This window comes from Aegilops tauschii, chromosome 5, assembly GCF_002575655.3.
Source record: "Aegilops tauschii subsp. strangulata cultivar AL8/78 chromosome 5, Aet v6.0, whole genome shotgun sequence".
NCBI lineage: Eukaryota > Viridiplantae > Streptophyta > Magnoliopsida > Poales > Poaceae > Aegilops > Aegilops tauschii.
This window is the reverse complement of record NC_053039.3, coordinates 427,020,895-427,309,252: the sequence shown is the minus strand read 5'-3', so window position 1 is coordinate 427,309,252 and position 288,358 is coordinate 427,020,895. Positions and strand designations below refer to the sequence as shown.

The 288,358-nt window shown below is 46.5% G+C and overlaps 6 protein-coding genes, 2 non-coding genes and 2 pseudogenes across 10 annotated transcripts; 4 read left to right on the top strand and 6 right to left on the bottom strand.

Annotated features, from left to right (window-relative positions):
• Positions 1 to 65,143: 65,143 nt before the first annotated feature.
• On the bottom strand, positions 65,144 to 69,435 carry LOC109753692 (uncharacterized). The gene is made up of 3 exons (XR_005757772.3): positions 69,266 to 69,435; positions 67,833 to 67,975; positions 65,144 to 67,602 (listed from the first exon to the last, which is right to left on the bottom strand). It is a non-coding gene; the product is annotated as an uncharacterized protein (transcript).
• Positions 69,436 to 77,205: 7,770 nt separating this feature from the next.
• LOC120961816 (protein ROOT PRIMORDIUM DEFECTIVE 1) lies at positions 77,206 to 79,183 on the bottom strand. Its single transcript, XM_040390678.3, has one exon. It carries the CDS (start codon positions 79,134 to 79,136, stop codon positions 77,745 to 77,747), a length of 1,392 nt encoding a protein of 463 aa, XP_040246612.1. The 5' UTR covers positions 79,137 to 79,183; the 3' UTR covers positions 77,206 to 77,744.
• An 866-nt stretch (positions 79,184 to 80,049) lies between these two features.
• LOC141022944 (uncharacterized) lies at positions 80,050 to 81,391 on the top strand. Its single transcript, XM_073499233.1, has 3 exons — positions 80,050 to 80,259; positions 80,379 to 80,648; positions 81,038 to 81,391. The coding sequence occupies exons 1-3, from the start codon at positions 80,050 to 80,052 to the stop codon at positions 81,389 to 81,391; spliced, it is 834 nt and encodes a 277-aa protein (XP_073355334.1).
• Positions 81,392 to 85,193: 3,802 nt separating this feature from the next.
• LOC109753685 (RHOMBOID-like protein 2) lies at positions 85,194 to 88,303 on the top strand. Its single transcript, XM_020312602.3, has 5 exons — positions 85,194 to 85,744; positions 86,859 to 87,022; positions 87,345 to 87,511; positions 87,600 to 87,847; positions 87,998 to 88,303. The coding sequence occupies exons 1-5, from the start codon at positions 85,473 to 85,475 to the stop codon at positions 88,107 to 88,109; spliced, it is 963 nt and encodes a 320-aa protein (XP_020168191.1). The 5' UTR covers positions 85,194 to 85,472; the 3' UTR covers positions 88,110 to 88,303.
• Positions 88,304 to 88,426: 123 nt separating this feature from the next.
• Positions 88,427 to 88,498, top strand: TRNAK-UUU (transfer RNA lysine (anticodon UUU)). Its single transcript has one exon. It is a non-coding gene; the product is annotated as a tRNA-Lys (tRNA).
• An 899-nt stretch (positions 88,499 to 89,397) lies between these two features.
• Positions 89,398 to 227,960, bottom strand: LOC109753689 (acyl transferase 1-like; annotated as a pseudogene).
• Positions 227,961 to 230,155: 2,195 nt separating this feature from the next.
• Positions 230,156 to 232,353, bottom strand: LOC109753681 (acyl transferase 1-like). The gene is made up of 3 exons (XM_073498659.1): positions 231,904 to 232,353; positions 231,697 to 231,783; positions 230,156 to 231,239 (listed from the first exon to the last, which is right to left on the bottom strand). The coding sequence occupies exons 1-3, from the start codon at positions 232,339 to 232,341 to the stop codon at positions 230,319 to 230,321; spliced, it is 1,446 nt and encodes a 481-aa protein (XP_073354760.1). The 5' UTR covers positions 232,342 to 232,353; the 3' UTR covers positions 230,156 to 230,318.
• A 3,729-nt stretch (positions 232,354 to 236,082) lies between these two features.
• LOC109753697 (acyl transferase 1-like) lies at positions 236,083 to 238,454 on the bottom strand (annotated as a pseudogene).
• Positions 238,455 to 241,004: 2,550 nt separating this feature from the next.
• Positions 241,005 to 247,299, top strand: LOC109753688 (protein HAPLESS 2). Of its 3 annotated transcripts, XM_020312605.3 has the most exons (18): positions 241,005 to 241,294; positions 241,401 to 241,544; positions 242,256 to 242,344; positions 242,660 to 242,699; positions 243,202 to 243,259; positions 243,345 to 243,405; positions 243,755 to 243,833; positions 244,230 to 244,364; positions 244,440 to 244,637; positions 244,770 to 244,850; positions 244,930 to 245,030; positions 245,093 to 245,210; positions 245,571 to 245,603; positions 245,765 to 245,858; positions 245,952 to 246,040; positions 246,315 to 246,433; positions 246,534 to 246,634; positions 246,724 to 247,299. In XM_020312605.3, exons 1-18 carry the CDS (start codon positions 241,085 to 241,087, stop codon positions 247,137 to 247,139), a joined length of 2,166 nt encoding a protein of 721 aa, XP_020168194.1. In that variant the 5' UTR covers positions 241,005 to 241,084; the 3' UTR covers positions 247,140 to 247,299. The 3 variants fall into 3 exon arrangements, with proteins under 3 accessions (XP_020168194.1, XP_073354108.1, XP_073354107.1); XM_073498007.1 differs by lacking the exons at positions 241,005 to 241,294; positions 241,401 to 241,544; positions 242,256 to 242,344; positions 242,660 to 242,699 and having other exon boundaries at positions 242,761 to 243,259; positions 243,345 to 243,398; positions 244,465 to 244,637; XM_073498006.1 differs by lacking the exons at positions 241,005 to 241,294; positions 241,401 to 241,544; positions 242,256 to 242,344; positions 242,660 to 242,699 and having other exon boundaries at positions 242,762 to 243,259; positions 243,345 to 243,398.
• Positions 247,300 to 247,479: 180 nt separating this feature from the next.
• Positions 247,480 to 248,809, bottom strand: LOC109753693 (germin-like protein 9-3). The gene has a single exon (XM_020312611.3). It carries the CDS (start codon positions 248,204 to 248,206, stop codon positions 247,550 to 247,552), a length of 657 nt encoding a protein of 218 aa, XP_020168200.1. The 5' UTR covers positions 248,207 to 248,809; the 3' UTR covers positions 247,480 to 247,549.
• Between the last annotated feature and the right edge of the window lie 39,549 nt (positions 248,810 to 288,358).

The following is a 288,358-nucleotide window of genomic DNA, read 5'->3' as shown; positions in this document are numbered from 1 at the left end:
ATTAAGCGAACACTGGCTAAGGACGAGGTGACGATGCGCGTGGGAAATGGTTCCAAAGTCGATGTGATCGCCGTCGGCACGCTACCTCTACATCTACCTTCGGGATTAGTATTAGACCTAAATAATTGTTATTTGGTGCCAGCGTTGAGCATGAACATTATATCTGGATCTTGTTTGATGCGAGACGGTTATTCATTTAAATCAGAGAATAATGGTTGTTCTATTTATATGAATAATATCTTTTATGGTCATGCACCCTTGAAGAGTGGTCTATTTTTAATGAATCTCGGTAGTAGTGACACACATATTCATAATGTCGAAGCCAAAAGATGCAGAGTTGATAATGATAGTGCAACTTATTTGTGGCACTGCCGTTTAGGTCATATCGGTGTAAAGGGCATGAAGAAACTCCATACTGATGGACTTTTGGAATCACTTGATTATGAATCACTTGGTACTTGCGAACCATGTCTCATGGGCAAGATGACAAACACCGTTCTCCGGAACTATGGAGAGAGCAACTGATTTGTTGGAAATCATACATACAGATGTATGTGGTCCGATGAATATTGAGGCTCGTGGCGGATATCGTTATTTTCTCACCTTCACAGATGATTTGAGCAGATATGGGTATATCTACTTAATGAAACATAAGTCTGAAACATTTGAAAAGTTCAAAGAATTTCAGAACGAAGTTGAAAATCATCGTAACAAGAAAATAAAGTTTCTATGATCAGATCGTGGAGGAGAATATTTGAGTTACGAGTTTGGCCTACATTTGAAACAATGCGGAATAGTTTCGCAACTCACGCCACTCGGAACACACAGCGTAATGGTTTGTCCGAACGTCGTAATCATACTTTACTAGATATGGTGCGATCTATGATGTCTCTTACTGATTTACCGCTATCGTTTTGGGGTTATGCTTTAGAGACGGCTGCACTCACTCTAAATAGGGCACCATCGAAATCCGTTGAGACGACGCCTTATGAACTATGGTTTGGCAAGAAACCAAAGTTGTCGTTCCTTAAAGTTTGGGGTTGCGATGCTTATGTGAAGAAACTTCAACCTGATAAGCTCGAACCTAAATCGGAGAAATGTGTCTTCATAGGATACCCAAAGGAGACTGTTGGGTACACCTTCTATCACAGATCCGAAGGCAAGACATTCGTTGCTAAGAATGGATCCTTTCTAGAGAAGGAGTTTCTCTCGAAAGAAGTGAGTGGGAGGAAAGTAGAACTTGATGAGGTAACTGTACCTGCTCGCTTATTGGAAAGTAGATCATCACAGAAACCAGTTTCTGTGAAACCTACACCAATTAGTGAGGAAGTTAATGATAATGATCATGAAACTTCAGATCAAGTTATTACTGAACCTCGTAGGTCAACCAGATTAAGATCCACAGCAGAGTGGTACGGTAATCCTGTTCTGGAGGTTATGTTATTAGACCATGACGAACCTACGAACTATGAAGAAGCGATGGTGAGCCCAGATTCCGCAAAATGGCTTGAGGCCATGAAATCCGAGATTGGATCCATGTATGAGAACAAAGTATGGACTTTGGTTGACTTGCCCGATGATCGGCAAGCCATTGAAAATAAATGGATCTTCAAGAAGAAGACTGACGCTGACGGTAATGTTACTGTCTATAAAGCTCGACTTGTTGCGAAAGGTTTTCGACAAGTTCAAGGGATTGACTATGATGAGACCTTCTCACCCGTAGCGATGCTTAAGTCTGTCCGAATCATGTTAGCAATTGCTACATTTTATGATTATGAAATTTGGCAAATGGATGTAAAAACTGCATTCCTGAATGGATTTCTGGAAGAAGAGTTGTATATGATGCAACCGGAAGGTTTTGTCGATCCAAAGGAAGCTAACAAAGTGTGCAAGCTCCAGCGATCCATTTATGGACTGGTGCAAGCCTCTCGGAGTTGGAATAAACGCTTTGATAGTGTGATCAAAGCATTTGGTTTTATACAGACTTTTGGAGAAGCCTGTATTTACAAGAAAGTGAGTGGGAGCTCAGTAGCATTTCTGATATTATATGTGGATGACATATTACTGATTGGAAATGATATAGAATTTCTGGATAGCATAAAGGGATACTTGAATAAGAGTTTTTCAATGAAAGACCTTGGAGAAGCTGCATATATATTAGGCATCAAGATCTATAGAGATAGATCAAGACGCTTAATTGGACTTTCACAAAGCACATACCTTGACAAAGTTTTGAAGAAGTTCAAAATGGATCAAGCAAAGAAAGGGTTCTTGCCTGTACTACAAGGTGTGAGATTGAGTAAGACTCAATGCCCGACCACTGCAGAAGATAGAGAGAAGATGAAATATGTTCCCTATGCTTCAGCCATAGGCTCTATCATGTATGCAATGCTGTGTACCAGACCTGATGTGTGCCTTGCTATAAGTTTAGCAGGGAGGTACCAAAGTAATCCAGGAGTGGATCACTGGACAGCGGTCAAGAACATCCTGAAATACCTGAAAAGTACTAAGGATATGTTTCTCGTTTATGGAGGTGACAAATAGCTCATCGTAAATGGTTACGTTGATGCAAGCTTTGACACTGATCCGGACGATTCTAAATCGCAAACCGGATACGTGTTTACATTGAACGGTGGAGCTGTCAGTTGGTGCAGTTCTAAGCAAAGTGTCGTGGCGGGATCTACGTGTGAAGCGGAGTACATAGCTGCTTCGGAAGCAGCAAATGAAGGAGTCTGGATGAAGGATTTCATATCCGATCTAGGTGTCATACCTAGTGCATCGGGACCAATGAAAATCTTTTGTGACAATACTGGTGCAATTGCCTTAGCAAAGGAATCCAGATTTCACAAGAGAACCAAGCACATCAAAAGACACTTCAATTCCATCCGGGATTTAGTCCAGGTGGGAGACATAGAAATTTGCAAGATACATACGGATCTAAATGTTGCAGACCCGTTGACTAAGCCTCTTCCACGAGCAAAACATGATCAGCACCAAGACTCCATGGGTGTAAGAATCATTACTATGTAATCTAGATTATTGACTCTAGTGCAAGTGGGAGACTGAAGGAAATATGCCCTAGAGGCAATAATAAAGTTATTATTTATTTCCTTATATCATGATAAATGTTTATTATTCATGCTAGAATTGTATTAACCGGAAACATAATACATGTGTGAATACATAGACAAACAGAGTGTCACTAGTATGCCTCTACTTGACTAGCTCGTTGATCAAAGATGGTTATGTTTCCTAGCCATAGACATGAGTTGTCATTTGATTAACGGGATCACATCATTAGGAGAATGATGTGATTGACTTGACCCATTCCGTTAGCTTAGCACTCAATCGTTTAGTATGTTGCTATTGCTTTCTTCATGACTTATACATGTTCCTATGACTATGAGATTATGCAACTCCCGTTTACCGGAGGAACACTTTGTGTGCTACCAAACGTCACAACGTAACTGGGTGATTATAAAGGTGCTCTACAGGTGTCTCCAAAGGTACTTGTTGGGTTGGCGTATTTCGAGATTAGGATTTGTCACTCCGATTGTCGGAGAGGTATCTCTGGGCCCACTCAGTAATACACATCACTATAAGCCTTGCAAGCATTGTGACTAATGAGTTAGTTGCGGGATGATGTATTACGAAACGAGTAAAGAGACTTGCCGGTAACGAGATTGAACTAGGTATAGAGATACCGACGATCGAATCTCAGGCAAGTAACATACCGATGACAAAGGGAACAACGTATGTTGTTGTGCGGTCTGACCGATAAAGATCTTCGTAGAATATGTGGCAACCAATATGAGCATCCAGGTTCCGCTATTGGTTATTGACCGGAGAGGTGTCTCGGTCATGTCTACATAGTTCTCGAACCCGTAGGGTCCGTACGCTTAACGTTACGATGGCAATTATATTATGAGTTTATATGTTTTGATGTACCGAAGGTTGTTCGGAGTCCCGGATGTGATCACAGACATGACGAGGAGTCTCGAAATGGTCGAGACATAAGATTGATATATTGGAAGCCTATGTTTGGACATCGGAAGTGTTCCGGGTGAAATCGGGATTTTTCCGGAGTACCGGGAGGTTACCGGAACCCCCCGGTAACTTAATGGGCCTTATTGGGCCTAGGTGGAAGAGAGGAGAGGAGGCCACGGCAGGGCCGCGCACCCCTTCCCCCCCAGTCCGAATAGGACAAGGAGAGCGGGCGGCGCCCCCCCCCCTTCCTTCCTCCCCTCCACCTCTGCCCCCTCTCTCCTAGTCCAACATGGAAAAGGGGGGAGTCCTACTCCCGGTAGGAGTAGGACTCCTCCTAGGCGCGCCTCTCCTCCTTGGCCGGCGGCCTCCCCCTTGCACCTTTATATACGGGGGCAGGGGGGCACCTCTAGACACACAATTGATCAACGATCTTTTAGCCGTGTGCGGTGCCCCCCTCCACCATATTACACCTCGATAATATCGTAGCGGTGCTTAGGCGAAGCCCTGCGTCGGTAGAACATCATCATCGTCACCATGCCGTCGTGCTGACGAAACTCTCCCTCAACACTCGGCTGGATCGGAGTTCGAGGGACGCCATCGTTCTGAACTCGGAGGTGCCGTGCGTTCGGTACTTGATCGGTCGGATCGTGAAGACGTACGACTACATCAACCGCGTTGTGTTAACGCTTCCGCTTTCGGTCTACGAGGGTACGTAGACAACACTCTCCCCTCTCGTTGCTATGCATCACCATGATCTTGCGTGTGCGTAGAATTTTTTTGAAATTACTACGTTCCCCAACACGACGACCACGAGCGAAGCCACTTCCCACCGACCCTCAGGTATGCTACCTCTTTTCGAACCATACCCTTGTAATATTGCCCCATCTGCCACGAGCGTAGAATTTTGTTTGGGCAAAAACAAATTAATTTGGCAGCACTTAGATCTTGCGCAGGCTCTAAACTTGAGCTGGCTCCGCCACTATCGCTGCATGTGGATCTTTTTCCACTGCGCCATCTTCCCAAGTTCCTGTCCTCTGCTCTGCTGGTCATGCAGACGAAAACCTTAATTTGCACTATTAAAGGAAACCCTACTTCATGCAGACTAATCCATGTCTGGGTTGAATAAGGAATGGAAGGGAGACTGTACTGTCCAAGAGAGTAGGCATTGAAGCCACATCTAGGTTAAAAAGGGGGAAATCAGTAGCTAAGGAATGAGTCTCGTGTCTCTTGGTTGAAGAAGGGTAGAAAGGCATGACAACGCAATAGAGAATGACCAGGTCGATCGGTTTGTTGTCCTCACATAGGAAAAAGGTGGCTAAAGAGAAAAAATGGGACGTAATCCACATATGCTACCTGGATATTTGTTGCTCTGGGCAACCATACCTCCCTCACCACTCTATGCGTCCGTGGAGGTACATCGTACTGGTGCGCCCACTATCCGAATGGGTCTCCCATGCTCTTATTGCCACTTTTTTGCTGTTAGTATAACGCCAGCGGTAAAGTCAACCAATGCTACTGCTAAAGTGATGCCACATTTAACTAATGCCGCATTCAGTCTAATGCCACCGATAAATTTAAGCAATGCCATTTAATGTCTCTGGATTATTTCAGGGTTAGCTGTTGATTGTGGATGTATTAAAGATTTTTCAGCTAAGGCATTCTAATGTTGTTGCACAGCCAGTATACCAACGATGAAACTTGTTACTACCTTCAGATTTTTGCACTATTAATGCTTATAGATTACATACCTCACTTTCATGAGATAAGTCAAATTTTTTGTACAGTGTCACCAAAATGCCAAGGCGCTGATGTCATTTTATTTTGGTTAAACTGCACAAAAAATTATGAAGAAAAGAGGAAAGGTCAAGAGTGGGCACCTCCTCCTTTGGCTATTGTATTGATTTGTTCGATCAAGTTTTTATGTTTGATCGATTATCAAGATTGGGATAGCAATTTTTCATGTCCATTCGAGTTTGAAATGATATTTACCTTGAAGGTACATGGTTTGCATTTTTTAATACTATCATTAGTTAATAATGCTAGTTACCTTCAGACTTTTGTATTTGGTTTAATGCTCTTGCACAGCTAGTATACCAATGCTGAAACTTGTTACCTTTACATTTTGTATTGTTAATTCTTATAGAAATCTTCCTGTGCTAGAGCTTATGGAAATCTGTTCAGTAAAACCATTGTACTGTACCCTGTAATACAATAACTACTCTACTGTTGCACTAGCCACTGGAATAGTGTATATTTGTACTATTCGAATGGTGTTGCATTAGCGTATGGACATATATAAAGTGTGGCAAGCTTTCCAGATATGTGCTCAAGAAAACTACTACCTGTTTTCTAAATACTGAACGTTTGGGTACTTTAAATTGAACTGTGAAAACGTCTTATTAAGGAACAGAGGGTGTAGAGTTCACTCAAATTATCCCGGTAAAGCTAGTCACACCTTTGTTAAAATTAATGTTCATTATGTTATCGGAGGAGGTCTGTATGTTTGTCGCTAATGCCTGTCGACTACATACCTGACATCATGATGTAATGTTAAGTCATTTCCTTTTGTACAGTGTCACTGAATTGTCAAGGCGGTGATGGCATTTTATTTTAGTTGAACTGCACAAAATATGCTTAAAAGAAGAGGAAAGGTCAGGAATCGATCATTCTTTCAGAAAGAACTATATATGCCTTTCTGACATCAGCCGTTGTTGCCTTATTTATTCCTTCAAACAGGTGGTTAGAAACAGTCTTGCTACCTTTTCCCATTAAGAAATTGGAATGCTTATATTTGTGAGTCTATGCTTCAACTCGTGCCACTTTTATAGTAATCACACTTTCAATATCTATGCAAACAGGGATGCTCGATTTTAGTGGAACTGCACAAAAAGTCCAACTGGTTCAACATTAGGAGCATGTTTTCTTCCAAACCTTTATATCCAATTGGTGGCACTATGAGCTGTTCATTACGAAGGTACATGGTTTGCTACTATCTTGCTACTCTTTTTGTACTGTCATTAGATAGTAATACTAGTGGTTTGCATGTGAATTTATTGGCAGGGTGGACCTACATTGGAGGTGCAGGACAGGATTCAATGATTGGATGCTCAATTTCGGTTGTATCGATTGTAGGGGAACGCAGCAGAAAACAAAAAATTTCCGACCTACGCACCAGCCCAGGACCACTATGGAGACTGCATACATGGTTTGATCTTTTTCGTTACCGACTCGTAGCGCAGCGGGAAGTAGAGTCGATGACGATCGGCGGTGCAGATCCCCGCAGCTAGGATTTACAACCTCCCAACCGCGAGGATGTATACCCTCATCTGCTCCTCAGACAGCCCTCCGGGAGGCGGTCGAACAGCCCCCCGGACGGTGTCGCGGACAGCCCTTCGGGAGGACCTTCGAAACTCGAACGGTCACTCGGACAGCCCTTCGGGAGGACCTTCGAAACTCGGACGGTCACACGGACAGCCCTTCGGGAGGAACTCACGAACTAAGACCGAAACTACGATCTCTCTACAGAGTTGCACACATACGGTGTCATCTATCCGGCAGGGCTTCGCCGTCCAGAACTAGTTCCTGCCGGAACCCAGACAGCCTTACGGCTCTACGAAACTCTTTTCGTGGGAGGGAGAGAAGAAGCCAGATAATGCATGGCATGTGTATGAGAGCAAGGGATGAGTGTGGAGGGCTGCCCCTCCACCTCTATTTATAGGAAATCCCAAGGGGGTAGGGTAGTTTCACAAAAAACCCAAAATGCACATGAATGAAGTCCTTCCACAAGGACCTAGGAGTGAAACCAAGGAACTAGAGGGTCCCCAAGGGGGGATACCCCATGTGGCCGGCCACACCCCCATGAGGGGCCCCAAAAATGGCTCCTATCCATCCATGTCATCCCCAAGATCTTTTGGAGCAAAGCCCCAAAAGGTGGCTTTCCATAAAGTAACCATAAAGCTGATTTTCACTATTCACGACGACATTTTTCAGCGTCTGATCGAACTGAAAATATTTATGTGGGCTAAGAACATTTCCAGTACCCACTAAAATGATTTTCAACGCGTTCCGAAACAATTCCGGTTTTAGTGATTTTCATCTACGAAACGCATCTGAAGTGGCTCCGGCAGCTCCGGAACATTTCCGGTTTTTATCTCAGAAAATTCCAAAAAGCTTCCAGAATGATTCTGGCATCCTCCAAGAATTATCAAGCATGTGCCGAAACCAATTTGACTTAATGGTGTATCCCGAAACAACTTTTCGGTATCATCAAAACTTATCCGATGACCTCTCTCTGCGGTACGATTCCGCTGTCCGAAACTTTTCGGTGTCCGAAACTTTTTCGGTGATTTTCTCTCAGACTCCCTGTCTAGTATTCAGCAGATAGATGACCCTTAAGCGTGTGACCCTATAGGTTCGGTGAAGTATAGACATGACCCGGAACCCCTTCCGATCAATGATCAACATCGGAGCCGTGGACACCCATATTGACCCCTATACCCACACGAATAAATATTCGAGTGAACCTCCAGTTGCCGTGTGCTATTCCTGTTGCTTCGCGATATGTTACAAATACCCGAGGTGAGACGTGTTGGCATTCCCGTGGATCAACAACTTGTCCACTATGCTAGTTACCTCGTTACCGGTATTGTTCTCTTTTCTCGTTATCGTGTTCCGGCATCCCCGTGATCAAATCACAAAATGTCTGGCCAGACGATGATGGATACCGTAACACCGAGAGGGCCCAGAGATATCTCTCCATCGTCGGAGGAGCAAATCCCAATCTTGAGCTATCAAGTTACTTGACACACTTTTCCATGAACCCGTAAGCCGCCGTAATAGCCACCCATTTACGGATGACGTTTAACAAACCCCAAAGTTCATGAAGCAAGCATGAAGAAACTCGATACTCTCATGGTCTAAGGAATCATGCAAACGTTAACCATCTCTGTGTTATGTACCAATAAACTTGTGACGAATGAATCTCATAGCTAACATCAATCCGGGTCGATTCAACACAAATGTTCTCTTAACATTGTGCCCTCAAGGTTGCTGACATAGACATGCCCATGATCAGGAAAACATAACCATCATGCAACACTTGAGCTAGTCTTAGAGGCCAGACTAGGAATACATTTTACCGTTTATTATTCCACACGTGCATATGAGTCTTCCTCCGAGCCTCGTGGTTATTGCAGACTCGAGAACCATAGCAGTTATAGCATGGAACATAAACATAATTATGAACTCGGAGATAAATAATATCATTTATTATTGCCTCTAGGGCATATCTCCTACAGACTCCCACTTGCACTAGAGTCAATAATCTAGTTAATGCTAATGCACTTTACACCTGTGGCACACCGGTGTAAATATGCTTTGCTTGTGGTATAGCCTGATGTCCAACGGATCTGACGACTTCAGTTCCGTGTGTATCATTGCATGTCCTCGTGTTTTCACGTTTTCAAAAAAATTCATATTTTGTGTGGACTTGGCTTTGTATGTATGTGAATCACAGGTCAAACCTGGATTCCTCAGACTGAGTTCTGGAGCAACTACCTGCAGTAGTGTCCCATTGTCAAAAGCCATCTTGGTACTATACTAAGTTCATGAATGAACTATATGATTCAACATCTTCTTTGTCGCTTCTAAAGCGTCAACATACTTAGCCCTTGTTATAGAATTTGCCACAGTAACTAGTTTGAACAAATTCCAACTAACTGTGCCACCACAATGTGTGTTACACAAAACCCTTAACTTAAATCGAAAATCGCACGGTGAAAAGATGAAGACTATCGATGTAACATTTTACAACGAACTCTTCATGATCTCCGCTTGCAAGAAAACATATCATCAGTACTTACTCTAGTACTCAATGACATCTTTCACTGTTGTCCCACGATCAGTACTTTGATCACTTTAGTATCCATACTCGCAACACCATGGGAGTATCGAACATATCTGGTTGTTTTACATACCATGGAATACATGATTAATCCAAACACAAAAGTGTGTGGAATCTGCATCATGTATTTTACTCATCAGTGTTTTGGGACACCGAGTCTTGCAAAAACTCTTTCCATGTGACTTTGGCAAGAATCACTCCTTGGCGTTTTAAATGCTAAAAGGTTTTAGCATCTTGTCAATATGTATTCATTGCTTAGCCCCATTAGGTAAATCTATCTCCATAGATCATCATGCCTAATATTGAGGCTATTTAGCCTAAGCACTTCATCGAAAAACTATTTTCAAATGAAGTCCTAATTTGTGTCAAGAAATTTATTTCCAATTACCAATGTGCCAAGCACATAAGGTTTTTAGAAATATTATTACGCTCCCACTTACTTTCTTGAATTACAAGCATCTTCGTTACCCATTGATGAAGTCAAAACCCCTTTGACCATTTCATCAAAACCCGAAGATTCCAACTCCATTTTGCTCTCTTCTGTCCATTGCTGGAACTCTGAAGTTTGCATACCTACTAGCATCCTCTGGATCGACAAATTACTTTGGACTGTATCCTATACAAGTCCTAGCTTTCATTTCCATTAGATGGAAATCCTTTTATCATCCATGTTTCATATCTCATGATTGAAATATGTATTAATTGCTAGTTCAACCCGAACCGACTTTAAGCATCGCTACGATGAAAACAACCTCATCGTAGTCAACTCTTGAACTTGTTATTCCAACAAGTCGAGCTTTATGGATAAAACATTTTATCCGTATCAGTTTTAAGTTCCATAAATATTCTTTAGACTCTAAGTCTTCCGAAAGGTGTATCAAGGTTTTAATCTTGAATCACTTATATGGAAACTAACTCGGGTTGTATTGGCATTTAGCCAATTCCGGAGTCAGGGCCCATCAATGCTTCCTTGTGTATCGTAGGTATAATGTTGTCTAACAACAATATCTCGTTTGCGCACCTGAGAGGTTTGCACGAGCCTTGCCTACGTGGTTCAGCTGCAAGTTCGACCGAAGTTCATACATTTTATTGTAGAGACTTCCGTATCAGTCGCGGTAGGAAACTATGGAATTACTTCCAAGGTCTCTTTCCTTTGATCTGATGACGTAGATACTGTTTATCTCGTCGAGTTGCACTATTCTCCCACTCACCTTTTTGAAAGAACCATTCTCTTTAAAAGCACACCGTTTCGCGGCAAAACTATTTGCCTCGGTATAGTGAGGGAGGAATACCCAACATTTTGGTATAACCTACAAAGTAGCACTTGTCTGATTTGGAATAGGTTTGTAACCTTTTACATAAGCCCCATATTCCAAATGTTAAGAAAAGATATAACATGGTTGGGCGTACCATACCATGGCTTCATTTCAACAGACCCGATGTAGCTCTTTTCAGTGTAAAAACCGCAGTCTCTAAAGCATCACTTTAAAAGGGATAATGGCAAATTTATTTATGTCATCTTTCACCTTACCATGTCATAAATGGTTTGATTACATCTCCACAGACTTTCCACTTGCAGTAGTGTTCCGGGAGGTGCAAGTTATGAAACCCCTTTCACAACTCATCAGACATTCGCTAAACATGTAACTCAAATATTCCTTTGTGCAATCAAATTGCAGAAACATAATTTTCTTGTTACAATAACTTCTACTTCATTTTTGAGAACCTTTCGAATGATTTCAAAAGATCCAGACTTACGTCTCATCAAGTAAATACCCATATATCTACTTGAGTCATTTCTGAAGATAAATAAATCCACCACTAACAACACTTATCGGACTACACACATCAAATGTATGATCACTAATAAGTTTGTTGTTCGTTCCTTATGGCCTGTGAACAGTATTTTAGTCACTTCACTTTTTGGAGGAAAGTTGCAAGTGTCAGATGATTCAAAATCAAGAAGACTTCAAAATCCATCATAGTGGAATTTTCCATGCGGTTTCTCCAATGTGACCAAATGTAGTGCCACACTTGTGTGGTATTCTTTTAGTCTTGCGACATTTAGCGTCAGTGTTATGGATGTATCATATTACCATCAATATTCATAACATACATGCCATCTTGGATGGAAGCATGGCCCTTCATGTTATTCATAATACTTAACAACAATTGTTGTTTTTATGAACAACTCTTTTGCAACAAACATTGTGCAATGGGCTAGAGTGTATGAAACTCTAAAATGAATTATGAAAGTAAACCCAGAGGTATTGTATTATTATCAATATTCATAACATACATCTCATTCATAATGAAAGTATGGCCCTTGTGTTATTCATAACATCGAACATAAAAAGTTCTCTTATGAACAACCTTCTTGCAAGATACTTTATGCAATGGGATAGAGTTTGTAAAACTCTAAATGAATTATGAAAATAAATACAGACGGCAATACACCGATGGAAGGTATAGTAACATTTACTATGTTCCCTGTGTATACCTTAACTTCATTTCTAGCTAGTCTTTCAGGCCATAGTAGTTCTTACATCGAGTTGCAACAGAATGCAATCGAGCGGGCAATTTTGTGATGAACTCACAATACCCAAGAATTAGTGATTAACATGTTTAACCATAATTCGCAAGAACTATATCTTTGACCAGCCTTCTATACATCAAAAACTTGTATGACATTCATACATGAGCTGGATATTCCAGTCTTCTTTCCTTTTGCCTTTATACTTCTAACAGTTTAACTTTTAGTATTTCTCCTACTCTCAGAAGAAGCACCCAACTTAAGAGTGGCATTAGCCCCGGACTTCCTAGGCGTGTAAGTCATACTAACACCCTTTGGACACTTCCTTTCTCTTTAAGTTGTTGTTTTATTCACCTTTCATTATATGACAGGCGTTCTTCTGGATCCCTTTCCCAACAGTCAAATGCATAGTAAACACTTTTACTAATACTTGCAAACAAACATTGCTTTGTTTGTATCTGAAAATAATTTTCAGTTCCATGAATATCATATAACTATCCCAACTTTCGAAGTTTGGGTTTCATGGAAGCAAACATATTCCACTTGACTGTAACAGAATCCTAGCTTTTGGATCGAAGGACGAGAGTCACATGATCCATAGCATTAGCGGGAGGATACGGAAAGCATGCGATAGGACAATGTCCTTCTCGGCACTTTTGAGGACAATCCTCATATTACGTTACCAATCGTAAAGTTTTAACCAGATATTTAACAGCTATTCAATTTTAATAGGGAAGGTGGAAATGCGAGCCATTATTCTACAACTATTATGCAAGAAACACTTAGATAGTGTTCATAATTAATTGCACTTAGAATTAAACATGTTAATTCAACAGTGCGCTCCCACTCAAATCAATATCTCTCACAATTAATTTTGAGTGATACAAGATCCAGACTTCAATTCATCGCCATAGAATCATCATCTCATAACGGGAATTTTAATCGGTAGGCCAACTTGCCGATCACATCTCTATGTGACTCTTGCTCATCTTTCGATGCGTGTGTTCCGAGCTCAGGACGATCCTGCCATGAACGTCAAGACAACCAAGTGATCTTGCTGCGAGGTCTGACCTCACCCGCCTCACACTTCTCTAATCGTTCGTACCCATGCATCCATGGCGCACCCCGAAAAGATAGGTGCCGTGACGGTGCTACACTTGGGAGAACACTAACTACTTGATATTTTAAGTGAGAGATCACCCTAATAAAAGCGACTACCGCGCAATCAAGAAGGGTGCATCATAAGGGATAAACATCTCAGGCAATTCATAATAGCATGATATGGTATAGCCCTTTCTAACGGAGAAGTATTTCATTTCTTCGTCTTTGGCATTCGCGTTGGTGTTCACCTTCGCGAAGATTGCCACCACCTTGTCGATGCACCAGATAATATTGCTATCTCTATAGCTAACAAAATAATGCATTACAACAAGGTTGACACGCAGGTCATTAAAGTGCAATCATATGGCTCCAGCCATCATGCCGAATCATGACACGCAGGTCATGTTAATCAAATTACATCATATAGTCATCTCATACATAATCGAATTAGTATGAGCACTGCTATACCACATCACATGCACATCCTGCAAACCAAGTTAGACGCCTCTAATAGGTTTATGCAAAATTTTATTTTACGTGGCTTCTAAGGTTTTGACTTAAACCGCAGCTACCAACGTTTTATCATCAAGTATGATTATTCAAGTTGCTACATTAACATCTCGGGGTGTATGAAACACGGGATAATTAAATCTCGAGCCCCATACTAAACTTCGTCATACGCATGACCCCCGTGCAGATCATATCTGCAATGCCCTTTCATCTGCGAATTTCATCTTTCTTTTGACTACGGCAGAACCCAAAGAACTGATAGCACTTCCATGATCAATCAGGATCACGGATTGCCAGAACTTTGTCAAATTCCACCATGCTGTCTCGAGATTGAGCAAACGCAAATTCTAGGGAAGCAACAAGAACCTCAGGTAACAGATTTCATCTGTCACCCGCATAAATAATTTTCAGCAATAGATCTCATCTACTACCTAATTATATTATGCAATACCCATACATCTCCATGTATTCTAGATCGAAACCTGCATCTACGCATAGCACGGCTCTTGATGCCACTGTAGGGGAACGCAGCAGAAAACAAAAAATTTCCGACCTACGCACCAGCCCAAGACCACTATGGAGACTGCATACATGGTTTGATCTTTTTCGTTACCGACTCGTAGCGCAGCGGGAAGTAGAGTCGATGACGATCGGCGGTGCAGATCCCCGCAGCTAGGATTTACAACCTCCCAACCGCGAGGATGTATACCCTCATCTGCTCCTCAGACAGCCCTCCGGGAGGCGGTCGAACAGCCCCCGGACGGTGTCGCGGACAGCCCTTCGGGAGGACCTTCGAAACTCGAACGGTCACTCGGACAGCCCTTCGGGAGGACCTTCGAAACTCGGACGGTCACACGGACAGCCCTTCGGGAGGCACTCACGAACTAAGACCGAAACTACGATCTCTCTACAGAGTTGCACACATACGGTGTCATCTATCCGGCAGGGCTTCGCCGTCCAGAACTAGTTCCTGCCGGAACCCAGACAGCCTTACGGCTCTACGAAACTCTTTTCGTGGGAGGGAGAGAAGAAGCCAGATAATGCATGGCATGTGTATGAGAGCAAGGGATGAGTGTGGAGGGCTGCCCCTCCACCTCTATTTATAGGAAATCCCAAGGGGGTAGGGTAGTTTCACAAAAAACCCAAAATGCACATGAATGAAGTCCTTCCACAAGGACCTAGGAGTGAAACCAAGGAACTAGAGGGTCCCCAAGGGGGGATACCCCATGTGGCCGGCCACACCCCCATGAGGGGCCCCAAAAATGGCTCCTATCCATCCATGTCATCCCCAAGATCTTTTGGAGCAAAGCCCCAAAAGGTGGCTTTCCATAAAGTAACCATAAAGCTGATTTTCACTATTCACGACGACATTTTTCAGCGTCTGATCGAACTGAAAATATTTATGTGGGCTAAGAACATTTCCAGTACCCACTAAAATGATTTTCAACGCGTTCCGAAACAATTCCGGTTTTAGTGATTTTCATCTGCGAAACGCATCTGAAGTGGCTCCGGCAGCTCCGGAACATTTCCGGTTTTTATCTCAGAAAATTCCAAAAAGCTTCCAGAATGATTCTGGCATCCTCCAAGAATTATCAGGCATGTGCCGAAACCAATTTGACTTAATGGTGTATCCCGAAACAACTTTTCGGTATCATCGAAACTTATCCGATGACCTCTCTCTGCGGTACGATTCCGCTGTCCGAAACTTTTCGGTGTCCGAAACTTTTTCGGTGATTTTCTCTCAGACTCCCTGTCTAGTATTCAGCAGATAGATGACCCTTAAGCGTGTGACCCTATAGGTTCGGTTAAGTATAGACATGACCCGGAACCCCTTCCGATCAATGATCAACATCGGAGCCGTGGACACCCATATTGACCCCTATACCCACACGAATAAATATTCGAGTGAACCTCCAGTTGCCGTGTGCTATTCCTGTTGCTTCGCGATATGTTACAAATACCCGAGGTGAGACGTGTTGGCATTCCCGTGGATCAACAACTTGTCCACTATGCTAGTTAACTCGTTACCGGTATTGTTCTCTTTTCTCGTTATCGTGTTCCGGCATCCCCGTGATCAAATCACAAAATGTCTGGCCAGACGATGATGGATACCGTAACACCGAGAGGGCCCAGAGATATCTCTCCATCGTCGGAGGAGCAAATCCCAATCTTGAGCTATCAAGTTACTTGACACACTTTTCCATGAACCCGTAAGCCGCCGTAATAGCCACCCATTTACGGATGACGTTTAACAAACCCCAAAGTTCATGAAGCAAGCATGAAGAAACTCGATACTCTCATGGTCTAAGGAATCATGCAAACGTTAACCATCTCTGTGTTATGTACCAATAAACTTGTGACGAATGAATCTCATAGCATAACATCAATCCGGGTCGATTCAACACAAATGTTCTCTTAACATTGTGCCCTCAAGGTTGCTGACATAGACATGCCCATGATCAGGAAAACATAACCATCATGCAACACTTGAGCTAGTCTTAGAGGCCAGACTAGGAATACATTTTACCGTTTATTATTCCACACGTGCATATGAGTCTTCCTCCGAGCCTCGTGGTTATTGCAGACTCGAGAACCATAGCAGTTATAGCATGGAACATAAACATAATTATGAACTCGGAGATAAATAATATCATTTATTATTGCCTCTAGGGCATATCTCCTACATCGATTTCACCTCTTCCATCACTGCGAACATGGATATCCTTGGTCTGATGAAGAATAGGCGCTATATTTCTGCTCTGAACCAGCAAATCAATTCAGTATGAAATTGTCCAGGGCAAAACATGACTGTATCAAATTGTCCAGTGCAAAACATGACAGATGCTAAGCGGAAGAGACATGTTTAAACCAAAAATACAAGGTGGGGTATATGTTTACTAGCTGCTTGATATTTGTGCAGACAAAGAGGTCTGCCCGTTGCTATTTGGCAACCACACAAAGTGACCGCAATTTTGGTTGAACTGCACAAGAGAATAGTATAGTCACTGCATGTGGTGCCATTTGAAAATAGACACAGAAAGATTGGATAGTCACTTCATGGACTGTAGAAAAGTAGTACTGTACTATTTATTGGCCAACGCTAGGTGCTTCATTGCTTTGGTGTTATTATACAATGGGCATCATTTTGCCTAAGTTAAAGTTTGTATTCCGAAAATAGTCTCGCCGTGTGATCGAGAGAAGACCAAATCATATTGCAGCAGATGTTCCTCCATCATGTGTGCTTCATTCTCATGGTTCCAGCTGTTGGTGGAAACACTTACGTTTGCAAGAGGAATTGTAGACTTCACAAACAAATTTGGCTTTCAGTCTGTACTGAACATTGGCCAAGAGAAGCATCCATGTTAGTAGGAAGAACAGATGTTTTTTCTAGATCTTTGCTTTTGGAGTTACATATTTATATATGATATGTGAATCATTGAGATGCAGTAACATGTTGATCTTATGTATGGGAATCGTACTAGTTGGTTTTGAATTTGGGCTACTAATGTGAACATATTACAATGCCAGGCCTGTGAGTCTCGTGTGAACATTTTCAACGGATCGGCTCTTACTGCTGTGCAGAGCATGATCCTTATTTCTGTGTTCTTAGTGTTTACAAGTTACTAACAGTTCCTTATTTCTGTTCGCTCAGTGTTTACAAGTTACTGATCGATCACTAGCTAGCCTACTAATGCGCTCCTGGCAGTTTTAGTTCCGACGCAAGATCCGAAGTGGTAGTTTTTTGAATAAAAATGCCTACCTCTGAAGAAACTGACAAGCTGCTCTGAAGAAAATGCCATGCGAATCTGAAGAAACTACCAGCAAAAACATTCGCAAATGCCTTATCTCCCAGCGAACGTTCATCAGCTAATGCGATCGTACACGTACACCATCCGACCTACTCGATCCTACACGTACACTATCCGACCTACTCAATCCTACACGGATAAATAGCGGATCACGCACGTACTACCTCCTTTCCGGTTTGCAGGGCTCAATTCAAAAAATGACATACTCGATCCTACACGAATAAATAGCGGATCACGCACGTACTACCTCCTTTCCGGTTTGCAGGGCTTAATTCAAAAATCTAACCAACCAAGGTAGATGATGAGTGGTGGAATCATTTTTGACAGGGAGGGAGTACCTCATCTGCACGATTCGAGTGCACTCGTTTGACCGTCATGCCGGCGTGCGACCCAGCACGGACAGGACGCACCACTGAAGGGACGGGACGGCACAGTCATAATTTCAGTTTTTCTAGTTTTCCACGGCAAGCTGGCGCGCTAAGCCATGCCTGCTTATGCATTGAATTCCGATGACCGCGATGACCATCGCGTTTCCCGCGACACGCTAGTTCGCCTACCTTCCACCTATAATTACTGTTTCCCGGGCTTCTCTAGTGGCACCATCACCCAACTGGCCCTATCCTCATAAGCCCCCACCGGCCCGACGTCGCTCGCCACTTATCCTCGCTCTCGCCACGTCCGCCATGCCCCCGCCCGTCCGCGATAGGCGACACCGGAGGCGGTCACCATCGGAACTAGTGTTCGGTTTTTCACCGGAAGGCAGACGGAGGGAGGAGGCATTCTATCGGTCTTTAGATGGCAATGCGGAGATCGAGGAGTTGTTGGAGCGCGACCGCCTGGTGGAGGAGCAGGAGTTGTTGGAGCGCGACCGCTTGGCGGAGGAGTAGCGTATCGCCGATTTGAGCCGCCAGCGGGACATGGAGCAGTAGCGCACCGACGCTCTGAGTCACGAGCAGAGCGCCCGCAACTGGGCCGACTACGTGGAGGCCGGCGCCCGGCAAATAGCCCTGTAGGCTGTCGGGCACGCACGCGTTCGCGACGCCGATTTTTACTACCAGCTCGTCAAGTGGGTTTCCCTCTTAGAAGCCGAAGCTTCGGTGGACCACGCCGGCATGGAAGGGGCCAACGCGCGCGAGCAACGCGCCCTATCGCACCTCTGGCAAGTCCGAGGCGAGGCGGAGGACGCCGGTGCCGGCGTTTAGCGTGTACCGCAGATGGCGGCCGGCATCGTCTAGTTAGTACTTGTACGCTATTAGAGTATTAGTGGGAGTAGATAGTTAACTTGGCTATGATGGTTGTCAACATGGAAGTTCAGTACTCTATATGTGGATCAGACCTGTTACTTTGCTCTGAATGTTGAACTTTCCGTTTGAACGTATGGAATGGGCTGTTATTTTTTTAAATGGGTTGTATTTGTCCTCCACGGGTTTAGAGGCTGACTTGTGGGCCTACCAAGTTGACGCGTACACAATCAGGAGATGATTCTACGTGGAGAGGATGACAACAGGGACCCGCCAAGGTCCTGGCAGTACGCAAGCAAGTGCCTCCTTATTTCAAGCCAATAAAAAATGGCTCCTCCTAATGGATTTCTGACATCTGGGTCCCATGCCATTGTCAACATAGTTAATAAACGAGAGAATTGCACAACGAGCGGCTGACACCAGGGACCCAGCAGCTCGCCCAGTTATTTTTGAGGGGTTAATTTGATAAATGGCACTCCAAATGTGGTGTTTCCGAGAAATGCCACTGCAATTTCCAAACTTTGAAAAATGCCATTTCATGCCATTTCCGGTGGCATTTTTTGAAGTCTGGAGTGGCGTTTTTCAAAGTTTGCAAATTGCAGTGGCGTTTTCCAAAGTTTGCAAAAATTGCAGTGGCATTTTTCAAAGTTTGGAAATTGCAGTGGCATTTTTATGAATCGCCATAATTGGAGTGGCATTTGTCTAATTTGTTTTTGAGACGGAAGCAGGGTGTCAACTGGGCTGTGCGGGGCACTCTGGCCTGTCTAGATAGCCTTCTCTTTTATGTTTACCACAGACCAGCCCAGTAGTTTTTTTTCTTTCTGAAAATGGCTAGCCCAGTTTTTTTGTGATTTGCCAAGTAAGTTGCTTTGTCAGGCCTGTTGGGCTGCAAATCTTTCAAGACGAGGAGAGCTTCATTCGGCTGGACGAGAAAATGGCCTATCAGTAATGAGAAATGGGATGTACATTTTTAAAACACATCAAACCAGCAATTAGTTTCAAAATTCTTTTTTTTCATTTCGAGATTTTAAATTGCATTAATTTTTATGCGTGGACAATTTGTTGGATTTTATATTGATATACATTTATTTTTAAAATCAGTTTGAATGTGACTCAAAATTTCGGGATTAAAAACAGTTCGGACCGCACCGAAATATGCAAAATTTCGTATAATATTTTAACCGTGGCCACAATATGGGCTGTAATGCTAACAAAAAGAATATGGGCTCCAAAAAAAACCTTAAGAATTAGCAAATGGGTTGTAAATTATTAGAAATAATGGCAGATGGGTTGTATGTTGTTTTCCACAGATTTGCGGCTTTCCTAAAAAAGGTTGATGCACAAGCAGTGACTGTTGGATGTCCATCCAACGACCGTCGTGCTTCTTCAATCTCTGCTCTTCCTGCTCCAGCCGCTCAAATAAGCGCCGGCGGGACTGCCTGCTCCCTCCTCCCCGCGGTCGGCTGTGCTGCCGCGCAGGCCTCACCGCCCCACTGTACTCCCATCGCTGGCCTAGCCATCCGTCTACTCACCCACACCTGCTGTTATTCTCCGGCGACGACAGACGAACCAGTAAACCCTCGTACTGTCGTACTCCCCTACGCGTGGGAAACAACTGCCGAGTCTTCCCTGCCTCCGTGTTGTTCCCTTCCTAGGCCTCGCCGTCGTCCACCGCCCTGGTGCTCTCGACGCGGCCTAGTCAACGTGGTCAACGACCGACATGCATCTGAAGTGGACTGTATGTGGAGAGGCTGACAGCTGGGTCCACGGCCGCACGCAAGGAAATGCCTCCTTATTATGCGCAAAATAATGATTCCTCCACCTGACATCTGGGACCCACTGAAAGGGCCTCTGTATTTCGCAAAAAAAACGTTACCGCCGCTGACAGCTCGGACCCACCAGCTATATCTTCGCACGCAAGGAAGTGCGTCCTTATTACGCACAAAAAATGAATACTCCCCCTGCTAGCTGGGACCAGTATAGTGGCAGCCTGACTTGTGGGCCTACTAAGTTGACGGGGATGGAGGGCTTTGTCAACTTAGTCAATATGCACGATTCTAGCTTTAGTGACCGTACGATGTCCATCCAACGGTCGTAGTGCTTCTTCAACCTCTGGTCTTGTTGCTCCAGCTGCCCAAAGCAGCGCTGGTCGTGCCGCATGCTCCTGCCTCCCGTGGCCGGCTGTGCTACCGCGGAGGCCTCACCGCCCCTACTATTCCCACCGCTGGCCAGGCCCTGCGGCGACGGCAGCCTCACACCGCAGCCGAACCAGTGAACCCTCGTACTCCTCTCCGTGCGGGCTTCCACTGCCGCGTCTTCCCCGGCTCCGCGTCGTCCCCTTCCTAGGCCTCGCCGTCGTCCACCGCCCTAGTGCTCTCGGCGCGACATGGTCAACGTGGTCAAGGAACGGCTTCCATCGGACGTGGACTGTACGTGGAGAGGCTGACAGCTGGGTCCACGGCCGCAGCAAGGAAGTGCCTCCTTATTACGCGCAAAATAATTATTCCTCCACCTGACAGCGGGGACCCACTGGACGGGCCACCGTATTTTGCAAAAAAAAACGTTTCCCCCTGACTGCTGGGACCCACCAGCTACATGTTCGCACGCAAGGAAGTGACTGACAGTCGGGACCCACCTGGTCAAAGCGTACGTAGCGTTCTCATTCTGGTCGCGAACGTGTACGTACATACTGGTCGATGTAGAGGCGCGCATGTGTCGTAGTAGAGGTGCGCACGTAGCATGTACATGTACGTACAGCGGCCAGGGTGCAAGAAAGTAAATACGGCCACGTATGTACATACGGGCGGGGTCTCGAACGCCTACTCGCGCGTACGTACGGCCAGGGCTCGTGTACATGACTGGGTCAGAACGGAGAAACAGCGTCGTCGTCGTGTTCATGGGGAGCCAATGGAATGCATCGTGTTCATCGGGAGGAAACGGAACGCGTGGGAGTCTACCGGCTTGGACGGAACATCCGATGGAAATGAGGCCTGGCGTATCGCAGAACGGAGGAAACGGCCTTGTGTTCGACCGGCCACGTTCGAAACGGGATCCTGTTCATCGGGAGGGGTCTGGCGTACCGCAAAACGGAGGAAGCGGACCTCCTACGGTCGAAACGGGGGTCCTGTTGATCGGGAGGGGTATGGCATACCGCAAAACGGAGGAAACGGACTTGTGTTGGAGCGCTACGGTCGAAATGGGGGTCATGTTCATCGGGAGGGGTGTGGCATACCGCAAAACGGGACTCCACGGGATATTGTTCATCTCCACCATCGACCCCCTCCAGCCTCCACAGGCTACTGTTCATCCACCGTCGATCTCCTCCAGCCTCCACCTGCGACTGTTCACCCATGGGCTCCTGTTCATCCAGCCTCCACCGCGCGCTACTCCACCGGCTACTATTCAACCAGCCCTCTCCACGGGCTCCTGTTCAACCACCCCTCCACGGGCTACTGTTCATCCTGCCCTCCACCGTCTACTGTTCATCTGCCCTCCACGGGGTGGTCCTGTTCATCCTGCCCTCCACGGGGTCCTGTTCATCCAGCCCCAACCGGCTCGAACGATCGGGTCATGTTCATCCACCCCCACCGGGAACTGTTCATCTAAACCCTCCAGCAACGCTCACTGTTCATCCAGAGGCAATGCCACGGGGTCCTGTTCATCCACCCCCACCGGGAACTGTTCATCCAACCCCCCCCCCCCCCCGCGCGCAACGCTCACTGTTCATCCAGAGGCAGCATCGATCGGCTTCAGTTAGCAGTAGTAGCGAAGGAATCGCTCGATCGGGTTCAGTTAACAGCCATCGATCGATCGCTCGGGTTCAGTAACGCGTAGCCTGCAGAGCAATCGCTCGGGTTCAGTTAGAGCCCAACGCCTCGCTCGGGTTCAGTTAGAGCCCAACGCCTCGCACACACGCGCGTACGTACGAGAGAAACGCGCATCGCTCGGCCCCCGACCACCCACTGTAACCGGGGACTCCCCGATATTTTCCGCGCCCTCACTTCTACCATGGTTTTTTCCGTCATGGACGGCCCAAAGAATGTCATGCAGCTGCGTCTCCGGCCTGCCCAGGACGAAAAGCCCATTTTCTGTCATCATTTTTTGTCATAGAAGTAGGACCCCACCACATCTATGATGATACCAGGTTTTGTCACAATTATCGTCATAGAAGTGTCATAAGTATGACAGAAAAGATTTTCGTTCGGCCCAAAATGTCACGGATGTGTCTTTTTTTGTAGTGTACACTTGCCCGGCAGGGGTTGCCTCAAGGCAGCAGCGACTACGCGCGTATGGGGATGTGAGTTATCCAACCTTCTAACCCTTTCTACGGTTGCCACGGGTCTCCTTTTATAGATCAAGGGGTCACCACAATGGCAAAGTGGTCATTATGCACTGATAAGATAGCAAACAGTGCTATCATACCTAACTCTGCGGGCTGACAGGACGCATTAAATGCACCGCTCAACGTCACATTGTTGGTTGCCTGGCAAGGCTTGCCAGCTCCACGCCTACTCGCTTGACACGTCGTAGGACGGGTGTCATCTGTGGGTTTTTCCTGTAGGGAGAGGCTGCCATGTGGCGAATGCCACTTAGTCACTATGCGGCTTCACACCGCACTGATTGACGACGGGGGTCGTGGTGCAGTGGTTGGTGAAGCGGCTTTGCCTCCGCGTGTCCGGGGGCGGCCTCGACCTTTGCCGAGCTCGCCTGCCTGGCAAAGGAGGCCCTTCTTCTGACGATATCTTGCTTCTTTGGCTTGATCTTGGTCCTTCTGATCTGCATGTTGGTCCTTCGAATCTCTTAGTCCCTTGTACTCTAACTTGGGCTGGTGCTTCAATCTTGATCCCGTGCCTGTGCACAGTCTGGGCAACAGACCCAGGGTTTGTTGCACCGACAGAAGCCCCCGAGCCTACCCCGAACGCGCTGCCGAGCGTCGTCGGGGTAGGGCCTAATAAGTGCACAGGCGGGGTTGCTGGAGAGGCTGGTCTCTTGAGGTCTTCTTTGCTTCTTCATTAGCCTTGATTCCGGGCCAGTTTTCGACTTCCCCGCGCGTCGTGTAAAGCCAACAGTGGTGGGGCCGCTCCAGTAATGGCCCGTGAATGACTTTAATGCACGGGGTAGAAACTGCCAGTTCACTCTTCCCACCACGCCCTTATCCTTTAGCCACGTATGTTGCATGCGTCGCGTGGGGTAAGTAACGGAGGCGCGTGGCACGGGAGAGCATCAAGACAAGGGTCCGATCGTCTTGATTTGGCGGAGGAGGACGGTGGCCGCCCGTTGAGGGAGCGGCTTCCCTCCCCGGCCTGCCTATAAAAAGGAGGGGCGGAGGAGGGTGGTGTCACTTGTCCTCGCATTCCTCCTCTTCTGTCTTCTACTTCTATCGGCTATGTCGAAGAGAAGAGCCTGGGGCCAGCCCCGGGCTCTTGGTTGGGGCTAATGCTCGGGGAGTGAGCCTAGTCCTTGTTGCGGCGAACCTCTTGGTTCCTTCGAGGCTCGGCCGGGAGGCGGGGCTGGAGATCATTGGTAATCCCAGCATTGCCCCTCCCGGAAGTCTTAGGGCTAATGTCGACGAAAGGCGCGCCTTCCTGCCCGCCAAGGTGGGGAGTGATGCGCCTCAAGCCCCCTGGCCGTCTTGGCTGCTCGCCGTCTCCCCGAGGGAGGCGCCGGACTGGAGTCTAGGCGCTTCTCGGGAGCAGCGGCGGTGAGGGGGAAAAAGGGAAGACGGAGAAGGCGGATGGCAGGGGGTCAGGTCGGAGTACGATGGCGTCGATACCTTCGCCTTCAACCGGTGACCTGTCGCCTCGTCTTCCCGCTCTTCCCCTCCCTCCCCGACATTATCATCACCAGCCTCCTAGGGTGATAGCCGGGGAGGGATGTTCTCTTGGCGCCTTCACCTCCCCTCCACCAGTCTTCCGGCTGAGCTTTGGTGGATGACTCCACCGGCGCTCAAGCTGGGGCTTCTCGCTGGTTCTGGAGGTGGTGACCAGAGGGCGCCGCCCCGTCCTCCGTACTCCTCCTTCGCAGCCTCGCCACTCCCGGTCTTGTCAGGCCGCGCCAAGCGGGTCCTGATGGGACTGGGGTGGGCTCCTTCTTGGGTGCCCCTTTTCTCGTCTTTTCCTCCTTCCGTCGCAGTGCCTGAAGGAGGGAAAGCAAAAGGAGGGGATTACGGGGCACTTATCTTTTTTCAATCTTAAATCTGTAGGCACTTGCCAAATTTTAATTCAAATAATGTAATCTCTCGAGTCCATGTTTGTGTTCTGTAATGCTTGTACTTGTATCAGCATATTTAATGAAAAGGATGAACCTTGCTGGGAACCCGTGCATGTGTATGTCCATGCAGAGGTGAGATGCCTCTTTAATGTAAAATAAACGAGTTTTCCCCGGCAGGCTATCCTGCCGGCACCCTTTTTGTCTGCCGGGAGCTGCGTCTACCGGGCAATAGACAAAGGGACCAGCCCCGCGCCAACTCCTTTTTACCAAAGGCCACTGTGACCATCCTGACCAAAGCAGCGTTCGAGTCAAGAATGGGAGCACCTAAGTCTCAAAAGAGTGGCGAGGTTTTCTTATGCACAAGTTATAGCTTACAGAACACTAATGGACAGGAGATATAACTTATCTGTTTGGCTTGCCGGGGATCGCAATGCCGGGCATCTTCTCAACTCCTTGTTAAAGCCAAGTTCACGGCAGGAACCTGCAGCTTCATGTAGATGAGAATGAATGCAGGATGCGATCCTATCTATATGCATATGCATATGCTCATGAAATGCTTATGCAGTAATCTTGGAATGTTCATGCATGCATGCAATCTTGGTCGGGGGCCCCCCATAGCGCTTCTTTATTTTCTCTTGCACAGGGTCAACGCCCTAGCTTTGTACAAGGGGTTACATGCAGCTGAGGCAAGGCATGTACAAATGGGTGGCTGCCAGGCAGGACTCGACAGCCGTGCCTTATGGGTAGAACTTGCAGAGATGCTCAATATTCCATGAGTTTTGCAACTGGGTGCCATCTCCGATCTCCAGATGGACTACGCCAGGTCTGGAGACTCGTACTACCCGGTGTCGGTGTCAAAACCGGTCGTTCTCGGGTAGGGGGTCCCGAACTGTGTGTCTGAGGATTGAAGGTAACAAGAGACAAAGGGGACACGATGTTTACCCAGGTTCGGGCCCTCTTCGTGGAGGTAAAACCCTACTTCCTGCTTGATTGTCTTTGATGAGTATAGGGGTTACAAGAGTTGATCTACCTCGAGATCGTAATGGCTAAACCCTAGCTGTCTAGCCTATGTTAATTCTGATACCCTCTACGGACTAAACTCCCTGGTTTATATACACACCGGAGGGGCCTAGGGTTGTACAGAGTCGGCTTGCAGAGGAAGGAAATTACATATCCGGACACCAATCTTGCCATCCACGCATAGGAGAGTCTTACCCAGACATGTTCGAAGGGCAAGTGGGAGGCCTCCTCCGTCACGGAGAATGACATCAAGGAGCTCCGGGAGGCGGGATATCTGTCTGCGAAAATCGCACACAGGCTCCCCGCCAAGGAGCAAGTCATCCCCACTCCGGAGCCCGGCGAAAGGGTTGTATTCATCCCCCACTTCTTCCGGGGGCTAGGGTTTCCCCTCCACCCTTATGTCCACGGCCTCATGTTCTACTACGGGCTAGATTTCCATGATCTAGCCCCAAATTCTTTCCTCCACATCTCGTCGTTTATCATCGTGTGTGAGGCGCTACTCTGCATCCCCCCACACTTCGGTCTATGGCTTAAAGTCTTCAATCTGAAGCCGAAGGTGGTCGACGGGCAGCATGCAGACTGCGGTGGCACCATGGTGAGCAAGCTCCCCAGCACCGTTTGGCCTAATGGGGCCTTTGTGGAGGCTGTCAAGGTGTGGCTGCAGGAGTGGTTCTACATCACCGAACCCCGTGATGCCAAGTGGGCGGCCACTCCTGAGTTCAGATCCGGGCCCCCTATGCGGCTTACCTCATGGACCTCTAAGATTCTGGACTGGGGGTCCACAACAGAAGTGTTGATGCTGCAAAAGCGCATCACAAACATGATAAGCAAGAGCACCGGTCTCACTAACGTGATTCAGGTGATGCTCTTCCGCCGGATTCTTCCCTGTCAACTCCGGCCCTCTCACATGTGGGAGTTCAATCCGGAAGATCCTCGGACCTTGAAGCGCTTCTTCGGCACAACGCACGAAGACATCTGGAAGCTGCTATTCAAGGCCCAAAAAGCATGACCGAAGGAGACCGAAGACATTAGTCTCGACAGCGAGAATCCGCCCACACCCGTGAGTATGATTTTCCCGAATATATATTCGACCATAAGTTTCTCAAACATAACGAGTTTCTGTCTCTCGTGCAGGGCTGGATAGCAAAGGCAGAGCGGATCAAGTGTCCGGCCCCGCTGCCCAAAGACCCGCCGGCCAAACCTTGGCTGACGAAGATGCTGGTCCCGGCGCTGGAGAAGAAGGCCAAGAAGAAGAAGGGCAAGGAGGCCAAGGGTGGCCTCCGCCACAAGGGTCCTTCGGACGCATTGTCCGGAGAGACCGAAATCCCCTCCTCCCACGAGGGAGATGAAGACGAAGAGGAGGAGGAGGCGGAAAGCGACTCCCCTCTTAAGGGGAGGAAGAAGAAGAGGGCAGCCTCCACAGACCCGAAGGAGGAGGCGCCCAAGAGGGGGAAGGTAACCATCTCGGATGGTTCGGATTCGAAGGCCGAACCCATCCCCAAGAGGCCTTCCAGGGTGAAGCCCCTTGCCGCATCGTAAGTATAAAAGGATTTATTATATGTCTTCGGTCCACTTATGTTTTTATAATATAACATATTATACTGTGTATCTTTCAGCCCTGCTCGCGACCTCCCCAACCCTTCATTATCTGAGGGGAGTTCCCTACCACCAGAGATGGCAGAGAGAGACGCCTCCGCGAGCCTCTCCGCCCATCATCGCGGATGACACCGAGGTGTTGTCCCGAAGGACCTCTCTAGGCCACAGACGGGTGGGCGAAGCCACCAAGACGGCGCCCAAGGGTAATACCTCGGCTACCGAAGACATGGGGGGTGCGACCCCCATGGCGACCAACGGCTGGGGCCCTAACCAGTCCGGCCCCCAGTTAGACATCATTCCGGAGACCCATACGGCTCCGGAATAGGGTGAGCAGCCCCCTTTGAAGGAGGGGGGCATCAGCTCCGACGGCGGCCTCCACTAATCCAGAGGCGCCAAATGCTCTGGTGGAAGCACTACGACGTGCTTCCATCGTAGAGGAGCACCGCACCCTGATGGGTGTGGTGGTTGAGAAGGTTCAGTCCGTCAAGAGCGGGCTGAATGAGGCCTTCACCAGCCTACTAACAGGCTTCGAGGTATGCGACGTAATGCTCTAGACGCTTTTCATATGAAGGAAATATATCGGTATATAGATAGTAGCCCCTGAAACTCTGTCCGGTTTTTGAAAAAAGCCGTACAGAGGATCACATAGTATGCGAAAGAGGTGACATACTTAACTATTTTATAACAGGCTTCCCTGTTGGCGGCAACCGCCCAGGCCGCTGACGTTTCCGAACTCAATCAGAAACTGAAGCTGGCTGATGATGAGATCGACCGCGTTAACAAACGGTTTGATGAGGCGCAAGGTATGTGTGTACTTTTTTAAAAGAGTTTGATCATACATCTTAAGTGATATGCAAATTCAGAGTGTAACTCATGTATTGCTGTAACTATGAGTGCAGGTGGCGCGGCCGAGGTCGAGACCCTCAAGAGCGCCCTTGCATAGGCCAAGGAGGAGGCGAGGGCAAATAAAGCAGCCGCTGACAAAGCGGCTACAGAACTAAAGACCGAACAGGTCGCCCGCCGCCAACACGAGGAGAGGGTGGCCGAGGTGGAGCACGAGCTGAAGGACGCCATCGGCAAGTGAGAGGCCTTGGAGGAGAAGAGTACGGCCCAAGCGACCGAACTCGCCAAAGCCCTCCAAGAGGCCAAAGAGGCGCGGACCGAGTCCCAGAGTGCTCGGGAGGAGATCCGGCAGGCCGAACAGATAGCGGCTGGTAAGCCCTTTCTCTTGCAGAGTATATTTGGGGGTCAAAGATATGCCTTGCTCACTCGACTATACGGAGTTCTCCAGACGCTTTTGTGGATCTCCCGAAGAGTGCCGCTGACGCCGCGCAGTTCTTCCGAGCCCAGGAGGGGAACTCGACAGAGAAGCTGTTCTGGTCACAGTTCCTGGCGCCGGAGCACCCGACGCTATTGAACAACTAAATGAAGCAACTGGCGGAGCTGCATAGGATGTCCGGCTTAGCCATGAAGGACATCATAGTCCGGCTTTGGCCAGCCGAGCCCATTCTAGCAGCTACTTCAGCTTGGTGAGGCGACTCGCCGATGCGCTGCCCCGAGTTGAAGTTGTGAAGCGGTCGGCGTGCATAGAAGGTGCAGATGGCTTTTGCCCGTGTCAAGATGCACTGGGCGAAAATGAAGGCCGCTGATGTGGCAACCGTAGGCCCACCCGAAGGCAAGGACCATCGCAAGCCAGAGAGGTATTTTGAAAATTTCCTAGCTGGTGCCCGAATAGTAGAGGGCCAATGCTCAAAGGATGTTATGTTTGAGTGAATGTATCAAGGTTGTCTAAATTGTTTTGTGAACCAAGGCTTGTAAAATATTTATGCCTTTATCCAAAATTATATTCCTCCTGTGCGGCCGTGTCAATTCTAAAAGTTGGCCAGTCGTCGGCTTCAGCCCCCACGTAGATGCTACGGGGGTGTTCGGTATAGCGCGCGATAACACTTGACCCAACGTCTTGGTCTGTAAAGGAGGTATCTGCGCGGCGAACCAGGCAATCAGACTATGCGGCTTCATTACTTTCACTTAGCCATAGGAGTTTAACAGTGGGGCTAGGTACTAGCCCCTGGTGCGTATGCGGCCATCCGAACTAGGGTGCCTTAGGCGTATGACTGAGCGGAGGTCAGCCCTTCATATAATATGAAGTAAATCGCAAGAGATTTGTAGCAAGCCCGAATCACCGACCAGCTCTCGCCATATCATGACAGTCAGTTTTTGGCTTTCTCTACTGAGGTGTTTGACCGGACGAACCAGAAACACAATCGCAGTAGTTCTCCCTTTACCATCTTAGCCGAACTAGCGGAACGTAAGGTGGTAATCACAGGAGCCGGGCAACCCAAATATTGACCAAAGACATGATTCGAAGCTGATGCATATAGTGCCATATTCGGGACGCCGAAGTATACCCTAGGAGTGTTCGGAATTTTGGAAATATACATGGCCGAATAGAGCCCCCGGCATTTAGGCCGAGCCAAAGTATATTTGGCAATCTGAAGTAAGGAGGGGATACATATGGTAAAATAAACCGATACCGAACGGGGGTTGGCGATAAACTGTTTCCTTTATACTCTGACTAATATGTCAAGACGTGCTATTACAGATAATGCCATAAACATCAAGGCTATTTTACATGCCGAGAATTTGTACACAAGGGGAAGCCTTATACAGGGCCTAAAAATAAGAAAGGTAGCCTTGAAGATCCCATTGATGCCCTGCCGCACGTCTGCGCCATTTCTCCTTGGTAAAAAATCCTTTAAGAGGAGTAGTCGACGGTCATTTATTCGAAAGGGGCCTGAAAAGAGCCCTTGCACGACCGTAGGGTAGCTAGGTTTTGATGAACCTATAGTATGAGGGAGAAAAAATCAAAGAAGAAAAGTTACGATCCGAATAGGGTCAAGCCGCACTATAGACCTTGTCCCCAGTGTGCCTCCGTCGTTGCCCAAGGTATTTTGAGTGCGTAATTATGCACACGCTATACATACGCCGCGTTTGTGTAGGATGATCAGCAGAGGCGAAACTGCTAGTCCAGCTCTAGATCCTTTGAGCTGTCATTCTGCAGAGTAGGCCGGACTTGCTTAGCGGTGTCTGGGGGCTTGATGGCCGATGATTTATTCGGCTTGATGAGGCCGCTCTGTACCTCGGCTGCAAGGGCCGCGGTGTGCTCCTCAGTACGGAGGGAGCGCTCCATGTTTCCATTGACTATGATAACGCTGCGCGGTCCAGGCATTTTGAGCTTTAAGTAAGCATAATGTGGGATTGTATTGAAACGGGCAAAGGCGGTTCGTCCGAGCAATGCGTGATAACCACTGTGAAAGGGGACAATGTCGAAGATCAAGTCTTCACTTTGAAAGTTATCCGGTGAACCGAATACTACTTCCAATGTTAATGAACCTGTGAAGTGGGCCTCTACGCCGGGTATCACCCCTTTAAAGGTGGTGTTACTAGGCTTTATTCTTGACGGGTCGATACCCATTTTACGGACAGTGTCTTGATAGATCAAATTAAGACTGTTGCCGCCGTCATAAGGACTCAAGTGAGATGGTATCCATCAATGATTGGATCGAGGACCACGGCTGCCGAACCTCCATGACGGATACTGGTCGGGTGGTCCCTGCGAACGAAAGTGATCGGACAAGCCGACCACGGGTTGAATTTTGGGGCGACAGGCTCTACAGCGTAGACGTCCCTTAGTGCGCACTTGCACTCCCTCTTGGGGATATGCGTGACATATATCATATTCACTGTTTTCACCTCAGGGGGGAATTTCTTCTGTCCCCCTGTGTGCGGTGGGCGGGACTCATCATCGTCCTTGCTTGGCGGCCCTTTCCCCTTATGTTCGGTATTTAACTTACCGGCCTATTTAAAGACCCAACAGTTTCTGTTGGAGTGATTGGCAGGCTTGTTGGGGGTGCCATGAATCTGGAAAGGCTGGTCGAGAATTTTGTCCAAATTAGATGGACCGTCCCTATTTCCTTTGAATGTCTTCTTCCACTGACCGGGTTTAGAGCCACTGAATCCGGCATTGCCCGCTGTGTCTTCAGTTTCTTCATTGTCGTTTCGACGTTTGTTTTTGTTGCATCGTGGCTTTCCATTGCCATCCCTGGCTTTAGAGGTGCCGGGGTTGTTGGTACTGTTGCTTCTACGAGCTAACCAGCTATCTCCGCCCGCGCAAAAGCGGGTCATAAGTGCGGTAAGAGCTGCCATACTCTTCGGCTTTTCCTGACCGAGGTGTCGGGCGAGCCATTCATCACGGGCGCTGTGTTTAAAGGCCGCTAAGGCTTCGGCGTCCGGACAGTCGATAATTTGGTTCTTTTTAATTAAGAACCGAGTCCAGAGTTTGCGGGCTGACTCTCCGGGTTGCTGGACTATGTGACTAAGGTCATCGGCGTCCGGTGGCCGGACATAAGTACCTTGGAAGTTCTCGAAAAGCATCTTCCAAGTCTTCCCAGCTGCCAATAGAGTTCTCTGGGAGGCTATTCAGCCAGTGCCGTGCTGGTCCCTTTAGCTTTAGGGGGAGGTATTTAATGGTGTGGAGGTCGTCACCACGAGCCATGTGAATATGGAGAAGAAAATCTTCAATCCATACAACGGGATCTGTCGTTCCATCATATGATTCGATGTTTACGGGTTTAAACCCTTCTGGGAACTGGTGCTGCATTACCTCATCGGTAAAGCATAAGGGGTGTGCGGCGCCTCTGTATCGGGCGGCATCACGACGGAGTTCGGACGACATCCATGTTCGGTTCTCGGTCCGAACTTGGTGATGCTTGTCACGCCAGGCTTTATGGTCGTCGTCTCGTGTTGGAGCACGTCCCCTTGATCCATAGATTGACCTGGTCTGGCCGGCTCTATTGTCCCGGTCCTGACGTAAATCATACGTGTAGCCCTGAGCTGCTGCCTCTTTGCCTCTGCGGCAAGGCGGTGCGGGCTGGTGTTCGGCATAATTAGCCTCTTTATCCCGTCCACGTGGTGGTCGGTCTGGTTCATCGACATGGTTGTATTTGGATGGTATTGGCTCAAGGGCCTCGTCGTCGAATGGTGGATGTAACTTGCGTTTTGGATAGCTCTTTGTTGGGCGCTCAAGACCGTATTCTTCGGCAGCCAGGACCTTGTTCCATCTGTCGTTGAGCGTATCCTGTTCGGCTTGAAGCTGTTGTTGTTTCTTTTTAAGGCTCCTCGCAGTAGCGATTAGCTGTCGCTTGAAGCGCTCTTGCTCGAGGGGTTCCTCTGGCACGATGAACTCTTCGTTGCCGAGGCTAGCATCCTCCTCGGAGACCGGTAGATAGTTACTATCTTCCGAATCCTCATTCTCGACGGGTTCATCGGGGTTAACTTGTCCCTCCGCCCATTCATCCTGCTCGGATGCGGGTTCGACGGGGTCTTCGGCGTCATCCGGAGTGTTGTTATATCCCGTGTTGGTATTGCTTTCCTTTTCGTGACACAATTTTGAGCGGCGCCGCTGACGTCGGCGCTTTGGTGGTGCTTCGACAGGCTTGTCCTCAATCGGGTCCTGCCTGCCGTCGTCATCGTCCTTTTTAGGTGTATCTTCCATATACACGTCCTATGTAGAGGTGGCCGTCCAACGCAGGGTCGGCTCCGGCATCGTCGTCCATACCGTCGATGTCTTCAGAGGCATAGTCTAGCATGTCGGTTAAGTCCTCGACAGTGGCTACCAAGTGGGTGGTGGGTGGGACGCAAAATTCCCCACACTCAGCTCTAGTTCGGGTTGGGCGCAGTTCGGAAGCGACGCTTCGGTGATAGCGAGAGATCGCATTAAGTCCAGAGCTCCACTTAGAAGTGAAAACTGGACGGGTGGCTGAGGATCTGCGGAGCTGGGCCTGATGAATGTTGCTTGGTTATGCCCAATGGACGCGGACCTAGAGAGTTCGGAGTTACCATCGAGAGGTGAGTTCGGCTTCCTGGTGACAGGGAGATCCTCGTTTGAGTTCTGGTTTGCCGATAATATGGTCGCCTCCGGGTCTCCGGCAAGAAGCTCCGTAGTAGGAGAGTGTCCAGCGGGGTTGAAACTCCCATCTTCAGACAAGGTGGTCTGCTCTGGATCAAGGGCCAGGGCAGGGACGATAGTTGATCCTTGGACGGAGCCTGATGGTGGATCTGACGGGTTTCCTTCTTGCAGATGAGGAACGGCGGTCGAAGCTAGAACCCTTCGAAGATCAAGTCTCCTTGGATGTGAGCGACATAGTTCAGGCTTCCGAACCTGATCTGATGACCAGGGGCGTAGCTGTCGATCTGTTCGAGGTGGCTAGTTGAATTGGCCCGCAAAACAAAGCCGCCAAATACAAAAAGTTGACCAAGGATGAAAGTTTCCCCGGAAACAGCATCGTTGTTGATGATCGAACGAGCCATCGAACCTTCTATCAACAACACAGTGGAACTCTCAATGAAAGCACCAATGTCGGTGTCAAAACCGGTCGATCTCGGGTAGGGGGTCCCGAACTGTGTGTCTGAGGATCGAAGGTAACAGGAGACAAAGGGGACACGATGTTTACCCAAGTTCGGGCCCTCTTGATGGAGGTAAAACCCTACTTCCTGCTTGATTGTCTTTGATGAGTATAGGGGTTACAAGAGTTGATCTACCTCGAGATCGTAATGGCTAAACCCTAGCTGTCTAGCCTATGTTAATTCTGATACCCTCTACGGACTAAACTCCCTGGTTTATATACACACCGGAGGGGCCTAGGGTTGTACAGAGTCGGCTTGCAGAGGAAGGAAATTACATATCCGGACACCAATCTTGCCATCCACGCATAGGAGAGTCTTACCCAGACACGGGGGAAGGCCTTCTGCCTTGTATCTTCACGGCCCATCAGTCCGGCCCATATCACACAGCCCGGACATCCGAGGACCCCCTAATCAAGGACTCCCTCACCCGGTAAGGGCCTTCCCACTTCAGTGACAACTTGTTTCTACCCTTGGCGGACTGAACACGCCTAAGGACAAGGTCACCTTCCTCAAAACACCGGGCATGAACCCTGCGGCTATGATAGTGACGCAGGGCCTGTTGTAGCGTGCAGCACGCGTAGCAGCCTGGAGACGGTTCTCCTCGAGTAGCACGGCGTCGTCACACCGGTGCTGATCTTGCGCTACTTCATCGTAGGCAAGGCACTCAAGGCGGCCCGTAAATGAGTTCCGTGGGGATAAATGCTTCTGCCCCGTAGACCAAGGAGAAGGGAGTCTGCCCGGTAGCTCGGTTTGGTGTCGTTCTGAGGGACCCGAGAGCTATCGGCAGCTCCTCGATCCACCGCCTGTCGTGCTTCTGCAGCATATCAAAGGTTCTCATCTTGAGTCCACGCAGCACTTCAGCGTTCGCCCTCTCAGCTTGTCCATTGCACCGGGGGTGTGCCGCAGAGGCAAATGAGACCTTGCATCCGAGGGCATGAAAATATTGCATGAAGGCGCGGCTCGTGAACTGGGTGCCGTTGTCGGTAATGATCCTTGCCGGAACTCCAAAATGACACACCATATCTGTCAAGAACTTGATAGCTGACTTAGCAGTCACCTTTCTCATGGCAGTCACTTCCGGCCACTTTGTAAACTTGTTGATAGCAACGAACAAGAATTCAAAACCCCCGATTGCTCGGGGGAAGGGGCCGAGGATATCGAGCCCCCAGACCGAAATTGGCCATGATAGAGGGATTGTTTGAAGAGCTTGGGCATGCAGGTGTGTTTTCTTGGAATGGAACTGGCAGGCTTCACATTTCGTGACTAGCTCGACCGCATCTGGGAGGGCTGTGGGCCAATAGAATCCTTGCTGGAATGCTTTCCTAACTAATGCCCTTGATCCAATGTGGGAGCCGCACATGCCTTTGTGAATCTCAGCTAGCAGTTCCTTTCCTTCTTCCCGGCAGACACACTTCAGTTTCACACCGTTGGGCCTCCTTCTGTACAGAGTGTCATCGACAAACTGATACATAATGGCCCTCCAGGCTGCTTTTTCAGCTTCATCTTGGTCGCCGGGAAGCTCTCTGGTTTGGAGGAAGTGGACAATGTGCCTTGCCGAAGTTGGAGCCTGGGACTCGGCAACGAGGACTAGCGGCACCTCCTCTGATGCGGGAGCACAAGCCTCGTTCGCGGGGTCCATGGGCCCGGCTGGAGGGTATGGTCCGGCAGGCTGTGAGGAGTTGTTTCTAGTAGGGTCTCTGCCAGGAGCGGACGGCTCTACCGGGAGAGGCTTACCAGAGTCCAATTTCCTCCTTTTCCGGGCCATTGTTGCTGGGGATACGGAGGGTTGAGTGAGATGGAGAACAAAAGTCCCAGGTTCCACAGGAAGCTTCTGCGCAGCACACTTTGACAGATGATCAGCTATGCTGTTTTCCGCATGGGGTACATGCTCTGTTTGCAATCCATCAAAGCGCTCCTCCAGTCTCCCCACTTCCTCGACGTATGCCTCCATCAATGGACTTTGGTAATCCTTGTTGACTTGTCTCACCACAAGTTGTGAATCTCCTCGAATGACCAGCCTCTTAATTCCCAATTCAGCTGCAATCCTAAGCCCGGCAAAGAACCCTTCATACTCAGCTATATTGTTGGTTGCTTCTTCCCGAGCAAAATGCATTTGGACGATGTAGTTCAAGTGCTCCCCGAGGGGGGCGACAAGAAGCACGCCAGCTCCTACACCTTGTAGGGAAAAGGTACCATCAAAATACATAATCCATTCTTGGGGTGATTCCTTGGGATAACTGTCTCTGTCACTTCCTCGTCCGGGGTTGGCGTCCGTTCTACAATAAACTCTGCCAATGCCCTACTCTAAATAGTTGATGTGCTATCAAACTTCAAACCAAAATTGGATAACTCCAAAGCCCACTCACTATTCTGCCAGTAGCCTCAGGGTTTCGGAGTATCCTTTGCAACGGGAAATGAGTGACAACCGTGATCTCATGGGCTTGGAAGTAGTGGCGCAGTTTCCTTGAGGCCATGATGAGACCAAAGATCAACTTTTGCACGCCAGAGTACCTCGATCTGGCCCCCTGTAATAGGGAGAGGACGAAGTACACTGGCGCTGCACCACTTTCTTCCATGCCGCGTCCTTGGGGTTGCTCTCGTTGTCGTGCTCACTACTGTCCTGATCCTTCTCTGACTCTGCCAGTCTCTGCTCACTTTCTGCCTCATCCACTTCTCGTTGCGCTAGCAAGGCTACACTGACCACTTGGTTGGTTGCCGCTAAGTACAGCAGCAACGGCTCCTGGGGTTTGGGAGCAACCAAGGTAGGCACAGAGGACAAGTAGGCCTTCAACTCTTGCAAAGCTGCATCTTGATACGTCTCCAACGTATCTATAATTTTTTATTGTTCCATGTTATTATATTATCTGTTTTGGATGTTTATGGGCTTTATTTTACACTTTTATATTATTTTTGGGACTAACCTATTAACCCAGAGCCCAGTGTCAGTTAATGTTTTTCCCCTTGTTTCAGTGTTTCGAAGAAAAGGAATATCAAACGGAGTCCAAACGGAATGAAACCTTCGGGAGAGTTATTTTTGGAATGGAAGCAATCCAGGAGACTTGGAGTGTACGTTAGGGAAGCAACGAGGTGGCCACGAGGCAGGGAGGCACGCCTGCCCCCCTGGGCGCGCCCCCCACCCTCGTGGGCCCCTCGTGGCTCCCCTAACCAACTTCTTTCGCCTATATATATCCATATACCCTAAAAACATCGGGGAACATAATAGATCGGGAGTTCCGCCGCCGCAAGCCTCTGTAGCCACCAAAAACCAATCGGGACCCTGTTCCGGCACCCTGCCGGAGGGGGGATCCCTCACCGGTGGCCATCTTCATCATCCCGGCGCACTCCATGATGAGGAGGGAGTAGTTCACCCTCTGGGCTTAGGGTATGTACCAGTAGCTATGTGTTTGATCTCTCTCTCTCTCGTGTTCTTGAGGTGGTACGATCTTGATGTATCGCGAGCTTTGCTATTATAGTTGGATCTTATAATGTTTCTCCCCCTCTACCCTCTTGTAATGGATTGAGTTTTCCTTTTGAAGTTATCTTATCGGATTGAGTCTTTAAGGATTTAAGAACACTTGATGTATGTCTTGCATGTGCTTATCTGTGGTGACAATGGGATATCACGTGATCCACTTGATGTATGTTTTGGTGATCAGCTTGCGGGTTCCGCCCATGAACCTATGCATAGGGGTTGGCACACGTTTTCGTCTTGACTCTCTGGTAGAAACTTTGGGGCACTCTTTGAAGTACTTTGTGTTGGATTGAATAGATGAATCTGAGATTGTGTGATGCATATCGTATAATCATACCCACGGATACTTGAGGTGACATTGGAGTATCTAGGTGACATTAGGGTTTTGGTTGATTTGTGTCTTAAGGTGTTATTCTAGTACGAACTCTATGATAGATCGAACGGAAAGAATAGCTTCGTGTTATTTTACTACGGACTCTTGAATAGATCGATCCGAAAGAATAACTTTGAGGTGGTTTCGTACCCTACCATAATTTCTTCGTTTGTTCTCCGCTATTGGTGACTTTGGAGTGACTCTTTGTTGCATGTTGAGGGATAGTTTTATGATCCAATTATGTTATTATTGTTGAGAGAACTTGTACTTGGGAAAGTATGAACCCTAGGCCTTGTTTCCTAGCATTGCAATACCGTTTGTGCTCACTTTTATCATTAGTTACCTTGCTGTTTTTATATTTTTCAGATTACAAAAACCTATATCTACCATCCATATTGCACTTGTATCACCATCTCTTCGCCGAACTAGTGCACCTATACAATTTACCATTGTATTGGGTGTGTTGGGGACACAAGAGACTCTTTGTTATTTGGTTCCAGGTTTGTTTGAGAGAGACCATCTTCAACCTACGCCTCCCATGGATTGATAAACCTTAGGTCATCCACTTGAGGGAAATTTGCTACTGTCCTACAAACCTCTACACTTGGAGGCCCAACAACGTCTACAAGAAGAAGGTTGCGTAGTAGACATCATGCTCTTTTCTGGCGCCGTTGCCGGGGAGGTGAGTGCTTGAAGGTATATCTTTAGATCTTGCAATCGAATCTTTTAGTTTCTTGTTTTATCACTAGTTTAGTCTATAAAAGAAAACTACAAAAAAATGGAATTGAGTTTGTCTCATACGCTTCATCTTTTTAATATCTTTCGTGAGTATGATGGAAAGGAAAATTATGCCAAAGTGTTAGAAGAAGAATGCATTAAAATGTTTGGCACTAAATCTTTGAATGATGAGCATGATTGCAATGTTGTTAGTATGAACTCCTTGAATATCTATGGTACTAATGATGATGGCACTAGTCATGATGAAAATATCTCTTATAAGCATGTCGATTTTTGTGGAGTGCATAGAGTTTGAAAATACATACCAAAAAGGGAAGATAGATTTTGTAAGAGGCACAAGTACTTAGAAACTAAATGGTTGCAAGAGAGGCTAAATGTTAGTGCTAAAAATTTGAAATATCTTAGCCATACTTGTGAACTTTGCAATGAACATGGTCATTTAAATATCAAATGCAAATTGTTTCATGATCGAATCGTGTCCAAAAATTTTGATGACTTGATTTCCCTTGCACATCATAATGAACTTAGTTTGCTTTAGGGTTATGAAGAAATGAAACGTCAAACTAAGCATATTCCAGAATATAACCTTGAGAAATTCCTCGATATTGATCTAGAAGAAAGTTATATGTATTGTGCGGTGAATTGCATTGAAAATCCTTATATTGCCAATTACATAAAGAAAAGAAAACAAATAGAAGATGAAGAGAATACTAACGAAAGGGAAGAGACTTCCCAATATTCTCCTATTATTACTTATGATGAATCAGGTAACGAGGAGGAGCCTTCTATTCAACCAATATCATTAATAAGGAGCTCCAAAAAGAGGATTGAACCCACACATGATGTGAAGAAGAAGAAAAAGAAAATACGGAGAAGCAAAGGTAGAAAGGTATCTCTCCCAAATGATGTTGCTCCTATTACTCACTGTGATGATGATAATTGCTATACTATTGGTGCTATCCATAGTATTAATGATGAGAGTGATTATGCTTATGATATGAAAAGGCCCAAGCTTGGGGATGCTATGTTTGATGAGAATGACATGTTTGAGAATATATTTGCTGCAATTAATGTTTGTCCCAAGCTTGGGGATGCTACGTTTAATGGAGATGATATTTTTAGTTCCCCAAGTTTTGATGAGCAAATTTACTATGATGAAAGCATGCCTCCTATCTATGATGATTATTGTGATGACACGTATGCTATAAAGAATAATGATAACCATGAAACTTGTCATCTTGATCTTAATTTTCAATCACATGATAGTTATTTTGTTGAGGTTGCTCCCACTACTATTCATGAGAAGAATTTTGCTTATGTGGAGAGTAATAAAATTTATATGCTTGTAGATCATGAAAAGAATGCTTTAGGTGCTGGGTATATTGTTGAATTCATTCATGATGCTACAGAAAATTATTATGAGGGAGGCACATATGCTTGTAGGAATTGCAATAATATCAAGTTTCCTCTCTATGTGCTTAAAGTTTTGAAGTTATGCTTGTTTTGCCTTCCTATGCTAGTTGATTATTGTTCCCATAAGTTGTTTTCTAACAAAATCCCTATGCATAGGAAGTGGGTTAGACTTAAATGTTCTAGTCATATTCTTCATGATGCTCTCTTTATGCTTCAATTCTTATCTTTTATGTGAGCATCCTTGAAATCATCATGCCTAGCTAGGGGCGTTAAACGTTAGCACTTGTTGGGAGGCAACCCAATTTTATTCTAGTCTCTTGCTTTTTGGTTCTGTTTAGGAATAAATAATCTATCTAGACTCTGGTTAGATGTGGTTTTATGTTTTAATTAGTGTTTGTGCCAAGTTAAACCTATAGGATCTTCTTGGATGATAGTTATTTGATCTTGCTGAAAATTCCAGAAACTTTCTGTTCACGAAAACAATTGTTAAAAATCACCAGAACGTGATAAAATACTGATTCCAATTGAAGTAGATCAATAAACAGATTATCTAGGTCTTCCTATTTTGGTAGATTTTTCTGAGTTCCAGAAGTTTGCGTTAGTTACAGATTACTACAGACTGTTCTATTTTTGACAGATTCTGTTTTTCGTGTGTTGTTTGCTTATTTTGATGACTCTATGGCTAGTAAAATAGTTTATTGTGACACCCAAGTTTTTATTTGGATTTTTCAAAAAAAAGATTTTTATTTTGACTTGGGGGGGAGTGATTTAAAAAAATTTCTTCAAGAGAACTCTCCCTCTCATATATTTTCTTTATGGCAAAAATTTTATTTGGGTTCACCCAAGATCTGCCTTTGACCTTGGAGGTTCTTGCTTTTCTTTTGGACTCAAGACAAAATAGTTTTCATTTGGGAAAATAACTTTTGTAAAACTTTTTGAAGTTTGCACTATGGCTTTTGGAAAGTCCTTTGCCACTTTCAACTATTCTTTCTTGCCATGGCCCTAGTGCAAATGATCTCCCCTAACTCATCCCCACCTCTGGATCATGATTTACATCAAATCCAGCAAGTTGGACCTCCCCATGTATTTATTTTCCATTCAAATTCTATTCAAATATTTTCTGCCTTCTATTCCACCACTTGGAGATTTACAAAGGAACTCCATTTTCTGTTTGGACTTTTACCACCAAACTTCTTTCCCCTCCTAGTCCTTTGAACCCTCAACCTGGAACCATGAAGATCCACTGGTCTCCAGTTCAAAAATTTCAAACTACATCAGCTGCAAGTTTGGACCAGATTTGCCAAATTTGGTGGAATTCATTCAAAACTTTCTCCAAAAATTCCAAGTAAATTCATGCAGCCCCTGGGTGTTTGGAGTGATCATCTCACCAAGTTACAGCTCCAGAAAAATTTATCTCTTTACCAAAACCTACTGTCGAACACCTGCAGTGCATGGTCACTGTCAAGTTCAGTTAACTTCAGAGTTCAGTCAGTGCTCATTGTCGTTTTCTTCAGAGACGGGCGTCGATCTCGCCAGTACCCTCGCGTCGCCTTGCTCCTCGTCCTCGCCCTCTCGTTCCTGCACCGCACGAGTGCCTGGCATCTTGCGGGCGTCGGCGACGAGCAGCAGAAGGTGCGCCGCCCCGTGACCGACGCCGACGGCGGCTTTGCGAACGCCAGCGGGAGACACGGCGCCGCCGACTCCACCCAACGCCGCCCAAACCACCGGAGCCCGCCGCGTGGCCTTCCACTCCCCCGAACGCGCTGCCGCTCTCGTCGTGAACCGCAGGGCGCGGAGCGCGCTCTCTGCCGCCGTTGAACCCGTGCGGTCACCTCACCGCGGGCAGACGCCATTACGCCAAGACCAGCCCCGTTCAGCTGCAAATCGAGTCCAGTAACATCCACTGATGCTGCTCGACCGCTCAAACCCCCTGCCAACCCACTGCTCCGCCGTAATCGCTCGTCGGAGATTCTCCGTTCACGGCCACCCCGTCGAGCTGCTTATAAATAGGGGCCCCGAGCTTCAACTCGAGCACCCACCAGCCCTACACTTCCCCTAGAGCACGCCCAGACACTGGAAGAGCCCCGAGGAGGTCTCCTTCCTCGACTCCGGCCGCCGCGGTCCGCCACGGGATCCAGCCCGATTCGCCCCCGTGTGTGCTCCTCCGCCTCCATTCTCTTGCCAGTAGCTTCTCCTTGCATCACCCGTTCTGACCCGCGCCTCAATTCATTCTTTGCAGCCCTCCATCGGAGTTCCCCAACCTCACCCGAACCGCCGTCCGCCGGAGATAGTGTCGCCGTCGACGTGGTGCTCCCCGTTGGACGAGTCCACCACCCACCGACGCGGAAGAAGACACTGAAGCTCTTGGTACCCTCTGTTTCTCCTAACTCGCCGTGGTTCGACGCCGGCATCCACCGCCGTCTTCGGGCGCCGGCGAGCTTTCAAACCTGACACGCGGGCCCCGCGTGTCAGCCTCTGTTTTATTTCCCCGAAACGTTTTCTGTTGGCGCCTTCGGGCAAAATACGTCTTCTCTCTTGCGCTTGCGCATTTCCAAACGAACCGTTTTCTGTTTTCTCAGTTAAAACCCTGGAACTTTTCTGTTTCATTACAGAAAGGTCCCTGGACAGAAACCTTTATAACTTTTTAATGAAAAGGTATTTTTGAGTGATTCTTTTTCTGAAAATCTTCAAATTTTATCTAGTTTTTTATGGGATTTATTTGAAAAATATTTGGCAAGGTTTCTGTGCATGTGTTGGTTTTCACGTTAGTACCCCGTTTCGTGATTGCCGTAGGTTCCGGGAGAGGTGACGGAGCCGCGAACTTCGCCGAGCTAGACTCCGACTTCTCCGAACCAGGCAAGCTTGTTTGAACATTTGATATGGCAGATGTTTTGCATGTTCATGTGAAAGTTGTGCGTGGCATGTGAGTGTCGATAAATACCTCGTTGCTTGTAAGGCAACGACCCGGTTGTTCCGAAGTTGCGATGACCTCTGATGAGAGGTGGCCTAATCATGTAGTGACATGAAGGGCAGCAAGGTGGTACTGTTGTAGCATGCCGGCCTTGCGTCATCCGACTTTCTTCGGCGTTAACGTGGTTGGAGCCACGTTATCGATCTTTTCCCCGCATGTTCCAAGGTTGCGATGACCTCTGATGAGAGGTGGCCTAATCATGTGGTGACATGAAGGGCAGCAAGGTGGTACTGTTGTAGCATGCCAGCCTTGTGTCATCCGACTTTTTCGACGTTAACATGGTTGGAGCCGTGTTATCGTCCCTTCCCCTTTCCGTGCTACCACATGTCTCATTGCCAGGATACGGTTTAGTAAGTTGGTAACCTCTTTCCGTGTACACACCAAATAGAGAGGCCGGGATGATGGTACCTTGGCCCAGGATTAAAGCCAGTCATTCGGTCAAGGGGCATGGGTGTTTCCGGTTGGGACCGAGAGGGGGGGCACCCCCTTATAGCGCGCGTATAGAAATTTGATCCCATGCTACGCGAGGTTGTAGCCTCCCCGACTCAGGGTTTTTCCTGAATGTTGCCGAGGGTGATCCCTGGCTTCGGATGGTTAAATTGGGTGTGTACTGGTTAGACGTGTTCCTTCCAGAACACCGTAGATGGAACTAGTCCCCGTGACTACCGAAATCCGTTGGCTGTGGTTAGGTACAAACTCTGCAGAGTCAATTCTTCCCAAATCATCGTATCCATGATCAGTAATGTAGACCTTACGTCCAAATCTATCCGTGTGAAAACTTGCCCCCGGTGAACAAGCTCAAGTGGTAAATTTAATTTCATTGTTATTCCTGTGGATGGACTAACATTATATTTGTCTCGTGCTTGTGATAAGTTATATTCCCGAACTATTGTATTGTTGTGTTACAATTTAAGCCCTTTATGAGACGTCGCGCAGACGTCCGACTGTGGCGTGTACTCGTTTCTCACTTTAAATATAAGCCCTTTATGCGATGTCGCTCAGGCGTCCGACTGTGGCATGTACTGTCTTTATTTTCTGCTATAAAGCCCTTTATGTGGTGTCGCCCCGACGCCCGACTGCGGCATTGTTATTCCGCATTTTCCGCTCGAGGAGTCTTTCAGACACTCGTTTGGCACCAGTATTATTATTCCGCATTTTCCGCTCGAGGAGTCTTTCAGACACTCGTTTGGCACCAGTATTATTATTCCGCATTTTCCGCTCGAGGAGTCTTTCAGACACTCGTTTGGCACCCGCATTACTATTCTGCAGTTTCCGCTCGAGGCGTCATTCAGACCCTCGCTTGGCACACAGTATTTATTATCTCTGTGTCTGATCGTACTAGTTAACTTATTCATGTGCTTCATGTTTGCATTTGTTATACCTTATGTCCGAACTGTCTTGCGAGTACTTTCATAGTACTCACCTGGCTTGTTGATTTGGCCAGATGTTGACGAAGGCGATCTCTTGGATGAAGAGTTTGATAGCGCGTCCGACGCCTAGAGGAGTCCCAGTCAGTCCTGCGCGATCCCGGATATTGGTCACTTGTATCGTTTACGCTTCCGCCACCCGCAATAAGTCTTCTTGAGCCTCACTCCGACGCTCGAAGAGTTGTAGTAGTCTGGAATCATGTCACTCGCTTCGCGATGATATTTCCACCACCGTTTTTTTATCGTGAGTTAGTAGTTTGCCACCCTATCCGCCGTGTTGTTTTATCGGCGTGCATGTAATAAATTGTTGGGCAGTCTCTGCTCAACTTTGCATTATATTTAGTACTCCTGGTATTTTCCTTCTGTGACCAATGTATTGTCTATCAGTGAGAAGGAATTCTTCCTCGCTGGTCCATAACAGGGACTGGTTTTTCAATAATTATTTTATTGGAAAACCGGTCGTGACATTTATAAACCATAGAGAAGTTGGAATACAGTAGGTTTAACACCAATATAAATAAATAATGAGTTCATTACAGTACCTTGAAGTGGTGTTTTGTTTTCTTTCGCTAACGGAGCTCACGAGATTTTCTGTTAAGTTTTGTGTTGTGAAGTTCTCAAGTTTTGGGTAAAGATTCGATGGACTATGGAATAAGGAGTGTCAAGAGCCTAAGCTTGGGGATGCCCAAGGCACCCCAAGGTAATATTCAAGGACAACCAAAAGCCTAAGCTTGGGGATGCCCCGGAAGGCATCCCCTCTTTCGTCTTCATTCATCGGTAACTTTACTTGGAGCTATATTTTTATTCACCACATGATATGTGTTTTGCTTGGAGCGTCGTTTTATTTTATTTAGCTTTGCTTGCTGTTTTAATAAAATACTAAGATCTAAATTCTTAAATGTTAGAGAGTCTTCACATAGTTGCATAATTATTAAACTACTCATTGATCTTCACTTATATCTTTCGGAGTAGTTTGTCGGTTGCTCTAGTGCTTCACTTATATCTTTTAGAGCATGACGGTGGTTTTATTTTGAAAAAATAGATGAACTCTCGTGCTTCACTTATATTATTTTGAGAGTCCTAAACAGCATGGTAATTTGCTTTGGTTATGAAACTAGTCCTAATATGATAGGCATCCAAGATGGGTATAATAAAAACTTTCATATAAAGTGCATTGAATACTATGAGAAGTTTGATTCCTTATGATTGTTTTGAGATATGAAGATGGTGATATTAGAGTCATGCTAGTGGAGTAGTTGTGAATTTGAGAGATACTTGTGTTAAAGTTTGTGATTCCCGTAGCATGCACGTATGGTGAACCGTTATGTGATGAAGTCGGAGCATGATTTATTTATTGATTGTCTTCCTTATGAGTGGCGGTCGGGGACGAGCGATGGTCTTTTCCTACCAATCTATCCCCCTATGAGCATGCGCGTAGTACTTCGTTTCGATAACTAATAGATTTTTGCAATAAGTATGTGAGTTCTTTATGACTAAGGTTGAGTCCATGGATTATACGCACTCTCACCCTTCCACCATTGCTAGCCTCTCTAATACCGCGCACTTTTCGCCGGTATAATACACCCACCATATACCTTCCTCAAAACAGCCACCATACCTACCTATCATGGCATTTCCATAGCCATTCCGAGATATATTGCCATGCAACTTACCACCGTTCCGTTTATTCTGACACGCTCCATCATTGTCATATTGCTTTGCATGATCATGTAGTTGACATTGTATTTGTGGCAAAGCCACCGTTCATAATTATTTCATACATGTCACTCATGAGTCATTGCACATCCCGGTACACCGCCGGAGGCATTCATATAGAGTCATATTTTGTTCTAAGAATCGAGTTGTAACTCTTGAGTTGTAAGTAAATAAAAGTGTGATGATCATCATTATTAGAGCATTGTCCCAGTGAGGAAAGGATGATGGAGACTATGATTCCCCCACAAGTCGGGATGAGACTCCGGACTAAAAAAAGGGGCCATAAAAAAAAGAGAAAAGGCCAAATAAAAAATAAAAAAATGAGAGAAAAAGAGAGAAGGGACAATGCTACTATCCTTTTACCACACTTGTGCTTCAAAGTAGCACCATAATCTACATGATAGAGAGTCTCCTATGTTGTCACTTTCATATACTAGTGGGAATTTTACATTATAGAACTTGGCTTGTATATTCCAATGATGGGCTTCCTCAAATTGCCCTAGGTCTTCGTGAGCAAGCGAGTTGGATGCACACCCACTTAGTTTCTTTTGTTGAGCTTTCATATACTTATAGCTCTAGTGCATCCGTTGCATGGCAATCCCTACTCACTCACATTGATATCTATGATGGGCATCTCCATAGCCCGTTGATACACCTAGTTGATGTGAGACTATCTTCTCCTTTTTGTCTTCTCCACAACCACCATTCTAGTCCACCTATAGTGCTATGTTCATGGCTCACGCTCATGTATTGCGTGAAGATTGAAAAAGTTTGAGAACATCAAAAGTATGAAACAATTGCTTGGCTTGTCATCGGGGTTGTGCATGATTTAAATATTTTGTGTGATGAAGATAGAGCATAGCCAGACTATATAATTTTGTAGGGATAGCTTTCTTTGGCCATGTTATTTTGAGAAGACATGATTACTTTGTTAGTATGCTTGAAGTATTATTATTTTTATGTCAATATTAAACTTTTGTCTTGAATCTTATGGATCTGAATATTCTTGCCACAATAAAGAGAATTACACGGATAAATATGTTAGGTAGCATTCCACATCAAAAATTCTGCTTTTATCATTTACCTACTCGAGGATGAGCAGGAATTAAGCTTGGGGATGCTTGATACGTCTCCAACGTATCTATAATTTTTGATTGTTCCATGCTATTATATTATCTGTTTTGGATGTTTATGGGCTTTATTTTACACTTTTATATTATTTTTGGGACTAACCTATTAACCTAGAGCCCAGTGCCAGTTCCTGTTTTTCCTTTGTTTCAGTGTTTCAAAGAAAAGGAATATCAAACGGAGTCCAAACAGAATGAAACCTTCGGGAGAGTTATTTTTGGAACGGGAGCAATCCAGGAGATTGGAGTGTACGTCACGGAAGCAACGAGGTGGCCACGAGGCAGGGAGGCGCGCCTGCCCCCCCCCCCTGGGCGCACCCCCACCCTCGTGGGCCCCTCGTGGCTCCCCTGACCGACTTCTTTCGCCTATATATATCCATATACCCTCAAACATCGAGGAACAGAATAGATCGGGAGTTCCGCCGCCGCAAGCCTCTCTAGCCACCAAAAACTAAATGGGACCTGTTCCGGCACCCTACCGGAGGGGGGATCCCTCACCGGTGGCCATCTTCATCATCTCGGCGCACTCCATGACGAGGAGGGAGTAGTTCACCCTCGGGGCTGAGGGTATGTACCAGTAGCTATGTGTTTGATCTCTCTCTCTCGTGTTCTTGAGGTGGTACGATCTTGATGTATCGCGAGCTTTGCTATTATAGTTGGATCTTATAATGTTTCTCCCCCTCTACCCTCTTGTAATGGATTGAGTTTTCCCTTTGAAGTTATCTTATCGGATTGAGTCTTTAAGGATTTGAGAACACTTGATGTATGTCTTGCATGTGCTTATCTGTGGTGACAATGGGATATCACGTGATCCACTTGATGTATGTTTTGGTGATCAACTTGCGGGTTCCGCCCATGAACCTATACATAGGGGTTGGCACACGTTTTCGTCTTGACTCTCCGGTAGAAACTTTGGGGCACTCTTTGAAGTACTTTGTGTTGGATTGAATAGATGAATCTGAGATTGTGTGATGCATATCGTATAATCATACCCACGGATACTTGAGGTGACATTGGAGTATCTAGGTGACATTAGGGTTTTGGTTGATTTGTGTCTTAAGGTATTATTCTAGTACGAACTCTATGATAGATCGAACGGAAAGAGTAGCTTCGTGTTATTTTACTACGGACTCTTGAATAGATCGATCCGAAAGAATAACTTTGAGGTGGTTTCGTACCCTACCATAAATGCTTCTGCCCCGTAGACCAGGGAGAAGGGAGTCTGCCCGGTAGCTCGGTTTGGTGTCGTTCTGAGGGACCCGAGAGCTACCGGCAGCTCCTCGATCCACCTCCTGTCGTGCTTCTGCAGCGTATCAAAGGTTCTCATCTTGAGTCCACACAGCACTTCAGCGTTCGCCCTCTCAGCTTGTCCATTGCTCCGGGAGTGTGCCGCAGAGGCAAATGAGACCTTGCATCCGAGGGCATGAACATATTGCATGAAGGCGCGGCTCGTGAACTGGGTGCCGTTGTCGGTAATGATCCTTGCCGGAACTCCAAAATGACACACCAGATCTGTCAAGAACTTGATAGTTGACTGAGCAGTCACCTTTCTCACGGCAGTCACTTCCGGCCACTTTGTAAACTTGTTGATAGCAACGAACAAGAATTCAAAGCCCCCGATTGCTCGGGGGAAGGGGCCGAGGATATCGAGCCCCCAGACCGAAATTGGCCATGATAGAGGGATTGTTTGAAGAGCTTGGGCGGGCAGGTGTGTTTTCTTGGAATGGAACTGGCAGACTTCACATTTCGTGACTAGCTCGACCGCATCTTGGAGGGTTGTGGGCCAATAGAATCCTTGCTGGAATGCTTTCCCAACTAATGCCCTTGATCCAATGTGGGAGCCACACATGCCTTTGTGAATCTCAGCTAGCAGTTCCTTTCCTTCTTCCCGGCAGACACACTTCAGTTTCACATCGTTGGGCCTCCTTCTGTATAGTGTCTTCGACAAACTGATACATACTGGCCCTCCGGGCTGCTTTTTCAGCTTCATCTTGGTCGCCGAGAAGCTCTCTGGTTTGGAGGAAGTGGACAATGTGCCTTGCCCAAGTTGGAGCCTGGGACTCGGCAACGAGGACTAGCGGCACCTCCTGTGCTGCGGGAGCACAAGCCTCGTTCGCGGGGTCCATGGGCCTGACTGGAGGGTGTGGTCCGGCACGCTGTGAGGAGTTGTTTCCGGTAGGGTCTCTGCCAGGAGCGAACGGCTCTACCGGGAGAGGCTTACCGGAGTCCAATTTCCTCCTTTTCTGGGCCATTGTTGCTGGGGATACGGAGGGTTGAGTGAGATGGAGAACAAAAGTCCCTGGTTCCACAGGAAGCTTCTGCGCAGCACACTTTGACATATGATCAGCTATGCTGTTTTCCGCATGGGGTACGTGCTCTGTTTGCAATCCATCAAAGCGCTCCTCCAATCTCCCCACTTCCTCGACGTATGCCTCCATCAATGGACTTTGGTAATCCTTGTTGACTTGTCTCACCACAAGTTGTGAATCTCCTCGAATGACCAGCCTCTTAATTCCCAATTCAGCTGCAATCCTGAGCCCGGCAAAGAACCCTTCATACTCAGCTGTATTGTTGGTTGCTTCTTCCCGAGCAAAATGCATTTGGACGACGTACTTCAAGTGCTCCCCGAAGGGGACGACAAGAAGCACGCCAACTCCTGCACCTTGTAGGGAAAAGGCACCATCAAAATACATAATCCATTCTTGGGGTGATTCCTTGCTGGGAATAACTGTCTCTGTGACTTCCTCATCAGGGGTTGGCGTCCATTCTGCAATAAACTCTGCCAATGCCCTACTCTGAATAGTTGATGTGCTATCAAACTTCAAACCAAAACTGGATAACTCCAAAGCCCACTCACTATTCTGCCAGTAGCCTCAGGGTTTCGGAGTATCCTTTGCAACGGGAAACGAGTGACAACCATGATCTCATGGGCTTGGAAGTAGTGGCGCAGTTTCCTTGAGGCCATGATGAGACCAAAGATCAACTTTTGCACACCAGAGTACCTCGATCTAGCCCCCTGTAACAGGGAGATGACGAAGTACACTGGGCGCTGCACCACTTTCTTCCATGCCACGTCCTTGGGGTTGCTCTCGTTGTCGTGCTCACTGCTGTCCTGATCCTTCTCTGACTCTGCCAGTCTCTGCTCACTTTCTGCCTCATCCACTTCTCGTTGCGCTACCAAGGCTACACTGACCAGTTGGTTGGTTGCCGCTAAGTACAGCAGCAACGGCTCCTGGGGTTTGGGAGCAACCAAGGTAGGCACAGAGGACAAGTAGGCCTTCAACTCTTGCAAAGCTGCATCTTGATACGTCTCCAACATATCTATAATTTTTTATTGTTCCATGTTATTATATTATCTGTTTTGGATGTTTATGGGCTTTATTTTACACTTTTATATTATTTTTGGGACTAACCTATTAACCCAGAGCCCAGTGCCAGTTCCTGTTTTTCCTCGTTGTTTCAGTGTTTCGAAGAAAAGGAATATCAAACGGAGTCCAAACGGAATGAAACCTTCGGGAGAGTTATTTTTGGAACGGAAGCAATCCAGGAGACTTGGAGTGTACGTTAGGGAAGCAACGAGGTGGCCACGAGGCAGGGAGGCGCGCCTGCCCCCTGGGCGCGCCCCCCACCCTCGTGGGCCCCTCGTGGCTCCCCTGACCAACTTCTTTCGCCTATATATATATATCCATATACCCTAAAAACATCGGGGAACAGAATAGATCGGGAGTTCCGCCGCCGCAAGCCTCTGTAGCCACCAAAAACCAATCGGGGCCCTGTTCCGGCACCCTACCGAAGGGGGCATCCCTCATCGGTGGCCATCTTCATCATCCCGGCGCACTCCATGGCGAGGAGGGATTAGTTCACCCTCGGGGCTGAGGGTATGTACCAGTAGCTATGTGTTTGATCTCTCTCTCGTGTTCTTGAGGTGGTACAATCTTGATGTATCGCGAGCTTTGCTATTATACTTGGATCTTATAATGTTTCTCCCCCTCTACCCTCTCGTAATGGATTGAGTTTTCCCTTTGAAGTTGTCTTATCGGATTGAGTCTTTAAGGATTTGAGAACACTTGATGTATGTCTTGCATTTGCTTATCTGTGGTGACAATGGGATATCACGTGATCCACTTGATGTATGTTTTCGTGATCAACTTGCGGGTTCCGCCCATGAACCTATGCATAGGGGTTGGCACACGTTTTCGTCTTGACTCTCCGGTAGAAACTTTGGGGCACTCTTTGAAGTACTTTGTGTTGGATTGAATAGATGAATCTGAGGTTGTGTGATGCATATCGTATAATCATACCCACGGATACTTGAGGTGACATTGGAGTATCTAGGTGACATTAGGGTTTTGGTTGATTTGTGTCTTAAGGTGTTATTCTAGTATGAACTCTATGATAGATCGAACGAAAAGAATAGCTTCGTGTTATTTTACTACGGACTCTTGAATAGATCGATCCGAAAGAATAACTTTGAGGTGGTTTCGTACCCTACCATAAATCTCTTCGTTTGTTCCCCGCTATTGGTGACTTTGGAGTGACTCTTTGTTGCATGTTGAGGGATAGTTTTATGATCCAATTATGTTATTATTGTTGAGAGAACTTGCACTAGTGAAAGTATGAACCCTAGGCCTTGATTCCTAGCATTGCAATACCGTTTGTGCTCACTTTTCTCATTAGTTACCTTGCTGTTTTTATATTTTCAGATTACAAAAACCTATATCTACCATCCATATTGCACTTGTATCACCATCTCTTTGCCGAACTAGTGCACCTATACAATTTACCATTGTATTGGGTGTGTTGGGGACACAAGAGACTCTTTGTTATTTGGTTGCATGGTTGTTTGAGAGAGACCATCTTCAACCTACGCCTCCCACGGATTGATAAACCTTAGGTCATCCACTTGAGGGAAATTTGCTACTGTCCTACAAACCTCTGCACTTGGAGGCCCAACAACGTCTACAAGAAGAAGGTTGCGTAGTAGACATCACATCTGCTTCCGGGGTCCACTTCATAGGCCCTGCCTTCTTCAAAAAATTGAAGAACGACAGGGCGCGCTCGGCAAACTTGGAAATGAATCTTCTTAGCGCGGCAACGCATCCTGTCAGACGCCTCACATCCTTAACTGTTCTTGGCGCTTGGATCTGCTCGATAGCTTTGACCTTGTCGGGGTTGGCTTCGATCCCGCGATGGGATACGAAGAAACCAAGCAACTTGCCTGAGAGAACACCAAATACACACTTCTCCGAGTTGAGCTTCAAATTGATCTTGCGCAGATTAGCAAACGTTTCCTCCAAATCCTGAATAAGGGTGGCTCTATCCTTGGTCTTGACCACAATGTCATCCATATAAGCTTCTATGTTTCTGTGTAGCTGTGGCTCAAAACCAGTCTGGACTTGCCTTGCAAAAGTGGACCCGGCACTCTTTAATCCTAATGGCATGCGGACAAAACAGTACGTACCACATGTAGTGATGAACGACGTCTTCTCTTCATCTTCCTTGGACATGAAGATTTGGTGATACCCAGAGTATGCATCCAGAAAGGAGAGCAAATTACAACCTGAAGTGGAATCCACAATCTGATCAATACGCGGCAAGGGAAACGGGTCCTTCGGGCAAGCCTTGTTGAGATCCGTGAAATCTATGCAAAGCCTCCACTTCCCGTTAGCCTTCCGGACTACCACTGGATTTGCCAACCACGTGGGATGCATCACTCCTCTGACCAAACCAACTGCCTCAAGTTTCTTGATCTCTTCCGCAATGAACTGCTGCCTCTCCAAGGCCTGCTTCCAGACTTTCTGTTTGACAGGTCGGGCATGTGGGCAGACAGCAAGGTGGTGCTCGGTTACCTCCCTAGGAACACCGGGCATATCAGATGGTTGCCAGGCAAACACATCGATATTCGCCCACAGGAAGGCAATGAGCACGCTTCCCTATTTGTCATTGAGGATGGTGCTGATAGTGAAAGTACCATCAACGCCAGCCAGCCCTACCGGGACCTTCTTCACTTGGGGTGTCGTGACCTTGGATCTCTTGCTATTGGAACACTCCGGCACGTCGTCAACGGGTGCCGTGCACTCGGTGGGGGCACGCTTCCTGGACTCTTTGCCGGAGTCCCTACAATCTCTCTTTTTTCCTTTGCTTTCCTTAGCGGGAGTTGTCGCTGCCTCTGCCGCGACCACATCCCGGTACATCTTGTCCACACAAATGATTGCATCCTTCTCATCTGATGGGATGGTGATGACTCCCAGTGGCCCAGGCATCTTCAAGGTGTTGTAGGCATAGTGGGATGCCGCCATAAACTTAGCCAGGGCCGGGCGTCCAAGAATCCCATTGTACGGCAGGGGGAGATCGACCACATCAAACACAATCCTCTCAGTTCGGTAGTTCAGTTCTCCCCCAAACGTTACCGGCAACGTGATCTTTCCCTTAGGATGGCTCCTTCCGTATGGTCAGCAGCCGGAGCTATTGTTGTCGCTTGGGGAGGCCATGGCAGGCCAGCTCGCAGTGAGCCCCTAACTTTGGCGAAACCGAGCAGACTTTGGATGGTGGCATGCCATTCGTCCATCTGCTCGGCCACTGGCGGAAACCTCAGCAGCAGCTAAGCCCGCGCCATGGCCTCCGAGGCTGTACTTGGCATGGGTGATGATGAAGTCGATCGCACCATCTCTCGGCTCCTGACGCTGCCAGCGGCAGCCCCGCTGCTGCGGGGCGACCACCTAGATGTGGTGCGGCGAAGGCGCTCGAAGGCCAGCGGCTCCATCGGGCGCAGCGGCTTGGTCGACCCGTCCCGGGGAAGGCGCGCGCGCTACGGCCGCACCTGTGGTGGGAGCAGACGGAGGGCGGCGATTCGCCCCGGTCCACGCGCCATTGCTGCGGTTGTGCCCGTTGGTGGGAGAGAGGGGGACAGATGGAGTGACCCCTTCACCCATACCTTGGGGAGCATGACCGTCAGGGTGTTGCTGATGCTGCTCTCCTCTGATGCCTCCCGCTCCTGCGTCGGCCGCGGGGGAAGTGGTGATGGTGCCGCCTACTCCGACTACATCCCCAGCAGCGTCCGCGTCCTCGCGTGTCTTCGCACCCCCCGCAGCGTTGGAGACCATGGGCGGTGGAGCCTTCGAGGTGGATGGGTGAGCCGAAGGACCGGGTTTCTTCTTGGGCGCCATGGTCGATGGCGCCGTCAAAGGTGAAGATGGTGATGAAGATGACATGTTGCACACACCTTCAGGTTCACGCAAGCGAGCCCCCTACCTGGCGTGCCAAAGATGTCACGGGAAACCATGGCCACCTATGGGACCAGGAGGCCCCTTGCTGGTTCGGCAAGGGGACGACGCGCTACACAAAGAGCAGACGAGCGTGGGTCAGCACGGCAGAGATCGTGCGGGCAATTTTACCCAGGTTCGGGCCGCCGTGAGGCGTAAAGCCCTACTCCTGCTTTGGTGGATTGATGGTGGAAAGGTGGTGGTGGAGCGTAGTACACTTGCCCCGCAGGGGTTGCCTCAAGGCAGCAGCGACTACGCGCGTATGGGGGTATGAGTTATCCAACCTTCTAACCCTTTCTACGGTTGCCAAGGGCCTCCTTTTATAGATCCAGGAGTCACCACAATGGCAAAGTGGTCATGATGCACTGATAAGATAGCAAACAGTGCTATCATACCTAACTCCGCATGCTGACAGGGCGCATTAAATGCACCGCTCAACGTCACATCGTTGGTTGCTCGGCAAGGCTTGCCGGGCTATGTTTCCAGCTCCACGCCTACTCACTTGACACGTCGCAGGATGGGTGTCATCTGTGGGTTTTTCCTGTAGGGAGAGGCTGCCATGTGGAGAATGGCTGCCACTTAGTCACTCTGCGGCTTGACACCGCACTGATTGACGATGGGGTTCGCGGTGGAGTGGTTGGTGAGGCGGTTTTGCCTCCGCGTGTCCCGGCAGTCCCTCCCGGGACGTCTTGGACATCTTCTTCCGGGGGCAGCCTCGCCCTTTGCCGAGCTCTCCTGCCCGGCAAAGGAGGCCCTTCTTTTGACGATATCTTGCTTCTCTGGCTTGATCTTGGTCCTTCTGATCTGCATGTTGGTCCTTCGAATCTCTTAGTCCCTTGTACTCTGACTTGGGCTAGTGCTTCAATCTTGATCACGTGCCTGTGCACAGTCTGGACAACAAACCTAGGGTTTGTTGCACCGACAGATGGAGATCAAGGTGTCTAGCCGGTGATGATGGAGATCATGACGGTGCTTTGGAGATGGAGATCAAAGGCACAAGATGATGATGGCCATATCATGTCACATATTTTGATTGCTTGTGATGTTTATCTTTTATGCATCTTATTTTGCTTAGTACGGCGGTAGCATTATAAGATGATCCCTTACTAAAATTTCAAGGTATAAGTGTTCTCCCTGAGTATGCACCGTTGCGGCAGTTCGTCGTGCTGAGACACCACGTGATGATCGGGTGTGATAGGATCTACGTTCACATACAACGGGTGCAAGACAGTTTTGCACATGCGGAATACTGGAGACCGAAAGGTCGAACGTGAATCATATAGTAGATATCATCAACATAGAGATGTTCACCATACAAGACTAATCCATCTCACGTGATGATCGGACATGGCTTAGTTGATTTGGATCACGTAATCATTTAGATGACTCGAGGGATGTCTATCTAAGTGGGAGTTCTTAAGTAATATGATTAATTGAACTTAATTTATCATGAACTTAGTCCTGATAGTATTTGCATATCTATGTTGTAGATCAATAGCTCGCGATATAGCTCCTATATATTTTTTGATATGTTCCTAGAGAAAACTAAGTTGAAAGATGATAGTAGCAATGATGCGGACTGGGTCCGTGATCTGAGGATTATCCTCATTGCTGCATAGAAGAATTATGTTCTTGATGCACCGCTAGGTGACAGACCTATTACAGGAGCAGATGCGGACGTTATGAATGTTTGACAAGCTCGGTATGATGACTACTTGATAGTTTAGTGCGCCATGCTTTACGGCTTAGAACCGGGACTTCAAAAAGGTTTTGAACGCCATGGAGCATATGAGATGTTCCAAGAGCTGAAATTGTTATTTCAGATTCATGCCCGTGTCGAGAGGTATGAGACCTCTGACAAGTACTTTTCCTACAAGATGGAGGAGAATAGCTCAGCTAGTGAGCATGTGCTCAGAATGTCTGGGTACTACAATCGCTTGAATCAAGTGGGAGTTAATCTTCCAGATAAGATAGTGATTGACAGAGTTCTCTAGTCACTATCACCAAGTTGCTAGAACTTCGTGATGAACTATAATATGCAACGGATGACGAAAACGATTCCCAAGCTCTTCGCGATGCTGAAATCGGTGAAGGTAGAGATCAAGAAGGAGCATCAAGTGTTGATGGTTAACAAGACCACTAGTTTCAAGAAAAAGGGCAAGGGAAAGAAAGGGAACTTCAAGAAGAATGGCAAGCAAGTTGCCACTCCCGTGAAGAAGCCCAAAGCTAGACCCAAACCTGAAACTGAGTGCTTCTACTACAAAGGAAATAGTCACTGGAAGCGGAACTGCCCCAAAAATTTGGCGGATAAGAAGGATGGCAAAGTGAACAAAGGTATATTTGTTATACATGTTATTGATGTGTACTTTACTAGTGTTCATAGTAGCGGTATTTGATACCGGTTCAGTTGCTAAGATTTGTAACTCGAAACAGGAGTTGCAAAATGAACAAGATACTAGTTAAGGGCGAGGTGACGATGTGTGTTGGAAGTGATTCCAAGGTTGATAAGATCACCATCGCACACTCCCTTTACCTTCGGGATTAGTGTTGAACCTAAAATAATTGGTGTTTGCGTTGAGCATGAATATGATTGGATCATGTTTATTGCAATACGGTTATTCATTTAAGTCAAAGAATAATTGTTGTTCTGTTTACATGAATAAAACCTTCTATGGTCATACACTCAATATAAATGGTTTATTGAATCTCGATCGTAGTGATACACATATTCATAATATTGATGCCAAAAAGATGCAAAGTTGATAGTGATAGTGCAACATACTTGTGGCACTGCCGTTTAGGTCATATTGGTGTAAAGCGCATGAAGAAACCCATGCGGATGGACTTTTGGAATCACTTGATTATGAATCATTTGATACTTGCGAACCGTGCCTCATGGGCAAGATGACTAAAACTCCGTTCTCCAGAACAATGGAGCGAGCCACTGACTTATTGGAAATAATGCATACCGATGTGTGCGGTCCAATGAGTGTTGAGGCTCGCGACGGGTATCGTTATTTTCTGACCTTCACAGATGATTTGAGCAGATATGGGTATATCTACTTGATGAAACACAAGTCTGAAACATTTGAAAAGTTTGAAGAATTTCAGAGTGAAGTGAAGAATCATCGTAACAAGAAAATAAAGTTTCTACGATCTGATCGCGGAGGCAAATATTTGAGTTACGAGTTTGGCCTTCATTTAAAACAATGTGGAATAGTTTCAAAACTCACGCCACCTGGAACACCACAGCGTAATGGTGTGTCTGAACGTCGTAACCGTACTTTATTAGATATGGTGTGATCTATGATGTCTCTTACCTATTTACGACTATTGTTTTGGGGTTATGCATTAGAGACAGCTGCATTCACGTTAAATAGGGCACCATCTAAATCCGTTGAGACAACACCGTACGAACTATGGTTTGGCAAGAAACCTAAGTTGTCGTTTCTTAAAGTTTGGGGTTGCGATGCTTATGTGAAAAAGCTTCAGCCTGATAAGCTCGAACCCAAATCGAAGAAGTGCGTCTTCATAGGATACCCAAAAGAAACTGTTGGGTACATCTTCTATCACAGATACGAAGGCAAGATCTTTGTTGCTAAGAATGGATCCTTTCTAGAGAAGGAGTTTCTCTCGAAAGAAGTGAGTGGGAGGAAAGTAGAACTTGATGAGGTAATTGTACCTTCTCTCGAATTGGAAAGTAGCTCATCACAGAAAACCGTTCCCGTGATGCCTACACCAACTAGAGAGGAAGCTAATGATAATGATCATGAAACTTCAAATCAAGTTACTACCGAACCTCGTAGGTCAACCAGAGCACGTTCCGCACTAGGGTGGTACGATAATCCTGTTCTGGAGGTCATGTTACTAGACCATGACGAACCTACGAACTATGAAGAGGCTATGATGAGCCCATATTCCGATAAATGGCTTGAGGCCATGAAATCTAAGATGGGATCCATGTATGAGAACAAAGTGTGGACTTTGGTTGACTTGCCCGATGATCGGCAAGCCATTGAGAATAAATGGATCTTCAAGAGGAAGACGGACGCTGGTGGTAGTGTTACTATCTACAAAGCTCGAATTATCGCAAAAGGATTTTTGACAAGTTCAAGGTATTGACTACGATGAGATTTTTTCACTCGTATCGATGCTTAAAGTCTGTCTGAATCATGTTAGCAATTGCCGCATTTTATGAAATCGGGCAAATGGATATCAAAACTGAATTCCTTAATGAATTTATTAAAGAAGAGTTGTATATGATGCAACCAGAAGGTTTTTTCAATCCTAAAGGTGCTAACAAAGTGTGCAAGCTCCAGTGATCCATCTATGGACTGGTGCAAGCATCTCGGAGTTGGAATATATGCTTTGATGAGTTGATCAAAGCATATAGTTTTATACAGACTTATGGTGAAGCCTGTATTTACAAGAAAGTGAATGGGAGCACTATAGCATTTCTGATATTATATGTGGATGACATATTATTGATTGGAAATGATATAGAATTTTTGGATAGCATAAAAGGATACTTGAATAAGAATTTTTCAATGAAAAACCTCGGTGAAGCTGCTTATATATTGGGCATCAAGATCTATAGAGATAGATCAAGATGCTTGATTGGACTTTCACAAAAGCACATACCTTGATAAAGTTTTGAAGAAGTTCAAAAATGGATCAGTCAAAGAAAGGGTCCTTGCCTGTGTTGCAAGGTGTGAAGTTGAGTAAGACTCAAAGCCCGACCACGGCAGAAGATAGAGAGAGAATGAAAGTCATTCCCTATGCCTCAGCCATAGGTTCTATAAAGTATGCCATGTTGTGTATCAGACCTATTGTGTACCTTGCCATGAGTTTGGCAAGGGGGTACAATAGTGATCCAGGAGTAGATCACTGGACAGCGGTCAAAATTATCCTTAGAGGACTAAGGAAATATTTCTCGGTTATGGAGGTGATAAAGAGTTCGTTGTAAAGAGTTACGTCGATGCAAGCTTTGACACCGATCTGGATGACTCTGAGTCTCGATCTATATTGAAAGTGGGAGCAATTAGCTAGAGTAGCTCCATGCAGAGCATTGTAGACATAGAAATTTGTAAAATACATACGGATCTGAATGTGACAGACCCATTGACTAAACTTCTCTCACAAGAAAAACATGATCACACCTTAGTACTCTTTGGGTGTTAATCACATGGTGAAGTGAACTAGATTATTGACTCTAGTAAACCCTTTGGGTGTTGGTCACATGGCGATGTGAATTGCGAGTGTTAATCACATAAAGATGTGAACTATTGGTGTTAAATCACATGGCGATGTGAACTAGATTATTGACTCTAGTGCAAGTGGGAGACTGAAGGAAATATGCCCTAGAGGCAATAATAAAGTTGTTATTTTATATTTCCTTATATCATGATAAATGTTTATTATTCATGCTAGAATTGTATTAACCGGAAAGTTCATACATGTGTGGATACATAGACAAAACATTGTGTCCTAGTAAGCCTCTACTAGACTAGCTCGTTAATCAAAGATGGTTAAGTTTCCTAACCATAGACATGCTTGTCATTTGATGAACGGGATCACATCATTAGGAGAATGATGTGATGGACAAGACCCATCCGTTAGCTTAGCATATTGATCGTTCAGTTTTATTGCTATTGCTTTCTTCCTGTTATATACATATTCCTTTGACTATGAGATTGTGCAACTCCCGGATACCAGGGGAATACCTTGTGTTCTATCAAACATCACAACGTAACTGGGTGATTATAAAGATGCTCTACAGGTATCTCCGAAGGTGTTTGTCGGGTTGGCATAGATAGAGATTAGGATTTGTCACTCCGAGTATCGGAGAGGTATCTCTGGGCCCTCTCGGTAATGCACATCATAATAAGCCTTGCAAGCAATGTGACTAATGAGTTAGTTGCCGGATGATGTATTACGGAATGAGTAAACAGACTTGCTGGTAACTAGATTGAACTAGGTATGAAGATAGCGACGACTGAATCTCGGGCAAGTAAAGGGAATAACATATGTTGTCATTACGGTACGACCGATAAAGATCTTCGTAGAATATGTAGGAACCAATATGAGCATCCAGGTTCCGTTGTTGGTTATTGACCAAAGAGGTGTCTCGATCATGTCTACATAGTTCTCGAACCCGTAGGGTCCGCACGCTTAACGTTCGATGACGATTTTGTATTATATGAGTTATGTGATTTGGTGACCGAATGTTGTTAGGAGTCTCGGATGAGATCATGGACATGATGAGGAGTCTCGAAATGGTCGAGAGGTAAAGATTCATATATAGGACGATGATATTAGGATACCGGAAGTGTTCTGGGGGTACCGGGTACATATCGGGTCACCGGAAGGGGTTCCGGGCACCCCCCCCCCCCCCGGGCAACTATATGGGCCTAATGGGCCAAGAAGGGGATAGACCAGCCCCTAAGGGGCTGGTGCGCCCCCATATAGGCCGAAATAGGAGGAGAAGGAAAGAGGGGAAGAGAGAAGGAAGGGGAGGGATTCGGCCTCCCCCTTCCTTCCCTCTCCCTCCTCCTTCCTTCCTCCTCCGGAACTTATGGAAAAGGGGGAGGCCGAATTGGGGAGGCGCCCAAGTAGGATTCCTCCTACTTGGGGCGCCCCCTTGGCTGCCTCTCCTTCCCTCCAACCCATATATATGTGGGGGGGCACCGCTAGAACACATACCAACAATTGTTAGCCGTGTGCGGCGCCCCCTCCATAATTTACGCCTCCGGTCATATTCACGTAGTGCTTAGGCGAAGCCCTGCGTGGATCACTTCACCATCACCGTCACCACGCCGTCGTGCTGACGGAACTATCCCTCGACACTTTGCTGGATCAAGAGTTCGAGGGACGTCATCGAGCTGAACATGTGCAGAACTCGGAGGTGCCGTACATTCGGTGCTTGATCGGTCGGAACGAGAAGAAGTTCGACTACATCAACCGCGTTGTCAAACGCTTCCGCTTCGGTCTACGAGGGTACATGGACACACTCTCCCCCTCTCGTTGCTATGCATCTCCTAGATACATCTTGCGTGAGCGTAGGAATTTTTGAAATTGCATGCTACGTTTCCCAACAACTTGTGCGGTACTTCCGCTGGAGTACCGCGCACACTACCGTGGATTTCTATATTACCCTTCTTGAATTCGTGGTTGTACCACTTGATCCAGCGGCAGTACCACGTGCGCGGTACTTCCGTTAGAGTACCGCGCACACTACCATGGAAGTCTCTCTTACCCACTGGCTAATTCGCGGTAGTGTCGCTTATCTAAGATGGTAGTACCGCTCCGGCAATACTACCGCGCCAGTTCTTGCTGGTCCTTAGTGGGTCTCGGTGACTACCCTGTACTTAGCGGTAGTACCGCTCCCCGAGCGATAGTACCGCTTAAGGCAGTTCTAGAACATAAGGGTTGGATTTCTCTTCCCACTATATAAGGGGGTCTTCTTCCCCAATGCCCCCAACGACTTTGAGCAAGCTTTCTCCTCCATTGTTGACCTCCAAAAGCTTTGCTTTCTCTCTATTCCTCCCATTATATTGCATCTTTTTTTAGGGAAAAGATAGAGGAGATCTAGATATACATTCTCCACCAATCCATCTCTCCTATTAGTGAGGGGAACCTTGTGGATCTAGATCTTGGAGTTTTCTGTGTTCTCCTTGTTCTTCCTCTCATATTCCTCCACAACTTTCGTTGCTTTGGTGGGATTTGAGAGTGTGGGACTTGACCACTTCCTATGTTCTTGCCATTGCATTAATTGCATCAGTTTGAGTTCTCCACGGTGATACATGGAAGTGAAAGTTGAGAAGCTTATTACTCTTGGGTGTTTGGGCACCCTAGAGCTTGTGCCTCTTGGTTGCTTGGGCGCCCTAGACGGTTGGTGGTGTCGCGGAGCTCAATCATTGTGGTGTAAAGCTTCGGGCAAGCTTTGGGGTCTCCTATTAAGTTGTGGAGATTGCCCCGAGCAATTTGTACGGTTCTGTGACCACCCCCAGGGGTCGCCATTTGTACGGGTTCGGTGAACGCCCTTAAGGGTCCCTTAGTGGAATCACGACACCTTGCATTGTGCGAGAGCGTGTGGAGAATACGATGGCCTTAGTGGCATTTTGGAGAGCATTGTGCCCCCGCACCGCTTTTACGAAGATTAGCATCGGCAAGGATGTGAACTTCATGATACATTGTCGTCTCCACGTGCCTCGGTTATCTCTTACCCGAACTCTTTACTTATGCACTTACTTTGTGATAGCCTTCGCGCTTGAAGTTATATATCTTGTTATCACATAGTTGTTTATCTTGTTTAGCATAAGTTGTCGGTGCACATAGTTGAGCCTAGTATATTTAGGTTTTGTGCTTAACAAATTAAATGCTAATTTTATTACGTACTTGTTCAAGCCTAAACCATAATTATTTTTAAACGGCCTATTCAACCCCCCCCCCTCTAGGCGACATCCACGTCCTTTCAACCTTCGTAATCAAACCCTTGGTCGTAGATGCTATCACTACGCTCATCCTCTATGATCATGTTGTGCATGATCACACAAGTAGTCATCGCATTCCACATCTTGCGCTGGCTCCATGTTCTGGCAGGGTATCGAACAATAGCCCCTCGAGATTAGAGCACACCAAAAGTACACTTCACATCCTTCCTAGCACTCTCTTGTGCTTGGGAAAACCTAGCTCGCTTCTCTCCTACCAGCCTGGAGATTGTCTTCACAAGAGTTGACCACTGACGATAGATACAATCAACTAGGTAGTATCCCTTGTTGTGGTGGTGACATTTGACCTCAAAATTGACCTCTGGGCAGTTGCCTTTTGCAAACCATGTGAACACCGGAGACCGCTGAAGCACGTTGATGTCATTGTGAGAACCTGCAATGCCGAAGAAAGAGTGCCAAATCCATAGGTCTTGTGATGCCACAACTTCAAATATGACCGTGCAAGCTTTAACATGCCCCTTATACTTCCCCTGCCAAGCAAATGGACAGTTCTTTCACTTCCAGTGCATACAATCTATGCTACCAAGCATTCCTGAAAAAGCCTCTGGATTCATTGACCGCCAACATCCGGGTTGTATCTGCAATATTTAGTTCTCTCAAGTACTCCGGGCCAAACACTGCAACCACAGCTTTGCAGAACCTATACAAAGAACCTATACAATGATTCAAGGCATGTGGACTCACTCATCTAGGCATACTCATCCACAAGATCACCAGGAATTCCGTAAGCAAGCATCTGGATAGTTGTAGTTCATTTCAGATAAGAGGAGAAGCCAACCCTTTCGAGGGCATCATTCTTGCATCTAAAATAATCATCATAGTCCACCACTCCCTCCCGAATACAGTTGAACATATGTCTAGCCATCCAGAAGCGTCGCTGGAAAAGCTTGGCATTGTAGAGTGGGGACGTGCACTGGAAATAATCGCTACATAGTAGGCAATGGCCACTCTCCCTATTACTATTCAAGGCCAGAGCATTGATCCCCTAAACATTGGCCGCATCCTAGAAATGTGCTCATTGACGACCATAGTAGCAACCACAAAGTCCTCATCGTCAGACGATGAATCATCTAGCGAACATATGACTTTTTTTGCGGGGGATCTGGCGAATATATGACATTGTTGAAAAAAACTCATCATCATTGTCAACCATGGTACCTTGTGGGCAAAAGGCCAAACACCTTGCGGGCGGGAATAGAGTCGATCGTGGTGAAGGCGCGGTCGTTAAGGGCAGCAGGCATGTCGACGTCCATGCCCTCCGGTGGTGATCGTGGAGGCGAGGGCTGTTCCCACGAGCCTTTGTAGGTGTCCCTTCTCGTGCTACGACGACGGCGCTGAGCGGTCATAGACGCCGGCCTTGGTGGATGTGGCGACGGTCGTGCCTCGGTGGATGCGGCGGCCGTGCCTCGGTGGTGTCGTCACAACCGAAACTAGGTGGTGACGACGAGGGCGGCGAGGTGGGAGATCGAGTGTGGAGGGGAAGGGGAAAGAAAGGTCGTTGTGCCACCGGCGGGTGGGCTAGGGGGAGGACAAGGGTGGGCGTCGTGCGCATCTATGCCAACACAAACCGGCCCAAATTTGGGCCGGAAATGGGTCACGGCAGACAGAAAAATAGACAACCGTCTGTTTGCGTCGGCGCGTTGGGCCGCGTTTTTTGTCCGCTTCGACCCAAGCGGACACGGATAGACAAAATGGGTCACCGCATTGGAGTTGGCCTAACGGGTCGCCGCATTGAAGTTGGCCTAATGAGCTGAGCTTTCGACTGTTCATTGAGCTCGCGAGCTACGAGCTTTTGGTAGCCCTAATTGTGTTGTTGCGTTCTTCAAGACCTCCAGTGCTGTTATTGGTGAAAGTTGTGGATACAGCACCTAAACGCAACAACACAACTTCACTGTAATTGGGCCCCTGGACATCGAAAAAACATAGAGCAAGCAAGACTGAATGTTCCAGACTATGAACCAGTGTGATGCACACAAGAATAAAACTGGAGTGTACAACAAAAAGAAACCACCTTGGCTGCTCCTAAACGCAGATCTCATATTCCATAGTTTGAGACAACATATTCCACAAGTTATAATCACTCAAGAAACGTCAACCGCTGATGCAAATTTAGCACCGAAGCATGCAACCCTCAAACATTACTACTACTACATATTACATGTCCCAAGGCCAAAATCAAATTGCAATGCTTGTTCTAGAGAATTTTCAGAGAGAAAATACAGGTACACCAAGCCACCAAGAGCTTATATTTCTAAATTTAACTGAAACAATATCTTCGATCCTGGAGCCACACCAATCAATTCTAAAAAAACACTTATCTTGAAGCTTTAGCATGATCAAAAGAGATAAATTCGGACTCAATGCCTTCAAAACTAGGAACCTAGCGTCATTAACAACATTTGATATCTTAACATCAATGCATTATTGACTTGAGAAAAAATTGGTAGCTCATCACACTTGCACGTGCAACATAACATACCGCCAATAGATCTGTATTGCCAAAACCTTGGGCATTGTAATTCTGACTTTGTGTACGTATTGCCAAACCAGAGCGGTGGCTGGGCAATCCAAATCGGAGCCGGCTGTCGCCACCTTATTATTCCTCATAGTAATGAGCATAGTTTATTAAATTTTCCTTTATATATGTAGCTGAACGTAATGGCCAGGTCCATAAAGAACATGAATTATCTCCAAAAACACAAAACGTATGGAAACTTCAATGACAACCTTCATCTGCCTTTTCCTGGATCTTTTTTCCGTGCTTTTGCCAATTACAGTAAAGCTGTTGCACCCACTGCTTTCGTGAATGCATCAGAAGCCAGGGGGCTACTGGTCAGGCATTATTGATGCAGCACCTAGGCCACAAGGACGAGCCGACTGAGACGAGACAGTTGATCTTTGGAGCAGACAGCATCTAGGCTTCCGAGGAAGACTTTGGAATATACTCTCTGTTTTATTTGAGGGGGTCTATGGAATATACGGTGTCCGGTGAAGCACCTCACGCCTTGATCCTCACGGCTATCGACCAAGAGGTTCAAGACCTGGGACCAGCCGGCGTTACCGTCCGTTTTATCCTGTCTCCATTCTTCTCCGAGAAAAACCGGTGATATAGTCCGGTGTAAGATGCAACAGACCGGACGGTCCGTCGCCGGCAACTTCGGTCTTCTGGAACCAAACACCGATGACATTTGCAGGAGACCTGAATCGAACAAAGATTCCCGAGCACCGCAATGACGCCCTTTTAGCCGTGGCACGGTGCATTCGACGTCAGATTCTTCAAGACCTTGACTGACCGACCTTGGAGCAAGCATTACAGAGTTGGCCTCCCTCACCTTCCCACAGATCAAGGCCTGCCCCTCAGAAGAATTTGCATTCATTTCACAACTGAACAGGCAAAACCCAGCAAAGGTGAGATGAGCTGTAACAGTCAGGGGGTTTAGTGATACGCACCTAATGTCAATTAATAGCCTCCAATGATGGATTTGCCTGAACCAAACACGGCCCTGGATCAACCCAACCCACCTAATTGGAAAGGCTTGATAGCAATGGCAATTAATCTCTTTCGTACCAGACAGACCTGCCTAACGCGACACCCTTAACCGCAAATTAGCACACTTTAGTAATCAGACCTGCCTAACTGTGCTTTTGCAGTGCCACCAACCTGTAGGCCAAGAAAATCAAGCTAATGCAGGCAGCATTCATTGAGATTATGTCCAGATCGATCAAATATGCAGTGTAAAGCATATTATCACACCCCTCCTTGCTGTGGACCATTCAGGAAGCACAGTTAGCTCAACTCCAGACAACAAGGCACGGCATGATGTTTTAGAAGAAACCAATTAGATAACAGGGTATATATACGACTTTGGCACGTACTCCCTCCGTTCCAAAATAGATGACCCAACTTTATACTAACTTTGTACTAAAGTTAGTACAAACTTGAGTCACCTAAAAGTGAAGCTAATTCTAGTGCTTTCCCCCAAAGAAGTAAAGACAGAACGGACTGAAGGGGAAATAGAGGGCAAATGAGTCCAGAACTGAAAGCAAAGTTGGTATAAATGCTTAATTGTCAAGGATCTGGACTGGTCGAGACTGACCTCTGTATGTCAGTTGGATAGCACCCATCTTGTACATTTCAGTCTTCTGCGGCACTTTCACATCATAAATGTGGGTTGAGCTTGATTGATGTACAATGTGGTGCACTTGAACCCCATGCTGCCTGCCATCGGTACATGATAGCGAAACAGATCATTAACTACAAAGCATCTAACAACACTAGCAAACAAACAGATTTTCAGAAAGAAAAAAAAGACAGAAGAGTAGATGGCGAACACAAGCAGAATTAATAAGCTCCATCACACGAGAAGGCCAAGTGAAAGCTGACAAAGCACTCTCTGGTGATACATGCAAGACAATATTATTGTCACTACTAGAGGATCAAACACTTACTATTTGGAGGAAAGGGCTGACACTCTCAAGTGGCAAGCTGACAGCAAGTCGGTTCAGACTTCAGAACTCGGATCAACCTGTATAAAATCGGGACCTGTTCCATGCTCAAACAGTGGTACTGGTGCAAAACTTTGAAAGTAGACCTGGTCAACAATACAAAAAATCCAAAACTGAACAGCCATTATTTAGGAAGTTAAAACATCTGCAGGGCAGCACAGAGTAACCAAAAGACGACGGCATCTTTTGCAGACAATGTCAGACATTGTAACTGTAGATGATACCGAGTACTTCCTCCGTCCCAAAATAAGTGTCTCGACCTTAGTACAACTTTGTACTAGAGTTAGTACAAAGTTGAGACACTTATTTTGGGACGGAGGGAGTACCAACTAGTGGATCTGCAATAATATGTAAATTGCATTTCAGAGCCTTTAACTGATATTCAGAGGAACAGAACCTAGACAGGGTCAGTTAAGTTCAGCACGTTCATCTGCTCAGCATATAGTGCACTTGCACGACAGTGACAGCACAAGATAATCCATCTACCATAGCCGAATAAGGCCGACTACAGCGCTACAAGAACCTTCATCATTCGTTCTAGACTGAAAGAAGAAGTCGGCATGGTATATAATTGTTCCGTATTCTCAACAGTGCCTTTTCTACTGGTTGTTGATTGTTCTTTTAATATGTACAATCTTGCTTCTGCATCGACACGGAAACCGGAGAGCAGTAAGGCCCCATACACATGTGCACATTTGCTATTTTGCACGCTTTCTAAACAGGAAAATGAAACAATCATTTTCGTTAGTCCAAGGACTGTAGATGTCAACTTGAGGCGATGTCCTGAAAGATCAGTTAAGGTGATTAGGCTGGTATGGTTGCTCACCAGTCATAGACTGCAACTCAACAGAAACACTCCTACAGCAGCCAATTTCTGCCTTTTGACAAGCCTGGAGGCTGAGCTACAAACTACAGTTGAATTATCATTGCATATGTAACTAATGGTATAGGGTGGTTGATTATACAGAAAGAAAAAAAACCATCTGACATATGACCAATTAATCACCAAAAAGCAATATTCTTCCTCTCGGTGAATCTCATACTAAGGTTAGATCTGCTCGGGATTATGTAGCCGCAGGTCAGGTAAGATGCTAAACTACTACAATTCCTGGTTGCATGGGTTGCAGGTCCTATTCTTGGGTCAGCTATCCCTTCAGACTTGGAACAAACAACATGACCGGGAGCTAGTTAAACGATATTAGTCAAAAAATCTAACAGAACCCCAGCTTATTAAAGTGCCTAGGCTAACAAGCACATAGCAAATGCAAGCATAGTAAATATCATCGCACGAGAAGGCCAAATGAAAACTGACAAGCACTCTCTGGTGATATATGCAAGACAATATTATTATTACTACTAGAGGATCAAACACTTACTATTTGGAAGGTCTGACAATCTCGAGTGGCAAGCTGACAGGAAGTCAGTTCAGAACTTGGATCAAACTGCATCAAATTGGGACATGTTCCATGCTTAAGAAATAGCAGTACAAGAACTTTGAAAACAGACCCTGTCAACAATACAAAACAAATCCAAAATCGTATGCCATCACTTACTAAATTAAAACATCTGCGGTGCGGCAGTAAATAGTTGACATATAATCTGCAAATAGTGGATGACATCATGCGCCAACTAGTGGCTTTGCAATAATTTGTAAGTTGCACTTCAGAGCCTTCAACAGATATGCAGATGAATAGATCCTCCTACACAGGGTCAGTTTAGCATGTTCACTTGTTCAGGGTGCACAGGCAGGACAGTGACAACAGAAGACATATCAGCCCAGTTGCCATGGGCCGACTACAGCGCTACAAGAACCTTCATCATTATGTTCTAGACTGAAAGAAGAACACATCATGGTATATAGTTGTTTTGTATTTTCAACAGTGCCTTTTGCACTGTCTGTTGTTCGTTTAATATGTACAACCTTGGCTCATTGCATCGACATGGAGAACAGACAGCAGTAATGCCACATACACATATGCACAATTGCTGTTTTGCGCTTTTCTGAACAGGAAAGTAAATCAATCAATTTTGTTAGTCCATGGACTGTAGATATTCAGAACTTGAGAGCAATGTTCTGAAAGATCGGTTAAGCTGATATAGTTGCTCTGCAGTCGCAGAGTGCAATTTAACAGAAACAATCCTACTGTCCTACTACTACAGCAGCCAGTTTCTGCTTTTTGAGAAGCCCGAAGCTACAAACTACAGTCGAATTATCATTACAGACTAGTCAGCTATCCCTCCGGACTTAAAACAAACAGCGTGAGTGCTAGATAGTTAAAGAATGTTAGTCAGATAAACCTTGCAGAACCTCAGTATCTTGGGTAACAATTAAGGCCTAGACTAACAGCCCAATCCCTGACACACAGGCAGTACACACATGAAAGGATCCAAAGAGTCAAGCGTTCCCTTAACAGAATAAATAAGGTTATTGGGACAAACCCTGTACACACTAGACCCTTATTAAATGAATTTTTAAATTTACAAGGATTATTTCTAGCTAATCTTACTTTTCCCTAAGATCAACGTTACCTCAAATCGCTCAGTCAAAAGTCATACATGCAAGGCACCAAATTATTGCAGGGAGTGAATTCCATGTTACAACAAATAGTTCATATAAGCTATTGCTTCTGTTTGTAAATAGATGATGCCCTAGAAACTGTGCAGTCAGACTGCTGGAATCTTGAATATTGCTAACATATATTCAGATTGCTTAGGTGATAATGCTATAACTATAATAGAAATTCTCATGAAAAATACTTTAATAATATGATAAGTTTATAGTTTATCTTAACATTTCTGTAATGAAATTAACAGTCAAAGTTACATATTGCATACTGTGCCCACTGCTCCTGTCCAAAACATCATCTATTAGCGAAGGGAGATAGTATTATTTAAACTGGTGTTCAATTGTGGGAAAACACATTGGCCTTTGTTTGATGCACAAGATAGTGCATTTTCTTCATTTATTTAAATTTCAAAAAAAAAATCTTTGACTGCCTATACTAAAAAGGGATGCAAATGACAGTATTTATTGGGAATGTATATTTCTCATTTCACTGAAAATGAAGTCAGCTTGTCACACCTGGCCACTTGGCTTGTGTGACTTGGCAATCCTGCGGAGGGACCCACCGTCGTGTGCGTGTGTGAGTCGCGTGAGCTTATATGCTGGCCGCCTGTGGCTGTTGTGGGGGTGTGATGTGACCAGTTCAAACCTCTCACCTAATCCTTCCTCTGGAAGTAAAGTTCTTCTTCCTCCCCAAGTCTCTCTCGCGCTGCTCTCACCCCCTCTCGATCCCCTTCTCCTCCCGTTCGTTACAGTTGGTAATCAGAGCCAAATTCGCCCAAAAAAATTTCTCCCCGTCGAGCTGGTTGAAGATCGGTAACATCCACCGCGCCGGTGTGTGCTGCTCCGGCAAGCGCACCCAAAATCAGTCGCGGGGTTCGATCTCTTCCAAGCGAGGCGACGGCGCCCTCCAAAGCTTCGGCGGCGACGCGTCAGGTGCTGGCCGCCATGGACGAGAGTAACAGCAACATCACCAAGATGCTTGAGTCTCTCCTCGCCAAGATGGACGAGCAGAAGGCGGTCCACGACAAGCAGATCGAGATTCAGGCCGCCTTCAACGCGCAGATCTCGTAGGACGTGCGTGGACTCGCCCGGCAGATCGATCTGACCCAGGCCGACGTTGACACAACCCGCAAGACGGTGGAGGGCTCTGCATCGCCATCGGGATCGGTCACCACCGTGCTTCACCAGCCCGCCGCTACGCAACAACCACCACCTCCGCCTCCGCCGCCTCCTCACTCGCCGCGCGTGGCCGCCGAACCAGGCTGCCCTGCGTCCGCGCACGCGCGCCTCGGAGACCATCGCCCTCCGTTGATTCCAGTGGCCCCCTCGGGCGGGTTCACCGCCCCGGCTGCCGTTGCCTCTCCGACAGCGGGCTACTACGGCAACGACTACCACAAGCCACCGAAGCACGATTTCCTCGGTTCGATGGCTCCGCCCCGTACCTGTGGCTGGATCGCTGCCTGGCGTATTTCGAGCTTTACAAGGTCGCACAACACAGCTGGGTGGCCACCGCGGCGCTGTACATCGAAGGCCAAGCTGCGCACTGGCTGCAAGCATTTCGTCAAACACATCGCGGCATCACCTGGGAAGTGTTCACGTCCGCCGTGCTTGAGGAGTTCGGCGCCGACGAGTTTGAGGTGGTCATGCACAAGCTGTTGCAGCTTCCCCAGACTGCCACGGTCACCGAGTATCGCGCGGCGTTCGACGAGCAAATGTACCATCTGCTTGCGCTAGATCCGTCCATCAATACCCAGTTTATCCTGGGCTTGAAGGACGAGCTACGCGCCCCAGTTCGGCTCCAAGCGCCCTCGAGCATCACCAGGGCGTCGGTATTGGCGCGCATTCAAGAGGAGGAACTAGGCACGACGCGCGCACGCCCACGCATCACGCCAGCGGGACGGCCTCCACCGGCGACGCCTCCTCCACAACCACAGGCGGCCGCGCCCAACCGCGCCCCACCGGACGACTACGCACGCGAGCGGCAACTTCGCGACTACCGCCGTGCCAATAACTTGTGCTTCAAGTGTGGCGACCGCTACTCGCGCGAGCACCGGTGCGCCCAGCCCGCCCAGCTGCTCACCATCAGCATCGGTGATCACGGCGAGGTGCTCTCCGACGACACCATCCACGCCCTGCAACTGCTCGACGACCCCGGACCAGCCGCGCAGCCGCCCGCTCCGGCTGGAGACGCCCCCGAATGCTGCCTCCTCTCGTCGCACGCTCTGGATGGCACGGACTCGGCGACCACGATCCGCCTGCGCGCGCTGGTGGGCAACCAGGTCATGTTGCTCCTTCTCGATTCGGGCGGTTCACACAGCTTCATCAACAAGTCCTTCGTCGATCGCCTCGGGCTGGCGACGGAAGAGATGCCGTGGGTGGACGTGCGCGTTGCCAACGGTGACCGTCTCACCTGCAACTGTATCGTGCCCGAACTCAAGTGGTGGATGCAGGGGCACACGTTCGCCACACCGATGCACGAGCTGGACATTGGCGCTTACGACGGCATCCTGGGCATGGACTGGCTTGCCCAGCACAGTCCCATGACGTGTCACTGGCAGGACAAGTGGGTCAAATTCACCCACGACGGCGAAGAGGTCACACTCTGGGGCGTGCCCACGAAAGCGTCCACCACCCTCAAGGCGATCAAACCCGACGAGCTGCGCAAGATGATCGCGGGCAACGACGTCTGGGCAATGGCGATGGTGGACACGTGCGGGCGCTTACGGCCACCACGGCGTAAGTGTGCCAGTCAGACATCGCTCGCTGATCTTTTGGAGGAGTTCGCCGACGTGTTTGCGGCGCCGCAGGGGCTGCCTCCACACCGCCAGTACGACTACGCCATCACCCTGGTCGAGGGTGCGGTTCCCGCGAACACGCACCCATACCGTTACTCGCCGCTCCAGAAGGACGAGATCGAGCGCCAGGTCAAGGAAATGCTGGATGCCGGCGTGATCACGCACAGTGTGAGCCCGTACGCCACGCCGGTCCTGCTGGTCAAGAAGAAGGACGGCACCTGGCGGTTCTGCGTCGACTATCGCCGCCTCAACGACGCCACCATCAAAAACAAGTTCCCCCTGCCCATTATCGATGAGCTGCTCGACGAGTTGGCCGGTGCCGTGGTCTTCTCCAAGCTAGACTTGCGCGCCGGCTACCACCAGATCAGGATGCGCGAAGAAGACGAGTACAAGACGGCGTTCAAGACGCACCACGGCCACTTCCAGTTCCGGGTCATGCCGTTCGGCCTCACGAACGCGCCGGCCACGTTCCAATGCCTGATGAACGCCATTTTTGGTAAGTATGTGCGCAAGTTTGTGATCATCTTTCTGGATGACATTCTTGTCTTCAGTGAGACCATGGAGGAGCACCTAGAGCACCTGCGTGTCGTCTTCGAGCTCCTTCGCGCCCACCAGCTCTACGTCAAGGAGTCCAAGTGCACGTTCGCCGCCGATCACATCGACTACCTCGGCCATGTGATCTCCAAGGAGGGCGTGGCCATGGACAAGGAGAAAACGAGCGCGATGGAACAATGGCCGACGCCGACGAACGCCACCGAGCTGCGCGGGTTTCTGGGCCTCACCGACTACTACAGAAAATTCGTGCCACACTACGGCATCATCGCCAAGCCGCTAACACAGCTGCTCACCAAGAAAGGCTTCGCTTGGACGGAGCAAGCTCAAGCGGCCTTTGATCGGCTCAAGACGGCGATGGTCACCACGCCAGTGCTCGCGCTCCCCGACTTCGACAAGCCGTTCTCGATCGAGACGGACGCGTGCGACACAGGGGTGGGCGCGGTGCTCGTCCAGGCAGGCCACCCGGTCGCCTACTTTAGCAAGGCCCGGGGAGTGCGCAATCAGCAGCTTTCGACGTACGAGAAGGAGTTTCTGGCGGTGATGATGGCGATCGACAAATGGCGCCCGTACCTGCAGCGCGGCCCCTTCGACATCCTCACGGACCACAAGTCCCTCTGCAATCTGGGCGAACAGCACCTGGAGACCGAGCTGCAGCGCAAGGCCATGGCGAAATTGGTGGGACTGCAGTTCAGGTTTCAGTACAAGCGGGGACTGGACAACAGCGCGGCCGATGCCTTGTCGCGCGTTGGCAAGCAACTCGACCTGGCCGCGCTTTCGACGTGCCAGCCGGCCTAGCTGCAGGAAGTGCTCAACTCCTACTCCACAGACCTAGATGCACAAGATCGCCTGCAGAAGCTCGCCCTGGCCAGCCCGGACGACGACAGCTACGAGCTGCATCGCGGTGTCATTCGCCGCCAGGGTCGCCTGTGGATTGGCGCCAACGCCGCGCTCCACAACAGCGCGGTGGGTGGCCACTCCGGCGCCACGACGACGTACCAGCGCGTGCGCAAGCAGTTCGAGTGGCGCGGTCTCAAGCGCGACGTCGAGGAATTTGTGCAGCAGTGCGCGATCTGCCAGCAGGCGAAGCACGAGCACTGCAAGCCGGCAGGACTCCTGGCACCTCTTCCAGTGCCGACCGCGCCGTGGGAGGATCTCACGATGGATTTCGTGGAAGGCTTGCCCGTGTCGGACGGAGCTGACACGATCATGGTGGTGGTGGATCGGTTCACCAAGTTCGCCCATTTTGTTCCCCTGCGCCACCCGTTCCATGCACCGCAAGTGGCGAAGGCGTTCTGGGACAACGTTGTAAAGCTTCACGGCATTCCCGCTTCGATCGTCTCCGACCGCGACAAGGTATTCACCAGCAACCTCTGGAAGCAACTGTTCGCCGGCGCGGGCACCAAATTGCTCTACTCCACCGCGTACCACCCGCAGACGGACGGCCGGAGCGAGCGCGTGAACCAGTGCATGGAGATGTATCTCCGGTGCGCGGTGCACGACGCGCCGCGTCAGTGGCGTCGCTGGCTGCCCATGGTCGAGTTCTGGTACAACTCTACGTTCCATGCCTCGCTCAACTGCACTCCATTCAAGGCGCTCTACGGGAGGGAGGCCAACCTCGGGACAATGCCGGCCTGGCCAGTGGACGAGCACGCCGGCGAGGACATGGACTGGGCGGCGCACACGGAGCACATCTGCGTCCAGCTGGAGCGCGCTCAGCGCCGTTTCAAGAAGCAGGCCGATCACAATCGCACGGAGCGCCAGTTTCAAGTCGGCGAGCAAGTACTGTTGGAGCTGCAGCCCTACGCGCAGCGCTCGGTCGTCAACCGGCCCTGCGCCAAGCTCGCCTTCAAATTCTTCGGCCCGTACACCATCCTCGAGAAGATCGGCCTCATGGCGTACAAGCTTGACCTGCCGCCAGCGAGCCAGGTGCACCCAGTCTTCCACGTCTCACAGCTCAAGCCATTCACACCGGACTACACGCCGGTGTACGCAGAGCTGCCGCGCGTGCCGGACCTCTCCGTGTCGTCGGCGGCACCAACACAGCTGCTGGAACGGCGCATGATGAAGCGCGGGAATGCTGCCATCATGCAGGTCAAGGTGCAGTGGGGCGAGGGCTCGCCGGCCGCCACCACCACATGGGAAGATTACGAGGTGCTCCGGCAGCGTTTCCCGTCAGCAGCCATTTGGGAGGACTCGGGGACAAGTTCATAGGAAGAAGCTCAGTCTTAAGGGGGGGAGAATGTCACACCTGGCCACTTGGCATGAGTGACTTGGCAATCCTGCGGAGGGACCCACCGTTGTGTGCGTGTGTGAGTCGCGTGACCGGAGACAACAGGAGCGCCCCATTGATCCCAGTGCCCCTCCATTAGAACAGTTTGTCAGATAACAGTAATACTGACAAGTTGTTATCTGTTATGGTTTTGAATTGTGATTCAGATCTGGACAACCCTAGATAGCGACAGAACATCGAAAAATGGACACACAAAAAAAAGCAATAGAAACCGAAAATATATATTAAACATAGATACTGAACAAGACTAGAATTCCACCTAAGTTTGGATTTATCTGTCAGCCAGACTGAAGATAGCTTCTAGTGTACTAGTCTAACTAGTACAAAGTACAAACAGCAAAACTTAAGATGATATAGTCTGACTAGAATTATGTATGATTACGCATAGGAGATCTGGATACATTGTTCATTCCTTTTTTTCATCTGGTCTGAACTAGAACTAGATAGGAAATAAGCAGAGCACATCTAGTATGGCTAGAACTAAGAAAAAGGCTAATTCTGACTAAAACAGACTATAACCAATGATAATCTAGATTGATTAGAACTAAGAATGACTAGGCGAAGCAGATCAACAATTTGACGCCTGACCAAAATGAACAAAGCAAGAGGAAAACTAATAGGAAATTAATTGTTTGAGAGAAAATATAATACTGAATTGTTGAACTTACATCATAAGTGGCCTGTCAAAATTGATATTTAAGCCGATATAATTTTCTCCGAACTATATACTAGTGAACATCATCACCACTGAATTACATTAAAAAAACTAACAAGATAACCCACAACGAAGCTGCTTATCGTCTCAACTGAAAATGGAAAAAAAAGTGGCTGAATGCATAGCTCTCAACTCCCCTGCTGCAAAAACATGTGTTCAAGCACTGACCAAAAGACACAAAAACATCACCAAAGCACTGGGATGTTTTCTGACGCCCTCATCATGAGCGGCAACCCTGATGCCCCCTTAGCATGAGCTGCCTGCATGAAAATTCTGCTATGCCACCATGTGCACGAGAAAAACAACACACAAAACATGGAGCAGCAATCCCACATTCCCACGGCTGAAATCCCGAATGCCCCCTCGATTTTTAGTCTGAATGAAGCCAAACAACAGAGGGAAAAAATAGCATTTCTGATTTTATTTGCAGGTCGTCTAACCGATTACAGTATCAATTGTTTGGTTACAATATGTTGCAAAACATAGAACTGAATGACAGGACGTTGCTATGGTGATATTCCATCCGTAACACAAACAGTTTTCCATGGGAGAAATGAATGAAATAGATCCAGAGTACTCACAAGTCAAATGACACTGATCAAATTAGCTTGGGGGCAGAAAGGAGTTCTCTTGCTTGTGTCTTTGTCCCTTCACATAATGCTGAGCAAATGAAGATTCCATCAACCATTCTAGTGCAGATGCATGGCAGCATTGAGGGTGATAACTTCCCCAATTCATAGTGTCCGCAAGTTTAGGATAAGACCTCTCACTCAAATTTTCACCTCAGAATATAACACTCTCTTATCGATCAAGATCACTACACCATGGTGTAGATGCTAGCATGATAAATCAATCTTCCAATATGGTTCCCATGCCAGATTCAGAACTCAGGCTTCACTATATGACATTCAGTGTCGTTGTATGATTCTGTTCCTCAGTCGATGTAGAGTGATTCAACTCCCGAGTCCTCCCCACTATCGGCACCATCGTCCTCATCGTCAGCACCAACTTTCCTCTTTCTGCCACCTGCATCCCCAAGAAACTTCTCCCTCAATTCTGCTCCACCACGACGACCACCACCAAGCTCATCCCATCCACGACCCATGCTGGTGAACATACGATCCAAATTCGCCTTCTCTCGGCTCATCAAGAGCAGCTCCTCCAGCTTCCGCCTTGCGTCATGTATCTCATTGGAATCTAAAAGCTCCCCTTTATAGTAGGCCTCCCGGAGGAACACAGTGTGCAGCTTCCCCTGGTTTCCTCTTGTTGATATGTAAAATATCCCCTGGTACTTAAGCAAGAACTCTTTAATCTTCTTTGGCACGCCAAGGGCGTCGCGGAAGAGCGCGAGACGCTCTAGCGTGGTACGCTTGTCGACAGTGAGAGAGAGCAGCTCATGGACAGCAGCGACAGCACGCTTCTCCATGCGGCGTTGTGCCTCAAGTGAGCGCAGGTCGTGGCCAGAGACGTCCGCATACGGGGAAGCGTAGGGGAGGCGCTGCCACTTCCAAACTGCAATGCGGAAATACTTGCCAATCTTAAAGCCCGGCGGAAAGCGGGTGGGGAACGCGAAGCGCGCGTCCTCCTCGCCGGCGCCGGGAGCGCGGTGCTCGCGGTAGTGGCGCTCCCGGGAGCGCTCGACCGCGGCGACGGTGAGGTCGGGTGGGTCGTCAGGGGAGGGCACAAACTCGACGAACCCGTCAGGCGTGAGGCGGAACAGAGCGGGATTGGACAGGATGATGGAGTCGGCGAAGTCGTCGGGGAGGCCGAAGTCGCGGCGGAGGAGACGGATGTGCTCTAGGCGGAGGCGGTGGTGCGGGGGCGCGAGGAGGAGCAGCTTGCGGAGGCGGAGGACGGCGCCGGGGCGCAGGGAGGCGATGGCGTCGGCCTCGAGGCGCAGCGCGGCGGAGGCGCGCGGGGTGAGGCGCACGTGGAGGATGCGGTGGACGGGGTGGAGGAAGAGGTGGAAGGCGTGCGGGTGGCGCAGCATGAAGTTGCCGGCGTCGAGGGGCGCGAGGCGGAGCTGGCGGCGCGAGAGGGCGCCGAGGCGGGAGAAGGGCACGGAGACCGCGCCGCTGCCCCCGGCGGAGAAGGCGCCCGAGGGCGCGGTGGGGGTGGCGGCGTAGAGGAGCAGCGCGTGGAGCGCGAGGAAGCGGCGGACGCGCTTCTGCACCTCCATGATGCCGTCGAAGGCGTGGTCGCGGACGCGCTGCTGCTTCTGGGGAAGGGAGGTGGACTTGGAGGAGTAGCCGGCGTCGGCCCCGCCGACGAGCGCCGCCGCAACCGCGCGCGGCGGCGGCCGCATTGCGGCGATGCGACTGAGCATCGTGGTTTGTGGATGGTTTTGGGTGGGCTGGGCTGGGCCGCTTGACCAGTGAAAGAGAGAGGAGGAGAGGCCGAGTGCTAGGAAATGCGCGCGCGCGATGCCGTTGTTCCCGAGCGAGCGGCCGAACGCAGGCCGCCAGATGCGCTATCGGCTCAAAATAAAAAAATAGGAAATATTATATTGTTTTATTGTAATATTCAGCATGCTAGATTATATATTTTGTTCGACGCTTTGGTGTCTTCTCGGGCAATATGAATTTGAGATGTGATAACCACATTTTCAGATCGAACGTTTCTTAAATTGATGTTGTAAATGAGTTAGATAAAATGGAAAAATTATTGCCAGGAGATCACAAAGTCAAAGCTGGTCCTTACAAATCATAAAGTTTGATTCAGTAACCAAAACAAACCCTGATAGGCATCAACAATATTAACGCTCTTTAAGAGCATCTACGGTCGGCCATCTTAAACCCGCCTCGTATGCCCGGGTTCAGTCACGATTTTTTGACCCAGACAGTCCTCTCAAATGGCTCTCAAACGCCTGGGCTAACCGGCACCCTTCATATCTAGTACAAATATGGGGTGGATATGGGAGCGCCCAGGCACGCACGCCACGTCGGACCCGATAGCCCGATCATATCCTAAATTGCACCAAATCCACCATGAAGACCAGCCAGACCCATTTGCTATCTTCTCTCTTCTTCCTCCTCCGCGCCATCCGTTCCACGCTCCGCCGCCGCGCCCGCTCCACAACCGTTACCAGGCTCTCCGCCGCCAGCTCTGGAAGAGCCCTCCCGTCGTCGCCGACCCGGACGCCACCGTGGTACGTCCAGCAACTCTCTGGCTCCGCCTTGTGCTTGATGTGTTCGATACATTGTCTGACTGGATTTTTTGTGATTTTGTTACGTAAAACGATGGATTCTGATTATTCGTCGGACGAGGAGTATGGATTGGCGGAGCTTGACCAAATGATTCAAGATGAGTTCCTCGATTCGTCGGATTTGAACGAAGAAGTGGACATGACTATGCTCATGAGCATGCAAGAGGAAATGGACCGACAAGTGGAGCATATTCTCGACTTTAAGGGCTCAATCAAAGGGAGAAGAGTGATCAATCAGGACAGAGTGTCTGGAGCAAAGCTATTGGACAATGACTACTTTGCTCCCAAACATACTTTTCCAGATGATCCATGGTTTCGTCGTCGTTTCGCATGCGGAAAACATTGTTTTTGCGCATTGTGGAGGGAGTGGAGACACACGACCACTACTTCAAGCTCAAAAGGGATTCCTGCGGCCAACTCTCTTTCTCGGGCAAGCAGAAGTGCACGGCTGCTCTGAGGATGCTTGCACTTGGTACTGCTACAGATGTCGTTGGTGAGATGGTCAGGATGGGGGAGAGCACATGCCTGAAGATTACTGTCAAGTGTTCCCGCACCGTGGTGGAGGTGTTTGGACCTGAGTATCTCAGAGAACCAAATGCACATAATACAGAGAAGTTGTTGGCTATTGGAGAGGCAAGGGGGTTTCCAGAAATACTCGGATCAATTGATTGCATGCATTGGCAATGGAAGAACTGCCCCAACGGTCTTTGGGGAATGTATCAAGGTCACACCAGAGAGGTCACCATCATACTAGAAGAGTTGTGGCATCACATGACTTATGGATTTGGCATGTTTTCTTTGCAATGCCGGGTTCTCACAACGACATCAACGTGCTTCAACGATCTCTGGTGTTCAGGAGGCTTTGCAATGGGGAATCACCGTCGTGCAACTACACAGTCAACGACCGAGACTACAACATGGGATACTATCTAGCCGATGGAATCTATCATCAGTGTGCGGTGTTTGTGAAGACCATATCCGAGTCGTGTGGCAATAAATAGAGCCACTTTGCAACATTGCAGGAAGCGGCTAGGAAGGATGTGGAGAGGACATTTGGTGTGCTTCAAGCTCGTTGGGGAATTGCGCGGAGCGCTGCAATGACGTGGGAATCAGAAACTTTGTGGCGGTTGATGACATGTTGTGTTGTTCTGCACAATATGATTGTCGAGGTTGAGAGTGATGATGTAGGCCAAACCCATGATTTTGAAGCACCTGGAGAACAAGTTGAAATCCTGGAAGATCGAGATGCAGCTCAACTGATGAACTTTCTGCATATGCAGCAGAGTCTTCTAGATCAGCAGGTGCACACGCAGCTATTCATTGATCTTGTGGAGCACATGTGGACCCGCAATGGCAACCAAGGAGACAGTGCTTGAGTTTTGCACTTGAAATAAATTTTATGTAAACACTATCTATACTTCATACCAACATTTGCCATTTACGTGTGACATTGGCTTGTATGATCGACGTGCATGTATTTGCATGGATTTGAGAGTCTGGATTTGAGATATGTGAATGCCGGGACAAAAATATGAGGACCCGTCTGGATGCGCCCGTGGGCGTACCGAGGTGCCTCCGCGGACGACGTATAGGGGTTCGGATTTGCCAAGTCCGGTTGTAGATACTCTAAGTACTTGTTATGTTGCAACTGTGGTCATTTTGCATTTACTTATCAATTTGGTCATAGGTCATTTGATTTCCCCCTTTTTACGATGATATTAAAAATCTATAAGCAAATATGCATCAGTTTCTCACAATAGTTTGAACCACGTAATGTATGTTATTGCAGTTCTAAATTTCTCAAATATTTGTATTGTTATTCTTCCTAAGATGAACGGGCGCGCCTCTATGGTCTAGTAAACCCTACAAGAACGGGCCCTTAGTCACCTGTTATCCATCTTTTTTTAAGGGAGATCTGTTATCCATCTTGTTGAGAAAAAGTAGCACCCACACTGATTGCCCACATCATGAAGCCATGGCAAACTGTCATGCTTGTCTGTGTATCGCAAAGCTGAGAAATGCTGTGTAGATGGCTCTTTTCCAAACAGGTGAACCAAAATATAGTTATATGGATTGGGCATAATCCTTTTCTCTCTGTCCATAATTGAGTAGCAATAGATGAACGGGGCCGCCGGACAGCTGCTCTCTCCGGTCATGGAGACATCATCATGTCGCAGCCTTCAAAGCCATCAACCAAACATTCAACCTGTCCGGAGCTGCACCGCTGTGCTGAAGCTGAGAGAGACAATGCTAGAGTTTTCCGCGACAGGTCTGCCCCTTCGACGGTCATCAAAAGAGCATCTCAACCTAAACCCATTTTAAACGCTCAAGCGGACGGTCTCGGTCACGATATTTCGATCCAAACAGACACCTCAAATGAGTCTCAAACATTCGGATTGACTGGCACCCTTCATATCCACACAAAATATGGGACGGATATGGAGGCGTCCGGGCGCGTCTGCCACGTCGGACCCGACTCATGTTGGCCCACCTACTCCCACATATATTCCTCCCCATCTACTCGCCAGACCAAACTCTAGCCACTTCACTCCCCTCCCTCCACTCTCCTCCGCCTCCCAAGCTCCCGTCCGGCGATCTCCAACATGGCGGGCAGCGGATCCGAATCGTTCACCTCCAGATCCGTCGACCCCAAACTCATCCCACACGGCCCCGAGGAGGTGATGGCCGTTCCGCTTGCGCTCCGCCGCTCCCGGGAGGAAGCCCATGCGGGGCAGTGCTAAGACTCCTTTCCATCGGAAATCCATTGCGTCAACCCAAATGACGCATGGATCCTGCGCTAGGTGCGCCGTCGCTGCCTCACCAGAGGCGGTGCAGTGCGTCTAGCGTCCGAACGCGGTGACGGACGAGCAACCCCTCCGTTGGCGCGCCGAGGCCATGGATGCACCATGGACGTCCTCCGACGCAAACATGGCGCGGCGTGCCCGCCGTGCGAGGCGGCGGGCGCGGGAGGCGGCGGCAGCCCTTGCGGCGGTGAACGTCGGCGAGGCGGACTCGCATTCTCCGGCCCCCCGTATGATGCAGCAGCCCGGGCACCGCAACCACATCATGGTGGATGTCGCGGGCTCGTCCCAGGGCGGATCCATCATCGACCTGACGTCCACCGGCACCGTTCAGTTTCCGGGCTCCGACAAGGAAGAGTAGAGGGCATGGGAGACGGCAGTGCCTTGAGTCCTGTGCGCCGGCTCGTGTCCCATGCCCTACACTACCTTGCCGGCAACCGGACCAACACACTGGGGAGCGTAACCAGCCGCCGGACATGGGCATGGCGGAGTCGGATGAGCTCCGCTTAAAGATCGGTTTACTTTGTATTTAATAATATAGATTTGAGATTTCTAATTTGAGGTGTCCGGTTATAGAATCAAATATTTGAGGCGTGACCGGTCATTGTCCACGGACGCGCCTGATCGCGTCCGCGGGCGTTTGTCAAGTACGACTGTAGATGCTCTAATATCGCGGGAGTGGATCTTTATTATCGCCGCTTTGTGGCTTGTTTAAAGCTCCCAGGTTTGCAGTGAAACTAGTTTCGGATGATCCTCATGTGTATGCACAACATGGTATACGACTGCAGGACCATGTTCCCCAGAAGATGATGCCATCTCCTGGAAGCACCATCACGAATATTATCGGTTTTTCAGGGCTTGTTATTTTTTCAGATGCTTCTTGGATTATAGGTTCTGATGGCCGGCCGACACCTGCAGGACTAGGTATATTCATTTGGATGGGGAATGAAGTAAGTTGCTCTCAGCTTTGTATCTCGGCCGTTTCCCCACCAGTGACTTCAACCATTTTGGCTGAAGCTTTCAGTTTGATGCTCGCAACTCAAATTGCAGGACTGCTTCAGCTTCAGCATGCCACCTTTTTGCTACATTGGCAAAGGTTGCGGCAGCTCGAAGCCTGATTCTTGCACCTGGACACTGGACTATCAGGCCACAGCTAGCTTACATAGCAGCTTCTTCAGCTTTTGACTCATCAAGGATCTATCATATTCCCAGGAACTACAATTTTCAAGCAGATCATCAGGCAAAACTTGCACTAAAGCTTCAGGATAGAACATTTAGCTTCAGGTGCTTAGCTGCAGGCAATGATACATACCTCAATGCTCATGTAATGGCGCAATCTCCAGTGCTGCAATGCACATTTGTGCATGTACGTTGTTGCTAGATCAATAAAATAATTTGTGTTAAAAAAAACCGAAAAGACAAATCTTTTGCCTTGTTTCAGAAGAGAAAAAACTGAGAGCCACGCTGACCGGGAGTGAGATGGACACAATAGCCATTTTCAGTGATACCGCGCCATGTGCCAGCGGAGTATTTAGAAGCGCGTGACTTTTGGTTAAAGGAAGCAATAACAACACTACAACACTGTTTGGACGTCAGCAGACGTCTCTTTCTCGCCGGCTGGCGATAATAGCACTGTTTAACTGACAGTGATAGTGCGTCGCACAGTACGTTTTTTTCTGTTAATAATGTCTGAAGACATGGTCAGTCGTACGCTCGCTCGCCTCGTACCGGACGGACGGACGGACGGCGAGGTGGAAGAAAGCGACGAGTCGGTCGGTGCTGGTACAGTTGGATGATGAGTGCTTGGGTCGGGACCGGCCGGGCTGGCACGGCGGACATGGCGACGCTACAGCGAGGCCAGTTGAACCTCCGGCCGGATCGGATCAAGACCGATGGTACGTACACGCGCATGAAATCAATGCATGCAACGTAGGAGTACAAGTAGTGGAGTACTGCAAGAAGGAAGGAGCCTCCAGAAAAGTTTCATTTACGGCGCGGTCGGTCGCGGCGCCGAGCACGGCTGTGGCTTGCGGCAATGTACGAGACCGAGACCGGAACCGGAGCGACCCATGGAGAAGCTGGTGGCACGTACGTACGCACTCCACGTCGGCGCCCGGTGACGTGACCACCGGCGCGTCCCACACGCACGCGCGGCACCTGGCCCAACGGCAACCCGCCACCACGGCACCGCCTGACGTCGCCGCGCCACTCCGCGTCCACGTCCACGCGCTTCGCGCCGCCGCCTGATCCTCTCAGCACGTCTCCCGCGCTCCCTTCTTCCTCACGCGGATCGGTTACAACCACTGCTACTACTTCACCACGCGAACCGAAACACCACTCACACACGGACTCACCCGGGGACGGACGGACGGACAGCAACGCCTTACCGCGCGGTGGTCCCCGTCGCCCACGGGGCCCCGCGCGCCAGCGTGCCACAGGCAGCCCCACCCACCCACCGTCGCTCTCTGTCCGCCTCCCCCGGCCCCGCGCATCATTTCCTTTCCTGTCCCCGTCCCCTCGCTTCCAAGCTACTACCCCGAGCGAGCGAGAGCGCCACTTGACTCCAGCTAGCCTCCTCCTTCCTTCCCCATCCTTCCATCCTCGGCTTGCACATCGCATCACGTCACCGGAGCCAGCTACGGGCGCGTGGGACAGCATGGAGGGGGGCGGCGAGGGGAAGGGCCGGGCGGCGCCGGCGGCGGGGGGAGGGTTCGGCGGGTACGAGTCGGCCGGGGACCGCAAGTGGTGGCCCTGGCTCGTGCCCACCGTCATCGTCGCCTGCGTCGCCGTCTTCGTCGTCGAGATGTGGGTCAACGACTGCCCCAGGCACGGCAGTGCGCTCGGCGGCGGCTGCGTCGCGGGCTTCCTCCGCCGCTTCTCCTTCCAGCCGCTCCGCGAGAACCCGCTCCTCGGGCCCTCCTCCACCACGTACGCCTCGGCTTCCCCCCTCTCCCTTCTCCCTTCTGCGTCGTCGAATTGTGCTCGGGGTTGGGCGGTGCTCTACTTTCTTGGGTGTGCTTGAGGTGAAATTGGGCGCACAGATTTGGGGATTCATCTTCAGATTGGTTGTTTTATCCGCGCTCGTAGTTGATTCGTTGGCAGAACATGGATTTCGTTTTGCTGGTTCTTGCAAGTGAAGTGAAGCTCGCACCATGAAGCTGCCAATTCTGTTGCTCTGAACTCTGTAGCAAGTGTTACTGGACAGAGGATATCTCTGGACTTTCCTCCGTCTGCTGTGAGGAAATCAGAAATGTTCTCTGAACTTCCGCTTCTGAATTCAGATGCCTTTTCCTCTTTTGGAAGTTCGGGAGACAGGGGATTCTTCTGTCATGTGGTGGCGACACTTCAGATCTCTCTCTCTCTCTCTCTCTCTCTCTCTCTCTCTCTCTCTCTCTCTCTCTCTCTCTCTCTCTCTCTCTCTCTCTCTCTCTCCAGTGGCTTGAAATGGTCTGAACGTGCACAATTCAACATGATTCAGTTGTTCAATGCACTCCACTGTTTAGTTCACCCTGCAGTTCGTCCATACAGTAGCTTCCACTTATTCGCAAAATAAAAAATAAAAAAAATACAGTAGCTTCCACCGCTACACAACGCAGACAGCTTAAGCTTTCTCTTCTTTGTTGTTTGTGCCAAAAATAGCTTTCTGAGACAGTCAGCGATGATATTTTCTACTACCTTTTGCTGGATTATAGCCGGTAATTAGGTGTCCACTTTGTGCTGCAGGCGTAGGATTCTGTGTTATTGTAGTCTAGTAGATGGATTTATGGAAACTGTTTTGACTTTTGCAAGTGATGTACTACTAATGCTAGACCATGTAGTTCTCTCATTGACAGTAGTGGCATGCCCGCTTATTTTAATTGCAACTTGCCATGTTGTAGTATCTATCTCATGAGATTGCAGCTCAGTTACCAACCGTTGACAACAAAAGTTACATGTTTGGTTTGATTTGTGGAGTCAGTCTAGATTATATTTATCTCACTGAGATACTGTAGGAAGGGTACATACAAGATGATAAGGTTAACGGCTTTGCTCTGTCTTGCAGTTTGGGGAAAATGGGAGCTCTTGACTGGAACAAAGTTGTCCATCAGCACCAAGGGTGGCGTCTCATTAGCTGCATCTGGCTCCATGCTGGCCTAATCCATTTGGTTGTGAACATGCTAAGTCTGCTGTTTATTGGGATTCGTCTTGAGCAGCAATTTGGGTTCGGTAAGCTTCTAACAATGCTGTGTGAATCAGTGTGACTATCATCATTTGGGGGATATTATGATAGTCTTTCTACACGTCAACAAAACTCGTCTGAATGTCTATCTGCTGCAACTCATAGCATTTTAGTTACCCTGGAACTGGTTTCTATTTTGCAAGTTGAGCTAGTTTAATTGCTGAGGTGTTGACAGTATGCTTAAATCTTACTACTTCAATTATGTTACTAATATTCAATGTAGATCGAATATTTTTTATTATCAGCATGTTCATATATTGCACATGGCTAAATAACGTGTGCACTGACACTAGTTCTTTTACTTGCAAGTTCGCATTGGCGCTATCTATCTACTGTCTGGTTTCGGCGGCAGCGTAATGTCCGCACTTTTCCTACGGAATAACTACATCTCTGTTGGTGCATCTGGAGCTTTATTTGGGCTGCTTGGATCTATGCTTTCTGAGCTGCTTATGAACTGGACAATTTATTCCAACAAGGTGAGAAAGAGAAAGAAACACGCATACATTTTCTTCTATCCAGCTGCCTGAACACTCTTTTGCTTATCGAGTTGATGTGCTATTGCAGGTTGCAGCCATAATAACTCTTCTGTTTATAATTGCGATCAACGTGGCGATCGGGATACTACCGCATGCTGATAACTTTGCTCATATTGGTGGATTCTTGACGGGGTTCCTTTTGGGGTTCGTTCTGCTGGCTAGGCCACAATTCGGTTGGTTGGAACGCAGCGAGCTACCCCATACTAATCAGCCTCCTAAGTACAAACCATACCAATATGTCCTGTGGGTTGTGGCACTCGTCTTGCTGCTTGTCGGGTAAGTCTGACAAATTCACACAGACAGTTGGGTATATTCGATGGATGGTTCTGAACTTACACTGAACATCATCAAGACCGAGTTATATGATTCAAATTTGTGCTAATGGAAGACATGAAATGAATCTGATACCAACAACTTGTGTTACAGGTTCACGCTTTCGTTGGTGATGCTCTTCAAAGGCAAGAACGGGAATGACGGCTGCCACTGGTGCCACTACCTGAACTGCGTGCCGACGTCGAGGTGGAAGTGCGATACCTAGGCGGTCCCTTCTTTCGGTTTTCGACGAAAACGCGTAGTGTTGAGAGGACCATTTTCATGCTTGTATGTTTGTAGATAGGAACTGTGGTGTTAATTAAGTTTGTTCGTTAGCGAATTCTGTAAATTTGTTTGCCAGGTCCTGTAAGTTTGTAATTCGAGCACCTCTCCAGTGATTTCATGCGTGTTTTTGTGTAAGAGGCCGTATCGTTTTGATCCTTGCTTTTGCGTTGGTCCGGCAGCCGATTCGACGATTCGTGTGGCGCTTGACGCGCTATGTAACGTATAATAAGTAACGCTGTTGAAATGGTAACATCCAGAGCCGTCCTAGCTCAGTGGTAGAGCGCGTGGCTTTTAACCACGTGGCCGTGGGTTCGATCCCCACGGACGGCGTTATGCTTTTTTTTGCTTTTTAACCACGTTTTTGTTGAGCAAACCAGGGAGAAGATTCATAGATTAGCACGTCTATATTGATTCTATTATCCGTAATTTTTTGGACTAAACACGAACAAACCTAAGCTCTCATGAAATAGACTGAATCAATCAGCCAACAACGACATAAGACTGTTTTGCTTTCCATCAGGATTTTGAACAATCGGCCTAGACAGAAGATCTGCGTTGTGAGAGAAGATCTCTCTAGGCTAACACGTTTAGCTTTTTTGTTTTCGAGCCAATCAGCCTAGAGAGAAGATTCGCACGTTCTGTATGAGAGCAAATTAGACTGAGTACTCAATTAGACTTGAATCAACCAAGCACGCCACGTGAATGACATCCGCACTTGCAATATTTATACTACTTCAAAGAGGATAATTATTATTTATGTTTCTTTACAAAAACAGAGGATAAACATAGGCCACAATACAGGCAAAGCAACCAAACTATACATAAAGGCCCTGTTTGGTTCGGCTGTGGATTTCTAAAAGTAGCTGTGAAAAATCTGTTGTGGAAAAACAGCTATGGAAAATCTGATGTGAAAAAGACGTAGGTCATTTGTCAAACCAGCTGATATAGCTTTTTCAGATTTTGGCCCGCATCGGAATTAGATTTTCAAAAGCACGTCCTGGGCTGCTTCCGCTTTTGGTTCAGATTTTGGCAACGGATTTCTGGAATCGGATTCTGCTAGGTTTGCCCTTTGGTTCAGATTCTGCTGCGCGGCAGCGGAATCCGTCGATAAAAGCTGAACCAAACAGGGTAGTATAACAACAACCAGTATGCTGCCGATTCTCTAGTGCGATTCGTCGTAGAAGAACTAGCAAACAACGACCCTTGTTTGGGTTTGGGCAGCGCTTCGACTGAAATAGGCGATCAAAGTAAACAACAAATAAATTCCACCATAATTGGCTTATTGCATGTTCTTTCTTTCTTATTTCTTCAACCAAATTGCCATCTCCTTTGTTAACTTCTCCATTGCTGGTTTTGGTAGTAAGATCGATACCACGGTTGAGTCCTCGCCATCTTTATTCTTACACTTCGTATGATAGCTTATCAACTTCGAAGTGAAATCCCCGGCATGCGGTGTGCCTGCAGCTGATACGTCTCCAACGTATCTACTTTTTCTCACGCTTTTCCTCTTGTTTTGGACTCTAATTTGCATGATTTGAATGAAACTAACCCCGGACTGACGCTGTTTTCAGCAGAACTACATGGTGTTGTTTTTGTGCAGAAATAAAAGTTTTCGGAATGGAACGAAACTTTGCGAGGATTTTTTTATAACAATAATGAGAATTTTTGGAGCCAAGACCTGCCGGAGAGGGGCACCTGGGTGGGCACAACCCACCAGGGCGCCCCCCTCTCCTGGCGCGCCCAGGTGGGTTGTACCCACCTGGTGGCCCCGCTGATGACCCCCCTGATACTATAAAATCACATATTTCCAGGAAAAAATCAGGGAGAAAAAATTATCGCGGTCCACGAGACGGAGCCGCCGCCAAGCCCTGTTCTTCCTCGGGAGGGCAGATCTGGAGTCCGTTTGGGGCTCCGGAGAGGGGGATCTTCGTCCTTCGTCATCACCAACCCTTCTCCATCGCAATTCCATGATGCTCCCCACCGGGAGTGAGTAATTCCTTCGCAGACTCGCTGGTCCATCATGTAATCGAGTTAGTTTTGTTAGGGCCTGATCCCTAGTATCCACTATATTCTTAGATTGATGTTGCTATGACTTTGCTATGCTTAATGCTTGTCACTTTGGGCCCGGGTGCCATGAACTCAGACCTGAACCGTTTATGAATTCATCATTATATCCATGTTTTAGATCCGATATTGCAAGTTATAGTCACCTACTACGGTTATGATCCGACAACCCCGGAGTGACAACAGCCGGGCCCACTCTGGGTGATGATCGTAGTTTGAGGATTTCATGTATTCCCTGTGTGTTAATGCTTTGTTCCGGTTCTCTATTAAAAGGAGGCCATAATATCCCTTAGTTTCCAATATGGACCCCTCTGCCACGGGAGGGTAGGACAAAAGATGTCATGCAAGTTCTTTTAATAAAGAACGTATGAATATTTACGGAATACATGCCTACATTACATCGATGAACTGGAGCTAGTGCCGTATCACCCTAGGTTATATCTGTCTCATGATGAATATCATCCAACAAGTCACCGATCCAATGCCTACGAATTTGTCCTATATTGATCTTGCTAAGTTACTACTGCTGCTGCTACTGTCACACTTGCTACAAATTACTGCTATCACTGTTACTGTTACTATTGCTGTTGTCACTACTATCAAAACTATCATATTATTGCGCTACTGATCACTTTGCTGCAGATAATTAATCTCCAGGTGTGGTTGAATTGACAACTCAGCTGCTAGTTGATACGTCTCCATCGTATCTACTTTTCCAAATACTTTTGCCCTTGTTTTGGACTCTAACTTGCATGATTGAATGGAACTAACCCAGACTGACGCTGTTTTCAGCAGAATTACCATGGTGTTATTTTTGTGCAGGAATAAAAGTTCTCGAAATGACCTGAAACTTCACAGAGAATATTTTTGGAATTTATAAAAAATACTCGTAAAAGAATCAAGACCAGGGGGCCCACACCCTGTCCACGAGCGTGGGGGGGGGGGGGCGCCCCCTGTCTCGTGGGCCCCCTGAGGCTCCACCGACCTCAACTCCAACTCTATATATTCACGTTCGGGGAGAAAAAAATCAGAGAGAAGGATTCAGCGCGTTTTACGATACGGAGCCGCCGCCAAGCCCTAATATCTCTCGGGAAGGCTGATTTGGAGTCCGTTCGGGGCTCCGGAGAGGGGAATCCGGCGCCGTCGTCATCATCAACCTTCCTCCATCACCAATTTCATGATGCTCACCGCCGTGCGTGAGTAATTCCATCGTAGGCTTGCTGGACGGTGATGGGTTGGATGAGATTTATCATGTAATCGAGTTAGTTTTGTTAGGGTTTGATCCCTAGTATCCACTATGTTCTGAGATTGATGTTGCTATGACTTTGCTATGCTTCACTAGGGCCCGAGTGCCATGATTTCAGATCTGAACCTATTATGTTTTCATGAATATATGTGAGTTCTTGATCCTATTATGCAAGTCAATAGTCACCTACTATGTGTTATGATCCGGTAACCCTGAAGTGACAATAATCAGGACCACTCCCAGTGATGACCGTAGTTTGAGGAGTTCATGTATCCACTATGTGTTAATGCTTTGGTCCGGTACTCTATTAAAAGGAGGCCTTAATATCCCTTAGTTTCCAATAGGACCCCGCTGCCACGGGAGGGTAGGACAAAAGATGGCATGCAAGTTCTTTTCCAAAAGCACGTATGACTATATTCGGAATACATGCCTACATTACATTGATGAATTGGAGCTAGTTCTGTGTCACCCTATGTTATAAATGTTGCATGAGGAATCACATCCGACATAATTATCCATCACTGATCCAATGCCTATGAGCTTTTCACATATTGATCTTTGCTTAGTTACTTTTCCGTTGCCACTGTTACAATTACTACAAAAACTGCTACTGTTACTTTTGCCATCGTTACCGTTACTTCCATATTACTTTGCTACTAAATACCTTGCTGTAGACATTAAGTTTTCCAGGTGTGGTTGAATTGACAACTCAACTGCTAATATTGAGAATATTCTTTGGCTCCCCTTGTGTCGAATCGATAAATTTGGGTTGAATACTCTACCCTCGAAAACTATTGAGATCCCCTATACTTGTGGGTTATCAAGACTATTTTCTGGCGCCGTTGCCGGGGAGCATAGCTCTATTCTTTGAATCACTTGGGATTTATATCTGCTGATCACTATGAGGAACTTGAAAGACGAAAAAACCAAGATTTATCCCTCAACTACGAGGGGAGGTAAGGAACTGCCATCTAGCTCTGCACTTGATTCACCTTCTGTTATGAGTAAATTTGCGACACCTACACCTGTTATTGATTCTGATAGGTCGCATGTTATTGATGATGCCACTTCTGCTATGCATGATACTTATGATGAAACTACTTCTATGCTTGATACTACTGTGCCATTAGGTGAATTTCTTGATGAACAACTTGCTAGGGCTAGAGAGAATGAAATTATTGAAGCTGATAATATTGATGAAAGTGATGATGAAGATTCTCCCCCTAGATATGAACTGCCTGTTGTGCCTGAGGGTTATGTTATGGATGAAGAAACTGCTAGAGACTTTCTTGCTTGCAATGACAGATATGATCTTAAGAAATTATTAGCTAAGCTGAAAGAAAAATCTTTGAATGCTAGAATGAAATATGACCCTGCTTTTGCTACTTCACCTATCTGTATTTCCGATAAGGATTATGATTTCTCTGTCGATCCTGAGATAATTACTTTGGTTGAATCTGATCCTTTTTATGGCTATGAATCTGAAACTGTTGTGGCACATCTTACTTAATTAAATGATATAGCCACCCTATTCACTCCTGAGGAGAAAATTCGTTACTACTATATCCTTAAGCTATTTCCGTTCTCATTAAAGGGTGATGCTAAAATATGGTTTAATTCTCTTGATCCTGGTTGTGTGCGTAGTCCCCAGGATATGATTTATTACTTCTCTGCTAAATATTTCCCCGCTCATAAGAAACAAGCTTCTTTAAGGGAAATATATAATTATGTGCAAATTGAAGAAGAGAGTCTCCCACAAGCTTGGGGGAGGCTTCTCCAATTACTTAATGCTTTGCCTGATCATCCTCTCAAGAAAAATGAAATACTCGATATCTTTTATAATGGACTAACTGATGCTTCCAGAGACCACCTGGATAGTTGTGCTGGTTGTGTTTTCAGGGAAAGAACTGTTGATCAATCTGAATTGCTATTGAATAATATGTTGAGTAATGAAAATGATTGGACACTTCCTGAACCAACTCCTAAACCAAATCCGAAGAAAAGGGGTATTCTATTTCTCAGTCCTGAAGATATGCAAGAGGCAAAGAAATCTATGAAAGAAAAAGGTATTAAAGCTGGAGAAGTTAAGAATTTACCACCTATTGAAGAAATACATGGTCTTGATAACCCGACACAGGTAGTAAAGGTAAATTCTCTCTATAGATTTGATGAAGGTGATATCCCTCGTTATAAGTCTGCTAGCCAATGCTTAGATGAGTTTGATAATTTTATTGTTAAACAAGAAAACTTCAATGCTTATGTTGGTAGACAATTGAAACATAATGCTTATATGATTGAACACTTGAGTGATTATATGTCTAGAGTTAAAGGTGAACTTAAACTCATTAGTAAACATGCTTCTATGGTTACCAGTCAAGTAGAACAAGTGCTTAAAGCTCAAAATGATTTGCTCAATGAATTAAATAATAAGAAAAATGACAATGCTATTAGAGTTGTGACTAGAGGGGGTAGAATGACTCAGGAACCTTTGTATCCTGAGGGCCACCCTAAGAGAATTGAGCAAGATTCTCAGAGAACTAATGTTGATGCACCTAGTCCTTCTAAGAAGAAGAAAAAGAAAAACGATAGGACTTTGCATGCTTCTAGTGAACCTGTTGTTGACACACCTGATAATCCCAATGATATTTCTATTTCTGATGTTGAAACACAATCTGGTAATGAACATGAACCTAGTGATAATATCAATGATGATGTTCATGATGATGCTCAACCTAGCGATAACAATGATGTAGAGATTGAACCTGCTGTTGATCTTGATAACCCACAATCAAAGAATCAACGTTATGATAAGAGAGATTTCGTTGCTAGGAAGCACGGTAAAGAAAGAGAACCATGGGTTCAGAAACCCATGCCTTTTCCTCCTAAACCATCCAAGAAAAAGGATGATGAGGATTTTGAGCGCTTTGCTGAAATGATTAGACCTATCTTTTTGCGTATGCGCTTGACTGATATGCTTAAAATGAATCCTTATTCTAAGTATAAGAAGGATATTGTTACAAATAAAAGAAAGATACCGAAAGCTGAAATTTCCACCATGCTTGCTAATTATACTTTTAAGGGTGGAATACCAAAGAAACTAGGAGATCCAGGAGTACCAACTATACCATGCTCCATTAAAAGAAACTATGTTAAAACTGCTTTATATGATCTTGGAGCCGGTGTTAGTGTTTTTTTCGCGAATACGCAAAGCTTGCGTATCATTGCATTGATAGAAAGAGTAGAATGATTACAGAGAGGGGTACAACACATGGCACGAACGCACGCAGGCGTGAACATGGTGTCCAGAGCAGAGAGACAAGGGGTGCTCGGCCCGAATAGAGGAAAGATCACAACTAAACCTACCAAGCCCGAACCAAGAGCGGCAATACCGAACCAGCACAAATTCCAACATCGCCTAAGCCAGAACCTGGGGACACCACGAGCAAGCAAGATAGCGCCTTCAAGAAGGAAGTCGTCACCGAGACGTCGTCGCCATCCGATCCGGAAGAACCAGACCTAGGGTTTCCCCTGAGCTCGAAGAGGGGCACAACTGAGGGCCTTGACAGCGCCTCCAAGGAGGGAACGACATCCGTAGACGCCGCCGCTGCCAGCACCGGTATGCCGAGCAAGGATTTCTCCCAGGCCTCAGACTGAGCAAACCCATAGCCGGTGTTAGTGTTATGCCACTCTCTTTATATCGTAGACTTGATTTGAATAAGTTGACACCTACTGAAATATCTCTGCAAATGGCCGATAAATCAACTGCTATACCTGTCGGTATTTGTGAGGATGTGCCTGTTGTGGTTGTAAACGTTACTATTTTAACGGACTTTGTTATTCTTGATATTCCCGAGGATGGTAGTATGTCGATTATCCTTGGTAGAACCTTTTTGAATACTGAGGGGCTGTTATTGATTGCAACAAAGGCAATGCCACTTTTCATGTTAATGGTAATGAGCATACGGTACACTTTCTGAGGAAACAACCTCAAGTCCACAGTATCAATTCTATTGGAAAAGTCCAACAATTACTATTGGAGGTTTTGAATTTCCTCTTCCTACTATCAAAAAGAAATATGATATTCTTATTGTTTGGGACGTGCATATCCCCGTTGAGGTAACCTAGTGCTATTCAAAAATTCTCCGATTTCATGCGATTCGGAATGAGTTTGTTAACAAGACTTGATCAACCTTGTTAGTGGATTCCTTTTGATGAGCACGAGGTGGATGAAGTTAGAAAGCACAACCTTCTGTACCCTCCTTTTACTTTCTGTTATTTAGATTAAATAAAGCAAAAATAGTATTTTCTGTCTGTTTTCTGAATTATCCGTGCAATAAAAAATACTCTGAAAATAAAAGTTCTCCAAATGCCCTGAAATTGAAATAAGATTTTTTTTTAGAATATTTGAGAATATCTGGCACTGAGAACACACCAGAGGGGCAACCACCTGGCCACGAGGGTGCAGGGCGTGCCCTACCCCCTGGGCGCGCCCCTGCCTTGTGGGCCCCACGTGCCCCCTCTCCACTTATTCCTGCACCCACACACTTCGTCTTCCTCCAGAAAAAATCACCACACAGCTCAAACTCGTGTTCTAGCTCATTTTGCTGCGATTTTCGATCTCCTTGCTCAAAGCTCCATTCACAAAACTACTTTGGGGGATTGTTCTTCGGTATGTGACTCCTTCAATGGTCCAATTAGTTTTTTTTTCTAGTGCTTTATTTATTGCAAATTTTTGCTGCTGAGGTGACCCTATTCTTGAGCTTGCATGTTAAATTTTTATGGTCCCAAGTATTTCTAATGCATGATATAGCTTCTAGGCACTTGTGGGAGTAGTTGCTATCAATCTTGTTGAGTTTGGTTCACTTTTATTTTGAGTTACTAAAAAATTCAGAAATTTTCAGAAATTATTGAGAGGCTCTTCGAGCCGAAGCTCGAAGGATAAGCAAAGTGAAGAAGATAAGAAGCCCAAATATAATCTCCCTCGCACCGCGGAGGTTCGGCTGTGTGAATGGCCTTGTGATGAGTTCTTGAGAGAAGCCGGGATTCATGATGATTTTTATTACTTGGCTGAGAATGCGGGCCTCACCGACTTCCTCCACGACCAGCTCAAACAGTATCTCCTACTCACTAATATTTTTGTGCAAAATTTTCATTTCCATGCTAGGAGATCGCCACCTTCGGTGGATTTTTATTTATATGATGAGTTTAAGGAGATGTCACTTTATGATTTTTGTGTGGTCTGCAAGTTACCCTTTGCGGGCAGCATAGAGGAACCACATCGTAATGATGTGGAAGGGTTTATTGATATGATTGCTGTAGGGGAAACGAGGAAAGTTTCCGATGCAAGAATCACTAGCATACATTTTCCTGTTCTGCGTTACTTTGCAATATTTGCTAGTAGATGCTTAAGGTCGTGGGAACAGTGGAAACCTTAGTGCCCCTGATATTGTTATCTTGCGCCATGCCTTGTTTCGTGATGCTACTTTCAGTTTAGGCGCTATTGTTGCTAAACGGTTAAATCTGAACCGTACAAAGGGTCCCATCTTTGGAGGCATCTTTGCTTCGCGCCTTGCTCCATACATTAACATACCTATTAGGCATTATGAGAAATAGGAAAAGTTGCTGCCTCCTATTTTTCTAGACTATAAGAGTATGGTAGCACATGATTGTATTGTTAAAGATAAGAAGAAGATGCTTAAGTATAAATTGATATTTGATAAAAATTATTGTGAGATTATTACCTTGCCTGCGCCCTCTTTGTTTAACATATTTTCAGGCACGTACCTCATTTTGCCGGAGGCCGTTCATGCATACTTGAGCATGACACCTGCTCTAGAGGCTGAGCCGGAGCCACCACTTGACCCTTATCGGCAGTCTGTTTATCAGTGGGATCCGGAGGAGCTCGCTAACCAGTGGCACCCCAAGGATCCTCCTCAGTACACTGGAGAGGACCACTTTGATCCGTGGGCATAGACCAACTTAGGCCAAAAGCCTAAGCTTGGGGGAGTACACATTTCTCACCGACATTACATTCATGTTCACACACTCATGCCAGTTGCCGGTGCTCATATTAAGAAAAACCAAAAAGAATTTAGTTGTAGCTTTTAGATAGTTTACTTTCCATGCCTGTAGTAGTAATAACTAAAAGAAAACCCAAAAAGATTTCTCGTTCTTCTTTTGCTTGTTGGGAGCTTTCCCGTGTAAATAGTTTTTTTTCTTTTTTTTTTCTTTTCTTTGGAGGTCGAGAGGAGAAGACCATAATGAAAATGTTGAAGTGGCTCTTATATGTATTATTGTTGATTTAACCAAGAGCCCATATTGCCTTGTCTTCTCCCTTGTATTAAATGCTTGCAGATTCCAGCTTAGTCCAATGCACGTGCACTATTATTATTATCCACACTGTTCGGTCGTGCAAGTGAAAGGCAATAATGACGATATATGATGGACTAGTTGAGATGAGAGAAGCTGGTATGAACTCGACCTATCTTGTTGTTGTAAATATGACTAGTTCATCATTCCTGATTCAGCTTATTATGAATGAAACATATTTGCAATGACAATTAGAGATTATAGTTGCTCATGCCATGCTTAATTAGCTACGAGTTTATAATGGTTTACGTTGCGTGCCAACATGCTATTAAAATGGTTGTGATGTGGTATGATAGGGTGGTATCCTCCTTTGAATGATTCGAGTGGCTTGACTTGGCACATGTTCACACATGTAGTTGAGACAAAAGCAACATAGCCTCCACGATATTTATGTTCATGGTGAATTATATCCTACTCATGCTTGCATTCAGTGTTGATTAATTTTAATGCATGTTCATGACTGTTGTCGCTCTCTAGTTGGTCGCTTTCCAGTCTCCTTCTAGCCTTCACTTGTACTAAGCGGGAATACTGCTTGTGCATCCACTTCCATAAACCCCAAAGTTATTCCTTATGAATCCACCATACCTTCCTATAAGCGGTATCTACCTGCCGTTCCAAGTAAATTTGTATGTGCCAAACTCTAAACCTTCAAATGAAATTTTGTTTTGTATGCTCGAATAGCTCATGTATCAACTAGGGCTGTCTGTATCTTCCATGCTAGGCGGGTTATTCTCATGAGGAGTGGACTCCGCTCCTCACTCACGAGAAAATGGCCGGTAACCGGGATGCCCAGTCCCATGCTCAAATCAAAATAATTGCAAACAAAACTCCCTCAGGATTGTTGTTAGTTGGAGGCACCCGTTGTTTCAGGTAAGCAATGGATTGATGCTTGTTGGTGGTGGGGGAGTATAAACTTTACCATTCTGTTTGGGAACCGCCTATAATGTGTGTAACATGGAAGATATCGAGATCTCTCGGTTGTTATGTTGACAATGAAAGTATGCCACTCAAAATATTATTTATCTCTATTTCAAAACTCGAGCTCTGGCACCTCTACAAATCCCTGCTTCCCTCTGCGAAGGGCATATCTATTTACTTTTATGTTGAGTCATCATCCTCTTATTAAAAAGCACCAGTTGGAGAGAACCGCTGTCATTTGCATGCATTACTATTAGTTTACATTGAGTATGACTGTGACTGGATCTCTTTTACCATGAATTACAATGTCTACTTAGTCCTTGATCTTCAGAGGTGCTCTGCATTTATGTTTTGCGGTCTCAGAAAGGGCTGATGAGATACCATCTTGTTATATCATATTATGATTGTTTTGAGAAAGTGTTGTCATCTAGGATTTACTATTATTGCTCGCTAGTTGATTATGGCATTAATACGAGTAAACATGAGACCTAGATGTTATTGTGAACTAGATGACACCCCGCGCGTTGCTGCGGAAATTACGTGCTAAAAATAAAAATATCAATACAATAACTGAACATTTCTTCAAATATATGTCCAAATAACAAAACATTCTTTAGGAAACCAATGTTTGGGGGAAACCCGAAGCATAAATATTGATATGCATTAAAATACTGGTTCCTAGTAAAACACTGGTATCAATACAAAAAGTAAACTTCCATAGATAGTTAGATATCACGATCTGTTACACTTTTTATTAAATATATATGGATACAATGTTAGTTCGCCGGAAAACATGTGGTATCAACAAATGGGCATACTACACATAGATCAAAAACATGGCTCCACACAAAATACAAAGTACGATTAATTGAACACATCCTAGTAACACATAGGGTTTGAATGTTAGAGCTATACAGTCGGCAACCTGTATGGGAAAAGCATGATTTATTTTTCATATGAGTACACACACTAAAATGTTGGAAGGAAATGATTCTCGTCGTCCCTCTTGTAACCATGTCTCTTATAAGTTCTTGTAATAGCATGGAGACTGGAAGGAAACTGTAACAAAAGTACACACGCAAACATAGTGTGGTAGCAGAAAGGAGCAAATATATAATATGTACCGAGGAAAAATAGAAAACTATGTATCACATTAGCAAGCAACGTAGGGGTAATCAATGGAGAATTGCCTGTGAATTTGATGGTGACAGATTGAAACAGAGGAAAGCATAGCTAGTGACACACACGCTCGGTCAGTAACACAACATAGATGCAGGACCTTTGAGGCCAAATCAAGATACATCTATGTGCCTTAATAAACATGGTCATAAAACAATTTAGCATTCCTAATCTCTACCTAATTAATGTCAACCGTTGCCGGAGCAAAAAACAATGGCAATCCATCTTACAGTTCTTGGAAAAAGAGCAGCTCACTGATGTTCACCTTCCTCCACTTCTTTTCCCGCTTGCTCCATGAATAAGCGTTTGAGGGATTCTGTAGCGGGTAGTACCAAGAAGGCTTGGGGCTTGCAAAGAAAATAAAAAAATATATAAAGAGAATGAACCAATAGAGCCTGTTCAAAAATTAGCAAACAAAACATTTGAAGGGCAACAGAAAGGCATGAACGACCAGAACCTGATCCAAAAATACACCAACAAATATATTTAAGGACAAAAAATAGAGCTGCCAATAATAGCACTCGGCAACATCTGATTCTCCTCCTAAAATTTACATACTATATAAGAAAAGCATAATAGGTACTAAAATCTGAAAGTAAATCACATCAATGTTCTAAGTAGGGATAATTGGGTGCAGAGGAGATGCAGGAAATAACTGAGGGAAAGCAGACCGGCATAAGAAAGAGGGGCAACTTCAGGTTGCCTGCGGTGGTGCTTCAAATATCAATCTGCACTGGAGTTTGCTGCTACTCGATACCGCAGACTGCTACAACAATCAAATCCACCACAGACGGGTTGATTTGCGCTGACTGTGAATCAGCATACCCTTACCCAATCCCACCCATGGGCCATAGCTCCCTGCTAATGTAACCAAATGAACTCAGCAAGTCAGCATTCCTTAACCACTATCTAATCGAACTACATGAATATGACTCAAATCAAATTAGCTGGTGTGTTAAGAAAAAATTTGGAAAATAGGAAGGTAGAAGATGAGCAGTAGAGGAGTGGGCATCGTTGGTTGAAATACCTGGCCAGGGTCTCCACCCACCAATTTCTCTCGTAGTCTGAAAGGAAGCCAACACAGGACTGCTGTAAATTAGATCAGACTGGATACAACTGGAACCAAACTCCACCAGTTCCCAACAGACGTTGGATTTAGCTTCCCCGGAACAGAGAGAGGAGGACGACCACCAGCATCTCAACGACGCTACAGGGTGCCACATAGATTCAATGCGAACGGAATAGAGAGAGGGAAAGCAGCACCACCGCAGCCATGTCGACGATGCTACAGGGCACCCGAACGGTCTACACCGAGAAAGGAACGACAACCGGCATATGAGGCCGAAGACTAGCGGTCGTGCCAGAGGACCAGACCACACGGAAAGATCGCATCTTTTCTATACAGCCGCCACACTATATCGTTGTCCAGGGAAAGACTTTCTTTATAGATCGATTGGGGTTCTCTGTTCAGGGAAAGACTGTTTCTTTATAGATCAGGGAGAGAGAGATACAGTTGGGCTTTTTAATGAGATGATCGGACTTCTTTGTTGGGCTTCGGTGCATCATTTAACGCTGATTACTTGTGGTGGGTGTTTCTAAAAAAAATTCTTATCGTGGGTGCGTTCGTAGTTGTAACTGAATTGAAGATGAAACGATGGTCTTTTCGGTGAACAGGGAATGACTACATGCAAATTATAATTTAATCACATGATTTGTTGTCAACTTATGGTGGGTCCCTCATGTAATCGCTGACTTGTGATTGGCTGGTATCTGATGACATGGCATGCTGAGTTGGACCATTTGCATGTTAAGAGAATACCTTGTAGTGGGGAGCAACTTCTTAAGAATGTAAGATATGGTTAGTTCATAATCTTTGCTGAAAACTTGAATGCTGGCTTTACATATTAGCAACAACAAGAGAAAATAGAGTTTGTAACAGTTTTTCTTTATCACTTTCAGTTTGTCAACTGAATTGCTTGAGGACAAGCAAGGGTTTAAGTTTGGGGGAGTTGATACGTATCCATCGTATCTACTTTTCCAAACACTTTTGCCCTGGTTTTGGACTCTAACTTGCATGATTTGAATGGAACTAACCCGGACTGACGCTGTTTTCAGCAGAATTACCATGGTGTTATTTTTGTGCAGAAATAAAAGTTCTCGGAATGACCTGAAACTTCACGGAGAATATTTTTGGAATTTATAAAAAATACTGGCGAAAGAATCAAGACCAGGGGGCCCACACCCTGTCCACGAGGGTGGGGGGCGCGCCCCCTGTCTCGTGGGCCCCCTGAGGCTCAACCGACCTCAACTCCAACTCTATATATTCACGTTCGGGGAGAAAAAAATCAGAGAGAAGGATTCATCGCGTTTTACGATACGGAGCCGCCGTCAAGCCCTAATATCTCTCGGGAGGGCTGATCTGGAGTCCGTTCGGGGCTCCGGAGAGGGGAATCCGGCGCCGTCGTCATCATCAACCTTCCTCCATCACCAATTTCATGATGCTCACCGCCGTGCGTGAGTAATTCCATCGTAGGCTTGCTGGACGGTGATGGGTTGGATGAGATTTATCATGTAATCGAGTTAGTTTTGTTAGGGTTTGATCCCTAGTATCCACTATGTTCTGAGATTGATGTTGCTATGACTTTGCTATGCTTAATGCTTGTCACTAGGGCCCGAGTGCCATGATTTCAGATATGAACCTATTATGTTTTCATGAATATATGTGAGTTCTTGATCCTATTATGCAATTCAATAGTCACCTACTATGTGTTATGATCCGGTAACCCCGAAGTGACAATAATCGGGACCACTCCCGGTGATGACCGTAGTTTGAGGAGTTCATGTATTCACTAAGTGTTAATGCTTTGGTCCGGTACTCTATTAAAAGGAGGCCTTAATATCCCTTACTTTCCATTAGGACCCCGTTGCCACGGGAGGGTAGGACAAAAGATGTCATGCAAGTTCTTTTCCATAAGCACGTATGAATGTATTCGGAATACATGCCTACATTACATTGATGAATTGGAGCTAGTTCTGTGTCACCCTATGTTATAACTGTTGCATGAGGAATCGCATCCGACATAATTATCCATCACTGATCCAATGCCTACGAGCTTTTCACATATTGATCTTTGCTTAGTTACTTTTCCGTTGCCACTGTTACAATTACTACAAAAACTGCTACTGTTACTTTTGCCACCGTTACCGTTACTTCCATACTACTTTGCTACTAAATACTTTGCTGCAGACATTAATTTTTCCAGGTGTGGTTGAATCGACAACTCAACTGCTAATACTTGAGAACATTCTTTGGCTCCCCTTGTGTCGAATCAATAAATTTGGGTTGAATAATTTACCCTCGAAAACTGTTGCGATCCCCTATACTTGTGGGTCATCACTAATACCTTCAAATATTCTTTGGCTCCCCTTGTGTCGAATCTATAAATTTGGGTTGAATACTATACCCTCGAAAACTGTTGCTATCCCCTATACTTGTGGGTTATCAGCAGCAACCAGCTCGGCTTTCCCAAACTGCAGTGCATTGCCGCCAACCCACTTTGTGTCACAAAGTCAGTCAAAATAGTAACATTAGCAACAACAACGGGCACATACTCACAGATACCGATAGGTATGGCAGTTGATTTGTCAGCCATTTGCAAAGATATTTCAGTAGGTGTGAGTTTATTCAAGTCAAGTCTTATATATAAAGAGAAAGGCATAACACTAACACCGGCTCCTAAATCACACAAAGCAGTTTTCACATAATTCTTTTTGATAGAGCAAGGTATAGTTGGTATTCCCGGATCTCTAAGTTTTTTGGGTACTCTGTCTTTAAAAGTGTAGTTAGCAAGCATAGTGGAGATTTCAGCTTCCGGTATTTTTCTCTTATTAGTGATGATGTCTTTCATATACTTTGCATAAGGAGACATTTTAAGGATATCAGTCAAGCGAGTACGCAAAAAGACTGGCCTCAGCATTTCAGCAAAGCGTTCAAATTCTTCATCATCTCTTTTTTTAGTTGACTTTGGTGGAAAAGGCATAGGTTTTTGAACCCACGGTTCTCTCTCTTTACTGTGTTTTCTAGCCACAAAGTCACTTTTATCATACCTTTTATTCTTAGGTTGTGGGTTATCAAGATCAATAGGTGGTTCTATCTCAACATGATTATCTGGTTCCTTATCATTATTTGGTTGAGTGTTTTCATGAACCTCATCATTATCTTTTTCATTATCACTAGGTGAGTGTTCATTACCAGATTGAGTTTCAACATCTGAGATAGAAGTTTCATTAACATTATCAGGAGGATTTTCTATTTCAGGTTCACTAGAAGTATGCAGAGTCCTATCATTTTTCCTTTTCTTTTTCTTTCTGGAAGGACTAGGTGAACTAGTATTATTTCTTTGTGAATCTTGTTCAATTCTTTTTGGGTGTCCCTCAGGATAAAGTGGTTCATGAGTCATTTTGCCTCCTCTAGTTGCAACTCTAACAACAAAGTCATGCATATTATGATTCATTTCATCAAGCAATTCTCTTTGTGATTTAGCAACTTGTTCTAACTGAGTTTGAACCATAGAAGCATGTTTTCCGACACCTCTAACATCATTTGAAATTCTAAATAACAAGTCACTCAAGCGAGCAATCATATCAGAATTATATTTCAATTGTTTCATAACATTTGCATTGAAGTGATCTTGTTTTCTAATGTAGTTTTCAAACTCATAAAGGCATTGACTAGGATGCATATTGTGAGGATTATCATTTTCATTGAACTTCATAAGAGAATTTACCTTTACCACCTTAGGCAGTGGTGGTGTATTTAGCCCATGTATTTCTTCAATAGAAGGTAAATTTTTAACATCCTTAGCTTTAATACCTTTTCCATCATAGATTTCTTTGCCTCTTGCATATCTTCAGGACTGAGATATAATATACCCCTCTTCTTCGGAGTGGGTTTAGGCGGTGGTTCAGGAATAGTCCAATCATCATAATTTTTCAAGATACTATTCAATAATTCTTCAGCTTGTGCAACAGTCCGTTCCCTGAAAACACAACCAACACAAATATCTAGGAAGTCCCTAGAAGCATCGGTTAGTCCATTATAGAAGATATCAAGTATTTCATTTTTCTTAAGAGGATGGTCAGGCAAAGCATTAAGTAACTGGCAAAGCCTCCCCCAAGCTTGTGGGAGACTCTCTTCTTTAATTTGCACAAAGTTAAGTATTTTCTGTAAGGCAGCTTGTTTCTTATGAGCAGGAAAATATTTTTCAGAGAAGTAATAAATCATATCCTAGGGACTACGCACACAACCAGGAGCAAGATTACTATACCAAGCTTTAGCATCACCCTTTAATGAGAACGGAAATAATTTGAGAATAAAGTAATAGCGAGTTTTCTCATCATGAGTAAAAAGGGTGGCTATATCATTCAACTTAGTTAGATGTGCCACAACAGTTTCAGTTTCATAACATGGAAAGGATCAGAGTCAACCAAAGTAATTAACTCTGGGTCGACAGAGAATTCATAATCCTTATCATCAATAAAGATAGGTGAAGTAGCAAACTTAGGATCACATTTCATTCTAGCATTCAGAGATTTTTCTTTATACTTGAGTAATAATTTCTCTAGATCATCTCTATCCTTACAAGCAACAATATCTCTAGTTGCTTCTTCACTCATAACATAACCTTCCGGTACCTTAGGCAATTCATATCTAGGAGGGCTAGCTCTAGCATGTGTTTCAGGAGTTTCAGTTTCAAGCTCATCATCAGATTCAACAACATCATATTGTATTACTCTAGCAATTTGTTCATCAAGAAATTCACCAAGTGGCACATCATCATTATCAAGCAAGGTACGTACTAGCATCATCATAAGAATCATTCATAGTAGAAGTAGCATCATCAATAACTTGCGACATATCATAATTAATAACATGTGGTGGTGGTGTTGCAAGTTTACTCATAACAGAAGGTGAATCTAAAGCATAACTGGATGTCAGTTTCTTACCTCCCCTCGTACTTGAGGGAAATATCTTAGTCTTTGGATCCTTGAGATTCTTCATAGTGATAATATGATAATAATTCCAAGTGACTCAACAAATATAGCTATGCTCCCCGGCAATGGCGCCAGAAAAAGGTCTTGATAACCCACAAGTATAGGGGATCGCAACAGTTTTCGAGGGTAGAGTATTCAACCCAAATTTATAGATTCGACACAAGGGGAGCCAAAGAATATTTAAAGGTATTAGCAGCTGAGTTGTCAATTCAACCACACCTGGAGATTAATTATCTGCAGCAAAGTGATCAGTAGCATAGTAATATGATAGTTTTGATAGTAGTGACAGCAGCAATAGTAACAGTAACAGTGATAGCAGTATTTTGTAGCAAGTGTAACAGTAGCAACAGCAGTAGTAACTTAGGAAGATCAATATAGGGCAAATTCATAGGCATTGGATCAGTGACTTGTTGGATGATATTCATCATGAGACAGTTATAACCTAGGGCGATACGGCACTAGCTCCAGTTCATCGATATAATGTAGGCATGTATTCCGTAAATAGTCATACGTGCTTTATTAAAAGAACTTGCATGACATCTTTTGTCCTACCCTCCCGTGGCAGCGGGGTCCATATTGGAAACCAAGGGATATTAAGGCCTTATTTTAATAGAGAACCGGAACAAAGCATTAACACATAGTGAATACATGAAATCCTCAAACTACGATCATCACCGAGAGTGGGCCCGGTTGTTGTCACTCCGGGGTTGTCGGGTCATAACCGTAGTAGGTGACTATAACTTGCAAGATTGGATCTAAAACATGGATATAATGATGAATTCATAAACGGTTCAGATCTGAGTTCATGGCACCCGGGCCCAAAGTGACAAGCATTAAGCATTGCAAAGTCATAGCAACATCAATCTAAGAACATAGTGGATACTAGGGATCAGGCCCTAACAAAACTAACTCGATTACATGATGAATCTCATCCAACTCCTCACCGACCAGCGAGCCTACGAAGGAATTACTCACTCCCGGTGGGGAGCATCATGGAATTGGCGATGGAGAAGGGTTGGTGATGACGAAGAACAAAGACCCCCCTCTCTGGAGCCCCAAATGGACTCCGGATCTGCCCTCTCGAGGAAGAACAGAGCTTGGCGGCGGCTCCGTCTCGTGGATCATGATAATTCTTTTTTTTTCCTGTTTTTTCTGGAAATATGTGATTTTATAGTATCAGGGGGGTCGTGAGCGGGGCCACCTGGTGGGTACAACCCACTTGGGCGCGCCAGGAGAGGGGGCGCCCCTGGTGGGTTGTGCCCACCCAGGTGCCCCTCTCCGGCAGGTCTTGGCTCCAAAAATTCTTATTATTGATATAAAAAATCCTCGCAAAGTTTCGTCCCATTCTGAGAACTTTTATTTCTGCACAAAAACAACACCATGGTAGTTCTGCTGAAAACATCATCAGTCCGGGGTTAGTTTCATTTAAATCATGCAAATTAGAGTCCAAAACAAGAGGAAAAGCGTGAGAAAAAGTAGATACGTTGGAGACATATTAGTTGTGCTGGTTGTGTTTTCATGGAACAAACTGTTGGACAAGCTGAAGAATTATTGAATAATATATTGAAGAATTATGATGATTGGACTCTTCCCAAACCACCACCTAAACCCACTCCGAAGAAGAGGGGTATATTATATCTCAGTCCTGAAGATATGCAAGAGGCAATGAAATCTATGAAGGAAAAAGGTATTAAAGCTGAAGATGTTAAAATTTTACCTCCTATTGAAGAAATACATGGGCTTAATACACCACCAATGCCTAAGGTGGTTGAGGTAAATTCTCTTATGACGTTCAATGAAAATGATAATCCTCACAATATGCATCCTAGTCAATGCCTTTATGAGTTTGAAGACTACATTAGAAAACAAGATCACTTCAATGCAAATGTTATGAAACAATTGAAATATAATTCTGATATTGTAAGTGCATCTAGTGCCACCCCTAGTTGGTTTTGGAGTATTGACGACAAATCTGGTTGAGAGACTAATGTGTTTGTGAGAATTGCAGGATAACACAGGTAGTAGTCCCTCATTGATTCGGTTTACCTACCGAAGATGACCCCTAAAAATGTGTGAAGACATTGAAGACAATGGTGGTATGTGAAGATATTCACAACGAAGATTATGACTCGAGAAGGCATTCACGTGAAGACTATGGAGTGCGAAGACATAGCTGTTTCGTAGTTTCCTTTTCTTCTTTGTTGAGTCACAGGAACCAGCGTACTGTTAAGTGGGGTCCAAGTGAACAAAGTCAGAGTGACTGAAGTGATGCTCAACCAAATCCTATGTCTTCGAGCGAAGACAATGAGAGCAAATCTTATCCAGAGTTGGATAAGTCAGCTTTACTTGTAGCCCAAGTCAAGCTGCCGCGTGTGTTTGAAATCTGACCGTTGGACACGTGTTAGTTCCTTAGTGACCCAGGGTCATTTCGGACAAATCAGGTCGGGTTGCCTAGTGGCTATAAATAGCCCACCCCCTACACCATAAATTGGTGGCTACTCAGAGTTAGTGCACGGCTTTTGTCGTTTGAGAGCAACCCACCTCCGAAGCATTTGAGGGAGAGATCCTTGCGAGGACAAAGCCCAAAACACCCAGAGCCCGAAGAGTGTTTGGCATCACTGAAGTCTTTCTGTCTGCGTGACCTGAAGACTTGTTACACTTGAGGACTGTGAATCCTCTAGCCGGTTAGGTGCCGCGTTCTGAGCATCCAAGAGTCATTGTGGATTGCCGGTGAACGAAGTCTGTGAAGGTTTGGAAGTCTACCTTGAAGACTTACCAGAGTGATTGGGCGAGGACTAAGTGTCCTTAGCTCAAGGGGAATAAGGTGAAGACGCGGTCTTCTGAGTTAAATCTCAGCCTCCCTAACCAGACGTACAGTTGCCACAGCAACTGGAACTGGTCCAACAAATCACTCTCCTCACCAAGCAACTGGTCCTATCTTCTCCCTCTCTTTACTTACAGTTTGTCTTCGTGAAGTCATTGCCTGCTTGAATTATCTGTTTGACTTCACTGTGTGACGACTATTGTTGTTTGGCTTCATACTATCTTCCATCCTGATCCATACTGCCTAGCTGCCATTAGTCTTCGTGATTTCACTTCATTGTATACTTGACTATGGCTTGCCTAGTGTAGTCTACCTTCCGCTGCATGTCAATAGGTTCATTTCTATTGTTTGTCTTCGAAACTCCCATGTTTTGAAGACTTTCATAAAAATCGCCTATTCACCCCCCTCTAGTCGATAACTAGCACTTTCAGATATGATTGCTCGCCTGAGTGACTTATTATTTAGAATATCAAATGATGTTAGAGGTGTTGGAAAACATGCTTCTATAGTTCAAACTCAGTTGGAACAAGTTGCTAAATTACAAAGAGAATTACTTGATGAAATGAATCATAATATGCATGACTTTGCTGTTAGAGTAGCAACTAGAGGAGGTAAAATGACCCAGGAACCTCTTTATCCTGAGGGACACCCAAAAAAATAGAACAAGATTCACGAAGAAATAACACTAGTGCACCTAGTCCTTCTAAAAAGAAAAAGAAGAAAAATGATAGGACTTTGGACACTTCTAGTGAACCTGAAAAAGAGAAACCTCCTTATAATGAAACTTCTATCTCTGATGCTGAAACTCAGTCTGGTAATGAACACTCACCTAGTGACAATGAAAAAGATAATGCTGATGTTCATGAAGACACTCAACCAAATGATAAAGAACTAGACAATGATGTTGAGATAGAACCACCTGTTGATCTTGATAACCCACAACCTAAGAATAAAAGATATGATAAAAATGACTTTGTGGCTAGAAAACACGGCAAGGAAAGAGAACCGTGGGTTCGAAACCCTATGCCTTTTCCACCCAAGTCAACTAAAAAGAAAGATGATGAAGAATTTGAACGCTTTGCTGAAATTTTGAGGCCAGTCTTTTTGCGTACTCGCTTGACTGATATCTTGAAAATGCCTCCTTATGCAAAGTATATGAAAGATATCATCACAAATAAAAGAAAAATACCGGAAGCTGAAATCTCCACTATGCTTGCTAATTATACTTTTAAAGACGGAGTACCCAAAAAACATGGAGATCCGGGAATACCAACTATACCTTGCTCTATCAAAAAGAATTATGTGAAAACTGCTTTGTGTGATTTAGGAGCTGGTGTTAGTGTTATGCCTTTCTCTTTATATAAAAGACTTGACTTGAATAAACTCACACCTAGTGAAATATCTTTGCAAATGGTTGATAAATCAACTGCCATATCTATCGGTATTGAAAGTGCGTTAAGTCGACTAGAGGGGGGGGGTGAATAGGCGATTTTTATGAATTCTTCACTGAGGAATTTCAGGGTGAGGAAATTCCTAAGAGAAGAACTACTTGCAGCGGAATAAGTACTCAGATGCAAACATAACAGAACATAAGCATGGTCATCATGATGAAATGAAAACACGCACAGAGTACAGAAAAAAGCGTAAACATAGGATAAACAGGATGAAGACAAACAGACTGAAGAAATTGAACTGAGGAAATTGAGAAAGTCTTCAGTCAAAGTCTTCGAACAGATACGAACAAGCACACAAAACAGTAATGAGGAAATGAAAGAGTTGAGGAAATAGAACCAGTAGGCTTGGTGAAGACAATGATTTGGTAGACCAGTTCCAACTGCTGTGACAGTTGTATGTCTGGTTGGAGCGGCTAGGTATTTAAACCTGAGGACACACAGTCCTCACCGTATTCTCCTTGAGCCAAGGTCCCACAAACCTTGCCCAATCACTCGTGGTAAGTCTTCAGGTGACTTCCAAACCTTCACAAACTCGGTCACTCGGCGATCCACAATTTCCTCTTGGATGCTCTAGACCATGATGCCTAACCGTCTGAAAGATGCACAGTCTTCAAAGGTAACAAGCGTCGGATCCATGCAGGATCAATCTCTTCAGTGATGCTCAATCATTTCGGGTTTGTAGCTGTTTGGGTTTGGGTTTTCCTCACTTGATGATTTTCGCTCAAAGTCCTCGGAGGATGGGATGCTCTCAAATGGCAAGTGTCAGTTTCTCTCGGAGCAGCCAACCAGCTAGTGGTTGAAGGGGGCGGCTATTTATAGCCTAGGGAGCAGCCCGACATGATAAGACATAAATGCCCTTCAATGATATGACCGTTAGGCGGGTAGATATTTTGGGACAGCTGGCGCGTAGCACAACAACGGTCGGAAATTTGAGGCTCAAATTCCTCAGGGCTATCATGTTCCTCACTTGTAGGCAATCCGCACTGGCGATTTCCTAACTCCTCAGTCAAAACAAATTCCTCAAAGACTAGAAGAACTCCGTCTCTGTCACTGAAGAAATTGACTGAGCTGCATGAGATTTCCAATGGCTTCACTCGAAGGGATTGCTAGATGTAGGATTTTGAGATGAGCATCACTTGGAAAATTTTCCTTAGTTTTTCCTCGACCCCCTTTAACAGTATGGTGTTTCCTATGACTCAAAAAAGAGAAAATGAAACTACGAAAACAAAAGTCTTCACGCTTCATGTTCCTCGCATGAATGTCAAGTCTTCATGGTCACACCAATTTCTTCACTTTCAAAGTCTTCAGAAAGTCTTCAGAAATCCAAAGTCTTTAGTTGAAGAAATTCATTTTTAGGGGTCGACTTTCTATGTAAATATCAAACTCCTCATAGACTTATAGACCTGTGTACACTCACAAACAAATTAGTTCCTTAATATATAATTCTTCAATACACCAAAATCACTAAGGGGCACTAGATGCACTTACAATCTCCCCCTTTTTGGTGATTGATGACAATATAGGTTAAGTTTTCAACGGGGATAAAACATATGAAGTGTAAATACTAATATTGAGGAATTTGATTGCTAGATATAGAAGAACTCCCCCTAAAGATGTGCATAGTGAGGAATCTGCTTTTGAAGCAATGCACACTTGAAGAGTAGAATCATGGAGATCTCCCCCTATATCTTGTAATTCATACATGCATTTAACATATAATATGAAGAATTTGAAATGCATGATGAAATATGGTGACTGATGTAATTCAGCATGTGTGCATTAACATATATGAGGAATAAGCATGCAGAAGAACATAGCAAAAGTATCAGACCACCATCGGGTTTAAGTTTACAACTCGATCCAGCAAAGTCTTCAAAAAAACAAGAGTTGTAACTTAGCAAAAAACGTCCATATATAGACCCGCTTGAAGACTAACTCAAATTCCCCCCCCCCCTTTGTCATCGAATGACCAAAAGGATCGAAAAATGAGGACTAACGCCCCTGAAGAATATCATGTTGATGGAGGAGCGCCAGCGTTGTTGGGGTCAGTTGTAGAAGTAGGGCCTGCCGCAATGTCGTCCAAATATTCATGCTCATCCGTGTCGCGCGATGAAGAATATGAGCTGGCCACCAAGGAGGGAACTTTGACCTTCTTGAATTTCTTCGCTGATAGTTGAGACCAGTCAAAGTCCTGCTTGAGACCCATTTGCTTCAGATCTTCTTCACCATAAAGATGTGACAGAACAGCCAGGTGCGACCGAAGACTTCATGGAGGTAGTAATGGTTTTTCTTCACTGCATTGTGTGTAGCAGTCATGTTGTGAAGAATAGAACCAAACTGACGCTTAACCCATTTGTGGTTACGATCGACCTTCTGGTGAAGACTGAGGAGAAGCTCACGATCAGTCATCACCCTTGGAGCTGTGCCTTGAGGGTTTTGCTTTGAAGCATTCGCGGCAGAGTCATGAGTGGCAGAGTCATCATTGGTGGAGTAAGATGCAGCTTTGCGGAACTGACCATCCAATGGACGAATGCCTTCATCAATAATAGCAGTAGCCTTGCCCTTTTCATCAGCTGAGGAATATGTCCGCTTGAGGACTTCTATTGGGGGCAAGTAGCTGAGGTGATTCTGAAAGTCAGCCTTGTAATTGATTGAAGACCTTGTTCTGAGGAATCTCATAATCCAAGGAGCGTAAGGCTTCAACTCAAATGGAGATAATGCAACATTGTCCAGAGTCCTCATGAAGAAATCATGGTAGTTGATAGGAACGCCCTGAATGATGTTGAAAAGCAGATTCTTCATGATGCCAACGACCTCTTCTTCAGTAGAGTCGTGGCCTTTGATTGCACTGAAAGTCTTCGTCAGAATGCGATAGACAGTCCGTGGCACATACTGCAATTCCTTCACGAGGAATTTGGTCCTTGGGGCTTGGCCGGGCTTCAGTGGCTTCATCAACACTTGCATGTAGTGATCTGTAAGCTTAGGTTCATGGTAAATACAACGAGCACCTTCAAGGGGAGGACTGACAGGCAGGGCATGAAGCAATTCAGAGACCGGTGCTTTGAAATGAGTATTCTCTGTCATCCAATCTAACACCCAAGAGTTCACATCTTCAGCATTTCCTGTGATGTGCAGCGTTGCATAGAACTGAAGAATTAGATCTTCATTCCAATCAACAATATTAGTGTAGAAGTTGAGCAGTCCAGCGTCATGAAGAACACTGAGGACCGGCGTGAAGCAAGGCAGTGATTCCATGTACACGTGAGGAATATGCTCATGGTCGAAGACTTTGTCCTTGTTGAAAAGCAGCGAAGAATAGAAGTTAGCTTGGCTGGCAGTCCAGAAATGCTTCCTTCTAAGACGAGCAGAGTCATATGGGTTGTAATCCGTGAAGAACACATGCTCGTGGAAGAAGTCATCACCCTTGAAGTTTTGCTTCATGGAGAAAGGATCATTTGGCTTGGGCGGAGGAGTGTCAGTCAATTGCATCACAACCTCAGGAATCGCAGTCCCAGGAACCACAGGCTGGCGAATTTCAGTTTCTTCTTCAGTTGCTGCCTGGTTCATCAATTCTTCAGCAGCTTGTTCATCAGCACTAGTGGCTGGAATTTCTTCATGAATGGATGGAGTGGTGCGAGGTTCTTCAGAGCCTGCTTGAACTTCAGTATGTACTAGGGACTGAGGAATTTGTTGCAGAGGAGTGAACAAATGAGAATTGGGGTGCTGACTTTCCCAAAAGTCATCATTCATCACTGGTGTTGTGCTCCCAATGTCCACATCCTCATCTTCTTCACTTAATTCTTCAAATGGGGTTGAAGGGATTGTATCCACTTCAATTTCGTCGTCCAACTGCTCTGAAGAAGTAGCAGAAGGAACATCTTCATCGGATCCGCTTGCGATCGCATAGTCTTCACCAAAGGGAACGAGTTCCTTTGATGGCATGCATGAGACTGGAACAGCATCAATTGGATTCGCAAAAGAGCTTGTCAATTTCTTCATCTTCTTCGGAGCTGAAGATTCTGATGAAGTTGATGCTTTCCTTTTCTTCACTACTGCACGCTCCGCAACCGTGGTCTTCTTAGCTTCTGATGCAGAAGGAAGAATTGGACTTGGTGTAGGCGCAGGAGGAGCAGATGAAATTGGTTCATTTTCTTCAGGCACAACTGATGCAGTTGCCCTGGCATGGTCAGTTTCTTCAGGCACAGCGGTTGAAGCTTCAGCTGGCCTGACTATTTCTTCACGCGCGACACTAGAGGTTGCCCTGGCAATTTCATCAGCGGCTGGAATGCAGTCATCAGCCCTGGTACTAGCAGTTTCATCAGCAGCCTGATTTTCATCAGCGGTGCTGGCATGTTCTTCAGTAGGCTGAGCAGATGCCTCAGCCTGAGGAATTTCTTGTTGCGTTGGGGCTGCAACATTGGTAGTGAATTTCTCAGTTAACTTCACAAATCTGACCTTGGCTCCAAGCCAGTCAGCATAGTAGCGATCAAATTCATCACTTAGATTCTTAATCTCTTATTGCAGAGCTACAAGTTCTTCAGGTCAAAGCTTCAAAACGTTTTGCTTCAGAAAGCGCTCTTTCTTGTACTGTGCTTTCTTCACCTTCCTCCCATGTTCATATTTCCATTTCTCCTCACCAATGAAGGCAGTCAACATATGACTTTGAGCAGGAGTGAGGTTTATCTCAGGCAGAGGTGTGTTGGGGTCCTTGTGCCACAAGTCGATGAAGTGGAGGATCAACTTTGGATCCAGCATCAATGGCACATTACTGCCTTTGGCTCTAGCGGCCCTGTGCCACCCGTCTTTGATGATTTCGGTGATTTCCTCATCATCAGCTTCGTCTTCATCAGACGGCACTTGGAAGGCGACTTGCTTCTTGTGAGGACTTGGTCGAGAACCTCGTCCAGCAGTGGCTTTAGTCTTCAGCAGAGTGGGGCCAGTTGAGGAATGCGGAAGAGCCGAAGAACTTGCAGAGGCTCCACAGGCAATAGAGATGCCTGTTATCCTTTGGCACGAGGCGAGATGCACATGTGCTGAGGATTTGGAAGGAGGAGCTGAGGACTTTGGAGGAGCTGGTGCAGCTTGAGGAATTCGCCGTGAGGGCTTTGCAGAGCATGGCCCTGAGTGCATTGCAGATGAGCTTGGCTGTGAGGACATTGGTGCAGAAGCCTTGGGCTTGTATGCGGGCTTCTTGGGCATGGCCTTCTTAGGCTTGCTAGCAGAGGCCTCAACAGCAGCATCAGCAGAATCTTCATTGAATTTCTTCACTGCTTCTTTTGCCACTTTGGCCAGCTTGGTTTGACGCTTGGCCCATTCCTTTGGAAATTCTTCACCTCTTCTGATGCTAGAGGGATCAGCTTCTTGGCCAGGTGCCAATGGAGGTCTTGGGCATGGAGGGTGTACTGCAAATTTCTTCATGTACTTTGGAGTCACATATCTGTACTCCCTCCATTCCCGTGCCGATCTCCTCTCTATCCTTTGGATGCGCACCTTGCGTTGATTTTTGTTCTCCTTGTCGTACTTGGCCTCATCAGGAGTGCAATATTCATCATAGATGTCATCAGGAATCTCGAAAGCAGTGTTTGCTTCTGGTCTCTTTCCTCCCTTCTGAGGTTTCTTGCCGTCAGCCATTTTCTTCAGCTGAGGAATCTGAACAATAGAATTCTCTGAAGAGGTATGCAACTTTTTTTCGAGGAACGCTGCAACTGAGTTAAGTTGACGAGAACCTAGTGATTCAGCAGCGGACATGTGTACCTGTGAATAGAATATAGTTGCGAAGAATTTGGAGAGGTCATATGCGTTCTCAGAAGTTTTTGCAAAAAGAACAAGTTTGAGGAATTTGACCAGATGAGTCTTGAGGAATTTCACTAAGCGTTCTTTGACTTAGGTTCCAGAGTTGTACAGATTGAAAATCCACACAATTGAGGAATCTTGAAGAAAAATGTTGCTTAGGGAAACAGATCAAGAACAGATATTGTGTGAGGTGTTTAGTGTGTGAAGATTTGAAGAATAAACACCTTTTGAAGATTTTTTAGAAAACATCAGAATCAACAAGGGCAGTAAAAACAACTTTAATTACCCTTGACGAAGAACACGACGAACTGAGAAGTGTAGATTTAGAAGTTCATCAGTTCAGATCTTCCACGCCCTAACTTGGCAGAGGAAGACAGCTACAGCGGCGGCGGAGTGAGGAAATCCGCGGCCGGCGCAAGTACGACGGGGACGAGGTCGAGGCAGTGAAGCTCTTCCTCACCGGCGACGATGGAAGTAGCGGCGGCGCTAGGTTTTGAGAGCTCAATCGAAGGGAGTGAGGTCGAGCGGAGTAAAAACGAAGTGAGGAAGGGAGGGGTATTTATAGCCGAGGTGAAAAACTACTCGCCCGAGGAAATTGGACGAATGTGCCCCTAACCCTTCTCATTCGCGTGACATGTGTCACCCACGTACTGAGAGGTGGCATTCATGCGAGATCGTGGGTAAATAGATAAATCCATCATGGAATGTGGAGAGGTTTGAGCGGCAAACGCCGTAAATTTAGATAAGATAAATTTAATGTTTTGTTCGCAAATTCTTCAGCTGACAAGGACACAGTGAAGATTTTGAACGAGTTTCAAATAGAACACATATGGGGAATTTGTGAATAGACTGGGTTGAGTTTAGCATAGAGGGGGAAGGGTCCGATCACATTCACTTAGCAAAAAAGGCAACATGAGGAATTAGCAATAAGTGAATGCTGTAGAGGACATAAACTCACACACACACACACACACACACACATATATATGTGGCCAATGAAGAAAAATGACGGAAAGAGTGAAGACATCTAAAAGTTGAAGAAATTGAACAACTGAGGAATTTCAAAAATGAAGAAAAACTCGAATTGAAGATTTTCAACTTTTGTTGGTGGCGTGACCCACCGTAAAAGAATGATGATTTCAGACACCGCGTACAATTGTTGTAGGGCTCTGAGAATCAAATTCTTCGGTAGTTTCTTCACACTTAGAGTGTTAGTCTTCATTGATTGAAGAAAAACATTTCTTCGTGTGTTGCACATCTAAGTCATCAATTTTGCATAAGTGTTAGGATGTGTGTCCTTTTCAACGGACATTCGAAGATTCTAGGATATTTAACTCACACCGCAACTTGCTAAATCTCTTCTCATGCAAGGGCTTTGTGAAGATATCGGCTAACTGTTCTTCAGTCTTCACATGCTCAATAGAGATGTCGCCCTTCAACACATGATCATGAAGAAAATGATGACGAATCTGAATGTGCTTTGTCTTCGAGTGCTGAACTGGGTTATGAGCAATCTTGATGGCACTCTCATTGCCACAGTAGAGAGGTACATTCTTCATGTTGACACCGTAGTCCTTGAGGGTTTGCTTCATCCATAGCAATTGTGCACAGCAAGAACCAGCAGCAATGTACTCAGCTTCAGCAGCAGACAGTGATACGTAGTTCTGTTTCTTCGAGGACCAACAGACCAAGGATCGTCCGAGGAAATGGCATGTGCCTGATGTTGACTTGCGGTCCACACGATCACCAGCATAGTCAGAGTCTAAATATCCAATGAGATCAAAAGCCGAGCCCTTGGGATACCATAATCCAAGTGTTGGTGTGTGAGCTAGATATCGAAGAATATGCTTCACAGCCTTATGGTGTGATTCCTTCGGTGTAGCTTGAAATCGGGCACACATGCAAACACTAAGCATAATATCTGGCCTAGATGCACAAAAATACAATAAAGAACCAATCATGGAGCGGTATACCTTTTGATCGAAGTCAATACCAGTTTCATTAGTGCATAGATGGCCATTTGTGGGCATAGGGATTTTGACGCCTTTGCAATCTTGCATGCCGAACTTCCTCAATACATCCTTGAGGTATTTCTCCTGAGATATGAAGATGCCATTGCGCTGTTGACGAATTTGAAGACCTAAGAAGAATTTCAATTCTCCCATCATAGACATTTGATATTCTGCACTCATCATATAGGCAAATTCATCACTATAACGTTGGTCAGTACATCCAAAGATAATATCATCAACATATATTTGGCACATGAATAATTCATCGTCATAGGTTTTGGTGAAAAGAGTTGTGTCAAGTGAACCGGGTTTGAAGCCTTTCTTCATGAGGAATTCCTTCAAAGTATCATACCACGCCCAAGGGGCTTTCTTGAGGCCATAGAGGGCCTTATTGAGTCTGAAGACTTTGTCAAGATGCTTTGAATCTTCAAAACCTGGGGGTTGAGCAACATATACTTCTTCCTCAATCTTACCATTGAGGAATGCACTTTTCACATCCATTTGATATAATATGATATTATGATGGTTAGCATAGCAATTAATATGCGAATAGCCTCAAGTCTAGCAACAGGTGCACAAGTTTCATCGAAATCAATTCCTTCAACCTGTGTGTAGCCTTGAGATACAAGCCGTGCCTTATTCCCACCACAAGGCCATTTTCATCTTGCTTGTTACAGTAGATCCACTTTGGGCCAATGATATTGTGCTTGCGAGGATCTGGACGTTTGACCAGTTCCCAGACGTTGTTGAGCTCGAATTGATGTAATTCCTCTTGCATAGCTTGAATCCACTCAGGCTCCAGAAATGCTTCATCTACCTTAGTGGGCTCTATGATAGAGACAAAAGCAAAGTGCCCACAAAAGTTAGACAAATGTGAAGCTTTCGAGCGTGTGAGAGGACTTGGTGCGTTGATGTTGCTGATGATTTTCACAATCTGCACTTCATTTGCAACGCGAGGATGAGCAGGTTGTCGTCGAGGAATTTGATCAGCATTTTCTTCAGCACCATTTTCCTCAGGTGCATCAGCATGATGTTCTTCACGTTCTGGAATGGCTTCTTCAGCAGATTCTTCGGTAGGAATGACATCCTCAGTAGCCTTGAACTTGATGGTTTCCTCAGGTGACCTTTCATCTAGCACAGGAGGTAGGTGCTCTCTTTGCGAGCCATTAGTTTCATCGAACCGCACATCTACAGTTTGAACAACTTTGTGGTGAACATTGTTGAAGACTCTGTAGGTGTGCGAGTCCTTTCCGTAACCAAGCATAAAACCTTCATGTGCTTTTGGTGCAAATTTAGAATTGTGATGAGGATCTCTAATCCAACATTTAGCACCGAAGACTTTGAAATAACTCACATTGGGTTTCTCAGTGAGGAGTTCATATGCAGTCTTCTTGAAGAATTTGTGAAGATATACCCTGTTGATGATGTGGCATGCAGTATCAATTGCCTCAATCCAGAAATGACGACGCGTCTTGTATTCATCAAGCATAGTGCGAGCCATCTCAACAAGAGCCCTGTTCTTGTGCTCCACGACGCCATTCTGTTGTGGAGTATAAGGAGCAGATAACTCATGAGTAATACCAAGTTCATCAAGATAGTCATCAAGACCAGTATTCTTGAACTCAGTCCCATTGTCACTTCTGATGTGCCTGATCTTCACACCAAAGTTGGTTGAAGCCCTTGAGGAAAATCGTTTGAAGACTTCCTGCACTTCACGTTTGTAAGTGACAATATGCACCCATGTGTAACGAGAGTAATCATCAACAATAACAAAGCCATATAGAGGTGCTTCATTAGTGAATGCAGAATAATGGTTAGGACCAAAGTGATCCATGTGAAGCAATTCAAATGGTCGAGTGGTAGTCATGATAGTCTTTGCGGGATGCTTGGCCTTGGTCATCATTCCAGCTTCACAGGCTCCGCACAAGTGATCCTTGAGGAATTTGACATTCTCAATGCCAATGACATGCTTTTTCTTCGTGAGTGTGTGCAAGTTCCTCATGCCACCATGACCAAGTCGTCGATGCCATAGCCAGCCTTCTGAAGCTTTTGCAAGTAGACATATAGCTGGTTGTGGTCCTGTAGAGAAATCAACAATATACAGATCTCCTCTCCTAAAGCCTTAGAAGACTTTGGAATTGTCAGCTTCCATGATAACAACACAACGATACTTGCCAAAGATAACAATCATATCAAGATCAGAAAGCATTGAGACTGACATGAGGTTGAATCCGAAGGATTCGACAAGCATGACTTTGTCGATGTGTCGATCCTTTGAGATCGCAACCTTACCTAGACCCAATACTTTGCTTTTTCCTTTGTCAGCGTAGGTGTTATGCTTCAGATGTGATGGAGATAAGGGAGCATCCATCAATAGATTCTTGTCACCAGTCATGTGATGTGTACATCCACTATTGAGGACTGCAAGTGCATCTAGTGCCCCTTAGTGATTTTGGTGTATTGAAGACTTATAGGTTAAGGGACTGATGCGTTTGTGAGTGTACATAGGTCTATAAGTCTATGAGGAGTTTGATATTTACAGAGAAAGTCGACCCCTAAAAATGAATGTCTTCAACTGAAGACTTTGGATTTTTGAAGACTTTCTGAAGACTTTGAAAGTGAAGAAATTGGTGTGACCCTGAAGGCTTGGATTTCATGCGAGGAACATGAAACGTGAAGACTTTTGTTTTTGTAGTTTCATTTTCTCTTTCTTGAGTCATAGGAAACACTGTACTGTTAAAGGGGGTCAAGGAAATACTAAGGAAAAATTTCCATGTGATGCTCATCTCAAAATCCTAGACCTTCCAATCCCTTCGAGTGAAGCCATTGGAAATCTCATACAGTTCAGTCAATTTCTTCAGTGACAGAGACGAAGCTCTTCTGGTCACCGAGGAATTTCTTCTTACTGACGAGTTAGGAATTCACCAGTGTGGTACAAGTGAGGAACATGATAGCCCTGAGGAATTTGAGCCTCAAATATCCGACCGTTGCTGTGCTACGCACCAGCTGTCCCAAAATATCTACCCACCTAACGGTCATATCATTAAGGGCATTTATGTCTTATCATGTCAGGCTGCTCCCTAGGCTATAAATAGCCTCCCCCTACAACCACTAGCTGGTTGGTTGCTCCGAGAGAAACTGACACTTGTCATTTGAGAGCATCCCATCCTCCGAGGACTTTGAGCGAAAATCATCAAGTGAGGAAAACCCAAACCCAAACACCTACAAACCCGAAGTGATTGAGCATCACTGAAGAGATTGATCCTGCGTGGATCCGACGCTTGTTACCTTTGAAGACTGTGCATCTTCTAGACGGTTAGGCGTCATGGTCTAGAGCATCCAAGAGGAAATTGTGGATCGCCGAGTGACTGAGTTTGTGAAGGTTTGGAAGTCACCTAAAGACTTACCACGAGTGATTGGGCGAGGTCTGTGTGACCTTAGCTCAAGGAGAATACGGTGAGGACTGTGTGTCCTCAGGTTTAAATACTTAGCCGCTCCAACCAGACGTACAACTGTCACATCAGTTAGAACTGGTCTACCAAATCATTGTCTTCACCAAGCCTACTGGTTCTATTTCCTCAACTCTTTCATTTCCTCATTACTGTGTTGTGTGCTTGTTCATATCTGTTTGAAGACTTTGCCTGAAGACTTTCTCTATTTCCTCAGTTCAATTTCTTCAGTCTGTTTGTCTTCATCCTGTTTTATCCCGTGTTTACGCTTTCTGTACTCTGTGCTTGCTTTCACTTCATCATGATGATCATGTTTATGTTCTGCCATGTTTGCATCTGAGTACTTATCCTGCTGCAAGTAGTTGTTCACTTAGGAATTTCCTCACCCCAAAACTCCTCAGTGAAGAATTCATAAAAATCGCCTATTCACCCCCGCTCTAGTCGATATAACGCACTTTCAATTGGTATCAGAGCAAGGTACTCCCTTGTTCTGTGTGATTTTGGTTTAAGCGCCTGGAGTTTTATTTATGTCAACCGCAGGCATGATCAAGGTCTCTGCTGGGTGTCCTACCTTCGATGGGATGGACTACCCCTACTGGAAGAATAAGATGCGAATGCATCTTGAGGCAATTGATAATGATCTCTGGTATGTTGTGGAAAATGGTGTTCTCTCAGTCACACCTTCTGTGAACGCTGCTGATGTGAAGAGATTCAAGCAACTCGATTCCCAAGCGAAGAACATCATATGTGGCCATCTAAGCAAAGGGCAGTATGGAAGAGTGAGTGTTTTGGAAACGGCTAAGCTTATCTGGGATAGGTTGTCCAAGGTCAACGAAGGAGTCTCAACACAACGTGACTCTCGAGTTGACGTTCTTCGCAATCTCTTCAACTACTTCAAAAGACTCGACAATGAAAATGTTCAGCAAACCTTCGATCGCCTCACTGACATCTCAAATGAGCTTCAAGCACTTGGTGCCACTGACATCACCGACCATGAGGTGGTGAAGAAATTGCTGAGATCGCTTGATTCTTCATTTGATACTCTGGCACTGATGATACAAGAACGTGGAGATTACAAGTCACTCGATCCCGCTGACATCCTCGAGAGGCTAAACACTCATGAGTTCCAGCTTGCTGAGAAGAGAGATCTCTATGGTTCAAGCTATGGCAGATCACGTGCCCTGAAGGCCAAGGCTGTCTCTGAATCTGAAGGTGAAGCTTCTGGTAGCAGCCTTGGTGATCCTGAAGAACTGAGCCAGGAGCTAGCATTGCTCGTGAAGAAATTTCAGAAGTTCTCAAGACGTGGTCGTTTTGGAAAGTCCTCAAGGAGCAATGATACCTCATCCAGTGACTACAAGAAGATGCTATGCCACAAATGCAAGAAACCTGGTCACTACATTCAAGATTGTCCTCAGTGGGAAAAGGAATCAAAGAAGAAGAAATACAAGGATTACAGTTCTGATGATTCAAAGAAGAAGAAGAAATCTTCAAAGTCTTCATCATCAAAATCCTCGAAGTCTTCATCTCAAAAGAAGAGCAACTCCAAGAAGGCTCGGGCATTCATTGGCAAGGAAATGGACTCTGAAGCTGAATCAGAGGATCATGAGGAAGAGGAGGCATCTGAGGAGTCAGAATCTGGTGTGGCGAGTCTAGCTCTCGCTAATGCGTTCGTCAGCAAGTCCATCTTCAACAATGAAGAAAATGGCTGCACCAACAAGGCTGATGAAGGCGATGATGACTACGCTCCCACCTATTGCTTCGGGGCAAAAGGTGCCAAGGTACTCAAATACCCCTCCTCTGAATCAAGTGAGGATGAATCTGATGAAAACCTCGAGCCTAGCTACTCTAAACTTGCTAAGATTGCTGTGAAACAACAAAAGGCTTTTGAAAAGGTTCAAAACATGCTAGACAAAAGTGATGATATGTTGGGTGAAGAAATGGATCGCACTAAAATCTTGTCTGAAAATCTTCAGAGACTTCAGTCTAAGTTTGACAACCTTCAAGGTCATCATAACACTCTCTTATCTGATGATGAGAAGCTTTCTTACGAATTTCTTCAAAGAAAGAAAGATCTTGAAAAGCTAAGGGTGAGTTATGAAGATGTTCAGAAGGAGCGCGATTCATTACCTGCTCAACAAATCAGCGCTGCTCAGGAAGAATTTGTTCCTCCATGCTTGAAGTGCATTGAACGTGAATCTGCTAATTCTTCACCTGAATGTTCAAATGCTTCTAATGTTACAAATTCTTCACCTGCCTCTACTATCACTAATTCCTCATCTGAGGACATTGCTAGTATAATTGATGATGCAGGGCTGAAGGAATTGTACATGACAGGCATGTACAAAAGCCTCAAAGGGCATCAGGCTCTTTGTGATGTGCTTAAAAAGCAGATCCTCAACAGGAACCCTAGGAAAGAGGGTATTGCCTTTGAGAGGAAACTCAACGCTGATGGGACTTACTGGAAGCCTGAGCAGTATCCCAAAACCTCATGGGTTGCTGCAAAGGGACCTCCAGTGGATCCATCTACTTTATCTGGCTTTACATGTGAATCTCCTCATTCTTCTAATGAGTCATTTGACTCCAACTATAAACTGTTCAAGAATCAGAATGGTGAAGTATTTGCTAGATATGTTGGCACTAACTGCAGGAACGGTTCCCCTATAAAGAAAATCTAGGTTCCCAAAAGGTGCCTTGAAAGTCTTCAAGTGAATGTCCTCATGACACCACCTATGACGAATAGGAACCCCAGATCAAATTCTTCATATGGACCAAATTCTTCATATGGATCCAAGTCCTCATACGGACCAAATTCGTCACGTGGATCAAAGTCCTCATATGAACATCATCGTGCTAACTCCTCTATCTCGCAGGGAAGATCTAAGGGCTATGAGTATGCGCATTATTCTTCTAACCATTATGTTCATAAGTCCTCGAAGAATTTCTCTGCTTATTCATATGCTTACCCTAACTCCTCTTATGTGAAACGAAGTGGACTGGCTTCTATGCCACATCTCTCGTATGGAGCTCGCAGAGTGATGTACTCTTTGCCACCCCTTCAGATGTGGGTGGTGAAGAAAAGGAACTAATCTCTTATGCAGGATCAGGTCTCCAGACGTGCTCATACGTCTGAAGAATTTGCTGGAGACCTGAAAGTGCCTGATAGGACGCAGGCTAATCACGAAGAAATGAATCCTCATTTCTCACGTCCTCATACTGTTTTATCTGTTCTATTACTTGATGAATTGGTCTGATGAAATTGATGCCATATTCTTCACCGATGAAGTATATGAGTTCGTAAGTTGCACTAATTCATCTGCAGGATGATCAACCCAAGGCAAATGAGTGGGTCCACGATAGTGGATGTACAAATCACATGACTGGTGACAAGAATCTATTGATGGATATTCCCTTATCTCCATCGCATCTGAAGCATATCCTCTTTGCTGACAAAGGCAAAAGCAAGGTATTGGGTCTAGGTAAGGTTGTGATCACAAAGTATCGACACATGGACAAAGTCATGCTTGTCGAGTCCTTAGGATACAACCTCATGTCAGTCTCAATGCTTTGTGATCTTGATATGGTTGTCATCTTTGGCAAGTATCGTTGTGTTGTGATTATGGAAGTTGACAATTCCAAAGTCTTTGAAGGCTTTAGGAGAGGAGATCTGTATATTGTTGATTTCTCTACAGGACCAACACCAGCTATATGTCTCCTTGCAAAAGCTTCAGAAGGCTGGCTATGGCATCAACGACTTGGTCATGCTAGCATGAGGAATCTGCACACGCTCGCGAAGAAGAAGCATGTCATTGGCATTGAGAATTTCAAATTCCTCAAGGATCACTTGTGCGGAGCCTGTGAAGCTGGAAAGATGACCAACACCAAGCATCCAGCGAAGACTATTATGACTACCACTCGACCGTTTGAATTGCTTCACATGGATCTCTTTGGTCCTAATCATTATTCTGCAGTTACAAATGATGCATCTCTATATGGCTTTGTTATTGTTGATGATTATTCTCGTTACACATGGGTGCATATTGTCACTTACAAACATGAGGTGCAGGAAGTCTTCAAACGATTTTCCTCAAGGGCTTCAACCAACTTTGGTGTGAAGATCAAGCACATCAGAAGTGACAATGGAACTGACTTCAAGAATTCTGGTGTTGATGACTATCTTGATGAACTTGGTATTACTCATGAGTTATCTGCTCCTTATACTCCTCAGCAGAATGGCGTCGTGGAGCGCAAGAATAGGACTCTTGTTGAGATGGCTCGCACTATGCTTGATGAATACAAGATGCCTCATCGTTTCTAGATTGAGGCAATTGATATTGCGTGCCACATCATCAACAGGGTATATCTTCACAAATTCTTCAAGAAAACTGCATACAAACTCCTCACCGACAAGAAACCCAATGTGAGTTATTTCAAAGTCTTTGGTGCTAAATGTTGGATTAGAGATCCTCATCACAATTCTAAATTTGCACCGAAAGCACATGAAGGTTTTATGCTTGGTTACGGAAAGGACTCGCACACCTACAGAGTCTTCAACAACGGTCACCACAAAGTTGTTGAAACTGTAGATGTGCGGTTCGATGAAACTAATGGCTCGCAAAGAGAGCACCTACCTTCTGTGTTAGATGAACAGTCACCTGAGGAAACTATCTAGTTCAAGGCTACTGAGGATGTTATTCCTACCGAAGAATCTGCTGAAGATGTCATTCCAGAACGTGAAGAACGTCATGTTGATTGACCTGAAGAAAATGGTGCTGAAGAAAATGCTGATCCAAATCCTCAAGGACAACCCGCTCATCCTCGTGTTGCAAACGAAGTGCAAATTGAGAAAATCATCAGCGACATCAACATTCGAGGTCCTCTCACACGCTCAAAAGCTTCACATTTGTCTAACTTTTGTGGGCACTTTGCTTTTGTCTCTATCTCAGAGCCCACTAAGGTAGATGAAGCATTTCTGGAGCCTAAGTGGATTCAAGCTATGCAAGAGGAATTACATCAATTCGAGCTCAACAACGTCTCGGAACTGGTAAAACGTCCAGATCCTCGCAAGCACAATATCATTGGCACAAAGTGGATCTACCGCAACAAGCAAGATGAAAATGGCCTTGTGGTGAGGAATAAGGCACGACTTGTAGCTCAAGGCTACACACAGGTTGAAGGAATCACTACAAAAAAATACACTTCCGTGATGATACGTGTTTGTCACAGTAGGTCATATTTTTTTTCATGCATGTACATCCATGACAAATTTATGACAGAATCAAGATAGTCATACCTGTGCTATCATAGAAGTGTTCATGACATTACCAAAATTATCATCACGGAAGTGTCCACTTCCATGACGACAAATCACGCGTCACAGAAGTGCTTTCATCAAGGGTGACCGACACGTGGCATCCACCGTAACGGAACGCCGTTAAGCTATCGGGTTCGGTTTTGGATCCGATAACCCGTTAACAGCCCCAACCAATGGGGATTTTCCACGTGTAAAATCATCATTGGCTGGAGGAAACACGTGTCGGCTCACCGTTGGGACAGATGTCATCCACTCATTGGACCCAAAGCGCCTATGATACGTCGACACGTGGCACGGCCCAACAGAGGCCCATTCCTGTGAAAAGGCCACCCCGTTTGACTTGGTCAAAAGGTGGCGGGCCGTCCCACGGCAAGCCTGTTAACGACCTGTTCGCATATAGCCCATTTACAGCCCGCTAACCCAGGGCCCGTTTACGACCTATTCGAATTAGGCCTAGTAGCGTCATCTGGGCCGTCCAATATAATTCCAGCCCGTTTTAACTTCCGGCCCATGTATGGCCCATGACGTCTTTTGGGCCATCTGAGGCCCTTAGTAACCCTCGGCCCGTTAACGGCCCATGGTAAAACTGGCCCGTAATGAACAGTGTATCACTTTATACCCATTAACGGCCCATTATTCCGTTGGGCCGTTTCCAGCCCATGTTATCTTTCGGCCTTCTCAGGGCCCATTTATTCTTGGGCTCATTTCCAGCATTCGGTTACTTACGGCCCGTTACTGTCATTTTCTGCTTGTGGGCCAAATTCAGCCCGTGCATACAGTCGGCCCGTTTGTGGCCCGTTAATACGTTGGGCCGTTTTCATAGCGTCATCAAATACGGCCGATTAACGACGGCCCATTATGGTCGGCCCATGAACGGACGATTCCAACTCTAGCCCGTTTACGGCCATAAAGCGGTATGTTATTGGCCCATGTTTGGGCAATCGATCATACGGCCTGTAGAAGGCCCATTGATAATACGGCCCGTAGAAGGCCCATTGATGATACGGCCCGTAGAAGGCCCATTGTTTCTACGGCCCGTAGAAGGCCCAGTGTCACTACAGTAAATATGTAGCCCATGGTTATTGTGGCCTAGTTTAAAAAAAAGGTTATTGCGGCCACTAGCAAACCGCGGAAAAAGAACAACACTGACTACAAGCAAACAAATAAACAAGACAACAAGGAAATAAATAAGCAAGCAACTTACGCTAGGCTATCACGGCTATTACACATATTACATCCACTGGGCATCAAAGTTCGCCACCAGTGCAAATATAGGGAACAAAGCAGCATATCATATACACTAGTTGTCAAAGTTGGTGACCAGTGCAAATAAACGCCGCAGCAAAACATGTCCAGAACTGAAACCACTTCAGAAGATCTCAAGAAACAATATCCTGGGTACCCATAATGCTGGCTAGATGCTTAGCAAGCTTATTAACTTTCTCTTGTTTGGCGCTTAAATCCTCCAGCGCTTGCTGTTGCACCAGAAAGTATGCATCTGAATTCTGCAGGGACTTCCTCAGTCCTTCAGCTTCCTGTCGCAACACATCTGATCGATGTCTTTCAACTTGAAGCTGAGACTCAAGAAGACGAACTGATTCAGGCAGCGAGTTCGAAGAGCTTGTGCCAGCGGTAGTGGCCAGTAACTCGAACACTACATCAAGACAGGACTTCTGGGTTCTCTCACTGTCGTCAAGGTAGTTTTTATCAGCTTTCTTGGAGACCAACAGGGATGTCTCACTATCTTGAACCTTATCTGCATTACTTCCTTCACCATTGCATAACGGGGTACTGTTCTCCAATATTTTGTCCGCATTCTAAAAGAGAAACAAGCAGACACATCACAGGTTTACCATGTTGTATATGAAACTCATTTTGGTAAATTAGTTCAGTAGTAAAGTGCATAGGATAATGATAACCCACAAGTATAGGGGATCGCAACAGTTTTTGAGGGTAGAGTATTCAACCCAACTTTATTGATTCGACACAAGGGGAGCCAAAGAATATTCTCAAGTATTAGCAGTTGAGTTGTCAATTCAACCACACCTGGATAACTTAGTATCTGCAGCAAAGTATTTAGTAGCAAAGTAGTATGATAGTAGTGGTAACGGTAGCAAAAGTAATATTTTTGGTGTTTTGTAGTGATTGTAACAGTAGCAACGAAAAAGTAAATAAGCGAAGAACAATATGTGAAAAGCTCGTAGGCATCGGATCGGTGATGGAGAATTATGCCGGATGCGGTTCATCATGTAACAGTCATAACATAGGGTGACACAGAACTAGCTCCAATTCATCAATGTAATGTAGGCATGTATTCCGAATATAGTCATACGTGCTTATGGAAAAGAACTTGCATGACATCTTTTGTCCTACCCTCCCATGGCAGCGGGGTCCTAATGGAAACTAAGGGATATTAAGGCCTCCTTTTAATAGAGTACTGGAACAAAGCATTAACACATAGTGAATACATGAACTCCTCAAACTACGGTCATCACCGGGAGTGGTCCCGATTATTGTCACTTCGGGGTTGCCGGATCATAACACATAGTAGGTGACTATAGACTTGCAAGATAGGATCAAGAACTCACATATATTCATGAAAACATAATAGGTTCAGATCTGAAATCATGGCACTCGGGCCCTAGTGACAAGCATTAAGCATAGCAAAGTCATAGCAACATCAATCTCAGAACATAGTGGATACTAGGGATCAAACCCTAACAAAACTAACTCGATTACATGATAGATCTCATCCAACCCATCACCGTCCAGCAAGCCTACGATGGAATTACTCACGCACGATGGTGAGCATCATGAAATTGGTGATGGAGGATGGTTTATGATGACGACGGCGACGGATTCCCCTCTTCGGAGCCCCGAACGGACTCCAGATCAGCCCTCCCGAGAGGTTTTAGGGCTTGGCGGCGTCTCCGTATCGTAAAACGCGATGAATCCTTCTCTCTGAATTTTTTTCTCCCCGAAAGTGAATATATGGAGTTGGAGTTGAGGTCGGTGGAGCGTCAGGGGCCCCACGAGGTAGGGGGCGCGCCCTCCACCCTCGTGGACAGGGTGTGGGCCCCCTGACGTGGATTTTTCTTCCGGTATTTTTCTTATTTTCCAAATATATGTTCCGTGGAGTTTCAGGTCATTCCGAGAACTTTTGTTTCTGCACATAAATAACACCATGGAAAGTCTGCTAAAAACAGCGTCAGTCCGGGTTAGTTCCATTCAAATCATGCAAATTAGAGTCCAAAACAAGGGCAAAAGTGTTTGGAAAAGTAGATACGACGGAGATGTATCAACTCCCCCAAGCTTAAACCTTTGCTTGTCCTCAAGCAATTCAGTTGATAAACTGAAAGTGATAAAGAAAAACTTTTACAAACTCTGTTTGCTCTTGTTGTTGTAAATATGTTAAGCCAACATTCATGTTTTCAGCAAAGATTATGACTAACCACATTTGCAATAACTCTTAAGTCTCATGTTTACTCATATCAATAGCATAGTCAACTAGCGAACCATAATAATAAATCTCGGATGACAACACTTTCTCAAAACAATCATGATATGATATAATAAGATGGTATCTTGCTAGCCCTTTCTGAGACCGCAAAACATAAATGCAGAGCACCTTTAAAGATCAAGGACTGACTAAACATTGTAATTCATGGTAAAAGAGATCCAGTCATAGTCATACCCAATATAAATTAATAGTAATGGATGCAAATGACAACTCCGCTCTCCAGCTAGTGCTTTTTAATAAGAGGGTGATGGCTCAGCATAAAAGTAAATAGATAGGCCCTTCGCAGAGGGAAGCAGGGATTTGTAGAGGTGGCAGAGCTCGGTTTTGAAATAGAGATAAATAATATTTTGAGCGGCATACTTTCATTGTCAACATAACAACCAAGAGATGGCGATATCTTCCATGCTACACACATTATAGGCGGTTCCCAAAGAGAATGGTAAAGTTTATACTCCCCCTCCACCAACAAGCATCAATCCATGACTTGCTTGAAACAACGAGTGTCTCCAACTAGCAACAGTCCCAGGGGGAGTTTTGTTTGCAATTATTTTGATTTAGTTTGCATAAAGCATGGGACTGGGCATCCCGGAGACCGGCCATTTTCTCGTGAATGAGGAGCGGAGTCCACTCCTCTTGAGAATAACCCGCCTAGCATGGAAGATACGGACATCCCTAGTTGATACATGAGCTATTCGAGCATACAAAACAGAATGTTTATTTGAAGGTTTAGAGTTTGGCACATACAAATTTACTTGGAACGACAGGTAGATACCGCATATAGGAACGTATAGTGGACTCATATGGCATAACTTTGGGGTTTAAGGGATTGGATGCACAAGCAGTATTCCCGCTTAGTACAAGTGAAGGCTAGCAAAGGACTGGGAAGCGACCAACTAGAGAGCGACAACAGTCATGAACATGCATTAAAATTAATAAACATTGAGTACAAGCATGAGTAGGATATAATCCACCATGAACATAAATATCGTGAAGGCTATGTTGATTTGTTTCAACTACATGTGTGAACATGTGCCAAGTCGAGTCACTCAAATCATTCAAAGGAGGATACCACCCCACTATACCACATCACAACCATTTTAATAGCATGTTGGCACACAAGGTAAACCATTATAAATCATAGCTAATCAAGCATGGCATAAGCAACTATGATCTCTAATTGTCATTGCAAACATGTTTATTCATAATAGGCTGAATCAGGAACGATAAACTCATCATATTTACAAAAACAAGAGAGGTCGAGTTCATACCAGCTTCTCTCATCTTAGTCAGTCCATCATATATCGTCATAATTGCCTTTCACTTGCATGACTGAACGAAGTGAAAATAATAAGACTGCACGTGCATTGGATTAAGCTGGAATCTGCGAGCATTTAATACACAGGAGAAGACAAGGCAATATGGGCTCTTGGTTAAATCAACAATAATGCATATAAGAGCCACTTCAACAATTTAATTATGGTCTTCTCCTATCGACCCCCAAAGAAAAGAAAAGAAATAAAACTATTTACACGGGAAAGCTCCCAACAAGCAAAAGAAGAACAGGAAATCTTTTTGGGTTTTCTGTTTAATTATTATTACTACAGCAAGAAAGTAAACTAACTAAAAGCTACACTAAATTTTTTTGGTTTTTCTTAAGGTTTATCAAACACACAAGAAGAAAGCAAGAAAAAGAAAGTAAACTAGCATGGATATTACAATGAAAGAGTATGAGCACCGACATCTAGCAATGAGTGTGTGAACATAAATGTAGTGTCGGTGAGAAATACGTACTCCCCAAGCTTAGGCTTTTGGCCTAAGTTGGTTCATTGCCACGGATGGCCTGGCAGATATCCATAGTTGTAGCCGGGGTCTTACTCCGATGAAGAGGACTCTGATTGCCACTGGCTGGCAGTCATCTTCGGATCCCAAAAGTAATCAGACTGTCGTGGAGGCTCAAATTGTGGTTCCAGCTCCGGGGCTGGTGTAGGGTTCCGGTAAGCGTAAATGGCCACCACGGAACGAGATACGGGCCTGCTGATAAATTAAACAAGGAAGGAGCAGGCAAGATAATAGTCTCAGGGTGATGCTTATCAAAGAACAATTTGTATTTAAACTCCCCTTCCTTGTTCTTAATAATGAAATCATGCGCTACCATACTCTTATAATCTAAATAAGCAGTGGGCATCAATTTTTCTTCTTTTTCATAATGCCTAATAGGTATATTATAATATGCAGCAAGGCGTGAAGCAGAAATACCTCCAAAGATGGGACCCTTTGTACGGTTCAAACTTAATCGTTTAGTAATAATACCACCCATACTAACAGTGTTATCAGAAAATAAACCATGGAACAAAATGATAATATCAGGAACACTAAGGTTTCCATAGTTTCCGCGACCAATCAAGCAACGACTAGCAAATATGGCAAAGTAGCGTAAAACAGGAAAATGTATGCTAGTGATTCTTGCATCGGAAACCTTCCTGGTTTCCCCCACAGTAATAGTGTCAATAAACCCATCCACATCTTTACGATGTGGTTCATCTAAACTACCCTCAAAAGGTATTTTGCAAACCTTGAAAAATTCATCTAGTGGCATCTTCTTAACAATATCATATAAATGAAACTCTACTGAAGGAGGTGTTTCCTTAGGAAAATAGTAGAAGTTTTGCACAAAAGTATTGGTGAGTAAGAGATACTGATGACGTTGGTCGCGGAGGAAGTCGGTGAGGCCTGCATTCTCAGCCAATGAATAGAAATCTTCATAAATCCCGGCTTCTCTCAAGAAATCATCGGAAGGCCATTCTGTCAGGACCCCGATTCCAAATCACACCGATCTAGCCTGTAACACCTCATATCACATTGCGGCCTCACGCACGGTACTCCCACGGGTGTCGCCTTACCATGGCCCGGGACCGTTTGCGCCTTTTGGCTCACGTATATGACAATGTCGCTAGCATCCATATGACAGAGAACCCGGGCCGACATGGCTAGTCGTGAACCCCAAGCGGCACTAACGTATGGGGACAGGCATACATGAATCAACATCGAACGTGTCGGTCAGCAGCGTGTGAATCCGGGCTGTAGCACTGGGCTAACAGGACTCCGGGAACCCAGGCTGTAGCAGGCTAGGCAGGACTCCGGATGTCACCGCGTGACATTTCCCCGAAGGGACAGACACAGGAACGATATGAATCACATGCCGGCTAGTCAGGTGTCCAGAGCAGTAGTGCTGGGCTAGCAGGACTCCGGTGAACCGGGCTGTAGCGGACTACTATGGCTCAAGGAGGCACCAGACTACATTTCCCCATAAGAGAGGCTGCCAAGGATAAACAACTAGATTGTCGGATCCCACACATACCAAGCATTTCAAACATACACACAATATGCTCGATATGTGCAAATACAACATGGCATCACAACAAAACTCTACAACTCAAAGTACTTTATTTAAAGGGCTCCGGAGAGCCTTACATAACTTGTTCATACAGATAGGGGTCACACGACCCGACACTCAAGTCATACAATCATACAAGCACATGCGGAATCAAACTTTCTGGGCACAGACACTAGAAAGAAAGAAGGCTTGACGAAGCCTGTCTATCTACGTAGGCCCTTCACAAGCCTAGATCACCACCTGGGTGGCAAGTCACTCGTCGTCGTCGAGTTCTACGTAGAACCCATGAGAAGGGGCGGTGTTGTCGTCTAAAAACAGTAATTGAAGCAACATGAGTACAAAGGTACTCAGCAAGTCTTACAACAGATCCTACTATACATGTTCATTCTCAAGAAGGTAGTGGGGTTATTGCAGCAAGCCAGCTTTGACTCTTGGCTAAGCTATCCTACGATACACCTCTTGTGAAATAGTTTTCGCACACGAGTCCACTAATCACCATCTCAATACTCCACCGTGGATCCTCCCTCGTCATCCCACGAGAGGGCCATCCGCGGTACTCGCACTTATCTTGAGGCTTTTAGTAGTATCCATTTACTTGTCTATGAACTGCATAAGCGACCAAGTAGTCCTTTACCGCGGACGCGGCTATTCGAATAGTTTTATACCCTGCAGGGGTGTACTTCGTCACACACGCTCTCACCACTTATCGTCGCTACACGACGTGTACTCGGCAACCTTCAAGCGGAAGCCCAACGTGGGTGTCGGCCACAGCCTACCTAAACACTCGAGTCTCTAGTCCAGGTTTATCGCCTATTCAGGTTCCATCCGCAGGGAGTCCGGCCGAGGTTTCCACATACGGCCCCGAACGATGTGTGCAGGGTTCCCGAGACACCAAACGGGCGACTCGGTACACCGGGCCACGAGCCTACCGCATCACAGCCCACCCCTTGGTCAGCGCTGTCCACGGCCTCCAGCTTACTACAAACACCAGAAACTACGTGCAACTCCTGGACAGAGGACAAGGGTGGTTAAGAAGCCGAGGGGGTCCATTGGTTTCGGGCCCAATGCGTGGTAGTAGCTGAATCTTAAATCACGCATACAGATCTCAGTTCTTAGGGACGGTCTCAATGAAACAACCCACCATGTACTCCTACATGGCCTCCCATCGATACCTTTACCAAATCGTATTCAACACTTCACTCTCAATACCGACACACACTTTCACTCTAGTTCATCACCCTGATGAGCCAGACCTGACACAACTCTAAGCGTAGCAAGCATAGCATTGTAGGAACACAACATGGCTCAATCAACTCCTACACATGCTAGTGGGTTTCATCTAGTTATTGTGGCAATGACAGGTCATGCAAAGGAAAGTGGGTTCAACTACCGCAACACACAGCAGTTTGAATCGCGTTGTCTTAATGCAGTAAACAAGAGCAGAAGCGAGAAGATGGGTTTGTATCGAAATGATCAATGGGTTGCTTGCCTGACGGAGTGGTGGTGGGATACTGCCCTTCAGTTGGATACTCGTGAATATCCTCGGAGGCAGAACCTACCACAATGAGCATACCGAAACACAATCAACACCAAGCAAGTGCAACAATATGATGCATGCATGAGACATGGCAAGATGGATGTATTGGGCTAATGCAACTAAGGCCAGATGGGTTTGGACTATTTTGAATCAAAGATTCAAATTCCAAGTTCATAAATGGCCCATGTTAGTGCTTTATCTTGTTCTGCAATAAACAGTAGGTTAACTTGCTTAAACATGCATGAAACCAGTACAGATGGATAGAATGGATTTTTCTGATCATTTTTCATATATAAATCTTTTCATTCTGAGCTATAGATTATTTTCTATGATTTTTTGAAGTTTGTGATAATTTCTGGAATTTCCAATATAAGAATAATTCCAGTAATGCTTTACTGCGTCAGCCTGACGTCAGTGTGACGTCAGCAGGTCAACGGGGTCGTCCAGGTCAAACCTGACGTGTGGGTCCCCTGTGTCAGTGTCACTGTTAGGTAATTAGCTAATTAGGATTAATTTTAATCTCTAACTCAGATTAATTAGCAGGCGGCCCCACTTGTCAGTGACCCTGGGGGGGTCAACCTGTGGTCAAACCACGCTGACTCGCCGACGTTTAGCCGCCGGCGACGTCCAGACGCGGCGGTGGAGTGCGGGATCCCTCCTCCGGCGACCAAATGGACGGCGGAGAGTACCTACATGTAGCTGGGGGCGAACCGCGTCGACTGGTGGTGGTGGTGGAGCTCGGGGTCGCCGGAATCGACACCGGCGATGAGCCGTGCGGCTGCCGGGGTACGGGCGTGGTTGGATCCGTTGCTAGAGAGCACGGCGAGGGTCATGCGATGGTGCTACGGGTTCCTGGCGTTGCGGTGGAGCTAATGGCCACGGTGGCGCGGCCGTTGGATGGCCGGAGCCTCGTCGGCGACGAGCTCGTGCGGCGGCGCGTACGGGTGAGCTACGTGCAGTGGCTGCGGAGCTCGAGAGGGAGAAGGGAGAGGATGGGAAGGTGGCCATGCTCACGGCGGTTGCGACGGAGCGGACGGCGAGGTCGGAGGCGAGCTGTTGCAGTGGCGACGGCGGAGGGGATCTCCGACGGTGAGCGGCGAAGGCGAGGTCGGAGGCGAGGCTTCGGGGCAAACGAGCGCTCGGGGCTCGACCTGCTCGAAGGAGTGGGCGACGGCGGAGCTGTTGGACACGGTGGAACGGCGCGAGGTCGACGGTGGGCGCGGCTACTCCGGCGAGGTGGCTGCGGCGGCGTCGGCCATGGTGGGGGAAAGACGAGGGAGAGGCGACGGGGGAGAATGGCGGTGTCCAGAGGCTCGGGGGCGCGTCGAGGGGTTCGTCCAGCGCATCCACGGGCGAGGCGGCAAGCAGGTGGCGCCGTGGCGAGCTCGCGCTCGCCGGCGTCACCTCTCTGCCTGCTCTGGCGAGAGCAGGCAGCTGACTGGCGCGGGCCAGCACAGTGCTGGGCCGCCAGGTGGGCTGCCAGGTGAGTCCTTCTGCTTTCTGTTTTCTCTCTTTTTATTTATTTCTGTTCTGTGTTTTGAAATAGTAAAAATACTATTTCATTTGGAAAAATCCTGAAAAATTCTGAGGCACCTTTGAAATTATTCTCAACAGCCTAAAAATACCTTCAAGATTATTTGGGCATTTGAAAATATTTATAGGATTTAAAATGCCCAAATGCAAATACTTATGGCTTGTGCAAAAATCCAAGATGGCCTCCAAAAATATGAAACCATTTTTGGCAGAGGTTTTAGCCAGGACCAAAGATGGTGAACATTTATGGAGGGCATTTCAGGTTCATTGAAAAGGATTTTAGTAAACCCTAGTTGTTTCGGGGGGGGGGGGGTGCTGGGGGTTTCTGGCATCCCCATTTCAGGTTTCTGTGAAAGATAGACATGGTGCAACACTCTAATGCATGAACTAGCTAGGATGTGACAACTCACCCCCACTCAAAAGAATCTCGTCCCGAGATTTAGGATCCGTTGGGAAGAAGGTGGGGTACGCAAGTCGAAGACGATCCTCCCTTTCCCAAGTAGCTTCTTTCTCGGAATGGTGTGACCATTGAACCTTGAGAAACTTGATGTTTTGGCGTCGAGTGGTACGCTCGGCTTGATCAAGGATTCGAACGGGATATTCCCGATATGTGAGATTATCTTGGAGATCAAGCGTTTCGTGGTCCACTCCACGGATGGGATCCGAGAAGCAACGCCTGAGTTGGGAAACGTGGAAGACGTCATGAACCTTGGAAAGATGCGGAGGTAGTTCCAATTGGTAGGCAACTTCTCCTCGCTTGGCAAGAATGCGAAAGGGTCCAATGTAACGAGGAGCCAATTTGCCTTTGATACCGAATCGATGGGTTCCCTTTAAAGGAGTCACCCGAAGGTAAGCCTCCTCGTCAACCTCAAAAGTCATAGCCTTATGTTTGCGGTCATAATGGCTCTTTTGGTGAGATTGGGCTGTTTTCAATTTTTCATGAATAATGCGAACCTGCTCTTCTACTTCCTGAATCATATCCGGGCCAAAGAGTTGTCTTTCCCCGGTTTCTGACCAGTTAAGAGGCGTTCGACATTTCCATCCATAGAGAACCTCGAAAGGGGCTTTGCCCAAGCTAGCTTGGTAACTATTGTTATAAGCGAACTCGGCGAATGGAAGGCATTTCTCCCAATCCATGCCAAACGAGATGACAGAAGCTCGGAGCATATCCTCCAGAATTTGATTAACTCGTTCTACCTGAACACTTGATTGAGGGTGAAAGGCGGTGCTAAAAGAGAGACGAGTTCCCATAGCATTTTGGAAATTTCCCAAAATCGAGAGGTGAAGAGACTTCCACGGTCTGAGTTAATTTCCAATGGAACACCATGAAGAGACACTATTCGGGAGATGTACAAATCTGCTAGCTGGCTAGCGGTTATACTCTCACGAACAGGTAGGAAGTGGGCTACTTTGGAAAGACGATCGACAACAACGAGGATAGCATTATTCCCTCTCTTGGTCCTGGGAAACCCGGTAATGAAATCCATACCGATTTTATCCCATTTCCATTCAGGAATAGCCAGAGGCTGAAGGGTGCCAGCAGGCCGTTGATGCTCTGCTTTAACACGACGGCAGACGTCGCAATTAGCAATGTATTGAGCAATTTCTCTCTTCATCCTAGTCCACCAAAACCTCTGGCGTAGGTCTTGATACATTTTAGTACTACCGGGATGAATGGTGAGAGGAGATTCATGAGCTTCCTTAAGGATCAATCGCCTCAGGTTGCGTACCTTGGGAACCACTAGGCGGTCTCCAAAGAACACAACACCTTGGTCATCAACGGAGAAACAATCCGCAACTCCTTTCTTGATGTTTCTCTTAATACGAGAGATTCCCGGATCTACCTTCTGAGCTTTGATGATCTGATCCGTAAGGGTAGGTTTCGCCACCAGGGTGGATAGAAAACCTCGAGGAACAATGTGAAGGTTAAGCTTACAGAATTCCTCGTGGAGAAGTGGTTGACTTTGTTGTAACATCAAGTTGTTACAATAGGATTTACGGCTTAGCACATCAGCCATGACGTTGGCTTTGCCCGGGGTGTAAGTTATTCCTAAGTCGTAGTCTGTGATCAACTCGACCCAACGTCTTTGCCTGAGATTCAGATCCGGTTGGGTGAAAATGTATTTCAGACTCTGGTGGTCGGTGAAAATCTCGCACCGATTACCGAGAAGGTAATGTCGCCATGTTTTGAGTGCATGGACTACGGCTGCAAGCTCTAGATCATGTGTGGGATAATTATCCTCATGTGGACGCAACTGTCGGGAAGCGTAGGCAATCACATGACGATCTTGCATGAGTATGCAACCTAGTCCTTGTCGCGAGGCGTCGCAATAGATAACAAAGTCCTTAGAAAAATCTGGTGGTACGAGTACAGGGGCAGATGTCAGGCGTCTTTTCAGTTCCTGAAAGCTGAACTCGCACTGTGGGGTCCACTCGAACTTTTTATCTTTCTTGAGGAGTTCGGTTAGAGGTTTAGCAACCCTGGAGAAATTCTCGACGAAGCGGCGACAGTAGCTCGCTAAGCCAAGGAAACTCCGAACTTGCTTGACCGATTCAGGGGGAGTCCAGTCAAGGATGGCTTGAACTCGCTCGGGATTGACAGCAATACCTTTACCAGAGATTACATGGCCTAGATAGGTCACTTCTGGCAACCAGAATTCACACTTAGAGAATTTAGCATAAAGGCGATGCTCTCGAAGTTTCGTCAGTACTAGCCTTAAATGCTCGGCATGTTCTGCCTCGTTCTTGGAGTAGATGAGTATATCATCGAGGTATACTACGACGAATTTATCCAAATACTCCATGAAGATTGAGTTCATTAACCGAGAAAAGGTGGCTGGAGCATTGGTTAACCCGAAGGACATGACTGTATACTCGTATTGGCCATAACGAGTAACAAAGGCCATTTTAGGAATGTCCCCGTTCTTGATTTTGATTTGATGGTAGCCCAACCTCAAATCCATTTTAGAGAAGACTGAGGATCCGGCGAGCTGATCATACAGGTCGTTGATCCTGGGAAGCGGATACTTGTTCTTGATAGTGACTAGGTTGACAGGTCGGTAATCTACAACCATTCGATCCGTACCATCCTTCTTCTTGACGAAGAGGACGGGGCAAGCCCACGGAGAGGAACTAGGACGGATGAAACCCTTTTTCAAGGACTCATCGAGTTGTTTCTTAAGCTCGGCTAGCTCTAGGGGTGCCATCTTATAGGGTCTTCTAGAGATTGGGACGGTTCCTGGAACAAGGTCTATCACGAACTCAACATCCCTGTCAGGTGGAATACCTGGCAGTTCTTCAGGGAAGACATCCGGGAAGTCACGGACTACCGGCACATCTTCGAGGTCTGGAAGGGGGTTGGCATTTAATGAGTAAAGCTGACGCTTAGACACTCGGGTCAAAACATTGACTGTCTTGCCTGACGGATGGGTGAGTTGAACAGTTCTAGTAGAGCAATCAATCTTAGCATAATGAGCTGACATCCAGTCCATACCCAAGATGATGTTTATGTCCGAGGACTTGAGAGCTATTAGTGACGCAAGGAAGACCAATCTGTCGACAAGAATTTCATTTCCATGGCTTATCCTAGAGGTTTGCCATCTAGAACCAGGAGTTTGAATGTCCATGGAAGTAGGCATGTCACTAAATGTGGTGTTGTGCAATCGAGCATAGCTCTCAGAGATAAATGAATGAGATGCCCCAGTATCGAAAAGAACAGTTGCCGGATGGCAATTAACAAGGAGCGTACCAAGGACGACGTTGGGATCCTCATGAGTTTCTTCAGCTGAAACATAGTTGACATGGCCACGTGCAGTGGTGGCTGGCTTGGCGTAGTAAGTCTTTCCTGCTGGCTTACCACGGCCAACGGACGGTCCAGGTTGATTGAGGTTGTTTCGGGGGCACTCGCGCAAATAGTGACCCATTTCTCCACACTTGAAGCATGTCACAATATTGGGGCGTGGAGCAGCATTAGCAGCGGGGCCACCATAGACCTTGGGCGGTGCATGCTGCTGGTTGGGGCGAGGCGCCTCGAAGGATGGCCTCGGAGTGAACCTGGGTGGCAGAGCAGTGTTTGGAATCCAGACCTGGCGCTTCTGGGATCCGGAGCCAGATGAGGAACCAAAATCGCGGGAGTGCTTGCGTGTAGCGTCGTAGTCAGTCAGTCCTGTCTCGGCACTGATGTCCTTATTGACCAACTTCTGGAAGGAGGTGCACTCATGCAGACGAAGATCACGGCGAAGCTCGGGGCTAAGTCCCTCGCGGAACCTTGCCTGCTTCTTGGCGTCGGTGGATACCTCTTCAGGAGCATAGCGTGCTAGATTTCCAAACTCACGGCTGTAAGCATCCACGGTCAGTCTGCCTTGGGTGAAGTTGCAGAATTCTTCCCGCTTACGATCTATGAGACCCTCCGGAATGTGATGCTCACGGAAAGCCTCACTGAATTCAGCCCAAGTAGTGATTTGGCCAGCTGGGCGCATAGCCTCAAAGTTTTCCCACCAAAGGCTAGCAGGGCCTTCGAGGTGATAGGCAGCGTAGGTAACCTTATCAGCTTCGGCTACGTTGGCAGAACGTAGCTTATGGGTGATACTGCGAAGCCAATCATCCGCATCAAGGGGCTCGACGGAATGGTTGAACTTCGGTGGGTACAACTTGATAAAGTCATTGATGGACACCAGGTCGTTCCTCTGGTGACGTGCAGTATTCTGCTCAATTCGCTCTAGCAAGCGGTTAGTCTCACGCTTGTTTCTTCTGCCTCCAGCATAACTTCAGCCAGTGAAGGCGGTTGGGGCAGATTCTCCCCCCTGGCTGCATTGGCTTCACCCTGCGCCTGGACAGCAGGGTTGTTGCGGGTGTTAACCATCCTAGGAGAAACAAAGCAACGGTTTAGACGAGGATGGCTAAATCTTGATAGGGAAATGCGGAATGTAATGGATAACACGGAATGCGGAGATGATCATCAGTATGACATGGTAACATAGCAACATACATATACCAACGGTCATACACGCCATACATAGTTTAGTACAAGCCCAGGCTAAGGTACAACTACGATGAAGGACGGTACATCTCATCAGAGGCATTCCAAGCTCCTATACATTATTTTTCTACTCCTCCGGAACGTGATACACACCAAGTCGTATCCCACAAGACACGCAGGACTGTGGAGATTACAACTGTTACAATACTAGTGGAACCACTACCAACTCAGACGTCTCCGTAGTAATCTTCATAGAAGTCACCACCATGTCCTGGGAGCTGAACATGATCATCTGGAAACAGTCGGTCCTGTGGAGCTTGCGGTCCATAAGGACTCGGGTGTGGCCTTGGTCCAACAAACGGTGGAAGACGGGGTCCACGAGGAGGGGTGATGCCTCCTACATCACACCATTCCATACATTCTGGCAGACCAGATCGCACGGGGTACAAGTCCCTCATGTCCATAAACCCAGCTTGCACGGCAGGTGCAAACCGTGTCAGAGTGGCCCAGTGATCAGCACGAGCATTAAAGAGCTCCATTCGCAAGGCACGATTCTCACGGTCCTTGTCCTCAAGCATCTCGGTGGTGGTGCGGAGTAGTGAGTCCTCATGGGTAGAATCACAGTAAGTAGCCTGATAGTACCCCTGTGCCCCAGGGAGTGCTGCTGGCATATAGGGGAAGTCGGTGTTCTGAAGCAAGGCAGTTCTGGCTCGCATGATAGTCACCATTGAGTAAGCTGCGTCCTGCACGGACATCTCGACGGTAAGCCCAAGTCCATAAGAGCAATGAAGGGGTTCAGTGGCTCCAGGATAGGATGGGTAAATCCTGACGGTGCAAAGATATTGACTTTGATTAAAGTCTCGGAACTGCTCCTCGACGGTATACTCGGGATACCAACGATAGCCTGTCTCAACCATCACTCGGACCAGCATGGCCATGTGACCAGGTACGCCGATGCACCGGGTCAGACGGACCACTTGATTCTGGGAACGGGTGGCCATCTGAAAGCACGAAATAATGCAAGGCATTAGTATTTCTAGGAGAATTTGGACAGCATAACGGCTGTAAATGCTCGAAAAAGGATTTGAGACATTCGCAACAGTTTGCAATACCACTCAACAACATCATGTCAAGGTTCTGGTTCAACCGACAACATACTAGGGTAGTAGAAACTGAACCGAAGCATGGAACCAACAATCCTATAAGTTACTACGGATTAGTAACACGTGAACCTGATAGAGAGGAGAGAGCCTAGTCCTTAACCCACGTAGAATGAGAAGAGAATGACTAAGATCAGAGGGCATGGGGTAAAGGAGTAAAAGCACCTTACGTTCCCTCCCACAATCAATTCCCCTACATATAACTAAAGCATTTCTAGACTCGACATCGACCAGTTTGGCTTATCGCACCTACAGGCAGTCCGGCTCTGATGCCAACGCTGTCAGGACCCCGATTCCAAGTCACACCGATCTAGCCTGTAACACCTCATATCACATTGCGGCCTCACGCACGGTACTCCCACGGGTGTCGCCTTACCATGGCCCGGGACCGTTTGCGCCTTTTGGCTCACGTATATGACAATGTCGCTAGCATCCATATGACAGAGAACCCGGGCCGACATGGCTAGTCGTGAACCCCAAGCGGCACTAACGTATGGGGACAGGCATACATGAATCAACATCGAACGTGTCGGTCAGCAGCGTGTGAATCCGGGCTGTAGCACTGGGCTAACAGGACTCCGGGAACCCAGGCTGTAGCAGGCTAGGCAGGACTCCGGATGTCACCGCGTGACATTTCCCCGAAGGGACAGACACAGGAACGATATGAATCACATGCCGGCTAGTCAGGTGTCCAGAGCAGTAGTGCTGGGCTAGCAGGACTCCGGTGAACCGGGCTGTAGCGGACTACTATGGCTCAAGGAGGCACCAGACTACATTTCCCCATAAGAGAGGCTGCCAAGGATAAACAACTAGATTGTCGGATCCCACACATACCAAGCATTTCAAACATACACACAATATGCTCGATATGTGCAAATACAACATGGCATCACAACAAAACTCTACAACTCAAAGTACTTTATTTAAAGGGCTCCGGAGAGCCTTACATAACTTGTTCATACAGATAGGGGTCACACGACCCGACACTCAAGTCATACAATCATACAAGCACATGCGGAATCAAACTTTCTGGGCACAGACACTAGAAAGAAAGAAGGCTTGACGAAGCCTGTCTATCTACGTAGGCCCTTCACAAGCCTAGATCACCACCTGGGTGGCAAGTCACTCGTCGTCGTCGAGTTCTACGTAGAACCCATGAGAAGGGGCGGTGTTGTCGTCTAAAAACAGTAATTGAAGCAACATGAGTACAAAGGTACTCAGCAAGTCTTACAACAGATCCTACTATACATGTTCATTCTCAAGAAGGTAGTGGGGTTATTGCAGCAAGCCAGCTTTGACTCTTGGCTAAGCTATCCTACGATACACCTCTTGTGAAATAGTTTTCGCACACGAGTCCACTAATCACCATCTCAATACTCCACCGTGGATCCTCCCTCGTCATCCCACGAGAGGGCCATCCGCGGTACTCGCACTTATCTTGAGGCTTTTAGTAGTATCCATTTACTTGTCTATGAACTGCATAAGCGACCAAGTAGTCCTTTACCGCGGACGCGGCTATTCGAATAGTTTTATACCCTGCAGGGGTGTACTTCGTCACACACGCTCTCACCACTTATCGTCGCTACACGACGTGTACTCGGCAACCTTCAAGCGGAAGCCCAACGTGGGTGTCGGCCACAGCCTACCTAAACACTCGAGTCTCTAGTCCAGGTTTATCGCCTATTCAGGTTCCATCCGCAGGGAGTCCGGCCGAGGTTTCCACATACGGCCCCGAACGATGTGTGCAGGGTTCCCGAGACACCAAACGGGCGACTCGGTACACCGGGCCACGAGCTTACCGCATCACAGCCCACCCCTTGGTCAGCGCTGTCCACGGCCTCCAGCTTACTACAAACACCAGAAACTACGTGCAACTCCTGGACAGAGGACAAGGGTGGTTAAGAAGCCGAGGGGGTCCATTGGTTTCGGGCCCAGTGCGTGGTAGTAGCTGAATCTTAAATCACGCATACAGATCTCAGTTCTTAGGGACGGTCTCAATGAAACAACCCACCATGTACTCCTACATGGCCTCCCATCGATACCTTTACCAAATCGTATTCAACACTTCACTCTCAATACCGACACACACTTTCACTCTAGTTCATCACCCTGATGAGCCAGACCTGACACAACTCTAAGCGTAGCAAGCATAGCATTGTAGGAACAAAACATGGCTCAATCAACTCCTACACATGCTAGTGGGTTTCATCTAGTTACTGTGGCAATGACAGGTCATGCAAAGGAAAGTGGGTTCAACTACCGCAACACACAGCAGTTTGAATCGCGTTGTCTTAATGCAGTAAACGAGAGCAGAAGCGAGAAGATGGGTTTGTATCGAAATGATCAATGGGTTGCTTGCCTGACGGAGTGGTGGTGGGATACTGCCCTTCAGTTGGATACTCGTGAATATCCTCGGAGGCAGAACCTACCACAATGAGCATACCGAAACACAATCAACACCAAGCAAGTGCAACAATATGATGCATGCATGAGACATGGCAAGATGGATGTATTGGGCTAATGCAACTAAGGCCAGATGGGTTTGGACTATTTTGAATCAAAGATTCAAATTCCAAGTTCATAAATGGCCCATGTTAGTGCTTTATCTTGTTCTGCAATAAACAGTAGGTTAACTTGCTTAAACATGCATGAAACCAGTACAGATGGATAGAATGGATTTTTCTGATCATTTTTCATATATAAATCTTTTCATTCTGAGCTATAGATTATTTTCTATGATTTTTTGAAGTTTGTGATAATTTCTGGAATTTCCAATATAAGAATAATTCCAGTAATGCTTTACTGCGTCAGCCTGACGTCAGTGTGACGTCAGCAGGTCAACGGGGTCGTCCAGGTCAAACCTGACGTGTGGGTCCCCTGTGTCAGTGTCACTGTTAGGTAATTAGCTAATTATGATTAATTTTAATCTCTAACTCAGATTAATTAGCAGGCGGCCCCACTTGTCAGTGACCCTGGGGGGGTCAACCTGTGGTCAAACCACGCTGACTCGCCGACGTTTAGCCGCCGGCGACGTCCAGACGCGGCGGTGGAGTGCGGGATCCCTCCTCCGGCGACCAAATGGACGGCGGAGAGTACCTACATGTAGCTGGGGGCGAACCGCGTCGACTGGTGGTGGTGGTGGAGCTCGGGGTCGCCGGAATCGACGCCGGCGATGAGCCGTGCGGCTGCCGGGGTACGGGCGTGGTTGGATCCGTTGCTAGAGAGCACGGCGAGGGTCATGCGATGGTGCTACGGGTTCCTGGCGTTGCGGTGGAGCTAATGGCCACGGTGGCGCGGCCGTTGGATGGCCGGAGCCTCGTCGGCGACGAGCTCGTGCGGCGGCGCGTACGGGTGAGCTACGTGCAGTGGCTGCGGAGCTCGAGAGGGAGAAGGGAGAGGATGGGAAGGTGGCCATGCTCACGGCGGTTGCGACGGAGCGGACGGCGAGGTCGGAGGCGAGCTGTTGCAGTGGCGACGGCGGAGGGGATCTCCGACGGTGAGCGGCGAAGGCGAGGTCGGAGGCGAGGCTTCGGGGCAAACGAGCGCTCGGGGCTCGACCTGCTCGAAGGAGTGGGCGACGGCGGAGCTGTTGGACACGGTGGAACGGCGCGAGGTCGACGGTGGGCGCGGCTACTCCGGCGAGGTGGCTGCGGCGGCGTCGGCCATGGTGGGGGAAAGACGAGGGAGAGGCGACGGGGGAGAATGGCGGTGTGCAGAGGCTCGGGGGCGCGTCGAGGGGTTCGTCCAGCACATCCACAGGCGAGGCGGCAAGCAGGTGGCGCCGTGGCGAGCTCGCGCTCGCCGGCGTCACCTCTTTGCCTGCTCTGGCGAGAGCAGGCAGCTGACTGGCGCGGGCCAGCACAGTGCTGGGCCGCCAGATGGGCTGCCAGGTGAGTCCTTCTGCTTTCTGTTTTCTCTCTTTTTATTTATTTCTGTTCTGTGTTTTGAAATAGTAAAAATACTATTTCATTTGGAAAAATCCTGAAAATATTCTGAGGCACCTTTGAAATTATTCTCAACAGCCTAAAAATACCTTCAAGATTATTTGGGCATTTGAAAATATTTATAGGATTTAAAATGCCCAAATGCAAATACTTATGGCTTGTGCAAAAATCCAAGATGGCCTCCAAAAATATGAAACCATTTTTGGCAGAGGTTTTAGCCAGGACCAAAGATGGTGAACATTTATGGAGGGCATTTCAGGTTCATTGAAAATGATTTTAGTAAACCCTAGTTGTTTCAGGGGGGGTGCTGGGGGTTTCTGGCATCCCCATTTCAGGTTTCTGTGAAAGATAGACATGATGCAACACTCTAATGCATGAACTAGCTAGGATGTGACACATTCACACGACCGAACCTCCGCAGTGCGAGGCAAATTATATTTGGGCCTCTGTGCTTCTTCATTCTGCCTTTCCTTCGAGCTTCGGCTCGATGAGCCCCTCAAAAATCTCCTCATTATTTTCTGAAAATTTATGAAATTTTTAGGAACTTCAAATAAAAGTGAACCAAGCTCAACAAAATTGATAGCAACTACTCCTACAAGTGACTAGAGCCTATATCAAGCATTAGAACTACTTGGAACCATATAAATTTGACATGCAAGCTCAAGAACATGGTCACCTAGGCAGCACAAATTTGCAATGAATAAAGCACTAGAACAAAAACTAAGTGGACCAATGGAGGAGTCACATACCAAGGAACAATCCCCCCCAAGCAGTTTTGTGAGAGGTGCTTTGAGCAAGGAGATCGAAAATTGCAGCAAAATGAGCTAGAACTCGTGCTTGAGCTGGATATTGGTGTTTCTGGGAGGAAGAAGGAGTGTGTGGGTGCAGGAATAAGTGGAGGGGGGCCACCGTGGGCCCACGAGGCAGGGGGCGCGCCCAGGGGGTAGGGCGCGCCCTCCACCCTCGTGGACAGGTGCTTGCCCCTCCTGCTGTGTTCTCAGTGCCAGATATTCTTAAATATTCTAGAAAAAATCATATTCCATTTTCAGGGCATTTGGAGAACTTTCATTTTTGGGGTATTTTTATATTGCAAGGGTAAATCAGAAAACAGATAGGAAAATACTATTTTTACTTTATTTCAACTAAATAACAGAAAGTAGATAGAGGGTACAGAAGGTTGTGCCTTCTAGTTTCATGCATCTCATGCTCATCAAAAGGAATCCACTAACAAGGTTGACCAGGTCTTGTTAACAAACTCATTCCGAATAACATGGAACCGGAGAAATTTCGAATAACACTATGTTACCTCAACGGGGATATGCACATCCCCTATAATAAGAATATCATATTTCTTCTTGACAGTAGGTAGAGGAAATTCAAAACCTCCAAAAATAATCGATGGAATTTTTCCAATAGAATTGATACTGTGGACCTGAGGTTGTTTCCTCGGAAAGTGTACCGTATGCTCATTACAATTAACATGAAAAGTGACATTGCCTTAGTTGCAATCCATAACAGCCCCTGCAGTATTCAAAAAAGGTCTTCCATGAATAATAGACATACTATCGTCCTCGGGAATATCAAGAATAAAAAAGTCCGTTAAAATAGTAACGTTTGCAACCACAACAGGCACATCCTCACAAATACCGACAGGTATAGCAGTTGATTTATCAGCCATTTGCAAAGATATTTCAGTAGGTGTCAACTTATTCAAGTCAAGTCTACGATATAAAGAGAGAGGCATAACACTAACACCGGCTCCAAGATCACATAAAGCAGTTTTAACATAGTTTATTTTAATGGAGCATGGTATAGTGGGTACTCCTGGATCTCCAAGTTTCTTAGGTATTCCACCCTTAAAAGTATAATTAGCAAGCATGGTGGAAATTTCAGCTTCCGGTATCTTTCTTTTATTAGTGACAATTTCTTTCATATACTTAGCATAAGGATTCATTTTGAGTATATCAGTTAATCGCATACGCAAAAAGATAGGTTTAATCATTTCAGCAAAGCGCTCAAAATCCTCATCATCCTTTTTCTTGGTTGGTTTGGGAGGAAAAGGCATGGGTTTCTGAACCCATGGTTCTCTTTCTTTACCGTGCTTCCTAGCAACAAAGTCTCTCTTATCATAACGTTGATTCTTTGATTGTGGGTTATCAAGATCAACAACAGGTTCAATTTCTACATCATTATCATTACTAGGTTGAGCATCATCATGAACATCATCATTAACATTTTCACTAGGTTTATGTTCATTACCAAATTGTGTTTTAGCATCAGAAATAGAAATATCATTTGGATTCTCAGGTGGTTCAGCAATAGGTTCACTAGAAGCATGCAAAGTCCTATCATTTTTCTTTTTCTTCCTTTTAGAAGAACTAGGTGTGTCAATATTATTTCTCTGAGAATCTTGCTCAGTTCTCCTAGGGTGGCCTTCAGGATACAGAGGTTCCTGAGTCATTCCACCAGTTCTAGTAGCCACTCTAACAGCATAGTCATTATTCTTATTACTTAATTCATTGAGCAAATCATTTTGAGCCTTAAGTACTTGTTCTACTTGAGTGGTAACCATAGAAGCATGTTTAGTAATGAGTTTAAGTTCACATTTAACTCTAGACATATAATCACCCAAGTATTCAATCATATAAGCATTTTGTTTTAATTGTCTACCAAAATAAGCATTGAAGTTTTCTTGTTTGACAATAAAATTATCAAACTCTTCTAAGCATTGTCTAGCAGACTTATAGTGAGGAATATCACTTTCATCAAATCTATAATGAGAATTTACCTTTACTACCTATGTCGGGTTATCAAGACCATGAGTTTCTTCAATAGGTGATGGATTAAGATCATACGTTTCTTCAACAGGTGGTAAATTAAGACCATGTATTTCTTCAATAGGAGGTAAATTCTTAACATCTTCAGCTTTAATACCTTTTTCTTTCATAGATTTCTTTGCCTCTTGCATATCTTCAGGACTGAGAAATAGAACACCCCTCTTCTTCGGAGTTGGTTTAGGAATAGGCTCAGGAACCGGCTCAGGAGCTGGCTCAGGAAGTGTCCAATTATTTTCATTTGTCAACATATTATTCAATAGAATTTCAGCTTCATCCAGTGTTCTTTCCCCGAAAACAGAACCAGCACAACTATCCAGGTAATCTCTGGAAGCATCAGTTAGTCCATTATAAAAGATATCAAGTATTTCATTTTTCTTAAGAGGATGATCAGGCAAAGCATTAAGTAATTGGAGAAGCCTCCCTTGTGGGAGACTCTCTTCTTCAATTTGCACAAAATTATAAATATCCCTCGAAGCAGCTTGTTTCTTATGAGCAGGGAGATATTTAGCAGAGAAGTAATAAATCATATCATGGGGACTACGCACACAACCAGGATCAAGAGAATTAAACCATATCTTAGCATCACCCTTTAATGAGAACGGAAATATTTGAAGGATATAAAGATAGCGGGATCTCTCATCATTAGTGAACAGGGTGGCTATATCATTTAATTTAGTAAGATGTGCCACAACAGTTTCAAATTCATAGCCATGAAAAGGATCAGATTCAACCAAAGTAATTATATCAGGATCAACAGAGAATTCATAATCCTTATCAGTAACACAGATAGGTGAAGTAGCAAAAGCAGGGTCAGGTTTCATTCTAGCATTAAGAGATTGCTGCCTCCATTTAGCTAATAACCTCTTGAGCTCATATCTATCCTTGCAAGCTAAAATAGCTAAAGCAGCTTATTTTTCAAAAACATAACCCTCAGGAATAACAGGCGAGTCTTCATCATCACTTTCATCTATATAATCAGTTTCAATAATTTCTTTCTCTCTAACCCTAGCAATTTGTTCATCAAGAAATTCACTAAGTGGCACAGTAGTATCAAGCGTAGAAGTACTTTCATCATAAGTATCATGCATGGCAGAAGTGGCATCATCAATAACATGCGACATATCATAACGAATAGCAGAAGCATGTTTAGGTGTCGCAAGCTTACTCAAAACAGAAGGTGAATCAAGTGCAGAGCTACATGGCAGTTCCTTACATCCCCTCGTAGTTGAGGGATAAATTGTTGTCTTAGCGTCTTTCAAGTTCTTCATAGTGACCAGCAGATATAAATCCCAAGTGACTCATAGAATAGAGCTATGCTCCCCGGCAACGGCGCCAGAAAATAGTCTTGATAACCCACAAGTATAGGGGATCGCAACGGTTTTCGAGGGTAGAGTATTCAACCCAAATTTATTGATTCGACACAAGGGGAGCCAAAGAATATTCTCAAGTATTAGCAGTTGAGTTGTCAATTCAACCATACCTGGATAACTTAGTATCTGCAGCAAAGTATTTAGTAGCAAAGTAGTATGATAGTAGTGGTGACGGTAACAAAAGTAACGGTAGCAAAAGTAATATTTTTGGTGTTTTGTAGTGATTGTAACCGTAGCAACGGAAAAGTAAATAAGAGAAGAACAATATGTGAAAAGCTCGTAGGCATCGGATCGGTGATGGAGAATTATGCCGGATGCGGTTCATCATGTAACAGTCATAACATAGGGTGACACAGAACTAGCTCCAATTCATCAATGTAATGTAGGCATGTATTCCGAATATAGTCATACGTGCTTATGGAAAAGAACTTGCATGAAATCTTTTGTCCTACCCTCCCGTGGCAGCGGGGTCCTAATGGAAACTAAGGGATATTAAGGCCTCCTTTTAATAGAGTACCGGAACAAAGCATTAACACATAGTGAATACATGAACTCCTCAAACTACGGTCATCACCGGGAGTGGTCGCGATTATTGTCACTTCGGGGTTGCCAGATCATAACACGTAGTAGGTGACTATAGACTTGCAAGATAGGATCAAGAACTCACATATATTCATGAAAACATAATAGGTTCAGATCTGAAATCATGGCACTCGGGCCCTAGTGACAAGCATTAAGCATAGCAAAGTCATAGCAACATCAATCTCAGAACATAGTGGATAGTAGGGATCAAACCCTAACAAAACTAACTCGATTACATGATAGATCTCATCCAACCCATCACCGTCTAGCAAGCCTACGATGGAATTACTCACGCACGGCGGTGAGCATCATGAAATTGGTGATGGAGGATGGTTGATGATGACGACGGCGATGGATTCTCCTCTCCGGAGCCCCGAACGGACTCCAGATCAGCCCTCCCGAGTGGTTTTAGGGCTTGGCGGCGGCTTCGTATCATAAAACGCGATGAATCCTTCTCTCTGATTTTTTCTCCCCGAAAGTGAATATATGGAGTTGGAGTTGAGGTCGGTGGAGCGTCAAGGGGCCCACGAAGTAGGGGGGCGCGCCATAGGGGGGCAGGCGCGCCCTCCACCCTTGTGGACTGGGTGTGGGCCCCCTGACGTGGATTTTTCTTCCGGTATTTTTCTTATTTTCCAAATAGATGTTCCGTGGAGTTTCAGGTCATTCCGAGAACTTTTGTTTCTGCACATAAATAACACCATGGAAAGTCTGCTGAAAACAGCGTCAGTCCAGGTTAGTTCCATTCAAATCATGCAAATTAGAGTCCAAAACAAGGGCAAAAGTGTTTGGAAAAGTAGATACGATAGAGACGTATCAGATAACAGCATGAAACAAACATATATCTATGTACCATGGTCACTTTATGGTCTATATCATTCTAGTTTTTGTTGCCAAATCAAGATAGAGACACAGTTCAAATAATATTTGTTCAAGACAAAGCATAATAGACAGAATATAAGTGTGGGAAACTATAGAGACACTTGTAATGTGCATGACATGAGAACATAACTGTTTATTCAATTGAAACTGAAATCAATATAGAGCAAGTTACAACAGCAAACCAGTTAAAGAAACAAGTTTAAAACATACCTGTTGCGCCATTGAAGTTTCAATTCCATCCTTCAAATTTGAAAATAGTTGGTCTGAGTAAATACAGTGATGCAAGAGCAAAGGAGTATGAACCATAGCTACAGAACCTGACCTGAGAACAATTCTTCTTCTCCTTTAAGCGTTGAGTTGAGATTCGGAGTGGTGGTCCTCGTGCTTTGGGCACTGCAGTTCCCTTACTAACTGCTCGTGTTTGGGTGCTTTGTGGTGGAGACGGTGCTTTGTCAACTGGAACTGGGTTACTATCTGCTAGGGTTGGGGTTAGAAGGGGTGTAGCTGGTTCTCTGTCCAACTGGGTAGGGGTACAATCTGCGAGAGTCTGTGTTATGTGTGGTGGGGCTGGTTCTTGGGCAAGTACAACCGTGGTTCTATCTGCATCAACTGGTAGCACTATCTTTTCTGAAGACCGTGTTGTTACTCCCTTAGATACTGCCATCACCCTCTCCAATTCAAATGGCTGATAAACAAGAAAAGTAATTGAATGTACAGACATTGTATGATAGACAGGTGCAATGGATAGTGGGGAATAAAAGAGGGCATGAAATAATTCACATTTATGTTGTCTAACCAAACAGGATAGCATGACACAATTTCACATATATGATGGCTAACTAAACAGGATAGCATGATACAATTTCACATTATGATGGCTAACTAAAAAAGATGGAAAGACATAGTTCAAAATATGATGACTATGTAAACAGGATGACATGATATAACTATATAATGTGTTTATTAAATAGGTTGGCATGCCATAATTCACATACATGCTGCCTATGGAAACATGATAGCATGATATAATTCCCGGATAGAATGACATAATTCAAAATATGATGACTGTAAACACTAAACAGGATGAGATGATATAACTATATGATGTCTTTATTAAATGGGTTGCCATGCCATAATTCAGATAGATGTTGTGTATGTAAACATGATGGCATGATATAATTCAAATATATGATTTATATAGTAAGCAAGTAAGCAGATGGCAATCCATATATGATGTAAAAACTAAGCAATGCAAGACAACATGCATGACATGGGTAATATAACCCTGCCAAGTTGGAGCATAGACCTCAGGGGGGAAATAGGACTGGTCATCAGTCTCTGAATCCTCCTCTGAGGAGCTCTCTGTATCCAGCAAGATGTTTGCTTCAGCAGGTAGCATTGTCTGCTCTGAATACCTTGTTTTCACTCCAGATACTTCCATCACCGCTTCAAATGGCTGATGCACAGGAAGAGTAGTTGAATATACAAATGTTGTCGACAAATGGAACACGTAATACAAAAAATGATAGCATGATATAATTCACATACATGATCATTGGCTCAACAGCATGGCATTGCATAATTCACATATATAATGCCTTTGCAACAAGATAGCATTGCATAATTCACATATATAATGTCTTGCAACAAGATGGCAATGCATAATTCACATATATGGTAATTAGACACTAAACAGGTGGCATTCACACAAAGCATGTCTAAACTAATCAAATGACATCGCAATGCAAGACACCATACGCACGATATGAGAAACATAACCCTGCCAAGTTAATTAGAGCATACACCTCAGGGGGGGGGGGATAGGACTGGTCATCTGTCTCTGAATCCTCCTCTGAGGAGTTATCCGTAACCAGCGAGATATGCACTTCGTCAGATAGCACAGTCTGCTCTGAAGACCTTGTTTTCACTCCAGAATTTTCCATCACCGTGTCAAATGGCTGATGCACACGAAGAGTAGTTGAATGTACTAACATTGTTGACAAATTTAATACGTAACGAAAAAAGGATGGCCTGATATAATTCACATATAAGATGACTGGCTAAGCAGGATGGCATTGCAAAATTCACATATATGATGCCTGGCTAAACAAGATGGCATTGCATAATTCACATAAACGATGAATAAACTAAACAGATGGCATTCACACAAAGCATGTCTAAACTAAGCAGTTGACATATTTGATGTATAAAGTAAGCAATGCAAGGCACCATATGCATGATATAACCAACATTAGCATGCCAAGTTAGAGCGAAGACCTCATGGGGTAAATAGGAGTGGTCTTCTGCTTCTGAATCCCCCTCAGAACAGTTGTCTTCCTCTTGATTACGATCCGAAATGGGTGAAGGGGGGCTGCCTTTGCGCCCACCATGAAGCGACGTCTGCATGAAATTTTATTGCCACGCAAGGCTTGTCTCTTTTGCTCTACATGTTCAGTTCCATTGTGTACAATAACTGACATGCATAGGAATAAAACATAGTGAGATTATGTAAGGAGTGCATGCACAAATCCAGAGTGATGGTAGCAAACTGTGGATAGACCCAAAACCAATGATAGCAGGCAGATAATAGCTTTAGTTAAAAAATACAGATAATGGCTCCTTTAATGTTTGTTTGCACCCAACATGAAACTCATAGTAGACACCCGAGATTAACCAGATAGTAGACAGATAGTACTGATTGCTGCCCCAATATGTACCCCACAACCATTTAAAAACTCAAGTTTCAGCATAAGTTTGGATTTGACTCGGAGTCTAATAGGTGAACACGACGATAAAGTAGCATGTCATCATATTAAGCGATGCATAACATAAGCAGACACGGAAGAGTGCGACCTCTCTTGCGTGTAGTCCTCAAGGTCATCTGCTCAGTTGATGATGGTAATGCAGTTGTCGTGGCTGCCGGCGGCGGGGAAGAAGATCTGAGGTGGCGAAAGACAGTCTGGAGAGCGGATCCCTGCTGTGGTGAACCCTTCCGTCGTTGGAGCAGCTGAGCTGGGGTGGAACACAACATCGCAGGAGCAGGACAAACCACACAAGGTTTTCTTTGACACATATCTGTAATAGAAGTAATTGTGTAAGGGCTTGTTTGAATTTGAGGATTCTAACAATGCAGGGATAGGAAATAGACAGGAATAAGATAGGAATGCACGTGCAAAACAGAGAATTTAAAAACACAGGATTTCTGCCAATCTGGGTGTTTGGTTCACAAGAATTAGAAGATCACAGGATGCAAAGAAGCATGGTGAGATTAAGTCAAACCACAAGAAAATGTACGGTTATAATGCTATTATGCTACTATCTCTTAGTCTTGTGCTTCATGAATAGGAATTTGAGAAGGAGGACAAGTGGAAATTAAAATTCCTATGGTTTTTCTTTCAAGGAGACACTAAAGGAACAAATCCTACAGTTTTCCTTTGCTCCATTCCTTTGCACCAAATTCATGAAAAGTAGTACCATGCGAAACTTTCCAATTCCTATGTTTTTCATTCACTTTTCCTTTCAAGCACTGGCGATTCCAGTAGGCAGGCTTGAGCAAGGAAAAGCCTACACTAAAAAAATGTTTTTGTGCTACTCCTATTACTTTGGACCTAGGGCACAGCCCTACTAGCTCAACTCCCAGGGCCATCGACAAATGCACAGCTCAAACGCGCAGAGATAAATAATGATGGCGTTCAAGAGAGTCCATCACTGATAGCTAAGTTGCCTGGTACCTCACTGCTTGTCATATAGTAGTATAAAATAATCATATTTCCCGTTACTCCGTGTGCTCAGTGGACAATATATATAACATGTAGAGTAAAAAAGATATGCAACAAGTGTACAACCTCTTTGGCGAAACCATGTCGATCTCAGCGTGATTGGGTTGGCCGGAGAGGATGCTCCGGCTGACTTGGCTGTCGGAGGAGGGGAAGAATATCTTAGGCGTCTGGAGATGGAGCCCGAGGTACTGCTCCGCTGTGATGGAGGGTTTAGTCGTTGGAGCAGCTCCGGTGAATTGTACGACGCTGAGGCTGAAGCAGGACAAGAGAGACAACGTTAACCTGAGTGGAATTCTAATAGCATCTCCAATAGATGACGTAAAATACATAACCACAAAGTGCTAGATGTATACATCAGCCGCTCATCTCTGAACTTAACTGTCGAAACTAAACTTAACTGTTGAAACTGAATTTTTCTGTCGAAACTGAATTTTACTGTCGAAACTGAACGCACTAGAGGTGAGGCTACACGTCAGTTGACTGACTTTTTCATCTCTGGTCAGTCGATTTTGCAGCCGTTGGATACGAAATCAAGGGCCTGCAGTTCATCTTCAACCTCCACCCCCCTAAGCCGCCAGCCACCACCAGCCAAACAGTCGCCCCGCCCGCCCCAAAAACACTCCCCACCGCCGGTCCGCCGCCGCCCCGGCCATCCCTCTAGGCCCCCCGTGCCGAGCTTTTTCTCTGGCGATCCCCACGCCACCGCCCCACCACGGCCGGCGACCACCGCCCCCACCCGGAACCCTAAGATAGATAGTGGGGTACTTCTCCGGCGAGCCCCCCTCCCCGCTGCGGCTGGTTCTTCCTTAACTCCGGCGAGCCCCCCACCCCCTGAAAATTGACTAACCCAAAAGTCAATTCAGTCGACTGAAGTGTAGCTAAATCGGAGCAGCATCGCAAGCAAGAGCAGCAGCGCGAGCAAGGGCAGACCAGGCAGGGGACCGAGAGCAAGAGCAGAGCAGCAGCGCGAGCGAGAGCTAAAGCAGCAGTAGCTCCTACTGATGTGGACATCGTCGCCAAGGGAGCGACGCCGTGGAGGAAGTGGCCGGCGACGCCACGGTGGATGCAGCCGCGCCGTGTTGGCTTGGGACCGAGCGCCGACAGCACCGTGAGATCGAATCAAGAAGAAAATGCGGCGATTAGTGTACAACCTCTTTGGTGGCACCGATTAGGCCGCAGCTTCATCCGAGGAAACGGTGATGCTGATGCTCTTCCGGTGGTGTAGGTGAAGATGGCAGTGTGGGAATGGAGGTGGCGCGAAAGACGAGGGGAACATCGGGGCAGCTCCTTGGAGGTGGAGGACGGGGTGGCTGAACCGGTGGGATGACCAGATCGACGACGGATCCTCATCCGGTACGGTGGATGAGGGACGTCGAGGTGTTGCTGTGGACGACGTCATCGGGAAAGAGGCTCCGGCTGGGTGGCGGACGGAGGAGGGTCTGGGGCTTCACGGGTTTTCCCGGCCTCGTTGTACGAATGGGTGGGCGGATGGGATGGGAGTGGGGAACCATGGCTTAGGGACACACTTGTCCAAAATGTGGGGTAAGTTACGAAAGTACCCCCACCGATATGAGGCGGTTCTTTCGGTTCAGGGGTATCACGGGCATTTCGCGTGTCGGGATTTCATAGGAGGTGGGAGTTTTCGCGCGCGTTGTAATTTTGGAATAGCAAGGCGCGGGTTGAGATGGAGGGAGTTGTCGGAGCACAACGAGACAAAGATATATCTTAAATATTTCAGGCTAAGAAGGCGCGGGTTGAAGAGGCGGGAGTTTTGCAGCACGATAGACAGAGACGCTAGCTTGAAATTTCGGCATAACAAGGCGCGGCTTGAAATTTCGGGAGAACAAGCTTAACGTGTACCCAAAAGAAAAAAAGACAATTTAGACTAGTATGATATACTACGTACAATGTGTTTAACACACATAACACACGCACAGACACCATTTAGACTAGTAAGGTACACGTGCATTGCACGCATGAGATTTGGCAACCAAATTATGAATAAATACCACATTATAGCATGTAAGTTTTGAGTCATATATGCATGATGTAGATGTTCGTTTAATTCTTATAGTTCATTTCATTCAAAATCATCTAGTTTTTATAAGAAAGCTAATCTATTTTAAGATTCATGGAATTGTGCGTTGTAAGGCATAAAGTAAAAACAAATCATGTAGAAAAACATTTGGGCAATTCTGATACGGAAGATTCTAGAACAAAGAAGAAGTGCTTGTGTTTTGAGGTTTGTGCATTATGCTAAAGTTCAACCATAGAGTCTTCTAGATTGTACATGTGGCAAAATCTGGTGGAATCTAGATGATATCCAATGGCTAGTAGTGCTCAAATTTGCCAGCTCTGCACCATCAGATTGGCCTCATCCAACGACCATCTTTCAAAGTTAAAGTTATCCGCACACTATATAAAAAAATATAAAATATAATATATATATATAGGGGTATAGATATAGATATGTGATACGAAAGCCACCCATCATCTCCAATTAGAATAGTTTGTCCATGCACGGATGCAATGTGGCCAAACGATGTCTGCCATCGGTATCTCAAATTCAAACCAATCTGACCTTGTGCAATGTGTATACATTGCAACATGCTCGTTTCCAAACCACACCGCGCAGATCTCCGTTATATTCATGCATGCATAGGTTTCAAACAACATGATCTCTTATTCAAATATTTGAATTCAACTCTACATTGATTATGACCTCACCTAGTATTTTACACCCACACATTGGTCTTCTCTTTATAATTGTATCACTAACTTTCTCTCGTGCATGCATGCACACACACTACCAGTCGGCATTATCCATCGCACACATGCAATCTTTTTCTTCAGGTCGGTCTCCCATGAAGGCACACACACACACACACATCCCCCTCTCCATCATATCGGGCATTCTTTATCTCCGACGTGGATGCACAACGATCGATGTTCCTCTATGTGTGTGTGTGTGTGTGTGTGTGTGTATAGCTAGGTCTTTCATAGTTTTCCACATAAACCGATCAATCTATATATCTAGTGAGGTCTCACCCTCTTTCCCATGTCCACATCGATCAATCTATACCTCTCTATGTAGGATTACATATACAGCTAATACACCCACATTAATTATATATCCAACGCCCCCTCTCATCATCCATGCCTTCCGCTTCATCTCTCAGACGCGCACACAATGGCCAAGACAGGGGGCAGCAAGGGCCCTGCCCCCCCTAACATCACTATATATCGAGGCTAATATGAATGTCATCATTAGACAATTGCTGGTAAAAATGGTTTAAGTTGATGAATTGGCCCTCCTCGTAAAGGATTAGCAATGCTTGGCCCCCTAGCTCATGGGACATTTTTCATGGCTCCGCCACTTCGCGCAATAGCGCACGTTCTCGCCCCCTCTCTCTAAATATCGATCTCGCAGTTGTGCACTCCTTCATAGTCTCCCTCCACTCGGCCCCTCGCACCATCTTCTAGCCCCCCACTGGATTTTGCCACACGTACAATCTAGCAGACTCCATGGTTGAACTTAAGCATAATGCACAAATCTCCAAACAAAAGTGGTTCTCCTTTGTTCTAGAATCTTCCGTATCATAACTGCCCAAACTTTTTTTTCTAGTTGAATTGCCATTCTTTGTTTGTACTTTATGCTTTACAACACACAATTCCATGAATCATAAAATAGATTAAGGGCTTCTTTGATTCAAAGGATTCTCGAAGGAATTTTGGAGGATTCTAATCCTTAGGAATTTTTCCTATCTTGGTTGTTTGATTCGTAGGATTGTAAACCATAGGAATTTTTCCATATGATTCATTTGCACTAGATTTCATAGGAAACATCCCATCCACTCAAACCTCTTTGAAAGAATTCTGCATTTTTTCTATGCACAATCAAACACTCGTACCATCCTGTAGGATTCAAGACGACATTCCACTCTAATCCCATGTTCTTCCTATTCCCGCGTTTTGGAAATCCTACGAATCAAAGAGGCCCTAGATTTTTTATGAAAACTAATTGATTTTGAATGAGATGAACTATAAGAATTAAACGAAGGTCTACATCAGGCATATATGGCTCAGAGCTTACATGCTACAGTGTGGTATTTATTCGTAATTTGGTTGCAAAATCTGACGCGTGCAATGCACGTGTACCTTACTAGTACTTCGAGTATGTGCAAAATACAATGGCACGCTACACAGTGTCTCTCTTACAGTTCATGAAGCCACGTGGGGACGTGGCACATGTGGAGGCGTTGTCGCGACATCCTTGCGTGGATTGATCATAGTGATGTGCTGCTGGTTCCAGAAGAATGTACTCGTCCTCCCTGAGCCGCACTGGCAGTACATGCACGAAGCGAAGATGTGGACGCATGCCACGCACGCACTCATTCCCTCGCACGCACACGCGGGTACACGGGCGGACGCAATTTTGTACCAAGATCCACCACATGTGATAATTTGACGCGTGTAAAGTCCTTCACTTCATTGATGGTCAATTAATACAGCGCATGCAAATTGAGTGGACGTGAGGGCGGAAGAAAGACATTACTACTCCACTACACGCGTGCGAGTAGTTAAATCATGGGTTGCTAGTAGTACTTCCATTGGTCTCCTTCGTATTTTGTGCCAATTTTTGACAGTAACATAAAATTTACGCATCTGAGGAGTGCAGTCTACTTGAAATTTATGTTCCACTAAACTCACCGGGAGCCGTTTCGGGCCTCGAAACCAAAAACCATCAATTAATCTTTACCTTATTCCCATCACATTCGAAAGTACTAGTGCTACAATTAAGTGCAAGCCTGCTCACACCTACCAGTACATACCAAACCTGAACGTGTTCCCACTATGCAGGTTTTAGTACTAGTGCTAGTACTTAGGCTATAAAAAGGGGAACTACCTAACCAAAAATTACTCTACCTTCCTCCTCATAAGTCCTGCTTCTTCGTCCGTCCTTGCCATGGCCGGTGTGCAGAGCTCTAGGTCGAGAACTACTCGTAACAAGGGAGCGGCAACCAAGGCTGTAGAAAAAAAGAGAGGGCTCGCCGCCACGCAGAGACCTCAAAATATCTCTCACGGGCAGGTGATGGCTCCCAGGAGCGCCCTAGACGCGGAGGCGAACATGCCAAGCTGGCGGCGCTGGAGTCGTTATCCCTCGACGGCATGCCCGATCAGCTCAATAAGCACCTCAATAAGCAGAAGGAGTTCATCCATGGCTTGGTGGAGCTACTGAAGGAGAGCCTCGACGACATGCCCGCTGAGCTCAATGAGCAGGGGGAGTTGACCGCCGGCTTGGTGATGCTGCTGAAGAAGAGCATTGCCTCGGAGAAGAAGGTGACCGGCGAAATCCTGCAACTTCAGGAGGACAACACGAAGCTCTGCCACGAGCTCGACCTGCTGAAGGAGGAGAACGCCGGCTGGAAGAAGCTGCATGAGAATAGTAGTTCCTCGATAAAGATGTTGCAGGCCCTCATCATGGAACAGAAGGAGGAGTTGGCGAAGCTCCGCATCGATCACCCGGCTGCTGTCAAGGTACGTAATGCGGCCGTGGAACAGATGATGAAGGCTCGCGTCGAGAAATCCCGCGTCATGGACACAATGATGAAGATGGCGGAGGAGACGCGCAAGGAGATGGAGGTCGTGGAGGCGATGAAGAAGCAGTTACGACTCCGCGGCCAGCAACCCTTCATGTAGTGAGAGCAGCGCCCCAGACTTGTGTGTGCGTCTTCCTTCTTTTTTGGGGGTGATAATCCTCCTTCTTCTTTTGCTCCTGTGTTTCTTATTTTGCTTCGGGTGTTTCACCGCACGTGTCACCTTCTCTGCGAGGCATGAATAGAACAATGCTAAAAATGAGATGACTAGCAAATTAGATCATTCTTTATCGCCAATAGAACAATGCCTCTTGCTAGTAATATATAATAAGAGTAGAGAGTAGAGGATATGGCACTGGGCTGCCGTGTTTCATGCTCCTCCGTCGTACTCCAGTGGAAAACTTGAGTATAGCGCACGGTTCTTTGCTCCTCCTCAGGTCATTGGCACATTTATACGAGCAGTCAAATCACAAGGCCCCGCCTTCCAGTAGTAATGAGCCGTCAAATCACAAAGGGCCCTCGCCTCTCGTGAAAAGGACCAAGCTAGACTGCCCCGCCCTCTAGCCTTTTAAAAAATGTATAGATTTCTACAGTAGTAGTATCGATGGATTGCGCAATGGAGCAAAACTATGCATATACTACGTATATGACACTACCCACTATGAAGGTACTAGTAACATAGACTAGTAATCGGTCTATGTTACTCTCCACTATGACCAGCCAAAGTCGAGGCGCGGATACCAACGAGGGCCTGGTTGTGTCTATACTTGGACAACTCACCCGACTGCATGCGCACCAGGCAGACGAAGCTCGTGTCGTGTTGGTACCGTGTGCGGCCTGCACATTAACCAAAACCTCATGCCTCCATCTTAGCCTCCGCGTTTAAAACATCTCAATCTCAAGGCGAAGGAGCAACGTGAAACCTATGATAGAGCCAATCGGATGGTTGAGAACACTACAATTCGTAGCTACAAATGCGTGTGTGAGAGAGGACGAGTGCGTGCGTGCACCTCTTCTCAGAGTACAACTGTATGTGGGTGGCATCGGCCTAGGGAGCAGTGATGGTGCGTGCGAGAAGCCCCGAGAGATAGGTGTAATGCGTCTGAAAAAAATACTAGTCTATAGCTCGCCACGAGGCTATTCCTGTCGAACGCCAAGCGTAAGATATGTATCCGACGGTGCCAGTTTTTGCTCGTACACAGCAGTAGAAAAAGAACTAGTAGTACCATGGCATATGCTACACCACGGCCGAGAAAACGTGCCGACGTTACGCAATCCGAGAATAGTGCCGCACTTCGAAACTAGAACCGTCAATAAATCTTGAGCGCGTCTCGTCACATTCCAAATTACTACTACTACCACGCTATATTTAATTGTAAACCTGTTCACACCGATCACAACCTAAACGGTTTCCCACTTAGGAGCGTATTAGTAGTACTCGGTTATAAATACTACTATGCTAAGATGACTGCACATTCCTCCTCAACTGCTCATCCACAAGAAACAATCAAGCCATAGCCAGCGTGAGTTCTGGGTCGAGAGATTTCCACCAGGGAGAGGTGAGCATGGAAGAGGAAGCACGAGAGATGTCCCGCCTCGCCGCGAAAGCAGCCGACATGTCCAGCCGCGCAGCAGTAGCAACACAGAGGTCCCGTCGCGCCGCCGAAGCAGCATGGAGGTCCCGCCGCACCGTCGATGTAGCAGACTGGTCCGGCCATGCCGCGGAAGCAGCAGAGATGTCCTGCCGCGCCGCCGAAGCAGCTGGGAGGTCCCGCCGCGCCGCGGCGGCCTGGGAAAATTTCTCGCGGGCAGGTGAGGACTCTTACAGGCGCATGCATGCGATAGTCCATAGCCAGATGGATCAGATCTCCAGCTGGACGAGGATGCAGGACGAGGCTACCGGTGTCATCTGGCAACTCGGGGAGGGCAATGCGAAGCTTCGGGGCGAGCGTGACCTGCTGAGGGCGAAGATCGCCGGAAGGGCGAAGCAGGAGGAGGAGACCGCCGCCATGTTGCAGAGGACGGGCGTCATCATCAAGAAACTTATGGACGAGAATGCCATGCTCCGCATCGAGCGCAACAGGCTGGTGGAGGAATCCACGGATGCTGCCAAGCAACGTATTAAGGACATGAAACTGATGAAAGTGATCATCGCCCGCCGCGAGAACTAGTCTCCGCGACCTGCAGCGCATAAAGAAAGTAGAGATTAGCGAGCCAGATCGTTGTATGCGTCTTCCTTCTTCTTTTGCCCTTGTGTATTTCGGGCGTAGCCGCATGTGGCTTTTTTAATTATCTTCCTAATTATGTAAGACAATTATTATCCACTCTCGTCGTCCTTATATATATTCATCAGTCTTGCTATAAGTCGTAGTAGATGCTATATAGGTCCGTCGGATCTTACATCAAGATCCGTGCAAAAATTTCTGTTCAGATTTTCTTTTTTCTCTCTTAAATCTCAGTTGAGTGAGACATTGCCACGCCATTAAACAGAGGCTCGGGCGCCATTAATGGTACCTTGGGACAGAGGTGGATGACAGATGGAGGTCAAAGGGCTCTCCTCCCGATAAGCACGCGCAGGGGTCTGATCGCACGCCTCCCGTACTCAAATAGCTACCCTGCACGGTGCCTCCTAGCTAATAAAAAAAGGGGACACGTGGCGGCACGTAAATGGTAAATAGAACGCCCACGGTTTCAATAATACTTGTGTTTCCGATTGTAACGTGACATCACTTGTTCCAAAATGACTTTGTTGATTGTTAATGTGTGCGCCTTCGCAAATCGGACAACAAAATTACCACAGCATGTTGGTGCCATGTCATGGCACCAAGCCAAGTTTCATGATTTTCATGTGTGTTTCGGATTTACAGGAATTAAAAAACCAAGTTTCTCAATGTTTCCAGCTGAGCCATGACGCCCAGATGTTTGAATTTCATTCCCATTTCTGGCATGGGACCTAGAAATTTACCCGAGGACACACATGTAAATTTTCAACCAGCTTTGGTGCACTGGAGAATGTGCTTGTATTTAAAATTTGAATTATGCACACAAAGGTGACACGTTCCCTCTCAGAACCACGAGCCTTCTTGAGAGAAGCTCCGGTTTGCAAGAAACTTATACCAAAACTTGTTCCTATTCTGCATTTTTTTACCACAGCACGGTAGTACCATGACATGACACCATGCCAAGTTTCATGATTTTCAGGCGTGTTTTGGATTTACAAGAATTTTAAAACCAAGCTTCTCAATGTTCTCGGCCGAACCACGATGCCCAGATGTTTGAATTTCATTCCCATTTCTTGCATGGGACCTAGAAATTCACCCGAGGACACACATGTGATTTTTCAGTCAACTTTGGTGCACGGGAGCATGTGCTTGTAGTTTAAATTTGAGTTATGCACATTAAATGACCAGAAACTCAATTAATGTATAAAAAGGCCAAATGAACCCAGAATAATTCCAAAATTTAACAGGGCACTCATATAGTTCTATGTTGCCTCTGTAAAGAAAATCTGGCAGTAGGCAGCGTATATTGTTTAGCACACAAAGGTATAAAGAAATAAAGAAATTGGCCCTATTTAATTCTTGGGTTCTTATTATTTATGCCACTAGTTGTGTATCACTACTCAGTTTTGCCATTAGAAGTTACAACTACTCAAAAAATGCCATCGATCCGTGAGATGCCTGCTCAAATATGCAATTAGATATCTAAAAAATGCCATCATTAAGTTAGATCTTTGCTCAGAAATGCCATTAAACATTGTTATTTTCACGTCAAACCCCGTTGACCATGTTACATGACAAAAATAAGCCGATTCTCACAATGATAAGTTAATGGTGTCCAGCACAACACACCCCTCAAATAAAACTAAGCACCCTGGAATTCTTTGACAAAACTAAGCACCCTGAAATTCTTTGACAACTAAACTGGTGGCTATATGATGTTGGCCATATATATTGTACGTATATAATGTCAAGAAATGAGTGGTAGTACTATACCAACTAAAAGATAAAATGTACGAAATATAACGAGAAGAAACATAACATAGTTCTGCTGGGGGCTCAGCACAACACACCCCTCAAATAAAACTAAGCACACCAAAAATTAAACTAAGCAACTAATCTGGTAGACACTGTGTCGTGGAATTGTCACGGCAGATGTCCTCGAGCTAGAACTTAATCATGGAGCCATCGCAGCTAAGAAGCTTAAAGGGGTTAAGCGGGACAAGGAACACGAGGGTTTATACTGGTTCGGCCCCTTACGGTGAAGGTAAAAGCCTACGTCTAGTTTGAGGTGGTATTGATTAGGGTTTCGATAACCAGGGAGCTAAATCGCTATGCCTGGCTCTTGACGAGATCTTTCTTGGCCCTAAACCGCTGCCGGGTCGTCCCTTTATATAGGGAGGCTGATGCCCAGCAGCTCTCAGAGTCCCGGCCGGCTCATAAGAGTGTCCGGCTCGGACTCTCGACTATTCTTGCCTTACACTACAAGTTCTACCATAATAATGATTGTAACTACGGGCCTTAAGCCATATCCGGGTCTTAAGCCCATCTTTGGCCCACCGTCTTTAAGCTTGGCGCCGGGCTTCTGGCAATGGCCATATGAGTAACCCGGCCCCTCCTGGCGGGTGACTCTAAGGTCTATATTCTCAACATTAGGCCCCAGATTGATTTGAGCCGGCTCATGTCAATTTTCCATTCCTTCGACAGAAAACCTCCGGCTTACAATTGTGTGAAGGCCATAACCCGGCGTGACGTCATCCTCTGGACTCCGGGTAATCCGCCGTGACGTCATCTTCCATTCAGCCCGTTTTTACTCCGCGAGATCCGCAACGGATCTTTACCTTTACTGTCATCCCGAAAATCGAGGCGTTTCGTGGGGAGATAACCACGCCGTGGTCTCCTCGATTCTCGCACCCACTTATGAGCTCGCCCTTATAGATAGGCCGGCCCGACGGGCCTTTCTCACTCTCCTTCCTCTGTCATCTCCTTGCTCTCACTGTTCCCGTGCTGCTCGAGCTCCGCCACCGTCGCCACCGCGGGTCTTCTCGTCGTCACCAGCTCAGGCCGCTGCATCACCCTGATTTGACCAGAGAAACACGATGACCTCCGGGACTCCCCAGCCCCTGTAAGTCCAGGCTGCCCTATAGAACAGATCTGCAGTAGGGTTCGAGTAGTTCGTCCGTGTTCTTCGTAGTTCATCGCGGGCCTCAGTAGATTTGATTTTTACTGCCTCCTTTTGATCTTAGACTGGCATATAACCATTGCGGTGACTGTTTAGCACCCATATTACATGCCAACAGCTCTCTTTTTAATGCATAAGAACCTTTTTCGAGCCCAAGAACTTCTCCAGCGTCTGTTTCTAGGTCTAGAAACTTTTCTTTTGCCCGACCATTTTGATCCAAAATATTTACCGCAATGCGTGAAACCTGTTTTTCACCGTACTTAGTAAAAAACTGCCCTCCTTGAGTCATGGCGGTTTACATTTCCGGCTTAAAGAAACCACGTGTCGTAGAACCTTCCGACTTAAAGGAGACCATGCACCATAGAATTTTCCGGCTCGTCTGTGATAAGGCCGTAGACAATCGAATTACTCTCAATACTTCAGGCGGCTTAAATAACCTGGCACACTTAGATATATGTCATTAGTCCCCTCCGTAAGCCGCCACTTAACACTGAACTATAACTTTCCTCCGGCTTATACTTAAACCGGACGTTTCCTTTTATCATAGGCTGCCGACTTTCACCATGCCTCCCAAAGCTCCTAAGGCCTCCATCACTTGCAATTGGATGAGGTCCAACGTCACCAATGAGACCTTAGCGGATTTTGTCAAGTCAGGCCACCTGCCCAAGAAGGATGCCATGTCCTACCACGCCCCTGACCCGTCAGAGGAGAGACCACAGCCAAAGGACGGAGAGGTGGTCATTTTTGCGGATCACATGAGCCGGGGCTTCGCACCGCCCATCTCAAAGTTTTTCAGAGACGTTCTGAATTTCTTCGATCTGCGGCCTCAGGACAGAGGACCCAACTCAGTGTCCAATATCTGCAACTTCCAAGTGTTCTGCGAGGTTTACCTTGGAGAAGAACCTAGTCTGCTGCTCTTCAGAGAGCTTTTTTACTTGAACCGTCAGAATGAGTGCGCCAATGGGCCAAGTCTGGAGCTAGGTGGCATCTCCATTCAGCGGCGGAGGGACTGCCTTTTCCCGTACGCAGAGCCGCCAAGCCACCCCAAAGATTGGAATCTGACATGGTTCTACTGCCAAGACACGTCGCCGGCTGATGAAAGTCCGTTGCCCGGCTTTCGCCCCTCGCGTGTGGAATCAACACACCCACTGTCAGACAAGCTGACTCAAGCGGAGCGCCAGCCTCTGCTCCCCACCATAAACAAGATCAAGGCTCTTCTGGGCAATGGTCTCAACGGAATCGATCTGGTCCGGGTCTGGATCTCCTGGCGGGTGATCCCATTGAGCCGCCGCCCGGCTTAATGTGCGAGTACACGGGCCGAAAGGATGACCCCCAGAGGCACAGCCGCAACGATCTTCCTGAAGATGTTGCAGAAGAGATGACCAAGGCTCTCTTAAACGAGAGCCTGGCAGACTGCGGGAGGACCGGGTTAGCCCCCTTCTGCAAGACCAACCCAGCCCCAGCGGTAAGCCGCTGATCTAAACATCTTATCTTCCTCTGTATATAACTTTCATCTGAATCGTTTTAAGAAATCATCATTGTATTTTTCAGGCTGATGACAAGTTCTGGCGGGTCAAATATGACCATGAGGCGGCCAAGAAGGCCAGAAAGGCGAAGAAAGCCGCCAAGAAAGCCGCTCCCCGCAAGAAGGGAAGTAGGCCAACTGCTTCGGAGCTGATGCAACTAAGCGACAGCTCCGAGTCAGAGGTAACCCCTGAACCTGTAAGCTCTTTGTTGTGTTTTGTTGTTTATTTCTGTCCGCCTTACCAATACTTATTCATCAATAGGACGACACCGGAGCAAGTAACCCGGTGGTTGAAGAGGTAACGACATTTTCCTTCGACTCGGAGCCCTTGCCAAGGCTGAAAATTCGAAGGGTAACCCGGAAAGTAAGCTTTTCACATCCTTTAGCTTATCAAGACCCTCAATTTATTTTGAAGCGACAGGTGCATGAGAACCGGCGGCACACCCGGACCGACAAAAGCACTGACCTCTCCTCCGGGTTACCTGACACATCGAGGAAACGCCGGACCGAGGTGATCTCAAAATTGTACCCTTTTCATCCTTTGGCAGGTGTTATACGTCAACCGCTCAACTCTTCTGACTCAAATTATCAGGAAACTTCCCCCTCTTCTGGCGACTCTATGCAGTCAAGCCTGCCGGCTTTCAAGACCGTGCCCGGGTAATGATGACTATCTCACATTGTACTTGTCTTTACTTACATTGTTGTGTTTAACCTTTCTGTCTTTTCAGCGCCCAGGCCAAGCTCACCAAGAGGGCGAAGAAAACCAAGCCGGTCGAAGAGCTGGATCTGCCTGAGCCGGAAGCAGCAGGTCAAGAACCGCCGGCTGCCTCCACTCCCGAAGCCACCGCTCCAACCGACAAGGCAACTGCAGAGGCTTCTGCTAACCCGGAGGCCTCCAGCTCGGCTCCACCAGCAGATGATCCGGACGTGGTAATCACCCGGACAGAATTTGTTGAGCCGGGGAGGCCTACCGCGCTGGCCAAGTGCTCCGCCAAGGGGGAGTTGCTTCAGCCCCGCCGGGTTAACCTGGACCTCACTGACTACACCAACTTGAACATCGGCGAGATCGTCTCTGGCTTCGTCAGCCAGGTGCACAAGAGCCGGGACGCAGAGATTGCCATGGTGAACCAGATCCAGCAGAAATCTGAGGTATTATTCTTCTGTCCTCTTACTTACTGTATAGTTACTTTTACCATGCTAGCCCCAAGTCGACGACTTATGATTGAGTATGTTGTAGACTTAGGTTCCGGCTTATTTCCATGAACCGGTAGTTTGCAGATAGGAACGTTCGATATGCATTAGCCCCCAAGTGCCAAGTGTCTTTGCTTGGAAAACGCTTGGGACTTTAAATTTGCATAGTAACTGTTCATGCCATAACCCGGAAATTTATGTAGGCTGCCGGCAAGAAGTTTGGGGCTGACATCTCGGATCTCAAGAACCGGCTGAAGATGCAAGAAATGGAGACCCGGAAGGCAAATTCCAAATTTGTGTCCAGCATCGCCGCTCAAGAAAAGCTGAAGACCCAATTTGATGCTGAACGGAAAGCCTGGGCCGAAGAGAAGGCCGCTCTGGTGAACCGGGCTGAACAGGCGGAGAAGGCTTCGGCAGAGAAGACGGCCGAACTCTCCGGCTTAAAGCGCCAAGTGTCTCAGATGGTTGCTGCAATCTTCGGTAAGTCATCCGCCGGCTTTCATCCAGTTTAAAATTTTGATGCCGCATAACTCACCCTTGTCGGTGGCTTATCCTGTTCTGTGAAACAGGTCCCAGAAGTGCCAACCTCAACCAGAGTGTGGTAACTAAGCTAAAGGCCGTGTACACCCTGGTGGAGCAACTCTACACCGGGTCACAGCGTGCCTTGGCTGTGGTGGCCTTATCCAACGAGGTGCCGACTCACCTGGCGGAGGTTCTTCGCCGGCTCGCCGTTCTGCCTCAACGTATCCAAGAGCTGCGACGGGCCTCTGCAAGAGCCGGAGCGATCGCCGTGCTGAGCCGGGCCAAGGCTTTCCTTCCCGAGCTAGACCCGGCGGACATCGCCCTCGGCTACCCAAGTCTGAAGGAAGATGGCACGGCTTTCGACCAAAAAGACTTCGCCGCCTGCGTGAAGATCGTGCGCCCGGTGGCAACTCTTATTGGAAACGACACGGATCTGACCAAGTACCAGCCGGGTTACAATGCGGAAAATCAGAGGATCCCGACCCCTCGCTATGAAGCCCTCAGCTTAATCCCGCCGGCTCGTCAGCACACCTTCGCCCCGGAGGTTGACCCGGCCGGGTTAATTGACGAGGAAGCTCAATTCGAAGCTCTGAGCGGCATCGACTGGAAGTCGTCGACTTTCCAGACCTTGGGAACAGCCGGAGGAGAAGAGAGGGACGAGCCGGAGACTTCAACCCAGCAAGCGTCGTAACTCTGCTGGCGGCTTATCAAACAATGCCTCACCCTTTTGGACTCAATGAGTCTTGTAATAGAGTAGGACCAACACTTTATCTTTGCCGTGCCACCGTGCATGTATTGAATGCCGAAGTCTATTGAAGTTGTCTCTTTTATATTTCTCTGGGTCATTCATTCTCCTTAGTCTCAAATAATTGCCTTTAACTATCCTGCATAAAAGGACAAATCACAAGTCTCTAGGCGGCTTACCGCACTGAGAATCACAGGTTTTAGATATATAACCAGGAAGATGAATCAAAAAAGACGTCCTCAAGTATGTCCTTAATACAGCCGTAATAACACACTTAGCGGCCTGCCAGCATACCTCCGGTTTAAATAACCCGGGTAATAAGGTTGGTACCTTAATTCCGATTTACCTGTCTTAACACTGTAAATCAACGCTAAGCCGGCAAAGTGAGACCCGGCTGTACACACCTTGAAATAATCAGAAGAAATTTGCTATGAAGAAGAAGAACTTAGGGGCTTCCGGTTCGAATACGACCGGAGACCCGGCCCAAAGGGGTTATGCTAGGATTCGAATGCGATCATATAGCCCCCAGTGGGTGCGGCGATGCCAATCAAGAGGGTATCGACAGCTATGTTCTCTTTGGTTCGAATACGACCCATGTTTGAACAGGAAGCCCCCAAATGACTTTAAGAATTGTTTAACGATGCTGATTCGAATACGATCCACGTCGGTTCCCAAAGGGGTTAAACTAAGATTCAAATATGATCAAAGAAAACTCCCCAATGAGCTCGGCACTTTGCCAATCAAATGGGTATCGACAGCTATGTTCTCTTTGGTTCGAATACGACCTATGTTTGAACAGGAAGCCCCCAAGTGACCTTATTGCCTACGGCTAGATTCGAATACGATCATAAGCCGGATCCTCCTTCAAGTTATCATGTAATCTTGCAATGAAAACAACACGTGCACATTTGGAGGAGAAAAAAGGACAGAGGTCCTGCTTTATTGCTTATCATAATATATACATGGCTTAGAGAAATATGTACATCATGAGAGCCGATGGCTCAAGTGTAGTAAGGCCGAAGCTGAGCTATGTTCCACGGCCGACGGGTCTCTTCCTCCGACTTACGTGAATCTTTGTGCTCCCGAATGTCAATGAGGTAATATGACCCGTTGTGCAAATTCTTGCTGACCACAAAGGGCCCTTCCCAAGGCGGGGACAGCTTGTGTGCATCTGTTTGATCCTGGATGAGCCGGAGCACGAGATCGCCTTCCTGGAAGACCCGGGATTTAACCCGACGGCTATGATAACGGCGCAGGTCTTGTTGGTAAATCGCTGAACGGGCTGCTGCCACATCACGCTGTTCGTCCAACAAGTCAAGAGCATCTTGGCGCGCCTGTTCATTATCCGCCTCAACATAAGCCGCCACTCGAGATGAGTCATGACGGATGTCACTGGGGAGGACTGCTTCTGCCCCATAAACCATGAAGAAAGGCATAAAACCTGTAGACCTGTTAGGAGTAGTGTTGATGCTCCATAACACGGAGGGCAACTCCTCCACCCAACAACCCGGCGTCCGTTGCAAAGGGACCAAAAGCCGGGGCTTGATGCCCTTCAGAATCTCCTGATTAGCTCTCTCAGCCTGACCATTGGATTGAGGATGAGCCACCGAGGAAACATCAAGTCGGATATGCTCTCGTTGACAAAATTCCTCCATGGCGCCTTTGGATAAATTGGTGCCATTGTCAGTTATAATGCTGTGTGGAAAACCAAAGCAAAAGATCACCTTTTTCATAAACTGAACCGCCGTGGCTGCATCACACTTGCTAACTGGCTCCGCTTCAACCCACTTGGTAAACTTGTCAACTGCCACCAAAAGGTGGGTCTTCTTATCCTTGGACCTTTTGAAAGGCCCAACCATATCAAGCCCCCAGACCGCAAAGGGCCAAGTAATTGGGATCATCCTCAGCTCTTGAGCCGGTACATGAGCCCGTCGCGAGAACCTTTCGCAACCATCACACTTACTGACCAAGTCCTCTGCATCAGCATGAGCCGTCAACCAATAAAAACCATGACGAAAAGCCTTGGCCACAAGAGACTTTGAACCGGCGTGATGGCCACAATCCCCTTCATGGATCTCACGCAAGATCTCTTGACCTTCCTCAGGGGAAACACAACGCTGAAACGCTCCCGTAACACTGCGGTGATGCAACTCACCATTGATAACAATCATTGACTTAGCCCGCCGGGTTATTTGCCTGGCCAAAGTTTCATCCTCAGGCAACTCGCCCCGGGTCATGTAAGCCAGATAGGGCATTGTCCAGTCTGGTATGATATGGAGAGCCGCCACCAGTTGTGCCTCCGGGTCAGGGACAGCCAAGTCTTCCTCTGTAGGCAACTTAACAGAAGGGCTATACAGGACGTCCAGGAAAATGTTAGGCGGCACCGGTTTTCGCTGAGAGCCCAGCCGGCTTAAAGCATCAGCCGCCTAGTTCTTCCTGCGATCGATGTGTTCCAGTTGGTAACCCTGAAAATGCCCAGCAATGGCATCAACTTCGCGGCGATAAGCCGCCATGAGAGGGTCCTTGGAATCCCACTTTCCTGATACTTGTTGAGCCACCAAGTCTGAGTCGCCGAAGCACCTTACCCGGCTTAAGCTCATCTCTTTAGCCATCCGAAGACCATGGAGCAAGGCCTCGTACTCAGCCGTGTTGTTAGTGCAAGGAAACAGCAACTGTAGCACATAATGGAACTTGTCACCTTTAGGGGAAGCTAACATGACTCCAGCCCCCGAGCCCTCCAACTGCATGGACCCATCAAAGTGAATAGTCCAATATGTGTTATCCGACTTCTGCTCCGGCACTTGTGACTCTGTCCAGTCATTGATGAAATCCACCAAGGCCTGAGATTTAACAGCAGTGCGTGGCACGTACTTGAGACCATGAGGTCCAAGCTCTATAGCCCACTTAGCCACTCTCCCTGTGGCCTCTCTGTTTTGAATGATATCACCAAGAGGGGCAGAAATGACCACAGTGATGGGATGACCCTGAAAATAATGTTTAAGTTTCCGGCTCGCCATGAACACACCATAAACAAGCTTCTGCCAATGCGGATACCGCTGCTTGGACTCAATGAGCACTTCGCTGACATAATAAACCGGCCGCTGAACCAGATGCTCCTTACCCTCCTCCTTGCGCTCCACCACCATAGCCACACTGACGGCTCGTGTGTTCGCCGCCACATATAATAATAAGGGCTCCTTATCAACCGGAGCAGCAAGGACTGGACGCTCTGCCAGCTGCTTCTTCAAATCCTCAAAGGCAGTATTAGCTGCATCATTCCAGACAAAGTTATCAGTTTTCTTCATCAACTGATATAATGGCATGGCCTTCTCACCCAAACGGCTTATAAACCGGCTTAAAGCAGCGATGCGACCCGCCAAGCGCTGAACGTCATTTATACACGCCGGCTTAGCCAGGGAGGTGATGGCCTTGATCTTCTCCGGGTTAGCTTCAATGCCTCTGTCAGAAACCAAAAAACCCAAGAGTTTGCCTGCAGGAACACCAAAGACACACTTGGCCGGGTTAAGCATCATCTTGTAGACCCGGAGATTATCAAAGGTTTCTCTCAAATCATCTATCAGGGTTTCCTCCTTTATAGATTTAACCACAATATCGTCCACATAAGCATGAACATTGCGCCCAATCTGTTTATGAAGACAGTTCTGCACGCAACGCTGATAAGTCGCCTGTGCACACTTGAGTCCAAAGGGCATGGACACATAGCAGAAGGCTCCAAAGGGAGTGATGAACGCCGTCTTCTCCTGGTCCTTAACTGCCATTTTAATCTGATGATATCCGGAATAAGCGTCCAGGAAACTTAAGCGCGCACAACCGGCCGTAGCATCAATAATTTGATCAATACGGGGAAGGCCAAAAGGATCAGCCGGACATGCCTTATTTAAGTCCGTGTAGTCCACACACATCCGCCAAGTGCCGTTCTTCTTGAGTACGAGCACTGGGTTAGCTAACCATTATGGGTGGAAGACTTCAACAATAAACCCGGCCGCCAAGAGCCGGGCCACCTCTTCGCCAATAGCTTTCCGCCTCTCTTCATTAAACCGTCGAAGGAACTGCCTGACCGGCTTAAATTTCGGATCAACATTGAGAGTGTGCTCAGTGAGTTCTCTAGGTACACCTGGCATGTCAGAAGGTTTCCATGCGAAGATGTCCCTATTCTCACGGATGAACTCGATGAGCGCGCTTTCCTATTTTGGATCCAGATTGGCACTGATGCTAAATTGCTGAGATGAATCTCCTGGAACGAAATCAACAAGTTTAGTCTCATCAGCCGACTTAAATTTCATTGCCGGCTCATGCTCCGTAGTCGTTTTTTTCAGAGAGGTCATATCAGTTGGGTCAACATTGTCTTTGTAAAATTTCAACTGCTTTGTTGCGCAAACAGATTCTGCATAAGCTGCATCACCTTCCTCACATTCTAAGGCCACCTTCCGGCTGCCGTGAACCGTAATGGTCCCATTATGACCCGGCATCTTGATCTGTAAGTAAACATAACACGGCCGTGCCATGAACTTGGCGTAAGCCGGCCGCCCAAATATAGCATGGTACGGACTTCTTATCTTGACCACCTCAAAGGTCAATTTTTCCACCCTGTAGTTGTTTTCATCTCCGAAGGCCACTTCCAACTCGATCTTGCCGACTGGATAAGCCGACTTTCCAGGTACCACACCATGGAAGATAGTGTTTGACTGGCTGAGGTTCTTATCAACCAACTCCATACGGTGAAAAGTCTCATAATAAAGGATGTTGATGCTGCTGCCTCCATCCATGAGCACCTTAGTGAACTTATATCCTCCCACCTGAGGAGCCACCACTAAGGCCAAGTGACCCGGATTGTCCACCCGGGGAGGGTGATCCTCTCTACTCCACACTATAGGCTGCTCAGACCACCGCAAGTAGCGTGGAACCGCCAGCTCAACAGCATTCACGGCCCTCTTATGAAGCTTCTGATCTCGCTTACACAGACTGGTGGTAAATACATGGTACTATCCACCGCTAAGATGCTTTGGATTGGTCTGATAACCCCCCTGCTGCTGTTGATGACCCTGGCCAGACTGCTGATTAAAGCCCCCTTGACCGTTCTGAGGATTAGAATTTGAGCCGCCGCCCAGGCCATGAAAACCGCCGGCACCTGAGCCGCCGCCCGGGCCATTGTAATTCTTAAAGGCATTCATGATTGCACAATCCTTCCATAGATGAGTCGCTGGCTTCTCTCTAGAGCCATGCCTTGGACAAGGCTCATTCAATAGCTGCTCCAGCGTCGGGCCTGACCCGCCGCCTCGGGGAGGGGGCCTCCCCTTGCGTCGCTGGTTATTACCTTGTGAGCTGGCGTTGGCTACAAACTCTAGGCTGCCATCGGCCTTGCACTTGCCTCCTCCTTGGTTCCCCGGGTTATGCTGAGGACCCTTGCCATTGCCGTTCTTCTTTCCCTTCCCTGTCCTTTCATCATCTGAAGCGGGGTCCTTGGTACCATCAGAATCGGCGTACGTGACAAGAGCCGCCATCAGTGTACCCATATCATTGCAGTCGCGCTTAAGCCGCCCGAGTTTCATCTTCAGGGGCACAAAACGACAATTCTGCTCCAACATTAAGACTGCTGAGCCGGCATCCATCTTATCTGACGAATGTATGATCTCCTTAACCCGGTGAACCCAATGTGTCGTAGACTCACCCTCCTGCTGCTTGCAGTTAGTCAAATCCACATTGACATAGACTGCCTACAGGTATCCTTGAAGTTTTGGATGAACCGGGCCTTCAGCTCAGCCCAAGACCCAATGGAATTCGGCAGTAGCCCTTTCAACCAAGTGCGGGCAGTCCCATCTAACATCATGGTGAAGTACTTGGCCATTGCCGCCTCACTGACCTCTAGCAGTTCCATGGCCATCTCGTAACTCTCGATCCAGGCTGCGGGTTGTAAGTCAGCTGTGTAATTAGGCACTTTCCTAGGGCCTTTGAAGTCCTTGGGTAGACGTTCATTGCGGATAGCTGGTACTAAACAAGGGACACCCCCGGTCCTGGTAGGGATACCCACGTCGACAGAAGTCGTCGGATAAGCCGGGGGAGTCTGGTAAGCCGTCAATTGAGGCACCTGTTCCGCCTCTTGCCCCGCTCTATCTTGGTCTGCTGCGTGAAAGGCTCCGTTATAAGCCGGGCCATGGCGAGGGGGCGGGTCATGGCGTCGGACGTTACTTGAGCCGGTCGCTGAGACCATGTGTCTGCTGTAACTCGGGCTCCGGCCCGGACAAGGGGTCGAGTGGATCCTATCCCGGCTGTAGGAGTACGCCTCTTGCTGCGCCAGTGCTGTCTGAAGGAGTTCCCTGACCCGGCGGGTTTCAATGGCCGTCGGAGAGTCGCCGTCAACTGGGAGAGCCGCCAGCCATGCTGCCACGGCGACCATGTTCTCCAGCGGGTTATTATAATGACCCGGTGGTATTGGCACGTACTGAGGTGGGGCAGGGGGCACCTGGGGAGGCCCCATCACTTGTGGCTGAATAGGGGTCCCAGACCCGGGCACTATGACCCCCGGCGGGTTACTAGACCCTGCACCCGGCGTGTTGAAGAGGTTGCGTGGATCGTAAACCGGAGGGAGTCGAGATTGGGCCTTTTGATGCCTCCTTCTCATGACCTCATTGGACGCGTTCTGATCCATCGTGAGTCGGAAGGACTGCGCCTGGATCAACTGAGTTTGGGCATCGAGAGCCGCCCTCTCCGCAGCCATCCTGATCCCTTCCGCTGCAAGATCCTCCTTAGCTTTCACTAGATCCAATTTTAACTGTGCCACCTCCGCATCATGCTGAGCTTGATCCGCTGGGTCAACCGTGGCGGTTAACAGGGCCGTCATCTTGTCCGTGAGATCCATCAGCACCTGAGCCGGAGAAGGCACCGGGTTTCCCGCTCCAGCAGCAGGGTTCTGAACAGGCTGCGCACCGGCCATAAAGATTCCAACCCGGCTTGGCGGCTCAAATAGGTCCGGAATACTGTCACCATCGGAACAACCCATGAGCCTGCCATCTTGAAGTTGATACAACGAGTTTAACTCATCGGTGGCCGACTCGCCGTCAGAGCCGGCGGCCGTCTCATCACCAGATCCAGATCGATCAGAGAGTCCTCCATGGATGCACCCCACAAAAGCATGCCTTAAGGCAGGCCGGGCCCGGGCGGGTCGTGCACGCTGAGCCGTCTCGATGAGATCGGCGCGGAGATCCGGCTCAGGGCCCGGCTCACCAATCTTGCCAATGAAAACATGAATTCCGCCGAAGGGGACCCGGTACCCGTACTCAATTGAGCCGGCGTCGGGGCCCCAGTTTGCATCGTCGATGTAGAGCTTGCCGCGACGACTCTTGTTCATCCGGCCCACAGCGTATCCCTTGAGCCCTTCGAAGCTGCCCTTCAAGAACTCAAATCCACCGTGCGCTGGCCCCATGGTGGGCGCCAACTGTCGTGGAATTGTCACGGCAGATGTCCTCGAGCTAGAACTTAGTCGTGGAGCCATCGCAGCTAGGAAGCTTAAAGGGGTTAAGCGGGACAAGGAACACGAGGGTTTATACTGGTTCGGCCCCTTACGGTGAAGGTAAAAGCCTACGTCCAGTTTGAGGTGGTATTGATTAGGGTTTCGATAACCAGGGAGCTAAATCGCTATGCCTGGCTCTCGACGAGATCTTTCTTGGCCTTAAACCACTGCCGGGTCGTCCCTTTATATAGGGAGGCTGATGCCCAGCAGCTCTCAGAGTCCCGGCCGGCTCATAAGAGTGTCCGGCTCGGACTCTCGACTATTCTTGCCTTACACTACAAGTTCTACCATAATAATGATTGTAACTACGGGCCTTAAGCCATATCCGGGTCTTAAGCCCATCTTTGGCCCACCGTCTTTAAGCTTGGCGCCGGGCTTCTGGCAATGGCCATATGAGTAACCCGGCCCCTCCTGGCGGGTGACTCTAAGGTCCATATTCTCAACACACTGCATTAGAACCACCATGAGCAACGACACTGCCACCTTACTCGGAGTCCTCGTCCACATCCTCGACTTCGTCCTTGTCCCTCCTCCTCTTGGGCGATACTTCTTTGCTTGAACCGCACACTTGGCTCTTGCTCTGTAACGCCCATGATGCGGCTATATCTCCCACGTGTCGAGGCACGACTTAGAGGCATAACCGCATTGTGGTTTTGTCGCAAGAAGGGTCATCTTCACACAATCCCATGTAATGAACAAGAATGGGATAAAGAGTTGGCTTACAATCGCCACTTCACACAATACATAAATATAAATCATACATCATCCAAAATACACACATAGACCGACTTCGGTCAAGATCCAAATGAAAATAAGATAACCCCAAATGCTAGATCCCCGATCGTCCCAACTGGGCTCCACTACTGATCATCAGGAAAAGAAACATAGTAACGACCACGTTCCTCATCGAACTCCCACTGGAGGTCGATCTCATCAACTGCACTGGCATCGTCGGCACTTGCAACTGGTTTGGTAGAATCTGTGAGTCACGAGGACTCAGCAATCTCACACCCGCGAGATCAAGACTATTAAAGCTAATAGGAAAGGAATGTAATGAGGTGGAGCTGCAGCAGGCACTGAGCATATATAGTGGCTACCATACGCAAAATAGAGCGAGAAGAGAAGCAACGGAACGGTCGTCATCTAGTAATGACCAAGAAGTGATCCTGAACTCCTACTTACGTCATTCATAACTCAACCGTGTTCACTTCCCGGACTCCGCCGAGAAGAGACCATCACGGCTACACACACGGTTGATGTATTGTATTTAAGTCAAGTGACAAGTTCTCTACAACTGGACATTAACAAATTCACATCTGCCTCATAACCGCGGGCACGGCTTTCGAAAGATAATACCCTGCAGGGGTGTCCCAACTTAGCCCATCATAAGCTCTCACGGTCAACGAAGGATAAACCTTCTCCCGGAAAGACCCGATCAGTCTCGGAATCCCGGTTTACAAGACATTTCGACAATGGTAAAACAAGACCAGCAAAGCCACCCGAATGTGCCGACAAATCTCGATAGGAGCTGCACATATCTCGTTCTCAGGGCACACCGGATGGGCAAGACGTCGGGTTGGCATAGACCCTGGTTGCCCAGGGGGCGCTGGACATCGCCCAGTTTGGGCCAGCACTCGAAGGAGCACTGGTCCGGGGGTTTAAAATAAAGATGACCCTCGGGCTCGCGAAAACCCGGGGGAAAAGGCTTAGGTGGCAAATGGTAAAACCAAGATTGGGCCTTGCTGGAGGAGTTTTATTCAAGGCGAACTGTCAAGGGGGTCCCATAAATCACCCAACCGCGTAAGGAACGCAAACTCAAGGAACATAATCCCGGTATGACAGAAACTAGGGCGGCAAGAGTGGAACAAAACACCAGGCATAAGGCCGAGCCTTCCACCCTTTACCAAATATATGTAGATGCATTAATTAAATAAGAGATATTGTGTTATCCCAAAATATCCATGTTCCAACATGGAACCAACTTCAACTTCACCTGCAACTAGCAACGCTATAAGAAGGGCTGAGCAAAAGCGGTAACTTAGCCAAACAACGGTTTGCTAGGAAAAGATGGTTAGAGGCTGACATGGCAATATGGGAGGCATGATATAGCAGGTGGTAGGTAGCGGAGCATGGCAATAGAACGAACAACTAGCAAAGTAAAGATAGAAATGATTTCGAGGGGTGGTCATCTTGCCTGCAAGGTTCTCAGAGTTGTCGAAAGCTTGATCCTCGTAAGCGTACTCAACAGGTTTCTCATTCATGAGCTCGTCTCCCGGCTCTACCCAAGAGAAGAACACAAGCAATGGAACCACAATCAATCACGGGAAATGCACAAGCAACATGATGCAAAACATGAATGATATGCAAGACATGATAAGCGATGCATATGCGTGCTCCGGAAGGGAAATGATGAACAAGGCAGTAACTTGGCAAACCAAGCATGCCACTGGAAATATGAGATGATTTCAGTCGGAATCGATATGAAGATCACCGGAAACGGATGCACGGTTTGCAAATGGCAAGCAAAACAAGAATGACACGAATCTGCGATTAACAGCATGATAGCACTTAAAATGCAACAAGTAACAATGCTACAGCACTCCAACATAGTAACAAAGCATATGACAGTAATCTACAGGAGATGCTTGACAAAAGATGAACACTGAGCTACGGCTAGATCACAACATAACAGGTTCAAACAAAGCATGGCAAAAGTGCAAAAGATATCAGGTTCACAGACTTGGTGAAATTACTGGACATGGCTGAAACAGCATCAGGTAGCAATGTTCAGAGCACGAAAGGCACATGCTAAAGGACCTTAACATGGCAAAACAAGGCATGGCAGTATTCTACTAAATGCATATGACAAAAGTCCCTTACTGACCATAATCCAAAAAGGACCAGACGATATGATGGCAACCATGTAAACATAGCAAGTTTCGTTAACAGGTTTCAGACTTAGCAGAAAACAGAGCATGGCAGAAACAATAATATGAAGGCATCTTGGTGAGCTTGATGCACTCACCACAAAGCAATTCATGACAAAACAAGCATACCTACAGCAAGATGGCATGTTTATGAAGCTATCCATAGCAAGAGCAAGTACATAGTATGTGTGGGACAACTACAACAAGCTTGGCAAAATTGAATAACACGTAAACAATCTGCCAGAAATATTTTATAGCAAAAGTAGAGCAAGATTGAGTCATGCTAAGGTACTCCATAATAGCAAACAAGGGCAGGAATGGATCAATTACAACAATATCTACAAAACATCCTTACTGAACATCTTCGCAATATGCATGGATCTCTCTGTAGCATCAAGTTTGCATGGCAACAAAATAAGAGCAGACAAAGACTTAGAGAAATCACCAAGTCCTTGAAATCAGAAACATTATGGAGCCTAGTTTGCATGCTTGTGCTAGTCACCACAGAGATCACAAAAATACATGACATACACTACTGGAAAGATGGCATGGCATACAACAAAACACATGTAGAGCTCATGCCCATAAGGTGCACAGATTAAATGCTACCAAAATAACAAATCACCAAGTTCTGATAAGTAACAGCAGATAACAGCAACTATCACTCTTGCAGCAGAGATTTGGGCATCAAGATGGCCTATAATGAACATGGTGCAGTTGAAAAAAATGAAGAGCATCATGAGTCGAACATTCGATATATTACACGCGCGAAACGGAGCTATATGCAGAGAGTTATGATGCGTTGAACAGATGCACTTATTGTAAAGATCACAGGACAGCAAAATTCGGGGAGAAGGAGAAGTCAACCTTAGGTCAAACCAGATCGGATCTCGGGCTCGGGGCTCGGCCGGAGTTGGAGCTGCTGCCGGCGCTCGACCGGAGGGAGAGGGAGGAGGGAGAGGGCGGCGGCCGGAGGAGAGGAGGCGACCGGCGACGGGGTCGAGGGACGCGGCGGGGGTGGGGCGCCGCGGGCTCGCGCCGGCGACGGGTGGCCGGGGCGGCGGCCAGAGTTGGCGGCGGGGCCGGCCGGCGGGAAGGCGGCGGCGCACGACTGACGGCGGCGGGGCGGACGGAGGTGATGCGCCTCGGGCGCGGGAGGCAGGCGGCGGCAGCTGCGGGCTCGCGCGGGCCCGCGGTGGGCCTGGCGGGCCGCGGCGGCGGGGCGCGAGGTGGGAGGCGCGGAGGCGACGTGGCAGCGGCTGATTCGTCGGGGCGGCGGCGCGATTTCGTCCGGCGCGGACCGGACGCGTCCGGCGGCGGAGAGGGAGCGGGGCTAGGGTTGGACTGCGAACGTATTTCGGGAGGGATGCATATATATATAGCTAGCGGGAGCTAGGAGAGTCCAAATGAGGTGCGGTTTTCGCCCACACGATCGTGATCGAACGACCTAGAGCATGGAAGGAAGTTTGGTGGGTTTTGGGCTGGTTTTGAGGGGGGGTTTTGCTGCACACACAAACGGACTTTGCGGTTACCCGGTTAACCGTTGGAGTACCAAACGACCTCCAAATGGAACGAAACTTGACCGGTGGTCTACCGGTGGTATAACAAGGCCACTTGACAAGACTCGGTCCATTCCAAGAACGTTTGACACCCGCTCACGAAAGAAAACAAGAGGGGTGCGCCGAAGGAGGTGGGGGTGCCGGATTGCAAAACGGACAACGGGGAAATTGTTCGGATGCATGAGACGAACACGTATGCAAATGCAATGCACATGATGACATGGTATGAGATGCATGACATGAACAAAATGCAAAACGTAAGACAAAACCCGACCACGAAGGGAATATCATAACAGATAGCCAAAAATGGCAAGAGTCAGAGTTACAAATATGGAAAGTTACATGCGGGGTGTTACATGCTCTTCATCCAACCCTTATAGATATTGAAACAAAGGTAGCCATCCATTGCAGCATAGTGGATGTGGTCCATAGCTAGTACATTCCACTGCCATGCATGACGATGAAACGTGTACGGAGGTTTCTCTAGTTTACCGTACGAAGGATGAACCATGGCTCCTGCCAGGGTCAGCATTGAAGGCTGATCAAGGGAGGGCACCAGCCCTTCCTTCTGGAGGTCGAAGGGGTCGCCTACAATGAGGCCTATCCAACCCAGGGTTTCCTTGTCGTTCCTAAAGTCTAAAGTAACGAATTTGACTCGGCCGCCCTTGAGGAACTTCTTAAATTCCTCGCACTCAATGTCGGCATGGCATATGTGGTAGACCAAGCATAAGTCATGCACGCAAACCTGGATCATGGCGGGCTTCTTCTTCTCTACCTCCTTTAGTTTCTTCTCGCTTCCCAGGACTGTGGTGTACTCAACATCTAGCCCAGCGACCCACTCATCATTTGAGTTTTCGAACATGCGTTCGAAGCGAGCAAGGCATTCTTAAACCGTTGTGGAAGAACGGGTGTGGATGACATCGAACTCATCGCCGGTGATGGTTCTAACCTTGTACTCACCGCCGATCATGGAGATTTGGGATGCCATGGATTTGGGAGGAGGGTTAGTATTAGTGGAACTGCCGTAATGTGAAAGGACGGGACGACTAGGAGCGGTTTATCGATTGTAAAAATGTTGAGTGGGGGGGCGTGCGAATGGCAGGGTAGTGGCTTGCCTGGTGGATAAATGGATTCATGCACAGTACTATGGGGGCCCAATTAGATGTCATGTCTACTCGACGCCCAATTAAATGGCTTTCGATGTCATGTGAAGCGTCGGGAAAATTACAGGTGATACGAAGCTTTCCATTCTCCCGTGATACGGGCTTCTAAGAGCCCTTGGATCTGAGATCGAACTGTTGCATGGCGTGATTCTAGACCTATGGGTGAATATCCTATCCTAGAGGGTTATTCTGCAAATTTTCAGCAACTTAGCATGCGACCGTTTGATCTCAGATCCAAGGGCTGCCAGCAGCCCGTATCATGGTCGCGCCTACCATGACCGTCGCCTCGCTCGCGCGGTCGCGCCCTTGGAGATTTAACACGGTGCGTTAGGCTATCTGATGTTGGCATGTCATACATAGTCATCGCTTAGTCACTCATACAACAAGGTTAGCTATAAGGTTGGCTATAAGAGTATTTTTTTTGTTTACTTCTCTCTATCTCTTTCTTCGTAGTATTTATTGCATTTGCCAAGGAGTGACCTCTTCCAATGAAATGGTGCTTAGATGAGGTGCTATGGGCATTAAATGGCTTAGAAACTCAAGTCCCCAATGCATAGGTGCTTAGTTTTTTATTGCTAAGTTTGCTTCATCTAGGTACACGCGCTTAGCACCGTTTCTTCCTGGGGTCACCAAACTAGTCTCTCTCTTCTTAATTAACTTGCCACATCAGACCTTATGCCTATGTGGCAGGCTTAGCACCTGTAGGATCAAGTACAAGTGGGCTATAAGCCCGCTTTACATGGCATTTTTGCATGTGTGGGGGAAAGAGGCAAGGAAAAAGTGGAGGAGTGGGCTCTCAAGCAAGAGCCAGCCTCTACATGGTGGAGCATTGGGAGAGGCACCTGTATGGAGGTGGTCAGGAATCGGGAGACTCAAGCCGGTCATAGCGCCGCAGTTAAAATGATAATGGCAAGTCAAATCACTGGGGCCCACCTGTCTAGCAGTAACTCACTGTCAAATCACACAGCCCTACGTTTGCAGCAGCCTACTCCCTCATCTTCTCGCGTCTCTGTCGAACCGACTAGGCGGAACTGCCCCGCCTACCGCGCAGTAAAAGCCCTGCCCTCGACTTTTAAATAGTACATTATACTAATTTTGTATCCATGGATTGCGCCATGGAGCAAAGCCTCAAGAAAATGGCGCTACACATGTACGGAGTATACGGCACGCCCGTCGCGTTCGCGTCACACCACAGATGGTCGGTCGGTCTGGCACGCCGCTCTCCGAATGGAACGCGCGTCATATTGCGTTTGCACACACATGTGGGACCGTAATAGAGAACCGACCATAGGCACACTCCCCGGCCCCGCAAGTCGGCTGAGTTAATAGAAGCACATACTCCACCTTGGTACCTGGACGATCCCTGCAAGACACGGAAGATCAGTTCGTCCATGCATGTGACCAGACACCAGCAGACACGCCTGAATTGGCTATCGTCTACATATCGTGCAGGTTGTGTTGTACAGGGCTGTAGTTCTGGTGAGAAATCTAAAAAAAGGTTTCTTTTCATCTCGCAAAATTAGGTGTCATGTGCTTCGGATCACTGCGAGGGTTAAACAGCGACAACTGAGTTGGGCTAGTCATTGGGGGCACATGCACGAAGACTACTATCGACGAACCCCTTTTCTACGAGTTTATCTTTAATTTGAGCTTTGATCCTCGTCTAGTTTGTCCGTCGGGATTCATCTTGTCTCCTTTGGGCAGTGAGGTTATGATTTCTTGTCATGTGGCATTTTTTCGTGTTATATGTTATAATCCGGTGCTTCAGATCAAAATGACGACAACTGTGCCTTCGGGGCACGTGCATGAAGACTTCTCGACAGTCATTGCCGAGGTCAAGCCGGCTCCGGCCGGTAGACAAAAGAAAACTAGTACTCCACTATATAGGCAGGAGCCTCCACGCTTGCTTGCTAGTGTTGCTCTCTTCACACTGTCTCGTCCTCTCCAGATCTAAACACGACAGCGGTGGCCATACTCTCTCTCTCTACTCACCGCTGGTCATAGATCCAGCCGGATCCTCTTCGTCGGGGAAGGTGAGAAGGTGCAACTTTCACGTGGTCGCCCTCGGCGACGGCTCTTACCCACTGCCGGCGCGTCCCGATCAGCGTGCCTTGCCGTTCTCTCCCAAACATCGCTGGTGAGGGAGGGCCTCCCACCCCTTCTTCCTCGCTGCCGTAGTGTGGGCAGATCCGGCCTCCCGCCGCCCACCTAGCGACATCCCGGCGACCCTCATGTATAACTTCCTTCGAAACCGGCCTTGCTCTACTTCCCGAGCTCCTGACGTCGCTACATTTTTATCTTTTACTATTTCTCAGGCCCCCTCCTGTAGATAGGATCGATCGGCTGTTTGAAAACCACCTAATTTTTTACTGTTAAGAGGAGAAACTAGTTCATGCACTCGAATCTAGTAGTACTTGGTTCAAACAAGGAAGAAATGGGGTGGGGGAAGATTTGTTACCTGAATCTAGGACTTGGTCGAAAGAGGAAATAATGGGGGCGAAAAGTAGCAGAGACTGGCTATCCAACTGGTCTCTAGGTCTAATAGGGAAATAAAGGGAACGCAGTACAAACTCAATATAAACCCGGTCTATTGGTTGAAAAAGGAAAGAAAGTGGGGACTGGGGGACAAGTCAACAGAGTAAGGTGGTGTTTGGTTCTCTAGTCCTAGGACTTTTTCTAGTCTCTAGGACTTTTTGAAAAAGACTCTCAAGGAGGTGCTTCTAAGGACTTCTAGCAAAAAGTCCCAAAAAAGTCCCACCCTGTTTGGTTTGCCAGGGACTTTCTCTAGTCCCAACACAAAAAAGTCCCTGAAACCAAACACCCCCTAAGTCCAGCACTAGATTTGCTAGCCTCACACAGTATAAGGTGGCTATATACCGAACAAAAATGGGACCAACCCAGATATCCTCTTCTGATGTTTGTTGCCCCGAGCCGCTCTTATGTAATGCCACTGGTAAAATGTAGCAGTCGCACTGTTAAAAGTAAGGACACGTTAAACCAATGTTGTTTTCAATGTAATGCCTCCAGTAATATGAATCAATGACACTTTTTTTCATGTCCTGCTAAATTTCCCATTAAGATAAGTTGCTTATTTTTGTTAGAGATGCAACTGTCCTGGTCCGCCTACTCTCCAGGAGCTTCACGACCAACCTTGATGTTGCTCAATTTTATTGCAGCTAATGAAGAAGCTCTGTGGGTTTCGTTTTCTGATGGAAATGGAACCGGGGCTGGAGCCCTTTTCTTAAAAGAAGAAGAATAGAAGCTACTAGCTCATGGGACATTGCTTCATTTTAGGTGAACTGCGCCAAAAGGTCCCATGAATTGAATCATCCATGTTGGTGACTGGTGTCATCCCTTCTACGATGGCGTTGACTGCAGATATGGTTCCCGCACGAGGTATGTTCCTTTTTGGTCTGACCGTTTGCCAAAGATCCTGCATGTTGATCCTGCTCTTGTGCTACTGTTTTGGCACTGCCATGATAAAGCAGTAATGTTATTATTTTGCACCTTAATCTAGTGGCACTATTAGAGGCAATGTTTTGGCACCGCTAGTGCCACTATTTTTTTATATCGAAAGACGGGGTTCCCTCCGATTTCATTAAAGAAACCCAACCATAGAGAACCATTATCCGACAACATCTCAATGTAAACGGGCAGTTATGCAACTACTACTAGAACGAACTGAGTACTAGCAGGAGACAAGTTCACCACATAAGCTAGGCAGGTAGGGGGACGCAGCACCAGCTCGACCAAGTTTGGATTACAACCCAAATGCTACCACAGAAACATCAGGGGGAAGATAGGGACTGAAAGAGCCAGCTTCAGCATCCCAGTCTAAGCACCCCCGGCCTTCATCCTTGCAATGCACGGTACACCTCATTTGCCACCTGCTCGACCCTAGTGTCACTGATAAAATGAAGTAATAATACAGTTAAAATAGAGCGAGTGTCCTCTCTATCATTTCATTTCCAATGTAGATAAAGAAAGTGCTTCTCTTTGTTAATGTATGTTTCATCAACTAGTCCCATTGTTAATGTTTAAGCGTTTCTGCAAACTGGGGTGCTTAATTTTAGTTGATCTGCACAAAAATAGAGATTGAATGTCTCAAGGCCCCTCCTTGTACTACCGTTGTACACTGATGTTAATCACTAGCAGAAGGTGTATCGGGGAGACTTGGGTCGATTTCCAGTATGATGTAATATTTTCTTCTGTTTATTAGTGTATGTTTCATCAACTAGTGCCAGTATAATGTAATCACGCCTTTTCATTATCTGTGCAAACAGGGTTATTCAGCTGCATTTTGGTGGAACTGCACAAATGTATGGATGGAACCGGCATATATGCAGAGTGCTAGGTGCCAAGTAAAAATTACCGACACCAACCCTGCTCCATCTAAGCATTGGCATCCACCACCATCAGTAGGATGTGTGGCGCTCACTGTGGACGGGTCTTTCTCGGCAGCAAATCCTCTAACCAAATACTAGTACCCTAGACTTAAAAAATTACTAGTAGCTTATATTGGCAGTTTTCTAGGGGTGTACTCCTTTCTGAAAGAAGCACCAATCTATTTTTCTTTATTTGTACACAGTGTCACAACTTTGACCCAAAGGTCTAGAGCTATTTTAGGGTGATTGGCGTAATACTCAGAGACTGATTGTAAGCATGATTTTTATTAGTTGTCACACTGATTGTAAGCATGAGCAGAAGGAAGATTAGGTTAGTGCGAAGCTTACCTTAAACCCTACCGACGCCGTTGAAACGAGGCGAGCGTCGAGGGAACCGTGGAGAACGGCGGGGAGGCGACGTCGCGCCATCCGGCCTCCTCTTGCGGTGGGAGAACGAATACTCCTGTGGTTCCGGCTGGCTCTGCACCCTCACGAACGGCACACTGTACTCGATCAATTCGTTATCCTCTGGGTGCTCGACCTTCGACCTGTACGCCCACCACCTCCGCCTAACTTTCGCCTCAGGCGAATCTGTCTGCTCCATCACCCAGAGGAGATACTCGATGAACTCGAAGGACTGCGGCGTGACTACCGCCGAGGAGTACATCGCCGCCCTCATCGTCGTCGTCTCGCTCTTCCGCATACATTGCCACATGGCCCTCACCGTCCTCGAAATCTCCCACTCATTGTCAAACGAAGTAAGGATCTCCTTCAACCTGGCTAACTTTGCCTGGTCGCCACCGGCGATCTGCCAGATTCGCTGCTGCATCCCCTCCATAGATGTTCTTCTGAGTGGTTCGGTGCTAGCTTTGGAAGATGGGAGGAGAGACGGTGGTCTTGCAATAGAGAAGAGGGAGAGGCGAGACGGTGGTTTTGGAATGGAGATGATGGAGAGGAGAGGTTCCCCTGCCTTTCGGTCGCTGACAGGTGGGCCCCGCGCTTGGTGGGACCCATGTGTCAGTGTCTCAATGGCAGGATGGGCTACGTCAGGGGATCCTCGTCCGAGGAGAGAGGAGGTGGTTTTGCAATGGAGAAGAGGGAGAGGCGAGACGGTGGTTTTGGAATGGAGATGATGGAGAGGAGACGAGGTGGTTTTGCAATGGAGAAGAGGGAGAGGAGCGTGCGACATCGATTTAGGATTGGCCGAGAGGGCCGGTGCGCTGTGACTGGATCAAAATCAAAATCAATTTACCCTTCAATTAAGAAAGAGACCCCACATTAACTAGTCTCCCTTTTATTCTGGGTCATAATTGACCATGATTTTCGCAGATAAAATATATGTTATACGTTGCAAAAATAATATAATTTGAAAGTACATTCAGATACAAACCAAACGATACAATTTTTGGTGACATGCATTCACATTTTGCTTGTCAAATACAGTGCGTGGTCAAACTTTGACCCAAAATACGCAAAACAAAAAAAATACTTTCAAGACCAGCGCCGCTATTCCGCTCTTCTCCTCTTAAACCACCGCTGCTCCTCTCCTGTTCCAATCTAACTCCAGCGCCGCTCCTCTCCTCTTCCATTTCAAAACCACCACCCCTCCTCTCCTGTTCCAATCCAAAACCAGCGTCGCTCCTCTCCCGTTCTAACCCAAAACCAGCGCTGCTCCTCTCCTCTTCCATTCAAAACCACCGCCGGCGAGTGAAGGTGTTGTGGAGAAGTAGATCGATGGAGGAGTACAACCGATATGTGAGGATCGCAGACGGCGACCCTGTGAAGCTAGCTAGGATGTTGGAGATACAGTCTTGGTTTGACAACAAGGACCAACTAGCGGCGACGGCGACATCCATGGCCAAATATCTGCAACAGAGCAAAAAGGCGGCGATACTCCTGGAGGGAGTCGCGCGGGAGTACATAGAGCTGCTTCTCTGGGCCATGGAGCAAACAGATTCACCGAATCCGATCGTGAGGGAGCAGTGGTGGGAGTATCGATCCCAGATGGAGCATCCACCAAAGATTGAAGGATCGAGCATCTACAGGGTGCCGTTTGTGAGGGTGACGTGCCAGAGCGAGCCGGTGGAGTCTTCGTCGACCGAACCCAACTGCAAGAGGAGAAAAAGAGTTGGCCCGACGACGCTTCCCTGCCATCCTCTCCCTTGCTGTTCACATCGTCTCATGGGGCGGCTGTCTGCCGCCAAGGAATAGGAGGGATTTGCCCCCCCCCCCCAGACCAATAGTCGGGCAGGTTGTGAATTGTCAGGAGGAGCTTAGGGTTGTCAGTATTTGCAGGTTGTGAATTGTGTTTTGTGTTGTGTATTTTGAGAGTACTTTCAGATATGAATGTCTTTTGAATTTCAGATTTGCAGTATTGAGCATATGAAGTATTTTATGAATTCTAGAGATCTATTTTTAGCACTTAAAAAATGTAGTTTCATAGGAGTATAAAAGTGCAGATAATGTGATTCTCAGAGAAGAAACTGCAAGTTTCAGTTTCAGATAAGAAACTCCAAGTTCAGTTTCAGATAAGAAACTGCAAATTTCAGAGGCAGGGCATTTATATTAACACGGCCTTTTCAAACAGTGTTAACATCATGCTGGAAGTTTTATTCATGGTCGAAAATGGAACTACCAGCCAGTTAACATCATGTTGATCAACATTCATGCATAGCACATCTTCATATGATGCACAGTCAAAAAGATATGCTATTTTCAAAATGCCCACACAATGTCGAGTGTGCGAAAAACAGAGAAAACGAGGGACGATGTTTTGACAAGTGTAGGACGTGGTGTGCGTAGATGAAAATTGGGACCCACATGTCAATAAAGGCAGAGGCAAAAAATTTGGAGATATTTTTTCTGCACAAGTGGAATCGAACCCGGGCGGAACAGCTGCCCTGTCTAGGCTTTCTTTTTTAACATGCGCAGCCCACGACCTCAGATGGGAGGTCCATAAGGCTGTTTGTATTTTCTTGAGGGCCGTCATGTATCGACCGGCCTATGGACCTCCCATCCGAGGTTTTATTTTTCCTGAAACATCGACAACCCAATTTATGTATTTTTTTTGAAGAAAACGCAGAGGTCTGTTCTATTATTCTATATAAGAATAGCAACGCCTGGTCCAACTTATGTTTCCCTTCTGACTATATTATATATATTTAAATTATTTTATATGTTATTATATATTGTTGTTATTGTCATCATATATTTAACAGATACTTACATAGGTAAGAAAACAATATCCCACATCTTGTTAACTTATAAAAACTAGTATGTATACACGTGCAAGGCAGGTCTTAGTTGAAGAGAGTGATTTTGGTAAATGAGAATAAGCCATAGATTTGCTGATAGATAAAAGGCAAAAAGAAAAAATAGAAATGTGCGAATGTAGATATTAATTAATTATGATTGATAAGTAATATAAAGGTAGGGATTATTATTCATACAAGAAACTGTATGTGCACATCTAAAAAGACTGCACCTTACTTTTTGCTCCCTGTTTTACTCCCAAACAATCTCGTTTGGGCTCAAACTGCCATGTACTCAAGCGGCAATACGGCCCATGAGGCAGGGAACATGGGCTTCTTTTGTTCTGGAAAGGTCACGTGATTGTTCCAGAACACAGTAGAGGCAGTATCAGTCCACTGTTCATGGAGAATCTTGATGATCTCATCCATTGGATTTAGGTGACCAACGGCTATGATTGATGCTCTAGGTCTAGTTCGAAACTGATACACTATATAGTAGTATAGATAATTTCTTAACAATAAAATCCTGGAATTTTTTTGGCAACGAAAATCCTGGTGATGGTGTACAAAAGCTTGGTAAGATTTAAGGACCAATGTAATAATAAATCACTTATTATTTAAATATATATATATATAACAAAATGCCCAGCCCCTGTTTATTTTTTGATAACATTGCTGCGCCCACCCCAACATTATAATTAGAATCAGTCCAGCAAAATCGTGTATTTCGAGAAAGTGCAAATGGCCTATAATTTTTTAGGAAAAACATAAATGGGCCGCATGGACGCTACATTATTTGTTCACCCAGCCCACCTACTGGACTGTAATTAAAAAAAGATCAAATGGACTGTAAATTCTACCCTGCAAAAAAAAAGACTGTAAATTCTGAAAAAAATGGGTTGAATACGTGCCACATTTTTGGAGGCTGGAATGTGGGTCAATAGGCCGAAGCCAATGCAAGTCATTGTCAACTTAGTCAAAAAATGATTCTGACATCATTAGCCGTTGGATTTACATCCAACGACCGGCATCCATCTTCAATCTCTCGTCTTCTTCCTCCAGCACCGACGGGACCACCTGCTCCCACCTCCTGCTGCTAGCAGCTCTGCTTAGCACGCTTCGCTGTGAAGCGCTACTCCACCGTTGGCCAGGCCATCCCTCCACCCCTCCACACCTCCTGTTCTTCTCCACCGACTGCCGAACCACACCGCACCAGAACCAGTTAACCCTCGTACACCTCTCCGTCTGCGACTCTACTCCCTCGTCTTCCCATCTCCGGCTCATTGCTGTCCGAGGCCTCGCCGTCGTCCACCACCTTGGATGCGCTCGGCGCGGAGTGGTCAACGTGGTCAACGAACGACACCATCAGAAGTAGACTGTGCGTGGAGAGGCTGACAGCTGGGTCCATGGCCGCACGCAAGGAAATGCCTCCTTATTACGCGCAAAATAATGATTCCTCCACCTGACAGCTGGGACCCACCGGAAGGGCCTCTGTATTTCATGAAAAAAAGTTCCCACCGCTGACAGGTCGGACCCACCAACTATATCTTCGCATGCAAGGAAGTGCCTCCTTATTATGCACAAAAAAATGAATACTCCCCCTACTAGTTGGGACCCACCTTGGTGGGAGGCTGACTTGTGGGCCTACTAAGTTGACGGGGACGGAGTGCTTTGTCAACTTAGTCAATATGAACGATTCTAGCTCTAGTGACCATACGATGTCCATCCAACGGCCGTAGTGCTTCTTCAACCTCTGGTCTTGTTGCTCCAACCGCCCAAAGTAGCGCCGGTCGTGCCGCATGCTCCTGCCTCCCGTGGCCGGCTGTGCTTCCGCGGAGGCCTCACCGCCCCTACTATTCCCACCGCTGGCCAGGCCATCCCTCAACTCACCCACACCCCCTGTTATTCTGCGGCGACGGCAGCCTCACACCGCAGCGAACCAGTGAACCCTCGTACTCCTCTACGCGTGGGCATCCACTACCGCGTCTTCCCCGGCTCCACGTCGTCCCCTTCCTAGGCCTTGCCGTCCTCCACCGCCCTGGTGCTCTCAGCGCGGCATGGTCAAGGACTGTACGTGGAGAGGCTGACAGCTGGGTCCACGGCCGCAGCAAGGAAGTGCCTCCTTATTACGCGCAAAATAATTATTCCTCCACCTAACAACGGGGACCCACCGGACGGGCCACCGTATTTCGTGAAAAAAAACATTTCCTCCTGTCTGTTGGGACCCACCAGCTACACCTTCGCACGCAAGGAAGTGCGTCCGGGCAAAAAAAACGATTCGCCCCCTGACTGCTGGGACCCACCAGCTACATCTTCGCAGGCAAGGAAGTGCTTGACAGTCGGGACCCACCTGGTCGAAGCGTACGTAGCGTTGTCATTCTGGTCTCCAACGTGTACGTACATACTGGTCGATGTAGAGGCGCGCACGTGTCGTAGTAGAGGCGCACACGTAGCATGTACACGTACGTACAGCGGCCAGTGTGCAAGAAAGAAAGTACAGCCACGTACGTACATACGGACAGGGTCTCGAACGCCTACTCGCGCATACGTACGGCCAGGGCTCGTGTACATGGCTGGGTCGGAACGGAGAAACATCATTGTCGTCGTGTTCATGGGAAGCCAACCGGCTGGGTCGGAACGGAATGCGTCCTCGTGTTCATCGGGAGGGCTTGGACGGAACAGCCGATGGAAACGAGGCCTGGCGTACCGCAGAACGGAGGAAACGGCCTTGTGTTCGACCGGCCATGTTCGAAACGGGATCCTGTTCATCGGGAGGGGTCTGGCATACCGCAAAACAGAGGAAACGGACCTCCTACGGTCGAAACGGGGGTCCTGTTGATCGGGAGGGGTGTGGCGTACCGCAAAACGGAGGAAGCAGACTTGTGTTGGCGCGCTACGGTCAAAACAGGGGTCCTGTTCATCGAGAGGGGTGTGGCGTACCGCAAAACGGGACTCCACGGGATACTGTTCATCTCCACCATCGACCCCCTCCAGCCTCCACGGGCTACTGGTCATCCACCGTCGACCTCCTCCAGCCTCCACCTGCAACTGTTCATCCACGGGCTCCTGTTCATCCAGCCTCCACCGCGCGCTACTCCACTGGCTACTGTTCAACCAGCCCTCTCCACGGGCTCCTGTTCAACCACCCCTCCACGGGCTACTGTTCATCCTGCCCTCCACCGTCTACTGTTCATCCTGCCCTCCATGGGGTGGTCCTGTTCATCCTGCCCTCGACGGGGTCCTGTTCATCCAGCCCCAACCAGCTCGAACGATCGGGGTCCTGTTCATCCACTCCCACCGGGAACTGTTCATCCAAACCCCCTAGCAACGCTCACTGTTCATCCAGAGGCAACACCACGGGGCCCTGTTCATCCATCCCCACCGGGAATTGTTCATCCAAACCCCCCCGCAATGCTCACTGTTCATCCAGAGGCAGCATCGATCGGCTTCAGTTAGCAGCAGTAGCGAAGGAATCGCTCGATCGGGTTCAGTTAACAGCCATCGATCGATCGCTCGAGTTCAGTAACGCGTAACCTGCAGTGCAATCGCTCGGGTTCAGTTAGAGCCCAATGCCTCTCTCGGGTTCAGTTAGAGCCCAACGCCTTGCACACACGCGCATACGTACGAGAGAAACATGCATCGCTCAGCCCCCGACCACCCACCGTAACCGGGGACTCCCCGATATTTTCCGCGCCCTCGCTTCTACCACGGTTTTTTCCGTCATGGACGGCCCAAAGAATGTCATGCAGCTGCGTCTCCGGCCCGCCCAGGACGAAAAGCCCATTTCTGTCATGATTTTTTGTCATAGAAGTAGGACCCCACCACATCTATGATGATACCGGGTTTTGTCACAACTATCGTCATAGAAGTGTCATAAGTATGACAGAAAAGATTTTCGTTCGGCCCAAAATGTCACGGATGTGTCTTTTTTTGTAGTGAATTGATTTTGATGAAACGTTTGCACCTGTTGCTAGACTTGAGGCTATTCGCATATTACTTGCTTATGCTAACCATCATGATATCACTTTATACAAATGGATGTGGAAAGTGCATTCCTCAATGGTAAGCTTGAGGAATAAGTATATGTTGCTCAACCCCCAGGTTTTGAAGATCCAAAGCATCCCGACAAAGTCTTCAGACTCAATAAGGCCCTCTATGGCCTCAAGCAGGCCCCTCGGACGTGGTATGATACTTTGAAGGAATTCCTCATGAAGAAAGGCTTCAAACCCGGTTCACTTGACCCAACTCTTTTCACTAAATCTTATGATGGTGAATTATTTGTGTGCCAAATATATGTTGATGATATTATCTTTGGATGCACTGATCAATGTTACACTGACGAATTTGGTTATATGATGAGGGAGGAAGATGAAATGTCTATGATGGGAGAATTGAAATTCTTCTTAGGTCTTCAAATTCGTCAACAGCGAAATGGCATATTTATATCTCAGGAGAAATACCTCAAGGACGTACTGAGGAAATTCGGCATGCCAGATTGCAAAGGGGTCAAAATTCCTATGCCCACAAATGGCCATCTATGCACTGATGAAAATGGTACTGACTTCGATCAAAAGGTATACCACTCCATGATTGACTCTTTATTGTATTTATGTGCATCTAGGCCAGATATTATGCTTAGTGTTTGCATGTGTGCCCGATTTCAAGCTACACCGAAGAAATCACACCATAAGGCTGTGAAGCATATTCTTCGATATCTAGCTCACACACCAACACTTGGATTATGGTACCCCAAGGGCTCGGCTTTTGATCTCATTGGATATTCAGACTCTGACTATGCGGGTGATCGTGCGGACCGCAAGTCTACATTAGGCACATGCCATTTCCTCGGATGATCTTTGGTCTGTTGGTCCTCGAAGAAACATAACTACTGAAAGAACATGCGGTGCCCCCATGTTTGGTTTTGGTAATTGATGACAATCTCTATGGACTAATGGTTGCCTTGAGTTATACTTAAAGCATTTGTCCATAGGCATTTCTTGAAGTCCATGTGTTGGTTTCAAGGAGTTTATGTGGTGACCAAGGTGTTATTAAGGAATTATCCAAAGATTGGTCATGTGAGAGTTGAGCTTATTGCAAGCATGTCTTGAAGAAGAAGATTGTGTGATCATTCATGTTTACCTTCAAGACATCATCCAAATGAAGAGAGTTGGAAAGAGTCAAGGTTGATCAAGACTAAGTCAAGAGTGAATCAAGTTGATCAACACACAAAGCGCACAAGATGTACCGAGGGATCAAGCGATCCCATGGTATGGTAAGCATTGTCAATTACGCTTTGTGTACTAACCCATGGTCTTTGTGAGAGTTCTTTGTGGGGTTAGGTTGCGGTGTGCAAGTTCAAGTGAAGCGGGCAAGTTCAAGTAAAGCATCACGAAGAGATCAAATGCTTGAAGCCATTGTGGTGACAATGGACTTGTGAAGATGTGCGGAAGGGTGGCTCGCCCATAGTGGAGTATGGGGGAGCAATCAGCTAGTCTTCATCGAGCCAACGCAATCAAGAAAGGTGGTCCATCTTTAGGGAGTCAAGATCGTCATCATCTAGCTCAAGTGGACCATGTACAAGGCAAAGGTTTTCTCTTGATAGGTTTTCTATTTTACCGGTCTCATGATGGTAGTTGGGAGACCGGGTTATAGGATCGATTGCCGTACTATCAAGGGGGGCTCTCGATGAGTAGCTTGATCGTATCGTTCATAGAGAGCTCAAACCATTGCATCCTTGCATCATCTTTATTGGTTCTTGTTTGGTTCTTCTCTTTGTGAGTTTTGAAGCTTATGGTCATCTTGATGACAAGCTCGAGTTCATCGAAAACGGAGTTCATTCACATCTTCTATGATGTTTTCGATGTTGGAGGTTATGCCGGTTCTTCTCGGTTGGAGGTTTCACTCCTCTATTTGTTGGCATACCTCCCCTGCCTTTTGATGCTACTCGTCTTCCTCTATCCAACAAGCTTGAGTTTGCTCAATTCGGAGCTCATATGAAGAAGTTTTGGCAGTTCTGTTTTTCTCCCTGCGGTAGTACCGCGGTGGCAGCGGTAGTACCGCTTGTAGCGTCAAGCGGTAGTACCGCGGTGGCAGCGGTAGTACCGCTCCAGTACCGCTCTACTACCACCTCGATTTTGGGTCTGCTCTTTTCGTGTCGGGTTCAGCGGTAGTCGCGCGGCAGTAAGGCACGGTAGTTCCGCCTATAAGCGGTAGTACCGCTCCGGTCGAGCGGTAGTACCGCTGGGGTGAGCGGTAGTACCGCTTATAAGCGGTACTACCGCCCCAAGGTTCATGTTTTGTTGAGTCGTTTCCCTGCTTCTTCCGCCCAAGCGGTAGTACCGCTCGTGGAGCGGTGGTACCACTCGTGTGCGGGCTGAGCACCTAACGGTTGGATTTTCCCCCTCCTATAAAAGGGGGTCTTCTTCCCCAATGAACCTTATCTGTTGAGCTCGTGTTCTTCCCCCATTGTTGACCTTCTTCGAGCTTGCTAACTCTCAATCCCTCAATGGATTCTTGCTAGTTTTTGAGGGAAAAGAGAGAGGAGATCTAGATCCACATTTCCACCAATCACTTTCTCCTCTTTGTGAGGGGAACCCCTTGTATCTAGATCTTGGAGTTCTTGGTGTTCTCCTTCTTGTTCTTTCTCTCTTTCTCCTCCCTAGCATTAGTTGCTTTGGTGGGATTTGAGAGAGAAGGACTTGGGCACTCCGTGTGCCCTTGCCATTGCATTTGGTGCATCGGTTTGAGTTCTCCACGGTGATACGTGGAAGTTACAAGTTGAGAAGCTTATTACTCTTGGGTGCTTAGTGCCCTTGAGCTTGTTCCTCTTGGGTGCTTGGGCGCCCTAGACGGTTGGTGGTGTTCAGAGCTCAATCATTGTGGTGTAAAGCTCCGGGCAAGCGTCGGGGTCTCCAATTAGGTTGTGGAGATCGCCCCGAGCAATTTGACGGGTACCGGTGACCGCCCCCAAGGGTTGCCAAAGTGTACGGGTTCGGTGACCGCCCCCAAGGGTTGCCATTTGTACGGGTTCGGTGACCGCCCTCAAGGGTCCCTTAGTGGAATCACGGCATCTTGCATTGTGCGAGGGCGTGAGGAGATTATGGTGGCCCTGGTGGCTTCTTGGGGAGCATTGTGCCTCCACACCGCTCCAAACGGAGATTAGCATCCGCAAGGGTGTGAACTTCGGGATACATCGTCGTCTCCACGTGCCTTGGTTATCTCTTACCCGAGCCCTTTACTTATGCACTTTACCTTGTGATAGCCATATTGTTTCTTGTCATATATCTTGCTATCACCTTAGTTGTTTACCTTGCTTAGCATAAGTTGTTGGTGCACATAGGTGAGCCTAGTTGTTTTAGGTTTTGTGCTTGTCAAATTAACCGTTAGGTTTATTCCGCATTTGTTCAAGCCTAAACCGTAATTATTTTAAAGCGCCTATTCACCCCCCCTCTAGGCGACATCCACGATCTTTCAACTACGTATCAATGTCTACTGCTGAAGCTGAGTACATTGCTGATGGTTCTTGCTGCGCTCAATTGCTGTGGATGAAGCAAACTCTCAAGGACTATGGCGTCAACATGAAGAATGTGCCTCTCTACTGTGACAATGAGAGTGCCATCAAGATTGCTCATAACCCAGTTTAGCACTCGAAGAGAAAGCACATTCAGATTCGTCATCATTTTCTTCGTGATCATGTGTAGAAGGGCGACATCTCTATTGAGCATATGAGGACTGAAGAACAGCTAGCCGATATATTCTCAAAGCCCTTGGATGAGAAGAGATTTAGCAAATTGCGGTGTGAGCTAAATATCATAGAATCTTCGAATGTTCTTTGAAAAGGACACTCATCCTAACACTTATGCAAAATTGATGACTTACATGTGCAACACGCAAAGAAACGTTTTTCTTCAATCAATGAAGAGTAACACTCTAAGTGTGAAGAAATTAACGAAGAATTTGATCTCAGAACCCTACGACAATTATACGCGGTGTCTGAAATCATCATTCTTATATGGTGGGGCACGCCACCACCAAAAGTTGAAAATCTTCAGTTTGAGTTTTTCCTCTTTTTTGAAATTCCTCGGTTGTTCATTTTCTTCACTTTGCAATGTCTTCACTCTTTCCGCTGTTATTCTTCATTGGATATATATATATATATATGAGAGTTTATGCCCTCTACAGCATTCACTTATTGCTATTTCTTCAAGTTGTTTTTTTTTGCTAAGTGAATGTGATCGGACCCTTCCCCCTCTATGCTAAACTCAACCCAGTCTATTCACAAATTCTTCATGTGCATTCTATTTGAAACTCGTTCAAAATCTTCGCTGTCCTTGTCAGCTGAAGAATTTGCGAACGGAACTTTAAAACTTATCTTATCCGAATTTTCGGCTATTGCCGTCTAAACCGTTCCACATCCCACGATAATACTTATCTATTCACCCACGATCACACACGAGCGCCACCTCTTAGTACGTGGGTGACACATGTCAAGCGAATGAGAAGGGTCACGGGCACGTTCGTCCAATTTCTTCGGACGAGTGGTTTTCACCTCGGCTATAAATACCCCTGCCCTTCCTCACTTCGTTTTTACTCCGCTCGACCTCACTCCCTCACTCGAGCTCTCAAACCCTAGCGCAGCCGCTACTTCAATCGTTGCCGGTGAGGAAGAGCTTCACTGCCTTGACCTCGTCGCCGTCGTACTCGGGCCGGCTACGGATTTCTTCACTCCGCCGCCGCCGTAGCTGTCTTCCTCAGCCAAGTTAGGGCGTGGAAGATCTGAACCTACGAGCTTCAAATCTACACTTCCCAGTTCGTCGTGTTCTTCGTCAAGGGTAATTAAAAGTTACTTTTACTACCCTAGTTGATTCTCATGTTTTCTACAAAATCTTCAAAAGGTGTTTATTCTTCAAATCTTCACACACTAAACACCTCACATGTCATTTGTTCTTGATCCGTTTCTCTAAGCAACATTTTTCTTCAAGATTCCTCAATTGTGTGGATTTTTTTAATTTATACAACTCTGGAACCTAACACAAAGAACGCTTAGTGAAATTCTTCAAGACTCATCTGGTCAAATTCCTCAAACTTGTTCTTTTTTCAAAAACTTTTGAGAACGCATATGACCTCTCCAAATTCTTCGCAACTATATTCTGTTCACAGGTACAATGTCCGCTGCTGAATCACTAGGTTCTCATCAACTTAACTCATTTGCAGCGTTCCTCGAAGAAAAGTTGCACACCTCTTCAGAGAATTCTATTGTTCAGATTCCTCAGCTGAAGAAAATGGCCGACGGCAAGAAACCTCAGAAGGGTGGAAAGAGACCTGAGGTCAACACTGCTTTTGAAATCCCAGATGACATTTACAAGGACTATTGCACACCTGATGAGGCCAAACACGGCAAAGAGGACAAAAATCAGCGCAAGGTGCGCATACAAAGGATAGAGAGGAGATGGGCACGGGAATGGAGGGAATATCGATATGTTACACCCAAGTACATGAAGAAATTAGCTCTTAACCCTCCATGCCCAAGAGCTCCATTGGCACCTGGCCAAGAAGCTGATCCTACAAGCCTCAAGCGTGGTGATGACTATCCTGATGAATGGGCTAAGCGCTAGGCCAAACTAGCCAAAATAGCTAAGGAAGCAGTGAGGAAATTTAATGAAGACTCTGCTGCTGCTGCTGCCACAGTTGAGGCATCTTCAAGCAAGCCGAAGAAGGCCATGCCAAAGAAGCCTGCTCACAAGCCCAGTGCTTCAACCTCTATGCCCTCACGACCAAGCTCCTCATCAATGCCCTCACGGCCAAGTTCTTCAAATCCCTCACGGCCAATTCCTCAAGCTGCACCAGTCCCTCCAAAGTCCTCAGCTCCTCCGTCGAAATCCTCAGCACCTGTGCATCTTGCCTCATGCCAAAGGACAACATGCATCTCTATTGCCTTAGGAGCCTCTGGAAGTTCTTCAGCTCCACCAAATTCCTCAACTGCCCCCACTCTGCTGAAGACAAAGGCCACTGCTGGACGAGGTTCTCGACCAAGTCCTCATAAGAAGCAGGCCGCCTTTCAAGTGTCATCTGATGAAGACGAAGCTGATGATGAAGAACTGCTGAAATCATCAGGGACAGGCAGCTCAAGGCCGTTAGAGCCAAAGGCACAAATGTGCCTCTGCTTTTGGATCCAAAATTGATCCTGGATTACATTGATCTCTGGCACAAGGACCCCAACACTCCTATGCCTGACTTCAAATTGACTCCTGGCCAAAGTCATATGTTGACTGCCTTCATTCAGGAAGAAAAATGGAAATGTGAAAAGGCCAGGCAGTTGAAGAAAGCGCAGTACAAAAAGGAGTGTTTCCTGAAGAAAAACGTTGTCTCTATGACAACTGAAGAACTTCACTATTCAATCTGAGATCAAGAAACTCAGTGATGAATTTGACGCGTACCGCGCTAATTGGCTGGGAGCCAAGGTCCGTTTTGTGAAACTAGCTGACAAATTCACCTCCAATGTTGCAGCCCCAACGCAACAAGAAATTCCTCTGGCTGAGGCATCTGCTCAGCCGACCGAAGAACATGCCAGCACTACTGATGAAAATAAGGCCGCTAATGAAACTCAGAGTACCAGGGCTGATGACTCCATTCCAGCCGCTGAAGAAATTGCCAGGGCAACCACTAGTGTTGCGCCTGAAGAAATTGTCAGGCCAGCTGAAGCTTCAACCGCTGAGCCTGAAGTAAATGAGCCAATTCACTCTGCTCCTCCTGCGCCTACACCAAGTCCAATTCCTCCTTCTGCCTCAGATGTGAAGAAGACCAAGGTTGCGGAGCGTGCAGCTGTGAAGAAAAGGAAAGCATCAACTTCATCAGATTCTTTAGCTCCAAAGAAGATGAAGCCATTGACTAGCTCTTTTGAGAATCCAATTGATGCTATTCCTGTCTCATCCATGCCATCAAAGGACCTTGTTCCTTTTGATGAAGAATATGTGATCCCAAGCGGATCAGATGAAGAGATTCCTTCTACTGCTTCGTCAGAGCAGTTGGATGAAGAAATTGAAGCGGATGCAATCCCTTCAACACCAATCGTCTCATCACCCATGCCTCAGTTCACTGCTGAAGAGGCCGGCGTTCAAGAAATGAGTGATGTAGAAGAGGATGTGGACATTGGAAGCACTACTCCAGTGATGAACAATGACTTTTGGGAAAGTCAGCACCCCAATTCTCCTATGTTCACACCTCTGCAACAAATTCATGAGTCCCCAGTGACTACTGCTCAAATGGGATCTGAAGAACCGCACCCCACACCGTCTATCCATGAAGAGATTCCAGCCACTAGTGCTGATGACATTGTAAATGAAGAATTGAAGACCCAGGCTGCCACTAAAGAAGAACCTGGAATTCCTCAGCCTGTGGATCCTGAGATTGCGATTCCAGAGGTTGTGATGCAATTGACTGATACTCCTCAACCCAAGCCAAAGGATCCCTTCTCGAAGAAGTAAAAATTCAAGGCTGATGACTTCTTCGGCGAGCATGTTTTCTTCACCGACTATAATCCATATGACTCTGCTCGTCTTAGAAGGAAGCGTTTCTGGGCTGCCAGCCAGGCCAATTTCTATTATTCACTGCTTTTCAACACAGACAAAGTCTTCGACCATGAGCATATTCCTCATGTGGACATGGAATCACTGCCTTGCTTCACCCCAGTCCTCAGTGTGCTTCATGACGCAGGATTGCTCAACTTTTGCACTGACATTGTTGATTGGAATGAAGAGCTTATTCTTCAGTTCTATGCAACGCTGCACATCACAGGAGATGCTTACGATGTCAATTCTTGGGTTCTGGACTGGATGAATGAAAATACTTACTTCAAAGCACCGGCCTCTGAATTGCTTCATGCCCTGCCAATTAGTCCTCCCCTTGATGGTGCTCGTTGTCTGTACCATGAACTTGAACTCACTGCTCATTACATGCAAGTACTGATGAAGCCGCTGAAGCCCGGTCAAGCCCCAAGAACCAAATTCCTCATGAAGGAATTGCTCTATGTGCCAAGAATTATCTATCGCATTCTGTCGAAGACATTGAGTCCCATCAAAGGCCACGACTCAAATGATGAAGAAGTCGTTGGCATCATGAAGAATCTACTATTCAGCATTATGCATGGCATTCCTATCAACTAATATGATTTCTTCATGAGGACTCTGGCAAATGTTGCACTCTCTCTGTTTGAGTTGAAGCCTTATGCTCCTTGGATTATGAGATTCATCAGAACAAGGTCTTCACTCAACTACAAGGCTGATTTTCAGAATCGCCTCAGCTACTTGCCCCCAATTGAAGTCCTCAAGTGGACATTTTCCTCAGCTGACGAAAAGGGCAAGGTCGCTGTTGTTATAGATGAAGGCATTCGTCCCTTGGATGGTCAGTTCCGCAAAGCTGCATCTTACTCCACCAATGATGACTCTGCCACTCATGACTCTGCCGCACATGCTTCAAAGCCAAATTCTCAAGCCACAGCTCCAAGGGTGATGACGGACCGTGAGCTTCTCCTCAGTCTTCTCCAGAAGGTGGATCGAAACCACAAATGGGTTAAGCGTCAGTTTGGCTCTATTCTTCACAACATGACTGCTACTCACAATGCAGTGAAGAAAAACCATTACTACCTCCATGAAGTCTTCGCCTGGGCTGTTCTGTCACATCCATATGGTGAAGAAGATTTGAAGCAAATGGGTCTGAAGGAGGACTTTGACTGGTCTGCACCACCAGTGAACAAATTCAAAAAGGTCAAGGTTCCTTCCTTGGTGGCCAGCTCCTATTCTTCATCGCGTGAAACCGATGAGCATGAAGACTTGGACGACACAGTGGCAGGCCCTACAACAACAAACGACCCCAACAACGTTGGTGCTCCTCCATCAACATGATATTCTTCACGGGCGTTAGTCCTCATTTTTTATACTTTTGGTCATTCGATGACAAAGGGGGAGAAATTTGAGTTTGTCTTCAATCGGGTCTACATATATGGGCGTTTTTTTTGCAAAGTTACAACTCTCATTCTTCTGAGACTTTATTTGATCGAGTTGTAAACTTAAACTTTATGGTGGCTTGATACTTCTGTTGTGTTCTTCTGCATGCTTATTCCTCGTTAATGTTAATGCGCGCATGCTGAATTACATCAGTCACCATATCTCATCATGCATTTCAAATTATTCATATTATATGTCAAATGCGTGCATGAATTACAAGATATAGGGGGAGATCTCCATGATTCTACTCTTCAAGTGTGCATTGCTTCAAAAGCAAATTCCTCTCTATGCACATCTTCAGGGGGAGTTCTTCTATATCTTGCAATCAAATTCTTCAATATCAGTATTTACACTTCATATGTTTATCCCCGTTCAAAACTTAACCTATATTGTCATCAATCACCAAAAAGGGGGAGATTGTAAGTGCATCTAGTGCCCCTTAGTGATTTTGGTGTATTGAAGACTTATAGGTTTAGGGACTGATGCGTTTGTGAGTGTACACAGGTCTATAAGTCTATGAGGAGTTTGATATTTACAGAGAAAGTCGATCCCTAAAAATAAATGTCTTCGACTGAAGACTTTGGATTTCTGAAGACTTTGAAAGTGAAGAAATTGGTGTGACCCTGAAGACTTGGATTTCATGCGAGGAACATGAAGCGTGAAGACTTTTGTTTTCGTAGTTTCATTTTCTCTTTCTTGAGTCATAGGAAACACCATACTGTTAAAGGGGGCCGAGGAAATACTAAGGAAAATTTTCCATGTGATGCTCAACTCAAAATCCTACACCTACCAATCCCTTAGAGTGAAGCCATTGGAAATCTCATACAGTTCAGTCAATTTCTTCAGTGACAGAGACGAAGCTCTTCTGGTCTCTGAGGAATTTGTTCTGACTGGGGAGTTAGGAATTCGCCAGTGCGGATTGCCTACAAGTGAGAAACATGATAGCCCTGAGAAATTTGAGCCTCAAATATCCGACCGTTGCTGTGCTACGCGCCAGCTGTCCCAAAATATCTACCCACCTAACGGTCATATCATTAAAGGCATTTATGTCTTATCATGTCGGGCTGCTCCCTAGGCTATAAATAGCCGCCCCCTACAACCCCTAGCTGGTTGGCTGCTCCGAGAGAAACTGACACTTGTCATTTGAGAGCAGCCCATCCTCCGAGGACTTTGAGCGAAAATCATCCAGTGAGGAAAACCCAAACCCAAAGTGATTGAGCATCACTGAAGAGGTTGATCCTGCGTGGATCCGATGCTTGTTACCTTTGAACACTGTGCATCTTACAGACGGTTAGGCGTCATGGTCTAGAGCATCCAAGAGGAAATTGTGGATCGCCGAGTGACTGAGTTTGTGAAGGTTTGGAAGTCACTTGAAGACTTACCACGAGTGATTGGGCGAGGTCTGTGTGACCTTAGCTCAAGGAGAATATGGTGAGGACAGTGTGTCCTCAGGTTTAAATACCTAGCCGCTCCAACCAGACGTACAACTGTCATAGTAGTTGGAACTGGTCTACCAAATCATTGTCTTCACCAAGCCTACTGGTTCTATTTCCTCAACTCTTTCCTTTCCTCATTACTGTGTTGTGTGCTTGTTCATATCTGTTTGAAGACTTTGACTGAAGACTTTCTCTATTTCCTCAGTTCAATTTCTTCAGTCTATTTGTCTTCATCCTGTTTTATCCTGTGTTTACGCTTTCCGTACTCTGTGCTTGCTTTCACTTCATCATGATGATCATGTTTATGTTCTGCCATGTTTGCATCTGAGTACTTATCCTGCTGCAAGTAGTTCTTCGCCTAGGAATTTCCTCACCCCGAAATTCCTCAGTGAAGAATTCATAAAAATCGCCTATTCACCCCCCTCTAGTTGATAGAACGCACTTTCAAGGACCCACTCAGTGGATTTGGGTTAATCATCCTGCTGTTGAATTAGTGCAGCTTACGAACTCATATACTTCATCAGTGAAGAATATGGCATCAATTTCATCAGATGAGTTTCATCAAGCAATGGAACAGATAAAACATAAGGAGGACGTGAGAAATGAAAATTCATTTCTTCATGATTCGCTTGCATCCTTTCAAGCATATTCAGGTCTCCAGCAAATTCTTCAGACGTTTAAGTTCGTCTGGAGACCTGACCCTGCCCAAGAGATTAGTTCCTTTTTCTTCACCACCCACATCTGAAGGGGTGGCAAAGAGTTCATCATTCTGCGAGCTCCATAAGAGAAAGGTGGCATAGAAGCCAGTCCACTTCGTTTCACATAAGAGGAGTTAGGGCAAGCATATGAATAAGCAGGGAAATTCTTCGAGGACTTATGAACATAATGGTTAGAAGAATAATGCACATATTCATAGCCCTTAGTTCTTCCCAGCGAAATAGAAGTGTTAGCACGATGATGTTCATATGAGGACTTTGATCCTTTTGAGGAATTTGGTCCACGTGAGGACTTGGATCCATATGAAGAATTTGATCCATATGAAGAATTTGATCTGGGGTTCCTATTCTTCACAGGTGGTGGCATGATGACATTCACCTGAAGATTTTCAAGGCACCTTTTGGGAACCCAGATTTTCTTCATAGGAGAACCATTCCTGCAGTTAGTGCCAACATATCTAGCAAATACTTCACCATTCTGATTGTTGAACAGCTTATAGTTTGAGTCAAATGACTCATCAGTAGAATGAGGAGATTCACATGTAAAGCCAGATAAAGTAGATGGATCTACTGGAGGTCCCTTTGCAGCAACCCATGAGGTTTTGGAGTACTGCTCAGGCTTCCAGTATGTTCCATCAGCATTGAGTTTCCTCTCAAAAGCAATACCCTCTTTCCTAGGGTTCCTGTTGAGGATTTGCTTTTTAAGCACATCACAAAGAGCCTGATGCCCTTTGAGGCTTTTGTACATGTCTGTCATATCCAATTCCTTCAGTCCTGCATTGTAAGTGATACTAGCAATGTCCTCAGATGAGGAATTAGTGATAGTAGAGACTGGTGAAGAATTTCTAGTAGTAGAAGCATTTGAACATTCAGGTGAAGAACTAGCAGATTCACGTTCAATGCACTTCAAACATGGAGGAATAAATTCTTCCTGAGCAGCGCTGATTTGTTGAGCAAGTAATGAATCACGCTCCTTCTGAAGATCTTCATAACTCTTCCTTAGCTTCTCAAGATCTTGCTTTCTTTGAAGAAATTCATAAAAAAGCTTCTCATGATCAGATAAGAGAGTGTTATTATGACTTTGAAGGTTGTCAAACTTAGACTGAAGTCTCTTAAGATTTTCGGTCAAAGTTTTAGTGCGATCCATTTCTTCACCCAACATATCATCAGTTTTCTCTAGCATGTTTTGAACCTTTTCAAAAGCCTTTTGTTGTTTCACAGCAATCTTAGCAACTTTAGAGTAGCTAGGCTTGAGGTTTTCATCAGATTCATCCTCACTTGATTCAGAGGAGGGATATTTGAATACCTTGGCACCCTTTGCCATGAAGCAATAGGTGGGAGCATAGTCATCATTGCCTTCGTCAGCCTTGTTGGTGAAGCCATTTTCTTCGGAGTTGAAGATCGACTTGCTGACGAATGCCGAAGCGAGGGCTAGGCTCGCCACACCAGATCATAACTCCTCAGATGCCTCCTCTTCCTCCTATTCCTCAGATTCAGCTGAAGAGTCCATTTCCTTGCCAATGAATGCCCGAGCCTTCTTAGAACTACTCTTCTTGGTAGATGAAGACTTCGAGAATTTTGATGATGAAGACTTTGAGGATTTCTTATTCTTCTTTGAGTCATCAGAACTGTAATCCTTGTATTTCTTCTTCTTTAATTCCTTTTCCCTCTGAGGACAATCTTGAATGTAGTGACCAGGTTTCTTGCATTTGTGGCATAGCCTCTTCTTGTAGTCACGGGGTGAGGAATCATCACTTCTTGAGGATTTTCCAAAGAGACCACGCCTTGAGAACTTCTGGAATTTCTTCACGAGCATTGCTAGCTCCTGGCTCAGTTCTTCAGGATCACCAAGGCTGCTACCAGAATCTTCACCTTCAGATTCAGACATTGCTTTGGCCTTCAGGGCGCGTGATCTGCCATAGCTCGGACCATAGAGATCTCTCTTCTCAGCAAGCTGGAACTCATGAGTGTTTACCCTTTTAAGGATATCAGCGGGATCAAGTGACTTATAGTCTCCACGTTCTTGTATCATCGGTGCTAGAGTGTCAAATGAGGAATCAAGCGATCTTAGCAATTTCTTCACCACCTCATGGTCGGTGATGTCAGTGGCACCAAGTGCTTGAAGCTCATTTGAGATGTCAGTGAGGCAATTGAAGGTTTGCTGAACATTTTCATTGTCGAGTCTTTTGAAGCGATTGAAGAGATTGCGAAGAACGGCAACTCGAGAGTCACGCTCTGTTGAGACTCCTTCATTGACCTTGGACAGCCTATCCCAGATAAGCTTAGCTGTCTCCAAAGCACTCACTCTGCCATACTGCCCTTTGCTCAGATGGCCACATATGATGTTCTTCGCTTGAGAGTCGAGTTGCTTGAATCTCTTCACGTCAGCAGCGTTGATAGTAGGAGTGACAGAGGGAACACCATTTTCGACAACATACCAGAGATCGTTATGAATTGCCTCAAGATGCATTCGCATATTATTCTTCCAGTAGGGGTAGTCCGTCCCATCGAAGGTAGGACACCCAGCAGAGACCTTGATCATACCTGCGGTCGACATAACTAAAACTCCAGGCGGTTAAACCAAAATCACACAGAACAAGGGAGTAACTTGGTCTGATACCAATTGAAAGTGCGTTAAGTCCACTAGAGGGGGGGTGAATATGCGATTTTTATGAATCCTTCACTGAGGAATTTCAGGGTGAGGAAATTCCTAAGAAAAGAACTACTTGCAGCGGAATAAGTACTCAGATGCAACATAACAGAACATAAGCATGGTCATCATGATGAAACGAAAACACGCACAGAGTATAGAAAGCGTAAACACAGGATAAACATGATGAAGACAAACAGACTGAAGAAATTGAATTGAGGAAATTGAGAAAGTCTTCAGTCAAAGTCTTCAAACTGATATGAACAAGCACACAACACAATAATGAGGAAATGAAAGAGTTGAGGAAACAGAACCAGTAGGCTTGGTGAAGACAATGATTTGGTAGACCAGTTCCAACTACTGTGACAGTTGTACGTCTGGTTGGAGCGGCTAGGTATTTAAATCTGAGGACACATAGTCCCGGACACACAGTCCTCACCGTATTCTCCTTGAGCTAAGGACACACATACCTCGCCCAGTCACTCGTGGTAAGTCTTCAGGTGACTTCCAAACCTTCACAAACTCGGTCACTCGGCGATCCACAATTTCCTCTTGGATGCTCTAGACCATGACGCCTAACCGTCTGGAAGATGCACAGTCTTCAAAGGTAACAAGCGTCGGATCCACGCAGGATCAATCTCTTCAGTGATGCTCAATCACTTTGGGTTTGTAGGTGTTTGGGTTTAGGTTTTCCTCACTTGATGATTTTCGCTCAAAGTCCTCGGAGGATGGGATGCTCTCAAATGACAAGTGTCAGTTTCTCTCGGAGCAGCCAACCAGCTAGTGGTTGAAGGGGGCGACTATTTATAGTCTAGGGAGCAGCCCGACATGACAAGACATAAATGCCCTTAATGATATGACCGTTAGGTGGGTAGATATTTTGGGACAGCTGGCGCGTAGCACAGCAACGGTCGGAAATTTGAGGCTCAAATTCCTCATGACTATCATGTTCCTCACTTGTAGGCAATCCGCACTCGCGAATTCCTAACTCCTCAGTCAGAAAAAATTCCTCAGAGACCAGAAGAACTTCGTCTCTGTCACTGAAGAAATTGACCGAGCTGCATGAGATTTCCAATGGCTTCACTCGAAGGGATTGGTAGATGTACGATTTTGAGATGAGCATCACTCGGAAATTTTTCCTTAGTTTTTCCTTGACCCCCTTTAACAGTACGGTGTTTCCTATGACTCGGGAAAGAGAAAATGAAACTATGAAAACAAAAGTCTTCACACTTCATGTTCCTCGCATGAATATCAAGTCTTCATGGTCACACCAATTTCTTCACTTTCAAAGTCTTCAGAAATGCAAAGTCTTCAGTTGAAGACATTCATTTTTAGGGGTCGACTTTCTCTGTAAATATCAAACTCCTCATAGAATTATAGACCTGTGTACACTCACAAACACATTAGTTCCTTAACCTATAAGCCTTCAATACACCAAAATCACTAAGGGGCACTAGATGCACTTACAGGTATCTGTGAGGATGTGCCCGTTGTTGTTGCTAATGTTACTATTTTGACTGACTTTGTTATACTTGAGATGCCCGAGGACGGCAACATGTCGATTATCCTTGGTAGACCCTTCTTGAATACTGCAGGGGCTATTATTGATTGTAATAAAAGCATGGTCACTTTTCATATCAATGGTAATGGGCATACGGTGCTCTTTCCGAAGAAACAATTCCAAGTGAATGGTATTAATGTTATTGAAAAATCTCCGACAATCACTATTGGAAGTTTTCAAATACCTCTACCTACTGTCAAAAAGAAATATGAAATACTTATTGTTGGGGAAATGCATATCCCCATTGAGGTAACTTAGTGATTTACGAAAGTTCTTTGGTTTCATGCTAATCGAAAGTGGTTGTTAATAAGACTTGATCAACCTTATTAATGAATCATTTTTGAACGGTATGAAGTTGATGAATTTAGTAAGCACTACCTTCTGTCCCTACCTTTTTTCTGTTTTTATTAGTTAAATAAAATAAAATGCCATGTTTAGCCTTTTTTTGAATTTTCCGTGCAATAAAAAAGGCCCAAAAATAAAAGTTCTCAGAATGCTCTGAAAATTTTACATGATTTTTTTCTGAATATTTAAGAATTCATGGTGCAAATAATACCAGAGGGAGGTGCACCAGGTGGGCACAACCCACCTGGGCGCGCCAGGACCCCCAAGCGCGCCCTGGTGGGTTGTGGTCCCCACATGGGCCCCTCCCTTATCTCTTTAGCCCACATCATCACTTACCTCCAGAAAAAAATTCTCCATTGCTCTCTCTCCCATGTTCTTGAGCTCAAACCTGCGGATTTCGATCTCTTAGCTCGAAGCTCCGTTTCCGAAACTGTTTCGGGGGATTGTTTCTTGGTATGTGACTCCACCATTTGTCTAATTAGTTTTTTTAGTGGTTTATACTTTGAATAATTAGCTACTCTTGGTGCTGCTGTAGATGTGCTTGCATGTTAAATTCTTAGTGTTCTAAGTAGTTTGAATGCTTGCTATGTCCTCTATGTATCCCTATGAGTAGTTGCTATCAATTTCATAAAGTTTTGTTGACAAATTTTTGTCACCTCAAAATTTTTATTTTCAGAAAATTGTACGCGGACATGATGAACCTATTTGGAAGGAGTTCTTCGAGGAGACGATCCTCGGGGGCATCTTCTAGTGACAGTTCTGCTCGCCGGTCTTATGTTGAACCAAGTGAAAGTTCAACGCGAGATGCCGCCACCAAAACATGCTTATGGCCTTGCGATGAGTATATGACGCAAGTGGGCATTAAGGAGGAATTTGAGCAATATGTTCACAATGCTGGTCTCGGTCCCTACCTTTCAGATAAGTGTGAACAACATCAACTTCTCTCTGAATCATTTGTCAAAGGATTTAAATATTTGCCACGTGAGTCTAGGGTGTCGTTCATGCTTTATGATAATCCATATACTATTCCACTGGAGAATTTTGCTTACCATTGCAAACTTGCATTTTGGGGTTCGCTTGATGAGCCACCAAAGGCTGAGTATGAGTCTTTCTTGACTAGCCTTTGTTATGGTGAAAATAGAGGAGTGAGACAAGGAAGAATAAAGAGCATTCACTTTCCCGCAATTCAGTACTTTGCATTATTTAATGGGAAATGCATAGTAGGCAAGCAAGACTGTAGCATACTTTGTGCGCCAGACTTGAGCCTCATTCACACCACTCTCACTGGTGAAAGGAATTATAAACTTGGAGTGATTGTTGCATGTAGACTTCAGCATAATGCCAAAAGTGGTTGGTTCTATGGTGGAATTTATGCCACACGTCTAGCATGAGGGCTGGGTGTTTCACCTTTGCCCTTTGATCCTATCCTACGCACTCGGTATTTAGATTTTGATGCCTTAAAAGAGCATAAGATTCTCAAGGGAAGGGCTGATAACTTCACTTATAATTTGTTGTTTAACCAATCACATGTTGTGGACACATATTTGCCTGCGCCTGCTCTCTTTCACTATAATAGCAAGGAAAGATATTTTGTTTTTGAGAGCGAGGCCCGAGCTCATAACGCAGCAGGGTGGCGGCACGGCATGCTGAGGCATCCGCACCAAGAGCCTCTGTGAGCTACCACGCCGACTACTACCCTCCAGGCTACTGATCGATTACCAACTTAGGCCAAAAGCCTAAGCTTGGGGGAGTACGTGTTTCTCACCGACATTACATTCATGTCTACATATCATTCTATTTGTCGGTGTTCACACTTTTTCATTGTATCAACCATGCTTAGATTTATTTTCCTGCTTTCTTCTTGTGTGTTTGAAAAATTTAGAAAAAACAAAAAAATAGTTGTAGTAATTTATTTTCTATGCATGCTTAGTAGTAGAACTAAAAAAATCCAAAAAGATTTCCTTGTTCTTCTTTTGCTTGCTGGGAGCTTTCCCGTGTAAATAGTTTTTCTCGTTTTTGCTTTTCCCTTTTTATTTGCTTGTTCTAGAAAATCAAAAACTCCAAAAATATTTCAGTGTGTTTCTCTGAATTTCTTTCCTTTTTGTTCGAGTCTTACCGAGGAGAAGACCACGATGAAAATGTTGAGTGACTCTCATATGAATAACTGTTGAACTAATAAAAGAGCCCATTTTACCTTGTCTTCCCCTGTTGAATAAAAATGTTTGCAGATTCCAGCTTAGTCCATGGCACTCTTGCACTATTATTATTTTCATATCGTTCGGTCGTGCAAGTGAAAGGCAATAATGACGGCATTCGATGAACTGGCCGTGGCAAAGAGAAACTGGTACGAACTCGACTTGTTCTATTTGTGTAAATATGTTTAACCTAGTATCCATGATTTAGCCCATTATGATTAAACATGTTTGCAATGACAATTAGAGATTATAGTTTCTCATGCCATGCATAAGTGGCTAGGAGTGGATAATGATTTATCTTGGATATCAACATAGCGTTAAAATGATTGTGATGTAGTATGATGATATAGTATCCTCCTCTGAATGTTCGAGTGGCTTAACTTGGTACATGTTCATGCATGTAGTTGAATCAAAACCAACATAGCCTCTATAATATTTATGTTCATGGTGTTCATATCCTACTCATGCTAGTGTCCAATGTTACTTATGCATAATGCATGGTTATGATCGTTGTTGCTCTCTAGCTGGCCGCTTCTCAATCTTAATTGCTAGCCTTCGCCTGTACTAAGCGGAAATTCTGCTTGTACATCAAAACTTTTAACCCAAAGTTATTCCAGATGAGTCCACCATACCTACCTATATACGGTATTACCCTGCCGTCCTAAGTAAATTTGCATGTGCCACCTCTAAAAACTTCTAAAACATTATCCGTTTTGTGTGCCTGGATCGTTCATGGAACGACAAGTGGTGGTCGATATCTTCCGTGCTAAGCGGGTTATTCTCAGGTCGAGTGTTTATTCACTCGCCATCCCACGAGAAAATGGGCGGTAATAGGGATTCCCAGCCCCGAACTCAAAAAATGCAAATAATTAAACAAAACTCCCCCGGGACTGATGTTCGTATGGATGGCACCCGTTGTTTTGGACAAGCCGTGGAGTGTGATTGATGGTGGAGGGGGAGTAAACCTTTACTTTTATCGCTTGGGAACCACCACTAGCGTGCTTAGCATGGAAGATGTTGATAACTGACAGTCGTGAAGTGAATAAGAAGGGTGCATGTCTCAAAATATCATTTATCTCTATTTTAAAAACTGAGCTCTGGCACCTCTACAAATCACTGCTTCCATCTGCGAATGGACTATCTATTTACTTTTATGTTGTGTCATCACCTTCTAAAACGAGTGCCAGAAACTGAGTAGACCACAGCTATCATGATTTATGCATTGTGTGTAGCTAATGTTGGGTGCATCATGACTGGATCTTTTCTACCATGAATTACAATGTTTAGTCGTTGCTTGAACTTTGGAGGTGCTCTGCATTTATGTTTTGCGGTCTCAGAAAGGGCCAGCGAGATACCACTATTGTCATATTATATCATGGTTGTTTTGACAACGTGTTGCCGTTTGAGATATCTTATTATTGATCGCTAGCTGATTATGTTATTGATATGAGTTAATATAATCTTTAGGAGTTATTGTTGACATGGTTAGTTATAATGTTGGCTGAAAACCTGGGTGCTGTTTCAACTTATTTATGCAAACAAGAGCAAAAGAGTTCGTAAAAGTTTTTCTTTCTCACTTTCAGTTTATCAGTTGAATTGCTTGAGGACAAGCAAATGTTTAAGCTTGGGGGACTTGATACGTCTCCAACGTATCTAATTTTCTCATGCTTTTCCTCTTGTTTTGGACTCTAATTTGCATGATTTGAATGAAACTAACCCCGGACTGACGCTGTTTTCAGCAAAACTACCATGGTGTTGTTTCTGTGCAGAAATAAAAGTTCTCGGAATAGAACGAAACTTTGCGAGGATTTTTTATATCAATAATAAGAATTTTTGGATCCAAGACCTGCTGGAGAGGGGCACCTGGGTGGGCACAACCCACCAGGGCGCGCCCCCCTCTCCTGGCGCGCCCAGGTGGGTTGTACCCACCTGGTGGCCCCGCTGACGACCCCCCTGATACTATAAAATTGTTGGGGAACGTAGTAATAATTCAAAATTTTCCTACGTGTCACCAAGATCAATCTAGGAGATGCTAGCAACGAGAGAGAGAGAACATCTTCATACCCATGAAGATCGCTAAGCGGAATCGTTACAAGAACGCGGTTGATGGAGTCGTACTCGCGGCGATTCAAATCGCGGAAGATCCGATCTAGCGCCGAACGGACGGCGCCTCCGCATTCAACACACGTACAGCCCGGGGACGTCTCCTCCTTCTTGATCCAGCAAGGGGAGAGGAGAAGTTGAGGGAGAACTCCAGCAGCACGACGGCATGGTGGCAATGGAGCTCGTGGTTCTCCGGCAGGGCTTCGCCAAGCACTACGGAGGAGGAGGAGATGTATGAGGAGGAAGGGGGCTGCGCCAAGGGAAGGGTGTCGCTGCCCTCCCACCCCTCACTATATATAGGGGAAAGGGGAGAGGGGGCCGGCCCCTCTAGATGGATCTAGAGGAGGAGGCGGCGGCTAGGGGAAACCCTAGATGGGTTTGGGCGCCCCCACCCCCTAGGAAACTCCCCCCCCCCCCAAGCCGGGAGGGGTGGCGCCCCCACCTCTCCTGGTTAGGTGAGAGGGGTTGGGAGGGGCGCACAACCCCTTAGTGGGCTGGTTTGCCCCTTCCCCTTGGCCCATAAGGCCCCCCAACGCTTGCCGGGGCCTCCGAAACCCCTTTCGGACATGCTGGCCATAGCCTGGTACCCCCGGAACAATCCCAGACTCCATTGCCTTCGTCCAATATACCGATCTTCACCTCCGGACCATTCCGGAGCTCCTCGTCATGTCCGGGATCTCATCCGGGACTCTGAACAACCTTCGGTAACCACATACTATTTCTCATAACAACTCTAGCATCACTGAACCTTAAGTGTGTAGACCCTACGGGTTCGGGAACCATGCAGACATGACCGAGACGTTCTCCGGCCAATAACCAATAGCGGGATCTGGATACCCATGTTGGCTCCCACATGTTCCACGATGATCTCATCGGATGAACCACGATGTCGGGGATTCCTACGGTATCCGGGAGTTACACAATCTCATGGTCTAAGGAAACGATACTTGACATTAGAAAAGCTCTTAGCAAACGAACTACACGATCTTGTGCTATGCTTAGGATTTGGTCTTGTCCATCACATCATTCTCCTAATGATGTGATCCCGTTATCAATGACATCCAATGTCCATGGTCAGGAAACCATAACCATCTATTGATCAACGAGCTAGTCAACTAGAGGCTTACTAGGGACATGTTGTGGTCTATGTATTCACACATGTATTACGGTTTCCAGTTAATACAATTATAGCATGAACAATAGAAAATTATCATGAACAAGGAAATACAATAATAACCATTTTATTATTGCCTCTAGGGCATATTTCCAACAGTCTCCCACTTGCACTAGAGTCAATAATCTAGTTCACATCACTATGTGATCGTAATGAATCCAACACCCATGGGGTTTGTTCATATCTCGCTTGTGAGAGAGGTTTTTTTAGTCAACGGGTCTGAATGTTCCAGATCCGTGTGTGCTTTACAAATCTCTATGTCATCTTGTAGATGCAGCTACCACGCGCTACTTGGAGCTATTCCAAATAACTGCTCTACTGTACGAATCCAGTTTACTACTCAGAGTCATCCGGATTAGTGTCAAAGTTTGCATCGACGTAACCCTTTACGACGAACTCTTTTACTACCTCCATAATCGAGAAAATTCCTTAGTCCACTAGTCACTAAGGATAAGTTCGACCGCTGTCATGTGATCCATTCCTGGATCACTCTTGTACCCCTTGACTAATTCATGGCAAGGCACACTTCAGGTGCGGTACACAGCATAGCATACTGTAGAGCCTACGTATAAAGCATAGGGGACGACCTTCGTCCTTTCTCTCTCTTCTGTCGTGGTCAGATCTTGAGTCTCACTCAATGCTCACACCTTATAACACAGCCAAGAACTCGTTCTTTGCTGATCTATTTGAACTCCTTCAAAATCTTGTCACGGTGTGTATTCATTTGAAAGTACTATTAAGTTTTTTGATCTATCCTTATAGATCTTGATGCTCAATGTTCAAGTAGCTTAATCCAGGTTTTCCATTGAAAAACACTTTTCAAATAACCCTATATGCTTTCCAGAAATTCTACATCATTTCTGATCAACAATATGTCAACAACATATACTCATCAGAAATTCTATAGTGCTCCCACTCACTTCTTTGGAAATACAAGTTTCTCATAAACTTTGTATAAACGCAAAATCTTTGATCATCTCATCAAAGCGTACATTCCAACTCCGAGATGCTTACTCCAGTCCTTAGAAGGATTGATGGAGCTTTCAGGATTGACAAAACCTTCTGGTTGTATCACATACAACCTTTCCTCAAGAAAATCGTCGAGGAAACAATGTTTTTTTTACATCCTATCTGCAAGATTTCATAAATAATGCAGTAACTGCTAATATAATTCCAACAGACTCTTAGCATCGCTACGAGTGAGAAAGTCTCATCGCAGTCAACTCTTGAACTTGTCGGAAAACATCTTAAAGAAAAGTCGAGCTTTCTTAATGGTGACACTTACCATCATTGTCCGTCTTCCTTTTAAAATCCATCTGCACCCAACAGCCTTACGACCATCAAGTAGTTCTTTCAAAGTCCATACTTTGTTTTTATACATGGATCCTCTCTCGGATTTTATGGCCTCGAGCCATTAGTCGGAATCCGGGCCCACCATCGCTTCTCCATAGCTCGTAGGTTCATTGTTGTCTAGCAACATGACTTCCAAGACAGGATTACGTACCACTCTGAAGTAGTACGCATCCTTGTCGTCCTACGAGGTTTGGTAGTGACTTGATCCAAAGTTTCATGATCACTATCATAAGCTTCCACTTCAATTGGTGTAGGTGCCACAGGAACAACTTCTTGTGCCCTGCTACACACTAGTTGAAGTGACGGTTCAATAACCTCATCAAGTCTCCACCATCCTCCAACTCAATTCTTTCGAGAGAAACTTTTCCTCGAGAAAGGACCTGTTTCTAGAAACAATCACTTTGCTTCCGGATCTGAAATAGGAGGTATACCCAACTGTTTTGGGTATTCTATGAAGATGCATTTATCCGCTTTGGGTTCGAGCTTATCAGCCTGAAACTTTTTCACATAAGCGTCGCAGCCCCAAACTTTTAAGAAACGACAGCTTAGGTTTCTCTAAACCATAGTTCACACGGTGTCATCTCAACGGAATTGCATGGTGCCCTATTTAAAGTGAATGCGGTTGTCTCTAATGCCTAACCAATAAACGATAGTGGTAATTCGATAAGAGACATCATGGTATGCACCATATCCAATAGGGTGCAGTTATGATGTTCGGACACACCATCACACTATGGTGTTCCAGGCGGTATTAGTTGTGAAACAATTTCCACAATGTCTTAATTGTGTGCCAAACTCGTAACTCAGATATTCATCTCTATGATCATATCACAGACATTTTATCCTCTTGTCACAACGATCTTCAACTTCACTCTGAAATTACTTGAACCTTTCAATAATTCAGACTTGTGTTTCATCAAGTAAATATACTCAGCATCTACTCAAATCATCTGTGAAGTAAGAACATAACGATATCCACTGCATGCCTCAGCACTCATTGGACTGCACACATCAAAATGTATTACTTCCAACAAGTTGCTTTCTTGTTCCATCTTACTGAAAACGAGGCCTTTCAGTCATCTTGCCCATGTGGTATGATTAGCATGTCTCAAGTGATTCAAAATCAAGTGAGTCCAAACGATCCATCTGTATGGACTTTCTTCATGCATATATACTAATAGACATGGTTCGCATGTCTCAATCTTTTCAAAAACGAGTGAGTCCAAAGATCCATCAACATGGAGCTTCTTCATGCGTTTTATACCAATATGACTCAAGTGGCAGTGCCACAAGTATGTGGTACTATCATTACTATCTTATATCTTTTGGCATGAACATGTGTATCACTACGATCGAGATTCAATAAACCATTCATTTTAGGTGCAAGACCATTGAAGGTATTATTCAAATAGACAGAGTAACCATTATTCTCCTTAAATGAATAACCGTATTGCGATAAACATAATCCAATCATCTCTATGCTCAACGCAAACACCAAATAACAATTATTTAGGTTTAACACCAATCTCGATGGTATAGGGAGCATGCGATGCTTGATCACATCAACCTTGCAAACACTTCCAACACATATCGTCATCTCACCTTTAGCTAGTCTCCGTTTATTCCGTAGCCTTTTATTTTGAGTTACCAACACTTAGCAACCGAACCGGTATCTAATCCCCTGGTGCTACTGGGAGTACTAGTAAAGTACACATTATATAATGTATATCCAATATACTTCTGTCGACCTTGCCTGCCTTCTCATCTACCAAGTATCTAGGGTAGTTCTGCTTCAGTGACCGTTCCCCTCATTACAGAAGCACTTAGTCTCGGGTTTGGGTTCAACCTTGGGTTTCTTCACTAGAGCAGCAACTGATTTGCCATTTCATGAAGTATCCCTTCTTTCCCTTGCCCTTCTTGAAACTAGTGGTTTTACTAACCATCAACAATTGATGCTCCTACTTGATTTCTACTTTCGCGGTGTCAAACATCGCGAGTTGCTCAAGGATCATCATGTCTATCCCTGATATGTTATAGTTCATCACGAAGCTCTAATAGCTTGGTGGCAGTGACTATGGAGAACCATCACTATCTCGTCTGGAAGATTAACTCCCACTCGATTCAAGCGATTGTAGTACTTAGACAATCTGAGCACATGCTCAACGATTGAGCTTTTCTCCCTTAGTTTGCAGGCTTAAGAAACTTGTCAGAGGTCTCATACCTCTTGACGTGGGCACTAGTCTGAAATCCCGATTTCAGTCTTTGGAACATCTCATATGTTCTGCGACATTTCAAAAACGTCTTTGGCGCCTCAATTCTAAACCGTTAGCATTACGCACTGAACTATCACGTAGTCATCAAAACATGTATGTCAGATGTTCGCAACATCTACAGACGACACTCGAGGTCCAGCACACCGAGCGGTGCATTAAGGACATAAGCCTTCTGCGCAGCAATGAGGATAATCCTCAGTTTACGGACCCAGTCCGCATAATTTCTACTATCAACTTTCAACTAAATTTTCTCTAGGAACATATCTTAAATAGTAGAACTAAAGCGTAAGCTACGACATAATTTGCAAAGACCTTTTGACTATGTTCATAATAATTAAGTTCATCTGATTATTTAATGAACTCCCACTTAGATAGACATCCCTCTAGTCATCTAAGTGATACATGATCTGAATCGACTAGACCGTGTCCGATCATCACGTGAGACGGACTAGTCATCAACGGTGAACATCTCCATGTCGATCGTATCTACTATACGACTCATGTTCGACCTTTCGGTCTCTTGTGTTCCGGCCATGTCTGTACATGCTAGGCTCGCCAAGTCAACCTAAGTGTTTCGCATGTGTAAATCTGGCTTACACCCGTTGTATGCGAATGTTAGAATCTATCACACCCGATCATCACGTGGTGCTTCGAAACAACGAACCTTTGCAACAGTGCACAGTTAGGGGGAACACTTTCTTGAAATTTTAGCGAGGGATCATCTTATTTATGCTACCGTCGTTCTAAGCAAATAAGATGTAAACATGACAAACATCACATGCAAATCATAAAGTGACATGATATGGCCAATATCATCTTGCGCCTTTTGATCTCCATCTTCGAGGCGCGGCATGATCACCTTTGTCACCGGCATGACACCATGATCCATCATCGTGTCTTCCTGAAGTTGTCTCGCCAACTATTACTTCTACTACTATGGCTAACGGTTAGTAATAAAGTAAAGTAATTACATGGCGTTTTTCATTGACACACATGTCATACAATAAATTAAGACAACTCCTATGGCTCCTGCCGGTTGTCATACTCATCGACATGCTAGTCATGATTCCTATTACAAGAACATGATCAATCTCATACATCACATATATATAATTCATCACATCCTTTTGGCCATATCACATCACATAGCATACCCTGCAAAAACAAGTTAGACGTCCTCTAATTGTTGTTGCATGTTTTACGTGGCTGCTATGGGTTTCTAGCAAGAACGTTTCTTACCTACGCAAAAGCCACAACGGTGATATGCCAATTGCTATTTACCCTTCATAAGGACCCTCTTCATCGAATCTGATCCGACTAAAGTGGGAGAGACAGACACCCGCTAGCCACCTTATGCATCAAGTGCATGTTAGTCGGTGGAACCTGTCTCACGTAAGAGTACGTGTAAGGTCGGTCCGGGCCGCTTCATCCCACAATGCCGCCGAATCAAGATAAGACTAGTAACGGTAAGCAAATTGAACAAATCATTGCCCACAACTACTTTGTGTTCTACTCGTGCATAAAATCTACGCATAGACCTAGCTCATGATGCCACTGTTGGGGAACGTAGTAATAATTCAAAATTTTCCTACGTGTCACCAAGATCAATCTAGGAGATGCTAGCAACGAGAGAGAGAGAGAGAATGCATCTTCATACCCTTGAAGATCGCTAAGCGGAAGCGTTACAAGAACGCGGTTGATGGAGTCGTACTCGCGGCGATTCAAATCGCGGAAGATCCGATCTAGCGCCGAACGGACGGCGCCTCCGCGTTCAACACACGTACAGCCCGGAGACGTCTCCTCCTTCTTGATCCAGCAAGGGGAGAGGAGAAGTTGAGGGAGAACTCCGGCAGCACGACGGCATGGTGGCAATGGAGCTCGTGGTTCTCCGGCAGGGCTTCGCCAAGCACTACGGAGGAGGAGGAGATGTATGAGGAGGAAGGGGGCTGCGCCAAGGGAAGGGTGTCGCTGCCCTCCCACCCCTCACTATATATAGGGGAAAGGGGAGAGGGGGCCGGCCCCTTTAGATGGATCTAGAGGAGGAGGAGGCGGCTAGGGGAAACCCTAGATGGGTTTGGGCGCCCCCACCCCCTAGGAAACTTCCCCCCAAGCCGGGAGGGGCGGCTGCCCTAGGGGTGGCGCCCCCACCTCTCCTGGTTACGTGAGAGGGGTTGGGAGGGGTGCACAGCCCCTTAGTGGGCTGGTTTGCCCCTTCCCCTTGGCCCATAAGGCCCCCCAACGCTTGTCGGGGCCTCCGAAACCCCTTTCGGACATGCTGGCCATAGCCTGGTACCCCCAGAACAATTCCGGACTCCAATCCCTTCGTCCAATATACCGATCTTCACCTTCGGACCATTCCGGAGCTCCTCGTCATGTCCGGGATCTCATCCGGGACCCCGAACAACCTTCGGTAACCACATACTATTTCCCATAACAACTCTAGCATCACCGAACCTTAAGTGTGTAGACCCTACGGGTTCGGGAACCATGCAGACATGACCGAGACGTTCTCCGGCCAATAACCAACAGCGGGATCTGGATACCCATGTTGGCTCCCACATGTTCCACGATGATCTCATCGGATGAACCACGATGTCGGGGATTCAATCAATCCCGTATACAATTCCCTTTGTCTATCGGTATGTTACTTGCCCGAGATTCGATCGTCGGTATCCCAATACCTCGTTCAATCTCGTTACTGGCAAGTCTCTTTACTTGTTCCGTAACGCATGATCATGTGGCTAACTCATTAGTCACATTGAGCTCATTATGATGATGCATTACCGAGTGGGCCCAGAGATACCTCTCCGTCATACGGAGTTACAAATCCCAGTCTCGATTCGTGCCAACCCAACAGACACTTTCGAAGATACCTGTAGTGCACCTTTATAGCCACCCAGTTACATTGTGACGTTTGGTACACCCAAAGCATTCCTACGGTATCCGGGAGTTGCACAATCTCATTGTCTAAGGAAACGATACTTGACATTAGAAAAGCTCTTAGCAAACGAACTACACGATCTTGTGCTATGCTTAGGATTGGGTCTTGTCCATCACATCATTCTCCTAATGATGTGATCCCGTTATCAATGACATCCAATGTCCATGGTCAGGAAACCATAACCATCTATTGATCAACGAGCTAGTCAACTAGAGGCTTACTAGGGACATGTTGTGGTCTATGTATTCACACATGTATTACGGTTTCCAGTTAATACAATTATAGCATGAACAATAGAAAATTATCATGAACAAGGAAATACAATAATAACCATTTTATTATTGCCTCTAGGGCATATTTCCAACAAAAATCACATATTTCCAGAAAATATCAGGGAGAAAGAATTATCGTGATCCATGAGACGGAGCCGCCGCCAAGCCCTATTCTTCCTCGGGAGGGCAGATCTAGAGTTTGTTTGGGGCTCCGGAGAGGGGGATCTTCGTTCTTCGTCATCACCAACCCTTCTCCATCGCAATTCCATGATGCTCCCCACCGGGAGTGAGTAATTCCTTCGTAGGCTCACTGGTCGGTGAGGAGTTGGATGAGATTCATCATGTAATCGAGTTAGTTTTGTTAGGGCCTGATCCCTAGTATCCACTATGTTCTTAGATTGATGTTGCTATGACTTTGCTATGCTTAATGCTTGTCACTTTGGGCCCGGGTGCCATGAACTAAAACCTGAACCGTTTATGAATTCATCATTATATCCATGTTTTAGATCCGATCTTGCAAGTTATAGTCACCTACTACAGTTATGATCCGACAACCCCAGAGTGACAACAACCGGGCCTACTCTCGGTGATGATCGTAGTATGAGGATTTCATGTATTCACTATGTGTTAATGCTTTGTTCCGGTTCTCTATTAAAAGGAGGCCTTAATATCCCTTAGTTTCCAATATGGACCCCGCTGCCACGGGAGGGTAGGACAAAAGATGTCATGCAAGTTCTTTTAATAAAGCACGCATGACTATTTACGGAATACATGCCTACATTATATCGATGAACTGGAGCTAGTGCCGTATTGCCCTAGGTTATAACTGTCTCATGATGAATATCATCCAACAAATCACCGATCCAATGACTACAAATTTGTCCTATATTGATCTTGCTAAGTTACTACTGCTACTGCTACTGTCACACTTGCTACAAATTACTACTATCACTGTTACTGTTACTATTGTTGTTGTCACTACTATCAAAACTATCATATTACTGTGCTACTGGTCACTTTGCTACAGATAATTAATCTCCAGGTGTGGTTGAATTGACAACTCAGCTGCTAATACCTTCAAATATTCTTTGGCTCCCCTTGTGTCGAATCTATAAATTTGGGTTGAATACTATACCCTCGAAAACTGTTGCGGTCCCCTATACTTGTGGGTTATCAGCAGCAACCAGCTCGGCTTTCCCAAACTGCAGTGCATTGCCGCCAACCCACTTTGTGTCACTAACCTCATATGTTCTGTCCATGCCGAAAGGTGTCCGCTCTCTCCAGAATGCCATCAAATCCACCATCGACTTCATACAATCCTTTGTTGTGTCCAACTTGACTTTGCGCATTAGCCCAAGTATACATGTTAGCGGTTGTGTAGCCAACTCATCCACCGTGACCTCTATCATGGGAGAAAAATGTGCATTTCCATATTAACCACGGGGGACGGAGCTTTCACCATTAATGCTTCTCCCGCGTGTATTTAAAGTAAACATGATACACACTTTCTAACTGGATTCATAACCCAATGCCAATGTGCGGCACCGCCACATAACGGCTGTAAGCAACTCAAATGTTGTGGTTGTCTTGGTTAGGTGTTCTGGGATGTGTCTTCTCAAAATTTCTATCTCTTTCGGCCCAAAGAGTAAGTATTGCACTTCCATGCTTTCTGGTGGAGTTGATAGCATCACATCCTCCCCCGTGCAGTCTAACCCTTGAATAAATGGTTTATATGCCGGGTAAACATGTGTGATGGAGGGTGGCATACGTTATGTGAAGATATCTCGTTTCCACACGGGCAAAGTGGTTGGGATGAGTTCACCACATGCAAAACCAGCTATAGATTTGATGAATTGGAGAATACCAAAACCATCAGCAATGCAATGACACATGTGAAGCCCCATAACAAATCCTCCACATTTGAGCCCTGTCACCTACAAATAACATCACAGTGTTATGGTTAACTAACAAATGCATGCACATTTTCAATCCAAATAAGCATTGCAAATAGTTAAGATGGCCACATATGAGTGATTCCGCTTTATATATTAATGTAGATTCTAGTTTGTATCTGATTCCAGTAAGATTTAAACGTTGGAAAAAACTTGATTTAGACTATCTGTCCATACAATAAATAATACTAGTATTACTGGGATAAATATTGTATTCGTCTATCTGATAACAACTTCAATATTTTAATTTAGGTGCAATCATTAAGTTAGTTACAGCTCCAGATTAACAAAAATAAGACACACAACAAATTTGTAGTTATCTGGAGTAGATGAAACAAAATTACAATTTTAAATAGTTTTACTGTGATAAAATAAAACTGACAAACCGTATAGTAACATACACTAAGCAAAATGGAAACTGGTAGCAGAAAAAGCTTTCCTAGCAGCCTTTTTGTTCTCCATGCAAAGTTGAAATTTGCCCCGGGGAAGAACACTAGCAATTTCATTACGTGTTGTGACACACTTTTCTTTCTTGCCAAAGTTTATTACTCCCTCCATTTTTATATACAAGGCCACAAATTCAAATTACAGGTACCAATGTAAAATTTAATGTCTGCTTTGCAAGTCAGCTTTTCTTTTCGTTTACTGGGATCATTAATACCCCACATGCATGCAAAAAACTGAGTGGAGGAAATAGCTAACTGACATTATGACTGCATGCATGCAACTATTAAACAGGTTGCTAGTACGAAAATATCATTATTTTTGCCTCGATTACTGTTGATGGCCTTGTATACATGCAAAATGTATATTCTATAGTGGCCTTGTATAAGTAAATGGAGGAAGTACAATATTTTAGTACTCCCTTCATTTTTATATATAAGGCCACTATGGAATATACGTTTTACATCAATACAAGGCCACCAAGAGTAATCGAGGAAAGAATTAATGATATTTCCTCATACTAGTAACCTATTTAATACTTGCATGTATGCAATCATAATGACAGTAGCTACTTCCTTCACTCAGTTTTCTTCATGCATGTTGCGTACTCCCTCCGTCTACGTGAGTAAGTCATCTTAGGTTGTGCACCGTGACCAAGGAGGAGGGAAAAACGAGAGAACTTAATGTTTATTTGCTAATTAATAGCATTGCATGCAATGAACTAACCACTGCATGTCGTGTTTGGTATTCTCAAGTCATTAAAAGCATGCGCATCTCTCATCTTTTATTGGTTGATATGTCAAGAAACAAGAAACGAGGTAGAAGTTAATGCACCGCGCCTAAGTGTTTTGGGATTATTTTATTTTCGTAAGATGACTTACACACCTAGACGGAGGGAGTATTAATGATCCCGGTAAACATAAAGAAAAAGTTGGCTTGTCAAGTATGCATTAAATTTTATCTTGGTATCTGTAATTTGAGTTTGTGAATTTGTTATAAAAATGACTTTGTTATAAAAATGGAGGGAGTAATAATTAATTAAGGTACTCAAGCATCATAGTACAAATGAATATGCAACGAGTTGATAAACGATAAAAAGAGCGCCCATAAGGTATTTCACAAATGCAAGTCAAAATGAAACATGGAGACTGTATAGTTAGGAGACATTAGCCACCTGCAGGAAGAGCAGAGGCTTGCCAATGACATCTCTGGTGTCACCGGCATCTCCCAGGAACTCCTCCACGCACGGGTATGGCGGCACCAGCGGCTGGCCGAGGTCCTCCAGCCGCACGTCGGCCACCGCCGCCACGAACATCACCCCTTCCCCCGTGCAGCCCACCTCGAGCTTGTTTCCTCCGGGGAGCTTCCTCAGGCGCCCGGCCATGGGGTAGTAGTAGACCAGAGCCCCCGCCACGGCGGCCTTGATGCCCTTGGCCACTCTGCCCGGCCGGCTTGGTGCTCTCTCCCGGCGGGCTGCGGAAGAAGCCGACGATGGACTCGTAGAACCGGAGCGACCACTGGTCGTCGAGGTCGGAGAGGGCCTTGGTCTCACGCGGCGTCGGCCGTGCCGGGTACACCAGCTCGGGCTCGCTCCAGCGCGCCGTGAAGGTCACCATGGCAGCTCAACTATCAGTATGTGAAAGAAACGTGCGATGGATGCTAAGATTATTATGTGACCCTTTGCAGTGGTTTGCTTGGCATGAGCTTTGGACGTATACTACATATAAGCAGGTGATGGCGACTGCTTCAAGGATGGCATGCATGCATGCAGATGCAGGACGAAGAAGAGCACGTGTATTTGTTCTATCCCGGCCGGTGCACAGAGGTGAAGTAGTACTAGTGCCGTAATTCTTTGAACGAGTGAGCGCTCGCCTCGCGGGAATCAGGTCTTGCCGGCTCGGCGCCACCACCCGTCAACTTTGATCCGTCCGTCGTCACCTAGCAGCACGCTCGGTCTCCACTCTCCACTCCGCTGGCTAGCCGATGATGACCCGGAGTCCACCGCCCGATGCGGCCCCAGTCGTTCGTACTTTATCCGGTGTGTGATGTTGTGGATCAAAGCAATTTGGTTTGGACTTACCCCAAAAAAGTATTTTCTTTTTACCAAATATAAATGATCATCATTTTCGTATGATTTATGATTTGAACTTATTACCGAAGAATTTAAGAGTAAATTTATTGCTTACCAAATTCTCTGATCAATTTGATTTTTAGTATGATTTGTTTTTCAGTATACACTAGTGTAAAGCCCACGTTTTGCTCTCGGTATTTATTATTTCTTATTGAGTTTATTTAAAATATTTATATAATATTTTTGCATTTTCTAAACATAAATTTACAAAGTTTAAATGTTGTTGAAGTGCATAAACAAATTGAAATGTTAAGTCTTGGTACATTACTTTTCTAGCACAATTAGGAAATTTCAGTGGTCACATCTTTTACTAACCGAATTTTGTAACATGTTAATCTAGCAATTTGTGCTTCCTTTTTTGTTCTTTACTAATATATCTTTTCAAGAAGAGACATCATTTCATCAAGGGGTGTGTATTTTCACAAAGGGATGTCTTTTTCAGCAAATAGACATCTTTTTACCAAGGGAACTGCCTTTCCATAAACAGACATTTTTTTCCACTATGGGATGTGTCTTTCTAATAAAGGACATGGCTGTTCATAAACCCGACTTCCAAGATCTAATGGACTTAATTGATTTTCGATATAACCCAATGATCATTCTTTTCTAGGTGACGTCTTACTGTGGATGCTGCGTTAACAGCAAATTGCAGAATAAAGAGGGATTTTAACAGGTTATTTTTCTAGCAAAAGGGAACTTATTAAATATAGTGGAGGTACAATCATGGGCGATCAATTGCTCGACGCAAACTAGCGAAAGCAAAATGTCAATGCGGCTCATACCACGGTGTTTGAAAAGTTTTGCATGTTGTGCAAGTTTATACTCAACTCTGGTACATTTTGTTTTTGCATACTTGAAGGATCAGTTTGGCATGTGTCATGGGCTGATCTGGATAAGGTCAAGCAGTCTATTTTGAAGACCAAGGATTATCGAACCCATTTTGCATCTAACTTCGGGCTTTACCATTCAAAAAAAAATCAGGCTTTACAAACACACCATAACTTCCACATTTTACCATGTATATAGTAATATAATAAATAATAATTGGTTTTGTGTAATTTAACTATTCGAAGGAACATGTCATATTGGTCATCTTTTAGGCTGATGTGGCATGTATTTTTGGGCAATATAAGTCCATGATACGTCTTTTAGCTAGCTATAATTATGGATAATGTGTGAAAACACACTCATATTCATGTTCAAGCTAAATATTTTAGTGAAACTAGCTATTTCATTTACTAAATTCGTTAAAATATGTCGCAAAGTGCATATTATCCCACATGTTATGTACAATGATTCATCATTCATTTGATATGGTGATCGAGGCTAACTTATTCACATTCATTATCTGTTATTTTTCTTATAGAAGCTAGTGGTATAGTGTTTTTTGATCAGTCATTTTTCTGATCTTTAAGAACCAATGGATTTGAGCTGCCATGAAGTGCATATATTGAACCAAGAATTCAGTACAAAGCATGACCCAGGCAAGTCAAAACTCAACTCTTAACCCTGTCGTAACAAATCATGCATCACCTCACCAGTTTTGCGGTCTCAAAATAGAGAAAAATATCTTTTCAATCATCTCTTATGAGTCTAAAGAAATAATGTACCAAAGGTAAATGTTATAGTTATATTTTCTTAGACAAACATGAAAATATCATAAGTGACAATATAAGCATTAGGACAATACATCATTGATACAACAAGTGGTATCATGTCTAGTTTCCTATGTAGTTTAATGGTAGTACACGACCTACTTTGGTCGATGTTTTTCAACCTTAATACAAAATCATGATAAAATTAGAAAGTAAAATGGACTAATTACATTTTATACATATCCATTTTATTTCTTCAACCAAATTGCCATCTCCTTTGTAAACTTCTCCATTGCCAATTTTGGCAATAAGATTGATACCACTGTTGAGTCTTCACCGTCTTGATTCTTGCACTTTGTATGATAGCTTATCAACTTTGAAGTGAAATCTCCTGCATGTGGCGTACCGGCTGCAACCAACTCAGCTTTCCCAAACTGTAGGGTATTGCCTCCAACCCACTTTGTATCACTAACCTCGTATGTTCTGTCCATGCAGAATGGTGACCACTCTCTCCATAAAGCCATCAAATCCACCATTGACTTCACACAAGCCTTCGTGGTGTCCATCTTGACTTTCCGCATTAGCTCAAGTATATGAGCCAACGGCTTTGTAGACAACTCATCAACTGTGACCTCAACCACGGGAGAGAGATGTGCATTTCCATAGTAACCATGTGGGACGGCAACACTTTCCCCATTAATACTTCTGCCACGTGCATTTAAAGTAAACATGACACGTACTTTCTGATTAGATTCATAACCCAATGCCAACGTGCGACATCGCCACATGACGGCAGTAATCAATTCGAATGTTGTTGTAGATTTGGATAGATGTCCTGGGACATGGCTTTTTAAAATCTCTATCTCTTTTGGTCCAAAGAATAAATATTGCACTTCCATAGTTTCTGGTGGAGTTGATAGCATCACATCATTTCCTCTGCAATCTAACCCAAGAAGAAATGGTTTATAAGCCGAGTAGACGTGTGAGACGGAGGGTGGGATACGTGCTGTGAAAATATCTCTTTTCCACACTGGCAAGGTGGTTGGGATAAGTTCACCACATGCAAGATCAGCTATAAATTTTATAAATTGGAGGATGCCAAAACCATCAGCAATGCAATGACACATGTGAAGCCCAATGACAAATCCTCCACATTTGAGTTGTGTCACCTGCAAAACAAATGACATATATATGGTTAAGTCATGAATGGTGGCATGATATCCCAATAAAATGTATAATTAGAAATTTTTGTAGTAATAGAGTTAATCATTAAGGTGATCACATACTAGCCATATCCCCATTTTCTATATTACTACACTTTTTATTTGTACGGGTGCTGATCTAAATTGTTTTGAATATGTTTCACGTCAGTAAACAATATAAATATTAAATCTATCTTAGTTGATGATGAACTCTAGCACATTTCTTCAAAAAAAAATCAGTACTGTTTGCAAACCACCATCAAATTATATGTACAATCATTAGCTAGGTTTAGTTACAACACTAAATAGCTAAAATAACATAAAGATAAAATAATTACTTAGTAATTTGAAAATGATAAAAGTTTACATAAACTAGGGACCTTCTCCTCCATGTTAAGTTGGAATTTCCTAGCAACCATTTCACTTTCTTGAAACTTTTACCCGATGAAAAAGACCCATAGTCTGAATTTCCTAGCAACCTTTTCACTTTCTCTCCCTTTTCCCTAGACAGCTAGACCCACAACATCATATTAATAATAAGTTTATAGCAAATCAATATATTACCGCCCATAAGCTATAGAAAAAACTGGAAAAATCAAGAAACGAAGTACAGTTAAGAAAGATTGGCTACCTGCAGGAAGAGCAGAGGCTTGCCAATGACATCTCTCGTGTTGCCGGCGTCGCCCAAGAACTCCTCGACACACGGGTACGGAGGCACCAGCGGCTGGCCCAGGTCCTCCAGCCGCACGTCCGCGGTGGCCTCCACAAACATCACCCCTTCCCCCGTGCAGTCCACCACCAGCTTGTTGCCGTCGGGGAGCTTCCTCAGGCGTCCGGCCATGGGGTAGTAGTACACGAGAGCCCCCGCCACGGCCGCCTTGATGCCCTTGGCCACTTTGCCCGGCGTGGTGCTTTCGCCCGGCGGGCTGCGGAAGAAGCCGACGATGGACTCGTAGAACCGCAGCGACCACTGGTCGTCGAGATCGGAGAGGGCCTTGGTTTCGACGGGCGTCGGCCGCGCCGGGCGCACCAGCTCGGGCTCCCTCCGGCGCGCCGTGAAGGTCACCATGGCACGGCTGAGTGTGTGAGGGAGAGTAGCTAGCACTTGAGAGGCAGCAAGGCTGGAAGGCGACTCGCTGCTGCTGTTTGACATGAGCGATGGAGGTACATGCATATATAGCCACATTCACCTGCCTGGTGATGAAGTGGTGAAGTCATGGCGATGGCGATGGCGACGGCGACGGCGACTGGTTCAAGGATGGCAGGATAAGAAAGAGTAGATCGGGGCGTACAGAGTTGAAGCGCCGTAACTCTTTGAACGAACGGGAATCATCAAGTCGCGCCGGCCGACCTGCAGGTGAAGTTGTTTGACTTGATTGGATTCTCGTACGGGGCTCTCGAGAATCAAGTCGTGCCGGTGCGGCGATGCCTGCGTACACGACAGCCCGCCAACTTTGCTCCGTTCATCGCCGGCCACTCCGGGGTCTTCCCATCGCTCGCCCGGTGATGTTGACATAGGCGATCTTGTTTCGGCTCAGCAAATCAAACTAAATAAGAGTAATTAATCTTGTTGGTAATGTTGATCAGTGCAAATTACTCAGACTGGCCGTCCAACAAAGTTGATAGAAACTACTCCATATGTTTCGGTAGTTTTTTTGCGGGAACCATATGTTTAGGTATACAAGGCCGCCTCCTTTTTTAGTGTAAATTTGGCATTAACCTGACCAACAAAATCTGAGTTATATGTATGCTGTCGGGGTGTCGGAGCTCCCGAATGATGTAGCTTGTGCGGTGACCGCCGGTTTGGTCCAGCTAAAAAAAAATCTGAGTTATATGTATGTATATGTCATAAAAATCATTAGTATTAATAAGCTCTCCTGACGCAAATGGACAACCCCCCCCCCCCCCCCCCCCCCCCCCGCGCGCGACATCGAGGGTCGATTACTAGGGCATTGTGTCCATGCACAATTAATTGGCTGCAAAACAAAAATACAAAGGTAAACATGGTTGCATGTGCACCTACGTGAATAGTAAATTTGCAAAAAAATACAAGGAAAATTTTAAAATTTTGGGGTATCAAACCTGGTCGAACATTCTACTCACGTGTGAAGTTTCATGAAGTATTGACATCCGTGCTATTCTTAGTGAAGAAAATACAATTGAGACCAAACTATTCATCAAATAGTGTTTTAAATATAGCTTCGATTTGAAATTTTGCCCAGAATACAACGAATGACATTTCTTCGTGAAACTTCATACGCGAGTATATTGGTTGACTATGTATGTTAGACAAAATATTCAGATTTTTGGATTTTTTTCTAGTATATTTTTGAAATTTTCTATTCATAATGGGTGCGCGTGGAACCATGTTCATCAAATATCGTCCGCTGAAAAACACATATATTACACAAGGAAATGTGCACTCGGCAATGCAAGAGAGAAAAACTGAACAGAAAGACAGGGGGTTTGAAATAGAGGGCCCAAACGTCAAGTGCGGCCTTGTTGGGAGCATGGGGCAAATCCCAGCCCACACTCTGCTATCGATTACCATCGTGATGTTGTTTCAAAATAGAAAAACAAAATAGTTGTTACTCAGAAAAAGAAAATAGCTTCGTATTCCATATCCAATTTCCCGGCACTTTTTTTTCAGGAAAACTTCTAATCTATTCATCTTCAATCATGGCAGTAAGCGAGTCGAAGCCACCCGCCGTCATCGCACTTCCATCCCGGAGTCGGGCACAACTTGTTGTAGTAGACAGTTGGGAAGTCGTCGTACTAAGACCCCATAGGACCAGCACCCCAAAACAGCAATCGCCGCCGATGAAGAATAACGTAAATCGGAAGGATCCAAATCGAAGACACACGAACATAGACGAACAACGACGAGATCTGAGCAAATCCATCAAAGATAGATCTGCCGGAGACACACCTCCACACACCCACCAACGATGCTGGATGCACCGCCGGAACGGGAGCTAGGCGGGGAGACCTTTATTCCATCTTCAGAGAGTCGCCGCCTTCTCGCCTTCCTGAGCAGAAAACAAACCCTAACAAGATTGAAAAAAATAACTAAAAACGGAGCCCTCCCGCCGGCCCTTGCCAGGATCCACCGCGCCTCCATGGCCCTAGGGCCACCGAAGACAAGGCGGACTTCTGCCGGCGCCGGTGAGAGGCACTAACCCTAACTTTCTTTCTTGGAGGAGAAGGAGACACACTTGATGGCAAACGGTGAATATTCCATGGGATATGCTTATCAGCCCTAGTTCCGGTAGTTCCACATTGTTCTGCTATCTTTTTATTTATTTTTGACATGGCATGATTCCTGCATTCATTGAGAAGAAAAGAGTTGCTCGGTCAATTAGAGAAAACCGAGGGAAAACCAGATTTCCCAGTTAATTATAGAAAACCGAACAAAAAATCATCACAACCGATGAGCGACACACATAAGGTACCACACTCACACCACACCAAAGAGGGTCTCGTCGAGACAGCGTGCATGCGTCATTGTCACCATTTCTCCCCTAGAGGCATCATCGTCATCCCTAAACCCTGAGCAAATGACTCCGACTTCGGGGTTGGCGATCGTTGACTCAACCGACACTCCAGAGGCCGAGTGAAACTATATGAAGATCCGTGCCAGGACTCAGTCACCTGAGAACAGACAGCGCAGTTCCGACTCAGGCGAAGAACTGTAGAGGAGAACTAGGCATGGCTGACGCTGTAGAAGATGACTGAACAAACCACACCACCCGCTGCTCATCATCGTACGCCACCAGGCCCCGCTACTGCAGCTTCGACTTCGCAATAACAAACCAGCTGAGTCTGGGGAGGGTTTCGGCGAGACCAAAGTTCAACTCTCTAAACGACCTCGTCTCCACTAGCTAGGAAGCCTTTACGGTCGATGGATTTGCAATTCAGGGTCGGAATTATAATAAAGCTTCCTGCTTTTGTAATGGGGAGTTCGAGACTGACAAACATTTTGCTAGTGAATACCATTTTTCCAAAAACTTCTAGAGGATTGTCTCCTTCTAAATTTACATAAAAAAGGCTCCTTCTAAATTTCTCAAGAACAAAAATTGCATGCTTCTACTAAGCAATCAACACGAGCTTCCCTGCTTATAATTGATATCTCGATGATTCGTGGGAGGAGAAGGAAAAACATACAACATGCAAAATTTGGTGAGCTGCTTCTCACTGTCCTTTTGAATGTTCGACTTGAGCATACCAGTCATTTTTTTTAAGAAAGACTTGAAGGTGCTACATGTCGCTTATAGGACAAGACCTAGCACTACTGGTGGCAATGGAACTTATAGTTTTCCTTTTTTATTTTAACATCCAAGAGTGACTTGTACATATACTAGTTTTTTTTATTTCAATTTTTTATGTTTTACTGAAATTGCCAGGCCATGCTACATGAAAATTATGGCCAAAAGACAAAATTTGTACTTGCAAACTGTAATATATGTAATGAAGATAAATACTATATATTACGTATAATCGTTAACAAAAATAAGAAAATCATAATTCACAATACAACCATTGAGACAATATAGATAAAGAGCATCACCGAGTTGGATGTTGCCTATTTTCCTATTGGTGGCAATATAGATATAGACAATATAGACCAGCACTATTGGTGGCAATGGAACTTCTTGTTTTTCTTTCTTTTGTTTTGACATCCAAGTGACTTGTACATATACTAGATTGTTTTCTATGTTTTTCCATGTTTTAATGAAATTGCTAGGCCCCATGCGCCTTTAATGTAAATAAATCATTTCACATGATACATTAAAATTATGGCCAACAGACATAATACTTGCCAACTGTAATATATTTAATGAAGATAAATACTATTATGTATAATTGTTAACAAAAATAAGAAAATCATAATTCACAATACAACCATTGAGACAATATAGATAAATAAAATCACCGAGTTGGATGTTGCCTATTTTACTAATTATTTAATGGCAACACACAACCAACTTTGCTGGATGTTTGGAGCAAGAGACTAGGTGACCCTAAAAGTAAAACCTCACATAAATATAACAATGTCTGACTTATTGTGTTCGGCCTTTTCTACTTCTTCAACCAAATCGCCATCTCTTCTGTGAACTTCACCATTGCAGGTTTAGGTAATAAGATTGATACCACGGTTGAGTCCTCACCGTCTTTATTCTTGCACTTGGTATGATAGCTAATCAACTTTGACGTGAAGTCACCAGCATGTGGTGTGCCAGCAGCAACTAGCTCGGCCTTCCGAAATTTCAATGCATTGCCTCCAACCCACTTTGTATCACTAACTTCATATGTTCTGTCCATACCGAAAGGTGAACGATCTCGCCATAATGCCATCAAATCAACCATTGACTTCATGCAATCCTTTGTGGTGCCTAACTTGACTTTGTGTATCAGCTCAAGTACTTGTTCAAAGGGCTTTGTAACAAGCTCATTGACGGTGATCTCGACCATGGGAGAAAAATGTGCATTTCCATAGTAACCACGTGGGACAACGCTTTCACCATTAATGCTTCTCCCACGTGTATTTAAAGTAAACATGATACGCACTTTCTGACTAGATCCATAACCAAGTGCCAATGTGCGACACCGCCACATAACAGTCGTAAGCAACTCAAAAGTTGTGGTGGATTTGGAAAGGTGTTCTGGGAGGTGGCTCCTTAAAATTGCTACTTCTTTCGGTCCAAAAAATAAATATTGCACTTCCATGCTTTGCGGCGGAGTTGATAGCATCACATCATCTCCCGTGCAGTCCAACCCCTGAATAAATGTTTTATATGCTGGGTAGACATGCGTGATAGAGGGTGGCATACGTGCTGTGAAGGTATCTCGTTTCCATACGGGCAAAGTGGTTGGGATGAGTTCACCACATGCAAAATCGGCTATGGATTTGATAAATTGGAGGATACCAAAACCATCAGCAATGCAATGGCACATGTGAAGCCCAATAACAAATCCTCCACACTTGAGTTGTGTCACCTGCAAAATACAACGCATAGGGTTAGATCATGAATGGTAACATGCTTTGGTAGGAAAATAATTAAGATGGCCACTAAAGTCACCCATCTTCATATTTATATACTCATTTTTATAATTAAAATGGTAACATAGGAGTATACATATGTGCTTTCATTTGTATTTTGATGCGAGTGTCAAGACAAAAATAATTTGGACAAAGTTTTTTTACACTAAGTCATAGTGTTGATGAATAAATAATTTATTCATTTTACTTGACAACACCTTGTAATTGAAGTGAATATGATTGTAACATGCTGCTGGTACACAACAAGAAAATACAAAAACAAATACCTGGCAAAATTTGCCTATAGTTTTACCCAGCAAATAATAATGCATCCAAAACCTCAAACTAATACTGCTCGCATATTAACGCCCGTAATAATTCTCATAAATAAACTAGAGAAAGAACACAAGTGAAAACGAAACAGATACAGTTAAGAAACGCTAGCTACGTACCTGCAGGAAAAGCAGAGGTTTGGCAAGCACATCCCTGGTGTCACCGGCGTCTCCCAGGAACTCCTCGACGCACGGGTACGGCGGCACCAACGGCTGGCCGAGGTCCTCCAGCCGCACGTCTGCGCTGGCCTCCACGAACATCACCCCTTCCCCCGTGCAGTCCACCACCAGCTTGTTTCCCTCGGGGAGCTTCCGCAGACGCCCAGCCATGGGGTAGTAGTACACCAGAGCCGCCGCCACGGCGGCCTTGATGCCCTTGGCCACTTTGCCCGGCTTGACGCTTTCGCCGGGCGGGCTGCGGAAGAAGCCGACGATGGACTCGTAGAAGCGCAGCGACCACTGGTCGTCGAGGTCGGAGAGGGCCTTGGTCTCGACGGGCGTCGGCCGCGCCGGGCGCACCAGCTCGGGCTCGCTCCGGCGTGCCGTGAACGTCACCATGGCGGCGGAACTGGGTTTGGGGAAGGTGCGTGTACGTGTGTTAGAGAGAGCGTTGCGCTGGGAAGGTGTGGAAGCAGTGTGGTTTGCCATGACATGCGTATCGAGCACACATATATAGGCACCAGCTGGTGAGTAGATCGAGTACATGCATGGCGATGGTCATGGTGACCGGTTCAAGCTAGGACGGCAAAGGCATGATGCCAAAAACCAACTCGGCGTACAACGTTGAAGCTGTCAAGTGTTTGTAGCTCTTTGAACAAGTGAAGTGAGCCCGCCCGCCCGCCGCTCGAGAATCAGTTTCAGTTCGTGCCGGCCGCGCATATTCTTACGCGACTTTGAGTCGTCCGTCGTCAGCTAGCAGCGCGCGGTAGGTAGCTGCTGCCCACGGGTACCACACGCCAAAATGCCCATACCACCATGCATACATCGAAGTAGCATTTCATCCTTAAAAAAAAAGTAGCATTTCGATTACCATATACTCCCTCCGTAAGTTAATATAAAAGCGTTTAGATCGCTATATATGGAAAAATAGGCAGCCCATATTTGTGTAATATAAATAAGTATCATGCATCTTTGTCGAGTTTATTTGATCCATTTGTGTAAGAAATAGATTTTGCCCCGTTAATTTGAGTACAACGGGGCGAAAATCGCTGTCAGGACTCAGGCACACGGTGGCGCTAGAAGGCACACATATTGATGCCGCCCAAAACGTCATCGTCGCCGCCTCTCGCACTCTCGCAGGCCGGTGACTTCGACTTCTCCACGATAGGTTACATATGGAGATAAATAATGCCATGATAACCGCACCAAATCTAGCATGTTAAATAGTCGTGGACAAGGGGCTGGGACGACATATGGTAATTAAGTCGGCTTGGATTTCGACGGAAGATCACTACTCATCACCGTCACTATGGCCATGGGAATCGCCTCGCAAGGAGAGAACCACGAAACAAAGTGCCATTTAAGAATCGTCGTGTTGCTAGGTCCAAAAAAAGGCAAAGTTTAGATGCTCTAACAGCAACCCTATAATAGGGCATCACACAATTAGTTGTAGAGCATTGAATTTTTCTATTCCAATGACAACCCTATAATAGAGCACCATTGCTCCTATAATAGAGCATCAAACAATTGGTTTTAGGGCATTGATTTTTTTCCCAACAACAGCCCTATAATAGAGCACCATTGCTCCTATAATAGGGCATCAAACAATTGGTTTTAGGGCATTGAATTTTTTTCTGCTCCAACATCAACCCTATAATAGAGCACCATTATTTAGGGGGACATACCGGAAATCCCGAAAAACCTTTATTTAGGGGGAGAATCCCCTAGGAACTTGCTTTTTATTGTTTTGTAAAATTGTCTAAACGATCCTTAGTATAGTAATGACGCTTTTTTGGAGATGATGTATTGTTTTCTTTGTTCGATGTAATTTTTGCATTGGAGACGGGGAGATGGCCTATGGCAACGTGTAGAGAACTAGTTTTTTTTATTTAGGCAATCTAGAGTTTCTTGTTTTTGAGAAAAATGTGGAGTTCAGTGTTTTTAGGTGTTAAATGTAGAGTCTCTAGTTTTTTTGAGCAACTGTATAGTCTCTAGTGGGGAACCCAACTCAAAAAATAAACTAAAAAACCAAAATGATAAGTGTCACACGTGTGGCACGGAGCAACATGGTCGAAACGTCCCCATTACCATCCATTTTACCACATCAGATAACATCAGTGGAATCTTTTTGATTTTTCGGACTTAAAAATATTTTATCTCTTAAATAAAAAATTTGATTAAAAATCAGTTGTCATCATTAAATTTGTCTCGACAAGATCTTCAAAACTAGATCCCATATCGATATGTTTTGGCGACATTTTTTTAGGCCAAAAGTTGCCATGATGTTACACTGAAGTTGCCATAGTGTTTATACTAAAATTGCCATGATATGTTTCATCTTTTTTTTCTAGATTTAAAGTTACCATTGTATTTCACAGTAAATTGTATTAATTGACCATGTCAACTTTTAGTAATTAACCATGGCAAATTTAATTCATGGATCATGGTAATTTTTTTGTAATTCGTCATGACAAATTTAGTTTGTAGATCATGGCAATTTTAGTATTTTGACCATGAAAATTATTTTCTGTATGAACCATGAAATATTTTAGTGCATGTATCATGAAAAATTTAAGTAATCCATCATGGCAATTTTAGTTTGTGGTTCATGGCAAATTTGAGTCGTTGACCATGCATTTTTAAAGCAATTGACGGCGGATTTATTTTTAATTGTGAACCATGTCAAAATTATGTCATGGATTTAGTTTCTTAATTCTTTTTTATAAAATGTCAAAATTTACTTTAAACGTAGAAGAAAAAGTAGTTGAAACATATCATGACAACTTCAACGTAAACATCATGGTTATTTATGTGCAATAGACATGGCAATTTTAACCCAAAAAAGCCATCGGAACATATTGATATGAGATCTAGTTTTGAAGATGTTGTTTAATATGAAAATGGTTTACAATCAGATTTTTCATTTAAGAGATAAAACATTTTAAAAACTGACCCAAAAGATTTCCGTTGACATCATCAGTTTTGTCACTTGTGCATGCATACAATGACGTGACATAATGTATGATGAGGAGAGCGTTCGGTCCAAGTCCCTTACCATGGTGGATATCAGGGTAAAGAAAAATACTAGTGAGGAACCGGGGTCCAGGAGGGCCGGAGACAACTGCAAGCCCAAGAGCCTCGGGGCCCATGACGCGCAAGCGGTTACGTTTTCGCCCTCCATTTCGAAGCGGAGGCGCGCGCCTGCGGTTCCGCCCGCCAGTTGCTGCGACTCATCCCCGCCCCGCTCCACTCGCCCTTCGCCACCGCGACGGCAACCGCCGATGGCTCCTCCACGCCGCCCCCCTCCTTCCCGGCCCGCTAACCACGCCGTGTTCCTCCTCCTCGCCGCGGCCGCCCTGGTCGGGCCCGCCGTCGGGGTGGAGATCCTCTCCAAGTCCCGCCTGGAGCGCTGCGCCCTGGACTCGGGGGCCGGCGGCGCCCTCTCCTGCGACCGCAAGCTCGTCCTCAACCTCGCCGTACCCAGCGGCTCCGTAAGCCTATCCTCCTCCTCCTCTCGAGCCCCGATCAATTCCCTGCCGCGGAGTCGTGCGGTTTTTTTTTTTACTGACGGTGTGTGTGTTCGGGGGCTCGATTCAGAGCGGCGGCGAGTCGTCGCTGGTGGCGCAGGTGGTGGAGGTCGAGGAGAACGATGCGCAGGCGATGCAGACGGTGCGGGATCCCCCCGTCATCACCATCAACAAGTCCGCCGTCTACGCGCTCTATGCCATCAACTACATGAGGGTAAAGCCCCTCTCCCTGTGCCCCCCTGACCAACAGACCGGAGTCTGGTTTTTCTGATGAATAGCTAGCAGGATGCCACTTTCCACTTTAAGACTTAGAGCCAAACAGCCTCCAGCCATCATACAATGCTGGCTCCTATGGTACTTCTACTATTTTGTTGTGTTTTGGTGGGCTGTGTTAAACTGTTAATTGCTATCCTTCACTCCTTCAGGAGAAATTTAGGTGTACTACTTGAGCTGGAATAGCATGCTATTTTCAGGCTCTTGGCAGTCCCTGTTGCTGTCCGTTCCCATCACTTTGCGACCCTATCGTAGCGTAGCGTTGCTGAAATGTCGTGTTCTAGGTTTTGGAATGGGCACATCATAGGGATATTTCTCTGTTTGTCATGGATAAACAGGGAGTCGATGAAGCGGGTTTCCAAAATGTTTCAGGGCTATCGAAATATTGGATTGCCATTCAGTATGTTCTGATATTGCTAGAGTGGGACCGTTTATGCCTACGTGTTCTGCATCTCCTCATTTGTTATAGTAACCCCATTTGCATCTGACAATGTTTTTAGCAATTTATTGTCTGATTGTTTTTATATGCAGCTTGTTGCACTGAAAAGTTAGTCATATCGCTGATATTAACTGTTACCTACCATTAACCCTATACTCTCTAACAAATCATGTGAATTCAGACCTGATTTATTATCTGTGCTCGTTTCGTCAGGATGTTGCTTATAAACCAGAGGAAATGTTTACCAGGACACATAAATGTGAGTCAGATGCTGGTGCTGATGTTGTTGGAGTTTGTGAAAGGTAAAAAAAACTTTGGAACTTGATCCAGTTGATAGGTTGTCATCATCAATATTTCTGGGAGGGATTCCAATTGGTAGATCTTCATAATCACAAATCCACCTTTTCAGTTTTAGACAGCTATAATCTGTGCTGTAGCACTCTTGGAGCGAGTTTATTACAATAGTATAACCCTTGCTGTATACATTTGTGTAGCATATACCATTTACTCTCATGGCCATTCATATCTTCAGACTTTCCCTCGATTTCTGCATCCTTCTTTATACATATTTTCAATGTCGTATAAACTAATGATGTCTATTTCATGAATATGGCTAGGATATGGGATCAGAACGGTCACGTAATTGAGCATACAGAGGTGAAACGGACTGGCCTTTGTCATCCTTATTTTATTATCTCAGTGTCTTGAGTAGTAGCAATATTGAACCAAACAGTTTTTGACCAAATAAACCGCGGATCTGATTGCTTTGGGGCTTTTTTTTCCTCGCCTACGCATAGCTTTGGTTTTATATGACTTTGTTAGGTGCCGGCGTGTTTTCGTGTTTGTGTGTTGGTGTTGGCTGTGTGCATCCTAGCTATGCAGAGGCCGGGTGTGTGCTCATAGTGTTTGTATCCTCTTGATGCTCCATTTTGAACCAATAAAATCCACCCTTTGTTGAATTTTTTTTGAGAAAAATAAAGGCACATATGAAGTTCTTTTCAACGTGCTTGTGCAATGAATGCATCTGCATGTCATATACTCGTTTAGTTTGTGTTATTGTATTTTACATGTAGCTATGATCAACTATCTCATGATTCTAATGTTTCCTCTCTTTTTCACGGCAAATCTAATGTTTCCTCTACACTTTGCATTGCACTAGCCGGTTTGCTGTCCATGTGGGCCTCATCGCCGTGTTGGTTCGTCTTGCGGATCAATTTGTGAGTTAACAAATTGTTTTTTTGAGCATTCCTGCATTTTCAGTATAACATTGTGTCACACCTTTCACATGCATCTTCCTTGCAGTTGATAAAATGATTAAAGGCAAAGCTAATACGGCTCACTGTGTACGTTTTCCAGGTGATTGGTATGGGCATTAATTGTGAGATATCTTTGTAATATTTACAAATATTGTCTTAAGAACTCCACCTGTTGAGTTTGAATTGGCACGATATCCTAATATCTTGTACTTCTTATTTCGGTCTGACACGGTCATAGTACTTTCTTTTCCTTTGCTAACATCATCAAGTAGGCAGTTCACATTTTGGGGATTAACGGTGATCTAGTTTATTTATTTATTTTTAAGTAGAATCTTGGAGAGTATATGCTTATGCCAAACTTATATGCTGTTCACATCATTCCATGTTTTTTATCATTATTCAGGTCAAAATTTGAGTAAATCTGTGTATCACTGTATGTCCATTGCTTATAAACAGGTTTCATGTTTTTGAAATTGTGGGAAGGTCAACTGGGTACAGCATCAGAGTACAAGTAAAGAAAGGCTCTTCTGTAACGGTAGGCACTAAAATTCTGCTCTGTTACTTGTAAGGCTAGTATAGAATACAGACTCTTGAAGAAATTACCATGATTATGTACATGCTGACAGTATGTTGGCACGAATAGGCACAAGCAAAATACAATCCTCCTGATGATGATATTATATTTTTCACATGCCTTTGCTAACTGGAGTTCTATCAAGTCTGGGAACCTTGGCTTACTGCACTTTTATTGTTCGATCTTGTACCCCTTTAAGGACTAATATTCTGAATATTCTATTTATTTATCAAATCAAAGTATCATCCAAAGGACTACTTTTCTGTTCTTATATCTGGTTTGCTGTTTTCAACTTCCAGTATGCAAAGCACTTATGTAACAGCAGTACGCCTTTAACAATTTGACATTACACTGCAGGAGGTTATTGTTAGTCCAGAGAATAAAACAGTTGTTTCTAAAGATAACTTTCTGAGGGTAAATCTCATTGGTGACTTTGTTAGTCACAATAGTATGCCAACATTTGAAGACTTCTATCTTGTGACTCCACGGAAGGTATTCAGCAAATTATGATACATGTATTTCTCTCACGTGACTTCATAATTTCCTTCTATATCTGAAATATTGAAGGCTGGTGGTGACGGTCAACCGCAAGTTCTTGGCGATGAGTTTTCCAGGTGGATGCTGTTGGAGAGAGTCCGGTTTACATTAGATGGTCTTGAGTGCAACAAGATTGGTGTTGGGTATGAAGCTTACAGAAACCAGCCTAACCTCTGTGGATCACCATTTGGGAGCTGCTTGTACAATCAGCTTTGGAATTTCAAGGAGGTAAGGTTGTGCATTAGCAAGTATTAGGTTTTCTTTTGCAAGGATAAGTGTCGAGCTTCTTGTTTCTGAAGCACAATCTGCTAATATTGTAACTGTTTAGTCTTGAGTTTTTATTTCACCATTTTTTTTCAGTCTGACGAGAATCGAATATACAGAAACCAAGAGCCCCAGTATATTGTGCAGGGAAGATTTGATAGGATCAACCAACACCCGGTTATATTCCCACCATTTATTCTTGAGTCATGTTTTTATGCTAGCATTGGATAAAGCATTTGATATATACCCATCACAGAATGCAGGAGCTCATTCATTCTCTATTGGAATCACAGAAAGTCTGAATACTAATTTGCTGATAGAGCTGAGTGCTGATGATATAAATTATGTATACCAGAGGTACTGATAATAATTACGCAATTTTATTTTGCATTTACCTTGCACTGATTTGTCAATTTCAGGAGTCCAGGGAAAATAATTGACATTAATGTCCCTACATTTGAAGCCTTAAGCCAAGTTGGTACTGCCAAGGTCACAATTAAGAACATTGGCAAACTGGAAGCTTCATATAGCTTGACGGTATGCATCGCCAAGGAAATTATAATTTTCTTTGCAAGGAAGCAAATGCCTTTTGATATATTTTTAGACAATTGTCTACCTTTTGATAGTTCATTAATTGCATTAATTTTCTTTTCTCTTAAGATGATAGGTGCATGAACTGATTTCCTAACCATCATTCTTGTTGTCTTTGCATGAATATCCTTTCTATTCCCTGCATACCTACATGGACGCACCCACATCGTTCGACTGAGATATATTTGACTAACATATTTCACATTTACTTTTCTTATAAAACAGTTGGATTAAAAATTTAGTCGATGATTTACTTGGCCTCCTCAGTTTTCCTGAACTCTGATGACTGCCTTACTCCTTTTACAGTTCGACTGCTTAAGTGGCATCAGTTATGTGGAGGTATATTTATTGCAGTCTCGGTGTTTTCTGTTTTTATTTGATTGACGAGCTGCAACACTTCATTTCAGTTAATTATTCATCAGCACAGTTCCCTGCTTTGGTTATTTGCTCATTCAGTTTCTTCTCATGAAACCTGACCGCAGGAGCAATTTCATTTGCAGGAGCAATTCTTCATCATCAAACCTGGCCAAGTGGTTATCCGCTCATTCTATTTGCGTTCCTCATCAGACCAAGCATCAAAATATCGCTGCTCGGGTGAGTTAGAAACCAAAGACAGCTCATCATTGTCCTTAAATCCAAAGTCCTGTTTTAGGAATTAACATGGGATTTGTTTGTGGTGGATTGCAGCTATTTTGAAAGCGTCAGATTTCAGTGAACTTGACAGAGCAGAATGCCAGTTCTCGACTACAGCCACCGTTCTTGACAATGGAACACAGGTTCTGAAATGTTTGTTCCCTTGTAGTGATCCTGTTAGGATTCATTAGCTTTTGTTTCCTGTTAAAACAAGCGCAGGGAGATAGTTAGAGTTGCCTACAATGTTTCATCCCAATCTTTGATGTCAGTGTGTCTCTTGCCTTGATAAACTTTTGATATCACAGATCTGTTTTTTCGCGCGATCCGGATCCCCTTTTTACAATGACAAATAATTGTGTCGTGCTGTTCCTATCTCTGAGCTACATACATTGCTTACTGCCCTTGAAACCCATGTAGATCGGCCCACCGAAGCAGCATAAGAAGGGTGGCATCAGGGGTTTCATCGAAGCCATCGAAACCTTGTGGCGCAACACGTGGGACAGCGTGATCGATTTCTTCACCGGCAGATCATGCAGGTAATATATAATGTTTTCGGTAGTAATTCGGATCCGGCCGTGCCTCTTGCTGTTTCTGATCATTTTAGCTCATCTATCTGTTTCACTCCCTGTGGAACAGCACCAAGTGCTCGAGCTTCCTGGACCTGAGTTGCCACATCCAGTACATATGCATCGGCTGGCTCGTCATGTTCGGCCTGCTGCTCACCACGCTACCCGCAGGTCCGTAAGCATTTCGTTTCGTCAGGTGGCTATTTTTCTTCATGTTCACGACGCCAATGCTCATTTTCTCCGTGTTTTTGGCGTTGCAGTCGCGGTGCTGCTGTGGCTGCTCCACCAGAAGGGCATGTTCGACCCGCTGTACGACTGCTGGGAGGACGTGTTCAGGTCGCCGGAGGCCGCACACCCGAAGCACCGGGGAGGCCGAGGCCACCACGCGCACGCCCACACCCACCACCATCACCACCACAGCAAGCACCCGCACGCGCACAAGAAGCGTAGCAGCGGGGCGGCCGGGCAGCAGCAACACCACCATCACCACCACGTCCTCCACAGGCACGGCGGCAAGCCCGACGGCGAGCAGCACCGGCATGCAGCAGCGCTCGGCGTGCAGCACAGGGACGCCGGGCACAAGCACCACCGGCACGGCAAGGCGCCGCAGAGGGAGAGGGAGAGGGCACCAGACCGTGAGCGCGAGCGCCGCCACCACCACTCTCGGGCGGCGTAGAAGATGGTTGTGATCAATGGGCTCAATGCCGGTCGATGGATATATATATGTGTGCAGGACGCTTGAAGGAAATTAGGAACTCGTTGCGACTTGTGTGATTCACGGTATTCATTTGTGATGGATATATATATATATATATATGTGTGTGTGTGTGTGTTAAGTTGTACTAGTACTACATAACAGCTTTTAGTCGTGCGTCAAGTTCTTTTACAATGCATTTGGGAAGGCAACGGATGGATCTCATAAGCACAATCACGACTCAGACATCACAACAAGCATAGTATTACATAGTAGGAAGAGTTGCCTATACTTGACAACACTGAGACTAGCTCATAGCCTTATTAGTTAATGGCAGCGTTGATACACTCATGAAAAAGAGGAGCAACACAGGAGCATATATCTCACATGAATCACTTCTTGGGAGGTGGAGTGAGCGCTGCCTTGAGCTTCTGCACGGTGGGAAGGTCGGTCTTGAACGACTTGGCCAGCACGGCCTCGTCGACGCCGGTGCCGAACACGGTGACGGGCACGGACACGGTGCCGGGCGCGGAGCTGCCAAATGCGGAGAGCGCAACGGCGGGGCTTTGGCCTGGGTTGGACTGGTAGTGCACCAGGCCCTTGGGGAACACGAACATGTCGCCGGCGGCCAGGTCCTGCGTGTACAGCTTGCCGGCCGTGTCGACGAAGCCGACGGAGAGCGCGCCGTCAAGGACGAGCAGCAGCTCGGCGGCGCGGGGGTGGGTGTGTGGTGGGTTCACGGATTCGGAGGGGAACTTGAGCATGGCGTAGGCCACGCTTTGCCCATTGAGTGCAGGGAATTCCATCATGGTGGCCTTGGTCACAGTGAAGTTCTGCGCCCCTGGCATCGGCATCGGCATGGTAATGTTGCGGAAGCCGGTGTAGGTGAAGAAGTGGCCGGTGATGTTCATCGGTGGCATGCCGATCATGGAAGTCGGCACGATGAAGTCGCTGAGGATGTCAGGGTCGCCGGCCACGGCGGCCGACGGCGCCGAGGCCAGTGCAACCACCACCAACACCAAGGAGTAGTAGCAGTTGATGGACGCCATTGGAAATGAATGTAGCTGCAAGCTAAGCTAACCGTTTAGCTTTGCTAACAGATTGATTAAGGCTGTGGTTGTGAGATGCGGTGAAGATGTTGAACGGCTTGCTGTGTTAATTTATACAGAAGAGGTGGGCTAGTGATGTGATGGAGGGTTTGAGAAACCAAGGACGATGGATGCACATTGTGGAACAACAAGCTGTGTCCAGCTAGCGCTAATTGACAGTTTGACACACATCTGAGGAAGAATTAACTGGCCGATGTTATGCAATTCTTGGTGTCTCCAAGCATATGGATATACCTAGCTACAGTATGCATCGCGGAATTTATTTTTGTCTCCATTATAATGAAAACTTTGGTGTGTGTCCCTCAAAAAAAAAAAACTTGGGTGTGTGAGTGTGCCACATTCCCAACTTCATTAATCTGAGAAATTTAAAAATGTAACAACAAATATATGCATGTAATTTGTCCAAAGTCCAAACACAAAAGTCTAACCTATGTATGCACTAGCAATTTACAATAACTTAAAAATGTTTTTCTTTAAGTCTAGAATATGTAATGTATGAACAAACCAAACTAGCAGCGAGTCACCAATTGAACCAATCCGAATCAGGCCATACAGCATATGATGACATCATTGAATATGTCAGCAATTAATCAACATGTTGCACGTAATGATTGTGAAACCATACTAATTGTGCAATTATTATATATATACATACCACACTGTTGAAAGTATTTAAAAATATGTTGTATTAATTTATAGTAGTAAAAGGTTTATATTCAAATGCAAATCATAGCTTTATATAAGGATTGAAATGCACCATTAGTTCATTAACTCAAACTAATCGCACGATCTAATACGGGAAAAACAATAATGCTAGACCTACAAAGAATCTACAAAACATTTTACTAACTTTCCAAACTAATTCTCTCTCTCCCCCCCTGAATGGGGCTTGCTAACCCCCACAATAGTAAAAACTTTGTGCACAAAGACGCAACAGACAATATATTATTGGGGAACGTAGCATGCAATTTCCAAAAAGTTCCTACGATCACCCAAGATCTACCTAGGAGATGCATAGCAACGAGAGGGGGAGAGTGTGTCCACGTACCCTCGTAGACCGAAAGCGGAAGCGTTAGATTAACGCGGTTGATGTAGTCGAACGTCTTCTCGATTCAACCGATCAAGCACCGAACGTACGGCACCTCCGAGTTCTGCACATGTTCAGCTCGATGACGTCCCCCGAATTCTAGATCCAGTAGAGCGTCGAGGAAGTAGATGAGTTCCATCAGCACAACGGCATGATGACGGTGATGATGAAGTTATCCGCGCAGGGCTTCGCCTAAGCACTACGAAAATATCACCGGAGGTGTAAACTGTGGAGGGGGCGCCGCACACGGCTTGGAACAATTGTGTGTCTAGAGGCGCCCCCCCCCCTCCCATGTGTATAAAGGAGGGAGAGGGGAGGAGGCCGACCAAGGCGCACCCCCAAGTGGGGAGGAGTCCTACTAGGACTCCAAGTCCAATTCGGACCCCCCTTCCTTTTACAGGAGAGGGAAAGGGGGAAGGAGAGGGAGAAGGAGAAGGAAAGGGGGGTGCCGCCCCCTTCCCTACTCCAATTCAGACCCCTTCCAAGTCGGGGGCACGCCAGCCCCTTGTGGGCTGGTGTGCCTCCCTCTCAAGGCCCATGTGGCCCATAACTTTCCGGGGGGGGGGGGGGGGGGTTCCGGTAACCTCTCGGTACTCCGATATTTTCCCAAAACACTCCGGAACCATTCTGGTGTCCGAATACTATCCTCCAATATATCAATATTTACCTCTCGATTATTTCGAGACTCCTCGTCATGTCCGTGATCTCATCCGGGACTCCGAACAACATTCGGTCATGAAATCACATAACTCAAACAATATAAATCGTCATCGTACGTTAAGCGTGCGGACCCTACGGGTTCGAGAACCATGTAGACATGACCGAGACACCTCTTCGGTCAATAACCAATAGCGGAACCTGGATACTCATATTGGCTCCCGCATATTCTACAAAGATCTTTATCGGTCAAACCTTAGTGACAACATACGTCATTCCCTTTGTCATCGGTATGTTACTTGCCCGAGATTCGATCGTCGGTATCTTCATACCTAGTTCAATCTCGTTACCGGCAAGTCTCTTTACTCGTTCCATAATGCATCATCCCACAACTAACTCATTAGTCACATTTCTTGCAAGGCTTATCATGATGTGCATTACCGAGAGGGCCCAGAGATACCTCTCCGATACTCAGAGTGACAAATCCTAATCTTGATCTATGCCAACCCAACAAACACCTTCGGAGATACTTGTAGAGCATCTTTATAATCACCCAGTTACGTTGTGACGTTTGATAGCACACAAGGTATTCCTCTGGTATTCGGGAGTTGCATAATCTCATAGTAAAAGGAATATGTATAAGTCATGAAGAAAGCAATAGCAATAAAATTTAACGATCATTATGCTAAGCTAACGGATGGGTCTCCCGTTCATCAAATGACAACACATGTCTATGGTCAGGAAACTTAACCATCTTTGATTAACGAGCTAGTCTAGTAGAGGCATACTAGGGACACTGTGTTTTGTCTATGTATTCACACATGTATCAAGTTTCCGGTTAATACAATTCTAGCATGAATAATAAACATTTATCATGACATAAGGAAATATAAATAACAACTTTATTATTGCCTCTAGGGCATATTTCCTTCAGTCTCCCACATGCACTAGAGTCAATAATCTAGATTACATTGTAATGATTCTGACACCCATGGAGTCTTGGTGTTGATCATGTTTTGCTCATGGAAGAAGTTTAGTCAGCGGATCTGCAACATTCAGATCCGTATGTATTTTGCAAATCTCTATGTCTCCCTCCTTGACTTGATCATGGATGGAGTTCAAGCGTCTATTGATGTGTTTGGTTCTCTTGTGAAATCTGGATTCCTTTGCTAAGGCTATTGCTCCAGTATTGTCACAAAAGATTTTCATTGGACCCGATGCACTAGGTATTACACCTAGATCGGATATGAACTCCTTCATTTGCTGCTTCCGAAGCAGCTATGTACTCCGCTTCACACGTAGATCCCGCCACGACGATTTGCTTGGAACTGCACCAACTGATAGCTCCACCATTAAATATAAATACGTATCCAGTTTGTGACTTAGAGTCATCCGGATCAGTGTCAAAGCTAGCAGCAATGTAACCATTTACAACGAGCTCTTTGTCACCTCCATAAACGAGAAACATATCCTTAGTCCTTTTCAGGTATTTCAGGATGTTCTTGACCGTTGTCCAGTGATCCACTCCTGGATTACTTTGGTACCTCCCTGCTAAATTTATAGCAAGCAACACATCAGGTCTGGTACACAGCATTGCATACATGATAGAACCTATGGCTGAGGCATAGGGTATGACTTTCACTTTCTCTCTATCTTCTGCAGTGGTCGGGCATTGAGTCTGACTCAATTTCACACCTTGTAACACAGGCAAGAACGCTTTCTTTGACTGGTCCATTTTGAACTTCTTCAAAATTTTGTCAAGGTATGTGCTTTGTGAAAGTCCAATTAAGCGTCTTGATCTATCTCTATAGATCTTGATGCCCAATATGTAAGCAGCTTCACCGAGGTCTTTCAAAGAAAAACTCATCAAAAGTCTTATCAAGCGTCTTGATCTATCTCTATAGATCTTGGTGCCCAATATATAAGCAGCTTCACCGAGGTCTTTCATTGGAAAATTCTTATTCAAGTATCCTTTTATGCTATCCAAAAATTCTATATCATTTCCAATCAACAATATGTCATCCACATATAATATTAGAGGTGCTACAGAGCTCCCACTCACTTTCTTGTAAATACAGGCTTCTCCGAAAGTCTATATAAAACCATATGCTTTGATCACACTATCAAAGTGTATATTCCAACTCCGAGATGCTTGCACCAGTCCATAAATGGATTGATTGAGCTTGCACACTTTGTTAGCACCTTTAGGATCGACAAAACCTTCTGGTTGCATCATATACAACTCTTCTTTAAGATATCCATTAAGGAATGCAGTTTTGACGTCCATTTGCCATATTTCATAATTATAAAATGCGGCAATTGTTAACATGATTCGGACAGACTTAAGCATCGCTACGGGTAAGAAGGTCTCAACGCAGTCAACTCCTTGAACTTGTCGAAAACCTTTTGCAACAAGTCGAGCTTTGTAGACGGTAACATTACCATTAGTGTCAGTCTTCTTCTTGAAGATCCATTTATTCTCTATGGCTTGCCGATCATCGGGCAAGTCAACCAAAGTCCACACTTTGTTCTCGTACATGGATCCCATCTTAGATTTCATTGCTTCAAGCCATTTCGCAGAATCTGGGCTCATCATCGCTTCCTATTAGTTCGTAGGTTCGTCATGGTCTAGTAACATGACTTCCAGAATAGGATTACCGTACCACTCTGGTGCGGAACGTACTCTGGTTGACCTATGAGGTTCAGTAGTAACTTGATCTAAAGTTTCATGATCATTATCATTAGCTTCCTCACTAATTGGTGTAGGTATCATGGGAACTGTTTTCTGTGATGAACTACTTTCCAATTCAAGAGAAGGTACAATTACCTCACCAAGTTGTTGAAGGAAATATGCCCTAGAGGCAATAATAAACTTCTTGTTTTATATTTCATTATATCATGATAAATGTTTATTATTCATGCTAGAATTGTATTAACCGGACACTTGATACATGTGTGGATACATAGACAAAACACCGTGTCCCTAGTAAGCCTCTACTAGACTAGCTCGTTAATCAAAGATGGTTAAGTTTCCTAACCATAGACATGTGTTGTCATTTGATGAACGGGATCATATCATTAGGAGAATGATGTGATGGACAAGACCCATCCGTTAGCTTAGCATAATGATCGTTAAGTTTTATTGCTATTGCTTTCTTCATGACTTATACATGTTCCTCTGACTATGAGATTATGCAACTCCCGAATACCGGAGGAACACCTTGTGTGCTGATACGTCTCCAACATATCTATAATTTATGAAGTATTCATGCCATGTTTACAACAATTTTATATGGTTTTGGTATGATTTGCATGGAACTAACCCAAACTGACGATGTTTTCAGCAGAACTACCATGGTGTTGTTTTTTGTGCAGAAATGAAAGTTCTCCAAATGAGCTGAAACTTTTTGATGATTTTTTTTGGAACAACAAAGACCCCCGAAGCTTTGTGGGAGGGCCAGAAGAGCCACGAGGAGGGCACAACCCACCAGGGCGTGCCAGGTGGGCCGTCCGTGCCCTGGTGGGTTGTGCTCACCTTGAGGCCCATCTTACCGTGAAACCGACGCCCAAAAATCCTATAAATAGAGAAACCATTAGAAATAACCCTAGATCAGAAGTTCCGCCGCTGCAAGGCTCTGTAGCCACCGAAAACCAATCTAGACCCTTTTCGGCACCCTGCCGGAGGGGGGAATCATCTCCGGTGGCCATCTTCGTCATCCCGGCGGCCACCACGATGAGGAGGGAGTAGTCCACCCTCGAGGCTGAGGGTTTGTACCAGTAGCTATGTCTTTAATCTCTCTCTCTCTCTCTCGTGTTCTTGAGATGCCACGATCTTGATGTATCGCGGGCTTTGTTAATATAGTCGGATCATATGGTGTTTTCCCCTCTCTATCTTGTTGTGATGAATTGAGTTTTTCCCTTTGAGATTTCGTTGTTATCAGATTGAATACTTTTATGGATTTGAGAACACTTGATATATGTCTTGCAATTGAATACTCGTGGTGACAATGGGGTATCTTATTGATTCACTTGATATATGTTTTGGCACTCAACTCGCGGATTCCCGAGGTGACATTGGGGTAATCTATGCATAGGGGTTGATGCACGTTCTTGTCTTTGTTTCTCCGGTAGAAATCTTGGGGCACTCTTTGAAGTTCTTTGTGTTGGATTGAGTATTATGAATATGAATTTGCTTTGGTGTTATTTTAGTACGAACTCTAGGATAGATTGAATTTGCTTTGGTGTTATTTTAGTACGAACTCTAGGATAGATTGAGGAACATATGCTTTTACGTATTGCAATAATATCAAGTTTCATCTCTATGTGTTGAAAATCTTGAAGTTATGCTTGTTTTGCCTTCCTATGCTAGTTGATTCTTGTTCCCATAAGTTGTTTGCTCACAAAATCCCTATGCATAGGAAGTGGGTTAGGCTTAAATGTGCTAGTCATATGCTTCATGATGCTCTTGTTATGTTTCAATTCTTATCTTTTACGTGAGCATCATTGAAATCTTCATGCCTAGCTTAAAAGGCATTAAAAAAAAAGCGCTTGTTGGGAGACAACCCAACACTTTTACCTACTGTTTTTGTGTGCTCACATGATTAAGCTACTGTAGTAATCATATTTTATTGCTTTTGTTTCAATAAAGTACCAAGTAAAGCCTTTGGGATCATGTTGGGTGATGGTTGATTTGACCCTACTGAAAAACAGAAACTTTTGCGCTCACGAAAATAAGTCTCATTTTTAACAGAAGAGCGCTTTTGAGTTGATTCTTTTTGCAGAACTTTAATATACGAATTTCTCACGTGGTCCTAATTTTTTCATAATTTTTTGAGTAGCAGAAGTATGGTTTGAGTACATATTACTACAGACTGTTCTGTTTTTGATAGATTCTGTTTTCAATGCATAGTTTGCTTGCTTTCTAGTTTCTATGGCTTATATTGCTCAATATAAATTATGGAAATGATATTATACAGTAGGAATTGTGTGAGAACAATTATGAATCTTGTCTTTTACAGTACCAAAAGTGAAATGGTTTGCTCTTTATCATACTAACCTATCTCACAAAGTTCCGTTAAGTTTTGCGTGATTGAAGTTTTCAAGTTTTGGGTGAGATATCGATATGAGGAGAATAACGAGTGACAAGAACCTAAGCTTGGGGATGCCCAAGGCACCCCAAGGGGATATTCAAGGAAGATCCAGGCAACTAAGCTTGGGGATGCCCCGGAAGGCATCCCCTCTTTCGTCTCCAACATTATCGGTAACATCACTTGGAGCTATGTTTTCATTCGTCACATGATATGTGTTTTGCTTGGAGCATCATTTTATTTTGTTAGGATTTGCTTTCTGTTATTTAGAATAATGTTTTGCATCTTTTATTTCAATAAAAGTGTCAAGGATAGCCTTTACCATGCTTATTTCACAAGTCTACATGTTGCTGTTTGAAAACAGAAAGTTTATCAATGTTGCAAAAATTCCCTAGAAAAGTCAGAATGTGATAAAATGTTGAAACTTTTTGCATAATAAGGTATGATAAATTTTCTACAGTGTGGTAAAATTTTCATAATTTTTGGAGTTGAATAAGTATTGCTACTCTTGCCTTCTTTACAGATTGTACTGTTTTGGCAGATGTTTGCATTGTTTGCATATGCTTGCTTGTTTAATGAATCTATTTGAGGATAGGAGTATTAATATGCAGAGGCATTTAGTATGCAATGTTGAATAATAATTTTAGTGATTTGCTACAGTAGAGATTGATAAGGTTTTTGCATTAGTTTATACTAACTTATCTCATGAGTTCTTGTTGAGTTTTGTGTGGATGAAGCTTTTGAGATTTAGGAAAACCGTGATATGAGAAGAATTAAGGAAACACCAAAGCTCAAGCTTGGGGATGCCCAAGTCATCCCAAGATAATATTCAAGAAGTCTCAAGCATCTAAGCTTGGGGATGCCCCGGTAGGCATCCCACCATTCTTCTTCAACAATTATCGGTTAGTATCGGTTGAGCCTAAGTTTTTGCTTCTTCGCATGATGTGTGCTATTCTTAGAATGTCATTTTATTTTCTTTTTGCTTGCTGTTTTAATAAAATACTTAGAACTGAAAGTTTTTAAATAAAATAGAGTCCTCAAATAGTTGCCAGAGAGGCTAGGTAAGCGGCACTCACATCCCGTCAACGAAGCTCTTTTCTATGGAATTGCTCTAGTGCTTCACTTATATCTTTTTGAGTACGGTGTGCTTTAGTATTTTTTGAAGAAATTCTCTCTTGCTTCACTTAAATTAATTTGAGAGAAAGAATTATTATGCTCATGATCTTCACTTATATTTGTTTGAGCTTATCAAAAGCAACACATGGAAATTAGTTCCAAAGTGATAGATATCCAAGAAGGATATAATAAAAACTTTCATGAAGATCATTGGAAAAAATAAACTTGATTCCTTGTAATAGTTTTGAGATATGATGATGTGATATGTGAGTCATGTTGATGAGTAATCATGCTTTAGTAAGAATATTGGTGTTAAGGTTTGTGATTCCCTATGCAAGCACGAAAGTCAATAGTTATGCAATGAAATTACATCCTACTTGTGGTGCATTATTCGGTGTTAATTATGCTCAATGCTCGCTTATGATATTATTCGTTTCTTGGTTGGTCGCTTCTCAATCTTTTGCTAGCCTTCATTTTGCACTAAGTATGATCACTACTTGTGCATCCAAAATCCTTTAAACCAGTTTTGCCACATGAGTCCACTATATCTACCTATATGCGGTATTCTTTTGCCGTTCGAAGCAAATTTGTATGTGCCATCTCTAATTTTCAAAATAAATTTCTCTTTTGTGTGCTCGTACCGCCCGCGAGGCGGTGAGGGGTGGCCAATATTTTCCATGCTAGATGTGTTATTCTCACGATGAGTGTTTATTCACTTGTCATTGCACGAGAGTAAGGCAAAGGTATTAGGGATGCCCAGTCCTGAAATGAAAAATGAATTTACTTTATGTTGTCAAATAATAAATTCCTTGGAAAGTGTTGGTATGGAGGGCAACCGTGGATTCGGCTAGCCATGGAAAGTGAAAGTATGGTGGAAAAAGGAATAAACTTTATTTTCTGTTTGGGAACCGCCTATGATATATCTAGCATAGAAAGTGTTGGGAGCTCTAAGTCGTTTTCGTTGGTGGGAAAAGCACACCTCCCAAAATGGTTTTATCTCTAAGTTTTTCGCTTTGAGCTATGGCACCTCTACAAATACCTACTTCCCTCCGCGAAGGGCCTTTATTTTAATTTATGCAATTTTTATTTTCAATTTGAGTCTCCATCTTCTTTTATAAAGCACCAACTAGGAGGCACTATGATCGTACTTGAGCATTGGGTGTAGTTAATATGCGAGTGTGTTTCATGAATGGATCAATGATTGATCATGATGGGCTAGGGATAACTTATTTTAGCGTTGATATTTTGAAAGACATGGTTGCTTGTTGATATGCTTGAGTATTTAAGTCTCATGTCAAAACTAGACTATTGCTTTGAACCATATAAAAAGTCCAAATGTCCATGCTATAAAGAAAAGAGTATATGATGAATATGATAGGTAGCATTCCACAAAAAAAAATCCGTTTTCAGTTGCTACCTTATCATGATAAGTTTTATGAGAAAGAGTTGCTGTTATGATGCTAGGAAAAGTGATTGAAATTATCATTGATCAAACTTATGCACTTCGCTAGCATTCACACTTCATAAATTATTTGCTTTATCATTTACCTACTCGAGGACGAGTAGGAATTAAGCTTGGGGATGCTGATACGTCTCCAACGTATCTATAATTTATGAAGTATTCATGCCATGTTTACAACAATTTTATATGGTTCTGGTATGATTTGCATGGAACTAACCCGGACTGACGCTATTTTCAGCAGAACTACTGTGGTGTTGTTTTTTGTGCAGAAATGAAAGTTCTCCAAATGAGCTAAAACTTTTTGACGATTTTTTTGGAACAAAAGAGACCCCCGAAGCTTCGTGGGAGGGCCAGAAGAGCCACGAGGAGGGCACAACCCACCAGGGCGCGCCTGGTGGGCCGTCCATGCCCCGGTGGGTTGTGCTCACCTCGAGGCCCATCTTACCATGAAACCGACGCCCAAAAATCCTATAAATAGAGAAACCATCAGAAATAACCCTAGATCAAAAGTTCCACCGCTGCAAGGCTCTGTAGCCACCGAAAACCAATCTAGACCCTTTCCGGCTCCCTGCCGGAGGGGGGAATCATCTCCGGTGGCCATCTTCATCATCCCGGCGGCCACCACGATGAGGAGGGAGTAGTCCACCCTTGGGGCTGAGGGTTTGTACCAGTAGCTATGTGTTTAATCTCTCTCTCTCTCCCGTGTTCTTGAGATGTCGCGATCTTGATGTATCGCGGGCTTTGTTAATATAGTCGGATCATATGGTGTTTTCCCCTCTCTATCTTGTTGTGATGAATTGAGTTTTTCCCTTTGAGATTTCGTTGTTATCAGATTGAATACTTTTATGGATTTGAGAACACTTGATATATGTCTTGCAATTGAATACTCATGGTGACAATGGGGTGTCGTATTGATTCACTTGATATATGTTTTTGCACTCAACTCGCGGATTCCCGAGGTGACATTGGGGTAATCGATGCATAGGGGTTGATGCACGTTCTTGTCTTTGTTTCTCCGGTAGAAATCTTGGGGCACTCTTTGAAGTTCTTTGTGTTGTATTGAGTATTATGAATATGAATTTGCTTTGGTGTTATTTTAGTACGAACTCTAGGATAGATTGAACGGAAAGAATAGCTTTGTGTTATTTTAGTTCGAACTCTTGAATAGATCGAACAGAAAGAATAGCTTTGAGGTGGTTTCGTACCCTACAAACAATTTATTCTTATGTTCTCCGCTAGATAGGAACTTTGGAGTGATTCTTCATCGCACTTTTAGGGGTGGTTATATGATCCGATTATATTAGCATTGTTGAGAGATTGCACTAGCGAAAAAGTACGGACCCTAGGCCTCATTTTCAAGCATTGCAATACCGTTTTTGTGCCCATTTACTATTTGCTACCTTGCTGTTTTTATTTATTCAGATTATAAAAATATATTTCTACCATCAATATTACACTTTTATCACCATCTCTTCGCCGAACTAGTGCACCTATACAATTTGCCATTGTATTGGGTGTGTTGGGGACACAAGAGATTTCTTGTATTTGGTTGGAGGGTTGTTTGAGAGAGACCATCTTCATCCTACACCTCCCACGGATTGATAAACCTTAGGTCATCCACTTGAGGGAAAATTGCTACTGTCCTACAAAACTCTGCGCTTGGAGGCCCAACACGAGTCTACAAGAATAAAGTTGCGTAGTAGACATCATGTGCTATCAAACGTCACAACGTAACTGGGTGATTATGAAGATGCTCTACAGGTGTCTCCGAAGGTGTTTGTTGGGTTGGCATATATCGAGATTAGGATTTGTCACTCCGAGTATCGGAGAGGTATCTCTAGGCCTCTCGGTAATGCACATGATGATAAGCCTTGCAAGCAATGTGAGTAATGAGTTAGTTACGAGATGATGCATTACGGAATGAGTAAAGAGACTTGCCGGTAACGAGATTGAACTAGGTATGAGGATACCGACGATCGAATCTCGGGCAAGTAACATATTGATGACAAAGGAAATAACGTATGTGGTCATTGCGGTTTGACCGATAAAGATCTTCATAGAATATGTAGGAACCAATATGAGCATCCATGTTCCGCTATTGGTTATTGGACGGAGATATGTCTCGGTCATGTCTACATAGTTCTCGAACCCGTAGAGTCCGCACGCTTAACGTTTGATGACGATTTGTATTATGAGTTATGTGTTTTGGTGATCGAAGATTGTTCGGAGTCCCGGATGAGATCACGGACATGACGAGGAGTCTCGAAATAGTCGATAGGTAAAGATTGATATATTGGATGATGATATTCGGACACCGGAATGGTTCTGGATCGTTTCGGCAATTTTTCAGAGTACCGGGAGGTTACCGGAACCCCCCCCCCCAGGGAAGTAATGGGCCTACATGGGCCATAGGGGAGAGGGGAGGTAGCCCACAAGGGGGGCCGCGCCCCCCTCCCATGGGGAGTCCGAATTGGACTAGGGGAGGGGGCGCGCTCCCCTTTCCTTATCCTCTTCCCTCTCCTTCCCCCTTTCCACCTCCATGAGAAGGAATAAGAGGGGGGCCAAATCCTACTAGGGCTAGGAGTCCTAGTAGGACTCCCCCCACTTGGCGCGCCCCCTAGGGCCGGCCTCCTCCCTCTCCCTCCTTTATATACATGACCAGGGCACCCCTTGGAGACACACCAATTGTTCCAAGCCGTGTGCGGCATCTCCCTCCATGGTTTACTCCTCCGGTCATATTCACGTAGTGCTTAGGCGAAGCCCTGCGTGGATCACATCACCATCACCGTCACCATGCCGTCGTGCTGACTAAAATCTCCCTCGACCCTCTGCTGGATCAAGAGTTCGAGGGACGTCATCGAGCTGAACATGTGCTGAACTCGGAGGTGCCGTACATTCGATACTTGATCGGTTGGACCGCGAAGACGTTCGACTACATCAACCGCGTTAAACTAATGCTTCCGCTTTCGGTCTACGAGGGTACGTGGACAAACTCTCCCCTCTCGTTGCTATGCATCTCCCAGATAGATCTTGCGTGATCGTAGCAAATTTTTTGAAATTGCATGCTACGTTCCCCAATAGTGGCATCCGAGCCAGGTCTATGCATAGATGATATGCACGAGTAGAACACAAAGAGTTGTGGGCTGTGATTGTCATACTGCTTACCACCAATGTCTTAGTTTGATTTGGCGGTATTGTTGGATGAAGCGGCCCGGACCAACCTTACATGACCACGTTCATGAGACCGGTTCCACCGACAGACATGCAACTAGTTTTGCATAAAGGTGGCTGGCGGGTGTCCGTTTCTCCAACTTTAGTTGAATCAAATTTGACTGCGGCCAGTCCTTGTTGAAGGTTAAAACAGCAAACTTGATAAATCACCGTTGTGGTTTTGATGCGTAGGTAAGAACGGTTCTTGCTAGAATCCCGTAGCAGCCACGTAAAACTTGCAACAACAAAGTAGAGGACGTCTAACTTGTTTTTGCAGGGCATGTTGTGATGTGATATGGTCAAGACATGATGTGATATATGTTATTGTATGAGATGATCATGTTTTGTAAAAGTTATCGGCAACTGGCAGGAACCTTATGGTTGTCGCTTTATTGTATGAAATGCAAACGCCATGTAATTGCTTTACTTTATCATATACGTTAGCGATAGTTGTAGAAGCAATAGTTGGCGAGACGACCAGGACGCTACGATGGAGATCAAGGTGTCAAGCCGGTGACGATGGAGATCATGACGGTGCTTTGGAGATGGAGATCAAAAGCACAAGATGATGATGGCCATATTATGTCACATATTTTGATTGCATGTGATGTTTATCTTTTATGCATCTTATTTTGCTTAGTACGATAGTAGCATTATAAGATGATCCCTTAACTAAATTTTAAGGTAAAAGTGTTCTCCCTGAGTATGCACCGTTGCGAAAGTTCTTCGTGCTGACACACCACGTGATGATCGGGTGTGATAGGCTCTACGTTCACATACAACGGGTGCAAGACAGTTTTGCACATGCGGAATACTCGGGTTAAACTTGACGAGCCTAGCATGTACAGACATGGCCTCAGAACACTGGAGACCGAAAGGTCAAACGTGAATCATATAGTAGATATGATCAACATAGAGATGTTCACCATTGATGACTACTCCATCTCACGTGATGATCGGACATGGTTTAGTTGATTTGGATCACGTATCATTTAGATGACTTGATGGATGTCTATCTAAGTGGGAGTTCTTAAGTAATATGATTAATTGAACATAATTTATCATGAACTTAGTCTTGATAGTATTTGCATATCTATGTTGTAGATCAATAGCTTGCGATGTAGCTCCCTGTTTATTTTTGATATTGTAGGATCGAAAGTATGTCTAGAGGGGGGTGATTAGACTACTTGACCAAATAAAAATCTAGCCTTTTCCCAGTTTTAGTTCTTGGCAGATTTTAGCAACTTAGCACAAGTCAAGCAATCAACCTACACATGCAATTCTAAGAGTATAGCAGCGGAATGTAAAACAATTGCATATGAAGGTAATGGGAGGAGATTGAGGGAGCAAACGCAATGTTGACACGGAGATTTTTATCCGTGGTTCCGATAGGTGGTGCTATCGTACATCCACGTTGATGGAGACTTCAACCCATGAAGGGTAACGGTTGCGCGAGTCCACGGAGGGCTCCACCCACGAAGGGTCCACGAAGAAGCAACCTTGTCTATCCCACCATGGTCGTCGCCCACGAAGGACTTGCCTCACTAGGGTAGATCTTCACGAAGTAGGCGATCTCCTTGCCCTTACAAACTCCTTGGTTCAACTCCACAATCTTGACGGAGGCTCTTAAGTTACACCTAGCCAATCTAGGAGACACCACTCTCCAAGAAGTAACAAATGGTGTGTTGATGATGAACTCCTTGCTCTTGTGCTTCAAATGATAGTCTCCCCAACACTCAACTCTCTCTCATAGGATTGGATTTGGTGGAAAGAAGATTTGAGTGGAAAGCAACTTGGGGAAGGCTAGAGATCAAGATTCATGTGGTTGGAATGGGATATCTTGACCTCAACACAAGTGTAGGTGGTTCTCTCTCAGAAAATATGTGTTGGAAGTGTAGGCATGTTGGAAATATGCCCTAGAGGCAATAATAAATTGGTTATTATTATATTTCCTTGTTCATGATAATCGTTTATTATCCATGCTAGAATTGTATTGATAGGAAACTCAGATACATGTGTGGATACATAGACAACACCATGTCCCTAGTAAGCCTCTAGTTGACTAGCTCGTTGATCAATAGATGGTTACGGTTTCCTGACCATGGACATTGGATGTCGTTGATAACGGGATCACATCATTAGGAGAATGATGTGATGGACAAGACCCAATCCTAAGCCTAGCACAAGATCGTGTAGTTCGTTTGCTAAGAGCTTTTCTAATGTCAAGTATCATTTCCTTAGACCATGAGATTGTGCAACTCCCGGATACCGTAGGAATGCTTTGGGTGTACCAAACGTCACAACGTAACTGGGTGGCTATAAAGGTGCACTACAGGTATCTCCGAAAGTGTCTGTTGGGTTGGCACGAATCGAGACTAGGATTTGTCACTCTGTGTAAACGGAGAGGTATCTCTGGGCCCACTCGGTAGGACATCATCATAATGTGCACAATGTGACCAAGGAGTTGATCACGGGATGATGTGTTACGGAACGAGTAAAGAGACTTGCCGGTAACGAGATTGAACAAGGTATCGGGATACCGACGATCGAATCTCGGGCAAGTACCATACCGGTAGACAAAGGGAATTGTATACGGGATTGATTCAATCCTCGACATCGTGGTTCATCCGATGAGATCATCGAGGAGCATGTGGGAGCCAACATGGGTATCCAGATCCCGCTGTTGGTTATTGACCGGAGAGTCGTCTCGGTCATGTCTGCGTGTCTCCCGAACCCATAGGGTCTACACACTTAAGGTTCGGTGACGCTAGGGTTATAGAGATATTAGTATGCGGTAACCCGAAAGTTGTTCGGAGTCCCGGATGAGATCCCGAACGTCACGAGGAGTTCCGGAATGGTCCGGAGGTAAAGATTTATATATGGGAAGTCTTATTTTGGTCGCCGGAAAAGTTTCGCGCATTATCGGTATTGTACCGGGAGTGCCGAAAGGGGTCCGGGGGTCCACCAAGGGGGTCCACCAGCCCCGGGGGGCCACATGGGCTGTAGGGGTGTGCGCCTTGGCCTATATGGGCCAAGGGCACTAGCCCCAAGAGGCCCATGCGCCAAGAGATAAGGGAAAGGGAGAGTCCTAAAGGGGGAAGGCACCTCCGAGGTGCCTTGGGGAGGATGGACTCCTCCCTGGCCGCACCCTTCCTTGGAGGAAGGGCCAAGGCTGCGCCCCCCCCTCTCCCTTGGCCCTATATATAGTGGGGGGAGGGAGGGCAGCAATACCTAAGCCCTGGCGCCTCCCTCTCCCTCCCGTGACACATCTCCCTCCTCCCGCAGCGCTTGGCGAAGCCCTGTTGGAATCCCGCTACTTCCACCACCACGCCGTCGTGCTGCTGGATCTCCATCAACCTCTCCTCCCCCCTTGCTGGATCAAGAAGGAGGAGACGTCGCTGCTCCGTACGTGTGTTGAACGCGGAGGTGCCGTCCGTTCGGCGCTAGGATCATCGGTGATTTGGATCACGACGAGTACGACTCCATCAACCCCGTTCTCTTGAACGCTTCCGCTCGCGATCTACAAGGGTATGTAGATGCACTCCTTCCCTCTCGTTGCTAGTAAACTCCATAGATTGATCTTGGTGATGCGTAGAAAATTTTGAATTTCTGCTACGTTCCCAACAGTGGTATCAGAGCTAGGTCTATGCGTAGTTTCTATGCACGAGTAGAACACAAAGTAGTTGTGGGCGTCGATTTTGTCAATTTACTTGCCGTTACTAGTCTTATCTTGATTCGGCGGCATCGTGGGATGAAGCGGCCCGGACCGACCTTACACGTACTCTTACGTGAGACAGGTTCCACCGACTGACATGCACTAGTTGCATAAGGTGGCTAGCAGGTGTCTGTCTCTCCCACTTTAGTCGGATCGGATTCGATGAAAAGGGTCCTTATGAAGGGTAAATAGAAATTGGCATATCACGTTGTGGCTTTTGCGTAGGTAAGAAACTGTCGGGTGGTTGGTGCGACATATGCCAAGGGATGGCTTATCATTGTGGGAGCCAATAAAACGTCGCCGGTGCCTGGAAACGGGATGAGGCGAAGACATGCACGCCGGCGAATCTTACCCAGGTTCGGGGCTCTCCGAGGAGATAACACCCCTAGTCCTGCTCTGCGGGGTCTCCGCATGATCACTAGATCGATAAAGAGTAGCTACAATCGCTCCTAGAGCTGTTGGGATCAAGGGAGAAGAAGAACAAGGCTAGCTCTTGCTTCTCTCTATCTATGTGTGTGTGTGTGTGCTATGCTTGGAAGCCAAACATGCAGAGGTGCGAACCCTTTGCATGGGTGCTCCGGGGGGTTTATATAGGCCTACCCCCCAGGGGTACAATGGTAATCCGACTGGGACCTGGCCCCAGCCGCCAGTGTCTTCACCTGCCGGCTTCTCCGCCGGCTGCTGGGTCCCGCCGGCTGGTGGGTCCCGCCGGCTGCCGGCTCCTCGGTCGACAGGCCGGCCCCACTGCCTAGGGTCTTGTCGGCGGCTGCTTACTGTAGCCGCGCCTCTGATGATGAGGGCTTTGTCGAGGTAAGCGTGGCTACAGTGATCCGCATCGGGGGCTATCACTGTAGCCTCACCTCGTCTTGTCTCCTTAATGGGGCTCCTGCTTCGAGGAAGGGAGTCGCCGGCTTCTGGAGGCCGGCTATGCTCCTGGCCGACTAGAAAAAGCCGGGCCGCCTTCACGCCTCTCTCTGGCTGAAGGGGCCCGCAGTCCTTGGGCCGTACAGGAGTGGGTCGTGGATGACGTCGTAGCTGGCGTGGCTACAGTGCCCGGCCGCACGGGGGACATCCCCCCGTACGGCCTCCTGTAGCCATGCCCGCCTCGGGCTTAGGGGGTCGTGGGCCGCACTGTGGCCACACCCCGTCATGTCGCCGTTATGTAGGAGTGGTTGTGGTCTTGGCCGGCTTCTAGGAGTCGGCGTCCTTCTTGGCCGGCTTCTTGGAGTCGGTGAGGCTGGGTCGCCTTCCGGGAGCCGTCTTTAGTGGAAGCCGGCCGGGGAAGGCGGCCCAAACGCTTGGAGTGCTTGAAGGCCCAAAGGCCTGATAAATTTTCTGAAGAGCCAGGGGTAGTCGGTGAGGCTACCCGTGGCCAATTACTCCGACAGTAGTCCCCGAAGTTGATTGGGCTTCGAGGTGGAGTGGGGTTCGAGAAGCTCGATCAGCTTCCTATCGTGACAAGCCGGCAGCTAGGAGCCGGCCTTGGTGCAGGCGCGCCGCCCTTAGTCGAATTCTTCTGGAGTCGGGGGGCGGGAACCCGCTGGCTCGTGCACCGGGCCGCGGGCCGGCCTCGGGCCGTTGGCGTGCCACGTGGCCGGAAAGCCTGCCAGCCCACGCGCGTGACGGGACATCGCCGCAGGGAGGGGGCCCGCCACGTCCGCGCCCCGGCCCAGGCGCGGATCCTTTGTATCCCGAAACCGCCCGCACGATCCGTGTGGCAGTTTCGGCTCGCACTTATGCGTAATAAACGCGAGGCGTGGGGGAAGTAGGCGCGGTTAATCCCACGTCTCCCCCACGTCCGGCCTCTTCGGCCGCGTGAGGCTATAAGTAGGGGGAGGTGGAGGGCGGCAGACCCTCGCACGCTCCTCCTACTCCCTTCGTCTTCTCACCTTGCTCGTTCTTGCGCCAGCGCCTCGCCGCCACGCTCTTCCTCCGCACGCTTCTCCGCCGCCGTGCCAGCTTCCGCCATGCCTCCCCACGTTGAGCAGCTTGGCGGGGATTGGGATGGCTCCATTGTTCACCAGGACCACATCGACTTCCTCCGCGACACCCGGCGTCTGCCCAGCGCAGACAAAGTGGAGGTCCGCCTCGCGCATGAGAAGGAAATCAGGCCGGCGCCGCGGGATGGCGAGCGGGTGGTCTTCCGCTCGCACTTCCTGCGCGGCTTCGGCCTGCCAGTGAGCGCCTTCTTCCGCTCCTGGCTGGACTTCTATCAGCTCCAGCCGCACCACCTCACCCCCAACGCGGTGGTGCTGCTGTCGGCCTTCGTCACCCTGTGCGAGGGCTATCTCGGTGTCCTCCCCACCCTCGAGCTCTGGGGGGAGTTCTTCCAGTCGAAGCTGGGTACGCGCAGCAAGGGCGTGCCGGCCCACACCGGCGCCTTCATCGCATCGCGGAGATCGGGCGCCGACAACCCCTTCCCCGTCATTATGCTGATCCAATCGGTGAAGAAGTGGCAGAAATCATACTTCTACGTGCGGAACATCGCTCCCCGGGGTGACTACATCAACCTGCCGGCTTACGTAGCCGGCCCGCCGGCGGGGAGGCTGCCCCAGTGGTCCTTCCGGGCGGTAACGTTGTCGCCGGGAGGAAACGCTGCCATCGCCCGCCTGCGGGTGATGGTCCAATCGGAGGGCCTGACGGGGCCCGACCTTCTGGCCGCGTTCGTCACGCGCCGGGTCCTCCCGCTCCAGAGCCGGCCTCATCTGATCTGTCAGATGAGCGGCCACCTCGATCCGAGTCGGATGTGCACCAAGGAGATGCCGCAGGCCGACGCGGCCGACATGGTGAACTACCTCGCCAACTGCCAGCTTCCCGACGACTGGCAATTCGGCAAGGAGCCATACAGCCGCGCTAATCCTCCGCCTACGGTACGCTCCCTTTCTCTTTTTCTCTTTCTCTCTCTCAGCTTTGTCGCCGAGTTCCTTCGGGCCGACTCTAACTCCGTCGGCTCGCTCTTTTTGACAGAGTCCTCTGCTTTGACCGGCCGGCGGGGCGGACGCGGAGCGCCGTTTCGTCCCCGACCGGACCGAGCACGACCAGGAGGACCCCGACCTGGGGGCAGTCCATATGGAGGACGCCACCGAGCCGGCTGGCGGTGAAGCAGGCGGCGCCGGGCTCTCCGCTACCTTTGAGGACTGGCCGGACGAGGACGAAGCCGAAGCCGTCCCGCATCGCCAGCCGGCGTCCGGACGCGGCGCGGGCTCCTCCGGCGCGCAGCCTGCTCGGGGTAGAGGCCAGAAACGTCGCGCCACCCAGGGCATGTTCGGTAGCCGGACGAAGAAGCCCAGGGGTGGGGCGGCGGCCACCAGGCGGGAAGAGGCAGCCGCGAAGGCGGCTCGCTTCCGCAAAGTGGTGAAGCAGCCGCAGGCTGTGTCAGCGTAAGCTTTCTCTCTTTCTGTGTATTCTCCTTCTTTCTTTTCTTGGGTGGTTTTCTGAACCTTTGTCTTCTTTTCTTTGATCAGAGCTCCACTGTCACTCGAGCGGGCGGCTGCCGGCTCCGTTGTCGAGTCGCCGGGGGGCTCTGGGAGCACCACCCGCCGCGTAGATCCCCGCGCCGCCCTCCTGGAAGCGACGGAAAGGAATGCGCGGGAGGCGCGGGAGCAGCAGGAGGCGCGGGAGGCGGAGGCACGGAGGGCAGCCGCCGCCCAGGCAGCTCGGGAGGAGGAGGCGGCGAAGGCGCTCGCCGAGGCTGCGGCCAAGGCCCAGGCAGAGGCCGAGGCCGAAGCGGCGGCAGGGGAGGCCTTGATGGTCACCCCCCTGCGCACCATGGCGCCCGGGGGTGCGGATCCCTCGCCAGGGGGAGCCAGCAGTTCCCAGCCGGATCTGGGAGGGAGCGGCGACGACGTCATCTTCTTGAGGGAGGCGCCGGGGCCGACTCCTCCGACTAGGGCGGCCCAAGGCGGCCAGACTGAGCCTGCGCCCACACAGTCGGCGGAAGGCGAGCCGGCCGCGGGAGCTGAGGTGGCGGTCCGGGTTCCGCCAAGCCGGCGCGCAGGGAAGGCCGCGTCGGAGCCGCAGAAAGCGGCGTCGGAGCCACGGCCGGCCGTGGGCTCCAGCTCGTCGGCCCGAGACGCGGAGGCGGCCAGCACTACCTCAGGGTGGACGCCAGGCGGAGGGACAGCCGTGGTGAACATCGCTGCACAAGACGTCCGGACCCGGCTTCAGGGCCAAGCCGCGGCGCTGAGGCAGTTCACCGACGAATTCCTCGCCACGCGGGCTGCCATCCGGGTTAGTATTCTCATCTTCTTCTTGATTTCTCTCATGGGGGCGCGTCAGCGCACCCACTGGGTGTAGTCCCCGAGATTCGGGCCGACTGCTGAGCAGTCAGCTCGGATCTTCCTTGATGATTTCTCATCGTTGCTTTTGTTCTTACGTCGGTCTTCTGTCCATCTTGCAGGACTATCACAACCTCCGAGCGGCCGCCTTCAACTCCCAGGCTCGGGAGCTGACGCAGAAGACCGCCGATCTCACTGAAAGCCGAGGTATGTGACTTGATCTTTATCTCATGTGGGGGCGCGTCAGCGCACCCACTGGGTGTAGTCCCCGAGATTCGGGCCGACTGCTGAGCAGTCGGCTCGGATCTTCCTTGATGATTTCTCATCGTTCTTCTTGTTCTTCTATCTCTGCAGCGGCCAACGCCAGTCTGAGGGCACAGCTGGGGGAGTCCCAGACTGCTCTTCGTGCCAAGGACGCGGAGCTTGCCGCCTTGGTGCAGGAGCGCGACCGCCTGGTCAAGAAGCTGGCCGACCAGGAGGAAAGCCACAAGGCTGCGCTGAAGGCTGCGCAGGATCGCGAAGCCACCCTCCAGGCCGAGTTCGAGACGGAGGCGGCCGGCTGGGACGAGGCCAGGCAGACTCTGGTCTCCGGCTATGGCCAGATTGAGGATCTGGTTGACGGTAAGTCATCTGCCCCTTTGTCTTTTCTTGCCATCTGCCATTTCGACTTGTTTTTCTGATTTGGGGTTCTTCTTTTCTTTTCTTCTTTGCGCAGAGTACTTCCCCGGCTATTCCACTGCCGCCAACCAGGCCATCGAAGCTCGTCGCCAGGCTCGTATCCAGCCGGCTCACAGGCTGCTCCGCCGGCTTCAGCGTGCCGGGTCGCAGGTCTTGGCCGCCCTCTGGCCCGGCCAAGTGATCCCGCGCACTCCCAGTCGGACCGCCGACTGGCTGGAGGTGGCCGTCGGCCGCTTCGAGGCTTGGAAGGCGTCAGCGGCTCGCTCCGGAGCCGGGCGGGCACTGGAGTTCGTCAAGGCCTGGTACCCAGGCCTGAATCTGGACCAGCTGGCTACCTGGCGGCAGCAAGCCGATGCGGAGCTGGAGCCGGCGCGGCCGGCCATCATTCGGCGGGTTTCGGCGATCGCCGAGTACACCGACACCAACGTCTTCGCCCCCGAGGTGGACGACAATGGAGTCGCCCAGCCGGAAGATTGGTTCGGGCTGGACTCGGCGTACGGCGAGGACTCGGCGGAGGAGATCGACTCCAGCAACGAGGGCGAAGAGGAGGAGGAGGAGGAAGGTGAAGACGCCGAGCCGGCTGGTGGGGTAGCCGGCCAGCCTGACCGCGCCTCCAGCACTACGTCGCGTGCGAGTGCGTCTCCTGCCGTGGGAGGTGGTCAGGCCGGGACCAACTAGGCGGCTACTCCTTCAGCCGGCGAGCTGCCTTCACCGATCAGCTCGACCTCCAAGTCGCACCTTAGTCTTCGTTCTTTGTTTTCCTGTCTTGTTACTTTTGAACAATGTTTGGTTAAGTCTGCACAATTCCACCCACTGGGTGTATTGAAACTCAAGTCTGTTGCCAGCCTTTGAGCGGCTTTATGTATAAAGTTATGAAATCGGTCTTTTCCTTGTACTTTCGCTTTTTGTCCTTCTGCTTTTTTCCTTTGCCGCCTCCCTAGTCAACAGTTGCTCTGCAATCTGTAGCCGGGGAGTGCCTGGCCGATTGGGGAGGGGGAAGTACTTTTAGCTCTTCTGGACTTAAGCTAAGTTTTTTAGGAAGCCGGCCAGCCGGCTGATGTGACAGCCGGCAGGCGTATATGGAGGCCGTCTCTTTGCTATATGGGTTAGTTGTTCCTTAGCCGTTTTTCGTGTGGGCGTCTTTTCTGTCTTTCCTCTTGCTAGTCGGACAGTCAGTTCTTTGAGCTGCGACTTTCAACAAGGGAGGACTTGGGAGCCGGCACACTACTTTGCTGACTTCGGGAACGACTTAGAATATAGCTCAAGGCGGCCAGTCCCCGGGCCGACTAGTCGGACCCGGTGCCGGACAAGAGTTCAAAATGTAATAATACATTCATGGATATGACACTCATCATTCATAGATAAATAAAAGGTAGTCCCCGAGTACTGTTCGGGGGGCCTGTTGGTTTGTAACTTAATACAAAAGGGGTAGCATGATACATACTGCTTTTAAGCTGTAGAATCGTCTTAGGAGGTTTGCGTTCCATGGTCGCTCCGACTCCTTGCCGGAGTCGTCTCTCTTGCGTGCTCTTGGCTTTTGCGCGTCGATCAAGTAGTAGGAGTTGTTGTCGAGTGCCTTGCTGACGACGAAGGGGCCTTCCCAAGGAGCCGAGAGCTTGTGCTGGCCGGCTGTTCGCTGGATCAGCCGGAGCACAAGGTCGCCCTCTTGGAAGGATCTTGGCTTGACCTTGCGGTTGTAGTAGCGGCGCAGGCCCTGCTGGTAGATGGCGGACCGGCTGAGGGCTAACAGCCGGCCTTCTTCCAGTAGGTCGACGCCGTCTTCTCTTGCTTCTTTGGCTTCCTCCTCCGTGTACATGGTGATCCGAGGCGAGTCGAACTCGATGTCTGTTGGGATGACAGCCTCGGCATCGTACACAAGGAAGAATGGAGTGAAGCCGGTTGACTTGTTGGGTGTAGTTCGCAGGCTCCAGAGGACAGCCGGCAGCTCTTCGAGCCAGCAGCCGGCCGATCGCTCCAGTGGTACAACCAATCGGGGCTTGATGCCGGAGAGGATAAGTCCATTTGCTCGCTCGACTTGGCCGTTTGACTGCGGGTGGGCAACGGACGCTAAGTCCAGTCGGATGCCCTGTGTCGCGCAGAAACGTGCCAGTGCGCCTTTGGCGAAGTTCGTGCCGTTGTCGGTGATGATGCTGTGCGGCACGCCGTACCGAGTAGTGATGTCGGTGATGAATGTCACGGCAGTCGGCCCGTTCAGCTTCTTAATCGGCTTTGCTTCGATCCACTTTGTGAACTTGTCCACAGCAACGAGTAGATGTGTCAAGCCACCGCGGGCCGTCTTGAAAGGGCCCACCATGTCCAGTCCCCAGACGGCAAAAGGCCAGGTGAGGGGAATGGTCTTGAGGGCAGAAGCCGGCAGGTGCTGTTTGGAACTGAAGACTTGACATCCTCTGCAGGTCTTGACTATTTCTTTAGCATCCTCCAAGGCAGTCGGCCAGAAGAACCCATGGCGGAAAGCCTTGGCCACGAGGGATCTTGAGGCGGCGTGATGGCCGCATTCGCCTTGGTGGATGTCTTTGAGGATTGCCACTCCTTTTTCTGGCTCGACGCAACGCTGGAAGATTCCAGTGACGCTGCGCTTCACAAGCTCCCTGTTGATTATTGTGTATGCTGCGGCTCGTCGTTGCACTAGTCTTGCTGCGATCTCAACAGCCGGCAGCTCTCTGCTGACTAGGAACTTGAGGATGGGCTGGGCCCATGAGGGAGCTGTGACTTCTTCTGCTGTTAACGTAGCCACCATGACTCGGGTGGGTGGGTTGGGTGTTGCGTTGGAGTCGTCCACCGCTTCTTATGTCGTTGCAGTCCCCGGGCCGACTGCTGCAGTCCCCGGGCCGGGTTCTGAAGTCCCTGGGCCGGGTGCGACTACGTCAGTCCCCGGAGCAGTCATCGAAGTCCCCGCGCCGCCTGCGGGATTTCTTGAGCCGGATCCGGCTGTTTCTGGCGCAGGCGGTACGAAGATGGAATCCGACTCTGGAGACGGCTTGATGGACGGCTTGAGGAGGCGCTGGAGGGAGACGCCAGTCGGTATGGCTTGTCGGGTGGAGCCGATCCGTGCTAGGGCATCTGCTTGGTCGTTGTCGGCCCTTGGCACGTGAAGGAACTCGCACCTTTCGAAGTATCCGCTCATCTGCTGGACGAGGAATCGGTAGCTTGCCATGTTTGCGTCCTTGGCGTCCCAGTCGCCAGATGATTGCTGGACCACTAAGTCTGAGTCGCCGTAGCACAGGATCCGGCGTATGCCGAGTTCTTTGGCTAGCCGGAGCCCATGTACGAGCGCCTCGTACTCGGCCACGTTGTTGGAGGCGGCGAAGTGGATCTGCAGCGTGTACTTGAGCTTGTCGCCTTTGGGAGAGGTGAGGACGATGCCGGCTCCCAAGCCGGTGCGCATCTTGGACCCGTCAAAGTGCATCCGCCAATGGGTGGAGTCGGGAGCCGGCGGTAAGTACTGGGTCTCGGCCCATTCGACGAGGAAGTCGGCCAATGCTTGCGACTTGATGGCGGTGCGGGGTTGATAGAAGATCGTGTAGGGCGCCAAGGCAATGGCCCATTTGGCCACCCGGCCGGATGCATCCCGGCTGCCTATGATCTCGGCGAGCGGGGTAGTGCACACGACCGTGATGGGGTGCTCTTGGAAGTAGGGCTTCAATTTCTTGGCAGCGAAGTATACCCCATAGCACATCTTCTGATAGTGCGGGTAGTTTTGCTTTGAGCTGGACAGTACTTCGCTGAGATAGTAGACCAGCCTCTGGACCAGCTGGGCTCGGCCTTCCTCCGGGCGCTGGACCACAAAAACAGTGCTGACGACTCGGCTTGTCGCGGCGATGTAGAGGAGCATGGGCTCCTTCTCAGTCGGCGCGGCCAGGACAGGCGGAGTGGTCAACATTTTCTTCAACTCATGGAAGGCTTGGTCGGCTTGATCATTCCACTCAAAGTGAGTGGACTTCTTCATGAGTCGGTACAGGGGGAGGGCCTTCTCTCCTAGTCGGCTGATAAAACGGTTCAGGGAGGCTAAGCAGCCAGTGAACTTCTGCACATCTCGCAGCTTGGTGGGAATCTCCATCCTCTCGATGGCTTTGATCTTGACGGGGTTGCACTCAATGCCGCGTTCGGAGACCAGGAAGCCTAGCAGCTGGCCGGCTTGCACTCCGAACACGCACTTCTCGGGGTTGAGCTTGATCTGGAATCGGCGCAAGTTGGCGAATGTTTCCTTCAGGTCTTCCAGCAAGGTACCGCGCTTCTCTGTCTTCACCACAATGTCGTCAACGTAGACGTGGGCATTTCTGCCGAGTTGTTTCAAGAGACATTTCTGCATGCAACGCTGAAAAGTGGCACCGGCGTTTCTCAAGCCGAATGTCATCGTCAGGTAGCAGAAAGCTCCAAAGGGTGTGATGAAGGCAGTCTTCAGGCGGTCAGCCGGGTCCAACTTGATCTGATGATACCCTGAGTATGCATCCAAAAAACACAACAGCTCGCATCCGGCTGTGGAGTCTATCACTTGGTCAATCCGTGGCAAAGCAAACGGATCCTTTGGGCAGGCCTTGTTCAAACTTGTGTAGTCTATACACATGCGCCACTTGTTATTCTTCTTCAACACCAGAACTGGATTGGCAAGCCATTCTGGAAAGAACACTTCCATGATGAAGCCGGCTGCAAGGAGCCGGGCTATCTCTTCTCCCACGATTCTTCGCTTCTCTTCTGATAGTCGGCGGAGGGGTTGCCTGACTGGCTTCGCGTCAGCTCGGACATGTAACTTGTGCTCGGCGAAATCCTTCGGGACACCCGGCATGTCCTTTGGGGACCATGCAAAGATGTCTCGATTCTCACGGAGGAAGTCGGCGAGCTCGCCTTCCTATTTACTGTCCAAGTTTGCCCCAATCACGGCGAACCTCTCCGGGTGCTCTGGGTCTAGAGGTATCTTCTTTGTCTCTTTCGCAGGCTGGAAGGAGCCCTGCGCATCACAGTCCTTGGGGTTGGGGGACAAGGCCGGCTGCTTGCCGGCCATGGCCACAACCCGCTCCAACATCTTCTTCTCTTCGGCCACCACGAGGGACTCGGCCAGCCGGCTGCTGGCCATGGCGCACTCGATGGACTTCTTGTAGTCGCCGGCTACCGTGATGATCCCCTTCGAGCTCGGCATCTTCATCTTCAGGTAGGCATAGTGGGGCACAGCCATGAACTTGGCCAAAGCAGGTCGGCCAAGCAGTGCATGATAGGGGCTCTCTAGATCCACCACCTCGAACCATATTGCTTCCCGGCGAAAGTGATCTTTGTCTCCGAAGAGGACATCCATTTTGATCTTGCCGATTGGAGAGCAAGATAGGCCGGGTACGATACCATGGAAGACAGTGCGGCTCGGCATGAGCTGCTTCGCTTTGATGTTCAGCTTGTCCATGGTGTCGCGGTATAGTATGTTGATACTGCTTCCGCCGTCTATCAGGGCGCGGGAAAATCTGGCAGCTCGCCTCTCCGTCGCGAGGGTGACGTCTAGGACCATAGCATAGGAGCCAGGCGAGGGCATCACCTCTGGGTGGTCGGCCTGGCTCCAGCTGATGGGCTTTTCCGACCAGTGCATGAACTCGGCGGTGCTAGAGGCGACTGCGTTTACTTCTTGGTGTTGCCGGCGTCGGCTGCGCTTGTCGTCGACTTGACTTGTGAAGACGACGTAGGCGTCGTGCGCTTCGGGGAACTCGTCTTGGATGGCGCCGACTGCAGGCCGGGCCGCCGGCTGCTGGGGAGCTGGAGGCGGCGGGCCGGGAGGCGGAGGCGGCACCATCCCTTCGCCCTTGGTGATGCGGGTGAGCCAGTGGCATTTACGTGTTGTATGGTTGAACGGCTTCGCGCCGCTGTGGAACTTGCAGGGAGCATCGAGTGCTTGCTCGTAGGAGAAGGACGGCTGCCAGGGCGGCCGGCCTCCCTTCTTCTTGGGAGCGGGCCGCTCCTCGGGTTGCTCGTCTTCAACTGTGGCCACCTGCCGACTGGAGGAAGTCGGCATGGGGCCCTTGCGCTTGTGGTCGTTCTGGTAGGGGCGCCGGTTTGGGTCGCCAGCCGGCGTCTTGGGAGTCGGAGCAATTACTTTCCCCGAGGCATCCACTCGGAGCTCGGTCTTCATGGAGGAGTCGGCGGTGGCGTACTTGTCGGTGGTGATCAGCAACTCATCGAGGGTAGCCGGCTCATCGCAGAGGAGTCGGTGCTTGAGGAGGGTGCCCTCTCGGCACCCGGCAGTGAAGTACTCGATGGCCTGGACCTCGTGCACTCCCTCGCAGGAGTTGCGGAGCTCGGCCCATCGCGTGAGGTAGTCGCGGGTCGACTCGTTGGGCCCTTGGACGCAGAGGGAGAGCTGGCGAGGCTTGGGAGGCCGCTTGTAGGTGCTGGTGAAGTTGCGGACGAAAACCTCGGTGAAGTCCAGCCAGCTGTTGATGCTGTACGGCTTGAGGCTGTTGAGCCACGTGCGCGCCGTCCCTTGCAGCATCAAGGGGACGTACTTCACGGCGACGCGCCGATTGCCGTTGGCGATGCTGACGGCTGTGGAGTAGTCGATGAGCCAATCTTCCGGCTTCACCGAGCCGTTGTACTTGGGTGTGTCTCTGGGGAGCGAGAACCCTTTGGGGAAGGGCTCGTCGCGTATGCGGGGGCCAAAGCATGGCGGGCCGACATCGTCTTCTTCTTCTAACGCCAAGGACCGAGCAAGGCGGTCGATCCTGTGGCGGGCGTCACTCTCGCCGACTCCTTCTCGGCGGCCGAGTCGGTCGCCAAGAGTCGGATGCGTGATGGGCGGCGGAGTGAGGCGTCTTTCTCTTCGAGGCGGGGGAGGCGGCAGGTTTCCTTGGTGTTCGACCGCCCGAGGGCGGCCATCCGCGTCGCGCTCGATAGTGATGCGAGTCCGGCTGCAGCTGGCAGCCGGCTCCTTGTCTTTCCTCTGGCGCGTGCCGCTCGCAGTCGGCGAGCGGGACGTCGCGGCGTGCTCCCGGCGCGGGGGATGGCTATCAGCTCGGGCGTCGGCTTCGTGCCGTTCTACAGCCGCGTCAATCAGCTGCTGGATCCGTCTTGTCATGTAGGGGAGCTCATCGGCTCCCAGCCCATTGAGCTCCTCTGCAGCCACCTGAGCGGCTTGCAGATTCTCGAGCGGGGTGGCGTAGACGGGGCGATCTGCGCCCAGCATGCTGGCAACGGCTGCGCCGCGCTTCTGGATGAAGCCGGCTCGGCTCGGGCCGCTAGGCGGTGGCGTCCCGAAGGCGGCGCGGTCGACTTCGCGCTGGTGGGCCTCGGCGAGGCGTCTCATCGAGGCTATCTTCTTGCTCTCCGTGATGAGGGCAAGACGGCGTGCCTCCAGGGTCTCGGCGTCGGCGTCGGCCGGGAGGGGGATGGAGAGGTCGTGCATCGCTGCTTGCTGAGCGTCGCGGGCGCTCCCGCCCGAGTTGGAGACGTGGCTGATGACCAGCACTTCGGTGACAGCGCTGCTGCCGCTGTCAGCTCGAGGGAGTGGGTCGTCGAAGACCACCACGTCGGAGGGGTAGGCGTCGAGCGACGCGGTGTCGGAGTCGATGAGCATCGGGTCGGTGGAGCCGACAGACTCCATGTCCGCAGCAGGCTCGCTGGAGACGTGAAGTTGGTCGAGGAGGCTGACGAGGCGGCTCTCAGGGTAATCGGTGCCTGCGTCGGACGTAGGCTCGTCGGAGATGCGAGTCTCGCCGAGCAGATCGGCGAGGCGGCTCGCTGCGCAGGCGTCGTCGACGTTTTGCAGCGCGTCGGGGCAAACGCCATCGGGCGCAGCAGGCTGGCTGCGCTCGCGGGGAAGGAAAAGGGTTCCCGTCCAGAACAGGTCTCCGGACGACGGTGCACCTGGCCCCACGGTGGGCGCCAAATGTCGGGTGGTTGGTGCGACATATGCCAAGGGATGGCTTATCATTGTGGGAGCCAATAAAACGTCGCCGGTGCCTGGAAACGGGATGAGGCGAAGACATGCACGCCGGCGAATCTTACCCAGGTTCGGGGCTCTCCGAGGAGATAACACCCCTAGTCCTGCTCTGCGGGGTCTCCGCATGATCACTAGATCGATAAAGAGTAGCTACAATCGCTCCTAGAGCTGTTGGGATCAAGGGAGAAGAAGAACAAGGCTAGCTCTTGCTTCTCTCTATCTATGTGTGTGTGTGTGTGCTATGCTTGGAAGCCAAACATGCAGAGGTGCGAACCCTTTGCATGGGTGCTCCGGGGGGTTTATATAGGCCTACCCCCCGGGGGTACAATGGTAATCCGACTGGGACCTGGCCCCAGCCGCCAGTGTCTTCACCTGCCGGCTTCTCCGCCGGCTGCTGGGTCCCGCCGGCTGGTGGGTCCCGCCGGCTGCCGGCTCCTCGGTCGACAGGCCGGCCCCACTGCCTAGGGTCTTGTCGGCGGCTGCTTACTGTAGCCGCGCCTCTGATGATGAGGGCTTTGTCGAGGTAAGCGTGGCTACAGTGATCCGCATCGGGGGCTATCACTGTAGCCTCACCTCGTCTTGTCTCCTTAATGGGGCTCCTGCTTCGAGGAAGGGAGTCGCCGGCTTCTGGAGGCCGGCTATGCTCCTGGCCGACTAGAAAAAGCCGGGCCGCCTTCACGCCTCTCTCTGGCTGAAGGGGCCCGCAGTCCTTGGGCCGTACAGGAGTGGGTCGTGGATGACGTCGTAGCTGGCGTGGCTACAGTGCCCGGCCGCACGGGGGACATCCCCCCCGTACGGCCTCCTGTAGCCATGCCCGCCTCGGGCTTAGGGGGTCGTGGGCCGCACTGCGGCCACACCCCGTCATGTCGCCGTTATGTAGGAGTGGTTGTGGTCTTGGCCGGCTTCTAGGAGTCGGCGTCCTTCTTGGCCGGCTTCTTGGAGTCGGTGAGGCTGGGTCGCCTTCCATGAGCCGGCTTTAGTGGAAGCCGGCCGGGGAAGGCGGCCCAAACGCTTGGAGTGCTTGAAGGCCCAAAGGCCTGATAAATTTTCTGAAGAGCCAGGGGTAGTCGGTGAGGCTACCCGTGGCCAATTACTCCGACAGAAACGATCTTGCTAGAAACCCATAGCAGCCACGTAAAACATGCAACAACAATTAGAGGACGTCTAACTTGTTTTTGCAGGGTATGCTATGTGATGTGATATGGCCAGAAGATGTGATGAATGATATATGTGATGTATGAGATGGATCATATTCTTGTAATAGGAATCACGACTTGCATGTCGATGAGTATGACAACCGGCAGGAGCCATAGGAGTTGTCTTTATTTTTTGTATGACCTGCGTGTCATTGAAGAACGCCATGTAAATTACTTTACTTTATTGCTAAACGCGTTAGCCATAGAAGTAGAAGTAATCGTTGGCGTGACAACTTCATGAAGACACAATGATGGAGATCATGCTGATGGAGATCATGGTGTCATGCCGGTGACGAAGATGATCATGACGCCCCGAAGATGGAGATCAAAGGAGCAGAATGATATTGGCCATATCATGTCACTATTTGATTGCATGTGATGTTTATCATGTTTTGCATCTTATTTTCTTAGAACGACGGTAGTAAGTAAGATGATCCCTTATAATAATTTCAAGAAAGTGTTCCCCCTAACTATGCACCGTTGCGAAGGTTCGTTGTTTCGAAGCACCACGTGATGATCGGGTGTGATAGATTCTAACGTTCGCATACAACGGGTGTTGACGAGCCTAGCATGTACAGACATGGCCTCAGAACACATGCGAAACACTTAGGTTGACTTGACGAGCCTAGCATGTACAGACATGGCCTCGGAACACAAGAGACCGAAAGGTCGAACATGAGTCGTATAGTAGATACAATCAACATGGAGATGTTCACCGATGATGACTAGTCCGTCTCACGTCATGATCGGACACGGCCTAGTTTGACTCGGATCATGTATCACTTAGAATACTAGAGGGATGTCTATCTGAGTGGGAGTTCATTAATCAGATGAACTTCATTATCATGAACATAGTCAAAAGGTCTTTGCAAATTATGTCATATCTTACGCTTTAGTTCTACTGTTTAAGATATGTTCCTAGAGAAAATTTAGTTGAAAGTTGATAGTAGAAATTATGCGGACTGGGTCCGTAAACTGATGATTGTCCTCATTGCTGCACAGAAGGCTTATGTCCTTAATGCACCGCTCGGTGTGCTGAACCTCAGCGTCGTCTGTAGATGTTGCGAAACATCTGACATACACGTTCTGATGACTACGTGATAGTTCAGTGCGTAATGTTGAACGGTTTAGAATTGAGGCACCGGAGACTTTTTTGAAACGTCGCAGAACATATGAGATGTTCCAAAGACTGAAATTGGGATTTCAGACTAGTGCCCACGTCAAGAGGTATGAGACCTCTGACAAGTTTCTTAAGCCTGCAAACTAAGGGAGAAAAGCTCAATCGTTGAGCATGTGCTCAGATTGTCTGAGTACTGCAATCGCTTGAATCGAGTGGGAGTTAATCTTCCAGATGAGATAGTGATGGTTCTCCATAGTCACTGCCACCAAGCTATTAGAGCTTCGTGATGAACTAACATATCAGGGATAGATATGATGATCCTTGAGCAACTCGCGATGTTTGACACCGCAAAAGTAGAAATCAAGAAGGAGCATCAATTGTTGATGGTTAGTAAAACCACTAGTTTCTAGAAGGGCAAGGGCAAAATGGATACTTCATGAAACAACAAATCATATGCTGCTCTAGTGAAGAATCCCAAGGTTGAACCCAAACCCGAGACTAAGTGCTTCTGTAATGAGGGGAACGGTCACTGAAGCAGAACTACCCTAGATACTTGGTAGATGAGAAGGCAGGCAAGGTCGACAGAAGTATATTTGATATACATTATATGAATGTGTACTTTACTAGTACTCCTAGCAGCACCAGGGTATTAGATACCGGTTCGGTTGCTAAGTGTTAGTAACTCGAAATAAAAGCTACGGAATAAATGGACACTAGCTAAAGATGAGATGACGATGTGTGTTGGAAGTGTTTCCAAGGTTGATGTGATCAAGCATCGCATGCTCCCTCTACCATCGAGATTGGTGTTAAACCTAAATAATTGTTATTTGGTGTTTGGGTTGAGCATAAACATGATTGGATTATGTTTATCGCAATACGGTTATTCATTTAAGGAGAATAATGGTTACTCTGTTTATTTGAATAATACCTTCAATGGCCTTGCACCTAAAATGAATCTCGATCGCAGTGATACACATGTTCGTGCCAAAAGATATAAAATAGTAATGATAGTACCACGTACTTGTGGCACTGCCATTTGAGTCATATTGGTATAGAACGCATGAAGAAGCTCCATGTAGATGGATCTTTGGACTCAGTCGTTTTTGAAAAGATTGAGACATGCGAACCATGTCTATTGGTATATATGCATGAAGAAACTCCATGCAGATGGATCGTTTGGACTCACTTGATTTTGAATCACTTGAGACATGCAAATCATACCACATGGGCAAGATGACTGAAAGGCCTCGTTTTCAGTAAGATTGAACAAGAGAGCAACTTATTGGAAGTAATACATTTTGATGTATGCAGTCCAATGAGTGCTGAGGCATGCAGTGGATATCGTTATGTTCTTACTTTCACAGATGATTTGAGTAGATGCTGAGTGTATTTACTTGATGAAACACAAGTCTGAATTATTGAAAGGTTCAAGTAATTTCAGAGCGAAGTTGAAGATCGTCGTGACAAGAGGATAAAATGTCTGATATGATCATAGAGATGAGTATCTGAGTTACGAGTTTGGCACACAATTAAGACATTGTGGAAAGTGTTTCACAATTAATACCGCCTGGAACACCACAATGTGATGGTGTGTCCGAACATCATAACTGCACCCTATTGGATATGGTGCATACCATGATGTCTCTCATCGAATTACCACCATCGTTTATGGGTTAGGCATTAGAGACAACTGCATTCACTTTAAATAGGGCACCATGCAATTCCGTTAAGACGACACCGTTTAGAGAAACCTAAGTTGTCGTTTCTTAAAAGTTTGGGGCTGCGACGCTTATGTGAAAAAGTTTCAGGCTGATAAGCTCGAACCCAAAGCGGATAAATGCATCCTCATAGAATACCCAAAACAGTTGGGTATACCTCCTATTTCAGATCTGGAAGCAAAAGTAATTGCTTCTAGAAACGAGTCCTTTCTCGAGGAAAAGTTTCTCTCGAAAGAATTGAGTGGGAGGATGGTGGAGACTTGATAAGGTTATTGAACCGTCACTTCAACAAGTGTGTAGCAGGGCACAGGAAGTTGTTCCTGTGGCACCTACACCAATTGAAGTGGAAGCTTATGATAGTGATCATGAAACTTCGGATCAAGTCACTACCAAACCTCGTAGGACGACGAGGATGCGTACTACTTCAGAGTAGTACGTGATCCTGTCTTGGAAGTCATGTTGCTAGACAACAATGAACCTACGAGCTATGGAGAAGCGATGGTGGGCCCATATTCCGACAAATGGTTAGAAGCCATGAAATCCGAGATAGGATCCATGTATCAGAACAAAGCATGGACTTTGGTGAACTTGCCCGATGATCGGCAAGCCATTGAGATAAATGGATCTTTAAGAAGAAGACGGACATGGACGGTAATGTTACCGTCTATGAAGCTCGACTTGTGGCAAAGAGAATTTTCACAAGTTCAAGGAGTTGACTACGATGAGATTTTCTCATCCGTAGTGATGCTTAAGTCCGTCGGAATCATGTTAGCATTAGCTACATTTGTGAAATCTGGCAGATGGATGTCAAAACAAGTTTCCTTAAAAGTTTTCGTAAGGAAAGGTTGTATGTGATACAATCAGAAAGGTTTTGTCGATCCTAAGGATGCTAAAAGGCATGCTAGCTCCAGCGATCCTTCCATGGACTAGAGCAAGCATCTCGGAGTCAGAATATACGCTTTGATGAAGTGATCAAAGTTTTTGGGTTTATACAAAGTTTGTTAGAAACTTGTATTTACAATAAAGTGAGTGGGAGCGCTACAACATTTCTGATAAGTATATGTGAATGACATATTGTTGATCCGAAATGATGTAAAATTTCTGGAAAGCATAAAGGGTTGTTTGAAAGGAGTTTTTCAAAGGAAGACCTGGATAAAGCTGCTTACATATTGGGCATCAAGATCTATAGAGATAGATCAAGACGCCTGATGATACTTTCAAAGAACGCACACCTTGACATGATTTTGAAAGAGTTCAAAATAGACCAGCAAAGAAGGAGTTCTTGGCTGTGTTACAAGGTGTGAGTATTGAGTAAGACTCAAGACCTGACCACAGCAAAAGAGAGAGAAAGGACGAAGGTCGTCCCCTATGCTTTAGACGTAGGCTCTACAGTATGCTATGCTGTGTACCGCACTTGAAGTGTGCCTTGCCATGAGTTGGTCAAGGGGTACAATAGTGATCCGGGAATGGATCACATGACAGCGGTCGAACTTATCCTCAGTATCTAGTGGACTAAGGAATTTTCTCGATTATGGAGGTGAAAAGGAGTTTGTTGTAAAGGGTACGTCGATGCAAACTTTGACACTAATCCGGATGACTCTGAGTAGTAAACCGGATTCGTATAGTAGAGCAGTTATTTGAAATGGCTCCAAGTAGCGCGTGGTAGCATCCACAAGATGACATAGATATTCGTAAAGCACACACGAATCTGAAAGGTTCAGACCCGTTGACTAATAACCTCTCTCACAAGCATAACATGATCAAACCAGAACTCATTGAGTGTTAATCACATAGTGATGTGAACTAGATTGTTGACTCTAGTAAACTCTTTAGATGTTGGTCACATGGTGATGTGACCTGTGAGTGTTAATCACATGGTGATGTGAACTAGATTATTGACTCTAGTGCAAGTGGGAGACTGTTGGAAATATGCCCTAGAGGCAATAATAAATTGGTTATTATTATATTTCCTTGTTCATGATAATCGTTTATTATCCATGCTAGAATTGTATTGATAGGAAACTCAGATACATGTGTGGATACATAGACAACACCATGTGCCTAGTAAGCCTCTAGTTGACTAGCTCGTTGATCAATAGATGGTTACGGTTTTCTGACCATGGACATTGGATGTCGTTGATAACGGGATCACATCATTAGGAGAATGATGTGATGGACAAGACCCAATCCTAAGCCTAGCACAAGATCGTGTAGTTCGTTTGCTAAGAGCTTTTCTAATGTCAAGTATCATTTCCTTAGACCATGAGATTGTGCAACTCCCGGATACCGTAGGAATGCTTTGGGTGTACCAAACGTCACAACGTAACTGGGTGGCTATAAAGGTGCACTACAAGTATCTCCGAAAGTGTCTGTTGGGTTGGCACGAATCGAGACTGGGATTTGTCACTCCGTGTAAACGGAGTTGTATCTCTGGGCCCACTCGGTAGGACATCATCATAATGTGCACAATGTGACCAAGGAGTTGATCACGGGATGATGTGTTACGGAACGAGTAAAGAGACTTGCCGGTAACGAGATTGAACAAGGTATCGGGATACCGACGATCGAATCTCGGGCAAGTACCATACCGGTAGACAAAGGGAATTGTATACGGGATTGATTGAATCCTCGACATCGTGGTTCATCCGATGAGATCATCGAGGAGCATGTGGGAGCCAACATGGGTATCCAGATCCCGCTGTTGGTTATTGACCGGAGAGTCGTCTCGGTCATGTCTGCGTGTCTCCCGAACCCGTAGGGTCTACACACTTAAGGTTCGGTGACGCTAGGGTTATAGAGATATTAGTATGCGGTAACTCGAAAGTTGTTCGGAGTCCCGGATGAGATCCCGAACGTCACGAGGAGTTCCAGAATGGTCCGGAGGTAAAGATTTATATATGGGAAGTCTTATTTTGGTCGCCGGAAAAGTTTCGCGCATTATCGGTATTGTACCGGGAGTGCCGAAAGGGGTCCGGGGGTCCACCAGCCCCGGGGGGCCACATGGGCTGTAGGGGTGTGCGCCTTGGCCTATATGGGCCAAGGGCACCAGCCCCAAGAGGCCCATGCGCCAAGAGATAAGGGAAAGGGAGAGTCCTAAAGGGGGAAGGCACCTCCGAGGTGCCTTGGGGAGGATGGACTCCTCCCTGGCCGCACCCTTCCTTGGAGGAAGGGCCAAGGCTGCACTCCCCTCTCCCTTGGCCCTATATATAGTGGGGGGAGGGAGGGCAGCAATACCTAAGCCCTGGCGCCTCCCTCTCCCTCCCGTGACACATCTCCCTCCTCCCGCAGCGCTTGGCGAAGCCCTGTTGGAATCCCGCTACTTCCACCACCACGCCGTCGTGCTGCTGGATCTCCATCAACCTCTCCTCCCCCCTTGCTGGATCAAGAAGGAGGAGACGTCGCTGCTCCGTACGTGTGTTGAACGCGGAGGTGCCGTCCGTTCTGCGCTAGGATCATCGGTGATTTGGATCACGACGAGTACGACTCCATCAACCCCGTTCTCTTGAACGCTTCCGCTCGCGATCTACAAGGGTATGTAGATGCACTCCTTCCCTCTCGTTGCTAGTAAACTCCATAGATTGATCTTGGTGATGCGTAGAAAATTTTGAATTTCTGCTACGTTCCCCAACAAGGCATGTTCTGATGGCTCTCTCCATGAATGAAGAGTGGGTGGAGGGGTATTTATAGCCTCGACACAAAATCTAACCGTTACACACAAATCACCAAACTCGGTGGGACCGATTCAGAGAACTCGGTCAGACCGATTTAGTTCAAAATGTGAATGTTAGGATTCTCGGTGGGACCGACATGTCAACTCGGTGGGACCGATATCATTAGGGTTAGGGCATAATGTAATCTCGGTGAGACCGATTACACAAATTCGGTGAGACCGATTTTGGTAATAGACAAACAGAGAGTTGGTCAGGCAAACTCGGTGGGACCGATTCGCTCATCTCGGTTGGACCGAAACGTTACGAAAGGGAAACAGAGAGTTTGCATTGCAATCTCGGTGGGACCGATCGCTCATCTTGGTTTGACCGAAACGTTACGAAGGGAAACAGAGAGTTTGCGATCCCATCTCGGTGAGACCGAGATCCCTATCAGTGAGACCGAAAAGACTAGGGTTTCTGGCAGTGGCTATGTCAACTGAACTCGGTGGCGCCGGATAGAAAGTTTCGGTGGGTCCGAGTTTGACTTGTGGTTTGGGACATATTTGGAAGCGAGGAAGTGGTTGAGGGCTTTGGAGCATATCACTAAGCACTTTGAGCAAGAACCTCATTAAGCAACACCTCATCCCTTCTTAATAGTATTGGCTTTTCCTATAGACTCAATGTGATCTTGGATCACTAAAATAGAAAATGTAGAGTCTTGTGCTCTGAGCTTGAGCCAATTTTGTCCTTAGCATTTTGAAGGGTCCACTTTCTAATCCATCCCATGCCAATCATTGAGCTTTCCTAAAATATTTATCTTGGAATAGCATTAGCTCAATGAGCTATTTGTTGTTAGGAATTACCAAAACCACCCAGGGATAGTTGCACTTTCAATCTCCCCCTTTTTGGTAATTGATGACAACATATAGATCAAAGCTTCGACAAATGATAAGTAAGATTGAAAACATCGTCGCTTTGAGAAGTATGTGATAAGCAAGAGCTCCCCCTAAATTTGTGCATTATTTAAAATTTGCTTGTGAATGCAAATGCACAATCGATTAGGATCATGGGTTACTCTTCCATGTCACATACATCTTGGTGGAGCGCTCAAAATGATAGAAGTTAAAGCATGCACTCATCACCAAAACAAGTGAATGATCATATAAGGATATAAAAGATAATATCATCCAACAAGCATTAAGGGTAGCATATGATCAAACACATGATCAAACAAGTATCTCACAAGTAGCTCACACAAGCACACAATAAAGTTTCAAACCAAACCAAATAAGTGCAAAGAGAGATAAAAACCAACACTCTCTCTCTCTCCCTCGAAGCCTATGATCTATACATTTTTCTCCCCCTTTGGCAACAAGTTACCAAAAAGTTCAAAAATACATAGTGCTAAATGACTCTCAGGCTTGATATTCGGGAGGTGGTGTCGAGAGAACTCCAAGAACGAAAGCTTATGATGAAGTAGCTGGAGCTGGTGGAGTAGCTGCTGGAGGTGGAACTGGAGCTGTAGCTTCTGGTGCTGATGCTGTAGCTCTGGTGTCTGTCACTGGCACTGCAGCAGATCTCTGTCCTCTGGGCACTCTGGCAAAAGCATCTGTGGTAGACTTGCCCTTCTTCTCCTCTGCTTTCTCCTGAAGTTGCTCAACTGCAGTTTGGATCTCTGTTACCTTGACATCAAGGTCATAGAATTTCTGCTCAATGATCCTCTCCAGACTCTCCTGGTTCTTGGTCAGGGTGGCCAAACCCTTCTCAATCCTCAGGGTGGATTGGATCAGGTATCCAAGCTGGTCTTGCTTGCTCTTCAAGAATACCTGAGATGCCTCTTCCACAGTTGGCATCTTTGCAGCCTTCTCAGCCTTAGCCTTCTCTCTCTTCTCATGTGCTTGAGCTGAAGATGGTTCATTCTCATTCATCACTACTGTGTTATCTTCAAATTCAGGATAGATGGGCAGGTGCTCCTTGTCCAAAACATATGTGCATGTGCCCATCTTTGAGTTGATGAGCTCTTGAATGTGTGGGGCATACCCACAACTTCTCTTCTGGTCAGCAGCAGTCCTCTTGATTGTCTCAACAATCAGGCTCATAACTTTGAACTTCTGTGGGGCATCAAATATGTGCAGCAAGTTTATAGCATGTCCTCTGATCATCTTGTGATCACCTGACTTGGGTAGCAGTGTGTGCCTTAAGATCCAGTTTATGGTTGGCAGACCAGACAACAAGTAGTGTACAGGTCCAAACTTATGTGTATCCAAAGCAGCATCTGGGATCTCTTTGTACATGTTGGCCATAGTGTTGTGGTCTTTCTTCTTCTCTGCATAAATATCCAAGTCATCCTCATGTTCCTCAGGAGCATTTATAAACTTAGCCCATTCCTCAACTGTGGACTGGTACCTAGTACCCTCTGACATCCATACTATCCTTCCATCTGGATAGAAGTGTGCAGTGGAGTAGAATTGCATGATGAGCTCATCATTCCACTTGGTGAGCTTCTGTGCAACAAAAGTGTCCACTCCACATGCCTTGAAGCTATCAAGCACGCCAGGGAAGTCATCCTCATTCTCCTTGATGAATTCCTAGTCAGCCCATCTCATATCACACACAATGGGCTTCTTGTCAAGCAGAATAGTCTCATAGAAGTCATGTTGTTCCTTAGTGTGAAATCTATAGTCCACAGCAGTCCATCTCCTGATAGCATATGGATCAGACTGTCTCCATAGTCTCAATCCTGCATCCTTCCTGATCTTCATGTTCTCTGCAACTGGGTGTGCATCAGTGTGGTCAAGGATCTTGGGCTTCAACTTCCTCAAAACAACAGAATCATCATCTTCTTCTTCATCAGCTTGAGGCACTGGGGCCTTGTTCTTCTCTTCTGCAGGGATATTCCTAGTGCTTCTCTTGGGTTTTGGCTTTGGAGCTGGAGCAGCAGCCTTGGGAGCAGCTTTGGGCTTTGATGGAGCAGCCCCTGATTTGATTGCATCTCCCATAAGCTTTTGTGCTTTGGGTGCTGGTGCAGCATCCTCTTCCTCTTCTTCTTCTTCTGACTGTTCTTGCATCATGGAGGGATTTCCAATGACTCTGGCCATTGTTTTCTTAACCCTCTCCTTTCTCTTCTTCCCTTTTTCAGCTTCTTCAGCAGCTGATTTTGAAGCTTCAGCAGTTGATGTTCTGACT

Excerpts from the sequence above, each read along its gene's own strand:
- LOC120961816 (XM_040390678.3), bottom strand. The coding sequence starts at position 79,136 with ATGCTCAGTCGCATCGCCGCAATGCGGCCGCCGCCGCGCGCGGTTGCG.
- LOC141022944 (XM_073499233.1), top strand. The coding sequence starts at position 80,050 with ATGGATTCTGATTATTCGTCGGACGAGGAGTATGGATTGGCGGAGCTT. Across the intron at positions 80,260-80,378 it reads GAGTGATCAATCAGGACAGA|GGAGTGGAGACACACGACCA; the intron begins GTGTCTGGAGCA and ends CGCATTGTGGAG. Across the intron at positions 80,649-81,037 it reads AGTTGTTGGCTATTGGAGAG|GAAGCGGCTAGGAAGGATGT; the intron begins GCAAGGGGGTTT and ends GCAACATTGCAG.
- LOC109753685 (XM_020312602.3), top strand. The coding sequence starts at position 85,473 with ATGGAGGGGGGCGGCGAGGGGAAGGGCCGGGCGGCGCCGGCGGCGGGG. Across the intron at positions 85,745-86,858 it reads CTCGGGCCCTCCTCCACCAC|TTTGGGGAAAATGGGAGCTC; the intron begins GTACGCCTCGGC and ends TCTGTCTTGCAG. Across the intron at positions 87,023-87,344 it reads TGAGCAGCAATTTGGGTTCG|TTCGCATTGGCGCTATCTAT; the intron begins GTAAGCTTCTAA and ends TTTACTTGCAAG.
- LOC109753681 (XM_073498659.1), bottom strand. The coding sequence starts at position 232,341 with ATGGTGACCTTCACGGCGCGCCGGAGGGAGCCCGAGCTGGTGCGCCCG. Across the intron at positions 231,784-231,903 it reads AGCCTCTGCTCTTCCTGCAG|CTGTCTAGGGAAAAGGGAGA; the intron begins GTAGCCAATCTT and ends TTGTGGGTCTAG. Across the intron at positions 231,240-231,696 it reads CGGGTAAAAGTTTCAAGAAA|GTGACACAACTCAAATGTGG; the intron begins GTGAAATGGTTG and ends TTTGTTTTGCAG.
- LOC109753688 (XM_020312605.3), top strand. The coding sequence starts at position 241,085 with ATGGCTCCTCCACGCCGCCCCCCTCCTTCCCGGCCCGCTAACCACGCC. Across the intron at positions 241,295-241,400 it reads TCGCCGTACCCAGCGGCTCC|AGCGGCGGCGAGTCGTCGCT; the intron begins GTAAGCCTATCC and ends GGCTCGATTCAG. Across the intron at positions 243,260-243,344 it reads TTCGTCTTGCGGATCAATTT|TTGATAAAATGATTAAAGGC; the intron begins GTGAGTTAACAA and ends TCTTCCTTGCAG.
- LOC109753693 (XM_020312611.3), bottom strand. The coding sequence starts at position 248,206 with ATGGCGTCCATCAACTGCTACTACTCCTTGGTGTTGGTGGTGGTTGCA.